The 284,381-nt window shown below is 48.9% G+C and overlaps 7 protein-coding genes across 31 annotated transcripts; 2 read left to right on the plus strand and 5 right to left on the minus strand.

The window, feature by feature from the left end:
- Positions 1-3,495: 3,495 nt before the first annotated feature.
- On the minus strand, positions 3,496-36,585 carry SLC38A8 (solute carrier family 38 member 8). The gene is made up of 11 exons (XM_054452634.2): positions 36,341-36,585; positions 35,749-35,939; positions 30,401-30,599; positions 27,019-27,160; positions 25,778-25,879; positions 23,355-23,412; positions 16,579-16,693; positions 10,863-11,010; positions 10,254-10,462; positions 6,834-6,885; positions 3,496-3,706 (listed from the first exon to the last, which is right to left on the minus strand). Exons 2-11 carry the CDS (start codon positions 35,935-35,937, stop codon positions 3,613-3,615), a joined length of 1,308 nt encoding a protein of 435 aa, XP_054308609.1. The 5' UTR covers positions 35,938-35,939; positions 36,341-36,585; the 3' UTR covers positions 3,496-3,612.
- A 9,456-nt stretch (positions 36,586-46,041) lies between these two features.
- MBTPS1 (membrane bound transcription factor peptidase, site 1) lies at positions 46,042-110,557 on the minus strand. 2 transcript variants are annotated; one of them, XM_054452635.2, is made up of 23 exons: positions 109,038-110,557; positions 93,931-94,413; positions 91,360-91,617; positions 87,892-88,095; positions 85,930-86,040; positions 85,406-85,515; positions 83,951-84,067; positions 83,094-83,161; positions 79,565-79,667; positions 77,209-77,360; positions 73,991-74,152; positions 66,934-67,078; positions 62,891-63,079; positions 62,153-62,325; positions 60,606-60,721; positions 59,933-60,089; positions 58,765-58,889; positions 57,970-58,047; positions 55,584-55,724; positions 52,971-53,102; positions 51,580-51,706; positions 48,293-48,423; positions 46,042-46,930 (listed from the first exon to the last, which is right to left on the minus strand). In XM_054452635.2, the coding sequence occupies exons 2-23, from the start codon at positions 94,091-94,093 to the stop codon at positions 46,734-46,736; spliced, it is 3,159 nt and encodes a 1,052-aa protein (XP_054308610.1). In that variant the 5' UTR covers positions 94,094-94,413; positions 109,038-110,557; the 3' UTR covers positions 46,042-46,733. The 2 variants fall into 2 exon arrangements, with proteins under 2 accessions (XP_054308610.1, XP_063510211.1); XM_063654141.1 differs by lacking the exons at positions 77,209-77,360; positions 79,565-79,667.
- Positions 110,558-114,597: 4,040 nt separating this feature from the next.
- HSDL1 (hydroxysteroid dehydrogenase like 1) lies at positions 114,598-137,320 on the minus strand. The gene is made up of 6 exons (XM_054452649.2): positions 137,187-137,320; positions 127,605-127,666; positions 123,336-123,561; positions 122,222-122,667; positions 121,783-122,010; positions 114,598-117,068 (listed from the first exon to the last, which is right to left on the minus strand). The coding sequence occupies exons 3-6, from the start codon at positions 123,553-123,555 to the stop codon at positions 116,970-116,972; spliced, it is 993 nt and encodes a 330-aa protein (XP_054308624.2). The 5' UTR covers positions 123,556-123,561; positions 127,605-127,666; positions 137,187-137,320; the 3' UTR covers positions 114,598-116,969.
- DNAAF1 (dynein axonemal assembly factor 1) lies at positions 137,298-170,501 on the plus strand. 4 transcript variants are annotated; one of them, XM_054452646.2, is made up of 12 exons: positions 137,298-137,672; positions 141,127-141,262; positions 142,374-142,465; positions 146,695-146,916; positions 147,701-147,867; positions 151,760-151,881; positions 157,954-158,120; positions 162,058-162,870; positions 164,782-164,897; positions 167,222-167,275; positions 168,504-168,870; positions 170,314-170,501. In XM_054452646.2, exons 1-12 carry the CDS (start codon positions 137,549-137,551, stop codon positions 170,424-170,426), a joined length of 2,493 nt encoding a protein of 830 aa, XP_054308621.2. In that variant the 5' UTR covers positions 137,298-137,548; the 3' UTR covers positions 170,427-170,501. The 4 variants fall into 4 exon arrangements, with proteins under 4 accessions (XP_054308621.2, XP_054308623.2, XP_054308619.2 ...); XM_054452648.2 differs by having other exon boundaries at positions 137,301-137,642; XM_054452644.2 differs by having other exon boundaries at positions 137,306-137,672; positions 167,222-167,281.
- Positions 170,502-170,963: 462 nt separating this feature from the next.
- On the minus strand, positions 170,964-179,648 carry TAF1C (TATA-box binding protein associated factor, RNA polymerase I subunit C). 12 transcript variants are annotated; one of them, XM_063654147.1, is made up of 17 exons: positions 179,481-179,648; positions 178,270-178,459; positions 178,066-178,169; positions 177,436-177,574; positions 176,280-176,361; positions 175,993-176,090; positions 175,827-175,916; positions 175,659-175,732; positions 174,786-175,024; positions 174,526-174,642; positions 174,323-174,440; positions 174,168-174,239; positions 173,904-174,039; positions 173,620-173,763; positions 172,756-172,930; positions 172,532-172,669; positions 170,964-172,436 (listed from the first exon to the last, which is right to left on the minus strand). In XM_063654147.1, coding segments are annotated over exons 3-17 (2,535 nt in total). In that variant the 5' UTR covers positions 178,068-178,169; positions 178,270-178,459; positions 179,481-179,648; the 3' UTR covers positions 170,964-171,525. The 12 variants fall into 12 exon arrangements, with proteins under 12 accessions (XP_063510217.1, XP_063510212.1, XP_063510219.1 ...); XM_063654142.1 differs by having other exon boundaries at positions 177,436-177,645; positions 178,055-178,169; positions 179,481-179,637; XM_063654149.1 differs by having other exon boundaries at positions 177,436-177,484; positions 179,481-179,624.
- A 4,009-nt stretch (positions 179,649-183,657) lies between these two features.
- Positions 183,658-189,669, plus strand: ADAD2 (adenosine deaminase domain containing 2). Of its 10 annotated transcripts, none has more exons than XM_054452650.2 (11): positions 183,705-184,181; positions 186,526-186,741; positions 186,962-187,102; positions 187,453-187,500; positions 187,589-187,714; positions 187,810-187,960; positions 188,044-188,211; positions 188,329-188,558; positions 188,640-188,883; positions 189,137-189,278; positions 189,373-189,669. In XM_054452650.2, exons 1-11 carry the CDS (start codon positions 183,773-183,775, stop codon positions 189,475-189,477), a joined length of 1,980 nt encoding a protein of 659 aa, XP_054308625.2. In that variant the 5' UTR covers positions 183,705-183,772; the 3' UTR covers positions 189,478-189,669. The 10 variants fall into 10 exon arrangements, with proteins under 10 accessions (XP_054308629.1, XP_054308631.1, XP_054308633.1 ...); XM_054452651.2 differs by having other exon boundaries at positions 189,158-189,278; XM_054452654.2 differs by lacking the exon at positions 186,526-186,741 and having other exon boundaries at positions 183,658-184,181; positions 189,158-189,278.
- A 23,612-nt stretch (positions 189,670-213,281) lies between these two features.
- Positions 213,282-228,647, minus strand: KCNG4 (potassium voltage-gated channel modifier subfamily G member 4). Its single transcript, XM_054452661.2, has 2 exons — positions 227,892-228,647; positions 213,282-214,178 (listed from the first exon to the last, which is right to left on the minus strand). Exons 1-2 carry the CDS (start codon positions 228,645-228,647, stop codon positions 213,375-213,377), a joined length of 1,560 nt encoding a protein of 519 aa, XP_054308636.1. The 3' UTR covers positions 213,282-213,374.
- Between the last annotated feature and the right edge of the window lie 55,734 nt (positions 228,648-284,381).

Here is a 284,381-nt window from a genome sequence, read left to right on the forward strand (position 1 = left end):
CAGTCACCCCTTAAAAAGCCCCACTATCACCTCTTAGCATTGAGTGCCAGTGCACTTGCCTCCTGAGCTGCTTTCCTGCTTTGGGATGAGTCCTCACCTCGTCGTACTTCCCTTTTCCCTTTTTCCCTTGGCTCCCAGGAAACTCAGGTGCCCCTTTGCCAATCACGACCTTGGTCTTCTGGGAATAAAACTACATTGCTTGGGTCTCCATTGTGTGTGAGGTATCCCATCAGCTACTCTGGATCCATCATCGTCTTTAATCCTCACAAGAGACCTGCTTTGTACAGAGTAAGCCTGTTCCATTTTGCTGGTAGGGAAACTGATTCTGCAAAAAGGTTCACACACTTCCCAAGGCTTTGAGATAGCAAATGGCAGACCCAGTGTTCAAGACCAACGGTCCAACTCCAAAGCCACTTCACACGCAGCCTTCTTTGATGGCATGACCGTCACCCCGCCACACTTTGATATCTCAGGACTCTCCATAAATAGCACAGCCCCAGCCTTCCTGGCCAGGGTTACAGAGCCCTTTAGGAAGCAGGCGGGTATAAATAAGAAATGAATGACTATTCAGCCTCACCTCTCACTCCAGGGTGATAAATTCTCCATTACAGCAATCTGGGCTCAGTGCAGTGGCTCACGCCTGTAATTACAACAGTTTGGGAGGCCAGGAGTTCGTGACCAGCCTGGGCAAACACAGTAAGACCCTGACTCTATTAAAAAAAAATACACAAAAATTAGCTGGGCACGGTGGTGCATGCCTGTGGTCCCAGCTACTCAGGGGGCTGAGGCAGGAGGATTACTTGAGCCTGGGAGTTGGAGGCTGCAGTGAGCAGTGATAGTGCCACTGCACTGTAGCCTCAGTAACACAGTGAGACCCTCTTCCAAAAAACAACAACAACAACAAAAGGCCTAGCATAGTGGCTCACACCTGTAATCCCAGTACTTTGGGAGGCTGAGGCAGGTGGATCACCTAAGGTCAAGAGTTCAAGACCAGCCTGGCCAACATGGCAAAACCCCGTCTCTACTAAAAATACAAAAATTACCCAGGCATGGTGGCAGGTGTCTGTAATCCCAGGCTGAGTCAGGAGAATTGCTTGAATCCAGGAGGGGGAGGTTGCAGTGAGCTGAGATCGTACCACTGCACTCCAGCCTGGAGATAGAGTGAGACTCCATCAAAAAAAAAAAAAAAAAGCAATATGCCCACACGTGTCCCAATTCCCAAGGCCCTTGCCTGGGAAGATGCTGTGGGCCTTGAACATAGGGTGTGACAGGTCATGGTGGGGTTGGTCAGACATTGAAGAAAGGTCCTGGGTACCCTCCCAATACCCCCACAGGGTCAGAGTCTACACCTGCAGCCACACTTCTCCCATCCCCCAGCAGCCAGGCTACAGGAGCCCCAGGGCCAGGCACCTATTCCCACCCCCTGCCCCCCGACTCTGGTGTCTCCTCAGCGTGGCATGTAGAGTGGGAAGGAAAAGAATTTAACCCCAAATGAGTTCTGATCTGATCTCTGTACCTTGCAGGACACGCAGCCTGGATTTTTCCAAGCCTCAGTTGTCTAACCTGTAAAATGGGCACGTCTAGAAACATTATGCTAGGTCCAAGGAGGCAGACACAAAGGCCCACATACATGTGAGGCTGTTCAGAGGGCGTGCCCGTAACAGGCAAACCCAGAGACTGAGCGCAGCTGCACAGTTGCTGGGAGCCGAGGGAGGGAGAAATGGGGGGTGACTACTAATGGGCACTGAGTTTCTTCTGGAGGTGACGAAAACGGACTAGAATTAGTGGGGCGGCTGCACAGCTCTGTGAGCGCACTAAAAATCACTAGATTGTACACTTTAAAGAAGTGAATCTTTATGGTATATACCTTATATCTCCATTTTGAAAATTCATGCATGGGGACAAGCTGAAATAAATATGGACCCGTCACCGCCAGCCTTGCACAGTCACGTGCATTACACCACGTGACAGCAGGAAGAGCCTGGCCTACTGCCTACCCTGAAGAAGGCAACCTCAAATGTCAGCCCCACCCTCCCCTGAGTCTGGCACTGCTGGCTTCTAGGAGGATGTCCCAAGGCAGAGAAGCGTGGCCTGAATTGAATCTAGCAACCGGGGCCTGTGCAGGGTCAATGCCAGGTAGGACGCAAAGGAGCAGCTGGGTCCCTGTCTGCCTCTCCATGTCCTACCCTCCTCTCCCTTTTTTTTTTTTTTTTTGGTTATTGTTGTTGAGATGGAATATTGCTCTGTCACCCAGGCTGGAGGGCAGTGGCACCATCTCGGCTCATTGCAACCTCCACCTCTCAGGTTCAAACGATTCTCCTGCCTCAGCCTCCCAAGTAGCTGGGATTACAGGCACCCCCCACCATGCCCGGCTAATTTTTTTGTATTTTCAGTAGAGATGGGGTTTCACCATGTTGGCCAGGCTGGTTCTCAAGCTCCTGACCTCAAGTGATCTGCCCGCCTCAGCCTCCCAAAGTGCTGGGATTACAGGTGTGAGCCACTGCGCCCAGCTACCTCCTTTTCTTTACCCAGGCCCTGGAAGCAAACCTCGTCTCCTCTCGCTCTCTGCTGCCAGTGTGACCCCTTGTCCCAGAACTGGGGAGGCCACCGGGGAGAACTACAGAGCAGACAGTCCACTTGACTTCCAGGCTCCTTGGGTCCGGCTGGTGGGAGGGAAAGCACAGTTTCCTTGGAGTCATCCACCCTCTGTGGGGCACGAGCCAAGTGCGTGGCGGTGTGGCCTGTTCCAGGCATACATCTCCTTGGGCCTCTCCCAGCCAAGGGCAGAATTCCGGCATTTCCTGCGCCCTGGCCAAAGGACCGCTTGAGTCCATCACCATCACCAGCCATGCCTCCTCCCATTCCCTTCTGGGCCTCCCATCCCTGTGCAGATCCTTGCCTGACACCCTTGGTCCTGACACTCCAAAGCCAATTATCTGGGCCTCAGCCCCTAGCTCCCTTTTATGGATTGAATCTTGTCTCCCAGAAACATCAATTGAGGTTGAACCCCCGGAACCTGTGAACATAACCTTATTTGGAAATTGCATCTTTGTGGGTCCTAATTAATACAAGATGCAGTCAACTTAAGATGAGATCATACTACATACGGGGGTGGGAGGAGCTCACTTAATGATGGGTATCTTTTTAAGAGAGAGATTTGGACACAGAGGATACACAGGGGACAGTCACATGAAGACAAGAGCACACACTGGAGTGAGGCAACCACAAGCCAAGGAGTGCGGGCCACCCCTAGAACTGGGGAAGAGACAGGAGGGAGCCTCCCCTAGAGCCCACAGAGGGAGCATGGCCCTAATGACACGTGATGTCAGACTCCTGGCCTCCAGAACTGTGACACAACAAGCGTCTGTTGTTTTAAGCCACCAGAGTGCAGTTATGGTCATTTATCACAGCGGCCAAAAGAACTTTCCTCACCTTTGTACCAGAAACCCTTCGAACCGGCAGAGCCCAATGAGCAGCCCAAGGAGGCAGAAGGCATCAGCCTCTCCAGCATCTTTATGATGAAAAGAAATGACATCGGTCTCCTGGCTGCACACAGCAGCCACGTGGGGTCAGCCCCCGGAGGGCCCCTTCCTGCCCGGCACTGGCTGCCCATCAGAACATCTCCCAGACCGCTGCCACCGTGCTCTGCCCAAAGATGAAGGTGCCGACCAGCACAGACACCACTCCCCAGACCTCCAGGCAGCACCTGCCAAGTCAATAAACCCGTGTCAGAGCTTTTCTGGATTTTTGCACAAATAAGCCACACACACATAAAAAATTCACGATGTAGAGCCCAGTATGGAGTCATCAGTTTGGAAAAAAAGAAAAATTCAGAATATTTCCAGTTACCTGTAAGGATGGGCTTCCAAGACAATGGGAAGCAAAGTACTCAGGCAATTTTTTTTTTTTTTTTTTGAGGTGGAGTTTCATTCTGTTGCCTAGGCTGGAGTGCAGTGGCACGACCTCAGCTCACTGTAACCTCTGCCTCCTGGGTTCAAGCAATTCTCCTGCCTCAGCCTCCCAAGTAACTGGGACTACAGGCGCGCACGATGACACTAAGCCAATTTTTGTATTTTTAGTAGAGACGGAGTTTCACCATGTTTGCTAGGCTGGTCTCGAACTCCTGACCTCAAGTGATTCGCCCTCCTCGGCTTCCCAAAGTGCTGGGATTACAAGTGCGAGCCACCGTTCCTGGCCCCAAGCAATTTTTAAAAGCCCTCCGATCCCACCTGTTATTTCATAACCTCATTTCTCCCCAGTATTTTATCAAATAAAAAGACATGGGGGCCAGGCATGGTGGCGCATGCCTATAATCCCAGCACTTTGGGAGGCTGAGGCGGGCGGATTCACCTGAGGTCATGAGTTCAAGACCAGCCTGGCCAACATGGTGAAACCCCATCTCTACTAAAAATAAAAATAAAAAATTAGCTAGGCATGGTGGCAGTCACTTGTATTCCCAGCTACGTGGGAGGCTGAGGCAGAATCGCCTGAACCCGGGAGGCGGAGGTCGCAGTGAGCCAAGACTGCACCACTGCACTCCAGCCTGGAGGACAGAGCAAGACTCCATCTCAAAAAAAGAAAAAGACATGGAGAGAGGGGAGACACTACTTTGAAAAGTCCCCCCACCCTCCCTTTCTGCTCCTCAGCCTCTGATGAAACCCCACGAAAGTGAAGGAGAAGACGCAAGCTCTAAGTCACACACCATCTCAGAGGCATAGGGGACGAGGACGCAGGAGGCAGAGGTGGCTGGGACTGGCAGCCACCGAGGCATTTGTGAGCTTCGTAATGTAACCAGAGATGGGGTAGACAAGGAGGTCAGAGCGATAACAAGATTCCCACAAAATGGCAGGGCCGCCAGAGATATTTCTGGCCCCATTAACAAAGGCCAGAAGGCCGGGTTGTCATGGAAGGAACATTTCTAACCGAGCAGCATCTCAGCACGGCTGTTCAGCGCCATAAACATCCATTCATCTGTGCGGGGACTGTGAGGCTAATGTGCCTGTGGGCTGCGGCACTCCTGGAGCAGCGCTGATGTATTAGAAGGACCTAAAGCAGTTTTAGCAATAAAAATATCTTGAAAGCTCATCAGGAAAAACCATTGTGAGCTCAGATCAAGGGACAAAACAAAAAGCATGAAGACTCCGAAGAGCACCCCAGGGAATGAGCGGCTTAGTGGGTTACCAGACATTGGGAGGCTGGTTCAATACCCAAGGCAGGTTTAGAAACATCCAGAAACACTGCTCTCAATCCAGAAGAAACCGGGCCAGGCCTGCTCCTTTGCAAAAACCAAGCTTGGGCTCAATGGGGCTAGAAGGCCGGGGGTATAGGGGAACAGACCTACAGCTGGGACCCCAATTCACGATTGCTGCCATTTAACATTGTCTGTAGTGGGGTGAAGGGTGGCCCCCAAAATTCATGTCTACCTGGAACCTGTGCTTGCTAGCTTATCTGGAAACTGGGTTTTGCAGATGTAATTAAGTAAAAGATCTTGAGAGAAGATGCAACCTAGATTTAGGGTGGACCCTAAATCTGACGGTAGGTATCCTTATAAAAGAAAGGCAGCCAGGTGTGATGGTAGGCATCTGTGGTCCCAGCTACTCAGGAGGCTGAGGCAGGAGGATTGCTTGAGCCCAGGAGGTTGAGGCTGTAGTGAGCCACAATTATGCCACTGCACTCCAGCCTGAGCAACAGAGCAAGACTCTGTCTCAAAAAATAAAGTAAATAAAAGCAGAGGGATATTTGAGATGCAGAGACACAGGGAGAAAGCTAGATAAAGACAGAGGCAGAGACTGGAGTGATGTAGCCACAGGCCAAGGAGCACCTGGGGCCACCAGAAGCTGAGGAGCCTTCAGAGAGTCCAGCCCTACCAACACCTTGTTTTCACACTCCTGGCTCCAGAACTGGGAAAAAAATTCATTTCTGTTGCTTTAAGCCTCCCTACCGTGCCCCAATTTATGGTAACTTGTTACAATAACCCCATAAAACTAATACATCATCTCTTTACCTGTCTCAGCCTGTTTCCACATCTGTGGAATGGGAGGGAGTCACCCAGACCCTCAGACTACCCAGGGGTGGCTGAGGAAGAGCACGTCGTTCATGTGTACATCGTCCTCTTCCGTGAGTCAGACTCAGCTGTTCAGTGGCAAAGTATAGAGGCTCAGTTGTGTCTGATCCACAGGTCCGCTCGGGGATAAATATTTGTCAAAGGAAAGATCCAAATTATCTGGTCTCAACAGCATTGTATGCCAGGCAGGTGGGTTAGCATGGGGCCTGGGAGCCAGGGGCCTGGGTTGCATCCTAGCTCTGTCCTCACTAGCCTCCTGGCCCGCCTCCTCAGCTGTAGGATGAAGACATCTGGGTATGGTGGGGAGGTGAACATGTAAAAGGACCTAGCACAGTGCCTAGCAGAGGAGCCTCGGAACAGTGACCCACTGCTGTGATGATGGAACATGTTGTTCTGGTGTCTGGCCAGCTATGGGGCCTTTCTAGCCCAGCCTGCACCCTGATCCTGCCCTGGGTCCGAGCCAGGTAGCAAAGGAGGGTACAGATGCACCACTGGGTGCTTCCAGAGGCTGGAATCTACATGAAATCCCAACCACAGACCCTCAGAGTGGAAGGTAAGGCCCTTGCAGGACCCGGCATCACTGGCCTGGGCTCCTGTCCTGGCTCAGATGCCCTCATACTGGGTAGACAGAGACTCTCTTCCTGTGGCTTGAAGGTTTCTCATCTGCAGGATGCAGAGGATGGGAAATAGGATCTCCAGGGTCCCCTGAAGCATTCTTACTCTGATCCGGGGCACACCCAGGTTGCCATCTCATCTTAGGGACACTTACTTGACTCTTGGTCCTATAGGCTCGACGCCCATTGCACAGATGAGGCACAAACCTGCAAAAAAGACAGGGTCACCCCCAGTTCTTCGTTATCAAACCCAAAGCAACAAAGAGGTTCCGGGAGAAGTCCTCAGGGACTCAGGAGGCCAGCAAGGCCTCTGCCCACAGGTGCCCCTGGCTCAGGCCCCCTGGAGAGGCAACGCAGTGGAGCTGGAAGGACGGGGCTGGAAAGACGGGGCTGGAGTCCCAGCTCAACATGCCCTAGTGACTTAGCCAGAGGTCTGGCAGTAACCCACTTCCCAGAGCCCCATCTTTCAGGCAACCTTGGCAACATGCCCTCCACAGCAGGGTCTGTGAGGAGATGGTGAGAGTCCATGCCTGACACCCGGGAAGTGCTTGGCAACTAGCAGCTACCATTCTTTTCTTTTCTTTTTTTTTTTTTGAGACGGAGTCTCACTCTGCCGCCAGGCTGGAGTGCAGTGGCACCATCTCGGCTCACTGCAACCTCCACCTCCCGGGTTCAAGTGATTCTCGTGCCTCAGCCTCCCAAGTAGCTGGGACTACAGGTGCGTGCCACCACACCCAGCTCATTTTTTTGTATTTTTAGTAGAGACAGGGTTTCACCATCTTGGCCAGGATGGTCTGGACCTCTTGACCTCGTGATCCGCCTGCCTTGGCCTCCCAAAGTGCTGGGATTACAGGCGTGAGCCACCGCACCCAGCCTCTTTTTTAATAGGTCTGCTAGGATTCAGGGCCATGTAACTTGGCCTAAAGTTCCCAAAGGATCCTCTCTCAACTCAAACCTGTCCTGGGCAGTCCTTCCCACCACAGGAAATAGTGCTACAACTGGCCGCCCCGTCACAGAATCAGAATTTAATCCAGCAGCCCAGACCAGGGAATGTGAGGGAGGAGCCACGTGGCCACAGCCTCACCTCTGAGAAGCTCCACCCAGAGCCTGAGTGAGGAGCCGTGTGGCCACACCCTCAGCCCTGAAAGCCCCGCCCAGAGCCTGAGGGAAGGGCTGTGACACAACGCTCTCATCTCTCAAAGGCCCGGCCAGAGCTGAGGAAGGAGCTGCATGGCCACACCCCTCACCTCTAAAACCTCCTCTTAGAGCCTGAGGGAGGAGCTATGTGGCCACACCCCTCACCTCTGAAAACCCCGCCCAGAGCCAGGGGAGGAGCTGTGTAGCCACACCCTCACCTCTGAAAGCTCCACCCCAAGCCCGAGCGAGAAGCTACACGGCCACATCCCTCACCTCTGAAAGCCTCGCCCACAGCCTGAGTAAGGAGCTGCGTGGCCACACCCTCACCTCTGAAAGCCGGGCCCAGAACTGAGGGAGGAGTCGTGTGGCCACACCCCCACCAATGAAGCCTCCGCCCAGAGCATGCAGGAGCCAGCTGTGTGGCCACACCCCTCATCTCTGAAAGCCCTGCCCAGAGTCGAGGGAGGAGCTGTGTAGCCACACCCTCAGCTGTGAAAGCTCCACCCTAAGCCCGAGGGAGAAGCCACATGGCCACACCCCTCACCTCTGAGAGCTCCGCGCAGTGCCGGGAGCAGAGTGGGTGGCTGGTCTCCTCCCCTCCCTTCACTTCACTTCCCCAGTCTTTATCCCTTAATCCCAGTAGACCCCAATTTACAGGAACTAGGTCAGGTAAGGTTAGATTCTCAAGGGACTACATCAAAGACAACCCCTAAATCTTAACTCACCTGCTAAGAACCCACTTTTCATATTCCACACATCAGCTGGCCTCTTTGATAACCAACATTTCTCGTGACCCTCAATTCTTCAATCCCCCCCACCTCCGGGCTATTGACAAAGTTGTCACCACCCATTTACCTGGGACCCTGAACAATGTTTCATTTCGTTTCATTCCCCATTCGAGTTTTGGAAGACCTCTAAGAGCCTCTCCAGTGGTTTCTGTTAAGTTTCACCAATGGGCATCTACTTGTCTGTTTGACATAAGGGCTGCATCAGGGTGCTGGGGATACCTGGCTAAGGGTCCCCAAGCTCGATGTCTGCTTGACATGGTTCCTGTCACAGCTGAATCACAGGGTCCACTCACAGAACACGCACTGAGGGAGTCTCCACTGTGCACTCAGCACTTGCTGTGCGTGGGGCCCTGGAACACACCCCCCACTGCGGATCTGGGGTCTCTGTTCTGGGCTCCAGTGGGCCACTACAGTGTACCCTTTTCCTCTGGAAGAAGCATCCCTCCAGCCCCCACCTTGCTGGCTTCCCCTTCTCAGATAATGCTTGGGCTGTTTGAGAAGGTTTCCTAAGAAACCATCCTTCGCAGAAAGGGTGTTTGCCTCCAGGGCCTGCAGGGAGGAGGGGAGGGAGACATTCACAGGGTGCCTTGAGCCACGTGACTTTCACATATACAGTTTTCTTTTTTAATAAAACAAAATCCTTCAGCAGGAGGCACCAGCGGTAGCATGGACAGAGCTGTATGATTGACCCTCAGCCCTGCTGCACACTAGCTGTGCTCCCTGGGGGGGTTCAGGGCCTCGGTCTTCCCATCTATGGAGTGGGATACTAAAGGTTCCTCCGTCAAGAATGTCCATCCAGAGCTGTATTAGTCACTCTCATGCTGCTAATAAAGACCTACCAGGGACTAGGTAATGGTTCGTTTTGTTTGAGACGGAGTTTCACTCTTGTTGCCCAGGCTGGTGTGCAGTGGCGCGATCTTGGCTCACTGCAACCTCAGCCTCCCAGGTTCAAGTGATTCTCCTGCCTAAGCCTCCAGAGTAGCTGGGATTACAGGCATACGCCACCACGGATGGCTAATTTTGTATTTTTAGTAGGCTGGTCTCGAACTCCCAACCTCAGGTGATCCGCCTGCCTCAGCCTCCCAAAGTGCTCGGATTACAGGCGTGAGCCACTGTGCCCAGCAAGAGGCAAGGTAATTTATAAAGAAAAGAGGTTTAATGGACTCACAGTTCCACATGGCTGGGGAGGCCTCACAATCATGGCGAAAGGCGAATAAGGAGCAAAGCCACGTCTTACATGGTGGCAGGCAAGAGAGCTTGTGCGGGGGAAGTCCCATTTATAAAACCATCAGATTCATGAGACTTATTCACTACGAGGAGAACAGTATGGGTGGAACCACCGCCATGATTCAACTATGTCCACCTTGCCCTGCCCTTCACAGATGGGGATTATTACAGCTCAAGGTGAGATTTGGGTGTGAACACAGCCAAACCGTATCAGGAGCTAAAGAGATGTTTAATGAGTGAGGGAAGGTATGTAAAGCCCAAGCCCTGCGCCTGACTCAATAAACAGGGCACCTACATGGGGTCTCCATCCCACTCACATGTGGCTGCCACCTTCCAGAACCTTGACCTCCAACACTGGGAGTCCCCACAGAGATAAGCAGGGAAGAACAAGTGGGCAGAAAGCCTGGAAAGCAGGGGCCTCACCTGGGAAGATGAAGATGAAGAAGGAACTGATGCCTCCGATGATGCTGACGATCTCACTGAGGTCGGGCATAAACAGCGCCATGGCGAGTGTCACGGTGACCCACAGGACGGTCAGCGGCATCCGGACCCACGGCCCTGAGGGGTCGGCCAGGGCGCTGGGCCCCCATCCCCCCAAGCAGCTCCTCCTCCAGAAGTCCTGCATCACCGACCTGGAGGCCACATCCAACACAGACACATGGGCATCCCCGGGGCACCAGCCTCCACCTGCCAGCTGCTCCCCAGTCCTCCAGGAGTCCCCCCACACCTGCCAGGGCTCCTGTTCCACACTCAGGTGTTTATTCCCCAGGAGACCTTGCCAACCCTCAAGGGTTCTGCCACCATCGGGCAGGGGATGAAGCACGTGGTTCGCGTTCCAGTCCTGGCTGTGGACACGCACTCACGGGGTGACTTTGGGCAATCTACCTAAATCCTCTGTGCCTGTTTCCTCCTCTCTACAATTGGAGACGATGGTAGGCCCACAGCCGTGTAGCCCACACCTGGCACATGCTCAATCACAGCGCACATCAGCAGACCATGCTTAACGGTGCCCCCCATTGAGCCAGGCCTCACCTCCCCAGGAAGAGCACGATGGGGTAGACAGTTACGATGGAGACAGCAAAAAGGACCCGGGCCACAATGATGACCATGTCATTGCCTGGATAGGACATCAAGATGTCAGCAGAAACTTCTGTCCCAAAGGTCAGGAAGCCATAAACCCCTGAAGGTGGGAAAGGACGGAAGCCAGAGAGTGGATTAGGAAAATGCTGCCCCCTCCCCCACAAACAGACGGATAGCACCTGGCTTTACCACCTAAGATTTTCCTTAGGAGGTGACAGAAGGTTCTGGAAGGGATAGCCCAAAGCTTTCCTGTCCTAAGCCTACACATGACTCTGCTCCATGGATTCAAAACTCCTGCAGACAAATCCACCACTTATCCTTCTTTCAAATCGTTCACAGAGCTGGTGCACGGAGCTTACCCATAGCGAGTGTGTTGACTAGAAGCACAGAACACTTTGAAAAATACAAACACACCTCCCATGCCCTGTCCATCTCACTCCTACGACATCTAAAGAAAGCAGCTAGCTGTGCACACATTTCCAAATGGGGAAAACCAAGAGCCAGGGCGTCAACGAATGCCTAGAATCACACAGCTAGTTTTCGTGGACTGAGGACTAGAGTGCCAGTCCCTTTGCCCCAACAGGGTGACGCTGCTTCCGTCACCCCGGGTTGCCTGCCCTGTCCTGAGAGATCTGTCTCTAAGAGCCATGTCCCTTTCAGCTTCTCTGCAAGCCCTTTCTGAGAGGTCCCATGGCCCTGGCAGTGGGAACATGTGGAGGTGACACACTGAATCACTGAGTCACACCCTCTGACCCAGGGGCTACAGACTGATGGGACCTCCTCTGCTGGGGAAGGAGTCACCCAGCAAGTTTCCTGGGTAACCACAGTATCTTAGTCCATTTTTTGTTGCTTACAACAGAATACCTGAAACTGGGCATCTCATAAAGAAAAGAAACTTACTTCCTACAGTTATGAAGGCTAAGAAGTCCAAGATTGAGTGCCCACACTGGTGAGGGCCTTCTTGCCAATGGGGACTGTCTTCAGAGGTGGCACAGGGCATTTGCATAGCAAGGATGAGCTTTGACTCAGCCCTCATTCCCTCTTTTTTAATTTTTTTTTTTTTGAGACAGAGTCTCTCTCTGTCACCCAGGCTGGAATGCAGTGGCATGATCTCGGCTCACTGCAAGCTCCACCTCCCGGGTTCACGCCATTCTCCTGCCTCAGCCTCCTGAGGAGCTGGGACTACAGACGCCCACCACATTTTTGTATTTTTAGTAAAGACAGGGTTTCACTGTGTTAGCCAGGATGGTCTCGATCTCCTGACCTCGTGATCCACCCGCCTTGGCCTCCCAAAGTGCTGGGATTACAGGCATCAGCCACCATGCCTGGCCTGGCCCATTCCCTCTTCTTATAAAGCCACCAGTGCCATGCCCATAACCCATTAGTCCATTAACCCATTAATCCATTAAGCCCCTGCCCCATGCCTGCCTCTTATGTGGGCTGTTCGGCTGGACCTAGAAACTAAAATTGACACCAGACAATCCCATCAGCAGGAGAAAAGCCTACGGATCTTATTAATTTTCCTTGTCAATGGGATCTTAACACAGTGATGTCTGAAGAAGCGGCCAAAATGAGATGTTTTATACTTTTTAGACAAAGAATAAATCTGACAAGGAATGACAAGACAAAGGGGATCTGGTCGGGGCAGTGAATTTCTAGGGGAGTCACTAGGAGATACATGGGGTGGGTATAAAACTAGCAGAAGCTAAGGCTAGTTCAGTAAGTGGATTTATTCAGGTCCATTGCAGCCAGAAATCCTGCTTCCAGTGATGAGGACTATTTTCTTACCCTGGTATGGGGAGGGGGCCCCTCCCAGAGGAATTTGTATGGCTTGATGCCTGCATAAAGAGTCAAGTCAGCTAGCCCTTTCTGAAACTACAATTTCTCCAATTTTTTTTTTTTTTTTTGAGATGGAGTCTGTCACCCAGGCTGGACTGCAGTGGTACAATCTCGACTCACTGCAACCTCCGCTTCCCAGGTTCAAGCGATTCTCCTGCCTCAGCCTCCTGAGTAGCCTGGATTACAGGCACGTGTCATCATGCTCAGCTAAATTTTTGTATTTTTAGTAGAAATAAGGTTTCACTGTGTTAGCCAAGATGGTCTCGCTCTCCTGACCTCGTGATCCACCTGCCTCAGCCTACCACAGTGCTGGGATTACAAGCATGAGCCACCGCGCCTGGCCTCCAATATTTTTAACCCGAAATAATCAGTGTACCAATTTGGCATACTGGCAGATGGTGCGTCCTTCAACCCTTCACCACAAATGGATTAATCTGTTCATGAGAGCGCTTTTCTCGAAAGCTTCTTAAAAGCCCCACCTCTCGATACTGCCATACTGGCAATTTAATTTCAACATGAGTTTTGGAGGGGACAAAGAATCAAACCACAGCATTCTGCCCCTGGCCCCAAAACTCATATCCTCCTGACAGATAAATACCCCACGGTTATTCCAACCCTATGGCCCCAAAGTCTTCATTTGCTCCAGCACCAACTCAGAGGTCCAAAGTCCAGAGTGTGGTCTGTGAGCCTGTGAAATCAAAAGCAATCTATTTCCAGGACACAACGGCACTGCAGACAAAAGAAACATTCTCATCCCAGAAGAGAGACTAAGGCCAAAGGAAAGGAGTAAAGGCTCTAAGCAAGTCTGAAATCCAGCAGAGCAGACACTCAAGCTTCAAGCTGGAGGATCATCTGTTTTGACACCATGTGCCACCCCCCTGGACACACTGAGGCAACCCCACTCCTACGGCTTTGCCGGGTACAGCCCGCGTGTCTGTTCACAGGGGTTGGCACCTGATGCCTGAAGCTTTTGAAGGTGGGTGTTGCCCGTTGCTGGTAACTTCGCAGTTTATAGTCCCAGTGACAGTCCCACTCTCATGATTCCACTAGGCATTGCCCTGGCAGAGACTCTCTGCAGTAGCTCCAACCCTGCATTTCCACTTGGCATTGCACTCATGGGGGCTCTCTAGAGTGGCTCCACCGCTGTAACAAGTCTCTGCCTGGACCCCTATGCTTTCCACAACATCCTTTTTTTTTTTTGAGACAGGGTCTTGCCCTGTCACCCAGGCTGGAGGGCGGTGGCACAATCACAGCTCATTCCAGCCTTGACCTCCAGGGCTCAAGTGATCCTCCCTCCTCAGCCTTCTGAGTAGCTGGAACTACAGGCTCACACCACCATGTTCTGCCAATTTAAAAAGTGTTTTTGTAGCGACAGGGTCTCACTACATTGGCCAGGCTGGTCTTGAACTCCTGGCCTCAAGCAGTCCTTTCACTTTAGCCTCCCAAAATGCTGGGACTACAGGCATGAGCCACCACACCTGGCCTAAACATCTTTTGAAATCCGGGTGGAGGCTGCCAAGCTTCTGTAGCTCTCGCTATCTGCCAGCCTGCAGAATTAGCACCACATGGATCCTGCCAAGGTTTACCACTTATACCTTCTGGGACTGCGGCATGAGCAAAATCAGGGGCCACTTGACCCAAAGCTGGTGCAGCGAGGAACTCTGTGCCAGGGTCCTGGGAGCAGAGACATGAGCGCACGTAGGATAGCCTGTGGAGGCACCCTGGGTCTGTCCCCAAAACCATCCTGCCCTTGAGGCCTCTGAGCCTGTAATGGGAGGGGCAGCCTCTAAGATCTCTGAAATGCCTTCAGGGTCTTTCTTCCATTCTCTAGATAATCCTTTCTCTCCGTACTAATCTCCTTAGCAAAAGGTCACAGGGCCACAACCTTGGTTTCCTATCCAGAACACGTGCTGTACTCTACACGGCCAGGCTGAAAGAGTTCCAGATCTTGCTGCTTTGGTTCTCTTTTGATGATCAATTCCACCTTCAAGTCATTTTTTGCCTGTTCCAGCATAACGTGAGCAGCTAAGTGTAGCCATGCAGCATCCTGAATGCTCTGCTACTTGGATATCTCTTCCGCCACATACCCTAGTTCATCCTTTTTTGCCGGGGGTGGGGAAGGGATGACAGAGTCTCATTCTTGTTGCCCAGGCTGGAGTGCAATGGTGTGATCTCAGCTCACTGCAACCTCTACCTCCCAGGTTCAAGTGATACTCCTGCCTCAACCTCCCAAGCAGCTGGGATTACAGGTGCCCCACCACCACGCTCAGCTAATTTTTTGTATTTTTAATAGAAACGGGTTTTTACCATGTTGCACAGGCTGGTCTCAAAATCCTGACCTCAAGTGATCCACCAGCCTCGGCCTCCCAAAGTGCTGCCATGACAGGAGTGAGCCACGGCACCTGGCCAGTTCATCCCTTTCAAGTTCAGCCTTCCACAAAGCCCTCAGGCATGGACACAGTTCAGCCAAGTTATTTGCCAGCTTCTAACAGGTTTGTCCTTTACTCCAGCTTCCAAAACCTTGTTCCTCAGTTCTGTCTGAAACCTCCTCAGAATAGCCTTTACTATCCATATTTCCATGACTAACTACGGTATCTAAGAAGTTCCAAATGTTCCCTAGTCTTGTCTCTAAGCCCTCACCAGAATCTAGGCTTATTCTAGCCTGCTCCTCTGAATTCTTCCAGCCTGCACTCATTGCCCAGCTCCAAAGCCGCTTCCACATTCCAGGTAGTCAATCATCAACACCCCACTCTTGATACCAATTTTCTGTCTTAGTCTATTTTTTGTTAGTTACAACAGAAAGCCTGAAATTGAGTAATTTATAAAGAAAGGAAATTTATATTTTTTACAGTTACAGAGATTGAGAAGTCCAGGATCAAGAGGCTACATCTGGTGAGAGCCTTCTTGCTGGGGGCGGCTTTGCAGAAACCCTGAAGTGGCACGCAGGGTGTCACATGGCAAGGGGGCTGAGCGTGTGAGCTCAGGTCTCTCTTCCTCTTCTTATAAAGCCACCAGCCCCACTCCCATGATAACCTATTAATCCATTAATCCATGAATAGATTAATCCATTCATGAGGGCAGAGGCCTCATGCCCCAATCCCCTCTTGAAGGCCCCACCTCTCAATGCTACCACATCAGGGATTAAATTTCAACATGAGTTTTAAAGAGGATAAATATTCAAACCATAGCACACAGGAGTCCAAGGCTGCCTGACAGATTCACTGCAGCACAACAGCTTCCTAGATTGGAGGATATGTTGGTGAATGAAAAAAGACTGGAGTCAAGTGGCCAAACAGAAGCCAGCCGTGCCGGGGACCTGGGTCTGTGCTTCCAATGTGCTGTATGATCCTGGGTGTCACAGCCCCTCTCTGAGCCACACTTTCATCACCTTTAAAGACCCTCTGCCTCCCACACACAGTTTGTGAGCACCTGAGTCCACTGCACCCACAAATGTTTTGTAAACCCTACCCAGATGTTACAGTGTAATGACCGACAGCAGTCAATGTCCTTTGAACAGCAGGCAGCAGGGCTGGGGTGTGGTGTGTAAGAGCGGGGGCTTTGGAGAAGGCTAGGCTGGAGTTCAGGTCTCAGCTTTCCACATCTAGTTGTGAAACCTTGAACAAGTTCTGGAGGCCATCTGAGCCTCAGCTTCCTCATCTATGAAATGAGGCCTTTTCCTATGGACACTAAAGATTAAATGAGTCAAGATGCTCAAAACGTCGAGTATTGAGCCCAGCACGTGGTAAACTCTCTAGAGAGATACTTGCTGTTACTCTTGTTTCTACTGTCACTCCCCACCCTCTGCAGGGGTGCCTGGGAAGGGCCTTACCCGTCAGCGAATAGATGAGGCAGCAGGCCAGCAAGGACAGCACAGAGACCAGGGCCCAGTGGGAGAGGCTCCGTTTGCGCATGCTGCAGTAGATGGAGACGGCAGCTTCGTGACACTGCAAGACAGAGGGCGGCTCAGCAGGACGCTGGCTTCCCCTGGAACAGGCGATGTGAAAAAGCACTCATATCCAAAAGGTGGGAAACGTGGGATATGATGAGGTTTCTCTTCAAATAACCTGATCAATCCTTTATTCTTTAATTCACAATACACCCCCCAACCCGTTTTTCATTTTTCCTTTCTACCTTTGTTACATACCCAGACACACCACAGTACCAGGCGTTATCAATAGCAATTCACATTCCTTATTTTAAAAAAAACTAGCTCTCTAGCTCGTTACAAACACCCCCTTCCCCTTTCCCCTCTCTCCCTTAACTGCCCACCTTATCTAAAAAAAAGTTCAAGTGTTCAACCGAGACTAGTTTAGATTGTGCGGCCCAACCCCAGCCAATGGGAAAAGGGTACAGGAGCAGGACTTGCATCAGGAATAAAGGCTACTGTACCCCTTTGTTCAGGTGTGCTCTGACCAAGAAAAAGCACCCCTCTGCACAAAAGTAAAATTACTTTGCTAAGAATCCTTTGGGTGTTCAATTTTCTTAAGATTTTGAGCATTATTCCCAACAGAACCCACATGCCCATCGAGAGCAGAGGGCGTAAGTAAATGGCAGGACGCTAACACACAGAGCATGACGTGGCTCTGACAAAGAACCATGCACCTCAACACAGAAGAATCTCACAGCCAGAACACTGAACACCACAAGAAGCCAGACAGGGGCCAGGCGCGGTGGCTCACACCTGTCATCCCAGCACTTTGGGAGGCCAAAGTGGGCAGATCACTTGAGGTCAGGAGTTCGAGACCAGCCTGGCCAACATGGCAAAACTCCATCTCTACTTAAAATACAAAAATTAGCCGGGCATGGTGACAAGCACCTGTAATCCCAGCTACTCGGGAGGCTGAGGCAGGTGAATCACTGGAATCTGGGAGGCGGAGGTTGCAGTGAGCCAAGATCGTGCCACTGCACTCCAGCCTGAAAGACAGAGTGAGACTCTGTCTCAAAAGAAAAACAAGCCAGACAGCAGAGAACGTTTCCATTAACAGATGCGAAGTTCAAGTTACAAGATGAACGATTCTACACCAGGGTTTCTCAGCCTTGGCACGATTGATGTCTGGTGTGAGTTAACTCCTGGCAGCCGCCCTGTGTGTTTGGGGTGGGGGTGTTGTGCTGTGTCCCTGGCCAGGACCTACTAGATGCCAGTAGCAGCCCCCCTCCCCCAAGTTGTGACAACCCAAAATATCTCCAGACATGGTCAAATGTTCCCTGGGGGTATAACCAACCCACGCAAACCCCACTCTGTGGTGCTATAGAAGGCAGGATGGTGGTTTGGGTAGGGTGGGTGCTAATGACCAGAAAAGGTCATGAATGGGTTCCCGGGGGCCTGACCATGTCACGTGGGTGCACACATACTTAGAATCTACATACTGTATATGTGACATGCCATATCAGGGTAAGAATTTTTTTTTGGTAGAGATGGGTTCTTACTACATTGCCCAGGCTGGTCTCAAACTCCTAAGCTCAAGTGATCCTCCTGCCTTGGCCTCCCTAAGTGCTGAGATTACAACTGCGAGTCACCATGCCCAAGTGGGATAAGATTTTTAAATGCAGGAGGGAGCGGTGGCTCGCGCCTGTAATCCCAGCACTTTGGGAGGCCGAGGCGGGTGGATCACCTGAGGTCTGGAGTTCGAGACCAGCCGGGCAACATGGTGAAACCCCGTCTCTACTAAAAGTATAAAAATTAGTCAGGTGTGGTGGCAAGCGCCTGTAAGCCCAGTTACTTGGGAGGCTGAGGCAGGAGAGTCACTCAAGCCTGGGAAGCAGAGTCTCACTCTGTCACCCAGAATGGAGTGAAGTGGCGCAACCTTGGCTCACCGCAACCTCCGCCTCCCGGGATCAAGCGACTCTCCTGCCTCAGCCTTCCGAGTAGCTGGGATTACAGGCATGCCCAGCTAATTTTTTATATTTCTGGTAGAGACAGGGTTTCACCATGTTGTCCAGGCTGGTCTCATACTCCTGACCTCAAGTGATCCTCCCACCTCGGCCTCCCAAAGTGCTGGGATTACCAAGCCCAGTGCAAGAATTTTTTTTAATGCAAAACATACACAGTCAATGCCAAGAGCCCATGAGTCACGTGGATTCATTTCCCTGAGTGGGTCGTGGACACTGGTGATTCATGAACAGCCAAGGGAACACTGATGTACAGCCAGGGCTGGGCAGGGAGGCTCTGCTCTGTCCAGACACACAGGGCGGGGAGGCTGCTCTTTCCGGACACACTGGTGGGTTCAGGGTTCTTCCCAGGCTCCCGGGGCTGGTTCCCACCATCACACCCACTCTCTCACTCCTGGTCAAAACCAAACGTGCCAAGGCCTCATTCCTGCCCATCCTGTAAGGACCCTAAGCAGGGAGCTCAGATCAGCTGGGTCTTCCCTCCGCGCCTCAGGGCCTTTGCCTCTGCTGTCCCTCTGGCTGGATTTTCTCCTAGTCCAGCCAGCTCCTCTGCACCCTCCTGGGGAGCCCTCCCGAGTGGGCTGGTTTCCTCTCTCACACGGCCCGTGTCCTCAACATGAGCAGGCTTTTCGGTTTGTCTGCTCAGCATCTCTCAACCACACGACAACAACGACCACGTCTGCCTTGCTCAGGGCTCTGAGCTTGGGCCAGGATCGGAGCCTGCACCGAGCTGAATGGACACTACAGGGGTTACCCACCTACCCATCCTGTGAACCCACCCAGCAGCCACCAGGCTTCGCTCCACCCAGCCCCGCTCTGTCACTCATGAGTCCTACTTGGTGCAAGTGAGCCAAGCCAAGGAAACAAGCCCAGCACAGCTGTCCTCCCACCCCCAGGACACATTCTGGAAACGTAGGAGGGCACAGTGGCCTCCTCCCTCCAGCTTCCAGCCCCAGCTGAGCACACCCCTTCCGCTGATGTGCTGACCTCAGGCGCCGCGCACCCCTGCTTTCTGCCCCCAGGTTTCCTGACCTACAGGAGGACTCTGCCAGCAGGGGGGACTCAACACCTCTGGGACTCTGCGGATCAACCCCTCTGCCTCCTGTACCCCCGCAGCACTTGTGGGGCTCACCCCGCACACTCAGGTCAGCCCTGTGGTCCTGGAGCCCCAGTGCCCACAATGGGGACCTCCGTGACGCCCCTTTCCTGTTCCTAAAGGAGCACCAGCACCTCAGCCCCATCACAGGCTCTGCCTTCAGGGCACTGCAGGTGCCCCGAGGTAGGGGGTCTCCAAACCGCAGCTCTGCATATAGGGGCACAGCTGAGTCCAATATAAGGGAGAAGACAGTTAGTAGTGCCAGACAGGCTGGTGGGCAGGAGGATGCCTCCTTTTCTCCCTGTTACACTCCCCAGTTGGGTTTCTACTGGTGTTTTTTTTTTTTTTTTTTTTTTTTTTTGAGACGGAGTCTCGCTCTGTAGCCCAGGCTGGAGTACAGTTACATGATCTTGGCTCACTGCAACCTCCACATCCTGGGTTCAAGGGATTCTGATTCAGCCTCTCAAGTACCTGGGATTACAGGCCTGCGCCACCATGCCCGGCTAATTTTTGTATTTTTAGTAATGACGGGGTTTCACCTTGTTGGCCAGGCTGGTCTTGAACTCCTGACCTCAGGTGATCCACCCGCCTCGGCCTCTTAAAGTCCTGGGGTTACAGGCATGAGCCACCGTGCCCAGCCTCTACTGGTTTTATAACGGGAAGCAGAGCAGGCCTGCTGAGGGCGGGCAGTACCCAGGAAGTGGTGGCAGTGTGCAGTTGCTCGGTGATGGAAGGAGACGGGAAGACGACACAGTGGCCAAAAAGTGGACCCCACCCAGATGTCCATCAAAGGACACAGGGATAAAGCGCAGCTTATCCACACAATGGAATATTATTTGACCACAGATAGGGTAGCTACAACATGGATGAATCTCACCAACACGGCGGGGGAGGGAAGCCTGTCGTAAAAGGCCACAATGGGATTCCATTCCTAGGAGATGGCCACGGTAGGCAAATCCAGAAACACAGGAAGTACAAGAGCTGCGGGCAAGGGTGGAGAATGCAGAGTGACTGACGGCGATGGGTTTCTTCTAGGGGCGATGGGTTTCTTCTAGGGGCGATGGGTTTCTTCTAGGGGCGATGGGTTTCTTCTAGGGGCAACAGAAAGGTTCTCAACTGAGTGTGGTGATGGTGGCACGGCTCAGTGTACTAAAATCCATCGCATTGCACACTTCAGAAGGGTGAATGGCATGGTATGTGCATTCTATCTCAATAAAGATTTCTTTTAAAACCACAAAAACCAGCCAGGCACAGTGGCTCAAGCCTGTAATCCCAGCACTTTGGGAGGCTGAGGTGGGCAGATCAAAAGGTCAAGAGATTGAGACCAGCCTGGCCAACGTGGTGAAACCCCGTCTCTACTAAAAATACAAAAATTAGCTGGGCGTGGTATCAGGTGCCTGTAATCCCAGCTACTCAAGAGGCTGAGGCAGGAGAATCACTTTAACCCAGGAGGCAGAGGTTGCAGTCAGCCAAGATCACACTACTGCACTCCAGCCTGGGCGACAGAGCAAGAGTCTGTCACAAAAGAAAAAAAAAAAAAAAAAAAAAAACACTAGAAGTCCTGGCGTAGCCGCATTGGCTGGGAGTGGACACAACCCCTCTGCTCCTGAGGCCCCTCTCACTGACTAGACAGGCCTGGGGTGGGGGTGCCCCATTGCCAAATGTGTTTGGGCAGGGATGCTGTGTTTGAGTCACGTCAGAGTTCCTGATGACAGTATGTGACCGTCCCTTCCCTGCAGCCCTCTCCAGCCTCACCCCCTTTTCCCAGCACCTTCACCTACATTTATTCTCCTCCGCTTCAGATCCTGGCAGCCCCCACCTCTAGCCTGAGCCCCTACTCACACTCCTTCGATTCCTATCCTTCCCAGCTCTTCATCTCGGCATCCTGTGTCCCTGGAAACGCAGCCCAGGCCTCGTTGCTAGGAGAATCGGGTGAGGGCTGAAGGCAAAGGTGAGGGGCACCCCTTGCGAGCATCGGGGAGGCAGCCCCAGCGTGGGTCTGCTGCACCATATGGCGCTTGGGCACAGAGAGGGGTTGTTAAACTCAGTCCAGACAAACAGCTGACAGCAAAATCAGCTCTTTAGATCTTTCAAAATATTGGGTGTGCAGGAAGCAATGTGAGAAATGCATGGAAGTGGCTTGCTGAGGCCCTGAAGCAGCTGACTGATTACAAGGAAGAGAAATGGAAATGTTTCAGGATTTTTTTTTTTTTTTTTCCTAAAAAGCGTTCTGAAAGAAAAGGCAAGATGAAGAACAGAAGCAGAGCTCACTGAGGGTCAAGGGAAGAGACGAGCTCAATGGCTACAAAGCTGAGATCTGGTGGTAAACCCCGGACGCATCTCCCTGTGGACTTGATTTTACTTTGGAATGGTTTTGTTGCTGTTGGTGGTAGGCAGTGGATAGGTGGTTGTTTTTAGGAGATCGAGGCAAATGTTCCCTAAAATAAGCAATGTGGCCAGGCACGGTGGCTCACGCCTATAATCCTAGCACTCCGGGAGGCCGAGGTGGGCGGATCGCTTGAGGTCAGGAGTTCAAGACCAGCCTGGCCAACATAGTGAAACCCCCTCTGTACCAAAAATACCAAAAAAAATTAGCCGGGCATGGTGGCGCATGCCTGTAGTCCCAGCTACTCAGGAGGCTTGAACCCAGGAGGCGGAGTGCAGTGAGCTGAGATCCACTGCACTCCAGCCTGGGCAACAAGAATGAGACTCCAACTCAAAAAAAAAAAAAAAAAAAAAGAAATGGAAGATCAGTGTCTGCTTCCACCTGCTAGGAGGGCTGGGGGAACCCATGACAGCCCAGAAGCAGAGGACTGAGCCCAGGCCTGCCACCTTCCCCCCAGCACTGTGCCACAGAGCCCTCTGCAGGTCTCTCTCCAGCTGTGCCTGGGGCCCGCTCACATCGGTGGCCCACCTGTGCTGTCCCACCTGTGCTGTTCTCTCTACCTGGGGTGCGCTCCCAGTTACCTGGCTGCTGCCCATACATCCTTCAAGATCCCTTTCAAACCCCACCACCTTGAGCGGACACCTCTGACTCTGCCCGTCTGCCAGGATTCTACACATATAGCCCCGTCCTCCCTCCCATGACATTCTATTAAAAATTCTGTATTTCTGCCCCCTTCCCCTCTCTAATCAGCTTCCTGCACACCTTCCAGCTCCTCTACCCTGTACCCCTCAGGAGGCAGGATCTTTCCTGCCCAAGGCCCTGGGCAGAGTCCACCTGCGTCAAACTGTCCCGCCAGAGTTAGATGGGCAGCTTAGGCCTCCAGGCCTCAGGTCTGATTGCAGTCCTGTGGGGGTTCTGCAGAGGAAGGGACAGGTCCTGGGTCCCCACACTCTACACGAGACCCAATAAACATGGTGCTGCTTTTGGCCGTCAGTGGGGGCTGGATTCCCAAGTTCAAGGCAATTCCCACTTCCCTGAGCCCAGACACCAACCCACCCTCATGGTCTCGAATGACAGCCTGGGAACCACAGGTGGAAGGCACAGAGCCCACTGTATCCTAGGAGAAGTCCTCAAACGCCTCCCTGACAGAGAAACCAAGGTTTCCCAAGGGAGCAGAGAGTCACCCACAGCCTCTGCAAACGCCACAGGCTTCAACATAGATGCTTAAAATTACCTGAAACCCGAAGCAGATGGTGGGGAAGACACTGAACACAGAGGTCCAGGAGGCAGGGCTGTAAACAGACAAGAACAGGAATTTATTAAAGAAGGGTCACACCCAGAACAACCTGCGGCTGCGAGGGTGAATTTTAAAGGATGCTGGGAAAATGTAACAGAGCATGGCTGCAAGATGTATTTTTAATGACTGTGTCCATGACCAGGCTTTTGGAAATGGAAAAGGATGCTGGCTAAATGCTGCACTTTCTAAATACGTCTTTGCTGACATTTGGTAACATGACATTCTCCATGTGGGCAGAATTTGGGCAGGGAAACCGCAATAGGAACTCCCAACTTCCCTCTTGAAGGCTGCTGGCTCCCAGTGTGGTTTGGTAATCGGCGGGGGCACCCACAGCATCCACCCAGTGATCCCAAATAGCACAAGGATGGTTTGAGCTCTGTCCAAGCCACCTAAGAGGACAGAGGTCTGCATGGGGAGAACCTCCAGGTCCAGCCTCTTGGGATCCCCGCCTGGTTCCCAGCTTCCTTTGACAGGCTTTGCAGGTGTAATTATTGAAAGTAAGATGAGGTCATGCTGGATTAGGGTGAGCCTGAATCCAATGCCTGCTGCCTCATTGGAAGGGAAAACAGACACATGGAGAGAACACGGTGTGAGGATGAAGGCCAAGACCTAGTGATGCGTCTATCAGCCAAGGAACACAGATCACCGCGGCCCCCAGAAGCGGGAAGAGGCAGGAAAGATCTGCCCCTGGAGTCTTGGGAGGGAGCATGGCCTGACCACACTTTGATTCTGGACTTCCAGGCACCAGAAGTGAGAGCAATTTCTGTTATTTTAAGCCACCGAGTATGTGGTCACTTGTCGCAGCAGCCCTCGGACACTCACATATCCTAACTCATCACCTCCTGTTTTTACCAGGGCCTCCTCATCCCCCCGACCTGCCCATGCTAGAGTACCACCGGCTCAGTGTACAGATCTCAGCATTCACAGCCTTGAATGCCGTCTCTGGGCCAATGTCAGCCACGTTTCTCCTGCCAGCCCGGACCTCTCTCCCTGAACTTCAGACACACAGGCCTGTCCAGCTGCTTGACTTCCCTCTTAGGTGTCTCCAGGTCGGCTCCATCTTGACTGTTCCAGCCTGAGCTGCCCCCAGGGACCTGCCCTACTCAGTCCTCTCTAATCCGGGAAATGGCATCTCCGTCCTTCCCATTGTTCAAGCTGAGAGCTCCAAGTTACCTTGACTTTATTCTCTCCCTTACTCAACTTCCAACCCACCAGCAGCACCGGCCACAAAATTCACAGGGCCAGGTGCAAGAGGAACATGCAGACACCCTTGTTGGACAATGATTAAGGATTTTAAGATGGCGACAGCAGAAGGTTACACTGAGCATGGGGCCTGGGTGACTGTAGGGGGTCCCACACCCACGAGCCAGCCCTGCCACTGGGAAATCCGATCTCAAGCATATCCAGTCTGACTATTCCTCATTGCCTCCTCTGAAGCCACCAGGTCTGGGACCTGGGATCTAGGCAGAGGCCTTCCTTGGTCTCTGTTGCTGCCCCTGGCTCCCAAGGACCACAGAACAGCCAGGGTGAGCCTTTTAATTAATTTTTTTTTGAGACAGAGTCTTGCTCTGTTGCCCAGGCTGGAGTGCAGCGGTATAATCTCGGCTCACTGCAACCTCTGCCTCCCGGTTCAAGCAATTCTCCTGCCTCAGCCTCCTGAATTGCTGGGATTACAGGTGCACAACACCACACCTGGCTAAATTTTGTATTTTTAAGTAGAGACAGGGTTTCATGTTGGCAAGGTTGGTTTTGCACTCCTGACCTCAAGTGATCCACCTGCCTCAGCCTCCCAAAGTGCTGGGATTACAAGTATGAGCCATCACACCCTAACTAGAGTGATCCTTTTTAAAAACAGGTCCTGTCACATCCCTGCTGTACTCAAAACGCTGCCAAGTCTCCCAACTCATCCAGAGCAAAACCAAACTCCTCACTGTGGCTCTGAATCCCTATACGACATCCCCGCCCACGCTCTCTGCCCTTGTTCCGGCTGGCTTGGCCACGCCGGCCTCCTCACTGTTCCCCTGCACCGGTACATGCAGCTAGCTGGCTGCCAGGTTCTACACCTCCACGCTGTGGGGACAAGTCTGCAACAGCCTATGACCCCTAGGCCACCGCAGCCTTTGGCGGTTTTGCGTCCCTTGGCCTGTCCCGGTCATCACTAGCCACGGCCAGGTCGCTGCAGCAGAAGGAGAGTGGCCCTCCCTTGTGTTCACCACATCAGAAACGGAAAGAACTGGAAGGAAGGAGCCCAGGCTCTGCAGTGAGCCACGAGAGGCTCCTCCTCCAAGATTCCCCTCGCAGACTCCCCTGCCGTGCCTCCCCCTGCCAGAGGCTGCCAGAAGCTGTTCCCTCAGACTTACCTCAGTGAAGGACGGGACTCACGCACGAGGCCCTGGGGCCAGAGGTAGTACTGCACGGTGATGACCAGGGCCAGGTAACAGGCAGCCACAGTGCCTAGGATGCTAACACACAGTGACCGTGTGAGGGGCTGCACAGTGGGTGACATGTGCGGTTGATGCACGGGGACAGTAGCGGGATCTGAATCCCAGCTCCGCCCTTGACAATGAGGTGCTGGCCAAGCTCTCCACCTCTGCCTCACCGTTCTCATTTGTACAGGGGGCACGTGAGGCAGGGCTGCTCTGGGGTCAAGGGGTCAGATGTATAGAGTTTTTTGTTGTTGTTGTTTTTGTTTTTGAGACGGAGTCTCGCTCTGTCACCCAGGCTGGAGTGCAGTGGCGCAATCTTGGCTCACTGCAAACTCTGCCTCCCAGGTTCAAGCAATTCTCCTGCCTCAGCCTCCCGAGTAGCTGGGATTACAGGTGTCCGCCACCATGCCTGGCTAATTTTTGTACTTTTAGTAGAGATGGGGTTTCACCATGTTGGTCAGGCTGGTTTCGAACTGCTGACCTCGTGATCTGTGTAGAATTCTTAATGGCACCCGGCGCCCTTGGGGATTAGCAAAAGCTAATCAGCCACTCAGCCTGATGCCTAAGGCAGGACGCCAGCAGGCTCGCTCACACTTGAGAGGGGACAAGCCCCCCCTGGCTTGGTCTGAGTGGCACGAGAGCCTTGCAGGGCAGAGGCCTGGGGGAGGCTCGGGTTTGCTGCCTGCTGTTTCTATACAATGTCTATTGTTCATACACAACAGGGAAAAGACAGGCAGCAGAGGGAGATGAATACTGTTGCCAAGCTTTATTTCTTCAAAAGTATACAGACCCTTAGCCACAAAAAAACAATCTGTGTGTGTGCACACGTGTGGGTGCACGGGCACGGGGGCATGAGGGGGTGGGTGTGCATGTGTGGGTGTGGGTAGGTGTGTGTTGTGGGGAGGCATCTCTCTCTCTCTACAGCCATGTGCAAAAAATCCAACAATGAAATAAACTGAATAGCACTGACGTTGTTACAGGTCATTTTCTTCTTTAGGCTCATCTGTGTTTTGCATCATGCAGACATTTTACTTGTATAATTTTTTTGTTTGTTTTCCCCTTCTCCAAATGTGAAGGCCAATCCCCCAGCTTCTCTGACCCTAGATGGACAGAAACCCTGACACAAACACTCAGCAAGGTGGGGGCCCCCACCGGGCAGCATCCCCAGCCCTTACCTTGTGTATTTCTGGAAGGCGATCTCCCGCGGGGCAGACAGGGGCAGGATGACCAGCGCGGAGAGCAGGGGCAGGGTGAAGCGCTGCTCTGTGTACCACGGCTGCGGGGCGGGCGGGGTGCCAGACAGGAGGGAGTCACACACTGCCAGAGACACGGGGAGAGCTGAGCCACAGAGTACAAATGCCGTGGGTTCTCGGCTCCCACCTGGCCCTTCAACCCTGGCTGGGGTTGGACATCCGCGCTCAGTCAGCCCCAGGGGCCCAGGAATCAGATGACAAATGAGAGGGAGACACGTCACATGTCCCACGCAGGAACAAACCCTGACACATGAATTCATTCAACAAACATCGGCTGGGCTCCTTCCCCAAGCCCAGCACTGCCCTAAGGCCCAAGATGTGGCGATGACCAGACAAGCCATCTGCCCTCGTGCCCCTTACATTCTGGTGGAAGACTCTTTTGGTTTCGCTCAGGAACTCAACAGTATCTGGGGTCAAATGGGGGCCTGAAGTCGATTTTCGGCCACCGTGCAGGCAGCCACAGGCTGCTGTGCATCAGCATTGCAGGTCCTCATGGTTGCAGCAGAACACATGACCCCAAACACAGTGGCTCAGAACCACTTTATTACAAGTCATGGATTGTAGGTAGAGAGTTAGTCCAGGGCCGGGCTGGCCAATTCTCCTCCACATAGCATTGGCTGAGGTTGCTTGGGGGTCTCTGGCTGGCAGTGGGGCTGGTCTGGAGGGACCCTGATGGCTCCCCGCAACACCTAGTGCCTGGTGGGTACACCTGGGCCTTCCCTGTAGTCTGGGAGTCTCTCCACATGGGCCTTTTAGCAGGCACCTCCAACTTCTTCCATGGCAGCTGGGGGATTCCCAGAGACGGAGGCAGAAGCTGCCTGGCCTCTTAAAGGCCAGACCCAGAACAGGTGCAGTGTCCCATTTACCACACACTGCTGGACAAAGCCATCCAGGCACACCTAATTCAAAGGCAAGGGACACAAGCCCCACTGACCTCTCCAATGAAAGAACACCAAAGAATCTGGGGCCATTTTTACTCTGCCACAGTGGGATGAGTGATTTGGAACCCATCTAAGAGGCAAGACAGATGGGGGAGGGGAAAGCCCAGGAGAGTGGGAGGGTGGCTGGAGGTGGGAGCCACTGAGAACCACCTGGGTGGGTAAGGTGGCCCCTGCGACCACTGGAGGTGGGAGGCTTGTGGAGCTTGAGATGTCTTCATTCGTTCAGGGAGTCGTTGGCACTGAGGTGTCATAAATGCTTCTTTGATCTTCCTCAACAAGGGGAGCCGTATGAAAAAATGAATGCCTATGAGAATAGCTCATGTGTAGGAAATGATGCAGGGGAAGATTCCACAAGCAGGTGGTCACAGCAGCATCCACGTGGGAGGGCCAGAGATGCCAAGGGACTGCACATGCCCCAGGACTGCCCCGAGATCATGGGTGGGTTTTAGACCTCCAGGTGGCGTGGGATGGGGCAGGCCCTTTGTCTGCATCTGGACCTCCCATAGCCAGAATCCTCAGGGCCAACAGCAGAACTGTACCAGCTCCTTCCTAAACTCAGCGTTCCCAGGTGCTTGAGATCTTTGGCACCAAAGACATAGGCATTTGTACCTCGTGCCGTGACTCTCCCAAGCACTCCAACCTCTATCTAGCACTCCCTCTCAGAAGCTTGGCCTTCCCTACAGAGAGGCATCCCCAGATATCTAATCAGATATACACAAGAATGCTCTCTCCACCACAGTCAATCCACCCAGACCTGGGGTGGCCCATATCCTCATCCGTCCTCTGACTAGTCAAGGGGCTCTGTTCCCAGTGAGGCTCAGAATCCTTCTTAACACAGCAACACTACCAGTTCACTGGAGTTGAAACTGCAGACGAACTCTACTTGCCACTGTGGGGGGGCAGGACATTTTTGTGTCCACTTACCCATTAAGAGGTTCAGATACACCAATCTCACTTCTTTTTGGTATAAGATAGTGTTCACCAAGACACAGCAGCCTTCAATCTCAATACCCCCCAGTCAGGGGCCTTTTGCTTCATGGGTCAAGAGACACACAGAACACACACATGGCAAAATGGTAGACTAAATTTCACCCTATCAACAATCACATTCCAACTAAAAGTCTAAACATTCCAATCGCAAGTCTGAGACTGTCAAGTTGGATAAAAAAAGCAAGACCCGACCATATGCTGCCTACAAGAAATGCATTTTAAAATTCCAAGTCATCCTCAGGCTGGTGTTGCAAAAAGGACATATAAACACATTAAAAAAAAAAACAAAAAACCTAAGTCATAGTTAGATTCTAAGTAAAAGAATAAGAAGAGAACTTCTATACAAACACTAGTCTTAAGGATGCTAGAGTGGCTCTATTAATGGTAGAGAAGACAGATTTAATGCCAGAGATAAAGAATACTTCATAATAAAAGGATATACCTAGAGTTTCAAAGACCATGAAGCATGAAGCTTGACAGAATAGGCTAATCTGCAATCACAGCTGGCGATTTTAACATCCTTTAACATCCTTCTCTTAGGAATAGAATAACTAGACCTAAATATTAATATGGTTGCAATGACGATCTGAACACAGCTGTTGACTGCCTTGACCAATGGACATTGCCAGCACACTGTACCCAGCAACTGCAGAGTACACATTCTCTGAAGAGCACACAAAATTTCTCCAAGACAGACCATGCGCTGGACTACAGAGCAAGTCTCAGTGGATCTCAAACGACAGAAATGATACAGATTCCCTGACCATGATGCAAATTAAGGTCGAAACCATGAAGGAATCTAAAAAACTCCCCAATAATTGGCAATTAAACACCATAATTCTAAACATCTCACAAATCAAAGACACCACAGTGAAAATGAGCGAATATTTTAAATTTTCCATTCATGAGAAATGAGTCAAATGAAAATGAAAGTAGGACATACGAGAATTGGTAAGATGCAGCTAAAGCAGTGCTTAGAGGGAAAGTCTTAGTCAAGAACTAGAGGCCAAGGCTGCGTGACGGCTCAGAGCCACAGCCATCCCAAAGCTAAAGATGTTACTGGTTCTCTCGCAGAAGGAGCTGCTTGCTGTTGGCTCCATTCCCTCATCTGTGAAACGAGTTATCTCCACTGGATATCCTAATTGCAGCCACAACCTCTCTCATGCACTTGTGTGCCCATGACTCTCACCCCACTGGTGACTATCCATTCTGAGCCTCCCTTCCCCACCATGTTAGGAACAAGAGTGTGGTTTCAGCCTCTGCTGTCCCTCAGGGCCCAGGCCAGGGCCCCATGTCCTGCTCAACTGGAAACTCCAAGAGGTCATTAGAGGTCCAGCACCCTGGGCCACTCTGAGTCCCATGAAGGTACTTACGCTTCTCCAGCTGGTCCCCGATCACCCTGAGGAATGCCACGGAGATCATGAGCAGGTTGACGAGGAAGCAGGCCTCACACAGCTTCCCGATGGCGGGGCCACACAGCCCCCTGACCACACCCTGGTAGGTGGCCTGGCCACTGACAGCAGCAGCATAGCCCAGGATGACCAGCCCGCTGATCAGGAAGACCAAGGAGACCTGCGGAGCAGGAGCAGGATCTGGAACTGGGGTGTGCCCACAGCCCAACCACCCCCAGCCAGCCACCCCTTGGGCACACTCTCCACATGGCTTCTTGTCCACAGAGACCAGGGCTGCCGCCAGCATGGGGTTGGCAGTCTACCAGCTATGTCACTGCACACACCCCCACCCCACCCCACCTATCCTGAAATCAGAGCTGCAGCGTAGGCCGATTCTGGCAGCCTCACTGGCTATAGGCTGTGAACCTGGGAATCTGACACCATCCTGCCATGGGATAAATGAGACATCAGAAACCCAGTGTTTAAGTTACTCTCCTGAAATCGCCTGGGTTGTGGGTGGAGAAGAAATAGGCGTGGTGGCTTGGAACCCGAGGTAGAGCGGGCACAGCCGGGCTCAGGTTCTAACCACCGCTCACCTGCTGTGTGGCATGAGGCAGGATGGCAACCTCTGCTTTTCCATCTGTGAAATGGGGGTGGCACCGCCCCCCTTGAAGGGGTGCTATGACACGTCAGGACTGAACAAGACCTATGACATACTCGGCTCAGCACGTGAGTGCTCAAGAAATGGTGTTCCGGCTTGGCACAGTGGCTCATGCCTGTAATCCCAGCACTTTCGGAGACCGAGGTGGGCGGATCACCTGAGGTCAGGAGTTTGAGACCAGCCTGGCCAACATGGAGAAACCCTGTCCCTACTAAAAATACAAAAATTAGCCGAGCATGGTGGCAGATGCCTGTAGTCCCAGCTACTCATGAGGCTGAGGCAGCAGAATCTCTTGAACCTGGGAGGTGGAGGTTGCAGTAAGCCAAAATTGCGCCTCTGTACTCCAGCCTGGGGGATACAGAGAGACTGCCTCCAAAAAAAAAAAAAAAAAAAAAAAAAAAAGAGAAGGAAAGAAAGGAAAGAAAGAAAAGAAGGAAAGAAAGACAGACAGAAAGAAAGAAAAAAAGAAAAGAAAAAAAGAAAAGAAATAGTGTTCCCTCTATTTCAGCTTAAATTTTTTTTTTTTTTTTTTTTTTTGGGGGGAGGCACAGTCTAGCTCTGTCACCCAGACTGCAGTGCCATGGCACGACCTCGGCTCATTGCAACCTCCACCTTCCAGGTCCAAACAATTCTCCTGGCTCAACCTCCTGAGTATCTGGGACTACAGGCACACACCACCACACCCAGCTAATTGTTTTTTGTATTTTTAAATCTTTTTCCAAAATGTATGATAAAACATTTTCAGGCCAGGTGCTATGGCTCACGCCTGTAATCCCAGCACTTCAGGAGGCCAAGGCGGGAGGATCACCTGAGGTCGGGAGTCTGAGACCAGCCTGGCCAACATGGTGTAACTCCATCTCTACTAAAAACACAAAAATTAGCCAGGCATGGTTGCACATGCCTGTAATTCCAGCTACTTGGGAGGCTGAGGCAGGAGAATCACTTGAACCCAAGAGGCGGAAGTTGCAGTAAGCTGAGATCGTGCCACTGCATTCCAGCCTGGGCTCCAGAGCGAGACTCCCTCTCAAAAAAAAAAAAAAATTCAGATTTACAGGAAAGTTGCAAGAATGTTACAGTGAACACCCCTGTGGGCAGCCACCCGACTCCCCCATGACAGGTTGCTATACTTGCTTTGACTTCTCTACCCTTCCACCCATACCTCTGTGTAGCCATCCATCCATCTTAATGGATTAGCATTTTGAAGCAAGTTGCAGATCCCAGTGTATGTCCCCTGGAATACTCTAGCGTGCCTACCATGCATTAGAGCTTGATGTTTGTTCATTCACAGGCTTTTTATCTTGTGGGGTGAATATTTACATATAAAATGCTCAAAGTCTTAAGTGTATTGCTGGAAGATGTACAATGCGCGTGTGCCAGCCAAACCGCTACCCACAGGCAGAACATCGCCACACCCTGGACGGTCCCACGGGTCCCACTTCTGTCTCCTTCCCATCCCCAGAAGAAACCACTGGTCTAGTATTTTACACCTTTATGCAATTCCCGGCTCCTCCCACTCCACACCAAGCATTTGTGATTGATCCGTATTGTGTGCACAGGCAGCTTGCTTCTGTTTTTGCTAACAGGCCATTGTCCGACTAGATCACAATTAGCCGAGCATGGTGGTCGAGCATGCCACATCTAATCCCTAGAGCCTGTGAATGTCACTTATTGGAAACAGTTTTTGCAGATGTCCACAAGGAAAACGTTAATTAAGTGAAAAAGGGGTTTGCCTGTATCATTAAGGATCTTGAGGTGAGGTTACCTTGGATCTGGTGGGCCCTCAACCCAACGAGGTGTGTCCTTGTACAGACAGAAGGGAAGGAGGCAGAGACTGGAGTCCTGAGGCCATAAAGCCAAGGAGTATCTGGAGCCACCGGAAGCTCAAAGAGCCTTTGGAGGGAGTGAAGCCCTGCTGACACCTTCATGTCAGACTCCTGACCTCCAGAACTGTGAGAAAATACATTCCCAGTGTTTTAAGCCCTCTGTTTTGTGGTAATGTTATAGCAGCCCCAGGAAACAGACACGTGCAATTGTAAAATATTGAGGGATTTCTCCAATGCTCTCTCACCCAGGCTCTAAGCTCCATAAAGACTGGGCGGTATCCTTTTTTCTATTTTGCCCCAGAGAAGGGCCTGACAAATGCAGACACTCAGAAAACATCTGTGGTTGAAAGGCAGGGGGCCCGGTGCGGTGGCTCATGCCTGTAATCCCAGCACTTTGGGAGGCCAAGGCGGGTGGATTACCTGAGGTCAGGAGATCGAGACCAGCCTGGCCAACACAGTGAAACCCCATCTCTACTAAAAACACAAAAAACTAGCCGGGTGTGGTAGCACATGCCTGTAGTCCCAGCTACTTGGGAGGGAGACTGGGCAGGAGAATTGCTTGAGCCCGGGAGGCGGAGGTTGCAGTGAGCTGAGATCATGCCATTGTACTCCAGCCTGGGCAAGACAGTGAGACCCTCAACAAAAAAAAAAAAAAAGAGCAGGGGAAGGTGTGGGGGCAAGGAAGCCTCACCGGTGAGCCGTCCCTGGAGGACAGGGTCACCACAAGAGGGACTGAGCCTCCAGGCAGCAGAACTGCAAGAAGCCCCGGCCGCCATGCCATACCCAGCTCCTCCACAGCTCCCAAGAGGGGGTTTGCCCGTTTTCATCAAATGTCTCCCATCCAAGTACTAATCACGCCCGACCCTGCTTAGCTCCTGAGATCAGATGCGTTCAGGGTGGTATGGCCCTAGATTGTTTTCATCAAATGTCACTAAACTGCCAACCCTAACGAGTCAGGCTTCCAACCTCTTCCCACTGACTTCACATTTAAACGCTCCCCATGCAGAAGCCTCACCAGCTAAGTGGAGGATAGCAGCCTCCCCCAAATCTTCTGTCATTCACAGTGACATCACCCCAGCCCCACCTCCATCTCCCCGGCAGCCCTGGAGGCTAAAAGGAACAACTTCGGGTGGCGGGAGCTTGTCAAGAGTCAGCCTGGCTCCTCTGCTCTGCCATGAGTTTCCATTTATTCATGTCCGGGTTCCCTTCTCCTCAAGTCTGCTGAGTGAAGGGATCTGGAGCTCATCCTAAGCAAAACCAAAGAGCTGTTTCCCCAGAAGCAAGTCACAAATGTGGTCTCAGGCCCACCCAGCCCTGCAGGGCCAGCATCTGCATTTCAGCAAGATCTGCATGAAATGCCTGCACGGTGCTTGTGGAATAGGGTTCCCACCCTCTGGCTCATGGCCATTCCTGCTGCCCCGGGATTGGCCACGACCCTCCCCGCAAGCCCCACCTGCCCTCTGTGGCTTGAGATGGGGCTTCTCCCTCACTGCTGTAATGGCAGCCTTCCTGACACACTAGTCCAAACGCAGGCATGCCACCCCCTCACGTGCACCTCAGGAAGCTCTTACCATTTCCAGTGGGGCTCAGCGCAAAGGTCACCTCCTCTGAGAGGCTTCCGACCACGCCGTGTCATATCATCCCCCCATCCCCAGAGACACATGACCATCCCGGCATGATCCGCCATCTGAAGCTGATGACATGCATCTTGTCTGACTTCCCATTAGAACAAAGCTCCATGAGTACAGGGACTGCACTGCCTCGTCCATCCTAGGCCAGGCATGGGGCAGGAGCTCGGCCAACGCCAGGGGTGGCATGGGTTACACCCGACACTGCAGTTTCCAAACAGGCCCGAAGAGTCTCAGGGCACACAAACGGTTGGAACTCAGCCATTATCCACCAGCTGCCATAAAACTGTGAGATAAAGCCGGCCAAAGAGCTTACCACAAAATGCAGCAATTCATTCCATCAGCCAGGGCAAAAGCATCTTAGAAAATAAAGCTGTGCTCATCAGTGGCTCTCCCACAGCAAAGAAAAGAGCGCGCCGTCCACGCTTCCCCAAAAGGGAATCCCGGCTTTGCACCTGGCAGGCAGGAGAGCAGAACATCCCACACCAAGCAAGGCCAGCACGGCTCTGCGTGGGGAGTGTGGGGGTGTCACATCAGTTTTAGGCTCAGTCTGCACACAGCAGGCCAGCTTTGTTTTTGTGTGTTTGAGACAGAGTCTCACTCCGTCGCCCAGGCGGGAGTGCACAATCTCAGCTCACTGCAACCTCCGCCTCCCAGGTTCAAGCGATTCTCCTGACTCCGCCTCCTGAGTAACTTGGATTACAGGCGCCCGCCACCACGCCCCGCTAATTTTTGTATTTCCATTAGAGACAGGGTTTCACCATATTGGCCAGGCTGGTCTCGAACTCCTGACCTCAGGTGATCCATCCACCTTGGCCTCTCAAAGGGCTGCGATTATAGGCGCGAGCCACCGTGCCCGGCCCAGCTTTAGTTTTTGAGCTGAGACCAGCAGGCAAGAAAGAGCAGCTGCCCAGGCAGGGCGCCCAGAGAGGCTCCTTCCCAGGTGAAATGCCCACTTCACAGACGGAGTTGCGATGCCTGTAGCTCCATCCCGGGAGCTGTGTATCAGACGCCACCAGCGCCCACAGGGGATATTCTCATCCCAGGGCTACAGTGGGATTATCTTCTCCCCTCATTAGCTGAGCGGGATAGAAAATAAAACCCCGAAGCCATAGCTTATAGGACACGCAACTCCGCAGAAGCAATGCGGAGAACCCCACCCAGAAAAGCCAAAGCCAGCTCGTACCCGTCCCCAGGACTCACTTCCCGGGGACTTACCAGCTCCACCAGGAAGGCAGGGACCACTCCGCCTGCTTTGGAGAAGGCCCAGGGGAAGTTGAGCAGGCCAGCTCCCAGCGCGGACTTCATGAGGATGAAGACAGCGCCCATCGAGGATAGAGTGGCAGTGGCCGTGGCAGGGTGAGGCTTTTCTGGAAGGCCCCTGCTTCCTGGGGTCTGTCCCTCCATGGCTAGAGGCAGCAGACGGGTGGAGAGAAAGCATAGTCTTCACACTTTCTTCCCTCTCTAAGTTCTAGGTATCCTTATTTCTCTCCCCAACTCAGTGAGAGCTCCCTGAGCTGCTCTTGCCCGCTTCCTTGGCATCCGCTCCCCCTTTCCAAACAAAGGGTGCTGCATGCCTCTGCCCACGACTTCTAGTCCCCCTTCCTCTCCCATTCCCTACCCGCATTATTCTCACTCCTGCCCTCCCACTAGACCCCAAGGCACTCTCACCCCTTCCCCCTCCCTCTCTCTTCTCTCAAACCCCCAACCTTCCTCATCCCCATCAATCCTCTCTCCCCCCATTCCCATCCACCTCCTTTGCTTCCAGCCAAACTTCTGTACAAGCAGAGCCCCAGTCCCTGGTCCTTACCACCAAATCCAGCTTTTAAGGTGCCGGACAGTCTTTGGCTGTTGGGGATGGGACTCGGGCTTACTCCAGGTGGCTCAGTTGCATTTCTTGAGGCCGGAGGGGTGGGGGAAGCAAGATTCGAGCTTGGCCAGGGGTGGGTGAGTCATTAATTAAAGGAGCCCCGGCGAATATGTGTCAGGGTCAGGCCCCTCCACACCTAAGAGGACAGCAACAAGTGGTCAGGGCCATGGGTCCCAAGAATGTGCAGCTTTTGAGACTTCTGACCTGAGCAAGGAAGGCTTAAGACTCCCGCCTCTCCCCAGCCCCCTGCAGGCCCGGCCCCGGGGGTGGAGCTTTCTCAGCTGCCCTGGAGGGTGACAGGGAGCTCAGCTGGGAGCCACATGGGGCAGGGAGGCAGGCACCATGATCCCATGGCAGCTTCTGCAGCACCTCCATCCTCAGATGCCACTCCAAGGCCCCCAGCCCAAGGGAGGGGGCGTGAAAAGTGCCCTGAACCCAGCCTCCTCCTCTGCAGAACAGGCTCCACCGTCTGCAGGTGCTGCCTCCAAGGTGGTTTCCTTTACCTCATCCACCCAACTCCAGCAGGTGCGCCTCAGAGCTAACCCCATGCACACGAGTCACCTGCGGGGCTTGTTGAACGCTTGGGGGAGGCGGCGGCTGCTGGTCCCTAGGCCACGCTTGAGTAGTGACACATCTCTCCAAGCTGATACGTGGTCAGCTAAGGGGACAGAATATCGGAGACGGCCCCATTCCGGAAAATGCTGGCACATGCAGGTCAGATCTGGAATTTGACTGTTTATTCCTGGAACCCAGGCTCCCTCTCACCCACGTTCTCAAACTCCAGTTTGCATCAGAATCCGCTGGAGGGCTTGTTCAAACACAGACCACCAGGCACCAGCCCACGTTTCTGACTGAGTGTCTCCGGGGCGGGGTCTGGGCACCCGCCTTTCTAACGGGTTCCCAGGTGACTCCAATGCCGCTGGTTCGGCCTCTCGCTGAGAAGCACTGCTTTCAGTTAAATATCCTCAATGCCCAGAACCCCTCCCCACGCTGCATCTAATCAGTCCTTATCTGTCCGACACCAGATCAGCCCCAAAGGCTTTTTGATGTGATTTCTAACGGTCTCAACCCCGGACTCCTGTTACCTCCTGATGAGCAGGCAGGTCCCAAACTCTAGGGCTCACACAATGGCTGCTCCATAAATGCCCAACCAGCAGAGTCAGTGGCTGGCTTCTCAGCAGGGGAAAGTGAAAGGGAGCCGGGATTGCAGTCCCGGAGCTCGAGGCTGGACAAGGACCCGGACGGCATTCACGCCACCACTGCATAAATGTGCTGCTGAGAACCCGGCCTGGATAAGTTCACGCGGATTCCCGAGCGGGTGTCCCCACTGTTCCCCCCAACTCCCACCCCACACCAAGCAGGAACTGGGCTCAGGCAGGTGGAGTACGTGGCTCAGAGCATCACAGCTGGCAAGCAACAAGGCTGGGATTCACCCTGAGTCAGGCTCCTTTCAGATGCTGTAATGTCATACGGCCTCCTGCCCCACAAGGACTCTGACAGTGCCTGAATGAGTGAGTGTGTGAGAGAATGAATGAACGCATACACAGATGCCAGAAAAGAGAGGAGAGGGAACGTCGTTTGATTGTTCCCCTGTATTAGGCTCCTGAGGCTGCTAACACAGACTCAGGGGCTTAGAACAACAGAAAGTTATTCTGTCACGGTCTTGGAGGTCAGAAGTCGGTCAAGGTATAAACGGGGACATGCTCCCTCTGGAGGCCATGGAGGGGTGGATCCTTCCTGCCTCTTCCAGCTCCTGGGGGCCCAGGCACTCTCTGGCTTCTGACTGCATTGCTATCGTCTCTGCCAGCATCATCTTCCCAAGCTTTCTCCTCTGTGTCTTCTCTTTTCAGGAAGGCCCACCCAGACAATCCAAGATGATCCCATCTCAAGATCGTTAATTATATCTGCAAAGACCTTTTTTCCAAATAAGGTAACAGTCACAGGCTCCAGGGCATGGCATAAATATGTCTACTGGGGGCCACCATTCAGCCCACTACACCCCTCACATCTGAGATCTGTTTTGAGTTCTCCTCATTCATTCAACAAATACTAAGTGCCTACTGTATGCAGGCACTGGAGCTCAAAGGTGAAAGAGAAAGCTCCTCCAGAGAAGGGGACGGTCCCGTGGGGAGCTCAAGAAGAGACAAGCCACCCGAGCCCAATGGGAGGACTGGACTACGAGACCCAAGAATGGAGGTGAATCTGTAGGGGGTTCCTGGAGAAGGTGTGGGGGCTGAGGGGATATCTGTGCACCGTTGGTGAAGGGCTGGGAGGATGTTCTGGGAAGTGGAGACTCCCAGTGGCAGGTGCATGAGCCAGTGTTCCCGGGAAGGGCCCCAGGGGACTGGGGTTCCCTAGGATAGAGACCTAGGTCAGCGCCGAGCTGGGAAAAGGCTTAAACTCTTGTGTTGCACTCGCTGGAGGGTCACTAAACCATGTGGAGATGGCACTGGACACAGCAGGGAAGGAGGGTGCTGCGGGTGACACCACAGGCAGGACGCGTGCAGTACCCAGGCTGGGAGAGGGCTGGGACCACACGCAGTATTCACACAGCTCTCCCAGGCCTGCCAAAGAGGCCAAGTCATTCCCGCTTCCCCCCAAATCCAGCCTCCTGAGAAAGGAGATAAAGGGCCCTTCATCAGCGGCTGGGGGCTTTGTAGTCCTTAATCTCCACTCGGGGGCTGGGGGGACACTTCCCTGTCCCTGCCGGTGGGTCCCTCATTAGCGGCCCATTAACGTGCATGACTTAGAAATTGGCCATTGGGCTGTGAAATTCCAGGCAATGGGGAAAACCTCTTAATTCGGAGGGGCTTTGATATCCACTCTCTGCCGGCATCACAGGGCTGCGTGACCTTTCCCGAGCTGTGGAGGGGCACCCTGCTGGGCTGCATCTGCAGCCGGTGGGCGGGCGGGCAGGCGGGTGGGCGGCCACCCTCTGCTTAGTCGGCCCAGCCCACTCAGACCTGACACTGGCTCCAGTGCAGCAGGAGCACGAGGAGGCCACATAGACGTGCCCGTGTGGATGCTGTCAGCCGTGGCCCACACTGCACACTACACCCTGCACAGGAGCGCCCAGCCCGGGATGGCCTCTCTCCCCTGTGCTGCGGGGACCCACCTCACCAGGGGAGCTCCTGAGGACCCCTCCCTTCTTTCCCCAGAGTCCGTGTCAGGTGACAGGCTTAGGAACTTTCACAACAAAGTGGCCTCTGATCATTTCCCAGACCTTTCTGCTCATGTCCGTTAGAAAATTCTGGAGAGGTCCAGTGGCTCACACAGAGGCGGGCAGATCACCTGAGATCAGGAGTTCCGAGGCCAGCCTGGCCAACATGGCAAAACTCCTGTCTCTACTAAAACTACAAATATTAGCTGGGCGTGGTGGCGGGCATCTGTAATCCCAGCTACTCAGAAGGCTGAAGCAGGAGAATCACCTGAACCCAGGAGGTGGAGGTTGCAGTGAGCCGAGATCGTGCCATTGCACTCTAGCCTGGGCGACAAGAGCGAAACTCCATCTCAAAAACAACAACAACAACAACAACAACAACAACAAATCCCAGAAAATTCCAGAGAACAGATGAGGGCAGGCCTCAGGAGCTAGCCGGCTGCAGCACACAGTATCGTCACCCTGGCTCTGGGGTCTCAGGCCTGAGCCTCACTCGAGTCACCTGCAAAATGGGAGGACACTAGGCGCCTGCTCTCTGGGGCTGTCAGAAGGGGCCCGCGGAAGGTGTGCACAGCACAGGAGTGGCACGTGGCAGCTGCTGAGGTTGGAACAGAAGTGTGTGCCATATTCCATTATCCAAATTTCCGTTTTCACCTGGGTCCAATTCGGAACTTCTAGAACAGTATCCTGAACCTTAGCTACACAAGAACCGCCTTGGGACTTTTTACACTACCGATGCCAGGCCCACCCGCCAAACTGCACATTAAACTGGCCTGGGGTGGCACTAGGCGTCAGAATTTTTTTTTTTTTTTTTTTTTTTTTGAGACAAGAGTCTCACTCTCTTGCCCAGGCTGGAGTGCAGTGGCACGATCTCGGCTCACTGCAGCCTCTGCCTCGCGGGTTCAAGCCATTCTCCTGCCTCAGCCTCCCAAGTAGCTGGGATTACAGACATGCACCACCACGCCCAGCTAATTTTTGTATTTTTAGCAGAGATGTGGTTTCACCATGTCGGCCAGGCTGGTCTCGAACTCCGGACCTCAGGTGATCTGCCCGCCTCGGCCTCCCAAAGTGCTGGGATTATGGGCAGTCAGAATTTCTGCGAAGCTCCCCCAGGAGGGTCTACCGTGCTGTGAGAGTAGAGAAGCCAGTTCTTAGGGCCTCCCGCTGACCCTGCTGTCCCCGAGACTGAAGCCCCTCCTTTCTCCGAAGCTCTCAGCCCTAGGCCTGGCCCTCGAAGGCTGCTTAGTAAGCGGCGCAGCAAGCCCAGTATGTCGGAGCAGAGCCGGCCTCCACCTTCTCAGATGGTGGGAGGGGCCCCACCTGCAGCAATTACCAGGGACCGAAAGTCCTTGGATGGGAGACAGATGTCATAGGGATAGAGAAACTGCTTGTGGTCGGTGAAGTGATGGCCTCAAAGATGTCCTCATCCGAACCTCCAGGCCTTGTATGTTACCCCACATGGCAAAAGGGGCTTCACAGATGAGATCGGGGACCTTGGGGGAGGGGACCCTGAGCTATCCAGGTGTGCTCTGTATGTAATCAGTAACCTTCTAACACGGATGCAGGAGGGGCCAGAGGTCAGAGAGGAGACAGTGGTATGGGGACAGCAGCAGAGGCTAGACGGCTGTGCGTGGAAGACGGAGGAGGGGCCACCGGATGCTGGGAAAGGCAGGGAAATGGGTTCTCACCCAGGGCTTCAGGAAGGAACCAGCCCTGCCAACACCTTGATTTTAGGCCAGTGAGCCTGAATTCACACTTCCAACCTCGAACCACAGGAGCATAAGTAGGTTTTAAGCCACTAAATTTGTGGTAGTTTGTCCAGGTGGCAATACGACCCACGTACACCAGCATCCTGAATCCCGACGCTTGGGCACTTCTGAGAGGACAGGCTGGTGGGCTCCCCCTGGGCTCGGCAGCAGAGGCTGGATCCCTCAGGGGACACGGCCACGGGGCACAGGCCTTGTCACACCCCGCGGTCCCCGCCTGGGGGCCTGCTTCTCCGGAGCTGTAGTCAGAAGACCTGCTCTGGGTAAAGCAGTAAAGGGGTGAACTGTGGGAGGGAAAGGAAGCATCCTTTTGGCTCACTCTCCTCCTGCCACTGTGTCCAATGGAGGAAACACTGGGGGTGCTGCGGGAGGTGGTCAGCAGCCAACACAGAGCCGGGGGCAGAGGGCAGGGAGGAGGAGGTGGTGCCAGGGCTGAGCCCACAGGGTCTTCATCCAGGGGGTTCTGACCCCTTGTCTCCACACTGAGACCAGGGATCGGAAGGGTACAAGAACCTCTCCCAGGTTCTAAGCCAGGGATCCCAAGGGGGCCGCCTGTTGACAAGAATCTCCTGCGGAGGGAGCGTGTTAAGAGTTAACATGATGTAAAATTCACTTTTTAAAAACTCCATTCTGGGGCTTACCATTTTAAAGTGTGCAATCCAGTGGCTTTAAGTACTCACAATGTTGTGCCAATATCACCACTATCTAATTCCAGAACATTCTCAACAGCCCCAAAGGAAGATCCCTTCCCCTAGCTCCTGGCAAGCACGAACCGACTCCCTGTTTTTGTGAACTCTGTTTACTGTGGAGACTTCATCACACGTGACATGGCCTTTTGTGTCTGGCTTCTTTTACTCAGCATGTTGCTGGGGTTCCCCAACTTGGGAGCATGTGTGAGAACTTCCTTTCTTTTTATGGCCGTGCTCAATGGCATGGAGAGGCCACCTTTGTCCATGTGGCCGTCACTGCTAGATGTGTGCGCTGGCCCCGCCTTCTGGCTACTGTGAATAGTGCAGGTGTGAACTTGTACACAGAAGTTTTTGTTTGAACACCTGGTTTTCAGTTCTCTTGCATATAGGCTTAGGGATTGCTGGGTCACAGTTCCAGTACTTGTTTGCTCTGGGGAGCTTTTAAAAGATATTCCTAGTCCCTTCCCAAGGAACAGATGATCGAGTCAAGCTGGGGTGAGGCCAGGGATCTGTATTTCTAGGACATTCACCTGCAATGCCTTCTTGTTACCAGCAAATGAAACCATTATTCCGTGAGTTAATATCCAATTAAGGGGGTGGCGCCAGCCATTTTTTTAATGAAGAATTTCAATATTTCTCTAGAAACGTCTATCTAATATGTATACAAAAAGGGAGACAAACTTTTTGCATATCCTCGACTCTGTATTTTGTGTCCTGTGAAATCAAAATCTAAGTTAACCCTCCCGTTATTTCCAGTAGGCAGCACCCTCCGCCCGCCGTGGGAGGGAGGCAGCCTGGCGGTGAGGGCTTCAGAGCTCAGGCCCAGGCCAGACCCGGGTTTTCTCCTGAGAAATTGCTCTGAGAGCCCTGGGCGGGATCATGCCCACGAACCATTGGCCTGAGGCACAGAAACGAGGGCTCAGCAGGCCCCAGGGCCGTCGCTGTGGGCCAGGCTCACCCACTGTGCGTGGCTTTCCCGCGAGGTCTCCTTGGAGCCATCGTATGTGGGACACGCTCTGCACGGAACAGAAGTGTGTGCAAAGAAAGATCTAGACTTGAGTGTCCTGTACAGGGGAGGGGGCCAAAGGGGGAGTCACTATTTGCATCTCATCTCAAAGGTTCCTGCAGTCAGGGCGATTGCCTGAGTCTCCAGAGAGAGCCAGGGTGAAGGATGACATCTGGCCCCTCTCATGGTCCCCAGGCCCCCTGTGAACCCCAGGTGTATCTGTGATTGTGGCTGGTCGGTCTTGTTTTTTGGTTTTTTTTTGTTTTTGTTTTTGTTTTTGTTTTGTAGAGACAGAGTCTTGCTTACGTTGGCCAGGCTGGCCTCAAGTGATCCTCCTGCTTCGGCCACCCAGTGTTGGGATTACAGGCAGAGCCACTGCCAGCTGGCCTTTTCTGACTTGTTAAAAAGATGTAGCCGTTCACTAGGACAATGAGAGCCTACGCCAGGGGGAAAAAGGAATCCTTTCGAAGCAGGGCTTGGCCCAGCCCAGGACCACATGAGCGGGCCCGGGTGACACAGAACGTGGCCTCAACCTCCAGGCACGTGTGTCCCTGTAATGGCTGACACTGGCACTGGCTGTCAGGCACATGGCTAAGCACATGGCCTGGGTGACACCACGTATCCAACACACAGCAGTCGGTGGAGTGAAGGCCCCTGGCTAGGGCCCACAGCAGGAGTGGCCGGGCTGAACTGGACCCAGGTAGCTTGAGTCTAGGGCCAGGGCCATGACATCCTCTCCAGGACCTCCAAGGCAGACCCCGGAATCCCACGGTTGCCACCCAGCAAAGGGGGTGTCCCTCCAGGGCCTCTTCTGCTGGGTGGCACATCTGAATGCCAGACTCAGCCACCTCAGCAAACCACATGGATCCGGTTCCTCCCGGAGACCTAATCCCCTTTCTACATAAACTCTCCACCAGGGCGTTCTCTCTCCAGGCTCACCCTCACCTGCTCCTTTACTCAATCCTCCCAGACTCTGTCCCAAGGCCCCCCAGCATCTGGGTATCCTCCTGGTCTGTCACTGTCCCTTTAGAGAGAGACAGACAGACATGGGACATCACACAGACACCAGCAGGAGAGAACAAGGGTTAAGTACACAGGTTTTGGGACTGAGGGCAACATGAGTTCAAATTCTGCCTTGGCTACTAGTTGTATGACTGGGCAAGGTGAGGAGTGATCTCCAGGCTTCTGTTTCACCTGTGTGACGGGCCCAGTGATGCCCACCTTACAGTGTGTGGGGAATGAAACAAAAACACGTTATAACTAGTACAGCGTGCCTGGCACACAGCTCCTCATGACATCATTCCGGCAACTGGACAGAAAGGGTCCTCGCCTCCTGGTTTAAGGCAAAACTTTTAACATAACCCTGTCCTTTATGGTCCTGAGCACCAGATGGTGAGCAGCCTGCATCTGTAGAGACCTGTGAGACGAGAGGCTCCAGAGCCAACAGCATGCAAGACCCCCATGTGGGTAAGGAGAGTGGCTCAGAGCCACAGCCACCTGCTAAGGACAGCAGGGCTCCTGAGTGGCAGATGCCTGCAGCCCTCGGGCTGCTTGTGAGGCCCTACACCCTTGGGACAGGAACGAATGCCTCACGGGACCTAAGCAACACATTCGGATTCTTGAAGCAACATGGGCAGAGTGCAGTAAGAGCCACAAGGTGAGCAAGTGACCTGCCGGGGATGAAAAGAATCTCAAGGGACAGTCGGCCCGGCGGCTCCTCCCCTGCGTGGGCCAGGATGTTTTCTGCCCGTGACCTCAGCAGCACCCTTATCAGTCCCCGCACGGCCTCTGCCCTCCTTCCCAGTCACCCTCGCCTTTGCTGTGCGGGCTGGTGCTCGGCCAGTCAGCATACAACACCCTGTTCAGGTGGGGATCAAAGATTAACAGGCTGCCTGGGATCAGGCAATGCTTTCTCAGATATGACCCCTCATGCACAAGCAACCAAAGGAAAAAAAAACAGAAAAAATGGACTTCAAGATGAAAACCTTTTCTATTTCAAAGGATGGCATCAAGAGAATGAAAGGACAGCCCAAAGAACAAGAGACAATATCTGCAAGTTCCATCACTGATAAGAGACTCGCCTAAGAACTCCTACAATTCAATAAAAAGACAACGCAATTAAACTATGGACAAAGGCTCTGAACAGACATTTCTCCAAAGAAGACAGACAAACAGGCAATAGACACATGAAAAGACACTCAACGTCGTGAGTCTTCAGGGAGGTGCAAGTGAAAGCTGCAGTGAGACAGCGCTGCACACCCACCAGGATGGCTAGCATTTGTCAGATGGGGAACTGCAGGTACTGACGAGGATGTGGAGAAAGGGGGGGCTCTCGCACGCTGCTGGCAGGAACGCAAGATGGTGCAGCGGCTTTAGAAAAAAAGTCTGGCAACTCCTCAAAAACTTAAACACAAAGTGGTATTTCACACCTAGGTACACTCCCAACAGAAAAAAAAAAAAAAAAAAAAACTACGTTCGCACAAACCCCATACACAAATACTCAGAGCAGCGCTGTTCACAACAGCCAAAAAGTGGGGCCACCACAAATGTCCACCAGCTGAGGAAGACAGAAACACAACTGGTCTAGCCACACCACAGGACACTGCTCAGCCAAAAGCAGGAATGAGTCTTGGTACCTGCTACAGCGCTGGTCAATGAACCCTGAAAACACGACACCGAGTGAAAAGAGTTGGACGCCAAGGACCCCATACTGTGCGATCCCATTGAAAGGACATGTCCAGAACAGGCCAATCCACAGAGCCGCCGGCAGCCTAGGGGCAGGTGATGAACGCAGGTGACTGCTAGTGGGAGAGGGGTTTTTCTCTGGGGTGATGGAAATGTTCCGGAACCTGCACAGCCTTGTGAATACACCAAAAACCATTGAGCTCTACACTATAAAGTGGGAATGTTATGTGAATTATGTCTCAATAAAAACAAAATTAGCAGGTTGATTCAGAACCCATTCCAGACCGTCATCAAAGAGAAATGGGACAAGTGGAAAGAGTCTGTTACACAGTATCTTTAAGCTTCAGACGGGTAATACATATTTATTGAAAATTTTCTTCACCAACAATGGTGAAATCAAGACCTCAAATTACAAAACATGGTGGCAGGTGATACTTACAAAAATAAAGCGAAGGTCTATGTATGTTTCACAGATTTGTGCATGTTTCCTTCAAATCTCAGTCTGTCCTGTCATTAAAAAGATTATGGAATCTATGTTGTTCCTCATGATGGAATAGTAAAAAAAACTGCATTCCACTGACAAAAAAAATAGCTTTGCTTCCAAATAGCACAAGTCTTTAAAGTGACTTTTCCCAACAATAAATATAGAAAATAGCCTTTAACAAGCGTATTTTAGCTTGGTCAGGGTTGTATCATTTGTTTGGAAAGTACATCCTTCCCTTGCAGTTAGAAGACCCCAGACAGCCTTTCCAGGTTCTCCCGAGTCTTTGGTGCGCACAGCTGCCGGTGGGACGTCTCACTGGTGGCAGAGCCACTAAGTCCCTCCTGACGGGACCCACAGGATTCTTCTCGATGTACCAGGAGCCTCTGCCCATCACAGGAGGGCAGGCCCATGTAGAACAGACTCTAACAAACCTGCAGCTGGAAACTGGATCCCTTTTAAACCAGCCGCCACCACAGCTCGGCTCACCCACCAGCGCCGTCCGTGAAGGCTCTCTCTGGCCCTCACGGTCAGCCAGGCTGCCGGTCACACCGAAGGGGTCTTTGGCGGGTGAACCTGCTGCATGAGCTGCGGGCGCTTCACCCTGGGCTTCCTCCGCTTCGGCCTGCTCTTGGCCTTGTTGATTTGTACCACAAAGAAGGCCAGGACCACCATGGCTCCCAGGAAGGCAAAGACAGGAATGGTCTGGCCCACCTCCTGGTTGTAGCGGCCAGGCATGATCCCTGTAAGAGGAGAGCTGATGAACAGGCAGGAACGCCACAGAGCTACCATGACAGCCTTTTTCTATGACAGCTGGATTCATGAGAAACTAAACGCGAGCTAATTTCACTAGCTGGGCTTGCAGGGCATACGTCATTTTTAAGCCTTAGCTAAAGTAACCCAGGCTATTAATAAAGAGTGGATGAGAGCAAAGAGCAGCCACTTCCTGTGGGGGTGGAGGCTCGATGGGATCTCTGCTGCCCTTCCTCCCTGGGCTCCCCACAGATGGATGATCAGGCCCAGCTATGCTTCTGTCACAACCTACCGAAGGAAGGCCCAGAGGTGCTCTGTGTTTCTCTAAACACAAGGGAAGATGGGCACATCTCTATCCAGGGAGAAGGAGGGGCCTGTGGTTCCAGCTGAGTGGGAGGAGAAGAAAGGGGGCGTGGCGGAAGAAGCACCGCTGGCAGTGCCCCGCCTTTGGGGAAAGCCCTCCATGGAGGGGACGTGTGGCTGAAAACCAGGAGAGGCCATCAGAGGACCCCTGGTTCAGAATGTCAATACGACTGGGCAATGCCAAGGGCTCTGGAATTTACCTTCAGCGCACCCCGTGACCTAAGCGCAAGGCCCTCAGGACCCTGGCACCACCACGCGGTGTCCAGGGCTGGACTGCACAGACAGGGGTGCCCCTTCCTGATCCCATTTCTGGACAATTCCTGGAACCCAGAGAAACTCCCCTTGGTAGCTGTAAACTCTTTTGGAAGAGTACAGGGGACTCTAGAGCAAAAGAACTGCCCGGGCTTGGCTGGAAAGGCCTGGTACCAATTGCCTTGGGTAGTGGAGAAGAACCTGCCCTAGGCAGTCTATGTAGCCAGTCAGGATCCCTGGAGAGACAGACAGGATGAGACCACCTAAGGGACACGCCCCAGCTCAGTCAAGTCCCTCCCAGGCGGGCAGGGCAGAGAACTGAAGGGGCCTTCTGGGCTGACGGCTGGGAGCCAGGGTGGCTGCTGCCATTGGCTGGGACCCAAACCAGCAGACAGGCATCCTGTGAGGGACATAATAGGTGGCTGGCAGAACTTTCATAAAGAGCGTGCAAGTTACTTTGAACATGTTTAAGTAGATCACCCAGCCGTTGTAAAATAAATTCAAATGTGAACATCTAGGTAGCATTTTCTAAGGGAAACAACAATCTCTTGATCTCTCAGGCCTGCCCTTGGTCGTGCTGGTTTGTGCCATAAAAGAAGCCAAGAGCCAAGGCCACCACGGCTCCCAGGAAGGCAGACACAGGGAGAGTCTGGCCCGCCTCCTGGGGGAGGGAGGGAGACTCCTTTGAACAAAATCCAGGATGACTGAGCACAATCACAAAGCATCCGAGAACTCACCTCCAGGAATGTCCCAGGCGCCGCTCTCTCCAGGGGACAAGGGCCTCACTTGAGGGCGATTCGATCGAAAATTGGGTAACACCACCTTGTCCAGGTCGATGGAGAGTAGCTTCTGATGTTTCCAAAGGTTACTTCAGGAAAATGGATTAAAACAAAAATAAGCCATTGTACTAGTCTAGGAAGTTCAACTGAAACCCAAGACGGAGAAAGTGATCTACGGGGGAGATGTGAAATGCTATTTGCGTCCACGGCCACCTAAATGCCACTGACAGCAACTGTGGTGGCCGTTTCCACGTCCCGAGAGAGAAAGATCAAAATCAAGTCCCTGTTCATGAGATTCTACTGAGTTTACAATACAACCAGCAGGAGCCTGTTTTTGCATAAAGCTGGAAACATGACCAAGCGCCTCGGGAGGACACTCCAAGCGAGGCCCTGGAAGGAGCCTGTGGGCGGGAAGAGCTGAAGCCTGCTGAGTGGACATGAGCCTGGGGCTATCGAGGTCCTCTCCCTAAGGCCTGGAGCAGTCGGAGGCAATGGTGACTCCACAACCACTGCATATAAGGAAGTGGGCAAACTGGTGCTGGGAACCAGACAGCATCTTTGTCTCTGAAGAAACCACTGTCTCCAGGGAGAATACGAAACACAAAAGGAACCAACAGTGAGGGAGAGTCTGAGCAGCAAAACGCGGGGTCCCCATCTGCCTTGCCTGCAGGCGGGGGACGATCAAATGAACATGTGCGCCTTCTGCATGCTGTGGTCCACAGTATCATTATTAACTCTGGGATCTGAAAAACTCGTTCAGGCCAATACGACTTAGACCTGAAGAACAGAGAGAGGCTGATAATCTGGCAACAGCAGCACAGAACTTGGGAGGACACCGGAGCTAGAGCGAAGAGCACGATGGGAAAAACACTACTCTGGCTTAAGTGAGGGGGAAGAGTACAGTAAGTTTGCAAATTAAAATTTCTCTATTTTTCTGTTATTTATTCATTTGGAAACTGTCGGCCTGTCTCTTTCACTTTGGGCAAGTGAAAGCAAAGACGTCCGGTCCTATCAGCAATTAGGCTGAAAGTCAACGCCAAGCTGGTGGGCAAGGGCTGGTCTGAGTAGAGCCTTCTTAGGCAGGCAAGAGACTCCCACTCGATACTCCCAGCTCGGCAACTGCCTGAATGCCAATGAGCACTCATTATAACCTGTCCTATTTTATAGGATTTAATTTTACACTTCGGGCTTAATCAGTCTGAAAATTAAACTGACAGTGTTAAGTTACGGAATCAATGACATTTAGGCTTTATGACTTTGTAGCTGAATATATATGGGCTACATTTCCATTCTAACAGTGACATCCTGTTCCAGAATCTAATTCTTTGGTGATGGCACTTTCTAGTGGAGCAGCCATGGTAACAGTCCACACCCATTACCATGGGACTGCTTTACAGCATACTGACGGAAGGACTAAGGAGCCACCGGAGCAGGGGTTCCTCTCAGGGAGGACGCTGACACTTCCACAGCTGCCCTAGGTATGGGCACCTGATGCCAACAAAGAAGCCCAAAGCGCCTCTCCACTTCACAGATGGAAACCTGCCCCCGGCACTGGGCTAACAGCATCTGGAGCTGTCTCCTGGTCTCAAATCTCTTTTAGAGACTCAGAATATGCGTCGATCTAGGTCTCTGGGGACCAAGAATAATTTTCAACAAGATGTGAAAAGCAAGATACATGTAAAAGCCAGCAGTGTACTGAGAAGAAGGAATTACTGAGTGACTGTGAAAATCAAATTCCAGGAGCTATCCATTATCAACATGCTGGATGGGCCGGTTCGGTATTTGATGGATTATTTGATGTGAACAGGTAGATAGCAAAGGATAGAAAGGATATTGTTATCTGCTTCAAGTCCTGAACAACACTGTGGAGAATAATTGGGTTTCTGGAACTTCAGCTAACACTGTTCACTCAGTACGAATTGCTGACCATGGCTGGAATATAAACTCTGGTTTGAATGCTAGGCTAATAGAAGGTTATAAATAAATAAGATGCAAAAATGGAAACTTATCAGAAATTTGTAAATGATGAGATATGAACTGGAATGGAAAAGTAGCCAGTGATTAAGGTTCAGGAAGAAAGCTACTGATGAGACAATGTGATGATTCCACCATTTCCCTGTGTTCTATTAAACATAATCGAAATGAAGACACATGGTCAGTGCGTGGTGTGTTTAGCACTGTCGGTTTATGATGAAGAGTAAAGGCGGAAGGCAGCCTCGCCACCTTCACACGGGCACTCTCCTCTTCACCTTACAGGACGGAGGGTGGCCCCTGTCCCTGGCCCCATACCATCACTGGAGGAAGAGAAGGCAGGCAGGGGGCCTGTCTAGAGGGTAGCCTCCTGCCTGAGGGGCTGGGGAGAGGGGCTGGGTACCAGGCGGCCAGGGGGGCTCGGAGGGCAAGACTCCTGCTTGATGGGGTGGGAGGTGTGCCTGCCCGGCCAGGGGCACAGCTCTGACAGCTGTCCCTGGCTTCATCCCCTTTCTCAGGAGAAGCTCCCCCTTTCTTCTTATATTGTCCTGTTCAGGCCAGGGACGTCACAGAAAAAGTAAGGGGGTGGGATCTGAGAAAAAGGGGACCAGCCACGCCGAGCTGGCTCGCCCTAGCCACAGAGGGAAACAGCAGGGCCACCTCAAACACTGGGTACGGAAAGGAAACGATGCAAATGAAGAAGCCGAGTTAGACAGTGAGCTGGAGAAGGGATCCAGGCGGCACTGCACGCAGGAGTGCAGTGACAGCAGCAGAGGTCACAGCCTGTCATTGGAGGCGGGTGCTTTCACCCCCCAGTCACAGTCAGCACATGACGTAATGACACAGAAGCATGCTCTCCTTGGACAGGCTGCAACCGCGGCCCCCAGGGATGACAGAAGAAGGGAACTATCTGTATCTTATCATCAATGTCTCAAACAGGGAACACACTGCAGCCGGCAGCTCTCAACTCCCCAACCACAGGACTCAGAGCTCCAGCTCACATGAAATCACTCTGTTGGATCACAGCTTTTTAAAAAAGAATTAACCAAATGTAACAAAATGCTAATTATCCAAAGCACTTTTTATGCAGGATACCACCAAAGAGCCTATTTCCAAAGGCCAATACGAGGTTCACTAAATAACTGTCGCAAATGACAAGCTTGAAGATCTGACGATTCGATAGTGATGTCAGTAAAATTCCATTCTCTCCTATAAGAAAAGCAATGACTCACAAGCCCCGTGGAAAGAGTGGAAGGGCACAGGCGGACACTAACCTGGGTGCCGTCTCGTTTAAAGGCTGTGGCTTGGCCCAAGACAAGTGTGGACAGGCTGGCAGAGGCCGAGGTTTTGGGTCTCCCAAATGGGCCTCCAGAACCTTGGAGTACCGATGAAGATGGTTTCCTGTGGTTAGCAGCAACATCAACAAAAAAGAAAATCATCTCTATTATTAAAATGCAAAGGAAAAAACAGGGCTTTATTATGAGTTTGTCTGCTTTCCCACAACAGAGCACAGAGCCCCTGTGCTCTATTAAGCTATTCTCCATGAGCTGCAGGAGCCACGCCCGATTGGTTCCTCCTGGACAATGTGTGTTTCCATTGCTGAAGGTGGGTGAGAAAATCAGAACCGTTCCCTTGAAGACCGGCAGATGTGTGCATGGCACTGGCTGGTCAACCTTTGCTGACCACCACTAACACACGCAAGGCTACACCTGCGTAATCAAAGCTACAGACCGGTTTCATGGAAAAAATAATTCTCTTCTAAGATATTTAATTCTCTGGCCAAATAAAAAACCACTCTGCATTTTCAAGATTCTTTCTATTTCTTAGATCTGCACCATTGAACACTGTAGCTGCCAACCACATGTAGCTATTAAGCAACTGAAATAAGGTATCACGTGTTTAAATTCTAATATTCTCCATGTCTTGGGCTCAAGTATATTATTAAAATAGTTTCATCTGTGTTTCTTTTTACTTTTTAAACGCAGCTCCTGGAAAATTTTAAATGACGCCCGTGGCTCCCATGAGCCTTCTACGGGCACCACTGTAAGGACCAGCACACCAGAGACTTACAGGCACTGATACCCACCCCACTAAGTGTCAAGCAGCTGGGGGCCCCACGGCACCAGCACAGGCCCCAGAGGCGGGTTGAGGCTCCACCACCACATACCGCCCGGGCGATCTCAGGCAGTTATCTAATTTCTCTCAGCTCTCATTTCCTCATCTGGAAACTGAGAATAATAATATCTACCTTCACAGGATTACTGAGAGGGGACAGTGAGGTAATCCATGGGAGCATCCCAGCCTGCTGCCTGGGACCTGGCAAGTGCTCTAGAATGTTGGTGATTCTTCCTGAAGATCTGTAGGAGCCACTGTCCTCACCTGTGAGAGCAGGACGGTAAACACACTCGGAGGGGCATGACGGTCGGGGCGCGCATGGGAAAGCAGCTGCACACTGGGTCCTCGATCATGGCCCTCTGGGGACTAAGGATGGCCTCTCGGCAGGTTAGAGCCGCTGAGTGCTGGTCTACCCGCAGCCATTACGAAAACCACTCAGCGGCGCACACAAACTGGCCCCACTTGCTGGCAGACACAGCCACTGGCTGAAGTAGCATCATGTTCAGCTGGATCCAATTCCCTCCCCAAGGCATCCTGCCCATCCACTCACCTTCCATCCTCTCTGGAGTGACTGAACCTGCTCCACTGGGAGGGCGCTGGCGGTTCCCAGAGTGACTGAGGCTAGGAGGTGTCACCCCATAAGATGTGTACTGGAGGAGGGCATCCAGAAGCCAAAAGCAGTCTGCGAAGTCAACAAGCCTGTTTAAGAATTCTTTTTTTTTTTTTTTTCCCCCAGACAGTCACGCTCTTGTCACCCAGTGCAGTGGCGCAATCATAGCTCACTGCAGCCTTGAGCTCCTGGGCTCAAGTGATCCTCCTGCCTCAGCCTCCCAAGTAGCTGAGACTGCAGGTACATGACACCATGCCTGGCTAATTTTTTATTTTTTGCAGAAATGAGTCTGGCTGGTCTCAAACTCCTGGGCTCAAGTGATCTTCTTGCCTCAGCCTCCCAAAGTGCTGGGATTACAGGTGTGGGCCACCACACGTGGCCCGGAATTTAGCTTTTAAGAAGAAATCTCTAAAGGAGTTTTTTTTTTTAAGTTAGTCCCCAAAAGTGGGGGAAATGGGAGTTCAGAAGTCAGGAGTTTAGGTCAAAGTAAATCCAACACGTTCTAGATTCCCCTATTCTCATAAGACACGCATTCTCAGTGGCCCAGCCCAGGCAGATCAGCACACACAGGCATGACCTGACCAGGGCTCCACTCCCAGTGCCCCAGGGCTCCAGGTGGTCAGCACCACTGTCTACCAGGCTGCACCAACTGCCTGAGTGCCACACTCAGCTCCTCATGGATGGGGGCAGAATGCAGCTCATTCACAGACAGTGAGACCATGTGACACCCACTGAGAAAAGAAGGGCCTGAGAGCGGGGGCTCAGAGGCAACAGGGAGAGGAGAACGGAGGGCCACGGCTCCTGCTGCGTCCCAGAGGCTCTCCTGGGGAGAAGGAACTGTACTGACACCCCAGGGGGTAGAGGCAAGGCCCAACACCCTGGAGCATCTGTTCACTTGAGCTGGGCTTCCAGTCGGCAGGGCCCTGACCACTGAAGTGTGACAGCAGAGAAAGGGCAATTTGTTTTCAGGGACACCTCAGTCGAGGCACTGGGCTAGCAACAGCTCCCATTCACAAAGGATCCTTTCTGAGAGCGAAGGCGCAACCCGGTATTGAAACCTGGAGCTTCTGTTTCCATCTTGTTTCTCCTGTGTCTGCCCCTTCAAGTCCCATTACCATCAACCTGGACTAGACAAGATCCATGTGAGAAAAATGCCATTAAGTACTTTCCTCTCATTAAAGGGCACCTCTGGTCAAGTGCTTAATGCCCCTGAAAGATTTAAAAAGCTGCCATTTTAAATTTAAGGCCTAGGACCATCCTCTCAGGCATTTACAGTTTAATAAAGACTCTTACCAGGAGATCTCAGGTCTTAAAATCTCTGTGGAAATAAAACATTAATCTCCTTTAACTGTGACTTTAACCCTCACTTTTAATTTTTATTTTATTATTATTTTTTTTAAACAGTGTCTTGCTCTGTCACCCAGGCTGGAGTGCAGTGGCATGATCTTGGCTCACTGCAACCTCCGCCTCCCGGGTTCAAGCAACTCTCCCACCTCAGCCTCCCAAGTAGCTGGGATTACAGGCACATGCCACCACGCCTGGCTAATTTTTGCATTTTTAGTAGAGACGCGGTTTCACCGTGTTGGCAAGGCTGGTCATGAACTCCTGACCTCGTGATCCACTCACCTTGGCCTACCAAAGCGCTGGGATCACAGGCGTGAGCCACCGCGCCCGGCCCATTTTTGATTTTTAAAAAGACCCATCCCAGTCTAGGGATTTACATAACTGCCAGGAATGTAGTCAACTTCAGCCTGAAACGGAGGGGCACACACACACCTCTCAGTGCACGCTGTCAGGGCCTCGTTCTTGTCACTCATCACCCGCCCTCTGCTTCGAGTTCCCCAGTGGTCATAGTGCATTAGAATAGAAGGTTGCCTTTCAGTCCTGGTGTTGTTATCATCTTACCAGGTAAAAACATGGAGCACTTTTACCTTTCTTTTTCCCCTTTACAAAATGAGAAAAACAGTCTGTGCCCAACCTCAAGCCCCCAAATCCAAAGGAAGCATCGAGAGACTGACAAAGAGGCGGAGGGAAGAGGACTGGTGTGCCCATTTGCTTCTCCTTCACGCCTCAAGATAACAAACGCTCTTCACTGATAAAGGCTCAGAAAAGCCCGAATTCCAGGTCTGGAAGGACAGCCAAGAGCCAGCCCTCCAGGAAAAGAGTGGGTCAGACCAGAGAAGGGCGCCCCCACGTGGCAGTGCCCACAAAGTACAGGCAGCACGAGGTAGGAAGCCTGAGAGGGGCAGGCCCCAAGGAAGTCAGGGAAGGGGCTCTCCACCAGAACGCGGGGGTCCCGCCTCCACTGGCCTCAGGAAGGTGAACATGGAGAAGAGGCATCATGGCCCGAACAAGTAGCTTTGTTTTGCTTATTAAATGTGTGCAGACTCAGACACCTATCAAAATATTCCAAGCAATCAAAGCGACTGCAACGTCTCCAGCTGAGCCTGGCTCAAGTGAACAGATGTCGGCTGATCTGCCAGCATCTCCAGGGACAAAGGGAAGAGAGGATGTGAGTGCTGAAGTCACTAAGCCCATCTGCGGTTCTCCTACCCTTCTGTCGGTGACTGTCGTCCAAGCAATTGGAGTCCCCATACAGCACAATCCGGCCTCCACCCTCAGCTGGGGTCTGATAAAGTCCCAAAACGGGGACGTTTTCAACCACTGCTGTTTCCTGCTTTAAAACCTCCAATCCTGAAACAGCACAACAAAAACAACATCCATGAGAGTTTCCATTGAGCAGTGAGTTATTTCCTGAGATTTCATCCACGTGACAAATAAACCACATTTACAAAATCTAATATTCAATTAAAACATTGCAAATTTTTAGAATAGAAAAGCTTTAAGAATAAGCCTTTTAGAATAGAAATGTCTTAAGTGCCATTAATTTGTTTTAGCAAAATTCACTTTGTGTGTATTTCCGTATCTATCCACTTTCATTTTTACTTGCCATGGCAGTACATAATATTTACAATTGCAAAGGTGCTGCCTCTTTCTGTCTTAAAAAAAAACTAAGTTCTGTCCCCTCTTATTATCCTGAAAGGCCTATGTTTTCAGACACCTACACAAAAGGCAGCCAGCAGCTCTTGCTAAACACACAGGTTTCTCTATGAATACAGTCATATATACTAATACCCAGGTTTCATGTTTTATTATAAAAAGCTAGGACAAATGTAACTAATTTTTAAAAGTATGTCCACATATTTTAAATTTAGGTTTAAGACATCGGTTACATTAATTTCACAAAGACACATGTTCCAACAGCACAGCCTATCTTTGCCCAGATGACATAATTTAAAATTTGTAATGAATCAAGAAGTCAAAAATGTATAAATGCCACAGGCAGCATCATCACTGGCACCACCAGATAATCTAGGAGTCTCTGCCCCTAATTCAATTGCTTTCCTCAGCACTAGAACATGATGTACGTCTTCATCAGAATCTAGTATTGTCCATGTTGATAACATCTGAAATGTCTGTAGCTCTATAAATGTGACATTCTCTGCTCTCTCTGCAGGAATCCTACTAGGAGCTGATTAGAAGAAAAAATACACTCTTCTTTGGAAGAGGGAAGCAGTCAGGAAAAACTGGAACACATTCACCGCCATTTGCCTTGTGGTATTTGACGGGAGTTTTATTTCTGCCATCAGGGTCTTTTCTGATCAGGCATAACCCAAATTCCTATTTTCAAATTCTTATTTTGTACCCAAAAGATTATTCAACTTAAAGTCTTTATGGGAATAAAATGCCCCTTTAAAAAATTTCATTTTCACACTGTAGTAGAACACCAAAAGAAAGCACGTATCTTTAAATCTACTTCTGATTCTCCCCACCCACCAACCAAAAACAACAATCTCCCAGAGGGTACAAGCCAATGAGACCACCGCTTTGATCCCTTGTTTATAGCTAGGACCTGAAGCGATACTGTCTATGAGAAATGCTTTTAGAAAGAATCACTAACCCACGGCCAAGTGACTGTGGAAACAATCATTATGTGCCTAAAGGTGAAATATGACCCTATTAAACACAGATCCAGTTACTGATCAACCTTGCTTTTGATAAAAGGAAAAAATCCCTTCCAGGTAATGTAAAAATAAATTCTATATTCCAGTTGCAAGTAGATAAGGTGAGAAATCCTCTCTTTTCATCGTTTTCAACTAATAAAACTATCCTTAACTCCACGTATAGAAAATGGCAACCTTTACAATGGAGGGGGCCTCTCATTCTGAAACACACAGCATCAACCTGCATGACAAAAACCAATCTTGTACATTTTCATTTTTCTAAAACCTTGGTAATCTGGCAATCACAGAAGCAGAACAATTTATAAAGGGTAACAAAAAAATTCATCAAGTAACCCTGAAGGTAGCTTTTTTTTTTTTTTTTTGAGATAGTCTCCCTCTGTCGCCCAGGCTGGAGTGCAATGGCATGATCTTGGGTCACTGCAACCTCTGCCTCCCGGGTTCAAGCAATTCTCCTGCCTCAGCCTCCTGAGTAGCTGGGACTACAGGCGCGTGCCATCACACCTGGCTACATTTTTGTATTTTTAGTAGAGATGGGGTTTCACTGTGTTAGCCAGGATGGTCTCGATCTCCTGACCTCGTGATCTGCCTGCCTCAGCCTCCCAAAGTGGTGGGTACCATTCAAGTAATATTGCAATAAATTTTAAAAGAAACCAAAATGTCGAATGGGCACGGGATTTCTTATTGGGGTGATAAAATTGTTCTGGAAGTAGACAATGGTGATGGTTCCACAATTTTGTAAATACACTACAAACCACCGAATTGTACACTTAGAAAAGGGCAACTGTTATGGTATGTAAATTATATGCAATAAAGCTTTTATTAAAGAGCGACAGAGATGAGAGACAGAGAAAGAAGCGGGGGAAAAGGGAGAGAGAGAAAGAAGCAGCAAAAGGCCCACGAATGGCATCCTTTACCTTGGTCCTTGAAAGTCTGTGTAATCACGACGCCATCTTCTGGAAACTTCGCGATGCTGCACCCTGACGCATAATACACTAGGAAACAGTGTTCAAAGGGAACATAGGAACGCCGAACGCTTTAATAAATACTAGCTACTCGTTTACCCAAAATACATTCTTCAGATGCTATGTATTTTTTTAATTGTTTTTAATCTTGAGGGAGGAGCTGCTATTGCCTTGTCACACATAAAGTACAAGTAATCTCCTCAAAATTCAAGTAAAAAACACTACTAACATCAGGTTTCTGAATACATTTTATAATTCAAAGAAAAATACTATTAACATTAGGCTTCTGAATAGATGTTATAATTCAGAGCAGTCAAAGGCTCAAAACAAGCTGTCCAGACCCGCAGAATGGGTAGTAAGAACGCTTAAGACATTGTTCTCAAAACCAGCTACCAAACCCTTATCTGTGGGGAAACTTCCTACACGAGAAACACAAAGTTATTTCATGAATAGCACTTTGTAAATAATTAAGAAGCTATGAGGTAGTTCCCATTTGGGACTATTACATAAAGACTCTAATAGGTGGCACTAAAATTAGGAATGGCTACATAAAATATTTTCATTTAAAAAAAATCTGGACAAAACTAGAGCCTCACAGATGTACTTTTGAAAATACTGATGAGTTCTTTCCACAGACTCCAGCTAACTGAGGGATCATCATTCTCTTTCTCAAGCAATGTAGACTTCAGAGGTGTAGAGCTTCTGCTCTCACGCCTAAGACCGTGCCCTCAGGAAACAGAGCCTTACTGTCATGGTTGGCCAGGGTGAACTCCCCTTCATACAGGCCATCGCTGAACCCCATGTTCCACACAGACAGCAACTCATTCAGAGCTGGGATGTTAGCTCCTCCGGTATCCGGCATCCACCACTGCCTGGGAAAGTGGTAACAGACACACAGGGAACAGGGAATGAAGACACTCCATACACAGTTATTTAGTCTCTGTGACAAAACTCAATTTCTCCTGCCACAATCCAGTCCTTCCACACGAAGGCTTCGACTGCAACCAACCATCTGGGTTTGGGTAAAACTGCAAATTTAAGTGCTTTGGCTGATGTGTAGAATTAATTAAAGCAAAATTTATTTTATGAAATGAAAATCAGTACTTTACCGAAATGCACCAGAGGTAACTGCTTAGCCTAGACCCAGCAAGGCTCAGTGAAGGAAAAGGAGATGAGAAAGAAGCATAGAAACGTTCAGCCACAGATTCTAAGAAACCAATTCAAAACATAAAGGTGATTATGTGTATAATACATTGGGAGTCCTTGATCCCAATTAAGGGGAGGACATTATTCCCCTTCAGTAAATTAATTATTGTAAATATACAAGAAATATTTCAATATACAATAATTTACTTGAAATATTCTTTAAGTAAGAGTTCCTTTGGTGCATTTAAATTTATATATACTCAGTAACAGAGTGAGAGTGGAAAAGAATTAAACAGAAGTTTAAAGCTGAAGTATCTCATACCTAAGATTAACAAGGAAAGACAATGAAACCTCTATATTATTAACAGTATTCACAGTCAATAAACATCTTACTTTATGAGCAACTGTCAAGAACCTCTCTACTGTATAAAGGACTATTTTCTTTTTTGTGTTTTATTTTTTCTTTTTGAGATAGGGTCTCTCTGACACCCAGGCTGGAGTATAGTGGCTTGATCTCGGCTCACTGCAGCCTTGGCCTCCTAGGTTCAACCGATCTGCCCAACTCAGCCTTCCAAAGTGCTGGGATTACAGGCGTGAGCCACCGCGCTCAGTCGAAAGGGCTTTTTTTCTAATCAAGCTCTCTGAATGTGTCTGTGCTAACTGGAAAGACCACCAACAGGTCAAATCATGACTTAAGTATTTGCTGGGTAGAATTTAATTCCCCAAAAGTCATATTTTTTATCCAAATACCAATGCATATCAACAGTACCTTGTGTTTTCATCATAAAACTTCACTTTTCTCATAACGGAAGTGTTGTACCAGTCACTGAAGATGACGAGCGAGAGGCCGTTGTCCACGTCCCTCCGGAGCTTGGCAATCTCTTCGGGGAAGTACTCCTCCTCACTGTCCACCATCAGCAAAGTGCCTGATGAACAAAGAACCAAGGCTGGGAACTTGTCACCTCTGAATGACAGGACACCACCACTGCAGAAACAGTGTCACCAGGTACATGTCTCAGGTTACTGACACCTAACAGTCTGGTTTGTGCCACCCTGCACCACTTTAAAAGGGACTAACAAGTAGAGGACCAGGGTCCAGCAATACACAGCGACTAACTGTGATCTCATTTCATTTGTGGTGCTCAGGATAAAGATTTTCATTCACTTGAGAAGGAGCAAAATATATGGCAGAGCTGCTTTTAACTTAAAGAAAAAAGAGTACGAATGTCCCTGTCTCCAATCAGTCTGTCTTGTATTTCAGCTGAATGTCACACCCACCACCACCTGTTTCAGAGCCTCGCCCCAGGCTCACCCAGCCGTGGGGACCATGGCGCATACTCCTTGGTAGCTATCACTGAAAACTGGCATTCACTTCTCAAACATTTAACAAACATCCAAAGTGGGCGGAAAGACCATCTGGCTAGCACAGCATCGCCACTTACCATACTGACTGGCATCAAAACACGTGAAGGGGGCCCCGAGGACCTCTACAAAGTAGCCCATGCTTCTCAGATGCTGGTACATATCCCTGAAATTGGTGTGGATGTGATCACCATTCCTGAAAAACAACAGGCCACGGCATTAAAATGATCAATCTTTACTGGCAATAAAGGCACATCTGGCCACAGGGCCACCTCTGCAGGAGCACCATGCCATGGCCCACAGAGAAGGCCTGGATGGCTGGCCCACTGGCACAGGCATCAGCTTAGGAGACCTTTGTGCTCTGGTCTGGACACACAGAAACGGCTGATAAGAAGAAACCATGTGCCTGGCAGGTGCATGAAAGAGACAAACTGACCAGAAGAAATGGCCAAAGACATGTTTAAAGTGTACTGGACCATCACTGTAGCAGTGGCGTTCATGTAAACTGCTGGCAACCATCTGTGTCTGACAGAAGAGCTGAGCAAACGGCCGCAGCAGTGCAGGGATGCTGGAACAAGCCACGCAGGGCCACGGTGCTAAGACAGCGGCACAGCTAACTGATATCACTGCCACTGGTCAACTTTCCATCCCCGTCCCTCCCAAATGTGCTCACTTTCCTATGGAACACTGTATACACCCTCTAGGGGTCACCTCATTCTCACCTCCCAGCAGCACGGACGCCAGGTGCTCTTCTGCAGGCCCACAGGCTCGCCTTGGTCTATGAACTTCCCACCATTTCCTGTCTACCCGTCTCTGGTCTGAGCCCCTCCAATCTGGCTGCCAGAGACATCTTATTTTAAAAGGCAAGTCTGACTCTGTAACTATCCTGGTCACATCTTTCAATGCTTCCCCTTCCCCTACTTTCAGCATGGAGTTCAAACTTAGTCCAAACGTGAAAGCAGAAATGAGCTTGGCTAATGGACCAAGAGAAAGTCAGCCCAGCTGCCCTGCAGGGAACAGGCACAGGGAGAGGGCTACGGGGACTGCGGGGGAAGCAGCACCAGATTCGGAAGGGCTCTGCATGGGTCACACCAGGGGGCTTGGCCAGGTGAGGAAGTCAGAACAGGCAGTCACTGGAGAGCTTGAGGCAAACTGTGTTAGAATTTATGTTTTAAGAAGATTACCAAGGTTGCTACAAGAAGGGTGGAATTTAGGGCAACAGTAGCAACAGCAGTGGCACTCAGGAGTTACTGATGCCGTCCAGGCAAGAGATGACAATGGCATGGACTAGGGTGGGAGAGGGGAGAAGGCCAGAGACGGAAGGATCCAGGATGTAGTTTGAGGGTAAGACCGACGGCTTTGCTGGATGGCTCAATGAGAGAAGGAAGGAAAAGAGAACAGTTAAAGAGAACTTCAAGCTTTTTACTGCACAATCATACTTGTGCAAGTTTCAAAAGAGAAGTCAGGCTGCCCTAAGTGCATGGCAAAGGCCCGAACATCTCAGCATCACCAGAGTCCAGGCTCCACGAGAAGCTGAGCAACATCTCCTTTCCAAGAGTTGCGGCAACAGTGGTGCCCTCCCACCACGGAGGCTGCGGAGGTGAAGTGCATCCTGTGAGGTGCTTACCAGTCTAAAGGGTCATTCTTCATCCTTAAATTATCCCTGGGGAAATAGCCAGGTGGATAGCGGAGGTTGTGGTACTGATCCCAGAGAACTCTCTTGCTTCGCGGGGGAGTAGGAATTATCTTCACCTTAATGGGGAGCTTTACTGTTGAAGTCTGTTCTGCACCATTTTTTGACTAAAAAAAAAAAAAAAAAAAAAAAAAGAAAGAAACTTGAAATGCCCTCATTGCCCAGAAAGAAACTTTCAGGTTTAAAAACATCATTTCTATTTATCAATTTAACCTAAATAATTTGAACACAAGAATTTCCAATAACAAATGTCTGATGAAAGATTCATGTATCACAACTAAGTCCATTCAAACACTTAAAGAGTTTAAGAGTTAAAATTTAAGGCATATTCTATCAATAAAAACTACTAGAGCCTCATAGGATTAACCCTACATTTCCTTTTAGAGAATGTATATTTTTGGTGCACTCCTTTTGAGCTTGAAATCTGGTAGAAAACAGTCTTCTCTGCTGTTGTGTGGCCACAGAACGGCAAGCACTAGCACTCACTGACTGAGCTACTTCTTCAAACTCCAGCTGCTCCGGAGGCCCTGGAACCATCAATTGTGGCCATCAAGGATAAGCCTATCTGTCAACTGTACTTCCAATGGAGACTTCCAGGCATTTGGCCTGTCCCTCCCTGAAAGGTGATGTCAAACAGCTAAGACAACAAGCCACTTTCCCGCATATCCTTACCTCTGTCTCTGCTGGGGAAGCCACGGTGATCATGACATGGCCCTGAGCAATGCCTTCCCAGGAAGCCGCTTTCTTGGTCACAGAAATGGAGATGGCCAGGTAGCCTGACCAAGGCCATAAGACCGAGGAGTAGGAGAAGGCGACTTCAATGTTGTCTCCGTTCTGTGGCAAATAGGGCTGCCAGTCAGGCTGCACGAAAAAGAAATCAGACAAAGGCTAAAGTGAAAAGCTCCAAGAGAAAACACATGGAAACCAGAAAAACTCAATTCTTACCAAAACTGGTTCTGAGAAATATTTCATTAAATAGGGAAAAATAAAATTTATACACAGATACTAAGTAACTACAACCAAAGTAGTCTATGGACTGCCTCGAACATATCACTAGAAAAGTCTAGAAACCGCTATTTCTGACAGCCTCCAATTTTATGGAGACATTTTTTTTCTATTATAAAACAGGGGAACTTTTGTCAAAAGTTCTTTGATGAAGAACTTTACCTGACTGAGAGAACTTATATAGATAAAAACTCTCAGATTTAAGGTTATTTCCCAATTATAGTTGTATGCTTTAAAAAAATCCCATTAATTGAAAGTAGTAACATGACAGGGACACCAGCTGTCCCAAGTCACATTCTGAAGCTGGAAACAGGTGGCCGGAGGGAGGGCTGGCTCAGCTGCGAGATGACCACCCTTCTACCCTCCAGGTGGGAGAAAAGCAGAAAGGGAAGCGTGAGCAGAGGCCATCTGGAAAAGACGTCAATGAGAGCTTGCAACTAACCAGTACTTCAGACGAATCTAAATTACTCATTTCCCTCACAATCCACACAGCCAGAACTTACTTCCCAAGTAAGCCAGTGTGTTAAGAAAAAAGTATGAAAAAGAAAAATATCTGTAGGGATATGGTGTCCCAAATAATGAGGAAGAAAAGGGATTTTTAAAGAATGCTCTTGGAGCCACTGGTTCACAAGTGAAAAACTTTCGCCCATCTCTCGTAACACATCAAATTAACACAGATGAAACAATTAAATATTTAACAATCATATATATAAAAATTAGTAGAAAAATAAAATGGAAATTTTATTATATCTCTGGAAGGATGTTTCTCATCTGCAAAACAATAAAAGTCATAAAACATAAAAATTCAACTACATGAAATGTAAAACTTTTACAGAAGGAAAAAAATCCCCACCACAGTAAGTAATATTAAAGGGAAAAGAGCATCACCTGGAGGAACATTTTGCTGAAAACACAGCAACGGTGTATTTCTCTATGACAGGGCGATCTTGTTAGGATTGACAGAGAAAATCCCAATTCCAGGAGAAAAATGGGCCAACGAAATGAACGTGTAACTCATACAAGAGGAAATACAATTCGTAAACACAACCAAAGATATCCACCCCACAAAGAACTGAAGTGCACATTACACAAGGCACCTGTTTTACCCCCCTCTAAGCTGAAAGCTGAAAGATGTACCACCTAGAACAGTCAAATGCCCAGCAACAGATCAACGGAGAAACGCCATGTGGCCGACCCGCCCAGTGGAGCACTACTCCGACATAGGAAGCAGCGCGGCACTGACAGCGCTAAGGCGTGGACAAACCGTGAAAACCTGAAGCTGAGGGAAGGAAGCTGGGCACAAAAGGACAGATGCTATAGGATTCCATTGATGTGAGAAGTCCAGAACAGGCAAGCCCACAGAGACAGAAAGCAGGCTGGTTGCCAAAGGCTGGTGGAAGGAAAGAGGAGTGGCTGATAATGGGTATAAGGTTTCTTTTAGGGAATGTTCCTGAAGGAGATGTTGGCACAACCTTGTGAATATACTAAAACCCACCAAACTGTGCGACCTAAAAGGGTGAATTTCATGATACGTGGATTTTATCTCAATTTTTTAAAACACTAATGCAATAAAAACACTTTAAAAGGCAAATCAGGTCAGGAGCGATGGCTCACGCCTGTAATCCCAGCACTTTGGGACGGCAAGGCGGGAGGATCACGAGGTCAGGAGATACAGACCATCCTGGCTAACACGGTGAAACCTGTCTCTACTAAAAATACAAAAAATTAGCCAGGTGTGGTGGCGGTTGCCTGTAGTCCCAGCTACTCGGGAGGCTGAGGCAGGAGAATGGCGTGAATCCGGGAGACGGAGCTTGCAGTGAGCCGAGATCGCGCCACTGCACTCCAGCCTGGGAGACAGCGAGACTCCGACTCAAAAAAAAAAAAAAAAAAAAAAAAAGGCAAGTCACCCAGTGAAGGTGTGGTGGAGCCATGTTCTCCTGAACCCCACTGGCAACAGTCTAAGCTGACATAACTCTACTGGACAGAATTTGGTAGGATGTGCCAAGAGCCATCCTTGACTGTTCACACCCTCTGATTCAGGGAGCAAATCCAGGGGGTTTATGTTAAGGAAATAATTCAAAATAAAAGAAAACCATATATGCAAAAATATTCATTGAAATGTTTATAATTGAAAACTACCTAACAGTTCAAAGGAAAATAGTAAACAAATTATAATTTACTATTTCTATATAAACAACCATTAAGAAGTATACTGGTGCCATGCATATAGTTGAATTTTTCTTTTCTTTTCTTTTTTGAGATGGAGTCTTGCTCTGTCACCAGGCTGGGGTACAGTGGCATGATCTCGGCTCACTGCAACCTCTGCCTCCCGGGTTCAAGTGATTCTCCTGCTTCAGCCTCCCGAGTAGCTGGGATTACAAGCGTGTGTCACCACGCCCAGCTAATTTTTGTATTTTTAGTAGAGACGGGGTTTCACCATGTTTGCCAGGATGGTCTCGATTTCTTGACCTCGTGACCCTCCTGCCTCGGCCTCTCAAAGTGCTGGGATTACATGCTTGAGCCAACACGCCCAGCAGTTGAATTTTTCAATGTTTATGATATAATGAGAACCACCAAAACAATTGTAAATTTTTGCCAATTGCACAATGATTAAAAAAATAAGTATTGCAGATAAGGGCTGGAAAAGAATATTTAAAAAACAGTGGCCAAGTTGGTATGCTGAGGTTGGAGGCGAGTTTTCTATTCTTTTTCCCTATTTTTTATTATTGTGATAGTGTCTACATAGTTAAGATTTTTAAAAATTTACAAAACAATATTAAAAAAAAAGACTGTATCTTCCAAACACATTAAAGGATAAAATACTGGCTGGCATGGTGGCTCACACCTGTAATCCCAGGACTCTGGGAGGCTGAGGTAGGTGGATCACCTGAGGTCAGGAATTCGAGACCAGCCTGGCCCACATGGTGAAACCCCGTCTCTACTAAAAATGCAAAAAATCAGCCAGACGTGGTGGCAGGCACCTGTAATCCCAGATACCTGGGAGGCTGAGCCAGTAGAATCGCTTCAACCCGGGAGGCGGAGGTTGCAGTGAGCCGAGATCGTGCCATTGCCCTCCAGCCTGGGCAACAAGAGTGAAACTCTGTCTCAGAAAAAAAAAAAAAAAAAAAAGAATGAAATACTACAACCGGGCCTTTAATTATAGGCGCAAAATTGTATAGATGAAAAATCAAATGTAATTAGCTGACTCAGGAGCCAAACTCAAGATGCTAAAGCAAAAAAGTAAAATTGGTTTCATTAATTTATACCCTGACTTATTCTGTAACAGACTTAGGATATAACAAATCACTACTTCCAATAGCCCTGGTACCCTAGACAGGGCTATTTCCTTTTTTTGTTTTTTCCCCCAGACAGGGTCTTGCTCTGTCATCTAGGCTGGAGTGCAATGGCATGATCTTGGCTCACTGCAGCCTCAACCTCCTAGACTCAAGTGATCCTCCCACGTCAGCCTCCTGTGTATCTGGGACCACGGGCACGCACCACCATCCCTGGCTAATTTCTTTATTATTTGTAGAGACAGGTCTCACTTTGTTGCTCAGGCTGGTCTTAAAAGTCCTGGGCTCAAGTGATCCTCTCTCCTCGGCCTAGAACTTTTCTTTTTTTAACTTCAGCAGAAATAACTATGGCCTAAAGGTCTGGGCTGTGTCTAAGTTCACCATCAAGTCAGAGACCAAGTCAGAGAGAAGTTTCACCTTATCTACAATTCTTCCTGTGACTCCCATGCCGTTGAGGATGGTGACATTAACAACTGTCGGCATTCCTCCATAGTAGATGGGCTGGGAGCAGTAGGGCCACATGTAGGGACACTCAGTCAGATCTATGTAGCTGGGGCTCAAACTGAAATAAAGAATACAGTGTTAGAGTAGATCATATGAGAAAACTACAATGAAGCAACACAACTGTACAAGACAGAGTTAACAAAGCAGACCTAGCTTCAGAACGGCTTGCTTACAGGGCTGCCCTAGGCTGGCATCTGGGAACTTGGCTCTGGAATGCTCCTGCACAGATAAGGCCTCTGTGCCAGCCTGCTGTCTATACAGACAGTGTGATGTGCAGGGACACCTCTGCTTTTGCAAGTCTGGAGCTTTGGGAGTTGTCACTGGCAGAGAATGAGTACGTGACCAGCCCTAATGGAAACTTGGACTTGAGTCTCTAGAGGGCTTCCCTGGGCACAAACACATACACATGTCAATGCAGCTTGCTGCTTGGAAAGGGGCCAGCTCTGTGAGACCCTGCCTGGCAGGAGAGAGGGGACAGCTTAGGAAGCTGCGCCTGGATTTCTCCAGGCTCTCTCCGTGTGAGGCATCTTTTTCCCTTACAGAGCTGCTGTGCATCCTTGCTGTGCCACTATAATGAATCTTAGCTGGGAGTATGACCACAAGCTGAGTCCCATGAGCCCTAAAGCAACCGAGCCTGGGAGAGGAGCTGGGGACCCTGACATAATTTGTGTCAGAAACACAAGTGCTCTGGCAACTATGTTGGTTTCACGGTTTCCCCTTATCTGAACTGAGTTTGTGTTGGGTTCACATCACTCCTAGTGCAGCAGCGGTGTCAGCTACGCCTAAACAGATGAAAAGACAGGCAACAGACAAATGTTTCAGACAAGACGTGACCCACAACAGCCTTCCTGAGAGCACCAGGCATACATGGATCCTGCTTCTCAAGCTGCACCCACGTGCAGTGGGCACGCGGCTCTGCGCAACTGCTTCACCTCATTACAGGAGATGCCAGCCTTTCTCAAACAGCAACTACGGTATAAGGAGTACTTTTTATTAGTTTGTAATAACAAAGATGTATCTGGGCCAACTAAATTGCTATATAGGAAACCAAATGGAATATCTTTAGGGATACTGTGACTTTCACAGTTATAATCAACACATATCACAGTTAAGTTATCTAAACAGATACCACCTTCACAAGTCTAAAGTTCACCAAAAAAAGAAAAAGAAAAGGAAATACGTACTACCTAGTTTTAAAAATCCTGAATGGATTGGCCATATGACTACAACTGTATGCATCAGCAAAGGTATCTGTTCTACCTGAAATGTGTTTGTAAACTTTGCTGGTAACTGTGCTCCGTAATCAGTTTACTTCGACTACTAATTCAACATGATTTAACTAGGAAACCATTATTAGCAAACAGAATTCAACATCATATTAAGAAAACAACATAGCAAAACCAGTGGGATTTATTTCAGATTGGTTCAATATTGGGAAACTCATTAATATCATAAACCATATATATTAATAGGTCTAAAGTATTCATACGATTACCTTTCTAGATGCTGAAAAAGCATACAAAATTCAATCCACAGTCCTGATGAAAACGCTAAAAAAAACAGCACTAGACAGATAATCTACCACAATAAAAAAACATATATATATACACATATATAGATAGATATAGATATACACACCTTAAGGATAAATCCAGCATCTTACTTAACGGAGAAACACAAGAGGCATTTCCATTAAGATTAGGAACAACGTAAGGACAGCCACTCTCTCCACTGCTGTTCAACACTGTGCTAGATATACCAGCCCATGCAACTAGACAGAAAATATCGATGAAGCCTTAAGAATTGGCAAGGAAGACGTAAAACTATCTTTATTTCCATATGGTAGGTTAGTATACCTGGAAAACCCTAGAGAAGCAATAATAAAACTAACTCAAACAATAATTCAGATAGGTAGCAGCATATAAAATTAACATACAGAAATAAAATCAACCAGTTAGAGAATATACAAGAAGAGAAAGCCCCATCTACAGCAGCAACAAAAAGATTAAATACTTAAACTTACCAAGAAATGTGTAAAACCTATATGAAGACAACTGTATAAACCTCCTGGAAGACACACAAGACTTGAGCAAATGGAAACACATTCTTTGCTCTTAGACAAAATAACAGCATTATAAAAATATTACTTCTAAGTTCATTTAAAATTTGATGCAATTGCAACAAAAATTCCAACAAGCTTCTTTCATAGAATTAAGTAAGTTAATATGAAAATTCATATGAAGAAAACAAACATGCAAGAATAGCCAAGAAGGGCCGGGTGCAGTGACTCACGCGTGTCATCCCAGCACTTTGGGAGGCCGAGGCGGGAGGATGGCTTGAGCCCAGGAGTTGAAGACCAGCCTGGGCAACATGGCAAAACCCTGTCTCTACTAAAAACAGAAAAATTAGCCGGGCATGGGGGTATGTACCTGCAGTCCACCTACTTGGGAGGCTGAGACGGGAGAATCACCTGAGCCCAGACGGCAGAGGTTACAGTGAGCTGAGATCATGCAACTGCACTCCAGCCTGAGCCACAGAGCAAGACCCTGCCGCTTAAAAAAAAAAAAAAAAGAAAGAAAAAGAAAAAGAAAGAAAGAATACCCAAGAAACATTGAAAAAAAAAATTACAAGGGGAACTAGCACTAACAGACATTAAAACATGCTATAAAGCCTTTATAATCAAAACAGTGTGGTACCAGTACATGGACAGACAGACCAGTGGAACAGAACGGAAAGCTCAGGGATAGACCTAAAACACATGAAAACTTAGTACATAATAAAGACAGTATCTCAAATCACTGGGGCAAAGATGGACTTTTTAATCACAAGAGCTTTAACAAATGGGTGGCCATTTGGCAAAAGAAAAAATTAGATCCCTACCTCCAAACAATACACAAAAATAAACTCCAAATGGATCAAGGAATTTCAAGTAAATAAAAGAAAGCAAACAAGTATTAGAAGAAAACACAGGTGAATTTCTCTTTTACCTCCCTCAGTGCAGAAAAAGACTTTCTAATCACTCAAAATACAGAGGCATCAGCTGAAGAGTAACAAATGTGACTATTAAAAAACAACTGCATGGCAAAAACACCTTACACTAAGTCAAAAGACAACTGATAAAGTGGCAGAAAAATACACAACATGCATCCCTGACAGAGGGTTACTAACCCTAATATATCGAGAACTCTAAAAAGGGACCAAAAACCCCATTGAAAAAGAAATGAACAGACAATTCACAAGAAAAGTTAAAAAAAAAAAAAAAGCTCTTAAACATAGACTTAGGTGTTCAAACTCACTCATAAATAGAGAAATGCAAATTAAACAATACTGAAATACTATTTCTTACCAATCAGACTTGTAAAAAGTAACAAGTATGACAGAGCACTCTGTCAGTGAGGCTTTGGGGAAACCGGCACTCACGCACACTGCTCACGCAATACAAACAGGCACAACCCTTCCACAGAGAAACAAAGCAACGCCTAACAGAGCTACCCGATGCTCTCAACGCTAACCAGCAATGCTACCTTACCCAACAGAGCTACCGGACGCTCTCGACCCGGACCAGCAGTGCCACCTTACCTAACAGTTACCTGATGCTCTCAACCCAGACCAGCAGTGCCACCTTACCTAACAGAGCTACCCGATGCTCTCAACCCAGACCAGCAGTGCCACCTTACCTAACAGAGCTACCAAACGCTCTCAACCCAGACCAGCAGTGCCACCTTACCTAACAGAGCTACCAAACGCTCTCAGTGCTGAGCAGGGTAAATTTTTAGGAATTTACCCTGAAGGAACACCTCCAACAAAACTAAGACACACAGGCCTGAGGTTATTCACTGCAAGTTTATAATTACAAAATACTGGAAACAACTTAAAAGCCCATATGTAGACAAGTAGTGGCTTAAACAATTGTACATTCACAGGATACGGCTGTGAAAAAGGAGGAGAATCTCTATGCACTGATGTGGAGAGATTTCCAGGATGTTAAGTGAAAAAAGCAGAATCCAAAACAATATCCACAGCGATGCTATCCTTCTATGTATGTGCTCATTTGTGGGGTGGTGGGGGTGGGGGGAAGGATAAACCCAAACCTGATGTGATGGTTACCTAAGGCGTGTGTGGAAGCCTGGTAGAAAGAATGGGCGAGTGGGAACTGACATGGTTTGGATGCTTGTCCCCTCCAAATCTCATGCTGACTTGTAATCCCCAATGTTGGAGGTGGGAGGTGACTGGATCATGGGGGCAGATCCCTCATGGGTGGTTTAGCACCATCCCTTTGGTGATAACTGAGTTCTCGCTCAGCTCAGGCCAGATCTGGGTGTTTTAAAAGTCTGGGACCTCCCCGCTCTCTTGCTCCCTCTCTTGCCATGTGATGTGCTGGCTCCCCTTCACCTTCTGCCATGATTGGAAGCTCCCTGAGACCTCCCCAGAAGCAGGTGCTGGCGCTATGCTTCCTGTACAGCCTGCAGAACCAGGAGCCAACTGAACCTCTTTTCTTTATAAATTACCCAGTCTCAGGTTTTTTTTTATAGCAATGCAAGAACAAACTAACACATCCTTAGAACCACAGTAATGTTTCACACATCCAATAACAAGTTATAATCAACCAGGATGTGGGGGAAATCTAAAAAGGAATACAAATATGAATAAATGAGTCCAACTGTATTAAAAAGACACCAAGGAAAGAATTAACCTAAGTAACTGAAAAAAACACTATAACTATATTCTGTAGGGCCAAAGATGACACACTGTCACAAATACTATATTCAAAAAATTCACAAGGACACGGGCTAGCAGTTCCAAAGCTGCTCCGTACGTATACACTACGACTAAGCAAATAAGCCAACATATTGTGGATAACGAGAGCCAGGCTTCCCACTGTTGGAGAATGGAGTTAGAAACAGAGGTAACATGACCATCTCTGTAAATAATAAATAAATAAATAAATAGAAACAAGGATAGGGAAAGGCTGGAATGAACACTGAGATACTGGCTGGAATCTGGAGGTGGCATGAACTCATGTTTCCAGTACATACACAGATAGGCAGATATAGAAGCAGGCATGTGTGTCTGTGCACGTGTCCATACGTTGCCTAGCTCTGTCTGAAGAGTGCAGTAACCGCTGTGAGCACAGCAGCTTTGAGCACCCCAAGTGCCCAGGTCTTGATTTCTTTAGAAGAGGCAATCAGCAAAGAGCTGCTTGGAGACAGAACTGATACCAAGGCTAGAGCACAGAAGTGCATGACAGGACATCCTGTGCTGCCAGGAAGACAGAACGTGCTCAGTAAAGGCTGGACACATGCTGAAAACACACATAAGCCAGCTAGATGGAGCTCCCAACAGCCAACTCGGGGACAATTTGAACAACCAACTAAATGATGATATTATTTATAATCCACAGAGTAAAATAAATATCTATGTGTCCATACTGATATACAGAATTGAATAAATAAATGGGACAGAAAGGACAGTTCCTCCTTCCAGGAGAGTTCCAATTAATAAATGTAAATGGACCGAAGGAAAAAGAAAATTATCCCGTGTCAAAGTCCTCAGGAGTAATCACCAAAGGCAAGAACCATCAAGGCATGCTAACTTGAGTGAGTGGAAGTAGGTGAAGAAACAAGGCCATCTCGAAACATGCCCCCACAAGACACTGAGAAGTCACAAAGGAAACATGGGCTGCACAGTGGAGACATCTGGCACGCGCCACCTCTGGCCCCACAGGGCCAGCAGCTCAGGTCTCCTCTGCAGGACACTGCTGGCTGACACCCGCAGCTGCCGCCCTCGGGTCCTCACACATCTGTGCCAAGGCCACGCTTCCCCTGGGGCTGCTCCCAGCCAATGACTAAGCACACAGGAGGCACTAGGGCAGGCCCATTCCTGGGGGACACAGGACTCCTCCAACAGGCAATCTGGTTCAAGGATTTCCCATCAGCCAAAACTTTTTCAGGCCTGTGCGAGCCTCTTCCTCCCCAGTCCTCCTAACTTTTCAGTGTCAGATCAGCACTGCAGTTCTTGCCTATTCCCACACCCTTCCCTTTATCCTTCAGAGGCCCTCACTCCCCACAAATCTTTTGAACATCTAATCCTAGCTCGGCGTCTGCTTCTTGGAGAACCCAGACTGACAGACCACATTAATCAAATGATGAAAATGAACACCACCAATAATAAGATGAAGGAAAATGGAGGAACCATCTGTGATTAGAGGAAACCAAGAAGACAGGACAATGAAATCCAATGCGGGATCCTGGACTGGATCCCAGAGAAGGGACCTGTGGGACAATGGGCGGAATCTGCGTGAAGCCTGCAGGTCAGTCAGCAGTGCTACACCAAGGTTCATTTCCAGACTCTGACACTCATACTGAGGTTATGGAAGATATTAAGGTTAGGGAAAGCTGGGTGAAGGACTTAGGGGTTCTCATGAACTATTTGTGAAACTTTGCTGTAAATCTAAAATCATTTCAAAATAAGGGTGAAAACAAAGCAGGGCCCAGGTGGGACAGGAGTACCACGGGAGCTGGCGAGATGTATGTGGTCTGCAGGTGAATTACAGCACAGGGTCAGTGTTTGTATGATAGTTTTAACAGCTGTACTCCACTCATCTGAAATGGTGGCATAAGGGGAAACTGGGCAACCTTGTAATGACAACTCTCTCCTATTTCTGCAAAATTTCTGTAAACCTAAGATTATTTCAAGAGTCTAAAAAAGTAAACAACAAAAGCAAAAAAAAACACTCAGAAATCATTACTTTTAACCATTTATATTAAAGGTCACATCAGTAAGTCAAAAGTAGCTACCAGTTCTGCCAGCAGTACCCTGTAGAAGCAGCAGCAAAACCTCTCCGAGCACCCCGAGAATTCTGTGCTTAGTCATCATTTTTTGTTTTGAGGCTTGTATTTTGTGAAGAGGGAAAATTCGCCCAGAGCCCAGTGAAGGAGAGAAAGGCCCATCGGCAGGGCAGTGCACTGACCTTGCCTGTGGCTTGTAGCTGTTGAGGATCTGATAGGCTCTGAGCAGATCGAGCTTGCCGTGGCCTTGCTCAAACATGTTGACCCCGGGGAGCCTTCGGGCTGACGCGATCAGGGCCTGCTTCATACTGGCAGGATTCACCAGCTCACGCTTCTGGACTGTGCTGGAGGAAAAATCAAGCATTTGCTTATTTTCTCGCAGTAAAAGAATGAAAATCGGACCACTAAAACCTAACCTACAAACGTGCACACAAAAGGCCTGCAGTCTTCTTTAGTATCCAGCAGGTGCTTGTCTGGCACAGCCTGCGTGAGAAAGAGTGCACACTCATTTCTGTACCCAATCCAGGACTGACCGCTCCGTAACCTTCTACGGGACCCATTTATGCTAAATGCCATTAGTAACACATATTTTTGTGATAATTCAACTAAACAACCACATAGGCTGCAGAAGGCATGAATGTGTAGGAGGCACTGACTCCTCAGGGGAGAGGAAGCCTGCTGGTCACAGGAAGACGATGCCATGGGACACCGCCTGGCTGGGAGGAGTAGGAGCACACTCAGATCCTGGGGAGGGACCATGACACAGGACTGGCAGGAGGCACAGGTCTGAGTGAGGACCGCCGCCTCCAAAGCCAATCCTTGCCTTTTTGTTTCCAGATTGCGAGGCTTGTCTGGGATGAGCCACCCTGATGGATGATGCCTTTCAGAACGACATAGACCTAAGGCCACCTTCAGTTTCACCATGAGAATGCATCTGAACAAGCTTTAACACACAGTGTGACCTGGCTTGGAACTCAGCCTGGTGATACTAGTGTTACAACATCCATTTTTGTGTATCTATGTATTATAAATACAAGTGAATTTTAATTCCTAAAATTGAGGAGGGAATATCGGTACACAAAAAAGGAAAACTTACTAAGTTCCTAAATATTTGTACGTGATGATGGTTGGTGTTGGAGTCTAGGCAGGTTTTCTAAATGGGAAATGTGACATAAGAAGAGGAGATAAAGTAGAATCAATTCTTAATGACAGAAGAAAAGAACTGCTCAAAGCTACGGGTCAACAATCTTCCTCCTCTTCCTGCCTATAAAGTGAACTCAAGGGTTGCGTTCCACTGCCTTTCACAGCATCATCAGGCTGGAGCTCGGGAAGCCCGCCACTGCTGCTCGGCTTCCACTATGAGTGACTGTCACATACACAGGTGTTTCTGAATGATCACAATGGCAGTTTTATCTGCTGCAATGAGATGATGAGATTGAAAGGCTTCCTTGATGCTGAAAATATCTGTACTTAAAGAAGCTTCTGGGAAAAGGAACAACCCCTCGGCTGCCCGCTTACTCAACAGCACAGAGCTGACGGGCTCAACGGTGAAGGCAGAACCCTCACTTTCTGCTAACAATCACGGCGTGTAGGAGAAATGAACCAGTATTTCCTGTTTCCAGAATCAACAAGATTAGAAGCTGCAGCCCTAACTGAATCCTCTCTACCTGGCAAATACAAGTGTGCAAGTAGGCCAGGCAGCCCACTATCCACCTTCCCTCCACTCTGTTCCTCACTTGATGTAACACTGGAGAGAGGAAAACAACGGCAAGAGAAGACAGTGTTTCCAGCAAGCACATGGTTATTCTCCAAAGGCCTGTCTGGCCAATGTCAACATTCTCAAGAATTTGGCTCCAAACTGTAAGGGAAGAACAGAGAAAGGGGGAAACAGATGGATATCTACCCCTTTTTTTGGTAAAGATGGGGTCTCACTATGTTGCCCCAGCTGCTCTCAAACTACTAGCCTCAAACAATCCTCTTGCCTTGGCCTCCCAAAGTGCTGGGATTACAGGTGTGAGCTACCACAACCAGCCCAGTATCTAGCTTTATTAATGATTACTAACAAAATAATATCTGGCATTAGAAGCTGAAATCAATATTCAATTTACTTAAAGAGAATTTAAAATATAAAGACATTTAATACTATTTGCCTATATTAATTAATTTTTAAATTAGCATAGAATAACTTCCAAATACGCAGAGTTTTGTGTGTTATCACAACACTCAACTAAAACTTCATCTAGATAGAAGTACAATTTATTTTTGGGGAAAATACAGTGACAAGATAAATGCCAGCCCCAAAGACATCTTTTTACAACTGAGAGTAAGGAGACACGGGCCACCGATGAAAGTGAGAGCATGTGAACATCAACTCTGGTCTACTCGCTTGGAGAACTTGACAGAGTGTTGCTCTGTCACCCAGGCTGGAGTGCAGTGGCGCAATCTCAGTTCACTGCAGCCTCCTCCTCCCGGGTTTAAGCAATTTTCCTGCCTCAATCTCCTGAGTAGCTGGGATTACAGCCGCCCACCACACCTGGCTACCTTTTGTAATTTTTAGTAGAGACAGGGTTTCACCATGTTGATCAGGCTGGTCTTGAACTCCTGACCTCAGGTGACCTGCTGCCTCAGCCTCCCAAAGTGCTGGGATTACAGGTGTGAGCCACCGCACCCGGCCTCCTTGAGAACTTTCTTCCAGTTTCATTATCTGCAAGATTAACGGCCAGTCACTAAGCTCCATTCCAACTGCATGAGATTCAGTGAGACAAAGCAGAGTGGTGACTGTCAGTCCCTGGTGGGTTTGACATCCTTTGCTATAGAGAACATTAAAAGGTGAGTCCCCTTCACAAAAACAACAAATGGGTAACACTGTGAGAAGATGGATGTGTTAATTCGTTTCACTAGAGTAACCTCCTTTTTACTATCTATATGTATTCCATAACATCATGTTGTGTATCTTACATATACGCAGTAGGTTTTTTTTTTTTTTTTTTTTTTTTAAAGTGAATCCCCAAGGAAATGGAGGATTATATGGCAGGGAAATATCTTACTATTTGTTCCCTGCCTGATATTGATGCTTGCTTGGATATAAAAATCACAGTTCTAGCACATAAATGGGATATTAGAAAACAGAACACAAACATAAAGAAACAGGTTATTTTGCCTATCAGCACTTTGTTTACTTGGGCTTATAAAGTGTGTTCACATTCACGTCATCTAACTACAAAAGAAGTGACTCCTACCTCTTTGCAGAGATGAAGAAGGAGAGACAGAGCAAGGCTGTGAAGGGCCTAAGCTCTCAAACCCAAGTCAGGGCAGAAGCAAGACACGACTGCTGCTCTGCTGGCACTGAGTGCTCCTGTCCTGACGTGGGAGCTACTGGTCTCTGGGGGACAGCACTCACCTCACTAATAAGGTGACAGCACCTGCAACCACTGGAGAAGCAACACTGGTCCCTGAGAGGGCCCGGCACCCCCCTTTCACACCAGAACCCCGCACGCCAGCACCATAGGTGACAATGTCAGGCTTCATGCGACCGTAGCCTCCTGGTAGCTCCTATGAATAAAAGCAGCTTGGTTTCTACATCTCACACATTGGCACACAGCCACATGCAATCATGAGTGAATCAAATCAGAACAGAGATATGGGTTAGTTAAAAACAGTATAACCTTAGGAAGGTACTGGTTTTAGTCTGAAATTCACTCCAGGCCGGGCGCAGTGCTCACACCTGTAATCCCAACACTCTGGGAGGCCGAGGGAGGTGGACTGCTTGAGCCCAGGAGTTCCAGACCAGCCTGGGCTACATAGTAAGACCCCCATCTCCGCAAAAAATACAAAAATTAGCTAGATGTAGTGGCACAAGCCTGTAGTCCTGGCTATTCAGGAGGATCACCTGAGCCCGGGAGGTCAAGGCTGCAGGGAGCCGTGATTGTGCCACTGCACTCCAGCCTGGGCAACAGAGTGAGATCCTGTCCCCCTCAGCCCCGCCCCCCCCCAAAAAGAGAAAAAAACAAAGAAATTCACTACAATACAGAAAATAAGCTTAAACGATAATGTAGAAAGTAAATTTTTCAAAATATATTTTATAACAACCAGAACAATGGCAAAGGCATAAAGCAATTAAAAGATAAGTATTTTAATTTTGCTGACATGCCAGACTAGAAAGTGGACACTGGCTTATCACCAAGACTAGAAACTGGAAACTGCTTTATGTCTAGATAAGTTAAAATTAGAAATATGTTAGAAAAATTAGAAAATTAAAATATAAAAAAACCCAAACATGTTTCTTCACAAGGAAAAAAGTACATGGTATGAGTGGATGTTTCAAATGGTTGTAAAAGAGGAAATAAGAAACCACTGAGAAGGAACAAGATAACCACACGACTAACTTGGGATAACGTTTTAATAAGTACTCGCTTAAGCTTCTTAAGAATTGGGGCAAAACGAGAATTAGAATAGGATCTCATATTCTGTCAGAAAACAGGAGCCCAATTTGAAGGGAAGCCCTTTTCTGATCATCAAACCCAAGGACCGTGGACGCACATACTGGGATACCGAGTGAAGGCATCCTCCACTGCAGCTGTGATGATGGAAGGACATTTCTCAAATGCCATTAAAAAGCTGGCTGGTGATGAAGGCCATGGACGTGACATCTCATCACGGTTTGGTGAAAGCGTTTACATGGGGAGCTGGGGACAAAGTGGACGACATCTCATCACAGTTTGGTGAGAGCATTTACACGGGGAGCTGGGGACAAAGTGGTGGATGCAGTTTCCTAGTATCCAGCAGCACAAGGAACATGCTGAGGGAGCGTGGACGGGAGGACATGCAGCCTGCCCTGGAGAGACTGTCACATGAGAGAGTGGTCCCCAGCCAACGGGTCAGCTCCAGGAAGAGGCACGTGAGTGTGAGAGGCGGGGACCCGTGGTGGGGCTGAGTGGCGGGGACGCTGGTGGCTGATGCTGTCACAGTACAAAGGCTCAGGCAGAAGGCTATCCTGTAAAGTGCTACAGTGTGGACGAGGCCCACAGTGTTCCCAGGCAGTTGGGAATCTTTCCAGGGACTTATCTGAGGCCTCCAAGTGTGGCACGTGAAGTTAAACACCAAGAGATGCTCTGACCCTGAAGAATGAGAAGGGCAGGTGCTCCCCTCGGCCACTGCGAGGGCAAAGGTACCCAAATGCTGTTCTGCACGAGAGTCTAATTTTTCATCAAACTTTGACAGGTAAAGGTGGGTGAATTTGCTGCATAATTAAACCCCAAACAGCTGAATTATTAACTGTAGCAGTTATTTTGAATTTGTCCAGCTAAATACAATTGTTTCTGTGTTAGCAGAGTTGATTAAGCTGTTCTTAATGGCTTCTCCAACATCTTAGGGCCCCCCCCACCAAAAAAAATCATCCCACCTACCATTCAGGAGACTGCTTACCACTACTAGATAGGGTAAACGGGCAGGAACCCAATTCACCTAAAGGTGAGTTCCTCAGAAGTCAGTTAATAAGTGAAACTGGGAAAAACCACTTAGAATCAGCCCGTGCTCATCTCAGCAGCTGTGGACTTGCCAGAGTGAAGTGGCAGATGCTGAAGGGGCCAGATCTCTCATCCTCACGGCTGGGCAGGCACTCACAGCCCCGCTATTCACATGTGAATGTGAGGGTGTCTGTGCACTTACAAATACACCCCAAGGCTCATCAACAACCGGTGCCACTAGCCACAGTAGTTTGTCCAGCTAAATACAATTATTTACAAAGAAGAGCGTACCCAGGTAGTCATTCCCCTTGAAGAAAAGCGGGCGATGTTATCTTCAAAGTCAATGCCACCTACTCCAATTACATCCATTTGATCAGCAGGGTTATTCAGAGTGCTATATTGAGACCAAAAAAAAAAAAAAAAAAAAGAAAAGAAAAAGAAAAAAACAAGAGAAATAATTTAAAATGGATGATTCAAACCAAGGCGAATACTCCCAGAATAATCTAACACTGTATGAGCTTCTTCTGTGGGAAGATGTGTGCAGCTCCTCACGGCTGTCCTGTGAAACGCATGACCCTGCCCCGTTCATGCTGTGCTCAAATTACGCCCTCTCACCTGGAACGCCCCTCCTTTCTTCTCCTCCCTGTCAACTTGGCACACTGGGGCTCAAGGCTCACGTTTTCCCTCCAGCAATCCAAGCCTGAAGCATCTGTACTTGCCTTGAACTTCACAACACCTAACACGATCACAATTTATCATCTAATGACACATTCTCACATCACTTTCAAATTGTTCCCAGTACATTCATCTTAACTCCCCAGCTAAATCCCACACTTCTCTGGGAAGAAACCATAACCACACACTTGCATCTGCCAAGGTCAGCAAGTGGTAAGTTTTCAATTGACCTGTGGTGGTGTTCTACCCTCCTCATAGGGAACTGTGAAAGGACTGTCATTACTCTGTAATCTTGAGCTCCTTAGAGTCTCTCCAATACCTTAAGTGCACTAGATCTGCCAATAAATTATAGTGAAATAATTAATGGCAAAAATGTGTAAACACCAAAGTCAAGATAAAGATGAACTATTTGAAAATATGAGACACTCAATTATAAAACTGCATTGCTAACCTTTACCTATTATGGCTCCACTACCAAAAAAAATCAACTCTTTGACAATTCAAGAACTACATACAACTGATTCCAAGTGGCTTAAGAGATAATAGCAGCATGAAGTTCTCCTTCTAGAGTGTGTTTTTAACTGACAATTCCCAACACACCGAGACAAAGTGGTACTGCCTTCTCAGCCCACTGGCCACCAATATCCTACCAGCTGGTCATTCAGAGGAACGAATAATGATTTTCTAATGACTGATGCTAGATGTTTACACATTCCCAGGAACTCAAGGAGCAGAGGCTGGCACAGAAGTCACTGACAGAAACTCCCACTGAAGGTGACCAAAAAAATACCACCTTCCCACCCTCCTCTACCTGCTAATCCCTATAATGCTTAATGTACTTTAAACCCCTAAAAAATAAGGGAATGCATCAAGAAATCATGACTGGTATTGAAAAGGAGGGAGCTGAGGCTGCAGGCTCGCTGGCACCACAGAGTCTAGGAGCACCAAGGGCACAGGACCCAGAGAAAGAGACCACAGCAAAGGGGACCGGAGGATGTGTGCCTCACTCCCAGATGAGCTGACGTACGCATGTTACTGTCCTCAGACCAGCCCTGGGAGCAGTCCCACCAGATGCCCAAGCAGAAAAAACCACACCCGCCACAAGCTGGGCTGCCGTGATCACATGCCACGTCCCATCACTTCAACAGCCAGCAGGTGGCCAGGTCTGTGTGAGGCAGCATGAGTGTACACACAAGGTGGAGATGGGGCCTTCCTGGCAAGGTTCTGCTCCTTCAACACACTATAAACTCACAACTCTGATAAGAAGCTATCAAGTGCAACCACCCACAAAAGCCACAGGGTTTCAGAACGGCAGCCAGCGTGTGACAAAACAGTCTGCACAGCATGCGAAAGAGCTGGGAATCCAGACAGGTGTGGCCAGGAGGATGAGCAGAGGGATGGGGTGCGGAAGACCTGAAAGACACAGAAGGAGGACACTCATTCCAGGAAGGCGCACGTGGGGAAGCGGAAGATCAAGGTGAACTGAGATTCTGGCTGGAGTTGGCCAACTACGGCCCATGGGCCAAACCAGGCCCACACCTGCTTTTGCAAATACAGCGTTCCTGGAACACAGTCATGTTCATTTACACATATTTCACCCACAGCTGCTTTCACACAATAACGCCTAAAGTATTTATTATCTGACCCTTTACAGAAAAAGTTTGCAATTCAGCCTAGAATACTGAAGACCTTGAAAAACAAAAGAAAAATGTGGATTTCATCTATTAGGCAATAATAATCTGCTGCAGATTCTTGATTAGAAAACTGCTAGAATATATGTTTGAACAGTAGAAATATGCACAAAAAAGAAAAAGAGCAGTTGCCATTCATAGCGCATCATCAACATTCACGGTGCTCTCCCCCTGCTGTCTGATTTCAGCCTCACAGGCACCGTGCAGGCTGCTCTCTGCTCCCATGACAGGTGAAGGAGCTGAGGCTCAGAGAAGTGACGGTGCCTCAGCTGTAAGTGGCAGGTCGGACCTGTCTGCCTCCACACCTAGTTTCACCCATGTCCATGCTGGAAGAGCTGGGGTGGGAAAAGACTCAAGATAGGAAAACAGGCTAGGAAACACTGACACCTGGTGACTCTGAACTGATGAGTGCCAGCCTTGAGTGGGGACATCAGAAATGGGAGGAACATTTAAAAGGGAGACAAGAAAACCTGATGAGATGACTTAATAACTGGTGTTTGTCATGGCAGAGCTATAGCGAGGGTATGTTCATGCCACTTACATCTATGGCTCATGATACGTATCACTGATGCAACAGCAAAATCCACAACGCTGGACCTCTAACAAGGTTCACGATCATTTACTCAACTATTAGGCTAGACTCCTATGAATGCCAATATTCGCATTTTCTGATATAGAAACATGAACTTCACATAGCTTCACCTTGTCTTATGCCCTGGATTTGCGTAAAGCATCCTACAGAAACTTTGAGCACAAGAAATGACTTACAAACATTATCTAGAGAATAAAATGAAGCTGCTGGTGGAAAGAAAACTGAGACCTCTAACCAGACAGGAGTGTACTGGCTGGGATTCAGTGGCAAATGTTTCGCATCTCATGCTGCTTAAGTTTAGCACAAAGGCCCCCCTGTGACACTGTCCTCCCTGCCTCCCTCCTAAATGATCCCTCTCATCAACTCCCAAAGCACCGGCCATGTTGCCGTTAGGCCTGCCAGCACTTCCCCTGTGAATGAGTGTCACTGTACTCACACCTGCTCTTTCAGAGAGAGGCAGAAACCTCTTCCATTTGCCTCTTTACCCAGATGCTTTGCATGCAGATCTCATCAACACTGCAGAATCCCTAATAGATTCACTTTTCTGATTGATTTTGGGGAAACAAAGTAGTTAGAATAAAAACTTTAGGCCTCTAAATTACTATTTGTAACAAAATTTTAAAAATATATAAATAGAAGGAAGACTGGCCTTGAGGTGACAACTGCTGAGGTGAGTGGTGAGTACCTGGGTGTTCATCATACATCCTATAGTATTTTTTTACATGAGGAAAACTTATCCTTAAGACAAAGTTTTAGACAGACATAAACAGGTAACCACAGGTGGATACACAAACAGATAACAATTTTTCAGTTATTTAAGGGGGAAAAAATCCCCAAGGTCATCCCTGCTGGGGCTACTTACCCATAAAGAGGTCCGTCATTGCCAATAGCAGAAACCATGATTACATTGTTAGCTGTTAATTCCCACACCTACAAAAGGAGCATTTATTTAATGAAAGTATACCACTCTTAACATGTAATTGTCAAAAAAAAAAAAAAACATACACAACGTCTAAAAACAGTTCTAAAAAAAGCAGCACTGGACCGTTATAAAGGCGGATGTGCTGGCAACCTGCATTTTTAGAGAATACCACCCAGGATGGAGAAGCACGCAGTGCACAGAGCAGATGCTGACTTTCTAGTCACTTTCAGGAAAACACGAATTGCATGTTTAGGTAAGAAAGAATTGGCACGGCATGGTGGCTCACGCCTGTAATCCCAGCACTTTGAAAGGCTGAGGCGGGTGGATCACCTGAGGTCAGGAGTTGGAGACCAGCCTGGCCAACATGGTGAAACCCCGTCTCTACTAAAAATAGAAAAATCAGCCGGGCATGGTGGTGTGCGCCTGTAATCCCAGCTACTTGGGAGGCTGAGGCAGGAGAACCGCTTGAACCTGGGAGGCGGAGGTTGCAGTGAGCCAAGACTGTGCCATTGTACTCCAGCCTGGCCAACAAGAATAAAACTCCATCTCAAAAAAAAAAAAAAAAAAAAAAAAATCAGCAAGGCACCATGTGCTCCTTATAAACACCTACTCTGAGGCCTCTAACCCACTCAATTTATGACATACAAATCACTGAAGCTCACATCATTAGCCATCTGTTCTCACAAAGCTGTCACCACCTGGATGAAAAGCCACCAACACACTAGATATGATGCAAAGCTGGGTTGCGAAAGAGCAGGAGCTGTCACCTAAACCCTGTGTGCAGTGACTCCACAAACCTTGTCAACAAAGGGATGATCCATGAAGTCCGGGCCACCGATGCTGAGGTTTAACACGTCAATCTTCTTTAAGATGGCATAGTTGAAGGCGTCCAAAAACCAAGACGTGTAAGATACCTAGTTAAATATTAAAACAGTCTGCTTAGTGTTTCAATCAAGTTTTAAAGTGCTAGGACAGTTTTTATTTCTGAGGCTCTTAAAATCACAAAGTATTTCTCTTAATATTTTTTTAACTTAAAACCAGAAATAAATCCTGAGTAAGCATAATGCTCTGGAGAGTAAAATACAACACCTAGAAGTTCTAAGTCCTTGGAGCTGAACCTAAGGAAGAGGCAGCTGTGTTCTGCAGGTGGCCTATCTCTCTAGGTGAAATGCACAGCTCTCTACACAAAGAATGCCTTCCTAGATAACACCCACGCTCCCAACTGCCCCTCTCCTATAAAAGGACTTATCCCAAGGCACTTCTATTAAGTTAAGCATTTTGGAATAGTTCAACTTATCTATCTAATCTTCTTCATTCCTAAACAGACTGAAGGACAAATGGCAGCAGTAACAGTTATTTCATAGTATTAGTCCTCTGATGTTCAAGTGCTCCTATGTTCCTTACAAAAGCTTCATTACTTTGTGGATCACCTTCAGCTGCTGCTTTTTTTAAAAATATAAAATTAAGTTTATGGTAGGAAGATAAGCAATGTAATGATTAAGATTATGTTTTTAAAGGTTTTTAAAAGACCACGTACTTATATTTTCTTATATACGCCAAAGAAACTCTAGGAGGAGGTATAAGAAAGGAACATCGTCACACAGGAGACACGGGTAAGTGAGGAAAGAACCTGCTGGACAGGGACAGGGGTGGGGGTCTCCCTGTGTTACCTTCTGACATTTTTGAGCTATGCATTACCTATTCAAAAATTAACCTTAAAAAATAAATAATGAAAAAAGAAACAAATACTAGGACCCTCTCCCTTTTCTATAGTTTCCAAATGAAGAGTGAAGGAACAAGGCTTGTAAACTCACATTACCCAACACAATGCCAGGTGTCGGGACACAGAGGTAAATAAAACAGCTCAAGGTGGTAGGAACCCAATCAGGGAGGCAAGCACGCTTATTCTATGTGCCATTTTTCTACTCTATCACGCAGACCACCGACCCAGGGCACAGAGGCCTGGGGAAGCCTGGAGGCAGAGAAGAAACAAGGGAAATCAAAGGATCGTCGTAAGTAGTAGCCTTGGCAGGGTCTTCAGGGTTCAACCTAGGTCGACACAGTGGTTGGTGGGAGAAGGGCAGAGCCACCCAGGAGGCAGAGAACAGTAAACTGAGCGTGCGTGCTGCAGTATGAATGGCTCAGCGTCACTGACGTGCACTCCTTCTACACAAGTGTGTACAGTCCAGTGATTCTGCTTTTTACATTTCAGTATGAATTCCTCAAGTTTCAGGAGTCCTCAAAATACCTACCTGATTATTGGTAAAGACCCTGAAAATGTGAAGTTCCGCATCTGGAGCAAATCCTTGGCACTCCCTCATGCTGGCTATCACACCTGCCACGAATGTGCCATGGCCCAACCCTGCAGTCCATAAAGAAAACAATCCCATAAAACACACTGAATAGCAAGTGCCAGGACGCAACATTCCAGGCCATGAGTTCCACAGCCTTCCACTTCCAAGTGCTGGATAGAGGAGGGCCTCTGCTGCTGCTCTACGATCCCCTTAAGACGTCACTGGCACAAGCACTCCTTCCAGGTCTAGCCACTCCACACTCTCCCGGGCAAGGAGCTGCCCCCACACCAGGCATCCCCACTCTCTCCTGAAGTGCTACTTCCCGACATCCTATGAGGTATTCAGAGCAGTTTCTGCCACAACAAAAAGCACAATAACAACTTGGGCTTGTCTGAATAATTGCTGGACAGACTGTGGAATCATGCACTAAATACACCCTCAGTCGATCACATGACCACGTTCTCACTGCCGCTGAGACCCACCATCGTCCAGCGTTCGCTCATTGGTCCAGTTGGTTCTCTCCTTCACATTTTTGAAGTGGGGATGCTTCTCACTCAGCCCAGTGTCAAAAACAGCAACTCTTACATTAGCACCTTATTCAGAAAAGAAAGCAAACACAATCATGTTTGAAGAAATTATCTTTTTGGATTTTGCCTATAAAATACATTCCTTCCTGGGACCCACAGAAAATGACATATTGTGGAAGGCCAAAGCTGCTCAGAGCAAACAAGTTAGGTCAGCTGCTCCCAGGGTCAGCTGGCTGAGCCAAGGCTAGGACAAGAGGACAGCAGGAGCAATGCCATCATCTGCCGCCAAAGAAGATTTAAGGATAAGCAGAAAATCCTTCTAGACCCTCCTCAATTGCCACCAGCACTCAGGATGGAACCAGCCCTTCCACTCCTAGCGGGCTTCGTAAGGCTCCAGGCTGGCACCTACTGATACTCTCCTTCTGGCAATTTATCACAGGTCTCCACCCCCCACCTTCTCAGAGGCCCTGCAAAACACTGACAAACCACACACCCAAGGAGCGGGACACAAAAATGGGAAAAGGGGGAACCATTCCTACTCCCAACAAGGACAGCAATTTATTCAATGCTGCTCATTTATAATACAGCAAACTCTGCCGCAAGGAACAATTAACACCACATGCGGCTAATCACACCTAAGAAAAATAACTGCAGTGTGCGCTTTTCTATAATAGTAAGTCTATTCCAGATACTGGCCAAAGCCATCAACACCAATGTGAAATACAACTGGCCTGTCTGACCAAAAATTCTAGAAAGCATCTAGAAAAAAATATAGAATACCTATATAGAATATACCTATATATAGAATACCTATATATATACTTATATATATACCTATATATAGAATACCAATATATATACTTATATATATACCTATATATAGAATACCATTTATGACTTAACAGCTAACCAATGTAAAGAGGGTAATGTCTTTCTGGCAAAAGGGCTGTGTACATATCAATACTATGTTAAATAATCTATTAAACTGAGATAAAGATAAAAATCAATGCTACTTTAAAAAATGCACACACAAAATCAGAAACCATTTGGTTTGGGGGGAATAAAAAATTATTTCTGATGACTAGAAAATTTGTTTTGTCAAGGAGTTTTCACTCTAAAAAGGTAAAACCATGGGGAGACACACATTTTAATGAAATGCCAGTCCACCAGGTATTAAAAGTTGAAGTATCTCAGATATTTTGGAGGGCAGGGCACCAAGGAGATAAAAGGAGAGGTAAGGGTCCCTAAGTAAAGGAGATACGAAAGACACCTAGGCAAACTGCGGTGTCCTAGGAGCAGGTGAAACTGGCTTACATTTAGAAGTCAAGGTAAAAATCTTCACGTTAGATAAAACATGAATGTTTTGTCATGATGAATCAGCAAGGGAAAAATCCTTATTGTTCTGAATTTTATTTCACAGGACATGATCATTATTAACACTGCTTCCTGTTCTGAAACAAATCATCAGCAGGTGTGACAGTCAATTACTTAGTCACTCTGCATTCAGGGCACCAAACTCAAGTGATAAACTAATTTCCATGGAATTGCCCAGATCAGGGACCATCTTTCCCCAAGAAGTGACAGACCTCTGCAGGCCTGTCGGTCAGCGCCGGCGGCCGGCACTGCTGTGCTCGTTTGTGTATGTGTCAACAGGAGAGAAGTGCTCCACAGCCTTCCCTTCTAACCTCAGAAATGGTAACAAAAATAAGACACAAATGGTGACAATTAGAAAAGCCACAGAAACAGATGCCTGGCATAACAGGAGTCAAAGACGAGGAGTACTTGGCTACCTCCAGCTAAACAAATAGTAAGAAGGTTGGATGTGGAAGGCTGCAGGGCTTTAGCACTAGGCAGTCCCGAACATGGAATTCCTGCATGTGTGGACTTTCCACGCCTTCCCTGGGTAATAGCACACACCTGTATATCCCATCTGCCAGAGCACGTCTGCCTGCAGTGTCTGGGCAACCTGGCGCGGGATGGCCCTCAGCAGCCGTCTGCTCGAATGCCTTCCCGTAGCATGCCAGAAGCCAGAGCCCAGGGAGAGGCTGGCTCTTCGCAGGGGACGTGATGATTGCCACTTCTGGCTCCACCGGGTTTCGTTGCATGGTACTGTGGGGTCAGCTACAGGCAAGGGAGAGAAAGGTCAGAACAGAAGAGCAAAACGAACTACGCGATACCCGCCAAGCAAAACTATCCTAAACACAGCGAGGACTACCATTTGCCACTCTGAGGGAAAGTGGGATTATCTTCTTTTTATAGAAAGACAGTCTCAATGCAATTATAATTAGAGGACGTTATTTAGCTGTCATATTATTCCCAAATAGTTCTCTACTTGAAATTTTCTAACCAAGGTAAGGCAAAGAAAGACTGATTAAATTAAATAATAATAATTTTAAACAGCTAATTGTGATACTAAAACTAAAGAAAAACCTGATTTTTCATCAGCAACTTGTTCTCACTGAACCAGAAGGGGGAAAAGTTAAAGAAAATGACCCTAAGCATTCATGGAGTTTTATTTTTACTATAAGTTTCACTAGATTTCTTGGGCAGGCAAACGCCATCAAATATCAACAGGACTTAAAAAAACCGTATACTGCTCAATATTCTCAATATTCTTATCTGCTAGAATTTCACCTTTCAAAAAACAAAAGAACTACAAAGGAGTGAGAGAAGGGGAATTTCTGAGGGTGATGGAATTATTCCATATCTTGATTTTGTTGGTGGATATTTGATGGTATACTTTTGCCAAAACTTGCCAAACTATACTCTAAAAAGCACGAATTTTACTATCTGTAAGTCTCTTTATTTTTAAAAAGCGGAGGAAAAAGGCAGTATCACAGAAATGGCCTAAGGGTTTTCCCTTTACCTTTCAAAGACCATGTCATAATGAACAAGTCATATTTCAAATCAGTTTTAAGAAGAGAAAATCTATAATACTAACACAGTTCTCTTTCTAAAGCAAATCATTGTCATTTTTATTCTAGCCTTACCAACCTACACCCATGTTAAGTACAGGGACCTGGAAACACATACAGTCATGTCATTTCTGGTAAGTAAATATTTGCACAGTCCAACTGAAATGGTTCTTAATTGAAATTCCTGTGCTGAGTCTGATCTTTAAGTCAACAGCATGGGACAATGCTGCAGGTGCTGACTGAAGAGCAACACTGAGACCAGGAATGGGCCTGCTCTGCTTGACCCTGCACAGGCCAGACTCCACCTCCAGTATTATACTCAGTTCAGGGCTTCACAGCTTTCAAACAATTTAGAAAAATTAGTACATTCAAAGGAAAACACTTAAAATGATGAGGGGACTTGAAATCAAGTCATCTGAGTAACTATGGCAAGAACTGGGGATTAGCCTGGAGAGAAAAAATTGCCAAAAGGGACACACCATGGGTATCTTCAAATATCTAAAAGACAGCTATCTTCACCATATCTTTAACTACTGTCATGTAGAAAACAGGTAGGCTTTGTCTTATGGCCCATGGGATAGAACCAAATGGGTGGGATCCAGAGTGAGAATGGTGTCAGCCCAAAATAAAGCAAAACCTTCTACGAGTAAGAGCCGTCGAAATTGTTAACATTTGGTTACTTACAACATCCTGAACACTCTACTAAGCTTTCTTCATATGCATTATTTCAGGTTATCTTCATGACAGCCCCACAAGGTAGGGAGTACCATCTCCATTTTATGAATGAGAAAAACTGAAGCTTCAAGATGGAAAAAGCACTTACTGCTGAAGGTCACAGCTAACTTCAAGGGGCATGGGCACGCAGTGGGCAAGTCTCCCCTCACAGGGGTGTCAGGCACCCGGAACACACGCAGTGGAGATGGTGTCCAAGGGAATCCCATCTCCAGAGAGTCTAGGATTCTTGTGCTAGAATTAGGCAACTCCGTGTCTCCTAAGGCATTCTAGAGCTCTTTAAGATAACTGAAGTAAAAATAAAGTCAAGTAAAATACCACAATGTATACATTTGGCTAACTGTATCAGGTTTGATTGGCTTTTATCTTCTGGGATTATTTTGAGTTGTTACTGCTTTTTAAGGAGAATAATACATAACATCTGGAGTAGCAGAAAAGGCTCTGAAAAAGTCAGACGCCTTAAGTTTACACCTGGTTTTACTACGAAAATTAAACTTCTCTTCGTGTGTGTGTGTGTGTGTGTGTGTGTGTGTGTGTGTGTGTGTGTGTGTGTTTGTCTGTGTGTTTAATGCAGCAAAACCTCAGAGGCTCTTAGGCCTAAAATATGATAGACAAAGAAGAGTAAAATTTTAATTTCTTCTTCCTTCTGATGAAAGAAATGATTGTAAATAATAACAGAACTAGCAATTTGTTAACCTGATTTAAGATAAACAGGAAAAAAAAATCCTTTTCCTTTGGTAATACATATCTTTGGAAAATATCATTTAATAAATATGCAATTTATTATTTGAGGCTAAACTCTATTTTGACAAGCCCAATTGTAATGAAGTAGGAAAGACTAAGCCCTGGAGAAGAAAAGGAAAAGCCAAATTGCTTCCATCCTCACACCTGCACAGCTGATGACTTAAACGAACCTAGCTGATGCATGACCATTCCCGGTCAGGAGGCTTTGAGAAAAACAAAATGAAACCCCAGGAAAACATGTTTTGCAAGAATGCCTTTAAAAATGGGGCTGGGTGCAGTGGCTCACGCCTGTAATCCCAGCACTTTGGGAGGCTGAGGCAGGCAGATCACCTGAGGTCAGGAGTTCAAGACCAGCCTGACCAACGTGGAGAAACCCCGTCTCTACTAAAAATACAAAATTAGCCAGGCATGGTGGCGCATGCCTGTAATCCCAGCGACTCGGGAGGCTAAGGCAGGAGAATCACTTGAACCTGGGAGGTGGAGGTTGCGGTGAGCCGAGATCGCGCCACTGCCCTCCAGCCTGGGCAACAAGAGCGAAGCTCCGTCTCAAAAAAATAAATAAATAAAAAGGAAAAGAAAAAAGAAAACACACACTGAGAGAAGCAAAATGCAAGGAAGAAGCAGACACAAGGACGTGTCTTTCAGCCCAAGAAGGCGGCCGCAGCCTTGAAGTCTGAAGGCTTTGAGATGAAGCTGGCGAAAATCACTTCCAACAGAAACAAAGATCACTACCATCTACTACTGCAAACCCTCAGATTTTCTTCTACCAGAACAGCACGAAGTCTCATTTTAAAAAATAATTCCGCCCCCCCACACCAACCCTGTGCACTAAACAAAACTAAACTAAAAAATTCCTACCAGGAAAATGTTCACAATTAGCAAACTAGATGGAAGGATGCGGATACTCACTGTACTATTTTTCAACTACTCGGCAGTTTGAGATTTTCCAAGTAAACAGCAGAGATAGAAATTTGCCTACAGTCACAATACTCACATTCAGCATACTTGAGGGAACGAAAGACTTTTCGTTGGGGCGTGACCCGTTTGATGTTTGGATGATCTTCAAGTGTTAGCAGCCCCACTTTCTGTTTTTCTTTTATCTGAATCACCTCAAAATCACTAGGGTAGTCGCTGGATGGATTGTTTCGAGGTATAATTCTCCAGTTGTCTACTTCACTGCTCTTCAGGGCACTTGAAATAAATGAATTTCTAGCTTTGGCTGTAAAGTATCCATTGAAAGCCACAATATATTCTGAAACCAATCACCACAAAAATAAGAGTTACGCACATACATTATAACATATGCTATATTGTATCTAATCCAAAATCTGGCAAAAGAAAAATTATCTTAAAGCCCACAGCAGATGAGAGGAAAACACAAAGACTAGTTTAAGTACCTAGACAGCTGTCTGCAGAGCTTTGAGGAAAAATGATCTATATGGGGCTGGGCGCGGTGGCTCACGCGTGTAATCCCAGCACTTTGGGAGGCTGAAGTGGGCAGATTACAAGGTGAGGAGTTTGAGACCAGCCTGGCCAACATAGTGAAACTCCATCTCTACTAAAAATACAAAAAATTAGCTGGGTGTGGTGGTGGGCGCCTATAATCCGGGGAGGCTAAGGCAGGAGAATCACTTGAACCTGGGAGGCGGAGATTGCAGTAAGCAGAGATCACACCACTGCACCCCTGCCTGGTGACAGAGCAAGCCTCCGTCTCAAAAAAAAAAAGATCTGTATGAATCACCTAACCACACAGAATACATCATTCGAAACCAGATACCCGTGATATTTTTTTAAAAAGCAAATACCTACAGAAGTTTGAATACACAACAAAGAAATGTATATAATTGTTATCAAGTAGGAAAAAGAAATTCAGAGAACTGAATGCTCAGTTAGTGTTTCTTAAAACGAAAACAGTAACAAAATTCCAGAGTGGATTATGCGAGACTATTTGCTCACTTCTTCACATCTGGTCACTCAAACTTTAGAACATAAACATTCAGCACCTCCCAGCTCCCCACCTTCACCAACTACAATGGCACCTGTTCCAAAGAATCAAGGTGTAGGCTGGGCACAGTGGTTCATGCCTGTAATTCCAGCATTCTGGGAGGTCAAAGTGGGTGGATTGCTTGAGCTCAGGAGTTTAAGACCAGCCTGGGCAACATGGTGAAACAAAAAATAAAAAAATTAGCTGGGCAGGCCGGGCACAGTGGCTCATGCCTGTAATCCCAACACTTTGGGAGGCCAAGGCAGGAGGATCACCTGAGGTCAGGAGTTCAAGACCAGCCTGAACAACACGGAGAAACACAGTCTCTACTAAAAATACAAAATTAGCCGAGCATGGTGGCGCATGCCTGTAATCCCAGCTACTCGGGAGGCTGAGGCAGGAGAATCGCTTGAACCTGGGAGGCGGAGGTTGCGGTGATCTGAGATGGTGCCATTGCACTCCAGCCTGTGCAACAAGAGTAAATCTCCATCTCAAAAAAAGAAGAAAGAAAAACAAAAATAAAAAAATTAGCTGGGCATGGTGGCAGGTGCCTGTAGTCCCAGCTACTCAGGAGGCTGAAGTGGGAGATCACTTGTGCCTGGGAGGCCAAGGCTGCAATGAGCTGAGATGGTGCCACAGCACTCCAGCCTGGGCGACAAGAGCAAAACTGTCTCCAAAAGAAAAAAAAAAGAAGGTGTAGGTAAATAATGCATGTCAATTTCCTTTTATCATATAAGCTTACTCTACTGGGAAAACAAACTTAAGCAAACATTCATGTGCTGTGCACTCAACCCACTGGAAATTTACTACAGAAGGCCAGGCGCGGTGGCTCATGCCTGTAATCCCAGCACTTTGGGAGGCCAAGGAGGGTGATCACTTGAGGTCAGGAGTTCAAGACCAGCCTGGCCAACATGCTGAAACCCCGTCTCTACTAAAAATAAAAAAATAAAATAAAATAAATTAAAAAAAAAAAAAAAAAAAAAAAAAGGCCTAGCACGATGGCTCATGCCTGTAGTCCCAACACTCTGGGAGGCCAAGGCAGGCGGATCACGAGGTCAGAAGCTCGAGACCAGCCTGGCCAACATGGTGAAACCCCATCTCTACTAAAAATAGAAAAAATTAACTGGGAGTTGTGGCGGGTGCCTGTAGTCCCAGCTGCTCGGGAGGCTGAGGCAGGAGAACTGCTTGAACCCGGGAGGTGGAAGTTGCAGTGAACCGAGATCACGCCATTGCACTCTAGCCTGGGCAACAGAGTGAGACTCCATCTCAAAAACAAAACAAAACAAAACATTAGCCAGGCATGGTGGCAGGCACCTATAATCCCAGCTACTTGGGAGGCTGAGGCATGAGAATTGCTTGAACCCAGGAAGCGGAGGTTACAGTGAGCCGAGATCATGCCACTGCACTCCAGCCTGGGCGACAGAGTGAGACTCTGTCTCAAAAAAAAAAAAAAAAAAAAAAAAAGGAAAGAAATTTACTGTAGAAAAGAAGAAGATGTTCTTCAGCAATAGCTAATTTTATATTAAGTAAGCTTTAAAAAAATAAGATGGGAGTTCCTAATATTTAAGACAACATCATTACCATATTCCACAACTGTTGATGAGAATTCCACCTTCAAAGTCAGGTGGGAACAGCCAGGGCATGGGGCCTTTTCAAAAGATTTCTTTTCCAGTCTGTCGCCCAGATGTTTCTTCCCACAGAGCGAAACCACTAGCAGAAGCAGCCAGATGTTGACAAGCTTCATGGTCACAAGCGAATATGATCATAAAATTGCATATATTCAAATCACACTTTTTTCTTCTTGATTAGAAGTGAATTTTTGTTTCGGCTAAAAGCTGCAACATTACTGATCAGCCATCTTACAGTCTTGTCCAACGTAAATAAAAGTTAAATCCCATGGCCTTTTGTGGTTCAGCCTGAAGAGAGGCTTTCATTTCTTTCTCCGCTTCTTCTCCATCTTGGAAATAAGGCTTCTCTCACTCAGGCCGTGACGACTGAGTCCTATACTCCATTTGTACCATAGAAGCAATGTCCAACGGGGTTGATCAACCACTGTGAGCCAATCTATGAAACAAAAAACAGTGCACACAGACATTAGTAGCAAACTGACATAGCCAGGTATGATTTAGTTGTATTTATAATTTAAACAAGTGGGTCCACCAGGCAAGGTGGCAGGTGCCTGTAGATCAGCTACTTGGGAGGCTGAGGTGGGAGGATCACTTGAGCCCAGAAGTCTGAGTCCAGCCTGAGCAACAAAGCGAGACCCTATGTCTAAAATAATAAAATAATAAAATAAATAAGAGGGTAAAAGAGATATCCTGGTTTTAAGACAAATTAATGTGCCATACAACCATGAAACATATTATTTCATTTTTATTTACTTATTACTCACTGCTTTCACGGGAAAATTATTTTTAGGCATCTTCAAAAATAAAACAATAAAATAAATGAGAAAAATGGAAAAAACTAAGGATAACAAAATAACACCAAAAATACTAAGCACACTGGACCTGAGCATTCTAGCAGCCAAAGAGAAGCAGCAGTCAGGACGATCCTTTGTTCTGTTTCAGATTCTGTATTTTCTATCATTTGCAACTCAATCCCCAGAGGATTTCCCCAGTTGGCACTTTTACTTCCCACAGATTTCATCAATTTTTCAGGCAAAAGCTTGGTATAAAGCCTTACTTTCTGCTGTAACATTAATACCTAACAGCAAAGTAATTTCCATATCAGTGATATTTAACACCTTCTTTAAGAAACACTATGCTTTAATATTACAGATTTTGAAATATTGTCTACCAATTATATGAAAACAGCATAAAAGGGTTAAATTGTCCTGAAATTTATTTTACCTGAAACCTCACACTTAAATGTAACCCGCTAAATGTCTTATAAAACCAGATTATCTCTTTACTGGAGTGACATGAGAGGACAGTTTGTGAGCATGGAAGCTACTGCTAAAGAAAAATGTCATCTGGATATTAAATTAAGCATGCGCACGTTTTGGAAGATATCTTCCAAAACATCTGAATTGTAAGAAAAACTGCCATTCTTCACAATGAAAACAGAGCAATAGTAAAGAACAATGCTGGCTGTAGCATAATCAGAAAAACAGTTGCACAGACCATACCCGGGGCATAAATAATCCAGCAGGGTGGGGGATGGGTAAATGAAGCAAGAGAGGCCTTCCAGTGCTACTTAGGATTTTATTATTATTATTATTATTTTTTTTTTTTTGAGGAAGGGTCTCACCCTGACACCCAGGCTGGAGTGGGTGGCACAATCTCTGCACAGTTCACTGCAGCCTCAACTTCCTGGGCTCAAGCAATCCTCCAGGCTCAGCCTCCCGAGTAGCTGGGACTACAGACATGCATCACCACACCCAGCTAATTTTTGGATTTTAATATAGAGAAGCAGTCTCGGCATTTTGTCCAGGCTGGTCTCAAACTCAGGTGATCCAGCCACCTTGGCCTCCCGAAGTGTTGAGATTACAGGCATAAGCCACCATGTCCGCCCACTACTTGTTTTTAAATAGAAAACATTAAGGACAAGGAGTTAGTCATCTATTCGGAAAGGTACTTCAAGCTGTAAAACTCATTCTTCTGGCAGAAACTGGTGCTTCTGAGTTTTTGGTTTCTGGAAATATCAATATGTGCTTCTACAAGTAGAAAAACATTGATAAAGTACCGTGAGGGGTTAAAATATCCAAAAAACGTTTTTACTTTTACTAAGGAGGGACTTTCACTGCTGTACTAACAACTGATCCTGAAAAACAAGCCCATCTCTGGCACTGGCACTGGCACTGGCAACTAAGGGGCATGGAACTCATCAGAGATGAGTGAAAGTTTAAAGCAGTTACATCCATCTCGACAAGAACAATGAGAATGCCAACTGCAAGAGCAAAAACAAAGAGCCAAACAGAAAGATCAGAAAAGCAGAGGGCACCTAAAGCCACCCTAACAGGTTTGACAGAAGTTTGCTCAGGAGTAAGCCCCTACTTCTTAGTTTCTTTATGTTTGATACATCCAGCAATGCGGTACCAAAGAAAATAATGACATGAAGCATGTATCTAGCTTAATTAAAGACTACTGGCCAAAGGAGATAAAAACCAGTAATAACAGTTCTCATATCACAGTAGATGAATATATATTTAAAAGATATTTATTAAATGGGTTCCCCACTCAAGGCAGGTTTTTTGTTGTTGTTAAAAAGGAAGGAACAATCATTTGAGCCCAGGGGTTTGAGACCAGCCTGGGCAATGTGGAGAAACCCCATCTCTACAAAAAAAATATTAAAAATTAGCTAGGCATGGTGGCGCGCCTATAGTCCCAGCTACTCATGAAAATCGCTTAAGCCTGGAGGGTTGCAGTAGGCCAAGAGCACACCACTACATTCCAGCCTGGGTGACACAGTGAGACTCTGTCTCCACTTAAAAAACAAACAAACAAAACAAACAAACAAAAAAGCCTCTTAAAACTTTTCTACCTCAAGCTAAAGAATCTATGACACATGTGGGCTCCATATAACACAAATATAAGTAAGTAATAGTAGTGAGAAAATCTTAGACCTAACTGGGTTAAATCAACTTTAATTCAACCTGTTCTAAAATAATTCACTCAAAGGTAAAGACTCTTAGGTAAGAAATTTTAACACAGCCCACGCAGAACAGATGGCTGATGTTCTCTTACAACTTAGGCAGGTACTTGCCTTTAAAAGAAACGCAAAGAAAGGGTTTGGGGGTTTTCAAATGAAAAAAAGGCCAGGCACGGTGGCTCACACCTGTAATCCCGGGTGTGATTCCACTTTAGGAGGCTGAGGCGGGCGGATCACTTGAGGCCAGGAGTTGAGACCAGCCTGGCCAACATGGTGAAACCCCATATCTATTAAAAACAAACAAACAAACAAACAAAAAATACAAAAATTAGTTGGACATTGTGGTGCATGCCTGTAATCCCAACTACTCGGGAGGCTGAGGCAGGATAATCGTTTGAACCCAGGAGGCAGAGGCTGCAGTGAGCTGAGATTGGGACACTGCAGCAGTCCCACCTGGGTGACAGCGAGACTCTGTCTCAAAAAAAAAAAAAATAAAATAAATGAAAAAAAATCTCTAAGGTAATCAGTTCTTCCCCAAATTAAAAATAATCATAAATGTGGGGTTTGTGGAAAACAGAGAAGGCAATTATTATCATAAGACATTTTACCTTAACTCATTCATTAGATCAGGCAATTTTAGAGTACTTACCAAGTTAAGATACTATCAGGTACTATAGAACAAACACAGATTATTAGCTAGTCAGGGCACAACCTTCCAAGTGTGATCTAGTTAAATTTAAGGACAACTAAACAAAATGCAGGAAATGAAAATGTGAAAGGAGAGGCAGGCATCCAGGGCCACAGACGCTGAACTGACACACAGTTCTCTCCAGGCTGTGAAGAGGCAGCTTCTGCTGGGGAGGGGGCACTGCAGCAGCTCTAGAAGAATCTGAGCTCAGTAGCACTGAAAGATGAGCGTGAGGGAGGGAGGAGCAGAGCATCCCAAGTGTGGCAACGCTGCAACCACAGGAAGACACAGATGTGCACAAGGATCAGCACTGCCCAGCCTGAGGAGGGAGGCAAGGAGGTGTCCGTCTGGAGAGGCTGAAAGATGAGGGGGGAGGAGAGGACCTCAAGCAGATACACCCCAGCCAATAACTGGAAATACGGACCTCTTCCATCCAATGGCAGTGAACAGCACAGAGATAAAACACAGCCCAAGGATGAAACTTCTGAGCTCCTGTGTTCATCCATCCAACTCATTTACTGAGAAACTACTAAAAGCCAGGCACTGTTCTAGGAGTAGGGATAGAGTAATGAACAAAATACCACAGAAATCTCTGACCTCACGGAGCCTACCTTCCAGTGCAGGGAGACAGACCGTAACCAAGACAAGTAAAACATACAGTATTTAGCTGGTGATAAAAACTACATTTGGGAAGGAGAGAAAACAGCTGGGCATGGTGGGTCACACCTGTAATCCCAGCACTTTGGGAGGCCAAGGCGGGTGGATCACCTGAGGCCAGGAGTTCGAGACCATCCTGGCCAACATGGTGAAACCCCATCTCTACTAAAAACAAAAAAACTAGTCATGCGTGGCAACAGGCGCCTGTAGTTCCAGCTACTCAGTAGGCTCAGACAGAAGAATCACTTGAACCCAGGAGGCAGAGGTTGCAGTGAGTTGAGATCGTGCCACTACACTCCAGCCTGGGCAACAAGAGCAAAACTCCATTTCAAAATAATAATAATAATAAATAAATAAAAAAAAAACAAAGAAAAGGAATATGACAAGTCAGGAGAGGGCTGGCTTTCTGCTACAGCACTACCTACAGCAGCTGCTGAGAAGGGGTCTTTTCAGTGAAGGCCTGAAGGATGCAGGAAGCTGGCCAAGGCTCTGGGGAAAGAGGATCCAGGCAGTGGGAAAGCAAGTGAAAAGGCCCTGGGGCAAGGACCACTCCTGGTGTGTGTGAGGAAAGAAAGGCAAAGAGGCCAGCGTGAAGCAAGGGAAAGCCGAAGATGAAATCGGAGGAAACTGGGGAGACAGCACAGGGAGGGCCTGCAGGTCACAGAAAGGACTTCAGCTTTGATTCTGACTGGGAAGAGAAAGCGTGAGGCAGTCCTGAGCACGTGTGGCTTGCGTTTTAGCCAGATCGCTCTAGCTTCGGTGTGGAAGGGGGCACAGGCTGAGACAGGGAGCATCTGGAGGACTTCTGTACAAAAGAGCCAAGGGAGAGAAGATGCTGGCTTGGACCAGGGCGGACAGGGGAGGTGATAAAAGGTGATGACATCACAGATACGAAGGTAGAAGTGACAGATGTGCTGTCCACCAGATGTGGGGGGCACACAAGTGAGGATTCAAGGCAACACCAAGGCTAGTTGCCCGACTGGACAAGTGGCGCTTGCCCCTAACTGAGATAGGGAAGATAGCAGGAAAGCTGACTTGGGAGACACCAGCAGCAGCTGAGCTCTGAGCATGTTCAATTTAGGATGAGCCTCAGGGTCAAGGGCACGGCTTAGGGCAGAATCCCGGGCAATCCAGTACCTTTTCTTTCAGAGATGGCAAAAGACAGAGGGCACAGGAAAGTCAGAAGGAAACCAAAATCAGTGGGAAATAATTTGCAAAAGGAAGGTGGGCAAGCTGAAGAGACAGAGACCACTAGCTTAGTAACTGGCCCCTTCCAGAAAAGGGCCACACTAGTGAGCGAGTGAGCCTGGCCGCCAGACCGTACTTTACCAAGCCTGTCAGCTCCAGCCCACCTGCTCTAGTCACCAAACCACCAGTGGCTGGAAAGAAGGTGCCTTCAAGTGTAAAAATCCCATGGAGATGAATGATGAGGCTGGAAATGACAGGGACAAGGACACACCCCCTTGCTGTGTTTGGATCTCGTGGACCTGCTTGCGATCCTAAAAGGTGAGCTAAAATCTAGGCTCTATCAAGACACTATTTCATCAAAGGATTTATGGCTCAAAAACTATGGCAACAGATCCTGAGGTTTCTATAGTTTCCCAATCCTAGAATAAGGTGGTTTCAAAATGTAAATTTCCTTTAAGGAAAACAAAAATGCCATAACGGGGGCAAGAGACCAGTAAATGATGGCAGAGGGACTGGGGTCCCCAAGGCTGAGCTTATTACCAACCCCCAAACTCCTGGGCCTATTTTTTTTTTTGAGACAGGGTCCTGCTTGGTCACCCAGGCTGGAGGACAGTGGCACAATCACAGTTCACTGCAGCCTCAACCTCTGAGGCTCAAGTGATCCTCCCACCTCAGCCTACCAAGTTGCAGGGACTACAATAGCGCCACTATGTCCAGCTAATTATTATTATTTTTTTTTTGTAGAGATGGGGTCTTACCATGTTGCCCAGGCTGGTCTCAAACTCCCAGGCTCAAGATATCCTCCTGCCTCAGCCTCTCAGAGTGTTGGGATTATAGGCATGAGCCACTATGTCTGGCCTGGGCCTAAAGAGATCGTGTCCCCACGGACTCACCAGACAAGTCAGTGAGGATTTGCAAGCACAGACTGCACTTTCCAGGGTCTAATACATCTATTCAGCTGTGACGAATGGTCTCTCCTGGTTCTCACTATACAATGCAAACCCGATGGGCACACTTCCCAAGACAGGCTCACCACTGAGAGGTAAGCAGACAAGCAGCAGCAGGACAGGCAGAAAGAGCATGCACACACAGATACAGACACACAAACCTAAGGAAAAGCACTGTTTTCTTCTTTTTAGATGGAGTCTCACTTTGTTGCCCAGGCTGGACTGCAATGGCACGACCTCTGCTCACTGCAACCTCCAACTCCTGGTTAAAGCGATTCTCCTGCCTCACCCTTCTGAGTAGCTGGAATTACAGGCACACACCACCACACCCAGCTAATTTTTGTATTTTCAGTAGAGACAGGATTTTGCCATGCTGGCCAGGCTGGTCCCGAACTCCTGACCTCAGGTGATCCAGCACCTGCCTCAGCCTCCCAAAGTGCTGGGATTACAGGCGTGAGCCACTGCGCCCGGCCCAAGGAAAGCACTTTCTTAAGAGTGCTAACTCTGCTTTTTCTTCTTCCCTTCCTGAAGAATTCTGCTGAAGACAAGAAGGCAGCTGTTCATGGGAGAATGGCAGAAGCCCACTACAGGGTCTTAGAGTCTGCGCGGAATGAGGAAGGTATGTGAAGGGAGAGGCAACAGGTGAGGGGGTCAGAGCCTGGCAAGTGAAGAAGGCACCAGGCAGGCAATGGGGTGATAGCAGTGAAGGTAAAACTGTTTGATCAAATAAATATTTTACATATAATGGGATGCAGCTTTCTTACTGTCAGAGAAGAAAATTAGAAATATGAAAGAGAAAAAATAAATGAAGCATTCAGTATCAGAACTAAATGATAAATGCTGGTCTGAATTTAAGGTTTTCAATACACAGACTAACAGATGTAGAAAGAAATCTAAGTGCACGTGTACGTGCTACACACATTTCCTAGCTATCTCCAAAAGGGTGTGGCAGCAGTGAAATCCCAACAGCAAGGAGCCCAACTAGTGCCCACAATTGGTTCTAAATATCACTCTCCACTAAAAGAACCTAGGCTCTTTGGACAAAGAGCTAGTTCCAGGCTGGGTACGGTAAGAACAAGATGGGTTTGGAACAGTGTCACTCAATGAGGAAAGGCTCACAGAATGATGGGGAAGTGTCCAAGGAACACGGAAGCCAGTTTGGAGGGGCCCCCACTAACAAAATCCGGGACAATCTGAGCATCACAATAAATAATAACAGATCCCAACCCGTGGAATAAAACAGGAAAACAGGAGTCCACAATGACATAAAGTTTGAAGAAGAATGAGATATTTACATCATCTCAAAATGCCTGCCAACAAAATATCTCTTTTCAAAGGGGAAAAGTCATTTTACAGTGGAGAAGCTCCACCAAGTTGTCCAAGGGAAGCAGCAATGAGACAAATGGAGCCAGGTCTATGAGAGCAGATGCACTAAGAGCCGGCATCACTTCGGGAGGTTCCTGACAAAGATGCACAACCTGAAATCAAATCATGAGAAACATCAGACCAACCCAAATTGAGGGACATTCTACAAAATCAACTGGACTAGAATTTTCCTAAGCACCAAGGTAATGAAAGGCAAGAATGACTGAGCTACTGCCCCAGATTGAAGGAGACTCCAGAGACAATGCAACTCATGAATCCAAACTGGATCCATCTGCTGTAACAGGCACTCAGGGACAACTGGCAAAACCCAAGTAAGCCTGCCCGTGGATCAGATGGTAGTGATGTATCAAGACTAATTTCCTGATTTTGACAACTGTGCTGTGATTATGTAAGAAGGTCCTTGCTTGGAAGATACACCTGCTAAAATACCGGGGGATAATGGAGTATCAGGTCTGCAATTTACTCTCAAATGCTTTAGAGAAAAAATGGTTTCATACTGTTCGTGCAACCTTCCTGTTAGGTTCAGCCTGTTTCCAAAACAGGCAGAAAAAATAAGTTCTTTATTTAGCCTCACCTGCCAGGGACGCATGAGGCTGGGGTATTTTAAATGTGGTGACAGGCGCATTCTAAGCCTCTTACTCAGATTCAGTCAGTGCTGATTACTGCATACATAACCAGACCACACGCCATGTCAGATAGATTTACACTCATCAATTGCTATGTAGAAGGACATCCAAAGATAGGAATGAGCTAGTTAAAGGGAAACTAAAAGCATATCTCATTCTAGGAAATTGACAGAATTCCTGAAAAGATTCATGGTAAATTTCTGCTAACATTAACTTGTGTTTCTATGATTTACATTAAACAAATCAAGTAACATTTTGACAGAAAAAACTGAGGCACCCCCTCTAGAATAAAAATTATGTTTATTAAGTTAACAAATCCAATAAGTACTCTCATACGTTGCTGGTGAATATTTAAAAAAAAACTCAATCTTTTAGAATGGCAATTTTCACATATGTATTAAAACGCTTAAAAATGAACATTAAAAACTTTTCGTCTAACAAATCCAAAATAAGAAAAACTAACACTCACTGAGCATTTATGATGTAGCAGGTGCCATTCTAAGTAGTCTGCAAATATTAACTCATTTAATCCTCCCAACAACCCGTTACTACCCCCATTTTCAGATGAGAACTGAGACCCAGAGTAGCCAAGCAACTTGCCTGGGGCCACAACACCAACAAGTAGGACAGCTGGCCTGAGAACTCAGGTGGTCAGCCTGGCTCCAGAGGCCACACTCTTCAGAGGCAGGTCGCCTGCTTTTCTAAAATCTCCCCTAGGGATTCAATCCAAGAAGTATGAATCTGGAAGCACATAAGGCTTTATGTCCAAAGATACACACTGCAAGATTATGAGCGGGAAAAGCTGGAGGCCATGTGAATGTGCATAAACAAGGAGATTGGCTAAATAATTATGGTTCATGCATACCACAGAATGCCATGCAGCAATTTCAAATGCTCCTCCTGCAGTAGGCTGAACAATGGTCCCCACAAAGATGCCCACATCCTAATTCCTAGAACCTGGGAATGTTACTTTATACACAAAAGCATATAGGCCAAAGGGACTTTGCAGCTGTGACTAAATGAAGGCACTGAGACAGTATCCTTGATGATCCAGGTGGGCCAGGTGTCATTACAAGGGTCTCTATAAGAGAGAGGCAGGAGATGACAACAGGTAGTAATAGATGTGATGATGAAAGCAACAGGCTGGCTGGGCACAGTGGCTCACGCCTGTAATCCCAGCACTGTGGGAGGCCAAGGCGGGCAGATCACCTGTGGTCAGGCGTTTGAGACCAGCCTGGCCAACATGGTGAAACCCTGTCTCTACTAAAAATACAAAAATTAGCTAGGTATGGTGGTGGGTGCCTGTAATCCTAGCTACCCGGAAGGCTGAGGCAGGAGAATCACTTGAACCCAGGAGGCAGAGGTTGCGGTGAGCCAAGACTGTGCCACTGCACTCCAGCCTGGGCGACAGAGAGAGACTCCATCTCAAAAAAAAAGAAAAAAGAAAGCAATCAAGAGGTTGAGATAATTTGAGGAAGAAGTCAGGAGCCAAGGAACGCAGGTGGCCTGTAGAAACTGAAAAACAAAAGGAAACTGATTCTCTCCACAGAGCCTCCAGAAGGAGGCAGCCCTGCTGAAACTTCGACTTGAGCTCAGTGAGACGGATTCTGGACTTCTGATATCCAGAACTGTGAGACAGTAAATTCATGTTGTTCTAGGCCACTGTTTGTGGTCATTTGTCACAATAGAAATATGGGGAAATGCTAATGAAATGTTAAGTAAAATAGTTCATGCACCATATAATCCAAATTTTTACATTTCAGTTTTAAAATGTGTCTATGAGCAAAAAAAAAAAAAAAAAAAAAAAAATGCAGCTGGGTGCGGTGGCTCATTCCTGTAATCCCAGCACTTTGGGAAGCCAAGGCAGGCGGACCACTTGAGGCCAGGAGTTCAAGACCAGCCTGGCCAACATAGCAAAACCCTGTCTCTACTAAAAATACAAAAAATTAGCTGAGCGTGGTGACACATGCCTGTAATCCCAGCTACTCAGGAGGCTGAGGCAGAAGAATCGCTTGAACAAAGGAGGCGGAGGTTGCAGTGGGCAGAGATAAAGCCACTGCATTCCAGCCCAGGCAATAGAGACTCTGTCTCAAATGGAAACAACAACAACAAAAAAAACCACTGAAAGACACATACCAAAATGGTTACAGTGGCTCTACCTTTCAATTGTATGACTACAGATGGTTAATTTCTGCTTTAATTTACTTATGTTTATAGGGAGCATATGTTACTTTCATACTTAGATAAAACATATTTAAGTATTTCAAAAAACTTCTCAAATAAATTGGTTCACTCCTGTAATCCCGGCACTTTGGGAGGCCGAGGCGGGCGGATCATGAGGTCAGGAGATCGAGACCATCCTGGCTAACACAATGAAACCCCGTCTCCAGTAAAAAATACAAAAAAATTAGCTGGCCGTGGTGGTGGGCTCCTGTAGTCCCAGATACTCGGGAGACTGAGACAGGAAAATGGCGTGAACCTGGGAGGCGGAGCTTGCAGGGAGCTGAGATCACGCCACTGCACTCCAGCCTAGGCAACAGAGCGAGACTCGGTCTCAAAAAAAAAAAAAACAAAAAAAGAATACACTGGGCTCAGTGGATCACAGCTATAACCCCAGCACTGTGGGAGGCCGAGGCGGGCAGATCACCTGAGGTCAGGAGTTCAAGACCAGCCTGGCCAACATGGTGAAACCCCATCTCTCCTAAAAATACAAAAATTAGCTGGGTGTGGTGGCACACACCTGTAATCCCAGCTACTCAGGAGGTTGAGGTGGGAGAATCGCTTGAACCTGGGAGACAGAGGTTGCAGTGAGCTGAGATCAAGCCACTGCACTCCAGCCTGGGAGACAGAGCGAGATGCCATCTCAAAAAAAAAAAAAAAAAAAAAAAAAAAAAAAATCATACTTTCTGGTAAGACAGTGGCAGAAAAATTCAAATATATATGCTAGATTTAATTTTATTTGTATATATACTAGAGCTTAAAAGGGATCTATCTCCTACAAATTGTTCTCAAAGATCTGTCTACAGCTACTTTCCAGCCTAAGGAAAAGACATCCTTTGAAAATATTAAACTTTTGGCTAGTTCATTCTGAAAGGCTTATTATCATTTGTAATATCACTTAACTTAAAGAGCCTACTTAGGGCTGTTACTGGATCCACTAAATGTTAACTGGATTTAATTTCTATAAATTCTTTATGCAGAAGACCTGGCTATCTTTCCATCATATAAAGGCGTAACGTTAAAAGATGGTATTCCCGTACCTACGGATCTTTCATGAGAATGATTACACCTCTAATACACGTATAATTAAAAATTTTTGACATCAAGTACTAACTGAAAAAGACACCCTTCAAATTATAGAAATAGAAAATAGTATTTAATGGGAGTTGTGTAGAAGGGAGACTAAGTAGAAGAAATGTATTACTTGCGCAAGCAACTGGCCTAGCTGGTGGCTAGCATTCTTTGCAGCTCTCGGAGTCTCCCACTTACAATTTTCACAATAAAATATCACAAAGATTATAATTCTGGGCATAACTAAAATACATCTGAAATTATCTCTTTAAAAATAATTAGAACATAATTTAGGTGAGTGAAAATGACTTGTATCACCCGATAATCATCTAATTATGCAGCTATGCCTTGCTTTGTAATAAACTAGTTTACTAAAATAGCTCCAAAGGAGACTGAATTGTGTTTAGACCACGAAAGGTTACTATCCAGTCCAATTAAAAGTCGGCTGAAAAACTACCACCTTCAGAACTAATTGCATACTTGGCTGTATTACCATTGTTTAACAGGCTAACAATTAAGTCATGCCAGACCAAACTATGGTAAAACAAAGGTGTCTTCTCTTTTTTTTTTTTTTTTGAGACGGAGTCTCGCTCTGCCGCCAAGGTGGAGTGCAATGGCGCGATCTCAGCTCACTGCAACCTCTGCCTCCCGGGTTCAAGCGATTCTCCTGCCTCAGCCTCCCAAGTAGCTGGGACTACAGGTGCATGCCACCACACCCGGCTAAATTTTTGTATTTTAGAGACGGGGTTTCACTGTGTCAGCCAGGATGGTGTCAATCTCCTGACCTCGTGATCCGCCCGCCTCAGCCTCCCAAAGTGCTGGGATTACAGGCGTGAGCCACCACGCCCGGTCGACAAAGGTGTATTCTGGTGTATTCTTACATCCGATGCAACCATTTATTCTGGCACACACTATCCATCAGGTGGTCTTGTATTAAAAAGAAAAAAAATTCATCCCAATGTATCACTACAGTCAAGAGTGAGAAACCTTGGTCTGTGGTGTCTTCACTGCCTACTATTTCACACACGTCACTCTTGTCTCCTTTTAGTCTTACCCCTTAGTCATCCAGTATTAGTTGGCCACACATAGGGCACCTCCAAACTTCTAACTTCCTTACTTTAAAATGCGTTTCCTCAGCTGGGCGCGGTAGCTCACACCTGTAATCCCAGTACTTTGGGAGGCAGACGCGGGCGGATCACGAGGTCAAGGAGTCTGCAACCAGCCTGACCAACATGGTAAAAACTCGTCTCTACTAAAAAGACAAACATTAGCCGGGCGTGGTGGCGGGCACCTGTAGTCCCGGCTACTCGGGAGGCTGAGGCAGGAGAATCGCTTGAACCCGGGAGGCACAAGTTGCAGTGAGCCGAGATCCGCCACTGCACTCCAGCCTGGGCGACAGAGCGAGACTCTGTCTCAAAAAAATAAAAAATAAATAAAGCGTTTCCTCAAGCAGATTTCTGCAGCACCGATGGCAGCAATGTACACTTCACCTTAGCCTTCAGTCTTCCAAGTTTTTTTTTTTTTTTTTGAGACGTAGTCTCACTCTCTCGCCCAGGCTGGAGTGCAGTGGCGTGATCTTGGCTCACTACAACCTCTGCCGCCTGGGTTCAAGCGATTCTCCTGCCTCAGCCTCCCCAGTGGCTGGGATTACAGGCACCTGCCATTGCGCCCAGCTAATTTTTGTATTTTCAGTAGAGACGGGGTTTCACCACGCTGGCCAGGCTGGTCTTGAACACCTGACCTTGTGATCCTCCCGCCTCGGCCTCCCAAAGTGTGAGATTACAAGCGTTAGCCACCGCGCCCGGCCCAGTCTTCCTAGTTCTTGTTAACCTCCTGACTAGAAGAGCTCCCACTTCTTCCCTAGGTGCTTCAAGGGTTCCGCAAGCTCTGCATTGGAATTTGCCCTTTTTACATAGAAAGGACCAACTCTTGATTATACGGGGTGCCTGGGGAGTGCAGTCGTTTGACACGTGTCTGGGTCAGGTCCCAGCTCCCATCCCCAATCTACAGTTTTGCTGTCATCTGCATCACACATTAGAGCATAAAATAAACTTTAATTTGCCAAAAGTGTTCTGCATAAATGCTTAAACAAAATGTGGTATAGCCATACAACGGAATATTATTTGGTCATAAAAGGAATGAAATCCTGATTCATGCTACAACATGGATGAACTGTGAAAACATGCTAAGTGAAAGAAGCCTGACACAAAAGGCCGCATATCATATGTTTCCATCTGAATATACGAAATAGTCATTAAAGGCAAATCTAGAAAGACAAAGTAGATGAAAGGTTGCCTGTGGCGGGGCTTGGAAATGGGTATTGACTACAACTGGGCATCAGAGGTCTGGGGTAACGGTAACGTTCTAAAAGTGGATTTGGTGGTGACTGTGCAGCTGTAAATTTACTAAAAACCACTGAATAGTACACTTAAAACAGGTGGATTTTATGGTATGTAAATTCTACTTCAATGAAGTTCTTACATTAAAAAATAAGTATAAATAATAAAAGCGGATTCTCCAGATTGAAAAAAAAAACGAGAGGAATTACTTCTCTTCTGCAAGCCCTCCTTTTCGTAGACATACAATCGGAGACCTTGACGTTAGGAGGGCTTACCTACACAGTTAAGACTAAAGGACGAGTCTCCAGAATTCAACTCAGGTCTTATTCCACTCCATGTCATTTCGAAGTGTCAATCAGAATCTAATAACTTAATTTGTGTCGACAAATAGGCCAAGATTCTCAGGGGCTCAACCCAATACGAAAGGTAAACATCTTAATAAAAATACTGACGATCCACAACGGTCTTAGGTAGCGCAACCATGCCAAGGCGAGGCAAGATTTTTAAGAAGCTACAGGTTTAAAAGGCAATCTGGTTCTGAGAGTTCGCCGAACAGAATCCCTGCATTTCCAAAAACCAGCAGCGCAATATGCGCAGACCGAGATAAGGCAAAGAATCGAGGTCTTTTAAACCTGACGCCAGCACTGCCCCGGAAGCGCACCTAGAATTGAGTGTGTCTGGAGGCTCCGGGCCAGAGCAGGGCGTATTGTTTCACTCGGTGAATGCTCATTTCGCGTAAAGAAAACCATGCAACGGAACAAGCCGCCGCAGCGCGCAGACCCCCGCAGGGCCACGGTACAGGCACGCTGTGTCCAAACAAGCGCCGGAGGCCCCGCGCCCACCTCCCCCGACCCGGCCCGGCCCCCGCAGCCCTCGCCTCGGGGCCTGGGACGCAACCGGCACACCTAAGCGAGCGGGCCGCCGCTGCTAGGCGGAGCGGGTCGGGGAGGCCGCGCGCGGGCGGCTGACGTACCTGCGCCGCCGGGAGCTCAGGGCCGGCGGGCCCGGGATAACGGCGCCTCCGCGGCGAACACGCCTGGGCACTCCATTCGGGGCTGTTTACTCCCAACTCTCGCGAGACTGGGCGACAGGGCCAGGGAGGCCCACAGCTGGGAGCCTCAGCTCCGCCGACCCAGCGTGCCCTGTGTGTCCCGCGCTCCCGGGGCTTGCGTGCGCGCTCTGGACGCCGAGGGCCGCGAGACCACGCCGGGAGGATGGACGAACGTCTCGCGACATTTGCGGCTGGGGGCCGGTGGCAGGATAGAAGCGGAGGGGCGTGGCCAGAGAGCTGCCAGGCGGCGAGAACGCGCTGGGGCATCCCCTGGTCCGCTCGGCGCGTCGCTCTAGGATCCCGGACTCGGAAAAGGAGCCCGGGCGCGAAAGCGGCCGAGCTGGGCCAGGATCTAGAAAGACTGCCTGGCGCAGGCTCCCTGCCCCCGCGGGCCTGCTGTCATGCACCCGTGGAGAGCTCGCTTCCCGCGCGGACCCTTCCTGCAGGGGTCCACGTCCAGGCACCGGTGGCTCGGACACCCCACCCCCGGCCGGGCACCTTCCCTGGGTGCCCGTTAACCCGGGCGGTAGCTCGTTAAGATGGCGAAGTGTCCGGTGCGGAACACGCGAAACCCCAAATCCCGCCTGTCCGACTTCCTGAGCCCGGGCCCCGCGGGACGACAGACTGGGCCTCCCGACGCGCAGCGCGCTGCCGGGACACCGGTGCGTGCGAAACGGAGGACCTTTGTAACGCCACGTGTTTGCCCTTTTTGAAAAAACAAGAATAAATGTGTTAAACTGTCTGAAAAGCTTGCCGCCTAAAAGATGTCTGGGTGACTTAGATGCTAGGATCAGTTTGTTTTCAATGTAACTGGACCGGCCTGGACTGCGTACGGGCACTAGCAGGGGACTGAAAGCGTCTTCAGGTACTGCTGGTGGGCGGTGAGGCGCTAGAGGCCGATCAGACAGTTTTGTGTCTTTTGGAACTTGACACTGCACCACAGCGATGCTGAACTGCACCAGTATTACAGATCACAGCGCATCATCTTCCTTCAACATGATTTAACACAGTTGACTTAATATGGTGGATAAATGTCGAATCACAAATTACCATACCCCACCTCAGGCTTCTACTTGGTAATTTTGAGCAAGTTGTTTAACCTCTTTGTACCTCAGCTTCTTCATTACAAAAATAGGGGTACTAGCCAGGCGGGGTGGCTCACGCCTGTAATCCCAGCACTTGAGGAGGCCGAGGCAGGCGGATCACTTGAGGTCAGAAGTTTGAGACCAGCCTGGTCAACACGGTGAAACCCTGGCTCTACCAAAAATATAAAAACTTAGCGGAGTGTGGTAGCGCGTGACTGTAATCCCAGCAACTCAGGAGGCTGAGGCAGAGAATCGCTTGAACCTGGAAAGCGGAGGCTGCAGTGAGCTGAGATCGTACCACTGCACTCCAGCTTGGGCGACAGAGCGAGACTCTGCCTTAAAAATAAAGAAAGAATTTTTTTTAAAAAAAATAGGGGTACTAATATCTACCTTAAAGGATGAGGGTTAAATTAAGTACACACATAAGCCCTAGCGCAGTGGCTTATGCCTGTAATCTCAACACTTTGGGAGGCTGTGGCGGGAGGATCACATGAGCCCAGGAGTTTGAGACTAGTCTGGGCAACAGAGACATGTCTCTATAGTTGTGTTTGGTTTTGTTTTTACCGGGTGTGGTGATGTGCACCTGCAGTCCCAGCTACTAGGGGGGCTGAGGTGGGAGGACTGCCTGAGCCCAGGAGGTCGAGGCTGCAGTGAGCCATGATTGTACCACTGCACTCCAGCCTGGGCAACAGAGCAAGACCTTCTCTCAAAAACAAAAAGCATACGCATAAAGTGCTCGGCTCCTATATGATTCAATACGTGGGGGTGGATTCTTAAATCCTTTCCTGACTCAGATCTCATACGATTTTCTGAACTTTTGGAGAACGCTTGCCTCTCTGCATTTGCAAACCGTCAAAGTCAGGCACTCCCTTCTGCCACCACAGAAAGCATTTGATCTTAAATTTGACTACGTCCTTCTGTTCCAACTTGGGGTAAATTAATCTTGGTCAGGGTTCTCTGAACAGCCCTTTAGTCACTATGCCATTGAATACATAGCCCTACAGTTGGAAACTGGCGTAGAATAGTGATTGCAGACATCCATCATGTGATAGTGAGGCCCCACAGCAGGGGAGAGAATACCACCACCACCAGTTCCAGAGAATGCCTATACACTGAGGGGACTGGGGTGTGGGAGAGAAAAGTTACTTGGAGAGCTACCAAGACAGCCTGAGCTACAGGATCCTGGTCTACCACTGGTGGATTCCCACCACTCTGGTTCTGAAATAACTTCCTAAACTTGTGCTTCACATACAGAATAAAGCATCTGTAATTCCATGGGAAGGTAATCTTTATTCAAATGAAATATTATTTTAAAGAATAATAGCTGATGGCACAGGCACTAGCCAACCCTGGGAAAGCCTCCCTAGAGTTGTGGCTCCTGGGGTCCCAGCAGCCACTCTGCAGAGATCTTGGAGGTCCTAGTAAACCTGCCAGCGGCACTACAGGCAGGCTGCATTTTTGGCAAGGTTGGCTTTGCTGAGAGCATCAAAATCTCGGAGGCAAACTCCAAGGAGGTGTTCTCGGGCAAGATTGCACCTGAGTCACTGCTGCTCAATCCACACCCAGAGGAGACGTCCCTGGAGACGTCTCCAGCCTCTTACTATACTCACTGCAGCCTCGCCCACCAGCACATTTCAGGTGTCCGTGGCTTTTTCAAGGACAACTTCATGCTCCTGGTGCTGGAGCTCTGCCACCTGAGACCTCTCATGGAGTTGCACACTGGGAGAGCACTGAGCCCTGAGCCCAAGGGCGCTACTGCCCGCAGTAGATCATCCTTGGCTGCCGGCACCTGCCTGAAACTGGATTATTCACCGGGACCTCAAGCTGTACCCCCTCTTCCTGAATGATGACCTGGAGATGAAAATGGGAAGATCTGGACTGGCAACCAAAGTCAAACATGACGGAAGGCAGAGGAAGACCCTGGGTGGGACTCCTGATTACATAACTCCCAGGGTGCTGGGAAAGAAAGGGCACCATTTCAAGGTGGATGTGTGGTCCCTTGGGTACATCACACATACCTTGTTAGTGGGCAAACCATCTTTTGAAACCTCTTGTCTAAGAGACCTACCTCTGGTCAAGAACACACACAGTGTTCCCAAGCACAGCCACCCCGTGGCCACCTCCCTCCTCCAGAAGATACTTAAAACCCGACAGCACCTCCAAACCCCTGAAAAGCTGCTGAATAATGGGTTTTTCACATCTGGCTCCAGCCCTGCCCATCTCCCCATCATCTGCCTCCCATCGCACTGAGGTTCTCAATCCCTGCCAGCAGCCTGGACCCTCGCAACTGCAAGCTTCTTGTGATCCTCAAGGCATGGAGAACCCCTGCCTGAGCAGCCCCAGGAAAAAGAGGAACTGGTGGCTTAGGGAATGGGTCAATGCCACTGTGGTGACATGCTGCAGCAGCTACACAGCATGGGCTGTTGAGGCAAGAGGAGGCTGAGGATGCCACCTGTATCCCCAGCTTCTGGGTCAGTGTGCAGGTAAACTGTTCCAACAAGCACAGCCTAGGGTATCAGCCGTGTGACAACAATGTCACACATGCCTTATCCTTGACAACACCATGACAGCCTGCAGTGCCTACAGTAGTGCTCCCTTATCCAAGGGGACATGTTCCAAGACCTCTGGTGAATGGTCTTGGACTCACCGTGGCTGGAGCTTTGGCAGTGTGCGGTGCAACAGCAAAACTAGCATGTATTTCTTTTTCCTTCTTCCCAATGTCATGGAGAGAAGATTCGTTTTACTGTAGATCTCAGCAACTTCAGCATACAACGTTTTTCTTTCCTTATTAAGTGGAGAAGTTATACCTTTTCACTTAAAAGAGCACTTTACAGCTTCTTGGTATATCCATAGTGCCAGCATCACTACTCTTGGGCTTTGGGGACATTACAAAGTAAAATAAGGGTTACCTGAACACAAGCTTGTGGACATGGAGAGAATTCCCATCCCAGGCAGGAGGGAGTGGGATGGTGCGAGATGTCATCATGCTGCTCAGAACTATGTGCAATTTAAAACTTATGAACTGTTTATTTATGGAATTTTCCATTGAATATTTTCGGACCTTGATTGACCATAGGTAACTGAAACCTCAGAAAACAAAACTGTGGATAAGGGGAAACTACTGTCCACAAAGCATGATGACACAAGTCCTGCCCCACTGTGAGTTCCCATCCAACTCACTGATGGAGGTCACCCCCGTAAGTATTTCCACAACCACCTGAGCAAACACTTACTGAAGAAGGGTGTCAACGTCACGCCACGGGAAGGCCATGAGCCTGCCCATCCCCTCCCCCCGGAGCACCTGGCTCCATACCGGCAGCACCATCATCCTGCCCTCAACAGTGGCACTGTGTGGGGCTGGGCAGAGCACATCGCCCTCGCAGGGGGCTTGCTGTGGAAGTGGAAGTTCTATTTATGCATGTTCCAGAGTAGGTTCTAGAGCCGCCTCCCTTCCCTTTCAGTCTCACCATAGGAATTACACAGAATATTTCTTTTTTTTTTTTCTTTTGAGACAAAGTGCTGCTCTGTCTCCCAGGCTGGAGTGTCGTGGTGCGATCTCGGCTCGCTGCAACTTCCGCCTCCTGGGTTCAAGTGATTTTCCTACCTCAGCCTCCTGAGCAGCTGGCATTACAGGGGCGTGCCACCACGCCTGCCTAATTTTAGTATTTTTAGTAGAGATGGGGTTTCACCACGTTGGTCAGGCTGGTCTCAAACTCCTGATCTCATGATCCGCCCGCCTCAGCTTCACAAAGTGCTGGTATTACAGGCGTGAGCCACTGCACCCGGCCAGGAATTACACAGAATATTTCTACTGAATTCACGGCTGTCCTGTGCTTAGCTTTATACTCATTAAACATATATGAATCTTTAAAAAGATAAATAACACACAAGCCAATACTGAGACTGAGACATAGATTGACTGGAATAGGTTTTGAGGACATAACCACCTAACCCTCTGGTTCCCAAATGTGATTAGAGTTTAAGTAATTGAGGTTAGGAAAACACAGGAAAGTCTCCCAGGAGCTGTCTCTATCTGCTCTCTTCCCTTTTTTTCTTCTTCCCACTCTTTCTTGAATCCATTACAATCTAGCCTGAAGACTGAAATGGCTCATGGAAAAAAATCACCAATGAACTCCATCCACACAGCCAAATTCCATGATCAAATCAATCTTCACCTTACTCAACCTACCAAGAGAAAGAGATCCAGAAGTCAGCCCAGTAGCTTCCAAAGACTAGGCGCATAGTTATAAACAATTTGGTTACTGACGTGTCAGCTTTTAATCAGTTATGACCACTGTTGTTCATAAGTTAATTTCTTGCAATCGCTCCTAAGAAAAAAAAAATTCTCTCATTCCAAATTACAAACAACCAAATTACAAAAATCTGGAACAAAACTCTTCCAAAGGAAACAGAAACAACTACTTTTATTGTTAAACTTTCAATTCACAGATTAACTTTCAAAGGTTCATATTTCCCATGTTCTTTTTTTTTTTTTTTTTTGAGACAGGGTCTCGCTCTGTCTCAAGGCTGGAGTGCAGTGGCACGATCTTGGCTCACTTCAACCTCTGCATCCCGGACTCAAAAAATTCTCCTGCCTCAGCCTCCCAAGTAGCTGGGACTACAGGCATGCACCACCATGCCTGGCTAATTTTTGTATTTTTTGTAGAGACAGGACATATTGCCCAGGCTGGTCTCGAACTCCTGGGATCAAGCAATCCACCCGCCTTAGCTTTCCAAACTGCTGGGATTACAGGCGTGAGCCACTGCGCTCGGCCCCTATTTCCCACATTCTTAATGAGACCCCATCCACAATGGTTCAATCAACTTTCAAATTAGCTCTGGGGAAAAAATACATTTAATGAAAGCTAGAAAACCTGGAGAAGGTCTTGCTCGTCATCTTTCACTACAGCTATGGACAGCTCGGCACCACATTTGCACCAATCAGCATGTTTGCCCGTGTCCTGCCAAGTAGAGAATTTTACATCATCACTGACAAGGTGTGTTCACCTGTTCTCATCACATAACACTGATTCTGATTCCATACCTAATTTATCAATCTAAGACATTACTGGACCACGTAACCTTACATATAACTACCTGACAATATTTTCACATGAAGTTGCTGCTGCTTATTATACATCAAAGTTCACGTCAGTGTGGCATGAAGTCAAGAGGATTCCAAGCTAACTCCACCAAAACCCTGGGGCTCACAGCATCTCCCAGCGTGTAGATTTTCACATCTAAGTTCTGAAGACATGATCTAAGTGTGGAAGAGCTTCTGAAGTTGACCACTGATCTTCTGAGTGCAAGTCACATCTGGAAATCCGGTAGGCAATGTCATGGGCAAAACTGTGTCCATAAAACTGTGCTTAGGTCTGCTCATGATAGATTTCCACGTCACGAAAAAAATGCCACAGAAGTCCAGACTTTTAACCAATCTACTAGCTTCTGCATCAGTACCACAATGCCGAGCTCTGAATTTTAAATGTGCACATATTGTCATATTCATATAGTGACTTACAGTTTTCAAAGCACTAGGTACATAGTCCTCAGAAATGGTTGGCTTTATACGACCCAAACTAAGGACATTTCATAGGTTTCAATGTTAACGCATATTGTGAGGGTTTGTGCATAATTATCTTCACACCAATAAAGGTATTCACTACAATACATAAATTCATTACATAAACCAAGAATAAGCTTCTAACTTATTTTGACAGATATGTCACACACATAATTTGTCCATATTTTACTATTCCATAAATACTTATTATTCCTATCAATAATGCTACTGGAATGGAATAATATTACATAGAAAAACGTAGGAAAACCAGATATAACAAGCTCTAAAGGGCTAAATTTCAGTTATAAAATGGGTCAGAGGCTGAGAAATCACTATTTATCCACAAGAATTGCCTTATAAATCAAAAGATGACTGCAGGTTTCTCTTACATATCCAAATCTAGGAATAAGTTCATTCCATAGCAGATTTGAAAAAACAAACAAAAATACAATGTAGGAAGTAATATTATTCATGGCAAACCAACAGCATGAAATTTGGTAGGCTTATTTAGGATGAAAAGGAATAATCTAGATTGTTTTAATACCCTATAAGATTCCATGTTAAGTCATCCTGACAAAAAATCTTTTTAAAAATATGGTAACCATAAATAAAGTTGCTCAAAGACACCACAAACACACACGCACACACACGGTTCTCTAATGAAATACCAGTTGAAGTGCAGCATTTTCATTACAGACATTACAGATAGTCAAACAGCTAGAGCTATACAATACACACAGATTTTTCCTAATAGTACCAGCAATCTGTTATAAAATAATACTTTTCAGTAGTCTTTCTTGATGCACGTTTAAAAACCAGCACAACTCCTCTAGTGAAATGGTCAATTTCCCTTAAAAAACAACATCTGAAATTATAAGAGCTGACAAATCACATTATATTTCAATATTAGACTGCTGTGGCTCTAGAATAACAGAAAAGCGTAACTTTTGAACAGCTTAGGGAAAAAGCACTGAAATGTACATGTCTTCAATCAGCCTCAGGCATTATTGATCCTGTGCCATCCACACACCCTTGAGGTTTTTTACAGCACTCTGACAGTATTATGTCTGCTTTGCAAATGACGAATCAACAGTATGCTGAATAATCAGCAATAAAACACAGGAGATAAATTAAATGTGTTTTTCCAAATGTCAAAATATCGAGGTTCCCAGGAGTTGGCAAAACTTCTCAAGTGGCCATCCAGACTCAGGCTGTGCAGGATAAGGCCTCCTTACGTAGTGAACGGTTGAGAATATTTGCTCCCCACACCCAGAGCCATTCAGGCATATACTGTGCAAAAAGAAACTAAAAATGAAAGAGAAAAAGGTTGTAAGGTTAGAACCCAAAATCAACACTGAAGGAACAAGTACACAGACCAGCACATGAAACCCACCAATCACAACAAATACCCACCAATCAATCATAATACCCACGAGTCACAACAAATACCCACCAATCAATCACAACAAATACCCACCAATCACAACAAATACCCACCAATCAATCACAACAAATACCCACCAATCACAACAAATACCCATCAATCACAAATACCCACCAATCAATCACAACAAATACCCACCAGTCACAACAAATACCCTTCAATCACAACAAATACCCACCAATCACAACAAATACCCACCAATCACAACAAATACCCACCAGTCACAACAAATACCCTTCAATCACAACAAATACCCACCAATCACAACAAATACCCACCAATCACAACAAATACCCACCAGTCACAACAAATACCCACCAGTCACAACAAATACCCACCAATCAATCACAATAAATACCCACCAATCAATCACAACAAATACCCACCAATCAATCATAATACCCACCAGTCACAACAAATACCCACCAATCAATCACAACAAATACCCACCAATCACAACAAATACCCACCAATCAATCACAATAAATACCCACCAATCAATCACAACAAATACCCACCAGTCACAACAAATACCCACCAGTCACAACAAATTCCCACGAATCACATTAAATACAATAAAAGAAAAAGCCCCCAGGCACTACTGTATTGAATACCTATTTTTACCTAAGATCTTACCCTAGATTCTACATGGAATAGAAAAATGACCACCACCCACCTACCCTACTTCCTGTAATGAGGCTGGACTGTCCTGCATGTAAATACAATTCTGTCTTTACTTAATGTGATATGAACAGAATGTTCACCGGTTAAGAACCACAAAATCGGCCGGGCGCGGTGGCTCATGCCTGTAATCCCAACACTTTGGGAGGCCGAGGCAGCTGGATCACAAGGTCAGGAGATCGAGACCATCCTGGCTAATAGGGTGAAACCCCATCTCTACTAAAAATACAAAAAATTAGCCAGGTGTGGTGGCGGGAGCCTGTAGTCCCAGCTACTCGGGAGGCTGAGGCAGGAGAATGGTGTGAACCTGGGAGGCGGCGCTTGCAGTGAGCCAAGATCGCGCCACTGCACTCCAGCCTGGGCGACAGAGTGACACTCTGTCTCAAAAAAAAAAAACAAAAACAAAAACAAAAAACACACCACAAAATCATTATAGGAATAAATCAGTTGGAAAGTTGGAACAGACAGATGCATACATGGTTAGTACTCTATGAGAAAACTGGGGCTTGAGGGGTAGTATGGAACAAAGTTCAACAAGAAAACCGGTCAGAAACACCAGGACCTTGGGATGGTATCTTGACCTATGATGAGGGAGGCTCAGGGGACCAGGGGAGGGAGTCCTGCTGATGCTGCTCTGCTTCAGGGTCTCACTCAGGGCCTTTGTGCTAGCAGCAGACATAGGGCAATGTCTGAAAACATATTTGGTTGTCACACTGGGAGTGGATGCTACTGGTATCTAGTGGGTGGAGGCCCAGGACGCTGTTCAACATCCTACAATACACAGGACGCTCCCCATGACAAGGAATTATCCGCTGTCAATGCCAACAGTGCTGAGGTGGAGAAAGCCCACACTCCTCTAACAGATTTGTTCAGAACCGAATGAAAGTTCTAATACCGTGTATATGAAAGAGAAGACAGACAGGCCCTTGGCAAGTACTGACATTCTAGTCTTGAACTGAACTGATGAATGATAATAGAGGTCATTCAATCCTCTTGTCAATAAATGGACACAGGTTACTCTCCAGGGAGGACACAGCCACACCCACACCTACACACACACACACACACACACTCACGCACTCTGTGAACAAAATCACAGCAGCAAAAGCTACCAGAGAAATATGCCACGGACAAAACAGCAAAGGATGAATCAAATCTTTGATGTAAAATTGGAAATAAAAAATGATGGTGTTGAAAATAATTTGAGTAACATAAAATGAAAACAGAAAGTTTTAACAACTTTATACAGAAAACTACTCCAGGAATTAAATCAGCTTAACAGAATTTCTTGGCAGAAAAATACATTCTCAAGGAAAGTTTATCAATGTGAACAAAATTTAATTTTGAGTAAAATGTTCGTGTTTTATAAACACAGTCAAAACATCTACTGCATCTAAACCCGATCCTCATATCTTTATTTCTAAAAAAATTTTATGATCAGTGACTTCTAAGACTACTTTTTAGGTTTCTCTGCTTTTCTCAAGTAATTAAAGAACCTGGAAACAACTACTTAAATAAAACTGCTGCTTCTTTTTTTTTTTTTTTTTTTTGAGATAGAGTCTAGCTCTGTCACCCAGGCTGGAGTACAGTGGCGTGATCAGCTCACTGCCACCTCCGCCTCCTGGGTTCAAGCAATTCTCCTGCCTCAGACTCCCAGGTAGCTGGGACTACAGGCATGCACCACCATGACCAGTTAATTTTTGTATTTTTAGTAGAGATGGGGTTTCACCATGTTGGCAAGGCTGGTCTCAAACTCCTGACCTCAGGTGATCCACCCGCCTCAGCCTCCCAAACTGCTGGGAGTAGAGATGTGAGCCACCACCACGCCCGACCAAAACTGCTTCTTATTAATCTCTCACTTTTCATTAAAAGTAATAATTAACTGTCGATATACTTATATGTTTATTTGGTAGTGGTAAATCGAATACTCTTTATGCAAACAGTCCCAAAAATATCTGTTTGGTAATTAAGAAAACTCCGAATATTTAAAAAAAAAAAAAAAAAAAATTCAGACCAGGTGCAGTGGCTCACACTTGTATTTTTTTTTTCTTTTTTTTTTTGTGAGACGGAGTCTTGCTCTGTCGTCCAGGCTGGAGTGCAGTGGTGTGATCTCAGCTCATTGCAAGCTCCGCCTCCTGGGTTCACGCCATTCTCCTGCCTCAGCCTCCTGAGTAGCTGGGACTGCAGGCGCCCACCACCATGCCCAGCTAATTTTTTTGTATTTTTAATAGAGACGGGGTTTCCTGGTGTTAGCCAGGATGGTCTCGATCTCCTGACCTCGTGATCCGCCCACCTTGGCCTCCCAAAGTGCTGGGATTACAGGCTTAAGCCACCATGCCCGGCCAGCTCACGCTTGTAATCCCAGCACTTTGGGAGGCTGAGGCGAGTGGATCACCTGAGGTCAGAAGTTTGAGACCAGCCTGACCAATATGGTGAAACTCCGTCTCTACTAAAAATACAAAAATTAGCCGGGCGTGGTGACACGCACCTGTAATCCCAGCTACTCCGGAGGCTGAGGCAGGAGAATCGCTTGAATCCGAGAGGTGGAGGTTGCAGTGAGCCAAGATCGCACTATTACACTCCAGCCTGGGCAACAAGAGCAGAACTCCATCTCAAAAAAAAAAAAAAAAAAATCTAAACTAGGGCACATCTCTTTACTACGCCAGATAAAGGAACTCAAATATATTGTAATAAATAATTATGCACTCATATTAATACTTAGGATCACAATTTCAAATATCTAAGAAAGTTACTTTCTAAAGTACTAAAAGGTACCAATCCTTTGTCATGCCTAAACAATAAGCTTAAAATAAAAATTCTATGCTTCTTGAAAAAATTAGTCTAAGACTATATGGAGATATTATTTGATAAAATGGTTGCACGAAATATAGCCCTATCTTGTGGTTTTGTGGTTTTTTTGGATTATATTTTTCCCTGAGAGGTAACCCTCAAGCAGTACTAGAATCTTTTACTTTGAAATTCCCATGTAAATACTTAGTATTTTTATAGTCCTAACATCCACTTACAGCAGCATATTTCTTTTTTTTTTCTTTTTTTTTTTCTTTTTTTTGGTAACAGAGCCTTGCTCTGTCGCCTAGGCTGGAGTGCAGTAGCGTGATCTTGGCTCACTGCAACCTCCGCCCCCTGGGTTCAAGCGATTCTCCTGCCTCAGCCTCCCAAGTAGCTGGGACTACAGGCACACACCACTAAGCCTAGCTAATTTTTGTATTTTTAGTAGAGACAGGGTTTCACCATATTGGCCAGGCTGGTCTCGAACTCCTGACCTTAGGTGATCCACCCACCTCATCTTCCCAAAGTGCTGGGATTACAGATGTGAGCCACCACACCCCAGCCAAAGTAGTATATTTCACTTTAAGGTGCCACATAGATTCAACTTTTGAAAATTCTTAATGTAATAATCTCACAAAAGAAAATTTAGTGTCTTTGGTCAGGTACCATGGCTCAGGCCTGTAATCTCAGCACTTTGGGAGGCTGAGGCGGGCGGATCACGAGGCCGGAGATCAAGACCATCCTGGCTAACATGGTGAAACCCCGTCTCTACTAAAAATATAAAAAATTAACCGGGCGTGGTGGCAGGCGCCTGTAGTCCCACCTACTCAGGAGGCTGAGGCAGCAGAATGGCATGAACCCGGGAGGCGGAGCTTGCAGTGAGCTGAGATCACAGCCCTGCACTCCAGCCTAGGCGACAGAGCCAAACTCCATCTCAAAAAAAAAAGAAAATTTAGTGTCTTAACCAAAATTATTTTATTAAGTGTCAGGCTTAAGAGTCAGAATTTATAATTCTCATCTTAGGCTTTACTCAGATTTCTCTGTATCACTGAGATAGGTTCACGATGCATTAATCTAATTATGAGACCTGAAGGACACTCCTACCTGAATAGAATGGGACCAGTATCCTGTGGTCCTTTTGGAAATCCCAAGAGTAGAAACAGCATGATGTGCATAGACTTTTGGCGAAGGCACCAACCACGAGCACCTGTGCAGAAAGCTGCTGGGTGCTGTCATGCTGGTGGCTACATAGAAAGGGATTAGACTCTGTACAAAGATTCCTTTAGAGGCATATTCATACTGCAAGGCTCTGCTGAAGTGGTCTAAATAAGCCTGTTGAGACAGAGGTGAGGAAAAGACTCTTAATTCTGGGTGAACTTGAAAATTCAGGAGAAAAAAAGACTTGCTTATTATCAATTCAGGAAAAAATACAGGACAAGCAAATGTGAGTTGCTGACAAAGAGTTCAACAAATCAGACCAAACAATTGTTAATAAATGTTCTGTGGCATTAGGATTTCATCTTCCAGTTAAGTAATATCTGACCTTAGAAGCAGAAAATGCAGCCAGCTGAGGAGTAGGTTTGCAGCAGGAGCCAGAAGAGATCGTGACGATGGCACCTTTCTTTCTCTCCACCATTCCCGGTAACACGACATGGACCATCAAACTAGCGGCGGCAATGTTCACATTTATGATGTCCCAGAGCTTGTCCTCGGAGAGCTGAGTGAAATACTGAGGGTAGGGATAAAACACACCCACGTTATTTACCAAGATGCCAATGTCTTTGTCCTTCAGGGCTTCTCGAATTGGAAGGTAGATCTCACGGCCACTGCTGAAGTCCGCAACTATAATACCAGTTTCCACTTTGTACGTGTCGGCTATGTCTTTAGCAACAACCTGCAACTTCTCCTCGTTCCGACTAATCAGGATGATATTGAGACCTCGGCTTGCTAACTCTTCAGCATAGGCTCTTCCAATCCCATCTGTTGCACCTAGGATGCAAGTCAGGAAAAGTGAGCATGCGTATTTCACGGTGTGACTCTTAAAATGGACCCGAAGTACCCCGTCAGGTTTAGTCACAGAAAAATTCACACTAGAAATCAAGTCGGTTCTAGTATCTACGAGTCAAGGACACTGTTGCTGAATCAGGAATGTGAAGGGCACATGCTAAACACTCTCCCAGACATCCTGACACACGGACAGGGAGTTACTTTACATTCACCATATTGATTAGGAGACACAGTAGGAATTTGTTTTCAAACTACTATCTGGCTTGAATGAGTGGCAGGAGGTGCTTTTCTGGGAAATCTTCATAAATTAAAATGAAATTCAAAATAGGTGAAGCATTTCTGAAAGTGGTGACAGTTTCAAGACAATTTTAAAACAGAGAACAAAAAGGAAAAGCAAGTGGTAGGAAGTGGGTCTGGAGGAGGCCTGGGAACAGGAGAGAGCAGACTAGGAAGGATACCAATCATGAGGCAAGTTCTTCCTAAGATGAGAGCAGTAAGAAAATGAAATGTGAACATAATCACGGCAGGAGCCATAAGTTTTATTTTTTTATCAGCATGTTCCCATAAAAACACCACATTAAATTCAACAGCTCCTTGAATAATGCATCCGACTTCACAGAAAAGATTATTTTGATTATAAAGTAGGTTACCACTGACAACGGCCCATCTTCCATACTGCTTGATCAAGTCTGCTCTGCTCCCCAGGCGGGGGATAAAATGCAGCCTGATCAGGCTGTAAAAGTCACAGATGACAGTGATGCTTTTTCTGGCCGTATACCAGGCTCCAACCAAAGCTAGAGCTTCCATATAGCAATTGCAAGACCTGGCAATTTCCCTGTACAAGAGGTAGAAACTGTCAACAGCAGCCATGGCAACCTGCAGGGAGAAGGAAAGAGAGACAGCCTCTTTGGTTAATAAATTAAAGGAACATACACAGTCTAAGTGAAGACATCCAGCTGAGGGCATCAGATCTTTCAATTGTACGTTCAAATAACACTAATTTTTCAAATGTACATGGCGCATGGTTTTAGTCTATCTATCTTTCTATCTATCTATCTATCTATCTATCAGACAGAGTCTCACTCTGTCGCCCAGGCTGGAGTGCAGTGGTGCAATCTTGGCTCACTGCAACCTCCACCTCCTGGGTTCAAGCGATTCTCCTGCCTCAGCCTCCCAAGTAGCTGGAACTACAGGCACATGCCACCACGCCCGGCTAATTTTTTATTTTTAGTAGAGATGGGATTTCACCATGTTGGCCAGGATGGTCTCGAACTCCTGACCTCAGGTGATCTGCCACCCTTGGCCTCCCAAAGTGCTGGGATTACAGGTGTGAGCCACCACGCCTGGAGATTCAGTCAATTTATGATCTCACCATTTAATATCTGTAGCTTATAAAGTTACTTTCTTCCAAGGAGACTAATCAACATAACTACCAGAAGTTACCAAATTCCCACTAAAATTCAGGTACTACACTACATGCTGCGGCTACAGAGATAAACACAATATGCTCTGTGCCTGAAACATGCTCCTAGTCTACTAATAACAAACACAAGGCTTCTAATTCATATAGCAGAGGTACATGTATTTCTTTACTTGATTCATAATCAGCAAGTACGGAGGACCTACTACCTGTGTAGGGACAAAGGAGATGAAACAGAGGTGGCACGAAGACATGGCCTTGGCCTCAAAAGCTTACAATCCACTGGAGACAAAACTCAGCTTTCAAAAACCTTTACATCAATTAAAAAAAATTTTTTTTTAAAGAGATACCCTCCAAGCTTGGAAAAATGGCTTCTCAAATGACAACAGAGTGAGCACTCCTCCATCTTCTAACTTAATTTGTAACCATTATGTTGCCTGGTCTCTTACATTTGAGGAAAGAAAAGTCCGACACAACTGTGGTGAGTGTCCACATACCAAGTATATACTAAGCACCTACTATATTCTATGTATTGTGATTCAAAGGATTCACAGATGAACTAAATGACCGTCCCTAGGTGAAGACGCAGACATTTAACAAAATAGTGTAAAATGCCACATGATCTGGTAGGTGTGTGCCTGCAATCAGAGATAACCCTGCAGAAGCAGACAAAGGCCAGGCATGGGGGGCCCTGGCCACAGACCGAGTGAGTGGACTTCGTGTCAGGCTAAACCAACTGTGTGCATCCTGCGAAAGACAAAATATCAAAACAACTACAACAGACTACACTTATATTACAGGGAACTCAGATATACACAAACCCAAGGACACAGCTTATATTCTAAAAAGAACATGATTTTAAGCCAAAAGAAAAAGAAATATAAAACTTCTGGGGGTGGCCACTTTTGAAGAAATCCCTTTAAAATAGAAAAAAAAAAATCTGGAAACTAAGAAAATACCCAACAATAGCAGCACAAATTAGCCTAAGTTTGAGAAAGAATGGGGAATTCCCTCCTGCTCCACTGCAGTGTAGTCTGAGCCCAACCAAGTTTTGCAGAGTAAAAAAGGAACCAAGCAGAAGAAAACAAATGAACCACAACACATACAAGAATGGCACCATATTGTGATAAAAAGCATATAAAATAATTTTAAAACTGTTGAATAAATATATATAAATGTGTAGTGTGAATTACAAATCAACAAAACATACACAAGAAATATGACTGAAAACTGAAGAAATGGAGAAGCAGTAGGATTCCTAAATGCCCTACGATAAGGAAACAATCTCTCTAAAAAAGAAAGTTTCATACTGGTACCGTATTAAGTTGATATTGCTACTATATTAAGTTACCAAATTAAGCTAATGTGGCATTAAGTTTAAAAAATGTTTTCCTCGGCCGGGCGCAGTGGCTCATGCCTATAATCCCAGCACTTTGGGCGGCCAAGGCGGGTGGTCAGGAGTTCAAGGCCAGTCTGGCCAAGATGGTGAAACCCCGTCTCTACTAAAAATACAAAAATTATCTGGGCATGGTGGTGGGCACATGTAATCCCAGCTACTTGGGAGGCTGAGGCAGAGAATTGCTTGAACCCGGGAGGAGGAGGTTACAGTGAGCCGAGATCACGCCACTGCACTCCAGCCTGGGCGACAGAGTAAGACTCCATACCAAAACAAACAAACAAACAAAAAAGTTTTCCTCAAATGAAAGGTTGGGCCCCTTTATTCCCTACAGGTAAAATGCTGTCCACTGGGGCTCTGTGCACAGAAATTCACCTCCCACAATGAGAATGCCAAAGTTCATCATGAAAAGGAAACATTTTAAATTTGACTAAGTACATAAGCCAAATACTTAAGCTAAAAACAACTAAAATAAATGCTCCTTTGGGGTAATTTTTCTTTATGAACCAGATGGGCTGAGATCACCTAAAATATGAGCTGTCTAGTTCAACAAAATCTTTCTTTTTTCTGAGCAATCTTCCATACAGCAGTCACCAATACCCCTTACTGCTCCCAAATCCTTTGATTGACAATTCTTTGAAATATATTCAAAGTTAGGGCCCCCCTTCGGTGTAGCGAACGAGCATGCCTGTTTCCAGATCTGCATGAGAGGAAGAAGCCGCACCACCACCCCTCCCACAACCCTCCTGCTGTTGGTTATGCTGATGACGGGCACGGTATCAGAGTTTTCACACTGGCTGTAGCCCTTGAACAGTCATAAGTACTGGACTCCCAAAGACAGGCCCAAAACAGATTCCCAAAGACATGCCCAAAACATTAATATCCTATAAGAACATTAAAAACTGACATTCCAGCCAGGGACGGTGGCTCACACCTGTAATCCCAGCACTTTGGGAGGCCGAGGTGGGCAGATCACTTGAGGTCAGGAGTTCAAGACCAGCCTGGCCAACACGGTGAAACCCGATCTCTACTAAAAATACAAAAATTAGCCGAGTGTGGTGGTGAATGCCCAGCTTGGGTGGCTGAGGAAGGAGAATCACTTGAATCAAGCAGGCGGAGGTAACAGTGAGCCAAGATTGCACCACTGCACTCCAGCTTGGGCGACAAAGTTAGACTCCATCTCAAAAAAACCCCCAAAAAACAAAAAAAACAACCGAGATTCTATGTTAGACTATCCTAAATTGTGAGTTCCGGAAATAACTCATAAAACGTGTATGTGCCTTTTGTCATAACTAATCAAACACAAGGCCATGAGGAAAGTAAATGCAAAAACAATTACTTGTATGTAATTACCTGTATGTACCAGGACCTCTCAAGCAAAATGTAATAAAATTGGGAATAACAAGCTATGACTAAAGAAACCTGGACACTTGGAATATTAAGCTTATTCTTCTAATAACAGGTAGGCATACATCTAGGCTGTTAAAACAGTGTTTTCAATGAAAAAATAGATACTACAGGCCAGCCACGGTGGGTCACGCCTGTAGTCCCAGCACTTTGGGAGGCCGAGACTGGCGGATCACGAGGTCAGGAGATCAAAACCATCCTGGCTAACAGGGTGAAACCCTGTCTCTACTAAAAATACAACAAATTAGCAGGGCGTGGTGGTGGGCACCCGTAGTCCCAGCTACTCGGGAGGCTGAGGCAGGAGAATGGCATGAACCCGGGAGACAGAGCTTGCAGTGAGCCGAGATCACGCCACTGCACTCCAGCCTGGACAACAGAGGGAGACTCCGTCTCAAAAAAAAAAAAAAAAAAAGAAAGAAAAAATAGATACTATATATCAAGATCAATGGGTTGTAGCCAAAGCAGTATTTGTGAGGAATGAGTTGCTCCAAGTGTATAGAGTAAGGCTCTCGCTAGGAAAAGGAAGTCAGGCATGCCTCATGGAGGGAACCCACACAGATGGAAGCTTCCTCCTTCAGCCCGATTTTTTTCAAGAATCTGAACCTTTTTGAAGTAAATGTCTAGCAAAAGGTGCCTGACCACAAAGGGGGCCCCAGTTTTTCTGCTGTGGTCGTTCCCTCCCCTGGGGTCTCTTACCTTCTCTCTGCCAGTTCTGGGCCGTCAGCAGTATGCGGCTCCGTCCTTCTCTTAAGGCCAATCTGTGAATAAAACCAACAAGAAACAAATGCGTTTCCTTTTCCTCATAGTTCAGCTGGGAAAACTTTATATTAAACTAACATCCAGGTGCTCAAAAATTAAGAAAGCACAAAAATTCTTACGCCATGAATCTCTGTACAGGCAGCAAACCATGTACTAAGCACCAAGTACCCTCCTCTCAGAATAAGAAAAGCACCTGGCGTCTGCTGGGGGCACAGTCCACGCATCCTCAGGCACAGCTGGAGGGTGCCCCCCTTTTCCTATGCCTTTTTTCCTAGGGAACATTTCATCAAATGGGACAAAAGCCCATTCCAATTCCAGGGGCCCTTGGGGAAACACCGCCCAGGCACCAGGCCGGCATCGGGGAAGAGAGCAGCCACCGCTGCCCTCGGTGCCTTTCTCTGCCTGGTGCCTGTTTGGGTTTCACCTGGGCCTCCTGCTGCCTCACTCTGCACACCCCTTCTTCAGCTCCACCTGCAGCGTTCCCTGGAACATCCACATTGCCACAGGCTGCCCTGGCCTCTCTTTCCAAATTCCTGGCAGGGATTCTGGCTGGCCCACCTTAGTTCAGGTGTCCACCACCTGCCTCATCTCCTGGCAGGGTGGCAGGGAGGAAGGCGTCCTACAGTGTTTGGGGGCAGCCCCCCTAGGCTGTGAGTGGGTCAGGTGCTTTAAGGAGGCAATGAAAGGAAACCCCTGGTCCACATTTTCCCTCTCCTTCACCACACACACTGCGTTGCAACTGTTCTGTCTCTGACCACCCCAGCAGGCTACAGTCCTCCAGGGCAGAGGCCAAATTCTACTCCTCTCTGTTTCTCCAGCACCTTCCACAATTCCTGGCACAAAGAAGCTCAACACTACCACGTCTCTGGCTGCAGCTCACAGGCAGTCTTTTCCTGTCCAGCGCTCAGCCCCCAGCTCAGGAGTGGACCACCCACAAATTCCTTTGACCCTTTACAGAAAGAAAAGCTTGTGTGCTAAACCCATCAGGGACCTCCCACTCAGGCCAGCAGAGGAGATGCACCCACTGCAGAGGTGAGTACAGGAACCTGGGGCTGAGGGGCTTCAAGCCCATCATGGCCCAGCTTCTCAACGCCCCCACTAGACACCCCTCACCTCTTGTCAGGGGAGCACCATCATGTGCAAGTACCTTAAACGTGTGTTAATATTATTGTTGCTATGTATATTTTAAAAATCACAGAGCATCAGGGGGGGCTGATGGCATTCAAGGTCTGGTCCTCAGCCTTGATGGATAGAAACGCAAGTTTTTCATTCCTTAGAGGCAGTTCAAGACAAAGAAATCTGACTCACATCCACAAAACCCACAGAAGACTGATACATTCAAATGCCAATTTAGGAATGGATAGTGAACAACACAGCGAAGAGGCCTAAACACACACGGTCACCGGTCCTACAGTCTCTCGAGGTCTACATGGAAAACCAAACTTCTAGAACAGCAATGAAAAATACAAAGCGTCAGAGACTGAGGACACCATCATGAATAAACCAGGACTCCGTGCCACCCGGTATACACAGAAGTCAGAGAAAGATAAACCGAGCAACTGCAACGTGAGGTGGCAAGGGCGCCACTGGGGTGAAATGGGTCTTGAAGTGTGAGCAGAATTTCTGGGCAGAGAGGAGGGAAGGGGCCTCCTGGGCCCGGGCCCACGGAGAAAGGCTTGGCACCGTCAGGGGTCTGGCCCACTCAGGAAACACTAGGAAGTCCCCCACGTGGACAGCACAGGCTGTGCTGTCCTGTGTGACGCCCCATGTGTGCAGGCGCACAGGCGTGAAGGAGACTGGGAGAGGCAGACTGGAGATGCCTTCACGCCAGACTGGAGTGCATGGACCTCCTCCTTGAGCACCAAGGGAGGGAGCTGGTGGGGCTTGTTTGGGAAAGTAACGCAGCAGGGGAGGAGGGGGGCTCCTGAGCCCTGGTCACCCAGCTGGGGATGAAGGAGGGCCACACGGAGAGCAAAGGCTCTGTGGCCTCTGCTGCTCCTCAGCCTCGCCAGACACTTCACACATTCGCTCACACCCTGATGGGCCAAAAATGTTAGAGAATTGGAAATTAAAACTCATTCCCTCCTCTCGATCTTCTTCCCCACCCTTCTGTACATGATGGAAAATAACATTTTTCTCATGACAAAAGAAATCAGTACTTTCCCCAAAGCCACCAAATTTCAAAAGCTCATAGCCTCTCACTGAAACTTTCAAAGGAATTTATCACACATTTAAGCCTAGAAGTCCACTAAGGCATATGTAGATATCAAGCCTCGTCAGTTACTTTAGGTATCTGACTAGTTACTGTTTTGTGGCTTGATTAGTGAAAGCTATTAACCTGTGCTATGGTCTGAGCGTTCGGCCCCACTGCCTGATTGTTGTCTTGAATCTTAACCCCCCAGGTGACGGTTTAGAAGGGAGGGGCTTTGGGAGGCGATCAGATAATGAGGGCTCCACCACCTTGATCTTGGACAATTCAGCCTCCCAAACTGCGAAAAGTAAGTGTTTGCTGTTTCCAAGCCACCCAGTTCATGGTATTTTGTTATAGCAGCTCAAAACCAACTAAGGCAGCCTACAACCTAGAGAAACCCATGATGTGGAAAGCAATACTAAAACACAGTAAAATTCTGATTCCTGTACGATCTACCTGCAAAAAGTTATTCTAAAGCTTTATTTTCTTAAACAGAGAGTAGAATGGTGGTTGCTAGAGGTGGGGGTATGGGTGGGAAGTTTTGGTCAAAGGGGTATAAACTTTCAATTATACAATGCGTACGTCTGGAGATCTGATGTACGGTACAGTGACCGTACTGAGCAATACTGAACTGTGGGCTTAAAATCTGCTTAGAGGGTAGATCTCAAGTGTTCTCACCATAAAGAAATAAAGAAGTAACTGAGGTGACGAATGTGTTAACTAATTTGGTCGTGGTGATCATTTCACAAAGTATACATATATCAAATCATGTTGTACACCTTAAATTTATATAATTTTATTTGTCAATTATACTTTGATGAAGTTGGAAAAATATAAATTAAAAAAAAATTTTAAGCTTTGTTTTCTCATCTCTGCAGAAAACTAAAACATCTGTGAACAAAACAAAACCAGAACTGTCCCCAAACTAGGAAAAGAAGAGCAATTCCCTATTATCTTTTAAGCATTTTCTACTTCTACAGGGCAAGAGTCATCAAAAACCTACAGGAAACGTTACAACTACAAAAGCGTCACGGGACAATTATGGTCAAAACTGCAAGGAGCAAAGTCATCTCTTCAAAGCACCACTGTTGTGGCCTGTAACATGATCCCACTCCACAGTGAAGGGGACTCCACTTAGCAGTGTAAAGGGCAATCAAATCAAATACAAAAACCTTCACGGACCAAGAGTTCTGGGAGGAAAGTCTTGGCTGAAACACGGACATCACCAAGCTATCCAAATGCGTGTGATGTGAGGCAGGTGGTAAAAGAACACAAGGCAGACTGGCCAGGGTTTTAAAGACGACAAAGCAAGTAGGATGGAAAAAAAGACAATCAAAGCATTAGCGAACGACAGTGTGGTGGGCAGAGTAATGGCCTCCAGGGATATCTACAGCCTAATCCCCAGACCCTGTAAATACATTACCTTACGTGGCAAAAGGGACTCCATAGATGTGACTGAGAAGGACTGAGCTGGGGAGGGTGGCTCCAATGTCATCATGTGTCCTTGTAAGGGGGCAGGAAGATCAAAGACAGACAGCAATGTGACTACAGAGGGAGAGGTCAGACAGAGCTCGAGTTGTGCTGCTGGTTTCAATGATGGAGAGAGGTGTGGGTCACCAGTGAAGGATTGGGGGCGGCCTCTAGAAGCTGGCAGAGGCAAGGAAAAGGATTCTCCCCTGGAGCCTCCAGAGGAACGCAGCCCTGCTGACACCTTGACTTTAGCCCAGTCAGAATGACTTCAGATTCCTATCTCCAGAAGGAAGAGACATCTGTGTCATTTTAAGCCACTACCTTTGTGGCAATTTGTTACATCAGCCACAGGGGATAAGGATAAACAGTGGGAGGAAGGGATGGATGAACAGTCAGTTCAGCTTTCAGGAGAGCAAAGAGACAAGCTGAAAACTCTGCAACCTCCCTTAAGCCAAAACCACTGTGTGTATTCAGGAGCCAGAAAGTCTCAGAGGTTCCTGCCATCTTCGATTGACCAGGGTAGACCTGAGGTCCTCCTCCTCACCAGCTGGGATTGTCCAGCTTTTCAGTAAGGTTCCAGGGCTATGGCTGTTTTCATTGAAAACATTTTTCCAAAGAAATCTTACTTTTTTCAGAGTGTGAATCTGTCTTGTACTCAGTACTCCAAATCCTCTGTTCCTCCTGACCTTTCAAGTCCCATGCCTTCTCCTCAGTTCAATCACTTCCTGACAAGCACCAACAACATGTCAGCCCTGGGGAGAAACTTCCCTTCCTGTCCCTTCCCTTCCCAGGCTGTGGCACTGCCCCCGCCTCTGAATTCCTCTCCACTTCTCTTATCCACGTGGCACTTAGCACATACTGCTTTGGATTCTATTTAGACACTCAACTTGCTTATATCTTGGTTTCTTGGTTGTCCAAGGAGAGCATAGGCCTCTGGAGGGCAGGAGATGTATAGAAAATGAATTTTTCTGTAACTAAAAGAAATTTTTGTTTTTAGGCAGAGTCTTGTTCTGTCTTCCAGAATGGAGTGCAATGGTGCAATTTCTGCTCACTGCAACCTCCGCCTCCTGGGTTCAAGCGATTCTCCTGCCTCAGCCTCCCGAGTAGCTGGGACTACAGGTGCCCGCCACCATGCCCAGCTAATTTTTGTATTTTTAGTAGAGATGGGGTTTCATCATGGTGGTCAGGCTGGTCTTGAACTCCTGACCTCAAGTGATCCACCCACCTTGGCCTCCCAAAGTGCTGGGATTACAGGCGTGAGCCATCGTGCCTGGCAAAAATGTTTAAATATATACAAAAGTATGTAAAACCTATTATGCACAGTTCAAAGAATAATAAAACAGCCACTTAGCCACCAGCCTACTTGACAAAACCAGTGTCGTGGAAGTCCTGTATGCTGTTCCTCTGATTACAGCCCCTCCTCTATCCTGGAGGCAGCCTCTCTCCTAAATTCTGGGGTAGTCACTCCCTGACTCTTTTAACAGAACAGCTGTATACCCCAAGCATGTATTCTGAAACAGTAACAGTACTGCTAAGTATCGCCTGGTTTTGAACCTCACATAAAGGAACCACACCGCATGGACCCTTTGGTGACTTGTTTCTTTCACTCAACATTATTCCCGAGACTCATCCATGCCCCTGCAGCTGCAGTCCATCCTCCTCTGCAGCTGCACAGTATCTCACAGTTCAGATGCACCGCAGTTCACAGATCCCCCTGCTGCTGGTTCAGATACACCACGATTCACAGGTCCCCCCGCTGCTGGTTCAGATACACCACGATTCACAGGTCCCCCCGCTGCTGGTTCAGATACACCACGATTCACAGGTCCCCCCGCTGCTGGTTCAGATACACCACGATTCACAGGTCCCCCTGCTGCTGGTTCAGATACACCACGATTCACAGGTCCCCCTGCTGCTGGTTCAGATACACCACGATTCACAGGTCCCCCTGCTGCTGGTTCCGATGCACCACGATTCACAGATCCCCCTGCTGCTGGTGCTAGGCACGTGCACTGTTTCTGCTGGTTTTGACTTTACAGTTAGGAACAGCGCTGCAGGGAGCGCTTGTGCCCATCTCCTGCACACCTGTGCAAGAATTCGCAAAGGGATTTGCCCATGGTTTAACTGCTGGGCCACATGCATTCCACTGCCAAATGCTTTTGCAAAGCAGCAGAACCCACTCACACTCCCACCAGCAGCAGGTTTGTGCCACTCCTCAATGTCACTGGCTGGTAGTGTCCAAAGCTTCACCTTCTGCCAACAGGGTGGCTGTGAAATGGTATCTCATTATGGTTTTAATTTACATTTCCCTGGTTACTAATAAGGCTACAGTCCTTTTTATATGTATGTGCTTTCTGTGTTTTGTAATCTATGAAATGCCCATTCCTATCTTTTGTCCTTTCCTTTTTTTCCTCTCAGAATTGTAAGAATTCTTTAAATATTCCAGATACTAGCTCTCTGTATGTTTTGTGTCTCATTATAGTGTCTTTGATGAACTAAAGGTGTTGTTATTATTATTGGGAAAAGGTCTGACTCTATTGCCCAGGCTGATGTGCAGTGGCATAATCACAGCTCACTGCAACCTCCGCCTTCCGGGCTCAAGCCATCCTCCCAGCTCAGCATCTCAAGTAGCTGGGACACAGGCATGTACCACCAAGCCCAGTTAATTTTTTTTTTTTTTTTTTTTTTTTTTTGTAGAGATGGGGTTTCGCCATGTTGCCCAGGCTGGTCTCGAACTCGTAAGCTCAAACCATTCACCTGCCTTGGCCTCCCAAAGTGCTGGGATTACAGGTGGGAGCCACTGCACTCGGCTGAATGTCTTAATTTTGCAATAGACAAATATATCAATCTTTCCTCTTCAGGGTTTGTTTTATTTCAGAAATCCCTCCTTAGCCTCAGGTCACGAAGAAATTTTTTCAAATTATTTTCTAGAAATTTTACACTTTTGCTTTTTCAGTTTAAGTCTTTAATCCTCCTGGCGTTTTGTGACGGTGTGACGCTGGGATCTCACACATCTTTTTTTTTTTTTTTTTGAGACAGAGTCTCGCTCTGTCACCCAGGCTGGAGTGCAATGGCGCGATCTTAGCTCACTGCAACCTCCTCCTTCCAAGTTCAAGCGATTCTTCTGCCTCAGCCTCCCAAGTAACTGGGACTACAGGCGTGTGCCACCACGCCTGGCTAATTTTTGTATTTTTTTTTTTTAGTAGAGACAGGGGTTTCACCATATTGGCCAGGCTGGTCTTGAACTCCTGACCTTGTGATCCGCCCACTTTGGCCTCCCAAAGCACTGGGATGCGACCGGCCGGATCTCACACATCTTTAATATTCCTCCTCAGCACCTGACATGCTGCTGTAGACAATTTTATTTAATAAACAGAACCAAATACTGCTTTGTGTTCAAAGCTCAAATTCCACTCGAGAAAAAAACTTAAGAAGCAGCTCATACTCTGCGTCAGCACTTTGACAAAGTTAGTATTGGTGTATCATGACTTTTTGGGATGTCTTTACCTTCACTGCCAATTTTTGGTATAGGACTAAACGCACAATGAAGCTGAGCCTAAAGAGCAGCAACATGGAATTAGAAACCTGGATTCTCATCCAAGATCCAATACTCTTCACTCTCATGTCTGTATTTATGCAGTAAGAATTAAAATATTCAGAGTACCCCACTCCTAGGCAGATACCCAAGATAATTAGAAACTTTTGCTCACATAAAAACTCCTGCTTGCATGTTCACAGTGGCCTACTCACAACTGCCAGAAGGCAGAAACAAACAAAATGTCCACCAACAAATGAATGAATAAGCAAAATGTGGTGTTATCCACACAAAGGAGTATTATTCAGCCATAAAAAAGCATGAAGTACTGATACATACTACAACATGGATAAACTTTGAAAACATTATGCTAAAAGACAGAAACCAAATACAAAAGGCCGTATGTTGTATGTTTCCACTTGTATGAAATGTCCAGCGTAGGCAAATCCATAGAGATAGAAGATAAATTAGGGCTGCTGAGGGACAGGGGGAGAAAAGAGGCATGACTGTTAATGGGGTTGGGGTTTCTTTTGTAGGTGACTAAATGTTCTGGAATTAGTTACTGGTGATGGTTGCATAGCATTGTGACTATAGCAAGAACTACTGAGTTATACACTGTAAAATGGCTAAAATGATAAATTTTATGTCATGCGTAATTCATTTCGATTTTTAAAAACCTACTTTAAAAAAAAGTAGCACCAATTTGTTCAACTCTGTTGCCCTGGAATATTCCTGCAGTGATTAAAACCACAAACTCGGCCGGGTACAGTGGCTCATGTCTGTAACCCCAGAACTTTGGGAGGCCAAAGCGGGCAGATCACTTGAGGCCAGGAGTTCAAGACTACCCTGACCAACACATGGAAACCCTGTCTCTACTAAAAAAAAAAAAATTAGCTGGGTGTGGTAGAACGTGCCTGTAATCCCACCTACTTGGAAGGCTGAGGCACCAGAATCACTTGGGCCCGGGGTTGGGGTTGGGGGGCAGAGGTAGCAGGAGCTGAGATCGCAGGCACCATTGCACTACAGCCCAGGCGACAGAGCGAGACTGTCTCAATCAATCAACACACACACACACACTCTCTCTCTCTGAAAGGAGCCTGCCTGGGTTGGAACCCAGCTCTCCATTTAAGAGCTGTGTGTCCTGAATGAAGTTACTTTGCCTCTGCACGTTGCTCACATCACCTGTACGAAAGCGGGTAACAGTTCCTGCCTAAGAACTACAAGAGGAATAAAATGAGGTGGTCCATAGAAAGCACTCAGAACAGTGCGGGTCCATGAGTGTTCAACAGACCTAAGCTATTAGCCACAATTATTGTGTTTGATGTTAGCTACTGGATATCTGTGGCGGTCAGAGTAAAACTGAGAGCTCACTTTATGCAAAAGACTCTGCTAAGTGCTTTATTCCTATTGTCTCACTTTATTCTCTCATTAACCTTATAAAGCGCAGTCAGACTCTCCCGTTTATAGATGGGGAAATTGAGGCTTACAGATGTAAAGTAGCACACCCAAGACCCCACAACTCAGAAAGGGGCTACCTGCAGTTCAGATGGAGGTACAGCAAGGCGCAGAGTCCTGGCCAGGGAGCCACTGTGAGACCCCCCGAGTACCTCGCAGTCACCTGTACACATCATGTTGGGATCGCCGAGGGGCGCTGCAGCGATCCGGTTTCTGGGGCTGCGTCTGGGTGGCACGTTCAGAACGGGGACCTGCCTGGTTCGTCTTCCCAGCCCTTCCCCTCCAGCACCCGGCAAGGCCCAGTCAACACAAGCAAACTCGGAAATCCTGGCTGAACCCACGACCGCTGCATATTTCTATTTTAGAAAAACACGGCAACAACAACTCAAACCAAATCGTTTAGAAAGGAGAATAAAGAAGCACCGACAAAGGAGGCGATTGCTGGGGCCGCTCGGGGGAGGAGCCAGGTGAGAGGCTGCAGGGACGGCAGGGCACGCGCCGGCGACAACGGGGTTCGGGGTTTAGGGGGCAAGGCCCGGGGGAAGGGAGAGAACAGGGGTGCAGCGCCGCGGCGGGGGGTGTGAGGATGGAGCCCGGGGAAGGGGGGCTCTGAGATGTGAAGGGGCGGGGCTGGGGGTGTTTGGTCTGAAGGAAGGAGTCTCACGGGACGGAGGGACGAAGATTTCCTGGGGTCAGGGGCGCCAAGGGGCTTCGGGGCCGGATGCCGCGGAGGGGGCCCGGGGCCTGGGGGGCGTGGTGAGAGCTCAGAGGGGTCGCGCCGAGCAGCCGGCTGGCGCTGAGGGGACCGAGGAGGGGTCTGGGGCGGAAGGGCCGCGAGAGGGCGCCCAGGGCGCAGGGGGCGCGGTACCTGCAGGGCGGCAAAAATCTTCCAAACCGATCCCGCCAGACCCGCGCGGCCGCCGCCCCCGTCTCGGCCGCCGCAGCTGCTGCCGCGCCGCGCCCTCACGTGACCCGCGCACGCGCCGGGGGCGGAGCCGTCTCAGACCCGCCCCCACCCCCCGGCGTCCCCAGCGCGCTGGCCCGCCCCGAGTGCGCGTGCGCGGCGGTTGCCTTGGAGACCGGGGAAGCGTTGGGCTGCAAAGACTAGGGCGCCAGCGGCTGGCGAAGAAGGAAAGAGGGGAGTCTCTGGCTGGGCTGGGGCCGTAGCGACGTCCGCCGCGAACCTGGGCCCCCCAGAGCTGCGGGGCGTTCGGTGTCGCCGAAGTAAACATGCACCCTGAGCCCTCGGAGCCTGCGGCAGGTGGTGCAACAGAGCTGGATTGCGCGCAGGAGCCCGGCGTGGAGGAGTCTGCGGGTGACCACGGTAGCACAGTCCGAAGGGGCTGCAAGGAAGGTGTCGACTGCCCCCCAGGGAGGGCGGTGGGCGAGGGGCCGACACGGCTAGGCGCTCCAGCCCCCTTCCCACACCACATACCCGATCTTCACAGCCAAATAATAACAATAATAATAATGGTAGCAACCAACGCTCTGCAGTAGGGGCTTCTCTGGCCATTTCGTACTGAGGAGGAAACAGATACTTAAGAGGTTACAAAACTTGCACCAAACAGATAACCCTCGGCTAGTCAGTGACAGAACAGACTCGGCCGGGTGCGGTGGCTCACGCCTGTAATTCCAGCACTTTGGGAGGCCGAGGCGGGCGGATCATCAGGTCAGTCAGGAGTTCGAGACCAGCCTGGCCAACATAGTGAAACCGTGTCTCTACTAAAAATACAAAAAATGAGCTGGGCGTGATGGCGGGCGCCTGTAGTCTCAGCTACTTGGGAGGCTGAGGCAGGAGAATCGCTTGAACCCGGGAGGCTGAGGTTGCAGTGAGCCAAGATCCCGCCATTGCACTCCAGCCCGGGCAACAGTGAGAGACTCCGTCTCAAACAAACAAACAAGCAAACAAGCAAACAAAACCCACCAGACTCAGGCCCAGACAGTCTGGGTCTCCAGAGCCTCAGCCCTTACCCACCACGCCATTCTCCCTGCTCCCAACTTTGATGCTTTAAATGTGTCCCTTTATTGCTATCACTATGTAAGATCAAAGGCTTTCTCCCCCTCCAGACTGCATGTTGTGTCAGGGCAAGACATCCTGATTGAATTTGGAGTCTAGTCCAGTGCCTGACCTAGGGTAGAGAGTCCGAATGAAGAGTTGGTTCTGGGGTCAGTGTGTGATCCCCTCACCAAAGTTTGCCAGAATGGTCTTGAAAGATAACCTTCATGGCCAGGCGCGGTGGCTCACGCCTGTAATCCCAGCACTTTGGGAGGCAGAGGCAGGTGGGTCACCTGAGGTCAGGAGTTCGAGACCAGTCTGGCCAACATATCGAAACCTTGTCTTTGCTAAAAACACAAAAATTAGCAGGGCGTGGTGACGTGCTCCTGTAATTCCAGTTACTTGGGAGGCTAAGGCAGGAGAATTCCCTGAACCCCAGAGGTGGAGGTTGCAGTGAGCCAAGGGGGAGGCTGAGGCTGCAGTGAGCCAAGATCACACCACTGCCCCCCAGCCTGGGCAATGGAGCAAGACTCCGTCTCAAAAAAAAAAAAAAGGAAGGAAGGAAGGCTGGCTTCAGCTTCTGCTCCCACTAGACTTGGTGCCCTAAAGGAAACCTTTTAGTGATTACATTAAAAAACCACTTGATTTGTGTTCCAGTTTCTGAACCCAGGCAACAAATAAACCAGCTGATTTGTGTTCCAGGCAACAAATATATCTTAAGCATCAACTGTCCACATGAACCTTGTATGAAGAGCCATAGGGAACTGGCATTGCTCAGTGGAAAGACACTGGTCTTGGAGCCATAGACACTGGGTTCAGGTTGAGGCTCAGCAGCTGGCCAGCTTTATGGCTGTTGGCCCAGAGCTTAACCTCTCGGAGACTTAGTCTCCTTATCTGTAAGCTGGGATAATTATATAGGAGTATATGGAGAGAATTATAATTAAATGTCGCAGCATATAGTGGGCCATTATTAAATGGTAGCTCTTGTTATTAATTACATATTAATATTTATATATTGAGCACTAATTCTTTATTTTTTCCACAAACATTTATCTGTTGCTTCCTGTGGCTGGGCATTCTATGCAAAATTGATGAGTTTAAGAACCAGTCCCCACACACACAGACTTTAGTCTTGTTCAATAGACCACACAAACACAGAAAGCAGCAGACAACAGCTCTTAAAGTTAAGTGCAGTTGAATTGGCCAATTTTGAATGACCTTTAAAAAAATTATTCATTTGAATGTGCTCATGTTATTTTTATCAAAGATATTCTCACTATTTGTTTCTTTTCATGTGATTTTCCTTTTGATGATTTTTTTTTTTTTTCTAAGAGATGGAATCTCACTATGTTACCCAGGCTAGATCTTTCTGCCTCAGCCTCCTGAGTAGCTGGGACTTCAGGCATGCTCCACTACACCTGGCTTGAGAAATTTTTTAAAAGACAAAAGAACAAAGAACATTAAAACACCTTTGTTTTGCCAGCAAGAACTGAAAATGAGTAACATTTTATCATATTTACTTGAGGTCTTTTTTAATTAAAGAAATAAGCCCGCCCCCCAAAAAAATACATAAAAATAAATAAGGCTGGGTACGGTGGCTCACGCCTGTAATCCCAGCACTTTGGAAGGCCAAGGTGGGAGGGTCACCTGAGGTCAGGAGTTTGAGGCCAGCCTGGCCAACATGGGGAAACTCCGTCTCTACTAAAAATACAAAAAAAATTAGCTGGGCATGGTGACAGGTGCCAGTAATCCTAGCTACTTGGGAGGCTGAGGCATGAGAATCGCTTGAACCCGGGAGGCGGAGGTTGCAGTGAGCTGAGATCCCGCCACTGAACTCCGCAACCTGGGGGATAGACCAAGACGGTCTCCAAAAAAAAAAAGAAATAAAATATTTCACATAAAGTTGGTGTTCCTTTTGTCCCCTGTACCCCACCCCGTTTCTAATCCCATTCCTTTCCTCCCTTGTCCAGAATTTTATATGGATTCTTGCAAGCACTTCTCTATACATGTATGCCCTGAAACAGTGTATAGCATTGGTTTGCATATTTTTAATTTATATATGGTATCCTGTGCTTATTGTGAAACTTGCTTTTTTCACTCCATATACGTTTCTGAGAATTATCCCTATGGATAGATGTAGTTCTAGTGCGTTTTTCTCAAAGGCAGAAAAGCAAGTCATTGTTTTATGTAACCAGCCCCTATGGATGGACATTTACGTTGTTAACAGTTTTTGGCTTTTATGAAAAATGCAGAAACAAATCTCTTTGTCCATATTTTCTTGTGCAACTGTACAAGAGTTTTTATAAAGGATCTACCTAGAAGTGAAATTTACATAGTCTTTGCCAATGCTTTAACCATTGTTACACATTTAAAGATTACTGTTCTCTCTCTCTCTCTTTTTTTTTTTTTTTTTTTTTTGGTGAGACGGGGTCTCACTTTGTTGCCCAGGCTGGAGTGCAGTGGTGTGAACACAGCTCACTGCAGCCTTGACTTCCCAAGCTGGAGTGATCAACCTGCCTCAGCCCCACAAGTAGCTGGGACTACAGGCACGCACCACTACATCTGGCTAATTTTTGTAGAGATGGGGTTTTGCCATGTTGCTCAGGCTGGTCTCAAACACCTGGGCTCAAGCAATCTACCTGCCTCAGCCTCCCAAAGAGCTGGGATTACAGGCCTGAGCCACCATACCCAGCCACTAAAGAATACTGGTGTTCTATACTAAAAGTGGGTGGTCATTAACCAAGCTGAAGTTAGGGGATATTTTTTGGTATATATCTTGATCTCTACAGACCTGATCTCTTTTATTTTACAGAAATTAATGATCCTAAGGAAATACGTGTGGGTTCTTCTGACACATCCTACCAAAGCCAGCAGAAACAGAGTGGTGATAATGGGTCAGGTGGTCACTTTGCATACCCAAGAGAAGACAGGGAAGATCGGGGCCCCAGGTATGTGGGCATACTCCTAATTAGTGCACATTTATGGAGTAAGGTAGATGGCGTAATCACCGCCTTGTATGGATAAGGAAATAGAGGCTGGTAGAGATTGAATTGCCTGCCCGGTGTCTGAGAATGGAGTGAGGATGGCACTGCCTCTGCCACACAGCTGAGCACACATTCTATTAAACTTTAATGCCAGACCTGCAGAGAGGAACAGCAGTAGTTCCTCATGACACCATTTAAAGTATTTTTATTAGAACATACAATGCAATTTTTAGGCCGGGCGCAGTGGCTCATGCCTGTAATCCCAGCACTTTGGGAGGCTGAGGCGGGTGAATCACAAGGTCAAGAGTTCGAGACCGGCCTGGACAATATGGTGAAACCCCGTCTCTACTAAAAATACAAAAAATTAGCTGGGCGTAGTGGTGGGCGCCTGTAATACCAGCTACTCGGGAGGCTGAGGCGGGAGGATTGCTTGAACCCAGGAGGCGAAGGTTGCAGTGAGCCGGGATCATACCACTGCACTCCAGCCCGGGCGACAGAGTGAGACTCCATCTCAAAAAAAAAAAAAAAAAAGAACATACATTGCAATTTTTAAGAATGCTGAAAATAGGCCAAGCATGGTGGCTCTTGCCTGTAATCCCAGTACTTTGGGAGGCCAAGGTGGGTGGATCACCTGAGGTCAGGAGTTCAAGACCAGCCTGACCAACATGATGAAACCCCCTCTCTACTAAAAATACAAAAATTAGCCAGGTGTGGTGGCGCATGCCTGTAATCCCAGCTACTCGGGAGGCTGAGGCAGGAGAATCACTTGAACCTGGGAGGCGGAGGTTGCAGTGAGCTGAGATTGTGCCATTGCACTCCAGCCTGGGCAATAGAGTGAGACTCCGTCTCAAAAAAAAAAAATGCTGAAAATAATATTCAATGAGGCCCTAAAATCTATACAAAAAAGAAGAAGAGAAAGAAAAGGACAAAGAGAAAAAGAAGAACTTAAAATAGATATCAGGGATATAGGATGTTATAGAATTTTGGGCAGGAATGGATGTGGTAAAGAACTGTGAGAATATATTTTACAGCTGACAATTTGCAATAAGCTTATTCATATTTTCCATTTTAACAGAATGACTAAAAGTTCCCTGCAAAACCTCTGCAAGCAGCACAAGCTTTATATTACCCCAGCATTGAATGATACGCTGTATTTACACTTTAAAGGTAAGGACCTAAGAGAGGAAGTGCTTCACGTCAGGTGGAAAGATTCTGTCTAGCGGTATAAAAAATTACTTGCAGGGATCACCTTTAGTTCTCAGAATATATCTAAGCAGGAAATTTCAAATTTTAGTGGAGATTTATGGAAAAGGAATAACATTTATTTCAAGAAAAAGTCTTGCCTGACCAGTTTACAAAGGAGCCACTGGCTATAGGAATACCAAGGAAACACATTACCTTTCATTGTTGTTTCCTAGGGAATTTTTTTTCTTTTCTTGCTTTTTCTTTTTTTTTTTTTTTTGAGATGATGTCTTGCTCTGTTGCCCAAGCTGAAGTGCAGTGGCACAATTTCTGCTCACTGCAACCTCTGTCTCCAGGTTCAAGCAATTCTCCTACCTCAGCCTCCTGAGTAGCTGGGTTACAGGTGCCCACCACCACGCCTTGCTAATTTTGTATTTTTAGTAAAGGCGGGGTTTCGCCGTGTTGCCCATTCTGGTCTCAAACTCCTGAACCCAGTCGATCCAGCTGCCTCAGCCTCCCAAAGTGCTGGGCTTACAAGTGTGAGCCACTGCACCCAGCCAGGACTTTAATTTTTCATACCAGAAAGTTAGTTTGTAAGTACTTTGGGGTTGGGAGGTATGTGTTAGGAAGGATTGCAGCTTGATGTTGGAAACAAATGATGAGGATCTTTGGGTGCCTCTTAGAATGGAGAGGCATGAGCAGGAGCCAGGGTTGGAGGCCAGTATCACATATCAGTGGAAGCTCAGGTTCACAGACAGGGCTTTTCCCGGCCTGAGGGCTTCCAGTCTGTGCTGATGGGGTGACCAGCTTGCTTATCAGTCCTCTCATTGTTCATTTGTTTCTTCAATAGCTGCTTGCCGGGAGTCTACTGTGTGCCCAGCACTGCTCAGTGCTGAAAATGCACAGAGGGAACCGGCAAATGTGCCTTTGGTGTCCTGGGGGATGGGACTGGCTATTATGAGGACGGTGCCATGCCAGGGAGATGCCCAAAGGGATCCAGGAGCACAAATGCCTTAAGGGGTTGGAACGACTCCTATGGGTCTCCTCACCTCCACTTTTTCCCGCTCCAAAATTCCCCACCCAGCATCCAAGTGTAGCAGTGAGTAAGATGATGTAGGAGGACAGACCCCCGGGAGACTGATATTTAAGAGGCGGGAAGAAAAAAGTAAAAAACCAGTAAGTTTGACTAAGTAGGGACAGAGAGGTAGAAGAGCTAGGAGAGAGAGGTGCCCATATTAGTTATCTATTGCTACATAATTAACTACCCTGAAACTTAGCAACTTCAACTCATGATCTCACCCAGTTTCTGAGGGCCGGGAACTCGGGAGTCATTAGCTGGGCAGTTCTGGCTCAGGGTCTCTCATGAGGCAGTAGCCAGACTGTCAGCGCAGCCTCACTCATTTGATGGCTTGACGGGGGCTGGAGAATCCACTTTCAGGCTCTAGGCCTCAGATCCTCATAGCTGTCAGCCAGAGGCCTTAATTTCTCACCACATGAGCCTTCCCATGGCAGCTGGCTTCCCTCAGAGCAGGTTACCCAAGAAAGGAAGCAAGGCCAAGACAAAAGTGGAGGTGACACTTCATCACTCCATTGTATGCTGTTGGTGTCAGGATCCACTCCTGTCTTACTGCATCGCTAACATGAAGGCATCGACACTAGGTGGGTGATCCAGAGAGCCTGAGGAGGAAGCTGGGAAAGGGGCACAGGGCCCGTGGGCCAGATGCCTTGGAATGGTCAAGGGCTAAGAGGACTGACGGTAGCATGTAGCAGTTAGGATCTTAGGGAGACTTTAGCCAGGTGGTTGCAGTGATGGTGGGATCCAGGGGAGAGCAGCAAGTTGGAGATGGCTTGAACAGCAAAGGGGAAGGAGATGGGGTGAGAGCTAGAGCAAAGACCAGGGAGAAGAACCAGAATGTCAGAAACCCAAGGGGACAAATAATCCAGTTTCTTCAACAAAAAATTGCAATGGAAGAAAGAGAGAGACACACACACAAACACTCTTAGGTTAAAAGTGACTTAAGGCCGGGCTTGGTGGCTCACGCCTGTGATCCCAGCAATGTGGGAGCCCGAGGCAGACAGATCAGAAGTTTGAGACCAGTCTGGCCGACATGGTGAAACCCCGTCTCTACTAAAAATACACACAAAAAAATTAGCTGGGTGTGGTGGTGCATGCCTGTAATCCTAGTTTACTTGTGAGGCTGAGGCAGGAGAATCGCTTGAACCCAGGAGGCGGTTTGCAGTGAGCCAAAATTGTGCCACTGCGTTCCAGCCTAGGCGACAGAGCAAGATTCTGTATCAAAAAAAAAAAAAAGGTTGGCTGGTCGCAGTGGCTCACACCTGTAATCCCAGCACTTTGGGAGGCCAAGGCAGGTGGATCACCTGAGGTAAGGAGTTCGAGACCAACCTGGGCAACATGGTAAAACCCCATCTCTACTAAAAATACAAAAATTAGCCAGGTGTGGTGATGGCGGGTGCCTGTAATCCCAGCTACTCAGGAGGCTGAGACAGGAGAATCGCTTGAACCCAGGAGGTGTAGGTTACAGTGAGCCGGGATTGTGCGATTGCACTCCAGCCTGGGGGACACAGCCAGACTCCATCGGGAAAAAAAAAAAAGTGACTTGAGACATCCACTGATTACAAGGTTTGGACCTTATTTGTATGTTGATTCAGACAGTAAACAGTTTGGAAAAAAAGACAACAAAGAAATGTGACCAGTTACTGGCTATTTGATGACGACGTTGAGGAACTGTTGTTTAGACGTCACAGTGGTGTTGTGGCTATCTTAAAGAAAAAAAAATCCCATCTTTTATAGATACTGACTTCAGCATGAAGACCTTGGAGCAATATGGCAAATACTTCCACTATAAAAATTTTTGTGGAGAGGGTTTGCAAGGAGGGAGAGCATCAGGAGGAATAGCTAATGGATGCTAGGCTTAATACCTAGGTGATGGGATGACACATGCAGCAAACCACATGGCACACATTTACCAATGCCACAAACCAGCACATCCGGCACAGGAACCCATCAACTTAAAATAAAACTTGAAGAAATAAAATAATCAAAATTTTTGTGGAAAAAAGATAGGATTTTAAAAAGTCTATCTATACAATGCCTGTGTTTAAGTGTATTCTATAACTATTTTAAATGTTACGTATGCTTACAGCAAGCTTGGAAGGCGAGAGAGAAAAATGAAAACAGATTGTTGGCAAGAACATGGGTGCATTTCTTTTTATTTTGCTCACCATTGATATTAAAATGTTTTAATAAAAACTTTTTCAGGCAACAAAATAAAGAACTTTAAAAAGTGTTGGTAATAGTAGGTCAAGGCATGAATTACACATCGATGATGAGTTACTAAAGGAAACTAAAAGATTTGTTTTCCTAACCCTAAATTTGGCTCATAAAACTGAAAAAGAGAACAAAACAAGGCCCACAGTTTGCACTAGGGTCAGGCCTGGTGGGAACATTTTCAAGGCAGGGTTACCCCCACTGCACCCCCACCTCCACCCACTCCCCACCCATGAAGGCCAGCAGTAGGCTCCACCCTCCCAGGTGGGTGATTCCAGCAGAAAGACTACCAGTCTTTTCAGCAAGACCCCCTAGGATTCATCAAAGTTGGTCTTGCTTGGCTAAGTGTGGCCACCCCCGAATGAGTCACCGTGACTCTGATAGGCTGCCCAGAGAGCCGTTGGGTGATATTAGGAAAAGGATGGTTCCTCCAAGAAAAGTTGTTACTGGAGGAAGGAGGTGTGGATGCCAGGTAGGCAGGTGTCTTAGTCCGTTTTGAGCTGCTGTAACAAGATACCATAGCCTGGGTGGCTTGTATACAACAAAAATGTATTTCTCACAGTTCTGGAGGCTAGGAAATCCAAGGTCAAGCTACTGGCAGATTTGGTGACTGGTGAGAGCCTGCTTGTTATTCTCAGATGGCACTTTCTGGCTGTATCCTCATGGGGTGAAGATGGCAAAGAAGTTCTCTGGGGCCTCATTTATGAGACCACTAATCCCATTCCTGAGGGTTCTTCTCTCGTGACCTTATCACCTCCTAAAAGTCCCACCTCTAATACCGTCACATTAGGGGTTAGGATTTCAATGTATGAATTGTGAAGGGACACAGACATTCAGTCCCTAATAGTAGGCAAAAACAAGGGTGACCGTGACCCCTCTGCCCTGTGAGTAGGAGCTTAATTCCCACGTGCTTCCTTTTTGTTAGGTTTTGATCGCATTGAGAACCTGGAAGAGTACACAGGGCTGCGCTGTCTCTGGCTGCAGAGCAATGGAATACAGAAAATCGAAAACCTGGAGGCCCAAACTGAGTTGCGTTGCCTCTTCTTGCAAATGAACTTGCTCCATAAAATTGAGAACCTGGAACCTCTGCAGAAACTGGATGCTCTTAACCTCAGCAACAATTACATCAAGACCATTGAAAACCTCTGTAAGAGTACCCAGCAAGCAGTGTGTCTATTTGCCATATGTCCATCACTTTCCCCTGAGGGATGTTCTAAGCTTTTATATTATGGGCAAGAAGTGGTTTTTTTTTTGTTTGTTTGTTTGTTTGTTTGAGACAGAGTCTTTCTCTGTCACCCAGGCTGGAGTGCAGTGGCGCAATCTCAGCTCACTGCAAGCTCTGCCTCCCGGGTTCATGCCATTCTCCTGCCTCAGCCTCCCAAATAGCTGGGACTACAGGCACCCACCACCACACCTGGCTAATTTTTTGTATTTTTAGTAGAGACAGGGTTTCGCCGTGGTAGTCAGGATGGTCTCGATCTCCTGACCTCATGATCCACCCGCCTTGGCCTCCCAAAGTGCTGGGATTACAGGCGTGAGCCACCGCGCCCGGCCAAGAATTGTTTTTGGTTTTGTTTTGCTTTGCTTCTTTTTGAGATAGGGTCTTGCTCTGTCACCCAGGCTGAAATGCAGTAGTGCAGTTACAGCTCACTGCAGCCTTGAGCTCCTGGTCTCAAGCGATCCTCCCACGTCAGCCCTCCCAGGTAGCTGAGACCACAGGCACGTGCCACCAGACCTAGCAAGTTTTTCTACTTTTTGTGGATATGAGGGTCTCACTGTGTTGCCCAGGCTGGTCTCAAACCTCCTGGGCTCAAAAGATTCTCCCGTCTTAGCCTCCCAAAGAGCTGGGATTACAGGTATGAACCACTGCACCTGGCCCAAGAAGCATTTTTATGCCTTTGTTTTTGACTTCTGCTGACCTTACCTTCCAGCCTGCCTCCCAGTCCTGAACACATTGCAGATGGCCCACAATCACCTGGAGACCGTGGAGGACATTCAGCATCTACAAGAGTGTTTGAGGCTTTGTGTCCTTGACCTTTCGCACAACAAGCTGAGCGACCCAGAGATCCTGAGCATTCTGGAAAGCATGCCCGATTTGGTAAAAAACAAAAACAAAAACAACGAAAAAGCACCACAGGAAACCGCTTCTATTATTTTCATCAAATATCAAGTCCTTTTGTCTTTTCTCTCCTTCCTGCCTTCCTTCCCTTTTTCACACTTTTTTCCTCTTTGTGTTTTTAGCTGGAGTATCTGAAATGCCAGATGTCGTATTATTTTACCCACAAATAGTTCAGTGTGTACCTCTAACAGATAAGGACTTTTTTTTTTTGGTACGGAGTCTCGCTCTTCTTGTTCAGGCTAGAGTGCTGTGGCACGAACTCCACCCACTGCAACCTCTGCCTCCAGGTTCAAGGAATTCTCCTGCCTCAGCATCCCGAGTAGCTGGGATTTCAGGTGCCTGCCACCACACCCAGCTAATTTTTGTATTCTTAGTAGATTCAGGGTTTCATCATGTTGTCCAGGCTGGTCTTGAACTCCTGACCTTGAGTGATCCACCCGCCTCAACCTCCCAAAGTGCTGGGATTACAGGCATTTTTCAAGGAAACCAGGTCCTCTGTCTGGTGTTACCCACATTCTGGATTTAGCTGATTGCATCCTTGTGGTGCCACTTAACATGTTCTGCTGGCCCTGGTATTTCCTGTAAAATGATATCGGAGCTAGAGGCTGGATGGTATCCAGGCTCAATATTTCACCTTGAGGTGTGTCAGGTTCTTCCACTGCCAGCTCCTCACATCAGGGAGCGTGTGATGCCTGCTTGCTTCTCCTTTTGTTGTTTTAAGATTCACTAGTGGGTTCAGATGTTGTCAGCCTGGTCCAGCCATTATGAAGTTCCCCGTCAGTCCTTCTCCCAGTTATTTTAGCAGTCACTGATGAACATTGCCTAGATTAATTATTTAATGATGAGTCACACAATGACAGCTTTCCAGTTCTCTCACTCTCTCAGCATCTGTTAGCTAGAATGCTTCTACACTTCTACAAAGAGCTTTCATTCGCCAACTAGTGGTTCATGCAGTTCATGCAGAAAAGGCCAGGATCAATGTTTGGCCCTTTTATTTATCGTCTTTCTTTTCTTTTCTTTCCTTTCCTTTTTTTTTCTCTTTCTTTTTTTTTTTTTTTTTTTTTTTTGAGACAGGGTCTTGATCTGTCACCCAGGCTGGAGTGCAGTGGTATAATCATGGCTCACTGCAGCCTCAACCTTCCGGGCTCAAGCAATCCTCCCATCTTAGTCTCCCAAGTAGCTGGGAGCACAGGTGCACACCACCACGTCCAGCTAATTTTTATATTTTTTGTAGAGACAGGGTTTTGCCATATTGCTCGGGCTGGTTATTTATCAATTTTCAGTAAAATGAATTGAGACCCTGGCAACCTCTCATGGTGACAATGAAACCTTTCTATTTTCAGTATCATTATGAACACATACATTTATATATACAGTATTTGACATGATTTAACTCTTGCTATCACTTTAATTTTTCATGTTCAAATTTTCCCATCCAGGTGAGGTATGGTGGCCCACACCTGTAATCCCAGCACTTTGGGAGGCCCAGGTGGGCAGATCACTTGAGGCCAGGAGTTTGAGACCGGCCTTGTCAACATGGCAAAACCCCATCCCTACTAACAATACGAAAATTAGCTGGGCATGGTGGTGCACGTCTGTGATCTCAGCTACTTGGGAGGCTGAGGCATGAGAATTGCTTGAACCCAGGAGGCATTGCAGTGAGCCGAGATCTCACCACTGCACTCCAGATAGAATGTGACACTGTCTCAAAAAAAAAAAAAAAAAAATTCCCGTCCTTTGGGCTTGAGAACCCTTCAGGTTGCTTCCTATGTCCTTTTGAGTCCTCGCTAGTAGCCTTTGACAGCCTCCTTGCTTCTTAGTGTCTATGTGTTGTCGTGTGTACTAGGAAAAAAAATACTAAAACTAGCACACAAAAACCTTGAGTTTGTTGTATACCGCTTAGGGTATTGATAAACAAGGAGAAAAGTGAGTCAACTGAAAGCAAATCATAGTTCAGGAACAATCTGTAGTGTGTACTATCAAAAGACTAGTTTAGAACTGCAGCGCATGGTGAGAATAGAAAGCTCTATTATATTATAATCCCCCCGTTTGTTCGCTTTTGTTTTGGCTGGGGTTGCCATAAGTACCGGGTGGCTTAACCAATAGAAATTTATTTTCTCATAGCCGGGCACAGTGGCTCACGCCTGTAATCCCAGCACTTTGGGAGGCCAAGGCGGGCAGATCATGAGGTCAGGAGATCAAGACCGCCCTGGCTAACACGGTGAAACCGTCTCTACTAAAAATACAAAAAATTAGCCAGGCCTGGTGGCGCACACCTGTAGGCCCAGCTACTCAGGTGGCTGAGGCAGGAGAATGGCGCGAACCTGGGAGGCAGAGCTTGCAGTGAGCTGAGATCGCGCCATTACACTCCAGCCTGGGAGACACAGCCAGACTCCGTCTCAAAAAAAAAAAAAAAAAAAGGAAAAGAAACTTATTTTCTCATGATTCTGGAGTCTGAAAGTCAAGAGCAAGGTGTAGGCAGGGCTGGGTTCTCCTGAGGCTTCTCCTTGGCTGGTAGATGGCCGTCTTCTCCCTGGGTCCTCACATAGTCCCTCCCTCTGTGCCGTGTGTTCTCTGCGTCCTACTCTCTTCTTCTAAGGACAGCAGTCAGATTGGATTATGGCCCACCCTAATGGACTCATTTCAACTTCATCACGGTTTTAAAAGTCTTCTCTCCAAATACAGTCACATTCTGAGGTGCTGAGGGTTTGGACTTTAACATGTGAATTTTGATTAAGACACAATTCAGCCCAGAATCAAAGCAGATTGCTTTATGTTAATAGTTGTTTCGTGACTGCCTTTAAATCCTCCCCACACCGTTTACCCCTTTATTGCTGCCTGGGTGTATTGTTCCCACCACCCCACCCTGTGCAGGGTAACTACATTTTGAAATGGTTCACCCTCATGTTGCCTTAAGCATTCAACTTCTTTTTTTTTTTTTTTCTGAGATGGAGTCTCGCTTTGTTACCCAGGCTGGAGTGCAGTGGCATAATCTCAGCTCACTACAGCCTCCGCCTCCTGGGTTCAAGTGATTCTTCTGCCTCAGGCCCCTGAATAGCTGGGATTACAGGTGCTCACCACCACACCCAGCTAATTTTTGTATTTTTAGTAGAGATGGGGTTTCACCATGTTGGCCAGGCTGGTCTCAAACTCCTGACCTCAAGTGATCCACCCACCTCAGCCTCCCAAAGTGCTGGGATTACAGGAGTGAGCCACCGCACCCAGCCCCACTAAGCATTAAACTTCTTTGAGTTTCTTAAGGCAGTAGAGGAGGCGACAGTATTTAAAGATGGGGGAGGATGGCAGGTCGGATTGCTGAGCCCCTTCCTGCTCCCTGGTCCTAAGTGACAGCAGGGAGAGCTGTAAGCCGAGGGAGAAGGGCCGTCCATCCTGCGGCACTCAGCAGAGGTAAGCAGGCACTCCCCATCCTTTCCCTTAGTCACTGCTCCTTCTCTGTCTAGCGGCTGTGTGCGTTTTCGTAAAATGGATCCTGGCTGGGAAGAAAAGAAAACAATCAATTAGGCAGAGATTCATTTCAGTAAAAGAGGTCGGGTAGCAAAACTAATATAATCAACTGCACTCAGAAAAAGCCTCAGGAAATGTTTTCCAATATTGTTCTGGAGGGACAGTGAGCTCTAAGATCTGAAGTTCATGCGGAAGAAAGGGCTGCTGAATGATCTAGACAGCTCTGATAGCGTGAGAGCAATGGAAACCTTACGATTTCTCCCACCAAGTCACCAGGACGGGATATTGGCACTTCTTTTTTGCTCAAAAAATAGATTTTGTTCATTTATTCTTAGTGCACAGCACATATAAAATAATTCAATCGCATCTTTCAGTAATCATTTTGGTTCTGCTTGTCTTCTTGCAGCGTGTACTGAATTTGATGGGAAACCCGGTTATCAGACACATTCCTAATTACAGAAGGACAGTCACTGTACGACTAAAGCACTTAACATACCTGGATGATAGACCAGTGTTTCCAAAGGACAGGTAAGAAGAGTAAAGCCTTCTGATCACATTTTAATATTTAATAGTTGACCATGCTTAATACTAAACTTTTAAAATTTCTGATTCTTGAGCAATTTCACATACCAAAAATGTTCTTTGGAAATAGGCTTGATGGCTACATAGTTGACTGTAATGGGAATTTGAGCACTTATTCACAGATTTTTATATTCCTTTGATAAGTATCTTTGTATCAGTCGTTTACCTCTTTGCTGATGAGTTCCTTGGAATGGAATTTTTGGAGTAGTATCACTGCATTGAAGAAAGTGGTTTCAGACTTTGTAAAAACTCTTACAAATATTTTCTAGTTGTTTTCTAGAGAGTTTGTACCAATTTACAACCTCACATAACATAACCATGAAAGGAAATCTTTGCCAAGTTAGTTGATGGGTGAAGATAGTACCCCATTGTTTTAAATTGCCATTTCTGGAAAATTGATGAAGTTGGGCATTTTTTTCATTGTTATTGGACGCTTATATTTCCTCCTTTATGAATATTCTGACAGTGACTTTTTCCAAGTTTCTTTTTGAAGTGCTTTTCTTACCGATTTGTAAGAGCTTCTTTAATATTAGGAACATCGTACCCTGGACTGCCATGTTTATCGTCACTGCTTTTATCTGTGTTTTTAACTTACTTTTAAATTTAGATCAATTTAGTCATTCTAATTAGAATAAAATATCAGTCATATAGGCTACTTGACGAGAAGTACAATCTGAATTTTGCATTATACAACATTTAAAATATATGTAGCTTGTAATGTGTTTTTAAACTCACAAATTTAAATCAAACTAACAAATATTTCAAATAGAGCTTCCACTTTAGCCAGGTAAGAAAACCAGGGCCAGGCGTGGTGGCTCACGTCTGTAATCCCAGCACTTTGGGAGGCCAAGGCAGGTGGATCACGAGGTCAGGAGATCGAGACCATCCTGGCTAACACGGTGAAACCCCGTCTCTACTAAAAGTACACAAAAATTAGCCGGGCGTGGTGGCGGGCGCCTGTAGTCCCAGCTACTCAGGAGGCTGAGGAGGAGAATGGCGTGAACCCAGGAGGCAGAGCTTGCAGTGAGCTGAGATCGCGCCACTGCACTCCAGCCTGGGAAACAGAGCGAGACTCCATCACAAAAAAAAAAAAAGAAAGAAAACCAGAAGACCTGCTCCTGGGAGGTTCAACAGAAATTGACCCAGCTCCCTGGGCCCCAGGTCTGGGGGTGGTAAGGACCGGGAGAGCAGCCAGTGTGCAGGGGTCTGGCTCCCACGCCAGCTCTGCAGCCACGAGCTACGTTACAACCTTGAGGGAGCTCCCTAATCTCCCTGGGCTCACGTTCCTCATCTGCAGCGTGGGGATGAGAATACTGTTGCCACAGGGTCCTTGTGAGTGCCTGTGAGCAACATGCAGGACTCCGAGCAGGTGCTGGGCTCCTAGGAGTGAACCAGTGGGAGCCGCTGCCACTGAAGATCCTGCTCCCGCCCCAGGGGCCATGCTGAAGAAAGTAACATGGATGTGAGCAATCGGAGCCACCGCCCTTTACAGCATAGCCCAAGACTCCAGCTCAGGAGTCAGATTAACCTGGCTTGAGTCTTTTTTTAGAGACAGAGTTGCACTCTGTCACCCAGGCAGGAGTGCAGTGGCGCGATCACTGCAGCCTCAAACTCCTGGGTTCACACAAGCCTCCCAAGTAACTGAGAATTACAGGCGTGCACCACCAAACCCAGCTAATTTTTAAGTTTTTTGTAGAGATGGGGGTCTCACTATGTTGCCAAGGCCGGTCTCAAATTTCTGGCCTCAAGTGATCCTCCTGCCTTGGCCTTCCAAAGCTCTGAGGCTCCCAAAGCCTCACAGGCCTGAGCCACCACACCCCTGGCGTTGAATCTTAATCCAACCACTGACTAATTGTTTGACACTGGGCACTTGCTGTCGTCTAGGATGCAGCAGGTATCTGCTCACCTGTCATTTTGTTAGAGCACTCTCCATGACCTATCTAAATAGTACCTTCTCCACTTGATGTCTCTTCGGCCTGATTTAATTTCCTTTTAGGACACATCAGCCTCTGGCCTATACTCATTTCTTTGTTTAGGATCTGTCTTCCCCGACTAAAAGGGCTCCTCTAACAGAGATCAGCTCTTACATTCACTGCTGGGTCCCCAGCCTCTAGAACGGTGCCTGGCACGTAGCAGGCAACAGATAGGCCTTTGCTGGCTGTCTGCTCTGAGATCAAAGGGTCTGAGGTTTTCTCACTGTGTGGTAAATGGACTGGAACATGGTTTCTTCTCCTTGGCATGTTCTGTCTCAGTGACTCGTGGTCTTTCTCTGCTATAGTATATACTTTGCAACACCCTGTCTGACTATTTCCAAACACCTGTACCTTTGATTTTACAGCAGGGATCTGCTTCTTCTCTCTGAAGGTAAGCCTCCTGTTTTTAAACCACCAGACTTTGTTTTTCAAGTAACAACTTTGTTGAGGCATAATTCACATACCATACAGTTTACGTATTTAAAGTGTACAATGTGGCTGGATGTGGTGGCTCACGGCTGTAATCCCAGCACTTTGGGAGGCTGAGGTGGGTGGATCACTTGAGGTCAGGAGACTCCCTCTCAAAAAATAAAAAATAAAATAATAATAATAAACAAAGTGTACAATGCAGTGGCTTTGAGTATATTCGCAGAGTTGTGCAACCATCACCACAGTCAATCTTAGAACGTTCTCATCACCCTAAAAAGGAAACACTGGCTGGACATGGTGGCTCACACCTATAATCCCAGCACTTTGGGAGGCCGGGGCGGGCAGATCACCAGGTCAAGAGATCGAGACCATCCTGGCCAACATGGTGAAACCTCATCTCTACTAAAAATACAAAAATTAGCTGGGCGTGGTGGCGGGCGCCTGTAGTCCCAGCTACTTGGGAGGCTGAGGCAAGAGAATTGCTTGAACCCAGGGGGCGGAGGTTGCAGTGAGCCAAGATCGCGCCACTGCACTCCAGCCTGGGTGACAGTGGGAGACTGTCTCAAAAAAACAACAACAAAAAAAGGAAACACCATCCCCATTAGCAGCCAACCCCCTATTTCTCGCTCCCTGAAGGCCCTGGCAGCCACTCCTCTGCTTTCCCTCTCTGTTGATTTGCCCGTTCTGGACATTTCATATAAATGGAGTCACCTACCATGTGGCCTTGTGTTTCTTTCACTCAGCATCCTATTGTCAAGGTTCATCTGCAATGCAGCGTGTTCCATCCAGTACTTCATTCCTTTTTATTGCCGAATGATACTGCATTTTGATACACTACATTGTATTTGTCCATCAACTTTCAGAAATTAGGGTTGTTTTTACTTTTTGCCTGTTGTGAATAATGAAGTTTTTGTGTGGACAGCTGTTGTCTTCTCCTGGGTATATATCTAGGAGTGGAATTTCTGGGTCATACAGGGACTTTATGTTTTATTTTTGAGGAGACACCACATGGTTTTCCAAAGCAGCTGCACCATTTTACATCCCCATCAGCAGTGTAGGAGGGTTCCAATTTTCCTGTATCCTCACCAACACTTCTGGTTGCCTGTCTTTTTTCTCTCTCTCTCTCTCTTTTTTTTTTTTTTTTTTTTTTTAAGATGGAGTCTCGGCCTGTCACCCAGGCTGGAGTGCAGTGGTGAGATCTCAGCTCACTGCAACCTCTGCCTCCCAGGTTCAAGCAATTCTCCTGCCTCAGCCTCCCTAGTAACTGGGATTACAGACATCTGCCACCACGCCCAGCTAATTTTTCTATTTTTAGTAGAGACGGTGTTTCACCATGTTGGCCAGGATGGTCTCAATCTCTTGACCTCGTGATCCACCCGCCTTGGCTTCCCAAAGTGCTAGGATTACAGGTGTGAGCCACCGCACCTGGCCCTGTCTTTTTATTTCTAGTCCCCTGGGTGGTATGAAGTGGTGTCTCATTGTGGTTTCCATCTGCTTTTCCCTGGTAGATAATGATGTTGAGCATGTTTCATGTACTTATTGGCAGTTTTTATATCTTCTTTGGAGAAATGCCTGTTCAGTTTCTTTGCTGATTTTTAAAAAAATTAATAGACTTTTTTTTTTCTTTCTTTTTTTTTTTTTTTTTTGGGACAGCATTTCGCTCTGTCGCCCAGGCTGGAGTGTAGTGGTGCAATCATGATTCACTGCAGCCTTGACCTCCTGGGCTCAAGCAACCCTCACCTTTCAGCCTCTTGAGTAGCTGGGACTGCAGCAGGTGTGCACCACCATGCCTGGCTAGTTTTTGTGCTTTTTGTAGAGACGGGGTCTCGCCATGTTGCCCAGGCTGGTCTGGAACTCCTGGGCTCAAGCAATCTGCCCACCTTGGCCCTTGGCCTCCCAGAGTGCTGAGATTACAGGCATGAGCCACTGCACCTGGCCTAGACTTTATTTTCAGAGCAGTTTTAGATTTACTGAAAAATTGAACAGAAAGTAGAGAGAGTTTCCATATACCACCCACCCTCACTGTTTCTCCTATTTGTAACGTCTTACATTCGTGTGGTACATTTGTGACAAGCGATCAACCAATGCTGGTACCTTATTATTGACTGAAGTCCATCATTTCTTTAGGGCTCACACTTGGTGTTGCACATTGTATGCGTTTGGACAAAGGTATCATGTCATGTATCCCCCATCACAGTATCTCACAGAATAGTTTTACTGCCCTCAAACCCTCTGTGCTCTGCTTATTCATCCCTCCTACCTCCTCAGCCCCAACTCCTGGCAACACTGATCTTTTTGCTGTCTGCGTGGTTTTTTCTTATCTAGAAAGTCATATAGCTGGAATCATACAGCATATAGCCCTTGTGAACTGGCTTCTTTCACTTAGCAAGGAAGTTAGACTTCTTCCATGACTTTGTGTGGCTTGACAGCTTGTTTCTTTTCATTGCTGAGTGATATTCCTCCATCTGGGTGTGCCAGAGTTTGTTTATCCATTCACCTACTAAAAGACATCTTGGTCACTTCTAGTTTTTGCCAATTAGAATAAAACTGCTGTAAACGTCCATGTGCAGGTTTGTGTGTGGACATGTCTTCAACTCATTTGGGTAAATACTTAGGAGCACAATTGCTGGATCATATGGTAAGAGTATTTTTAGTCCTGTAAGAATCCACCACACCATTTTCCAAAGTGGTTGTACCATTTTGCATTCCCACCTGGAACAAGTGAGCGTTCCCAGCACTCCATATCCTCATTAGCACAGCATTGCCAGTGTTTTGGATTTTAGCCATCTTATAGCCATATCATGTTATCTTATTGTTCTAATTTGCATTTCCCCAAGGACACGTGATGTGGACCATCTTTTCACAGGCTTATTTGCCATCTGTGTATCTTTTTTGGTGAGGTATCCTGATCGTTTGCCCAGTTTTTTATTGGGTTGTTTCCTTATCTTTGAATTTTAAAAGTTCTTTGTATGTTTTTGGATCCAAGCCCTTTCCCAGTTATCTTTTTTTGCAAATATTTTCTCCCAGTCTGTAGCCTGCCTTTTCATTTTTTAAAACTTTGCTCATTTTGAAATTGTGTCATCTTTTTATTAATGAGTTGTGAGGTTTATTTATATTTTCCAGGTACAAGACCCTTATCAAATATATGATTTGCAAGTATCTTCTCACATTCTTTGGGTTGTCTTTTTACTTTTTTTCGGTAGAGACAGGGTTTCGCTATGTTGCCCAGGCTGATCTCAAACTCCTGGGCTCAAGTGATCCTCCCACTTTGGCCTCCAAAGTGCTAGGATTACAGGCGTGAGCCACTGTGCCCTGCTGGTTTTTTTAAATAATACGTTATTTATGGTATCCTTTGCATGACAAAAATTTTTAATTTTGATGGGGTCCGATTTCTCTATTTTTTCTCTTGTCACTTGTGCTTTTGGTGCCATATCTAAGAAGGCTGTGCAGACCGTTCCACCTTAAATAATAAAATTTACATGTGGAACTTTTATCCTTGCAGTCACATGTCTGATGCTCACTTTGCTTTGATTTTGAAGAAAATGAGCAAGTTGATCAGACAGTGTATGTTTGGAGTTCACCTCCCCTATTTATGTTTCTTTGTTTTTTTAAACAGAGCTTGTGCGGAGGCCTGGGCTAGGGGAGGGTATGCAGCTGAAAAGGAGGAGAGACAGCAGTGGGAGAGCAGGGAGCGGAAGAAGGTCACGGACAGCATTGAAGCCTTGGCCGTGATCAAGCGGCGGGCGGAGGAGAGGAAAGGACAGAGAGAGAGTCAAGAGAGAGGTATGTGCTTGCTCGAAGACAACAGCCCCAGAGTTCCTTTGAGATTAGGTGAGTCTAAGCTGTCAAACCCAGTCTTTCATCTTGGGAATTTTTTTTTTTTTTTTTTAGACAGAGTCTCGCCCTGTCACTGAGGTTGCGAGGTTGGAGTGCAGCAGTGTGATGTTGGCTCACTGCAACTTCTGTCTCCCGGGTTCAAGCAATTCTCGTGCCTCAGCCTCCCCAGAGCTGGGATTACAGGCATGTACCACCATGCCTGGCTAGTTTTTGTATTTTTAGTAGACATGGGATTTCGCCATGTTGTCCAGGCTCGTCTCGAACTCCTGGCTTCAAGTGATCTGCCTGCCTTGGCTTCCCAAAGTGCTGGGATTACAGGCGTGAGCCACTGTGCCCAGCCTTGGATTTTCTTTTTTTCTTTTTTTCTTTTTTATTTTTTTGGTGGGGACAGGATCTCACTCTGTTGTCCAGGCTAGAGTGCAGTGGCACAATCTTGCTCACTGCAACCTCCACCTCAAGCGATCCTCTCACCTCAGCTTCCTAAGTGTCTGGGACTACAGGTGTGCACCACCATGCTTAGCTAATTAAAAAAAAAATGTTTCTGTAGAGATGGGGTCTTACTGTGTTGCCCAGGCTAGTCTCAAACTCCTGGGCTCAAGTGCTCCACCCACCTTGGCTTCCCAAAGTGCTGGGATTACAGGCGTGAACTGCTGCACCTGGCCAGGGATTTTTTTAAAACCATTTCCTCACAACCTGCAGATCCATCTGCAGTTGGCCTCACCCACCTGCCAGCACCAGTGAGAACCTCGAACAGTGATGAGCTGTTTCAAACTGCTTTTACTGATTGGAACAGTTTTTCAAAATAAATGATGTATTAGTTTTCTGCGGCTGCTGAAAGTGGGAAAACTCAAATAGGTTGTTTTCTTCTACCACACTCTCAACACTCAGCACACTTGTGGTCACGAAATGTGCAGGGTGTCCCCACACACACCAGTTGTCTGACAACAGCCGGCTGTCCTACAATTCATTTCCATCCTGACACTAACCCCACAAGTGATGGGCAATGGTCCCGCAAGATTACTCTCCACTTCCGATGCCAACTGCGAGTCTCAGGGTGTCGCCTGTACTTCTAACAGAATGGCTATAAAATTAGGGTTCCCACGAACCTCTCTTTGCGTTTGATAATTTGCTATGATGGCTCACAGAACTCCAGAGAACACTTATATTTTCTGTGTTATTATATTAATAAAGGATAAAATGAGGGATGCAGATGAACAGCAAGATGAAGTGGAGCTTAGGGAAGGGTCTGTGGGAAGGGGCGGAGCTTCATACCCTCTCTGGCCACACCCCGCTCCAGGTACCTCCAGTGTTCAGCAACTTGGAAGCTCTCTGAACCCCACAGTTCAGGGGGTTCTCTGGAAGCTTCAGCATGTGGGCATGATGGATGATTAACTCCATTTCCAGCCCCTCCGCCCTCTCTGAAGGACGAGGGTGGGGCTGAAAGCTCCAAGCCTCTCATCATGGCTTGGTCTCTCTGCTCCAGAAGCCACCCCACCCCCAAGAGCCGCCCCATTCAAACAAAAGATGTGCCTGTCACTCTGGATGAAGGTCTTAGGAGCTCTGTGTCAGGAACTGGGGTTGAAGACCAAATATATTAGAACAAAAGAGCCTCCTAGCACCCCTACATACAGGGGTTTTAGGAGCTTTGTTTCAGAGAGCTATGTATCTTGTAATTTCACAGCTGCCACAACAAATTACCACAAAATTAGTGGCTTAAAAGAATACAGATCTGGCCGGGTGCGATGGCTCATGCCTGTAATCCCAGCACTTTGGGAGGCTGAGGCGGGTGGATCACCTGAGGTAAGGAGTTGGAGACCAGCCTGAACAACATGGAGAAACCCCGTCTCTACTAAAAATAGAAAAAATTAGCTGGGCGTGGTGGCACATGCCTATAATCCCAGCTACTTGAGAGGCTGAGGCAGGAGAATTGCTTGAACCTGGGAGGCGGAGGTTGTGGCGAGCCGAGATTGTGCCATCGCACTCCAGCCTGGGCAACAAGAGCGAAACTCCATCTCAAAAAAACCAAAACCAAACAAACAAACAAACAAAAGACAAAACACAAATCTGTTACCTTATTGCAGTTCTGTGGGTCAGAAGCCCAAAATGGGTTTCACTGAGCTAAAATCGAGGTGTTTTAGGGTTGTGCTCCTTCTGGGGGCCCCAGGGGAGAACTCGCTTCCTTGCCTTTCTCACCTCCTAGAGGCCGCCTGCGTTCCCTGGCTTGTGGCCCCTTCTTCCAACTTCCAGGCCAGCAGTGTGGCATCTTCCAGCCTTGTTCTGGCTCTGACGCTCCTGCCTCCCTATTCTGAGGGCTCTTGTGATTCTTTTGAGCCTGCCTGGATAACCCAGGACAATTTCCTGATCTCAGGGTTCTGGATCCTAATCACATCTGCACAGTCCCTTTGTCCATGTAAGGTAACATATTCATATTCTAAGATTAAGGTATGAACATCTTTGACTAATATTTTTGTATTTTTTTTGTAGAGACAGGGCCTTGCTATGTTGGCCAAGCTGGTCTCGAACTCCTGGCCTCAAGCAATCCTCCCGCCTCAGCCTCCCAAAGTGCTGGGATTACAGACGTGAGCCACCACACCTGGCCACACATACATTTTTATATAAAAATGGCAGAAATGTGTTGTTTCCTGTCTAGTCTTTTGAATTAGCATACTATAACTATTTTCTATACAATAGATGTTTTCTTACTACATATATTTTGTCTTTTCCCAACCTTTTGTTTTGAAATGTTAAAAATTTTCAGAAAAGCTGAAAGAATAGTAAAATGGATAGCTGTATGTCTGCATTTATTAATAGATTCTGTGGTTTTTCATAATTTGCTACACATTTGCCCCCCCCCCGCCACCACACACACACTTTGCTTTTCCCCTGAACCATTTGAAGATAAAGGCACATGTCACAGCTCTTAAATCCCCAGTGCTTCAGCGTGCATCTCCTAAGAACTTCCTGCTCTGTTTTCTTGACGGCTGTGACCTGTTCCATTAAAGGGCTGTGCTTGGCAGTGCCTTCCCTGGGCATTTGGCTCCCATTATTATCCATCATAAACAACACTAATGAACATCCCTCAAGGATACTTCTTTTTTTTTTTTTTTGAGACAGAGTCTCACTCCGTCACCCAGACTGGAATGCAGTGACTCACTGCAACCTCTGTCTCCTGGGTTCAAGTGCTTCTCCTGCCTCGGTCTCTCTAGTAGGTGGGATTATAGGCATGTGCCACCCCACCCAGCTATTATTATTATTATTATTATTATTTTTATTTATTTTTTATTTTTGTAGTAGAGACGAGGTTTCACCACGTTTGCCAGGCTGGTCTTGAACTCCTGACGTCAAATGATCCGCCTGCTTGGGCCTCCCAAAGTGCTGGGATTACAAGCATGAGCTATCATGCCCAGCCCCTCGAGGACACTTTTTAAACTGTGTTCCTTATTTATTTATTATTTTTTTTGGAGACAGAGTCTCGCTCTGTCTCCCAGGCTGGAGTGCAGTGGCATGATCTTGGCTCACTGCAGCCTCTACCTCCCAGGTTCAAGCGATTCTCCTGCCGCAGCCTCTTGAGTAGCTGGGACTACAGGCACTTGCCACCACATCCGGCTAATTTTTTATATTTTTAGTGGAGATGGGGTTTCATCATGTTGGCCAGCCTGGTTTTGAACTCCTGGCCTCAAGTGATCCACTGTCCTTGGCCTCCCAAAGTGCTAGGATTACAGACGCGAGCCACTGTGCCCAGCCCCTCGAGGACACTTTTTTTAACTGTGTTCCTGACCTTTTCCCTGGTCTCAGAAGTTTGCTATGAGCCCTTGATGTATGCACAAACACCCTTGTCCTCCCAGGACACTCCCGCATTCACCTTTGCATTTTCCGCCATTAGGGGAGACGACATCTTCAGACGATGGTGAGAATGTCCCCGCCAGTGCGGAAGGCAAGGAGGAGCCTCCGCGGGACAGAGAAACAAGGGAGAAGATGGAGCTGTTTGTTAAGGAAAGCTTTGAGGCCAAGGACGAGCTCTGCCCGGAAAAGCCAAGTGGAGGAGAGGAGGCGCCTGTGGAGGTTAAAGGAGAGGATGGAGGTGGAGAGCCAGAGGGGACCCTCCCAGCTGAGGCTCTGCCACCCCCACCACCTGTGGAGGTTAAAGGAGAGGATGGAGGTGGAGAGCCAGAGGGGACCCTCCCAGCTGAGGCCCTGCCACCCCCACCACCTGTGGAGGTTAAAGGAGAGGATGGAGGTGGAGAGCCAGAGGGGACCCTCCCAGCTGAGAACCTGCTACTGTCACTGCCTGTGGAGGTTAAAAGAGAGGATGGAGATCGAGAGCCAGAGGGGACCCTCCCAGCTGAGACCCCACTACTGTCGCCACCTGTAGAGGTTAAAGGAGAGGATGGAGATCGAGAGCCAGAGGGGACCTTCCCAGCTGAGACCCCACTACTGTCGCCACCTGTAGAGGTTAAAGGAGAGGATGGAGATCGAGAGCCAGAGGGGACCCTCCCAGCTGAGGCCCCACCACCCCCGCCACCTGTGGAGGTTAAAGGAGAGGATGGAGATGAAGAGCCAGAGGGGACCCTCCCAGCTGAGGCCCCACCACCCCCGCCACCTGTGGAAGTTAAAGGAGAGGATGGAGATGAAGAGCCAGAGGGGACCCTCCCAGTTGAGGCCCCGCCACCGCTGCCCCTGGGAGCTGCCAGGGAAGGTAATGTGAGCGGAGACACACACACAGTCACACACGCCTCTCAGGGAGCCCCAGCCTTTGACTCACATCTCTGTGGGACTTGGGGCCTGAGTTTCACTTCTTCTGTATTGCTGTTTCTAGAAGATAATGGACACTAGTTATCTTGTTATCTAGAACAGGGCTGCCCAATAGAAATGGAACAGGAGCCACTACTAGATTCTCTAATAGCTCTATTTAAAAAGTAAAAGGAACTTTGGGAGGCCAAGGCAGAAGGATTGATTGAGGCCAGGAGTTTCAGACCAGCCTTGGAAACATAGTGAGACCTCATCCCTACCAAAACTACAAAAATTAGCTGGGAATGGTGGTGTGCCCCTGTAGTCCCAGCTACTCAGGAGGCTGAGGCAAGAGGATTGCTTGAGCCCCACAGGTTGAGGCTGCAGTGAGCCAAGATTGCGCCACTGCACTCCAGCCTGGGTGACAGAGTGAGACCCTCCCTCAAAAAATTAATTAATTAATTAATTAATTAAAAATTTAAAAGTAAAAAGAAACAGTAAAACTATTAATGACATATTTGATTTAACGCAATATATAAAAAATATAATCATGTTAACATGGAATCAATATAAAAATTATCAATGAGCTATTTTACTTTTTTCAAAAATTAAGTCATCAAAATCCAGTATGTATTTGCCATGGCTGAACGGTAACTTTTTAGTGGTGAAAGGTGGGCCATTCATCTCTGACATAAACCAAGCCCTGAGAGCAATGGAGGGATCAGAGCACAGCACCCAACGATACAGCCCGGGGGAAAAGTAGGGGCAGGCCCTGCGAGGTGGCTCACACATGTAATCCCAGCACTGTGGGAGGCTGAGGCAGGCAGATTGCTTGAAGCCAGGAGTTTGAGACCAGCCTGGCCAGCATAGTGAGAAGCCCCCTTCCCCACAACGCCCGAGCCTCTACAAAAAACAATAAATTAGCTGGGCATAGTGGTGACCACTTGCAGTCCCAGCTACTTGGGAGGCTGAGGTGGGAGTGGTAGGGGAGGGGAGGTCGAGGCTGCAGTGAGCTGAGATCGCACCACTGCACTCCAGCTGGGGTGACAGAGTGAGACCCTGTATCAACAAAATAAAAATAAGTAAACAAAAAGGAAAAGTAGGGGACTGGATGAGGAAGGGGCTCCTCGCGATTCCACATTCCTCAGGTGATCTCACAGTTATGAAACTGCACGAGCCCTGACCCTGGTGCAGCAGGAGGGGCATGTGCCTGGCGGAGGGACAGGCTGGCGGTGGGCTGTGAAGCCTGCCCCTCCATCTCTGAGCGAGTCGCCCCTGCTGGCATCCCCTGTCACCCTGCAGTAGCTGCCGTTTCCAAGATTCCTGCAGCTGCTGCTTTGACTCCTGGCCGGTGCTCTTCATCTCACGGGATTCGCCTCCAGATTACAGAAAGGGGCAGCCATTCCGTTCTTTTTCCAGCAGACAGAAGCCTGTCGTGAGCTGCAGCGTTTGTCACTGGAGGCTGGCCTTTGGGCCCTGAAGAGGGTTTTTGTCTTTTTTTTTTTTTTTTTTTTTGAGATGGAGTCTCGCTCTGTCACCCAGGCTGGAGTGCAGTGGCGCAATCTCGGCTCATTGCAACCTCCCCCTCCCGGGTTCAAGCGATTCTCCTGCCTCAGCCTCCCAAGTAGCTGGGACTACAGGCACCCACCACCACACCTGGCTAATTTTTGCATTTTTAATAGAGACGGGGGTTTCACTGTGTTGGCCAGGCTGGACTCAAACTTCTGACCTCATGATCCGCCCACCTTGGCTGCCCAAAGTGTTGGGATTATAGGCATGAGCCACCGAGCCCGGCCCTTGGGAGCCCATTTTCACCGTGGGCTCGTCCATCTGCTCACTGTGTGTTAAACTAACTCCAAGACTTGTTGTTGCTCTTTAGAGCCGACTCCCCAGGCTGTGGCCACTGAGGGTGTATTCGTTACAGAACTTGATGGAATGAGAACGGAAGATTTAGAAACCATTAGACTGGAGGCAAAGGAGACATTCTGCATTGATGTATGTGAAATATTTAATCTTGGAGATAAGTATCAGTTTTACTGTTAGTAAAATAGGTAATCAGATGCACTTTGGAGACCCTCGATACCCCAGGTGTGGTCCTTGGGCCGGCAGGCCTGGCATTGCTGGGGCGCTGGTTAGAAATGCAGACTCCCAGGCCTCACCCCAGGCCCACTGATCAGAATCCAACTTTAACGCACTGCCCTAGGTGAGTCGTGCACATGCATGCTCAAGTTTGGGGAGCCCTGACCCAAATCGCTACCCTTGAACCATGTCTACCAAACTCTTGATTCCTTTTTGCCAAAGAAGCTATCTTGCTAAGCAGTTCTGACTAGTTGCCTTATCCAAATTCGTGGTGAGAGTTACATTGTATCATCAGTTACATTGTATCTTTATACATTGTATCTTTTCCCTCCTCCTTGGATACCGCCCAGCAGGTAGCTTAGCTCTCACTGGCCTTCTGGCTCATGGAGGTGTGATAGTTCAGTGTCCCATTCCCTTGAGTGAGTGTTTGATCACAGCCTTGCCTGTCACTCTTCCCTGAAGCTCTTCCCATTTTGATGACAGTCTCAAATGCTTAGGCCGACAAGAATGGTACCATGGGAATTCACACATTGTGTCACAACCCCCCAAGAACTGTCTTTTGATGGGGCACGAATAGGAGAGGCATTGCTGGGTACCTCTGACCTCATACCTTGGAGAGGTGGCCCCCTGCCCACTTCCTTGTTAAACTTCTAAACTGGTGTTTCTAATGTCCAAACTTAGAATTTCACATGGCCCAGTAAGAGTTAAAGTGATCGGCCGGGCACGGTGGCTTACGCCTGTAATCCCAGCACTTTGGGAGGCCGAGGTGGGTGGATCACGAGGTCAAGAGATCAAGACCATCCTGGCTAACACGCTGAAAACCCGTCTCTACTAAAAATAGAAAAAAATTAGCCGGGTGTGGTGATGGGCGCCTGTAGTCCCAGCTACTCGGAAGGCTGAGGCAGGAGAATGGCAGGAACCTGGGAGGTGGAGCTTGCAGTGAGCTGAGATAACTCCACTGTACTCCAACCTGGGCGACAGAGCAAGACTCCGTCTCAAAAAAAAAAAAAAAAAAAAAAAGAGTTAAAGTGATCACAGTCAGAATTCATAGTGGGTTTTCTAGTTTTCTGGAGCTATGTAAAAGAAGAAACAAAGGCCAGGTGTGGTGGCTCACACCTGTAATCCCAGCACTTTGGGAGGCCAAGGTGGGTGGATCACATGAAGTCAGGAGTTCGAGACCAGCCTGGCCAACATGATGAAACCCCATCTCTACTAAAAATACAAAAAAATAAAAAATAAAAAAATAAAATTAGCCGGGCGTGGTGGCAGGTGCCTGTAATCCCAGCTACTTGGGAGGCTGAGGCAGGAGAACTGCTTGAACCCGGGAGGCAGAGGTTGCTGTGAGCCAAGATCTCACCACTGCACTCCAGCCTGGGCAACACAGCGAGACTCTGTCTCAAAAAAAAGAAAAAGAAAAAGAAAGAAACATAATTGGGCAATTTATCTCTCACATTTGAGAACTGACCATATAGATAACTACAACACTAATAGCTAATATTAATTGGTTTCTTATTATATGCGTGACACCATTCTAAGCGTGACTTGTATTGATTGATGTAACCCTTCCTACAACTCTAAGCGGCACATACTATTATCATCCCAATTTCCCAGATGAGGAAAATGAGAAACAGAGAGGTTAGGCAACTTGCCCAAAGCCACACAGCTAGAAAATGGTGGTGGGGGAGTAACAACCCAGGCACCGTGGCTCCAGTTCATGCATCCAACCACACACTATGCTGCCTCCCCAACCACGCACTATGCTGCCTCCCCAACCACGCACTGGTTGTTATGGACAAAGATACCAAACAAACACCCACAGTACAAAACAATAAAGTCCTACCAGTTTTGGGGAGGTACAAAATATATTACTTTTATACCACATAGAGTTTTCAGACTAGTTTGTACAGAGGTGCATTTGGTTTGGGTCCCATTATTTCCCCCAAGATGAACTGGCTGTGTCTCTTAATAAAAAAGCAGAAAAAAGATGTGGAAATTCTTTAAACACGTCACACCTTGCAAGTTCCCTTTCATTTATTAGATCCAGACACCTGAGGTGGCAACGCTTGCTTTGTGTGTATCTAGAGTTCCTTTTGGTGGGGAACAGGCAGGGGAGTCACCTGAGTGATTTGAGTAACTGTAACTAAGGCTGGGTTGACTGCGTGTTTGCCTTTATCGTGCCTATCAGAACGTTGACAGCGCGTGTGCCTCCCTGGTGATGTGCGGCTCGCTTGCTCTTGCAGGACCTACCTGACTTGGAAGATGACGATGAAACAGGCAAATCTCTGGAAGACCAGGTTAAGGTCATTAATAACCATTTTCCCACAGTCAGCTTAATTCCACCTTCGTTCTTGTCGTTTACCGTCTCTCTCCTAAACTTGAAAGTAAAATGTGCCCTGTGCATAAAGCATTGAATCCCCCATATTGTTTTCCTTTTCTTTTCTTTTTTTTTTTTCAGGCAGAGTCTGGCTCTGTCACCCAGGGTGGAGTGCAGCAGTGTGTTCTTGGCTCACTGCAACCTCCACCTCCTGGGTTCAAGCAATTCTCCTGTCTCAGCCTCCCAAGCAGCTGGGATTACAGGCATGTGCCACCACGTCCAGCTAATTTTTGTATTTTTAGTAGAGATGGGTTTTCGCCATGTTGGCCAGGCTGGTCTCGAACTCCTGACCTCAAGTGATCCACCCGCCTCAGCCTCCCAAAGTGCTGGGATTACAGGCGTGAGCCACTGCACCCAGCCCACATCCCCCATATTTTCACCTTGCTGAAGGAAATGCCATTTGTTCTTGTTCATTTCTTTAAGATTTTATGATTAACCACTTGAGAATCTATTGCTGGTTTGTAACAGCTGAGTACAGTGCATAGTGTCCTGAAAGGACTTTCTGTCATTAAGATGTATTTCTATGTCCATCCTATGAATGTCTGTCTGAATATAGCTACAGGTAGAGGGAAGGAAATGAAAACAGGAGAGAGGAAAGAAAGGGGTGAGTCTGTGAGGCACAATGGGGAATTCTCTCAGAGTGACGTGACCCTCCTCCTCCCAGAGGCCATTACCGGCATTACCAGGAGCCCACACGTGCCAGACCTGTACCCTGAGGGAGAACGAGGCATCAGCCATCATGTCTGTGCATGAGCTCACAGCAAAGAAAACAGACGCAGTTACTGTGGGGGCGCTGCTGTCCAAGGAGCTAAGTCCTAGAGAGTCTGTGAAGGAAACGGGGTTCAGGGGCATGCCAAGCAGAGCCCAGGGCTCAGGGGTGCACCCTCTCAGGTACCAGGAGGGTGAGGAATAGCCAGTGGCTGGGAGAGCAGAGGCCAGAGAAAAGGGCATAGACATGAGCTGTGCCCAGGGAGTGGCCACCCCCAGGCCTAACTTTCAGAGTCCTGTGTTCCCTTGGGCCTTTCTTGGATGTGGCAACCGAATAGTTTGTGGCATTGGGTGAAAAAGCAGAACTGGCATGGTGCATTGTAGAGCGATTCTGTTGTGAAAACAGAAACTTTCAGACACATCTTTTCTTCTGTAAATAGAATATATGCTTTCCGAAGATTGAGGTCATCTCGAGCTTGAGTGATGACAGTGACCCTGAACTGGACTACACGTCACTCCCTGTGCTGGAAAACCTGCCCACAGACACTCTGTCAAATATATTTGCAGTCTCTAAAGACACCTCAAAGGTGGCTCGGGTGCCCTTCACAGACATCTTTAAAAAAGAAGCTAAGAGGGACTTGGAAATCCGAAAACAAGACACCAAGTCCCCAAGACCCCTGATCCAGGAGCTCAGCGACGAGGACCCCTCTGGCCAGCCACTGATGCCCCCCACCTGCCAAAGAGATGCTGCACCAGTCACTTCCAGTGGAGACGGGGACAGCGACTTCCTTGCAGCCTCTTCTCCGGGTAAGAGTGTGGGGCCAAGAGCACAGTGGAGACACTGTTGGCTCCCCGGCCTGGGATGGGTGGGGCAGGGCAGTCACTCAGCCTTACCCTGAGCTTTCATGTTCCTGGAGGGGTCACCCAGGACAGACCACGCAGATCCTCTGAAGGTCCCATTCCTGAGTTCATGGCTCTGAAGCTGCCACTTGCTGGTAGCCAGCCTGGGCCAGCAAGCCGCCGAGCCAGCCTGCTCTTGGGCAGCTGAGTCTGACTGTGTGTGGCGGTCACAAGGCCCCTGTGGTCATGCAGATCTCCTGGGGCGGGGGCCTAAGGACCCTGCATTTCCACCCCCTCCTCACCATCCCTGGCCTCAGCCTTTCTAGACCAGGGCTTTTGGAGAGGACCAAACAAAACCATACTCCCGACACCACTGCTGGGGAGCGTGGGGCAAGCGAGGTGACAGCCGCACAAGGGCGTGGCTGCTCCACAGTGACCCAGGCCTGGGTGAATCACAGGCCAGTCCTAGTGGCCTTCAAGGCAGGGAAGGCAAAGGGGCACCAGGCAGGGACGGCGGCCAGAGGCCTGGCTGCAGAAGACCCAGAAAGACATGCTGAATGTACCGGGGCCTCCCCTCATACTGCAGGCTGGCATGTGCACCTGGCAGATGCGGTTTTGGGGAGCAGCTGGTTAGTGCTGAGAACAAGCAAGCTGGGGCTGTTTTTTCATTCAGCACCTGCCTTCAGGTGCACTCCCAAATTGGGGGCTGTGTGGAGCCCAGACCATGCTACTCTCATCCAGCACGCATCGGTGGCTGGGCTTTTTTCTGAAGACAGCTGCCTGGCTGACTCCAGACTTGCAGGCAGGAAGCAGGGAGGGACCTGAGTGCATTTCCTGGGAACACTGAGTGGCCTTCTCTTCCACTCTAGGAACCAGCATAGAAAAGTGCAGTCTGAGCTGGAGCCCGTGCAGCCTCGGGTGGGGGCAGGCCTGAAGGACATTGAATAATTTGTTTTTGTTTTGTTTGAGACAGTCTCACACTGTAGCCTAGGCTGGAATGTAGTGACGTGATCTTGGCTCACTGCAACCTCTGCCTCCTAGGTTTGAGCAATTCTCCTGCCTCAGCCTCTCAAGTAGCTGGGATTACAGGCACCCATCAAGGGATTTTCCTGCCTCAGCCTCCCCAGCCTCCCCAGTAGCTGGGATTACAGGCACTTGCCACCACGCCCGGCTAATCTTTGTATTTTTAGTAGAGACGGGGGGTCTCACCATGTTGACCAGGCTGGTCTCGAACTCCTGACCTCAGGTGATCTGTTTGCCTCGGCCTCCCAAAGTGCTGGGATTACAGGTGTGAGCCACCACGCCCAGTCGAGGACACTGAATTTGGCCTGGACTGAACCCCAAGGCTGCCCCCCTGTCCTTGGAGTCACAGTGACAGGGAGAAAGCACAGGTCACCCTTCCTTCCACAGTGCCGACTGAGCGCACCACCACACCCTCAGAGACGTGTGTCGGAGTTGCCCAGCCCAGCCCAGCTCTGCCCACGTGGGACCTTGCTGCATTCCCAGCACCGAAAGCATCATAGTTTTCCCCAGTTATATGTAGCATAAATGGTTTAGTTATAAATGTCTCCTTTAGGCATGATAAACATTTGAACACCCACGTGCGTCAGTGTATGATTGGGCTAGCTCCTGTTTGTGTGAGTCACATGCAATTCCTTTCACCAGCCACCCTGAAAAAAGACCTTTCTCTTACTGTGTCATCAGAAACCAGACAGACCCGGGTCCCTGCAAAATCTCAAGTGAGCATTTTCCCCACAGGAAAACAGAATCTTCCACTGCAGCTAGAGAAACTCCGAGGAAGAGGGACTTGATGCTTTAGACATCAAAATGAGAATGGGAGGGAGGAAAGAAAGGGGGGAGTCTGTGAGACACAACAGAGAATTCTCCCAAACTGACGTGACCATGACCCTGTGCTCAGAGGGCACCATCGAGAGCCCCCAGGTGCCAGAGCCATGTCCCGAGGGAGAAGGAGCATCAGCCGTCATCTCTGTGCATGAGCTCAGTGTCAGATGGCTGCTATGGCGGGACGCTGTCCAGCCTAAAAAATGTGACCATTCCAATTCATCTCCAGCTGACAAGTTTATTTAATCCCTGAACCTGGATTCAAGGCATCTCCCTGTACAAAACATCAGACCGGGGCAGAGATTGACAAAGCAACCCGAAACAGCAGCTGCCGACGGCCGCTGTGCCCACCTCATCAGCAGCTCTGCAGGGGCCTCACTCCACCCTCACCAAACACAAGGAGCCAGCACTCCTGGCCCCCATTTCACCGGACAGGAAGGCGTGAGAACTGAGGGACCTGCCTGAGGCCCCCACAGCTGAGGCGCAGCGGAGCCCTGCCTCCCAGCACAGACTAGAATCCTATCAACACAGGCCCGCCAGCACCTCCAACCTGCCTTTCGGGATGATCTTCAGGCGAATATACAAAATACGAAAGAAACTACTATTGTATTTTGTTGCCCTGTCCCTTCAACTTGGCTCCAAATTGCTTGGCTCATCATCACAGTGGCCTCTAGAAGGTGGCGAGCTCTGCTTCTCAAGTTTCAACTGTGGAAGGCACATCTGGTCCCGGAGGAAGGATGAGGGGCTCTCTGGGGCTTGAGGGCAGCCCACCTTGTGTCCTCAGAAGCCCATCCGAGGCTTCTTCCGGAGGGGCTGAGAGCCAGAGAGGACGGGTGTGTGCTGCTGGGAGCGAGTGGCCCGGATGCTGGAGGCCTGGGAGGAAGGGGGTGTGGCGGCACAGCCTGGGGTGTCCCTTTGGGGTGGTAGCTTGGCCATGTAGTCACGGAGCATCTGCCGCCGCCCTGATGGGACGCCCTGGGTGCACACATCCGGAGTCAACTCCTGGGAGGGCGGGGTCACGGGGGGGAGGGGCAGAGCATCGGCAGGTGGCCACTCAGGGCTGTGACGGGGGCTGGTGTCCTCTGAGGGGTCCACATGGCCACTGAGCGAAAAGCTGCTGGACAGCTGGGTCCGGCGCTTGGGCCGCCTGGTCTGTCTCCCGGGCTCCGAGGTCCTGCCCTGCTGCCTCTCCCACCAGGCAGCCCCTCGGCCTGCCCAGGCTTCCCCCAGGCGCTCACTGAGCTTGTCCTCTGGGCCTGACTCGGGTGCAGGGGGTGGCTCTGCTGCAGGGAGGGAGCCCAGGTCTCTCTGCAGCAGGAGCCGCCCTTGGGCCATGGCCTTGCGGAGCACACCCAGCCGCTGCCCTTCCTCTTCCTCCCTCCGCAGCTCTCTGCTGCCCAGCAGCTGGCGGTGGGTGAAGGTGGGTGCTGTCCACACAGGAGGAGCCAGGGGCACTTTTAGCAGGGCCTTCAGCCACTGGCTGCAGCCGGCAGTGTCCTGGGAGGTCCAGGAAGCTGTGGGGGCATGGCAGTCAGGTTGGGTGTCACCGGGAGGCCCTGCATCTCTGCGGAGGCTGGAGTCCACCTGGGGGCGGAGCTGCTGGTAGAAGACATCTCCCGCCGCCGAGAGCTGGAAGAGCACCAGGCCCGGTGTGGGCGCCGAGGGCAAGGGCGGGACGACGGCAGCCAGACCTGGTGACAGGAATGACAGTGACCTCCAGGGCCTAGCGGGGGGAGGGGATGTTTTCCACTGCGCCCCCCAAGCTCGCTCCCCCGCCCCAGCACACCTATGGTCGGTGCTTTCAGGCGCTCCTGCAGCCGCCACTGGATCTTAGGCTCCAGCAGAGGAAATGCAGGGAGGGAGTCGGTTCTGGAAGGAAGAGACTGGGGGGGGCCTGCCAGGCGGGGCACCGACGCCCCTTCTCCTGAGGAAGGACAGACAGCTGAGGTCCTGTCCAGGCCCCCACCGCCCCATCTCCCACACGCCGCCCACCCTGGCCTGGACCCTCACCTGCCAGGTGCAGCAGCTGCAGCTGCCCACCCTGGCCTCCGAGGAGCAGGGGCTGCACGCAGCTGGGCCGGGGTGGAGGCAGCAGTCGGGCCAGCAGGAGCGGGGAGGGGAGGCCATGGTTCCACTTCAGCATCGGCACCAGGGGAAGGCGCTCGTCCACTAGGTAGAGGGAGAACTGGGGCCCGAGAAAGAAGGGGGATGTGGCCGAACTTGGGAGCTGAGCTGTGTAGTGGCCCTCCAGGCCCCATGTAGCTCTCTCCGGGTGAGTGCAGAGCCCTGAGGGGCAGCAGCATCTCCCATCAGCCTCCACGTGCCTCTCAGACCGCACCTGCCAGCCCTGAACTGGTGCTGCTTCCTTCACCAATTCTGACCAACAGCCCGGTGGACAGACAGAACAAGTGGGAAAGGGGTGCTCAGAAGAGGTGTGGGGGAGCCTTGCCAGCAGAAACCTGCCTGGCCTTCCCGCAGCCAACCCCACTCTCCTGACCCCGGAGCCTGTACTCCTACGAACGTCCCCAGGAGGGCGGGTGGAGGAGACTTGCTTCCTCAGAGCCCCTGCCTCCTGCACAGCAGAAACTGTCCAGCTCTGCACAGAAGCCCTACCCCGAGGCCCCTCCTCCCCTGCTCCACCCCTGGCTGCACCTCGAAGCTCTACTAAGGGGAGGCCCTGGGAGAGCTTCCCCACCTGCCTGTTAGCACCGACTGTGGGATCCACTGCGAGTTTGGGCCACAGATTCATCCAGGGTTGAGTCTGGTTTGCTGGGTGGTTGTCTGGGCCCAGCAGAGCCGCTGGTAAGCAGCAGCCTCTAGTGACCATCTGAGACAGAGCAGAGGTGGGGCGGGGCAGTGTTGTGTGCCACTCACCTGGGTACAGACGAGATGGAGAGTAGGGGGGAGGCATTTGGGGCTGGAGTGCCCCAGGTACTGGGTGAGCAGGACACGTTCCCCTTTCTGGCACGAAGCCTCTGCCCCCAAACGAAAAAGCAACAGACCACAGCCTGGCGGGCCCTGGAAGAGAAACACAGGGTCAGCCCTCCCCACAGTCCCAGGCCCGTGACGCTGTCCTCGCCCAGGCCGCAGCCAGCCTGGACTCACCGCTCCGTGGCCGCTCCCGCAGTTGGGGCAGGTCTCCTGCCGCCACCCCATACCTGAGTGTCAAGCATCTTCACTCCAGTGCGGTCACCAACGGTCAGCAGCCGAGGGTGGGCAGTGAAGTCTGCCCAACGCCATGAAGAGGACTCCCGGAACACAAGGGTCTCAGGGTCCTTGTAGATTTGCTGCAGCCTTGGGGAGACAGGCAAGCCATGGGCAGGGGGACAGGCTGAGGTGGAAGGGGCTCAAGGGTCGTGACATGCTCAACAGGGCAGAGTTCAGTTTGTTAGGGTGGGGGGTTTCACAGGAAGCGGCAATACCCATCCTCAGGGCTCCACAGGCAGACGGCTCCTGAGCGGCTGCAGATGGCCAGCTCCCCAGGCAGGTGAGGGCTACAGGGCAGGAATGCATTCACATCGGGCTGCTCACCCCTGCCTCCAGCCCCTCCTCACTGACCAACCTGACTCCCCCTCACCTGAGGCTGATCCCTGTGGCCCCTTTCTCCACCTGCATTGCCTGCAGAAGGGTTGGCTGCCACTGTTTACCAAACTTCCACACGGCACAGTGGTAGTCAGAGCGGACGGCCAGCAGAGCTGAGGAGGGATGGAAAGGGTCAGGGGTCAGGGGTCAGGTAGCAGGTCAGCCAGTGAGGGAGGAAAGTGTATATAAGGGCCTTACTTTCTCCCTGGACGGTGCATGTCACCACCTGCCGGACAGGTCCCTGGAGCTGGATGCGTCCAGGGTTCCCAAGGAATTGGGGACTGTCACCTGGGGTCAGAACGACCTCTTGGAAATCTGGGCCTCTCACTAAGGATCCGTGCACAAGCTGTGGTCACTGCAAGCCCCCCAAATTCCTGCCCTTCTCTGGACCATGCCAAGAGCACCTCCTCTACCAGAGGGGAGCCCGCTGGAATCTCCTGTCTCGCAAGAAAGGATACGCAGCCTGTCCAGGGCGCCTCCAGCAGGGTAGACCAGCTGCCCGAACTGGGGTGTCCTTCCAGGCACCCAGGCTAGCGCGCCCCCAGTGCAGGCCTCATCCAGAAGCAGCTGCTCCCACCGCAGCACCAGCTCCTCGTGCAGCAGCTCTGCCAAGTGGCTCGCCACCGATGTGCCCAGGATGGGGCCCCCGAGGATAGAGAAGCGGCGCTGTCGGTTGCTGAGGTAAGCCCAGGGACACCTGGGGACCAGAGAACAGCAGGAGGATCACTCAGTGGCACTCAGGGGAGGACAGGTCCCATCCCAAGGAGGCCAAGTGCAGTGGACACATCTCTTATTTACCTAGAATTTCTTCCTTTGGGAAACCACCCCATCCTGTTCCCATGCCCCGGAAGCAATCATGTGACCCAGACCTGGCCACCAACAATATTCCATTGCCCTTGCCACAGTGACTGGTTCACAGATGGGTGTGAGACCCAAGCCAAGGCAACCAAAGTCCTTTCTGGGACTTCTGGTGCCTCAGGAAGGACACTGGCTCTTTCCTTAGATCATAAGCCATCTTGCTGCTACCTAGCGACAGCCTGTCTAGGAACTGTGCAGGGAGAGGCAAGTGGACGAGAGAGTAAAGAGAGACACAGCTCTATGAACATTATTTGAACACCTGGATGCAGCCGTGCCTGAAGTCCGCAAATGTAAATCTGCTTTCCTTTGAGATGATTTGGAGTTGGAAGTCTGGTATAAGAAACTACAGCTCAGACTGCATGGAGCAGTGGGTAAGTGGATACGACGGAAAGTTGGATGTGCGTCCTAGCACCTCCTACGTCCCCACCACCAGCTACGCCTATCCATCTCCTCCTTTCTCATTAGCCACTTGCCCCCAGGGCTGGTGTCCACCGAGGTCCTGGAGCAGCTTCTTCACACTGACCACTGTCTTCTTCTTAGTGCGGCTCTGCATGGAAAGGCCTTGTCAAGCTCACACACCCTCGAGTTCACCCCTGAAGGAGAGCAGGGAGTCCCCACCCCTGGCGTCATGGGCCACTCACCGCTGTTCCCTCCAGCTTGAAATTCTCCAGCATCAGCTTCCCCAGGGGCGCAAAGGCTACGTCTCCATGATCCCAGAGGAACCGGCTGATCTGGGGAGAGGAGGAGGCCAGGTCACTAAGCACAGTCTCCAGGCTACGCAGCACTGTCCCCCGTGGGCCCACTCACCTGCTCAGTAACATCCAGCACGACTCGGGGCCGCCTCCGATACCGGTACCCTCCGCGGAAAAGCAGGTCCCGGGCAGTCAGGCCAGGGTCCCAGGGATCTGAGAAGGAGGTTACGGAAAGGGCTGGGGAGGGCACAGGAGCGCGGCCAGATGCCCTGGGCGACTGGAGGTATCCAAGGGCCCTGAGCGGGCACAGGCTTAGCAGGGAGAGGAAGGTCTCAGCAGCGGGAGCAGTGGGAAGAATAGGTGGAGCAGTGTGGAGTGAGCCCAGGGGAATGAGACCCTTACCGATGAGGGGAGGCAGCATGGGGAGAGGCCCAGGGGTTGCCGGCTCCCACAGCAGGTCCTTGGTCACATGCAGTGCCCCATTCTGAAGGGAGGACAATCACAAGGACAGTATCATGATGAGTGCCTTCCCTGGGCCAGGCTGTGGGCAGGCATTCATCTTTTATCAACTCATCCAATCCTCACAACAATCCTGCGAAGTTGGGATGACTGGCATTGTCATTTCACTGCTGAAGAAACTGAGGCACGCTGCCACTTGCCCCAGATGACAGAGCCGGTAAAGAGAAGAGCTGGGATGTGAACCCGGGCAGCCTGACCCCAGAGCTCATTTTTCCAACCTCCACCTGTGCTGGCTCTCAAAGACGGAAGCCCCTCATGCCACCAGTGGCTGGTCCACATCCCACTTAACCTCACTTCCATTCAGAAGAGCTTGCAGTCACTCTGGGAGCCCGGCAGGCGGCTCCACCTCCCTTTGCTGGGCTGGCCTGAGATGTTTCAGCTCAAACATTCAGGGGACAAAAGAGCTAGCAAACCAGACTCCCAGAGGAGCCCCAATTTGACGCCAGACCCTCCCTTGTAAGGAGGCCATCCCTGACCCCCTTTCCCCAAGCCTCTGCTCCACTGTCTCTCTTTTTATTTGCTCACCCACTTGCCTCTGCCAGGCTTCATTCCTGGACAGGGTGTTTCCAAGGGGAACTAGGTAGCTGAGGATTCCAAGCAAAGGGCCAGTGTCCCTCCAGAGGCACCAGAAACCCTGGCAGGTCTATCTTCCCCTCTCCCAATGCTACTATGCTGTTTCAGTATCCTCCTGGTTTCATCCCAAGCTCTGAGCACATTTTGTAAACACCTTATCCACTGGATAAAGTTCACTTGTTTATTCTCGCTCAACTCAGCTCTCCGTTCCAGGAAGGGAGGGGTCAACCGACTGATTCAGGCAGCATTCTCAGGGTCTCATAAGGGACCCGGCGTAGAAGGGGCATCCGTCTAGGGATGGCAGGATAGCCCACGTACCCCAGAGGAGGTGGCACAGCCTGTGTCTCAGCAGACTCGTGTGAATGCCACCACACTCTGTGGCCTTGTCAACTGGTGTGAATGTGAGACGGGGGACCCAGGGAAGGGATGCCCCTGGAGCTGCCAGGGCCCCTGCCTCCATCCTCACCTCTGAGTTCTGGGGCTGGGCCTCTGGCAGGGTCAGCGCATCTTGCCAGCTGCACATGAAAGAGAGGTCAGGGACGTCACTCAGACCAAGAGGGCCGGTCATAAACAACGCAGGGCGGAGGGAGCCGGGGAAGTCCATCCTGGAAACAAGGACCAAGCACCACACTGGCCACCTCAAGAGACTGGAAGCTGGTAAAGGGCACCAGAGTTCCTGAGGAGTGAAAAGTGCACTATAGGAAGCATATGTTCTTTGAGAAAGCAGATAACAAAAAAACAAATATGTAGCCCAAGGCCAAGCAGTAATGAGAACTGTATTAAAGCCAACCACCCGTCCAGGAGAAGGGGATCTGGTAATGGGCTGAGGGCGTGGTTTCAGCAAAGCCAGCCAGGAAAAGCCTCGTCGAGAAGGTGGCGTTTGAGCATAGCCTGAACCTAGTGAAGGACAGAACCACGTACGCAACTGGGAAGAGGGTTCCAGGCCGAACGGTCAACAACTGTGAAAATCCTAGAGCAGTGAAGTGTGTGAGAAAATGAGGCAGCCAGAGTGAGCGAGGTGGAGAGCGGTGCAGATGGAGTCAGATAGACGGCAACAGGCAGCCTCTCTCACAGCTCGTAAGTACCGTCATCATACATTTACAGGCTACACCCCTAAGACGCTCGAGTTACTCCACAGCCAGGGACTGCATCTCAGCATCGTCTTCCTACTGTCAAGCAAAGTGCCTCCCAGAAAACGCACTATGGGTTGAATAAAAATAAATTTCTATCACAAGGGGCCGGGCGCGGTGGCTCACGCCAGTAATCCTAGCACTTTGGGAGGCCGAGGCGGGCGGATCACCTGGGGTCGGGAGTTCGAGACTGGCCTAACCAATGTGGAGAAACCCGGTCTCTACTAAAAATACAAAATTAGCCGGGCATGGTGACGCATGACTGTAATCCCAGCTACTCGGGAGGCTGAGGCAGGAGAATTCCTTGAAGCCGGGAGGCGGAGGTTGCGGTGAGCTGAGATCGCGCCATTGCACTGCAGCCTGGGCAACAAGAGCGAAACTCTATCTCAAGAAAAAAAATTTACATCACAAGGCTTTGGTAAATACAGTCCTCTAGAAGTATGAGCAGCCATAGCATCCCTCCTTTTTAATTAACAAAAATAACAGGGGCAAAAATAACAGCAGCACTCACTGACCAAGCAAGCGCCAGCATCTATCTGCCAGGCGCATGCTAAATGCTGCGCTCTTCTATCGCCGTCCCTGTTACGGAGTTCAGGAAACGAAGGCTCAGCAAGAACTTTAGTCCAACAGCTCTTAGCTGCCACAGCCAAGACTTGATTCCCATCCGATTCAGAGGCAGAGCTCTGAACCACTGCTCTCGCATGCACCGAAATGCACACGCTAGCATTAGAGTCTCGCTAAACAAAAATCTTTTCCCTTTGGCCGGGTGCGGTGGCTCCCGCCTGTAATCCCAGCACTTTGGGAGGCCAAGGCGGGCGGATCACCTGAGGCCAGAAGTTTGAGACCAGCCCTGCCAATACAGTGAAACCCTGTCTCTACTAAAAATACAAAAATTAGCCAGGCGTGGTGGTATACACTTGTAATCGCAGCTACCGAGGAGGCTGGGCACGAAAATGGCTTGAATCTGGGAGGCAGAGGTTGCAGTGAGCCAAGATCATGCCACAGCACTCCAGCCTGGGTAAGGCTCTATCTCAAAAATAAAATAGAAACAAAAATATTTTCTCTTGGAACCGCATAGCCTGAAACGATCCTAGGCAGTCGGAGGGCGCTGGTGGAGAGCACGACCCCACAAAAGCCCTCAGACAAGGCAGCCTCGACTTCCCCGGCCGGCTTCCCCCCCTCGCTGCGGGCTCTCCAGGACCCTTTAGACCTCCAAGGCTACAGAACTCAGTCGGGTCCGCACTAACGACAGGCCGGGGACTGCGAAACGTGAGCCTGCCGCGGGGACTGGGGATTGGGGGCGTCCCTCCCCTCCAACATCTGCGGGTCCACTCCTCGAACACGCCCAGTCCGCGCGGAGGGGGCGCATGCGTGCACTTACGTGACCCCGGCCTCGTCGTGGTCGTCTGGAAAATGGGCCTCGGCGTGATGCTCGCCGGACCCTGGCACCACGAGGGAAATCTCAAGTAGAACCCCAGCTTTGGCACTCAGGATGGGTCAGCCCCGCCGCAGCTACTCACGGTCTTCCGGTTTGGACCGGAAGTGCCTCCTTGGGAGGCAGGAAGTCCCACCTCCCAGCCAGGCCTCTTAGGGTCCTGGCGCGCCCCCTCCCGGGAAGAGAGGGAACGGGCGTGCAGGCGGCGCGTGGGCAGCGGAAATAAAGCTCCCTTGGGTCCCAATAGTGGAGGCCGGGTGGACTTAGGTTCGAATCCCAAATCTACTTCACCAATTTCCTCAGAGTTGTATTAAATTAATCACTTAACGAACTCCCGCAGAACACCTACTATAAGCCAGACCTGTATTAGTCAGTAGGTATCCTACTGATTGTCCTTAAATCCCAAGAAGCGGGCTTCACAAATAAGGGTACAAATACCTCCTGAGAATGAAACTTTTCCAGGGGTGGTCAGGCAGGGAGAGCTTTAGGCAGTGGTCCTCAAACTCTAGCTAGCGTGTGTCAGCAGTAGCACCTGGGGGGCTTGTTAAAACACAGTCTCCAATTCGGTGAGTCTGGGGTGGGGCCTGATAATTTGCCTAAGTTCCCAGGTGATGCTGATACTGCTTATCTGGGGGCCATGCTTTAAGAACCATTGTCCAGTCATAAACCTTACCGTTATCCTAACATAGTACTTCTCAAACTTGAGTGAGCCTTACAACCACCTGGGGGGCTTGTTACAAGTTTGCTAGGCTCCACCCTACCTCTGCCCCCTGAGTTGCTGATTCAGTAGATCTGGGATGTGGCCCAAGAGTCTGCATTTCTAGCAAGTTCCCAGATGATGCTGGTCCAGGGGCCATACTTTGAGAACCGTTGCTTTAAAGAATCAATTTCCAAATTCTCAGCTGTCATCTATATCTCTATTTATTTTTTTGAGATGGAGGCTAGAGTGCAGTGGCGCGATCTCGGCTCACTGCAACCTCCGCCTCTTGGGTTCAAGCAATTCTTCTGCCTCAGCCTCCCGAGTAGCTGGGATTACAGGCCTGTGCCACTATGCCCAGCTAATTTTTGTATTTTTAGTAGAGTTGGGGTTTCACCATGTTGGTCAGGCTGAGTCTTGAACTCCTGACCTCAAGTGATCCGCCTGCCTAGGCCTCCCAAAGTGCTGGGATTACAGGATGAGCCACCGTGCCTGGCCTATATTGTTTTTATCTGGAAGTTTTTACCTGGACTAAAAGTGTCAGCAGGGCTGTGTTCCTTTTGGGAGGTTCTAAGGAAGAGTCCACTGTCTTGCCTTTTCTGGCTTCTGGAAGCTGCCTGCGTTCCTTGGCTCATGACCCCTTTCCATCTTCAAAGCCAGCAGTGCCAGTCGGATTCTTCTCATGAGGCCATCTCTCCGGTTTTGACTCTTCTGTCTCCCTCTTTCCCATGTAAGGAACCATGTGATTATAGTGGGACCGCCCAGGTAATCCAGGATAATCTCCCTATTTTATTTATTTTATTTGTTTTTTTGAGACAGAGTCTCACTCCATTGCCCAGGCTAGGGTGCACTGGTACCATCATGGCTCACTGCAGCCTCAACTTCCCAGGCTGAGATGATTCTCCCACCTCAGTCTCTCGAGTAGCTGAGATTACAGGCAAGCACCACCATGCCTGGCTAATTTTCTTTCTTTTTTTTTATTTTGAGACAGAGTTTCACTCTGTCACCCAGGCTGGAGTGCAGTGGCGCGATCTTGGCTCACTACAACCTCCACCTTCCAGGTTCAAATGATTCTCCTGCCTCAGCCTCCCGAGTAGCTGAGACTACAGGCGCCTGCCACCACACCCAGCTAATTTTTGTATTTGTAGTAGGGACGGGGTTTCACCATATTGGCCAGGCTGGTCTTGAACTCCTGACCATGTTATCCACCCGCCTTGGCCTCCCAAAGTGCTGGGATTACAGGTGTGAGCCACCACACCCGGCCTAATTTTTGTAGTTTTTGTAGAGATGGGATTTCATCACGTTGCCCAGGTTGGTCTCAAACTCCTGGGCTCAAGCTACCCTCCCACCTCGGCCTCCCAAAGTGCTGGGGTTACAGGTGTGAGCCCTATTTTAAAGCCAGCTGATTAGCAACCTTACTTTCACCTGCAACCTTAATGCCCCCTTGCCAAATAATATACTCATAGGTTCTGGGGATTAGGCTGTAGACATCTTTGGGGGAACCATTATTTTGCCTACCACACTAATATTCTACATTACCCTTGTAAAACTCCTATCCAGCTTTGGCACTGGGAGGCCAATTCCATTTCTTCCTTCCCTCCTTTCTCTGAATAAGCCATTATCAATTTGCTTTTGTAACTGACATATACTTAACATGCAGTAAAGCACACAAGTCTTAAATGTACAGCTCATTGAGTTTTTATTCATACATATAAACCCACATGCACACCACCCAGATCAAGACAGAGAACATTCCTATCACTCAAGAAAGTTCCAGCCAGGCACAGTGGCTCATGCCTGTAATTCCAGCACTTTGGGAGGCCGAGGTGGGAGGGTTGCTTGAGTCCAGGAGTTCAAGACCATACTGGTCAACAGAGCAAAACCCCCATCTCTACAAAATTTTTTTCTAAAAAGAAAATTCCCTGGTGCCACTTTCCAGTCAATACTTCCTTCAAGAAGGAACCACTATTTGGACTCTTATCACCATAGATTAGTTTTGCCAGTTCAAGAACTTTACATAAGTGGAATCATGGAGAGGATGTGTCTGGCTTCTTCCACGCCATGTGCCTAATAGATTCACCTGTGTTGTGCACGCAGCTGTTGGTTCCTTTTTAAATTACTGAGTCGTGTTCCATTGTATGAATATACCATTGATTTGTTCACACAACCTCCTGTTGGTGAGCATTTGGGGCGTTACTGGGTTTGATGACTTTGTGGAAGCCTCTCTGTGGATATGTGCAGCCCTCAGTCCATTTCTGGACATCTGCTGTGCTGTCCCTTCACTCTCCTGGGCCTCATCCCACTCTCTGGGCTGCACACACACACAAAATGGAATTGTTCTTCCTGATGTCAATCCTTGACATGTTGGGGAGGCTGACTATCCAGCCCACCACACCTGCTTCTTCCAAGTCAAAGGTTCTGGGAGGACTCCACCACGTGGTCCTCATATGCCCCAGCATCCTCACTGTCACAATCCTGGAGAGCGCTGCCAGGCCCAACTTCAGCAGCAGCAGCAGCAGCAAGCACTGTGACAAATCTTACAGACACTGGTCGTGCTTTCCCAAGTTAGTGGCTACTGTAAGACTCCGTTAAACTTGCAGCCTCATTCAAGCAAATACGCGTTGCATCACAGTAAGCCTCATGTAAATTGTCTTCATCCCTGTCTTCTTATTTTTCCTATGTCTCTTGATCTCTAGCTCCTCACTTTAAACAACTGTTATCTTGTCGTATTTGTATGAATCAACTCAAAATCCCTTCTCAGGGGGGAAAAAGGCAGAGTATCAAATGGCTATTTAAAAAAAAAATTTTATTTGTTTATTTTTTGAGACGGAGTCTCACTCTGTTGCCCAGGCTGGAGTGCAGTGGCGCAATCTTAGCTCACTGCAGCCTCCTCCTCCCAGGTTCAAGCGATTCTCCTGCCTCAGCCTCCTGAGTAGCTGGGACTACAGGTGTGCGCCACCACGCCCGGCTACATTTTGCATCAAATGGCTAATTCTTGGCTTGAGAACACTTATGTTTGGCTTCAGAAAGGCTTGCAGTGAAATTTTATATCCAATGATCCTGCTGACAGTGTGAACCCCTAATTCCTGTGTTGAAGTCTCCAGGCTCAGCCAGTGAAGCAGCTGAGTAGCCTGTAATGTGGAGGTACCTAGGGGCCTAGGGCAGGAGCTAGAGTGTGAAACTGGACCTGAGGCCCCCAGATCCTCCTCCTCCACCTTCCAGTCTCTGCGACCACCCATGGTTAAAGCAGCAGCTGCTAGAGCAACCCCTCACCCACCCCCCGGAACTTCCGCCTAGGCCATGGGACGTTGGCCTCAGCCATAAGCATCCAAGCCGCCGCAGTTGGGAGACTGGCCTTCCCATTGGCAGGGTGCACTATCCATCACAGACCTAAGGGCTCTCATTGGCCATCGTATGGCAGGGGTGGAGCTCACCACGCTTTGTCTGCGTGCTCCCCACGTGAAGGCGCCCGCCTTGCGCGTGTGAAAGGGCGAGAGCAGCGCGAGATAGGGCCCAGCGCCTCAGATCTTCGTTGGCGGCCATGGCTTCGGCTTCTCAGGGCGCTGACGACGGCAGTCGCAGGAGGCCCCGCCTGGCTGCATCGTTGCGGATCAGCCCCGAGCCCCGCCCCTGGCGACCGCTACCCACCCAGGCCCAAGGTGCCTGGGAGCCCGCGCCCGCGATGGACCACGCGGAGGGCGGGCGGCCCCAGGTCTCGGTGTTGAGGGACAGTGGGCCTGGGGCAGGGGCCGGAGTTGGGGAACTGGGGGCAGCCCGGACATGGGAAAACTTGGGGGAACAGATGGGGAGGGGCCCGAGGGTCCCTGTGCCCCCAGCAGGGCTGAGCCTGCCGCTCAAAGACCCACCTGCCAGCCAGGCCGTGTCCTTGCTCACGGAGTACGCGGCCAGCCTGGGCATCTTCCTGCTCTTCCGGGAGGACCAGCCACCAGGTGAGGCCGGGCCGGGGCATGGGTGTGCCAGAGGGCAGAGCCACCGAGGGCTGGGTCCCGGGACGTGGGGAGGGGGTCTGGGGAAGGTGGACCTTGGTCCCTATGCTCAGAGACACCGCCAGAGCAGGACCTGGCCTGAGCTTGCGACCTTGGGGTGGACCCTGCTGTGAGCAGCGATCTCCAAGGATCACCAGTCACACCAGATGCTCAACTGTGAAAGGGTCATGGCAGGTGAACGTTCTGCCCACCTGACTTCCAGGGAGGTTAAGGCCCCCTGGTATTTCTGCATACGTTTTTAGAGCCACTTACATGCAATTTAAGTTGCCATGCTAGCATTGGAGATACCGGAATGGGAGCCACTCCCCTGACTTAAAGACGTTATTAAGCACAGTTTGGTAAGGGTAATACCGTGTGCATGATACGGAGGTAAACCGTTATTTCCTCTTCTTCAATACATACCCCTGAAATCCCTTAACTCAGAGTGGTTGTTTTGTGTTTTGGATTTTTTTTGAGACAGGGTCTTACTCTGTTGCCCAGACTGGAGTGCGGTGGAACAAGCTTGCCTCACTGCAGCCTCCGCCTCCTGGGCTCGAGTGATACTCCCGCCTCAGCCTCCCGAGGAGCTGGGACTATAGGTGGGCTCCACTACACCTGGCTATTTTTTGTATTTTTTTGTAGAGATGATGTGGTTTTACCATGTTGCCAAGATTGTTCTTGAAGTCCTGGGCTCCAGCTGTCTGACCTCCTGGGCCTCCAAAGTGCTGAGATTACAGGCGTGAGCCACCACACTTGGCCCAGAGTTTTAATTTAAAAGTTAATTGCAGACATTATGCTCCTTACCTGTAAATACATTCATGTTTTTTTTGTTTGTTTGTTTTTCTTTTTTCTTTCTTTTTGAGATGGAGTTTCACTCTTGTGGCCCAGGCTGGAGTGCAGTGGCATGATCTCAGCCCACTGCAACCTCTGCCTCCCGAGTTCAAGCGATTCTCCTACCTCAGCCTCCCGAGTAGCTGGGATTACAGGTGTCCACACCAAGCCCCGCTAATTTATTTTTGTATTTTTAGTAGAGATGGGGTTTCACCATGTTGGCCAGGCTGGTCTCAAACTCCTGACCTCAGGTGATCCACCCGCCTTGGCCTCCCAAAGTGCTGGCATTATAGGCTAGAGCCACCTTGCCCAGCCCTCTTTTTTTTTTCTTTGAGACAGAGTCTTGCTCTGTCACCCAGCTGGAGTGCAGTGGTGAGATCTCAACTCACTGCAACCTCTGCCTTTCCAATTTAAACGATTCTTGTGCCTCAGCCTCCCGAGTAGCTGGAATGACAGACTTGTGCCACCATGCCCAGCTAATTTTTTTGTGTTTTAGTAGAGATGGGTTTTCACCATGTTGGCCAGGCTGGTCTTGAATTCACGTCCTCAGCCCCCCAAAATGCTGGGATTACAGGAGTGAGCCACTGTGCCTGGCCTCATGTATATTTCTTAAAAACAAAGGCATCTCTTATGTAACTACAATACAATTATGAAATCCTGGAAATTTAACATTGATATAATACCATCTTCTAATTTCTATTCACATTCAAATTTTGCCAGTTGTCCCAGTAATGACCTCATGGCCATTGTTTCCCACCCCAGTATGACATTACGGTTAGCTGTCACGCCTCTTTAATCTCTTACCTGAAACAGTTCCTGTCTGTCTTTCACAACATTGATGTCTTTGAAGAGTAAGGGCCGGTAGTTTTGCGAATGTCCTTCAGCTTGGGTTTGTCTGTTTCCTCAGAACTGAGTTCAGGTGATGTGTTATTGAAGTGATGTCAAGTCCTTGGCCACACATCTCACCAGGAGGTGTGTGGTCTTGGTTTGTCCCCCTGGCGATGCGAGCTGTGGGGATTTGACTAGGGTGGCATCTACCAGGTGTCTTCACTTTCTCCTTTGTGCTGAATAAGTCATCCAGGGGAGGCATTTGGAGATCATGTAGATATCCTGTCCCTATAACATTGTCACTTGTGGTTTTAGAAAATCATGCTTTGATGGTTCTCCCCAATTTCAGTCGCTGTTAGGATGGCAGCCACGTGCTGGTTTTCTAAGGCCAACATCCCTTCCACGTCTGTCTGTGGTTGCTGGTTTTGATGCCCATTTAGAGCAGACAGATCTCAGTGCTAGTGAGGAGTGCTGAAATGGGTTCCCTTCCAAAAGGGAAATCCCCAGAGGCGCAGTCCTTGGGAGAAACAATTTAGCAGCAAGTACTGTGAAATTAAATAACCCTGCACCTTTGACCATGTGATCCCAGTTCCAGATTTTTCATCTCTTTTGTATTATAAGTAACACCCAAAATGATACTGTTTCCTAGAAAAAGTGTTCAAATATAGAGCCCCTGGAGGAGAGGAAATGAAACCAGTGTGTCTGTGGCAGGTGGAAGTGCTCAGAGTCTTCCTCCTGAGAACAGGGTGGCGTGGGCTCTGGAGAGGGGACCTGGATTTGGGTCCTGACACAACTTGGGCAAACTGCCTGCCGTTTCTGCTCATCTGTGAAATGAAGTCATGCATCCCTGTTGTGGAGGAGTTGGGTGAGGACTTGGTTGAGTCAGCGATGGGTCACAGCCTGCAGAGGCACCCAAGGGTGTACACGGCATGGGGTGGCGATGGAGCCCGGTGGAGGAAGGGAAGGGTGGTCACGGTCTCATTATTCTGGCCGTCCTCGATGTCAGGTGTCAGGAGGAGGCAGAGGTGGTACCTGTCACAGGGCGAAGGCCAGGGGGCTCCTTCCTCACCTGGCTCCTTCCCCAGGTCCCTGCTTCCCCTTCTCTGTGAGCGCGGAACTGGATGGGGTGGTCTGCCCTGCGGGCACTGCGAATAGCAAGACAGAGGCCAAACAGCAGGCAGCGCTCTCTGCCCTCTGCTACATCCGGAGTCAGCTGGAGAACCCAGGTAATGGAGGGAGGGCCAGGCAGCTGAGCCGCAGCTGGGGACAAGAGGCCTGAGGCTGGCAGTCCCCTGGGGAGGCTGAAGTGGCTGTGCGTGTGAGCAGGAGGTGGGTTGCTGCATGAACCATCTGAGCATCAGGACATCACCTGCAGGGAGCTGGGGCGGGGGACATGTGCCGGTCCCTGCTTTCATGTCCTCTGGGGACACTGAGGGTAGGGACTGCTAGAAGAGCAGCTTGTGGAATGTCCTGTGTCTGGAAGATGAAAACTTCCTCTCCCTGCCTCCTCGGCTTCCTAAGGGATAGAGGGTGGGCCTTGGCACCCATACCAGCCCACCCTCCTTGCCTCTTCCAGAGTCCCCCCAGACCTCCAGCCGGCCTCCACTGGCCCCCCTGAGCGTAGGTAGGTGAGCTCTCGCGGACCCAGGCTGTAGTGTCGAGGGGAGAGGCACGGGCCCCCCTTCTACCTGCACTCTCTCGCCCTGGCGCAGAGAACATCCTGACCCATGAGCAGCGCTGCGCAGCGTTGGTGAGCGCCGGCTTTGACCTCCTGTTGGACGAGCGCTCGCCCTACTGGGCCTGTAAGGGGACTGTGGCTGGATTCATCCTGGAGAGGGGTAGGGATTGCCCCAGCCCCGGCCCTGGCCCCCTGGGAAGGGCCCCCTCAAGCTCCTTGCCTTAGGCTGGGCTGTCTCTGCCCCTTCCTGCACAGAGATCCCAGGTGCCAGGGGCCACGTGAAGGAGATCTACAAGCTGGTGGCCCTGGGCACCGGCAGCAGCTGCTGTGCTGGCTGGCTGGAGTTCTCAGGCCAGCAGCTCCATGACTGCCATGGCCTGGTCATCGCCCGCAGGGCCCTGCTGAGGTGAGGGGCAGTGGGGTGGGTGCCTGACAGCAGCTTTTGCCAGGACAAGGTCTTCCCAACCACCCTCTGCCTGTCACTCCTAGGTTCTTGTTCCGGCAGCTCCTGCTGGCCACACAGGGGGGCCCCAAGGGCAAGGAGCAGTCCGTGCTGGCCCCCCAGCCGGGACCCGGACCCCCATTCACCCTCAAGCCCCGCGTCTTCCTGCACCTCTACATCAGCAACACCCCCAAGGGCGCGGCCCGTGACATCTAGTATGCAGGGCCCCCGGGGCAGGCGGGGGATGGGGCTCCCTCGGTTGGGCTGCTGGGTGGGGGCCAGGGTCAGAAGAGCGGCCCTGACGCTGATGTCTGTCCCCTCCCGGCCCGCAGCCTGCCCCCCACCTCGGAAGGTGGCCTCCCGCACAGCCCGCCCATGCGCCTGCAGGCCCACGTGCTCGGGCAGCTGAAGCCTGTGTGCTACGTAGCGCCCTCGCTCTGTGACACCCACGTGGGCTGCCTGTCAGCCAGCGACAAGCTGGCACGCTGGGCCGTGCTGGGGCTGGGGGGTGCCCTGCTGGCCCACCTGGTGTCCCCACTCTACAGCACTAGCCTCATCCTGGGTGAGCATGTGGCGAGGGCTGGGGACTGAGAAGGGAGGGCAGGGAGGTCGCTCACCTTGTCCTGTCCCTTCTGCCCTGCAGCTGACTCATGCCACGACCCTCCGACTCTGAGCAGGGCCATCCACACCCGGCCCTGCCTGGACAGTGTCCTGGGGCCATGCCTGCCACCTCCCTACGTCCGGACTGCCCTGCACCTGTTTGCAGGGCCCCCGGTGGCCCCTTCCGAGCCCACCCCTGACAGCTGCCGTGGCCTGAGCCTCAACTGGAGCCTGGGGGACCCTGGCATCGAGGTTGTGGATGTGGCCACCGGGCGTGTGAAGGCCAAGTGAGAAGGGCCCCCTGGGGCCGGGTTGAGGAGGGGTCCTGGTGATGGAGGGCTCATGCATGAGCTTCCTCACCTCAGTCTAATCCCAGCGCAACCCGTTAGCTCAACCCCTTGGCTCAACCCCTTACTAGCTCTGTAGTGGTGGCCATACCTCTGCCTGCCCTGTGACTCCTGTGACATTGTCAGTATGAGAGGAGGTAGTGTGAGGTGTGTAGCAGGCCTGCTGGTCCAGCTTGTATCTCTCTAATCTCAGTGGCATCCTCTCTTCATCCAGTGCTGCCCTGGGGCCTCCCTCCCGTCTCTGCAAGGCCTCCTTTCTCCGGGCCTTTCACCAGGCGGCCAGGGCTGTGGGGAAGCCCTACCTTCTGGCCTTGAAGACCTACGAGGCTGCCAAGGTCGGTCTCCCCAAGTCCTGGTCCCTCTCCAGCCCTGCAGTCCCTGCCCCTTGCAGGTACCCCCTCTTACCCCAACTCTCATCTCCTGCCCTAGGCTGGGCCCTACCAGGAGGCTCGCCGGCAGCTGTCTCTCCTCCTGGACCAGCAGGGCCTGGGGGCTTGGCCCTCAAAGCCACTGGTGGGCAAATTCAGAAACTGAAGCCGGCCTCGGCGGGACCAAGGTCCCGGAGCCAAGCCATACCCCTGCTGGGGGAGTGCCCTATCTGAGGAGCGCTGTGGGGAGAACATGGGTTGTGCAGGGTGAAACTGGGGCTGGAGGGAAGGAGGAGCCTGCTGTGGTTGGGAGGCTGCTGCTGCACGTTTGGGCTTGAATAAATAAGTATTTCTGGTTCCTGTGTGTATAATTGGCTGTGTGTGTGTGTGTGTGTTGGGGTGGCCAGGGGCCCTTTGTTTGCAGGGAGAGCCCCTCACTCCTCCTTTGGGAAGCCCTGTGTTCACTGGGTCCCACCTGGATCCTCTCACTGAGCCACTGAATTGTCACCCCAGCCCCTGTTCACAGGGCTGGAGGCAGGTTTAGGAGGGGAGGTGACCTCCCTGTTTCCTCCTGTTTCCAGCCTGTGTGCTGGAGGAGACCACGGAGGCCATGAGTTGTGGGTGTTGTAAAGGGCGGGAGGGCAGGCTGCTTGGGTGTGTGAGCATTTTGTCCTCTGGCCGCTATTGGGGCTCCAAATCCTTGCCTTTCTGGGCCCCCAGGATGTGTGCGAGTGGCAGAGAACACCCTTCCCTGGTCAGAGCTTCAGCTGCCCTGGCCCTCGAGGGTGCTGTGGGGTCGGGGCAGCCCCGTGTTGAAGGGCGCGGGGAGGGCATGAGCAGCATCAGTGCTTTCCCTGGGCTGCCCGGCTGTTTGACCTGGGCGAGGCATTGGACTGCTAGAGCCTGGGTCTTCCACCGTGGAGAGGGACAGTGCTCCTGCCCGGTGTGGGCTCGGCAGTTCTCTCCTTTTCCCCCAGGGTAGCATAGTAAGCCCACATGGCAATCAGGCACTCTGTTGACTCTGGATGGGGAGAGATGATGGTAACACTAAAAGCATGCGTGTGCTTGCACACACTCACACATGCGCGCACGCACACACGCGCACGCACACACACGCGCACGCACGCACACACGCGCACGCACACACGCGCACGCACACACGCACACACGCGCACACGCGCACACACGCACACGCGCACGCACACACGCACACACGCGCGCACACACACGCACGCGCGCACACGCGCACACGCGCACACGCGCACACGCGCACACACGCACGCGCACACACGCACACGCGCACGCGCACACGCGCACACGCACACACACGCACACGCGCACACGCGCACACGCACACACACACGCGCACACACGCACACGCGCACACGCACACACGCACACGCACACACGTGCACACGCACACACACGCACACACACGCACACACGCACACACGCACACCTGGAGCCTCGCCAGCATGGGCACTACATCCGTTGAGCCAGGAGCACAACAGCTTTGAAGTCCAGGGACCTGGGCCCAGGGATGGTAGAGGACCATGGCCAGCCTGTGGCCCCCGCCCTGTGACTCCCTCCCTGCATCCCCAGCAGTTGCGGGGTTCAGAACCACAGGCTGCTCTCCCATGTGGGCCTTGGGACACTGGTCAAAGATGGTGTGATGGTTAGTTTTGTGTTGACTGGGCCAGGGGATGCCCAGATGGCTGGTAATGCATTATTTCTAGGTGCCTGTGGGGTGTCTCTGGGAGGGATTAACATCTGATCATTGGGCTGAGTAAGAAAATTGCGCTCCCCAATGCGGGCAGGCACCATCCAATCCACTGAGGCCCTGCAAAGAACAAGCAAGCAGAGGAAGGTGAATTCACTCTCTCCTCTTGAACTGGGGACATCAGAACTACTGTGTCTCTAGCCTTCAGACTTGGACCAGGACTCATGCCATTGGTTCTCCTAGTTCTCAGGCCTTCTAGTTTGGACTAGAACACCACCACCTGGGCCCCCAGCACTCACACAGCAAATGGTGGGACTGCTTAGACTCCATATCGTGTGGGTCAGTGCCTCGCAATGCATCTCTGTATATCCTGTTGGTTCTGTTTCTCTGGAGAAGCCTGATCAATGCAGACAGCTCCCTCCAGAGCTGTCACTCAGGGCCCAGCCTGATGTTGAAGTCGTGAGATTGGGTCCTTTCCCTCCAACCCCCTTTTGTCTCTGCCACTGGGTATGTGTGGCTGTGGCCGTGGCCAGCCACTTAACTTCCGTGCATGTGGGTTGACTCATCTAGAGAAATAATCAGAGAGCTGGTCTCAGGGGTGTGTTCCTGGCCAGTCTGCCCGTCTGCTTTCACTGGGCTCATGCTGTCTCCTTTCCCCACAGTGACGATGACATGGGAGAATCTGAGGGAGGTGGGGTAGAGGAAACAGCACCAGTGGACAGATCAGATAGCTCCAGCAGGCCCCGGCCTGATGCGTGGCATATCTGTTCTGTTTTAACCTCCCACAGCTCGCCATGATAGATGCGATCATTGCCTCAGTGTACAGGTGAGGAAACTGGCAAGGTGCAGTTAGGTAACTTCTAGAAGAGCACCCAGCACCTGAGGTGGGCTGGAGCTGTGGTAACGTGCAGGCCGCCAGGCTTCCAAGCCCTTCAATTGCAGTCACCACCCAGGGCTGCAGCTGGATTTCCTTATATGACCTTGGATGAAACTCTGAACCTCTCTGAGCCCCAGTTTGCTCATTTATAAAACAAGGACTAGGTGTTATCCTTCCTAAGGTTCCTTCGCGTTCTCTGCTCTGCTCTTTCCCGACTGTTGCAGGAGGTCAGGAGGATGGCCAATGCTATTACAGGGAAGAGCTGCAGGCTGGCAGGCTGCGGGGAGGCGAGGCTGGAGCTGGGGGCATCAGGCTGGGAAAATGGCAGGCGGGAGGGCCGGAGAGGGGAGCTGAGGCAGGAGGAGCTGCAATTCATATGTGCAAAGGACAGGAGGTGAGCCCTTGCTAAGTGAGGAGGACTGCAGAGAGAGGCGTTTGCACCAGCAGGAATGGTCCACGGGGCCTGGAAAGCCAGGAAAGCACCGATTTCTTGTTTGAGAAGACAAGGATTTTTACCTTTAGTTTTTGCTTTTTTAAAAAAACAAAAAACAAACAAAAAACACTTCTCAGGCCAACCTTGAAATAATGATTTCTCATGGCTCTTTTTTTTCAGGGATGGAGCGGGGGGTTTAAAAACACCCAAGCCTGTTAGCCTGTGTATTACACATTGTTTTCCCCAGGAAATAATTTAAATTGATTTACTTTTTGTACTGCAGTAGGAACTACAACCAAATCTGGAAATATACCAGCCATTTCAAACTTCAGTTTGATGCAATGAGCCTTTTGGTGTTCATTAATCACATAATCACTGGGTAAACAAGTTACTCAAATCGACATTAACTCTGTTGTGTTCCTCCAAATAAGTAATATTTGTTCCCACATTGCATAAATCTGCTTGTCCAATGCTTTCCTCCCAAGACAGTCTTTTCATGACATCAGAGTCGCTGAGTTCTTTTGACTCAGCTTTTTCATTACTGCGGGGTGGTGATGAAAGCTTCTTTTGAAATGCGGGTCTGTTAACGTCTATTTGGCCGTATCTCCTCTGGGTGTAAGTTTTGCCAACAGTAGCATATTTGAATTGGGAAGTGATGTAATTTCACTTGGCACAAGTGCTGCCTCCTCCGAGTGCCATCCCGTCACTCCATCCTTCCTCCTGCAGCTCAGGGCACCCTCTGTTCCGTGCTGACCCGTGTGTTGTCTTCACTCTGGGACAGAGTGTGCCGAGTGGAAGTGTGGACCTGGGAAGTCTCTGGGAGGCCAAGGCACCGCTCTGCCTCCCCAGTCCTCAGCTTCCCCACTTGCCAACTGAGACAGGATCACAGACATGCAGCCTGCAGGGCCATGGTGAGATGAGGTGGGAAGCGTGCCTGGCACTGTTCGTGGCTCTCTCGGCAGCCCTCAGGAGTGACTGTCATCAGGCCTGTCTGCCATCAGCTCCCAGCATGGGGCCTTGTGCATTTCTCTCCATCTCCTCCTGGGGGGTCTCCCACATAGAAGATGCCCAACAAACAAGCACTCAATGGAAAATTAGTTAGAGGATCACTTGCAGGAGTGTAACCCACCCCTATTTAGAGAGACCAGAAACCCTGTCCTCAAAACCCTGTAGAAGACACTTGGAAAATTTCCATTGTGCTCTGAGCCCTTTTCCTATGCCCTGGAGCAGTCACTGAGGACCTAGAGAAAAGTTAGTGATAGTCTAGAGGAAAGTAAATTGTTACCTTGCCTCATGGTTTAGTGGTGAAATTACCTTTTTAAAAATTATAGTTTTAAAAGATACATATATATTTGAGATTTATCTATCTATCTGTCGCCCAGGCTGGAGTGCAATGGAACGATCTTGTCTCACTGCAATCTCAGCCTCCCGGGTTCAAGTGATTCTCCTACCTCAGCCTCCTGAGTAGCTGGGACTACAGGTACCCACCACCATATCTGGCTAATTTTTGTATTTTTAGTAGAGATGGGTTTTCACCATGTAGGCCAGGCTGGTCTCAAACTCCTGGCCTCAAGTGATCCACTCGCCTCGGCCTCCCAAAGTGCTGGGAATACAGGCATAAGCCACCGCACCCAGCCTAAAAGATATTTTTTAAATCAATTTTCCTGGGTAGCCAGAGGCAGCAGGATGAAGTACCCTTCCCTCTGTGCCATGCACAAACATTAACTCAAATTGGATCACACACCTAACGCAAGAGCCAAAACTGCAAAACTCTCAGAAGAAAACATAATAGTAAAATTTTATGACCTTGAGTTAGGCAAAACTTTCTTAGATATGTCATCAAAAGCATCATGATAAATGAAAAAATAGAAAAATTGGGACTCCATTGAAATAAAAACCTTTGTGTTTGAAAGGGTAGCGTCAACAAAGTGAAAAGAAAACTCACAGAATGGGAAGATATACTTGCAAATCATATATCTGATAAGGGGCATATACCTACAATATATAAAGAACTCTTACAGCTCAGTAATAAATTCAACCCAATGAATGGGCAAAGGATATGAATGGACATTTCTCCAAAGAAGATACTGAGGCCAGGCCTGGTGGCTCGGGTTTGTAACCCCAGCACTTTGGGAGGCCAAGGCAGGTGGATCACCTGAGGCCAGGACTTTGAGACCAGCCTGGCCAACTTGGTGAAACCCCATCTCTACTAAAGATACAAGAAAAAATTAGCCCGGCGTGGTGGCAGGTGCCTGTAATCCTAGCTACTCAGGAGGCTGAGGCAGGAGAATCTCTTGAACCCGGGAGGCAGAGGTTGCAGTGAGCTGAGATCGTGCCACTGCACTCCAGCCTGGGTAACAAGAGCAAAATTCCATCTCAAAAACAAATAATATTAACAAAGAAGATACTCAAATGGCAATAAAACACATGCAAAGACGCTCAGCACCATTAGCCATCAGGGAAATGCGCATCACCATGCTAGTGACAGCCGGGGGTGTTAGTGTGCACATGTGGTCCCAGCTACATGAGAGGCTGAGGCAGGAGGATCACTTGAGCCCAGGGGGTTGAGGCTGCGGTGAGCTATGATTCTGTCACCCTGTACTCCAGCCTGGGTGACAAAATGACATCCTGTCTTAAATCCAGTATCACTTTACCCCCACTAGGATGGCTATAATAAAAAAGGCAGATAATAGCAAGTGTTGGTAAAGATATGGAGAAATTAGAATCTTCGTGCACTGCTAGTGGGAATGGAAAATGCTGCAGCCTCTGCGGAACACTTAGGCAGTTTTTCAAATGATCAAACATAGTTAATACGTGACCCAGCCATTCCGCTCTTAGGTGTAAACCCAAGAGAATAAAACATATGTCCACTCACAGATCTATACACCAGAGTTCACAGAAGCACTCTTCATAATAGCCCTCAAATGGAAACAATTCAAGTGCCATCAACTGATGAATGGATAAAGGAGATGCGGTTCATCCATATCGTGGAAACTATCCAGTCATAAAAGGAGTGAAATAGTGACACATGCTACAACATGGGTCAACCTTGGAAACTTCATGCTGAGTGAAGAAAGCCAGACACAAAAGGCGATGTATTAGACGATTTCATTCACATACAATATTCAGAGTAGACAGATTTGTGGTGGCCTAGGTCTGGGAAGAATGGAGGAATGGTGTGTGTGTGTCTGCTAATGGATGTGGGATTTCTTTTTAGAGTAATGAAAAATGTTCTAAAATTGAACGTGGTGATGGCTGCACAACTCTCTGAATATGCAAAAACCATTGACCTGGAGTTCAAGACCAGCCAGACCACCATGGAGAAACCCCGTCTCTACTGAAAAATACAAAAATTGGCCTGGTGCAGTGGTTCACACCTGTAATCCCAGAACTTTGGGTGGCCAAGTTGGGCAGACCACAAGGTCAGGAGTTCGAGACCAGCCTGGCCAATATGGGAAACCCCATCTCTACTAAAAATACAAAAAAACTAGCCAGGTGTGGTAGCACACGCCTGTAGTCCCAGCTACTCAGGAGGCTGAGGCAGAAGATTAGCTTGAACCCGAGAGGCAGGGGTTGCAGTGAGCCAAGATTGCACCACTGCAGTCCAGCCTGGGTGACAGAGCAAGACTATCTCAAAAAACAAACAAACTGGCCGGGCGCGATGGCTCACGCCTGTAATCCCAGCACTTTGGGAGGCCAAGACGGGTGGACCACGAGGTCAAGAGATCGAGACCATCCTGGCCAACATGGTAAAACCCCATCTCTACTAAAAATACAAAAATTAGCTGGATGTGGTGGCGTGCACCTGTAATCCCAGCTACTTGGGAGGCTGAGGCAGGAGAATCGCTTGAACCCAGGAGGCAGAGTTTGCAGTGAACCGAGATTGTGCCACTGCACTCCAAACTGGCGACAGAGCAAGACTCCATCTCAAAACAAAACAAACAAAAACAAAAATTAGCTGGGTGTGGTGGCAGATGCCTATAATCCCAGCTACTCAGGAGTCTAAGGCAGGAGAATCACTTGAACCTGGGAGGTGGAGGTTGCAGTGAACTGAGATCATGCCACTGCACTCCAGCCTGGGTGACAGAGTGAGACTCCATCTCAAACAACAACAACAACAACAAACCATTGATTTGCACACTTGGGTGAATGGTATATGAATTATATCTCAGTAAAGTGGTTATGTAAAACATCTTAAAATTCCATTTTCTTGAAAGCCAGGGTTTCTACTACCACTCATTGCTGTCTTGAAAGACCTGATCTTGGCCAGGCGCGGTGGCTCACGCCTGTAATCCTAGCACTTTTGGGAGGCCAAGGCGGGCAGATCACCTGAGACCAGCCTGGCCAACGTGGCGAAACCCCATCTCTACTAAAAGTACAAAAATTAGCTGGGTGTGGTGGCACGTCCCTTTAGTCCCAGCTACTTGGGGGTCTGAGGAAGGAGAATCACTTGAACTTGAGAGACGGAGGTTGCAGTGAGCCAGGATCACACCACTGCACTCCAGCCTGGGCAAAAGAGTGAGTGAGACTCTGTCTCAAATTGAAAAAAGACCCGATCTTCTTGATGTCCTTGTGCCTGCCTTGGGTGCATGCTAAGACGCTATGGCAACAAAAGCCAGGTCCTGCGGCTCTCATAGGAGTTTATTCCCCACAAGGCAGTCCGGAGTAGACGGCCCGGGACTGGACAGGTGTCTGCCACCATCAACTTGAGAGGAGGTGGCCTCCTCTTATAGCTGACCCACAGGTTCCTCATCCCCCTGCTCACTTTCCTGTTGGTCCAGACTTAGTCACAGGCCATACCTCACCACAGAGGTGGCTGGGAAATGAGTCTAACTGCAGCTCCGTATGTTTCATTACTAACAGGACGGTGCGGGGGGGTTGGGGAATGGAGTTGGCAGGGTCAGTGGGGTCAGTGGTCTTTCTCACAGGGTGCTGGGAAGGACTGCCAGGCCCTACCCTGCTGGACCCTGGAGAAAGGCCTGGCCATGGCAAGGGAGCCCTCTGGCTGCATGGACCCAGGCCGCATGCCCAGTGTCACCCTGGGGAGTTCCACCCTCTATCCCCTCCTGCCCTGACCTCATCTCCTTACTCTGCTCTGTCACTTTTTCTACTCCAGACACAATGGCCGCCAAAATCAAATACATTCCTGCCTCTGAACCTTTGCATGTGCTGTTCCTCCTTCCCCAAAGTGCATCCTCCAGAGGTCCCCACACCTCACTGCCCTCCCTCCTCCAGGAATTCTCGAATGTCATGGCTCAGTGAGGCTTTCCAGGGTCACCCTCTGCAAAATGGCAACCTCTCCTTAGCAACTCCCACGTGTTGTCCCTGCTTTCTTCCTCATGGTTACTTGTCTCTTCTGTTCCTGGCCGGACCACCCAGGGCCTGGAACCGTGTCTGGCACAGTGAAGACTCTGGGTGAACGAATGCAGAATATGTTTGGGAGCAACACCAGCCGGCAGTGCCGGGAATGCTGCAGCCCAGTGGCCACAGCCTGGCACCCCAGCCATTTTCTGCAGCCTCACCCATGCCCGGTATCCTCTTCCCAATCTGGAGTCCTTGCCAGCTAGCCCTGACACTCTCCCAGGGGCCCTGGAGCTGGTTCATTTATTTTCCAAAGATCCCAGGGTCTCCAACTCAGACACAGGTATCCAGCACGCAAGAGTGTGTGTGAGTCTTCCTAGGCAGGTGGGTAGGAAGGCAGGTGCCAAACACTCCTTGTGAGCGAGACTGTGTCCGTTCCCCTGTTCACTGCCTTGTCCCTGGTTATGACCGTGGGGCTGGTGCACAGTGGCGCTTGGCAAGATGAGGGAAGTGGGTACCGCTCCAGGGAAGGGATGGGCACTCACATTCCCAGCACACCTCCTGCGCGTCGGGCCCCGAAGGGAGAGGGCTTTAGGACACACGCATAGGGCTGAACAATGATTCCCAAGGTCACTACGAAAAGGAGACATTTCACTGCATAACAGAGGAGGTGTTGGTTGAGAAGACATCAAATGTGGATGTCAGGGTGAGGTGGCGACCGGGTCTGAGTGTGTGTTTCTCCCTGTGAGTATTTGCTAATGCGCTTTGAGAGCAGATTCTCCCTCCCAGAATGGCAGACCAGCAGAGCCGGCCAAGGCAGCTGGAAAGCCCAAGCTCCTCACCCCCACCAGGGCCAGAAGCCAGTGCTGGTCTGGATGCCTCTGTGTGGCAGGCCAGGTCTCACTAACGCAGGCCTCCATAACAACGGTTTCAGCACTGACCGAGTGGTTCAGTGAAATATTAAAAGCTGAGAGAGCCAGTGCCCTTCTGCAAAGGCTGGAATGTCACAAAAGCCCACCAAGAGTTTTGCCTGGGCCTTTCCTGGGCCTTGAAGCATGACAGGATCATGAAGGAATTCTTAATGGGACCCATTTAGATTCAAACAAGTTTTACTGCGGGTCTGAAGAAGCTCCCCAGGCCTCCACAAACAAAGCTTCCTGGGGACTAAATGAACTACCCAAACCTCCACGATTTAGCAGGAAAGATAAGGGTAATCACCCCAGCACCTGGACTCATTTAGGTTAGGCAAACTTACTGAGGCTCCAGAGGAAGAGCTTCAGGACTCAGACCTTAGTTATAAATTAAAAGAAGTTAATCACTTATGTCTTTAGATGAATGCACATACACAAAGACATATAGCTTAGAAGGTATATAAGCTCTGGAAACTGTAATTTTGAGTTGGTATGGCGATAATTTCCAGGCCTTCTCCCTGTGACCGGTGACAGAAATAAAAATTCCCTTCTCTCCCAGTTCATCTGCATCTTATTGGGCCACGAGAAATAATCAGCCCAACCCTTGGTTTGGTTTGGGAGCACGTGGAGCCTCTGTGGGACGTGAGCTCTTTATCCATGACGTGCAGGGGCATGCTAGTCAGGGTGGACCAGCTGCTGGAGCAGACAGCCCACAGTTTCAGGGACTTACTACAGGCGTCATCTTGCTCAGGCCACCTACCAGTGCAGGGGATCAGCAGTGGGGCTGCTGCCTCCCTCTTGCAGCCCTCCTCCCTTAGGGCAGGCCCACAGATGTTTCTGTAAAGGACCAGAGAGTAAAGATTTTCAGCTTGCAGCACAGGCCATAGACTCTAAGTTGTGACTGCTCAGCTCTGCCAATGGGGCACAAACACAGCCAGAGACAATACCCAAATGAAGAGCCTGGCTGTGTTTCAAGAAAGATGTATTTATAAAAACAGGTTGCAGATGGGAGGTAGTTTGCTGACCTCTGCCTTAGGGCTTTGGGGCATTTGGAGGGATCTTCTACATTGAGCTGAGGCATGTGGAGGGGACGAAGGGGGCAGAGGGTCATGCAAGAGATGTTTGCGGCCAGACCTGGCAGAGCCCTGTGCCCTGTCCTCACACCCCACTGACCAGAACCCCTATCTGCAGGGAGGCTGGAACTGTGGCCCAGTGGATGGCACAGAGGAAGAAGAACCAGGTGTTGGCAAACCCATTGCAGTCTCTGCCACCAGAAAGGGAAGAGAACAGCCTCACAGCGTATAGCAGTTGATACAGTTTGGCTGTGTCCCCACCCAAATCTCATCTTGAATTATAGCTCCCATAATTCCCACGGGTTGTGGGAGGGACCTGGTGGGAGATAATTGAATCATGGGGGCGGTTTCCCCCATACTGTTCTCGTGGTAGTAAGTCTCATGAGATCTGGTGGTTTTATAAGGGGTTTCCCCTTGCGCTTGGTTCTCATTCTCTCTCTTGCCTGCTGCTACGTAAGACGCGCCTTTTGCTTTCCGCCACGATAGTGCGGCCTCCCCAGCCACGTGGAACTGTGAGTCCATTAAGCCTCTTTTTCTTTATAAATTACCCAGTCTCGGGTATGTCTTTATCGGCAATGTGAAAATGGGCTAATACAGCAGTGCAGTTTGATAACAAGAGGACAGGCCCTGGAACCAGTAAACATGAGTTCGAATCCTGACTTTTCTCTTACTATCAGTGGAAGATTTTGTGCCTTGATTTTCTCATTTGTAAAATGAGGGCCTCCCTTGAAGAGTTGCTTTGTGGATGAAATGAAATAAGGTGTGAAAGGTCTTGTGTTGGGGCTTTATGCATGGGAGACTCTCAGAGATTGGTCATTTTTTAAAAAGACTTTATAGGAGCAGTGTTAGGTCCACAGCAAAATTGACAGGCAGGTACAGAGATTTCCCATATACCCCCATACCATGGTGGTACATCTGGCACAATCCATGAACCTACATTGACATATCATTGTTACCCAGAGATTGGGTTCACTCCTGGTGTCGTACCTTCTGTGGGTTTGGATAAATACATACAGACATAAACCCGCCATTATAGTGGCCTGCAGAGCAGTTCCGCTGCCTAAAACTCTCTGTGCTCTCCCTAGGCATCCTTCCTCCTACTGACCCCTGGCAACGCTGACCTTTTGTTTTTTTGAGACAGAGTCTCGCTCACTGCATCCTCCGCCTCCCAGGTTCAAGCGATCCTCCTGCCTCAGCCTCCTGAGTAGCTGGGATTACAGGCACACACCACGCCCAGCTAATTTTTTGTATTTTTAGTAGAGACGGGGTTTCACCATGTTGGCCAGGCTGGTCTTAAACTCCTGACCTCAGGTGATCCACCTGCCTTGGCCTCCCAAAGTGCTGGGATTATAGGCATGAGCCACTGTGCCCAGCCCAACACTGACCTTTTTTCTGTTGCCATAGTTTTGCCTTTTCCAGAATGCCCTGTAGTTGGAATCGTAGAGTAGGTGGCCTTTTCAGAGTGGTTTCTTTCACTTGGTAAAACATATTTGTCAAAATAATTAATTGTGAGGCCATTAGGCCGAGTCAGCTCCAGTGCTTGGGGTTCCTGCATAAGCAAACCAAACCCTGACTCAATGGAAACAGTAAAATGAAATTTAGGCCTAACTAATCAGAAACCACCAATTAACCTCTAACTGGAGAGTTTACCAATCAGATGCCTCCAAGTAACCTCTAAGTAAGGACTTTCCACTTTAGCCAATCAAATATTTTCTTTGTTTTGCTTCTGTGAACATCTCTAAAAAAGTTTCCTACCCACAATGCCCTCTGGGCAGAGCCCTGAGCCACCTGGGGTCTGGAACTGCCTGATTCCTGAATCATTGTCTTCTCAAATACACACATGAAAATTTTAACGTGCCCAGGTTTATCTTTTAACACATTTATGTTTCCTCCATGTCTTCTCAGGCTTGATAGCTTATTTCTTTTTATTGCTGAGTAATATTCCACTGTCTGGATGTGCCACAGTTTTTAAATCCATCACTGACTGAAGGACATCCTGATTGTTCCCAAGTTTGGCAATTACGAAGAAAGCTGCTATAAACATCTGTGTGCAACCTTTAGTGTGGATAGAAGTTTTCAATGCCTTTGGGCTGTTGGCCTTTTTTTTTTTTTTTTTTTTTTTTGAGAGAGTCTCAGTCTCTCACCCAGGCTGGGGTGCGGTGGTGGGATCTCGGCTCACTGCAACCTCTGTCTCCCAGATTCAGGCGATTCTCCTGCCTCAGCCTCCCGAGCTGGGATTACAGGTGTGCGCTACTATGCCTGGCTAATTTTTGTATTTGTAGTGGAGATGGGGTTTCACCATGTTAGCCAGGCTGGTCTTAAACTCCTGACCTCAGGTGATCCGCCTGCCTGCTGGGATTAGGCATGAGCCACTGTGCCCGGCCAATCTTAACATCATTTTTGTAGCAAGAGACAGAACCCCAAAGAGCCCGCTGGGGAGTACAGGTGGATGAGGTGGGGGGTTCTGAGAGGGAGTAGGAAGTAGAGGTTAAGAGCGGGGAGTGTAGGGCCAGACAGGCTGGGTTTGAATCCTGAATCCATCACTGACAGCCAGGCGACCTTGGGATAGTTACCTAAACTGCCTGTGTCTCTTTCTTCATCTGTAAAGTGGGGATAATAGTACCTTCCTCAGACGGGTGCTGGTAGGATTAAGTGATGCTTGTGAAGCCATGAGACAGGACCCAACATGCTGCCAACACTCCACAGATTCTGTGATCATCGCCCTGGGTTGCTGCCCTGCACGTTTCCCTCTCTTTTGGGACAATGTCCCGATTTTCCACTGGGAAACTTCACCCTCTCCATTTCTCTCCTTTTTTTTTTTGAGACAGAGTCTCGCTCTGTCACCTGGACTGGAATGCAGTGGTGCAATCTCGGCTCACTGCAACCTCTGCCTCCCAGGTTCAAGCGATTCTCCCACCTCAGCCTCCCAAGTAGCTGGGATTACAGGCGTGAACCACCACGCCCAGCTAATTTTTGTATTTTTAGTACAATTGGAGTTTTGCCATGTTGGCCAGGCTGGTCTCAAACCCCTGACCTCAGGGGATCCGCCCGCCGCAGCCTCCCAAAGTGCTGGGGTTACAGGTGTGAGCCACCGCGCCCAGCCTCACCCTCTCCATCCTTAACCACAGGATTTAGGTGGGATTGAATCTGTTTCCTGCTCCAGGTGAACGCTGACTCCCAGAAATCAATCAGTGTAGCAACAGTGGTTGGTTCAAGGATGTATTCGTAACCCACTGCAGAACCAATAAGGCCAAAATCACATGCTTGGAATTCTTGGAAAAAGAGACTTTCTCTTCCCAGAAGTCTTTGTGGAGTGAGACTGTGAGACTTGGAGCTTGTGCAGTGATCTTGTGGCCATGAGGAGAAACTGGGGGTGAAGCTGACACACCCAGGGAGGCAGGGGAAAGATGCAAATCTAAGCTCGCTTGTTTGACATTGATGACATTGGCTGAACTCCTGGATTAAACCACAGCTGAACTCCCATGTGGATGTTCAGTTACAAGAGCCAATAATTCTTTTGTTTGTTTGTTCATTTGTTTGTTTAATGAAGTCTGAATAGAGTTTCTTCAACTTGGAAACAAATCATTCCTAAGTGATATTTACAGGTGTATTTTAGAAAGAAAGTTCTCAGAGCTATTACCCTTGGACATGGGAATGGGAGTCTTGTATGAGAGTGAAATTTACTTTGGTGCAACAAGCCCGTGGCATTTCTCCTGTGTGTTCTGTCTCCCAGAGTCCCCACAGGAGCTTGAACTGTAGTTGCGTATGTGGTCTACAGGGTTGATCACACCCCTTGTGTCCTGACTGCCTTCCTTGCCCTGTTTACCCAGTTTGGCTATGTTCCCACCCAAATCGTATCTTGAATTATAGTCCCCATAATCCCTATGTGTTGTGGGAGGGACCTGGTGGGAGGTAATTGAATCATGGGGGCAGTTACCCTCATGCTATTCTCATGATAGTGAGTGAGTTCTCATGAGATCTGATGGTTTTATAAGAGGCTTTTCCCCCTTTTGCTTGGCACTTCTCCCTGCTGCCTCCATGTGAAGAACGATGTGTTTGCTTCCCCTTCTGCTATGTTTGTAAGTTTCCTGAGGCTTCCCAGCCATGCTGAACTGTGAGTCAGTTAAACCGCTTTCCTTTATAAATCACCCAGTCTCAGGTATGTCTTCATTAGCAGGTATGTCTCATGTGAGAACAGACTAATACACCTGGCTCAGTTCCCTCTCACCTACTAGTGTTTCCCGGGATCATCTTCAGGTGAAATGCCTGCACTCAAATCCTTGCCCCAAGATCTGCCTCTTGGGGAACCCCAAGATCTGGGAGAACCAAGAAGCACCTCCTCAGGAGCCTGTGTGAATATGGCAACCCCGTGCCCCCACATATGATGACTCTGCATGATCACTTGGCCTCCTTTCTTCCTAGGACTTGTCACAAGTCATGCTTGTCTTTTTTTTTTTTTTTTTTTTTTTGAGACAGAGTCTCGACCTGTCACCCAGGCTAGAGTGCAATGGTGTGATCTCGGCTTACTGCAACCTCCTCCTCCTGGGCTCAAGAAGCAATTCTCCTGCCTCAGCCTCCCAAGTAGCTGGGATTACAGGTGCACACCACTTTGCCCAGCTAATTTTTGCATCTTTAGTAGAGACGGGGTTTCACCATGTTGGCCAGGCTGGTGTCGAACTCCTGACCTCATGATCCGTCCTCGACCTTCCAAAGTGCTGGGATTACAGGCGTGAACCACTGTGCCTGGCCGCTTTTCTTGTTTATTGCCTTTTTTAAAATTAAAAAAAAAAAGATTTTTAAAAGTAGAGATGAGTCTTGCTATGTTGCCCAGGTGAGTCTCCAACTCCTGGGCTAAAGTGATCCTCCTGCCTCGGCCTCTCAAAGTGCTTACAGGTGTGAGTCACTGCATCCAGCCATTGCCTTCTTTATGTATTTGTGCCCTGCCTTCGTACCACCCCTCTGTCTGCCGCCTGAGGTCCACACAGGCATCTGTCTTGCTCACTATGGTCTCTAAAGTGTGAGAATATCTGGCACATGGTGGGTACTTAAGAGATACTACCCCAGAAACCAACCATTGCCCCACCAACCTTTTTTTCTGTTTGTTTGAGACAAGGTCTCTTTCTGTCGTCCAGATTGGAGTGCAGTGGCATGATCATGGCTCACTACAGCTTCAAACTCCTGGGCTCAAGTGATCCTCCCACCTCAGTCTCTCGAGTAGCTAGGACTATGACAAGGAGGCCACAGGGCCTGCAGGTACAGCTGGGCACCACTATGCCCAGCTAATTAGAAATAACTTTTTTTTTTTTTGTAGAGAGGGGGTCTTGCTGTGTTGCCCAGGCTGGTATCGAACTCCTGGGCCCAGCCAGGCGATCCTCCTGCCTTGGCTTCCTGAAGAGCTAGGATTATAGGCCCAACTTTTTTTTTTTTTGAGACAGGGTCTTGCTCTGTCACCAGGCTGGAGTGCAGTGGCGTGATCTCGGCTCACTGCAACTTCCGCCTCCCAGGTTCAAGTAATTCTTCTGCCTCCGCCTCCTGAGTAGCTGGGACTACAGGCATGCACCACCACACTCAGTTAATTTTTTTTTTGTATTTTTAGTAGAGACAGAGTTTCGCCATGTTGGCCAGGAAGGTCTTGATCTCCTGACCTCGTGATCTGCCCGCCTCAGCCTCCCAAAGTGCTGGGATTACAGGCATGAGCCACTGTACTTGGCCCATAGGCCCAACTTTTGACTCAAGTCTTGGTGGTGGGCTGAGGTCAGAGATACCTGGCCCCTGCCACCCCCTTTCTAGGGAGAATCTCTCACATCCTCAAGGTCAGCCCCAGCAGGCCTCACGAGTGGCCCCACCCCAGTACACCAGAGATGCCACAGCATCACTTCTTAATATCGTTTAATGTTTCTCTGAGATTTGTAGGGAGGTGGGAGCCCTGAATGCTTAGTTAGGAAGGTGCAAGGTGAAGCTCTGAACCTCCCAAAGGGGATCTTATTTCAGGCTGGTCATTGGCCAAGTACAATGGAAGCCTTTGGAAGCGGCAAGATTGGCTAATTTTAGCTCAGGGCACCTGAATTCATTCCAAGTCACGTCACATGGACCCCAGTGTTCCCCTCGGCTTTGTTCCCCTTATGGCAAAGGTGAGTTACGAAAGTCGCGCAGCAGCTGAGTCACTGACTCCACGGCTCTCCACGTGTCATCTGGAAGTAGGCTGCCGTGGAGGCAGGGCTGCGCTCTGTTCAACTCAGCAAAGTCCGCCTCAGAACGGACAGCTGCGGACGACAAGGAGGCCATAGGGCCCGCGGGGACAGCGGCTTCCCTTGGTTTTATTTTTAACCGACATTAGATTCCTGGAGGTGCCCCTTGGTTAGACGTCAAGTACAGACCTCAGCACTGGATAGAGGCTGGCGCTGGGCGGGGGTTGGGTGGCACAGAGCTGAGAACACCAGGCTAGGTGTTCAGAGCCTGGGTTTTGCGTCTTGGCTTGGCTACCCTTGGCTGTGTGGCTTGCCAAATTATGCCTCTTCCCTGGGCCTCCACACCCACACCTGTAAAATGGGCAGGATGGAGCCGGGGACCATTAGGTCCTTTTAGCTCTAAGAATGTGTGAGGCTGGTCATGCCTAAGCTGGCCAGGGTCCGGAGGGACAATGGAGGGTCCCCTCCTTGTCACAGCTGGAGAGAGATGATGTGCTCTGAGCCTCGGGGACTTGTTCATCTGCAAGGGGGATATGCTGTCCTCCTCAGAGGTGGTCTGGGTGGTTGGCACATACCTGGCCTGCTGTCACATTCTATCTGCCTGCTGGAGTGGGGGCAGGCACAACATTAATTTCATTTTTTATTTGAATGTCGTTAGGCCAGGCTGGCACTCCCCCAGTCCCCCTTTCCTCCCCTCTCTCAATCTCCACTTCCCTGCAAGCATGTCCTGGGGTCACTTCCCCAATACTCCTGGGCTCACCTCCTAAATAAACGACTCGTAGGACATGGCACTCCCAGACACAATGCCCTGAGAGGGACACCGCCTCACTTATGTAATGTCCTGGCCGGGAATGCATGGCCTCAAAGCACCAGGAGACAGCGGACAAACACAAAATGAGCGTCCTTGTGTGCGTGCTATATTCGACTCATAATTTCAATGCCATCTAAGTCAAAAGCTGGGGAAATGGTCCAGATTACAGGAGACTAAAGAGATAGGATCCGTACATAATATCTGGTATATCCCATCCTAGGCTGGACCCTGTACTGGAGGAAAAAAGGGCATAAAGGATATTGTTAGGTCAGCCGACAAAATTGGAACTGACAGTAGATTAGATTAAAGTAGTGCATGGAAGTTAATTGTGCTGAAGCTGAGAACTGAACTGTGGTTCTGTAAGAATCTCCTTCTTCTAAGGATCGATACACTGATGTGTTTAGGGTCTCCTTGGGCTTTCCATCCTAAAATGAGGCAACTGGTTTACTTTAGAGCTTCCTACCGTTTTGCAGGAGCAGGGAGAGGAGTCAAGGATTCCTTTGAGAATCTGATGAAATTGTTGGACACTTAACACTTCAAAGTGCACCTAACCCCCAGAGGCTCATAGACCTGTGGAACCTCATGGAAACTCCCAGCTAAGACTCCTTGGGCTGAGAGTCTTCTGCTAAGCCTTCTGGTCACCACATTCTAAAGTGACATCTAGGCTGGTCATGGTGGGCTCACACTTGTAATCTCAACACTTTGGGAAGTTGAGGCAGGAGGATTGTTTGAGCCCAGGAGTTTGAGGTCAGCCTGGGCAACATTGTGAGACCCCATTTCTACAAAAAATAACAAAATTAGCCAGACACGGTGGTGCATACCTGTGGTCCCAGCTACTCGGGAGGCTGAGGCAGGAGGATCGCTTGAGCCCAGGAGGTCAAGGCTGCAGTGAGTTATGATTGCACCACTGCACTCCAGCCTGGGCAACAGAGAAAGATCCTGTCTCAAAAAAAAAAAAAAAAAATCAATTAATCAAAAATAAAGGTGTACCTAGAAAGCTGAGGGCCATGATGTGGGGAACTTACTTTCAAATGGTTCAGTAAACATATTAACAATACCATGTAGATAATGACAAAAATGTAGATGGAGCAGGCCAGGCGCAGTGGCTCATGCCTGTAATCCCAGTACTTTGGGAGGCCGAGGCGGACGGATCACGAGGTCAGGAGATCGAGACCATCCTGGCTAACACGGTGAAACCCTGTATCTACTAAAATTACAAAAAGTTAGCCGGGCATGGTGGTGGGCACCTGTAGTCCCAGCTACTCAGGAGGCTGAGGCACGAGAATCACTTGAACCCGGGAGGCAGAGCTTGCAGTGAGCCGAGATGGCGCCACTGCACTCTAGCCTGGGCGACAGAGTGAGACTCTGTCTCAAAACAAAAAAAAAAAACAAAAAAAAAAGATGGAGCAAAGGAGAAAGCAGATGGACAAAATGCAAAAAAAAAAAAAAAAAAAAGTGGTATTCAGGTGTTTTATGCACTATTTTTGTTCTTGCAACTTTTTTTGTAGGTTTGACATATTTTCCAAGTAAAATGTTAAAAAATCAATTGCTTGGTGACTAGTAATCTTTCATTAGGTGATCCTCAGGATTAGCATGTCACTGTGAGGAAGAGGAGGCAGGCAGTTTAATATGCTGCTGGAGAAAGGCAGGCCGCTGAGTGTGTGCAGCCAGGTAGCCAGGCGCTTCCAGAATGAGGCCTCATGGTGGGTGAGGTGCCCTGATGTGGTGGGCGGGTGGTGGAAAGAGATCTCAGTGAACTTACATTCAAACTTGGACTACTTGCCAATTTTTGCCAAGGGAGCAATTTTGTGGCTAGTCAAGGGACAGAGTCTGTTTTTCTTTCTCACCTCGCTCCGTGTTCTTATCTGCCCCTCTCCACAGTATCAACTGTGGCAATGAGCCCTACTTCCCAGAGTCATAGATTGTCCAAACTGGGAAGGACTTTAATCTTCTCATCTAAACTTTCCCTGGGATAAATGAGAAAATGAAAGTCTGGTGAAATTGATTTGTGTAACTTTGTGTAACACAAAGTACGTGGGACACTTGAAGACATCTGCTCAGGACAGCATGGCAACGTGTTCTTACAGTCTCATCTTGAATCTTTTCTTTGAGGGCTTGGATGCTGTTTTAGATGAGCCTAAGAGCAGCAGCATGACAGAGTGTTCTGCTGGAAATTGGGATACTTGGATCTAACTAGATGAACTGGCTGTGCGGCCTTGGGTTTGTGGCCCTCCCTCTCTGAGCCTTAATCTCTCCATCTTTTTTTTTTTTTTTTTTTTTTTTTTTTTTTTTTTTTTTTTGAGACAGGGTCTAACTCCTTCGCCCAGGCTGGAGTGCAGTGGTGCCATCATAACTCACTGCAGCCTCGACCTCCCAGGCTCAGGTGATCCTCCCACCTCAGCCTCCTGAGTAGCTGGGACTACAGGCACGCGCCACCGCACCCTGCTAATGTTTGTATTTTTTGTGGAGACTTGGTTTTGCCATATTGCCCAGGCTGGTCTTGTGCTCCTTGGCTCACGTGATCTGTCCACGTTGGCCTCCCACAGTGTCGCGATTACAGGCATGAGCCACTGTGCCCGGCTTAATCTCTCCATTTTAAAATGAGGGAATTGATTTACTTAAGAATTTGTTATCCTTCTTTGGAGCGATCATTGATTCCCTTGAAAATCCGATGGAATCACTGGACACTTTGCACTGTGAAATGCACGTCATCTGCAGAGGTGCACGGGTCCCTCGTGGAAACTCCCTGCTCGGATTGACTGTCTTCCAATGAGACTTCCAGTTACCATATTCTAAAGTCCTAAAGTCATAGAAATAGAGTCAATGGGTCCCCAGTACAGTCTTGCATCCTTTTCATGCCATTGAAGAATTAACTCACCCTTCCCCAGCTCACTTCTTGGGCTCAACTCTGACTGGCTAGGACACGCTGAGTCAAAGTTTCCCAGTTACCTCTGGCAACCACATCCACAATACAACATGAAAATGACTTGCCATAAAGGGCCGTTTTCTCTTTGCCTTCAGCTGGAAGATGTCCACCTTTGGCTACAGTCATGCCCACTGGCCTCAGAGAAAACAAGCGCTTCTGGGTAACATAAGGGACCTTTCAGCCAACAGGGGTGAAGAAACTGCCTGGTAACTTGCTTGTCACTTCCACCCCATTCAATCAGCACGAAGGAAAGGCAGTTCGGCAAGGCTAGACTACAACAATTTAGACCTGTCTCGTGGGACATTACCAGGGAGAAAAAATAGAGCGTTTAATTAAGCCCCACATGCGAGCAATCAATTCCAATTTTCCATGTCTAATTTAGCAGAGAATCTCAACTGGGTGAACATGAAGACACTACAGAATCTCATAATGGTGGTGGTGCTTCACCTAATTTTGATTTGAAATGTTTCTTTTAGTGCTGGCACACTTTGGTGAAGAGGCCTGGTAGGTGAAGCAGAGGAGAAGGGACATGCCTGGGTAGGAGCCAGTTACAGGGATGGGCAGAGCTGTCATTAAGAAGTTTTCCACCAGGCATGCAGCACAAAAAATGTCTTCAATGAGAAGGCAGGGCAGATGTGGGGGCTGATGTGGGTCCCAGACCTTCCAGTGGCTGTTTAGTCTTTGTCTCTGGTTCCAGAATGAGCTTACCACCCAGTTCAAAGGGCTGGGCTGGACACTGACTGGAAGGAGAGGAGACTGGGGATTCACACATTCTTTTCAGCGTCATTAATTGCAAATGTTTTGCCCCAGGAGGCAGAGCTCTGCCTGCTTTGCTGCTGGTCTTCATCCACAGGACAGTCCCTGAGCTTGCTTTGTGAAACCCAGGTCAGAAAACCACAGATCTAGTCCAACACCTGCCTGCAGCTGACTGAGGGGGAAGGGGCCTGCCCGAGGTCACACAGGGAGTGAAGACACTGGGTTTCAGCCAGCGCCCAAGCCAGCCAGCCCCCAGAAAAAGAGTAAGTGGGAGACTTTGTCCTTTTACTATTTTGCCTAAGAGTAGTTATTAAAACGTTAGTCAGGGTTGGGTGTGGTGGCTCACGCCTGTAATCCCAGCACTTTGGGAGGCCGAGGCGGGCAGATCACGAGGTCAGGAGATGGAGACCATCCTGGCTAACACGGTGAAACCCCGTCTCTACTAAAACTACAAAAAATTAGCCAGGCGTGGTGGTGGCGCCTGTAGTCCAGCTACTCAGGAGGCTGAGGCAGGAGAATGGCGTGAACCCGGGAGGCGGAGCTTGCAGTGAGCCGAGATTGAGCCACTGCACTCCAGCCTGGGTGACAGAGCGAGACTCTGTCTCAAAAAAAAAAAAAAAAAAAAAGTTAGTTTGGGCCAGGCGCGGTGGCTCGTGCCTGTAATTTCAACACTTTGGGAGGCTGAGGCAGGCGGATCACCTGACATCAGGAGTTCAAGACCAGCCCGGCCACATGGTGAAACCTTGTCTCTACTAAAAATATCAAATTAGCTGGGCATGGTGGTGGGCGCCTGTAATCCCAGCTATTTGGGAGGCTGAGGCAGGAGAATTGCTTGAACCCGGGAGGCGGAGGTTGCAGTGAGCTGAGATCAAGCCACTGCACTCCAGCCTGGTGGACAGAGAGAGACTCTGTCAATAAATAAATAAATAATAAATAAATAAAATGTTAGTCTGGAACAGAAACACTTCTATGGCTACTGTCCAAGGTGCCTGTGACATGGAATTTCTACCCAATGCTTATGGGAATCTGCCTGTCACTTTGTGGAGTGGAGTGGCCATCCAGGATGGGGATTTTATAGGGTGAAGGGGCTTTCCTTGTGTCATGGCCACTGGACAACTATGTCACCTGCTGACATGTCAGCTTGGGAAAGATTGGGGTCTAAAAGAATGGGGACATGTGCCCATATCAGCTGGGGGGACACCTGGAGGACTCCAAAGAAAGGCAGGCTCCCCAGGAGGCCAAGGGTCCCTGGATGCTAGATGCTGGTGCAGGGTGCTTCCTGGGTCAGAGCCCTCTGCCACGCTGCTGTCTGGCATTGCCATCAGTGGAGGACTGTGCCTGGCACACAGCAGGAAATCGCAAAAAACTAGCAGAATGAATGAACAGCAAGGAACTCGTTACCCGTGGTAAAATGCTGACCACTCTCATACGTACACGACGTCAGATTGGCAGGGCCCAAACCACTTCACTGTCACCCATTTTGATCTTGTGCACTTTCTTCAGGAGTCCTAGAGCCAACAGCAAACACCTGTGCGGGCCATGCCACTCTGGGGAAGTGCCATCAGGATGTCTCCAAGGTGTGTCCTGCTGGGAGAAGCCAGGATTTGACAGAATCTTGCAGGATTAAACCCGTGAAGGAGGGAGGGCTGTCTTGCCTGAATGGCTCAATGGCTCCTCATCCCAAACTGGGCTTCTCATGCCCGATCCAGCCTCATCATCTCCCTAACCCACAGCCTGTGCACATGACTCTGCCCTCCGTAAAGCATTCAAGGCCCACGCCTTCTCATCCCAACCCACCTGTTCAGCTTCATCTCCCAAAATACACCTCTACTGTCCAGCCCCGCCCATGTCTCTGTGAGGCCTTTGGGAGCCCACTGCTTGGAAGTCATGGCTCCTTCCTGCCTGCTCTCAGAATATGCTACTTTATCTCCAGTGACTCAGACCTCCATCTGCCTCCTCCCCTGGATGCAAAGGACAGACTCTGTTCACAGATGAATGGACAAATAAATGCATTGAAATGTGAGCTAAGAATGTCTATCCTCCAGCATGGAGAAGACTAGTCTGGGAAGCCAGCAAGGGACAGCGCCTACAATTCCCCTTGTTTCTGTGCCAAAGCTACACTGAGTCCATGGGGGCTCAGCTGTGGATGAAAAGCCAAGGTCCCCTGCAGTGTGGGAGGAACCAGCAGCAGGAACGATCCTCTCAAGGGACAACGTGGACCCCGAAAGAGTTTGTTTCTGTCAAGGGTAAGGACTGGATAACTGGAGAACACCACACCAAGAGTCCAGGCGGCCAGGGAGGGCCTGGCTGTGCTGGCAAGTGGAGTTTCTGCCCAGGTCCCAGGTCCCAGGTCTCAGGTCCCAGGTCCCAGGTATGCCTGGGAATGCCTGCTCCTTCTTGAGCTCCAGGTAGGGGATGGCAGGCTTGCAGGCATCAGCCTCAACATGGGATTTACTGCAAAAAGGCTGATTCTGCCTTCTTAGCTACAAGTGTTCAGAGCTGGCGGGAGGCAGCAGCATTAGGGAAATACCACTGGTGGTGGTGAGTGGAAGGAGAACATATTGATCCCTCCAGAACCCACGGAAAGGTTGGGTGGGGAGATCTGATTAGAGGGGTTTGCAGTGACTGGACCTTTGATTTCCAGTGGTGGCATGGCCCAGGAAAGAGGGTCTTAGGGAAATCATGAAATTCCATAAGCTCAGTATGCAAATACCAATGGTTACCAGTTCTATGGGCATCCAGAACCCAGCCTGGGATGTTAAAGCCTCTGCTGGGAAGGAAAAGAGAATGAAAGGAGACTGAGCTACTCCAGCAAGTTTGGATGTGCTCAGTAGATGGGCAGAGAGAGGAAAAGGCAAGCAGGCTGGACAGAGTCAGCCTGGGACATCGGGGCCCCGAGGGACAAGGATCACAGCCACACAGCCTCTGTGGCCTTATGACCCTCCAGCTTTGGGAGTCCTCCCTTGGCTCTAGAAACACCACTAGGTGGTCTATGTGGGGTACCCTTGAGTGTTTTTCAGGCAGGGTGATGGGTTGAGGTTACCATATAGTCGTGGAGGGTGCTGAGTTACATGTGCATGATAGGCAAGGCCGGGCCCTCCAGGATTAGTTCGTTGACATCGTTCATGAGCTCATGTTCACTGGCCACATGGGGGTCCAGGAGTTCACATTCACTGGCCGGACCAGTGTTCTGGAGGTGGCGGAGGCGGGCCTGAAGCTGCTCCTGCTCCTTCTTGAGCTCCAGGTAGGAGTGGGAGAAGGTGTGGAAGATAGACGTGGCTGGGAAGGCCATGATGAGGATCCCGCTCAGGATGCTGCTGAGGGCCACCATCTGGCCTGGCACACTGCGGGGCACCATGTCCCCATAGCCCACCGTTGTCATGGAGATGATGGCCCACCAATAGGAGGCGGGGATGCTGGTGAACTCCAGCACCCGCCCAGACTCCTTCTCGGCCACGTAGACCAAAGGGGAGAAGAGGGTGACGGCCACGGCCAGGAAGAGAAGGAGCAGGCCGAACTCACGTGTGCAGCGGCGCACGGTGAGCCCCAGCGTCTGCAGCCCCAGCGAGTGGCGAGCCAGGCGCATCACATACAGGATGCGCAGCGCCCGCAGTACACGCAGGACCAGCCCCACCTTCTCCAGGTAGGAGCTCCCGCTTGGCCTCTCGCCATCCTCCGGGGGCCCCTCAGACACCGCCAGGGACACGTAGTACGGGGAGATGGCCAGGATGTCGATGATGTTCAGGGGCCCCTGGAAGAACTGACACTTGTCTTGGGCCTGGACAAACCGCAGGCAGAACTCCAGGGAGAACCAGGCCACGCAGACGGTCTCCACGATGAAAATATAGTAGCACTTCCGAGAGCATTCGCCCTGCGGGGAGAAGAGGCAACAACGCGGGGTAGAGAGTGGACCCACAACAGCGCTGGAAATCAGGGGACGACTTCGTGCCCATGAGCTTTGTGCTGTAAACTTAGTCGTCCACCAGAACCTCCTTTTACACAGTTTTCCAGTTGTGGCTGGGTACACAGCAGATCGGCTAGGTCAGAGACCGTTCTTTCTGGCTTCCCTTGCCGCTAGGTGTGGCCAAATATAACTAAGTCCTCACCTCTGGACTGGAAACAGAAGTGATGCAAAGCACCTCTGGATCTAACTCTTGCATACTCTTTCCATCCTTCCTGTGAGCCGGGACAGCACAGATGGGCCTGCAACCCAGCTAAGAAGAGAGGACTGGACCAGCTCCCCAGGGGAGGAGGGAACATCAAGGCGGGAGAATCTGGAATAAGAGTTGTCTATGCTCACTTACATCCCTCACCTTGGGACTATTGCACAAGAGAGAAATTTGGTTTAAAAATATTCAGTTTGGGGTCTCTTTGTTATAGCTGCCAGCCTCTACCTTAATGCCGTTAAGTACCTCGGGGGACCACGCACTGCTCTCCTGCTGTCACTCAAGCCACATAGCAATGTTGTGAGCAGGCAGTGTGACCCCATTTGACGGCCCAGGAAGTTGGTCACAGCAGTGAAGTGACTCGCCTGAGCTCACATACATAGGAGGTGGTACCAGGGTCTCTTAGCCACTGTTGGCTATTTTGTAACTTTGTTGTTTACCACCCCTCATTCATTTAGCCAACAGAAATGTATGGAAGGCCCACTTTGTGCCAGGCACGGTGCTAACCCCTGGGCATTCTGTGACTAGACAAACAGATATCATTTCTGATAGCTTGAAGGCTAGTGGGGCAGAGAGTGTTCCCGAATCCCCAGGACAGCCCTTGGGATGTGTGATTGCTGCCTTTGACATGCGGAATTCCGGCTCAGCACTTCCAGCTGGGTGGGTGCCGTTCTGCGTTCTGTATTTTGTTCTTCCTCCCCAATAGTTCAGGGTAGTTCCACCAGCCCTTCTGCCACTCAAAGTGTGGACCTTGAGCCAAAAGCATCAGCCTCCCCGAGGAGCTTGTTAGAAACACAGCATCTCAGGCCCCACCCCATCCCACGGAATCATATTCTGCAGTTAACAAGGTCTCCAGGTGACTCACGCAAATTGAAGTTTGACAGGCACTGTTCTAGTGTGTGGTTCTCAACCTCGGCTGCATGTTAGAATCACCTGGGGGTTCCTTGAAACATTGTGTTGCTTGGGCAGCGTCCTCCCAAGATTCTAATTTAATTAATCTAGGTTTGAGCTGAGCAGTAGAATTTTCCAGAACCCCCATGGATAATTCAAATGTGGAGCCAGGGTAGAAAACTTCGCTATACATATTTACACACACACACACACACACACACACACACACAGATATGTATACTTGATGGATGAATGGATGAATGGCCAAAGCAACTTGTCTGTGTAAAAGGCAAGATGTTGACAACCACAGTTTTCTTTGGATTAAAATGCTCTGAAGTGGAAAAAGAAATTATTTCCAGTGCCCACAGAAATCATAAATTGAAATGTTCTTTATGCCTGGCTGCTGGAGAAAGAGAAACAGACTGAACTATGCCAGTCTCTATTCGCCTGTCCAGGACAGGGCATCTTTCTGGCTGGACTTCCGTGTGGACTATTGGAGGGGTGGGAGTCAGAGGCAGCACTGCCAAGGGGTGGAGTCCAGAGTGTTCCAGCCTCTTCTTCAGAAACTGAAGCACAGAGAGGAGCAGTGGCCACTGTGAAGCCACACAGCAAGTTTTTATCAAGATTGGAGAATCAGGAACTTTCTGTGCCCTACCAGCCTTCAAGCCCCCCAGAAACCATGTCTGCTTGTCTAGTTAAAATACTCTCAGAGCCTAGCACAGTTTCAAATCCCATCTCTTTCGCTTACTTGGGCAAATCACTTGTCTCCTCTGGACTTTCAGTTGTCTAACCTCTGAAGGGCTGTCATGATGAATGGAAATTATGCATATAAAGCCATTAACATGACCGTGCACCTAGTAGGCACAGGATGCACTGTAGCCATTTGAACACAATCATACATTGGTCATGGACCACAGTCTCCCTGGTCAGTGTAAGGGTGGTATATCTTCTTCTTGTTGCTGGATATTACAGGAAGATGAGGGGATTCTCCAACCCACCGAGAGGTCTTTGCCATGACTGCCCAGGGTTTGCTTCAGGATCCTGAAGGGCTCAGAAGTTTTGGGTTCTGATTCCCCAGCCCTGCTACAAACTTGCTGTGTGACTTTGCAGCAGCCACTGGCCCTCTCTGTGCTTCAGTTTCCAATGCAGAGTTTGGAACAGAATTGGTATTTCTGAAAGCTGATTTGGAAACCCTGGCACCAGAAACCCCCAGGGTGCTTGTAAATGCAGATTCTTGGGCCCCCATCACAGAATCCAAACCTTAGGGTGGGGCCCGGGAATCTACATTTTGGCAACTCCCCCCATTCACTCTGAGGCACCTGGAAGGTTTTCAGACTCTGAGCTAGATTCTGCCTACAAGGTCTCTCTCTTTGCAGACATCCTGGGAGTTTCTCCCTAGGCTTAAAATACTTATAGCCTGGGAATAACTTTTCCATACCGATGACCCGATAGCTCAGGAAGGTGACTCCTCAGAGGCCGAGAAGGCTCTGCCGGGTCCTCCTCCTACCTGTGGGGCTGGCATTTGGACACTCAAGCCATGCACACCGGCTCCTGCCCTCCCACGGCCTGGCCCTCTGGCCACCTCTCTGGACTGCAGCAAGGGCTCTGCTCTGCTGCGTCACTACCCCTGCATCAGGCTCTGCTGTGCGTCCTAAATCCAGCCTCCCAGCACTGGTCCCTCAGAAATGCCGGCACTGGGGCAGCGGGTGTTTATGGAGTGTGGGCAGAGGAAATAATTCCCAGCTTAGCAAACATTCGAAGAAAAGAAAAAAAGGGGAAAGAAGGAAAGAAAAAAGTTTTTCTCTCTCCCTTTGTGGAAGTTCTGTGCTTAAACCCAGAAATTTCCAGGTCCTAGGAACCCCCTGGGCCCTGGGCACACCAGGATGGTTGGTCACCCTATTCCTAGCCCTTGTCACAGGCAGAGCGAGGTGTGTTCTGGCTCCTTCCTGCAATGAAGAAGAGCAAGCGTCGGCCCGGAGAAGGCCCAGGGTGTGAATGATGAAACAACACGGATGAATCCCATAGGCATGATGTGGAGCAAAGCAAGCAGGGTATGTGTTTCCATTTGTGGGAAGCTCGAGAACAGGCAGCCTCATCTAGGGTACACAAAGTGATCAGAACAGTGGCTGCCTCTGGGTAGTGTAGGGATGGCCTGTGAAGGGCCACGAGGGAGCTTTCTGGGGTCACAGAAATATTCTATACTCACAGGGGAGAGGCTGACACGGGTGCATCCGTTTATTAAATTCTATACCTAAGATTTGTGCATTTCAGTGTATGTATATTTTACCTGTAAAACTGTAAAAGAAAAATAGTAACAAATGATGATAAGTGATTTGAGGTGGAGAGGGGATGGAAAGAGAGGAAACAAGAATGGCAGAATATTGGCTGGGCACAATGGCTCACACCTGTAATCCCAGCACTTTGGGAGGGCAAGGCGGGTGGATCACCTGAGGTCAGGAGTTCGAGACCAGCCTGACCAATATGGTGAAACCTTATCTCTACTAAAAATACAAAAATTAGCCAGGCATGGTGACACACGCCTGTAATTCCAGCTACTTGGGAGGCTGAGGCAGGAGAATCGCTTGAACCTGGGAGGCGGAGGTTGCAGTGAGCTGAGATCAAGCCACTGCACTGCAGCCCGGGCGATAGAGCGAGACTCCATCTCAAAAACAAACAAAAAAAAAAGTGGCAGAATATTGACCATTGTGTGTAGCTGAGTCATGGAGTCATGGTTTCCCAGAGGTTCCTTATATTATTCTATTTACCTTGTAAATGTCTGAAGTTCTCCATGATGAAAAGTTAAAAAACAAAAATAAAGGATAATCAAAACCACAATAAGACACAATTTGACATCCACTAGGATGGCTAGAATCATAAAGACAGACAATAGCCAAGGGTTGGTGAGATTGTGGAGAAACTGGAACCCATCACTGCTGGTGGGGATGTAAAATGGGGCAGCGGCAGTGGAAACAGTTTGGCAGGTCCTCAAAAGGTTAAACAGAATTACCATGCAACCCAGCTGTTCCACTCCTAGGTGTATAGCTCAGACAAATGAAAACACACGTCCACACAAAAACTTGTACACAGGCCGGGTGTGGTGGCTCACGCCTGTAATCCTGGCACTTTGGGAGGCCGAGGCGGGTGGATCACCTGGGGTCAGGAGTTTAAAACCAGCCTGGCCAACATGGTAAAACCCCATCTCTACTAAAAATACAAAAATTAGCCAGGCATGGTGGCGGGTGCCTGTGATCCTAGCTACTCGGGAGGCTGAGGCAGGAGAATCACTTGAACTCAGGAGGTGGAGGTTGCAGGGAGCCAAGATTGCACCACTGCACTGCAGCCTGGGCAACAGAGCTAGACTCTGTCTCAGAAAAAAACAAAACCCAAAAAAACTTGTACACAAAATTCCGTGGTAGTATTATTCATAATAGCCCCAAAGTAGAGACAACTTAAACATCCATAAACTGATGAGTGAATACATAAAATGCGGCCTGTTCACACAATGGAATAGTAGTCAGCCGTGAAAAGGAATGAAGGGCTAAATCATGCTACAACATGGATGCACCTTGAAAACACGATGCTGAGTGAGAGAAGCCAGACACAGACACCACATGTTGGATGATTCCATGTATGTGAGATGTCCAGAGCAGGCAAATCCACGGAGACACAAAGCAGAGGGGTGGGAGTCCGGGGCTGGATGGAGGAGGAAGGTAGCAGTGATGGCTGCACAGCTCCATGATGATACTAAAGACCTCCGAATTGTGCTCTTTAAACGGGCCAATATTGTGGTGTGGGAGTTATAGTCTGAGTCTGAGCTGGCTGAACACTCCTGGGGGAGGCAGGAAGTAGGAGTAGTGGGGGTCCTGCAGCCTGGCCCGCACCTGTTTCACGCAGCAGCAGAGTGGGGCTTCCTGAGGGCAAAGCCGCTGCCCTGGGGGCCCTGCAGGTGCAATGAGGGCCAGTTCTGGAAGCTCCATCTGGGAGGGGCTCAGGGCCCACAGTCTTGACCTTGGAGACTTCCTCGCCCCCTCTGTCCCTTCCAGCAAAATCCTGCCAGCCCCACTTCGGAACGTGGCCACCTCTCACTTCTGCAGCTCCTTAGTCAGGGCTGGTCCATTCTGCAGCTTGGCATCCCTCCCTCCCCTCCCTCCTGCTGTGAGTGCACCATTTGTGCCTTTGGCCCTGGCCTGAGGCCCTGAGCTGTTTCCTCTGAGGCTCTCCTGGGGCCTGGATGTGCTGACTCACTCCTCTGCCCACTCCTTTAGCCACTTTTCTCTCCGCCAGCCGTGCCCTCCGCTACCTTCCCCTCCTTTACTCCGCTCCCACGGGCCTCACCCCAGGCACTACTCTCCCTGAGCCGCAATCCCTCCTCCCCAGGTTCCCAGCCCCTGCCCACTCCTTCTAGCAGCTGTTCCCCCCTTCCCAACCCTGGGACACAAGGGCTCTGAGAGTGTTAGAACCAACCGGACAGGGTCAGCCCCACCATGGGACCTGGCCCATGAGTCATCTCTCTGAAGGTGTCTTCCCTTCTGTGAAATGGGGAAGGTAACTCTCATCCCACAGGGCAATTGTGGGCACCGGGGAGACCTGCTCAGGGATGCTGCAGTGTAGGAGCTTCCCAAATCTATGCTGCTTCTCTTCCTCCCCAATCCTCTCCCACCATTGCCCTCCGGTTCAGGCCCTGCATCTGATCCATCACGGGCTCTCCACGGCCTTCACTGTGGGCGGGTTGGATGGCTGACTTCTCTTCTAGAGTTTCCAGCAAATTCTTACTAGAAAGCAGCTGCCACTGGGCTGGGCATGGTGGCTCACACCTGTAATCCCAGCACTTCGGGAGGCTGAAGTGGGCAGATCACCTGAGGCAAGGGAGTTTGAGACCAGCCTGGCCAATGTGGGGAAACCCTGTCTCTACTGAAAACACAAAAATTAGCCGGGCGTGGTGGTGCATGCCTGCAATCCCAGTTACTCGGGAGGCTGAGGCATGAGAATCACTTGAACTCAGGAGGTTGGAGGAGAGCTGAGATTGTACCACTGCACTCCAGCCTGGGCAACAGAGCAAGACCCTGTCTCAAAAAAAAAAAAAGAAAAAAAAAAAACAGCTGCCACTGAGGGAGCATTACTAGCTTAGCAGCTGTCAGGCAAGTTATATATTGAGGCCCAGTTTTCTGATCTGTAGAATGGGATTGCGGTGAGGATTAAATTAGGAAACAGGGAAATGACTAGCACAGGGCCAGGAGCCCAGCAGGGGTCTAAGAAGTAGCCACTGACTCTGAATCTCACAGCGGTTCTCCCCGTGTGGGGAGGGCGGGCCGCCATCCCATCGCCTCTGTGCTGGTGTCCCCTCAGCAGTCACTGAAGGAGAGACCTAGGGACTCTCCCAGTGTCCAGCACAGGTCCGGCCTGTAGGGGCCCTTCCTGAATGACTCGTGAATGAGTGTGGGTGGCAGCGTCTGCACGGGGCATTTGTGGGGGGCTGGGAGTTGGACCCGCAGAGGTGGGGGCAGTGTGAGGAGGCAGAGGAAACAGTGTCACCTGCAGAGCATCAGGGAGGCCCCAGGCCAAGAAACAAGGAATATTGCTTCTTGGCTGGGACATAGGGAGAGACACAGCTGCAGGAAAAAAACAACCAAAAGCAACAAAACTAGGATAAGAAGCATTCGCTAGAGCAATTACCAAATGCCACCGAGCACAGAGAAGCTCCAGAGAGCAGGCCAGTTCTTTAGGAAGCTGATTCATGGTCCAAGAAAGGGACAGAGGAGGAGGCAGAAGCTGGCTCTCTCACGGGGCCTTTTACTAAAGGGTGAGGAGGCAGGGAGGTGGAAATGGCAGCCCAAAAGGTGAGCTGCATCCCAGGGAGGGGGCCCCAAGAGTCCCGCCTGGTCTTTGAAAAATCTCTCTCTGTGGGCCAGGCACAGTGGCTCATGCCTGTAATCCCAGCACTTTGGGAGGCCAAGGCTAGTGGATCACCTGAGGTCAGGAGTTCGAGACCAGCCTGGCCAATATGGCGAAACCCCGTCTGTACGAAAAGTACAAAAATTAGCTGGGCATGGTGGCGGGCGCCTGTAGTTCCAGCTACTCGGGAGGCTGAGGCAGGAGAATTGCTTGAACTCAGGAGGCAGAGGTTGCAGTAAGTTGATATCGTGCCACTGCACTCCAGTCTGGGTGAGAGAGCGAGACTTCATCTCAAAAAAAAAAAAAAAAAGAAAAGAAAAGAAAAGCAAAAAAAGCCAGGCATGGTGGTGGGCATCTGTAGTCCCAGCTACTCAGGAGGCTGAGGCAGGAGAATGGCGTGAACCGGGGGGGCAGAGCTTGCAGTGAACCGAGATCGCGCCACTGCACTCCAGCCCGGATGACAGAGCAAGACTCCGTCTCAAAACAAACAAACAAAACTCTCTCTGTGCCTTCCTTCCCCAGCCCTCCACCTTAGTAAGACGCTGAAATGTCTACAGTCCAGGATGAGAGGGAAGGCGAGGACCAAAGAGCCCGCGCAGTTCTGCTCCCTAACCCCACCATTGTTCTGCAGAGACATCACCAAGGACACTTTACTCGGTTGCCATAGGGTGTGCATGTCCCTTTGACAATATCCCTGAAAGCCCCAGGCAATGCTGTGGGGTAGAAGTAGCACCCAAGGTAGGAGGAGAGCTGTGGGAAGGCCAGCAGGGCTGGTCCTGAGCATGGTGAGTTCCCCTACTTCTCCTACCGGGTCTCCAGCCAGAGCAGGCCCTCAGAAAAGCCGTGCTGAAAGCCGGTACAGAGGAAGAATGGGAGCAGACACTGGCAGGGGATGGAGAGGACATTTGAGCCACCGGCCCTTGACTTGGCCTTTGCTATTCAGGTGGGAGGGAGCCGGGGACGGAGGCTGCTGAGCAGAGCAGCAGAGCAGGTGCAGGGGTATGAGCCCAGCCCCAAGGGGGAGCAGAACAAAAAGCGTCCACTCTGTGCTAGCCCCTGATATACAGGCTCTCATTCAGTCCTCAGCACTGCCCTCTGAATAGTGTTATGATTGTCCTCTTTGCTGGGTGAGGAAATAGAGGCACAGGGAAAGAAAAGGACTTGTCCAAGGGCAGAGCCAGGGAGTGAGAGAGCTGGGACTCAACCCAGGACGAGCAAACTAAAGATGCTGGCCCTTTCCATGACCTGATACTATCTGCAGTGGTTGGGATGTCTTCTTAGCAGGAAAGAGGGAGAAAGATGGTCCACTGCAGGTGGCCAGTAGTGTTCAGGCTGCCAGGAGGGAGGGGAAGGCAGAGCTGCCCGGCCAGGGCTGAGGCCACATGGAGAGGGCGCGAGGGATGAATGGCAGGGAGGACAATGAAGGCAGAGGGAAAGAAAGAACCTGGGAAACTGCAGCAAACAGACCAGGACACGAGGCTGCAGGTGCCCAGGGCTGGAAGGACACTAGGGACCAGTCAGCTTGTAAAATGAAAAGTCCAGACCATCATTTTACCAGCAGAAGGTTGAGGTCCAGAGGCAGACGTGATCTGCCCTGGATCTCCCAGTGCATTCAAGCGAGAGTCGGGATCGGGTGTGGTGGCTCAAGTTTGTAATCTCAGCACTTTGGGAGGCAGAGGTGGGTGGATCACCTGAGGTCAGGAGTTCGAGACCAGCCTGGGCAACATCGTGAAACCTCATCTCTACTAAAAATACAAAAATTAGCTGGGGATGGTGTTCGGTGCCTATAATCCCAGCTACTTGGGAGGCTGAGGCAGGAGAATTGTTTGAACCCAGGAGGTGGAGGTTGTAGTGAGCTGAGATCACACCACTGCACTCCAACCTGGGTGACAAAAGCAAAACTCCATCTCAAAAAAAAAAAAAAAAGGGTCAGGACTAGATCTCGAATCCTGCCTATGAAAGGGGTCTGTGTGCCAGCCGTGGGAACAGAATCCTGGCTTCATGTCTCAAACCTATCTTGTTCCTTGGAGGTGGGGGTCGGTCTTTGGAGTGTGTCTTTCTATCTTCAGCTATCAACATGGAGCAGACCATCAGCGCTGGATGGATAAACCAGTAGTGGCTTATACATACAGTGGAATAGTATTCAGCCATGAAGAGGAACGAAGGTCTGACACATGGCACAGTGCATGGACCTTGAAGACATGATGCTGGAGCAGGAAGCCAGTCACAGAAGACCACACCTGGCATGATTCTGTTTCTATGAAATGTCCAGAATAGGCTAATTCATGGAGATAGAAAGCAGACGGGTGGTTTCCAGGGGCTGGCGGGAGAGGAAGGAGGAGAGACTGCCTAGTTGGGACAGGGTTTTCTTTTGGAATGCTGAGAAAAAGCTTTGGAACTAGATAGAGGTGATGGTGGCTGCAGAAGATTGTGATTGTACTAAATGCCACTAAATTGTTCCCTTTAAGCTGCTCAATTTCATGTTATGTAAATGTCAACTCAGAAAAATGGAGCAGGGGGCTGGGGTGCGCTGGCTCACGCCTGTAATCCCAACGCTTTGGGAGGCTGAGGTGGGAGAATCACTTGAGCTCAGGAGTTTGAGACCAGCCTGGCCAACATGGTGAAACCCATCTCTACAAAATGTACAAAAATTAGCCAGGCGTGATGATGCCTGCCTGTGGTCCCAGCTACTCAGGAGGCTGAGGCGGGAGGATCACTTGAACCTGCGAGGCAGAGGCTGCAGTGAGCTGAGATTGTGCCACTGTACTCCAGCCTGGGTGACAGAGTGAAACCCTGTCAAAAAAAAAAAAAAAAAAATAGAGCACGGCTGCTCAGAATCTAATCTCCAAGGAAATAAGAAATTTGTCTTCTCTCCAGCACCCAGAAGAATGGACTTTAGTAGGCAGTCAATGACTGTTGTTGAAGGACAGTAAAGGATGAATGTTTGGTTTCCTGTTAACTACTACCGAATGAATGAATGAATGAATGAATGAATGATGTGATCAGTATGACGGACGTTCTCTGAGCACCTCTGTGTGTCGGCACTGTCCCGCTGCTTTATGCACCACATGCCCCTTGAGGGAAATGCTTAGAGCACCCCCATTTCACAGAGGAGGAAACTGAGGCTCAAGGAGGTTAAGTGACTTTCCCAAGATCACTGGGTTAGTCATGGGTGAGGCCAAGATTGAAATCCAGGGCATCTGGCCTTCACACCATCATGCTGGCCTGAGAGATGTTTTACAAAGTCTGGCTGCCTTAGAAGCACAAAGTGCCCCTGAGGCTGAGGTTCTAGACTAGAGGCGAAGTGGCCCAGAATTGAAAGTTAGGGCTGGGCATGGTGGTTCATGCTTGTAATCCTGGCACTTTGAGAGGCCAAGGCAGGCAGATCGCTTGAACTCGGGAGTCTGAGACCAGCCTGGGCAACGTGGGGAAACCCTATCTTTACAAAAAATACAAAAAATTACCTGGGTGTGGTGACACACACCTGTAGTCCCAGGTACTTGGGGGGCTGAGGTGGGAGGATCATTTGAGCCCAGGAGATGCAGGCTGCAGTGAGCTGCCAAGATCATGCCACTGCACACTAGCCTGGTGATAAAATGAGACCCTGTCTCAAATTCAAAAAAAGAAAGAGAGAGAGAAAGAAAGAGAAGGAAAGAAGGGAAGAAAAAGAAAAGGAAGGTAGGAAGAAAGAAAAAAGAAAAGGAAAGGAAAGAAAGATGGTATCAGTGTTGTGTAGTCATAGGGGGTCGGATTTTAGAGCCAATCAGAGGTAAGTTCAAATCTTAGCTCTGCCATTTACTGTGAGCTTAAGAAAGTGATAAAACCTCTCTGAGCCTCAGTTTCGTCATCTGTAAAATGGGGGTAGAAGTGGTATTCACTTCCCCATGCTGCCACAGGGATGAAATCAGTCCATGGTGTGAAATGCCAGCCTCACAAGCGCCACTTAGGAGGCATCGGTTCTTTCATCCTTTTGGGGAAGAGTCCCCCCTGGGAAATCTGGAACTTTAAAATCCGGTGCCCCTTAGAAGAGCTCAGGCGCTGACTTGGTCCTTCCTGTCTACACTGCCTCTTCCCTTCTCCATTGTAATTTTTTTTGAGATGGAGTTTTGCTCTCGTTGTCTAGGCTGGAGTGCAGTGGCACAATCTTGGCTCGCTGCAACCTCTGCCTGAGGGTTCAAGCGATTTTCCTGCCTCAGCCTCCCAAGTAGCTGGGATTACAGTCACATGCCACCACACCTGGTTAATTTTTTTGGTTTTTTTTAGTAGAGATGGAGTTTTACCATGTTGGCCAGTTTGGTATCGAACTCCTGACCTCAGGAGATCCACCCGCCTCGGCCTCCCAGAGTGCTGAGCTTACAGGCGTGAGTCACTGCACCCAGCCTCCATTGTAATTTGCAATCTCTGGCACAGACATTTTACCCCACTATCAGGTTTACGCCAAGGGACGTTGCTATGAGAAGGTAGAAAAACAGAAAACTGCTTACAGCAAATGTCCATCCATTGTTTCTGTTTCTGATGGAAGAGTTCTGTGGGTTATAGCCCTGGGGTCTGTTCCCCCACCCATCGTGACATTAATTCTTCAGCGTGGATGCTATCAGGGTCAATTTACAGGACACTGGCCCCACACTCAACGGGCACTGCCTGTTCCCAAAAGCAGCTGGTCCCTCTCAGACTGACATTCCCTGAGGGCAAATAAGGAATACAAAGCACGTGTGTCCAGGAAGAGGACATCATCCTTTTACATAAATGTAAGGTCACCGTCTTGGGAGAACAAAGACTGCCCCATCCTCAGCCTCCCTGCTGTCTGAATTATCATCTAAACAGGAACACAGACACTGTCCGGGCAGCACCTCAGCCTATCTCTGGGCACACACACAAAGGCGCTTTCACTAAGGAGAAAGCATAAAGATATTGAAGCTGGGCCCGGGCATAAACCTCTCTTGTCCCAGGAGGAGATGTGGCCGCCTGATCCTCGGCTGAAACTTCGGCTGTGCAGGTCTGCAGGCCCACCTCTCCCCTCTAATTTGATTTCCCGAGTCACTGTTAAGCCGGGCCTGGGTTCATACCCTGCGTAATTTTCAAAGCATTAGGTTTTGAAAAGATCTTGGCTCTCTGCACAACCGAAATCCTGGCTCCTACACAATTTCTCCCCTCTCTGGAAATCTCTAAGAGGAATAGGCTTGTGGGCATCCAGGGGCCTTTCTTTATTAATTGGGATCAGGGCACCCTTAAGAAATGGGGTAGGGAGGTCACTTGTTTTGTCTTAATCTTTGTACTGCAGAGTCCACACATAAATATTTCTGTGAAGAAGCAGGCTCTTAATCTCATGCTTTTATGCTGTAGAATGAAAAAATGTCTATGATTGGCATTGTCGTCTTCTCCATGGGAAAACAAGCTGTTTAAAGGTCCAAATGTTTTGTGGGGCTTTTTAAGGCCAAACTTTTGTAGGTTGGACAAGACACATTTTATTCAACCCATATTTACTGGGATCCTACTGTGTGTGAGGCATGGGCTCGTTCTCCATTTAAGTCCTTTCTATCTGGCAAGTTCTCTGATCCTTTTGTCTTGCCCTGGGACGTATCTTTAAGCAAAGAGAACTTAGGTGGGCTGGCAACTGTTATGAGCCAAATAGAGCAAGCACCATCCTATGTATGTGTTTAGTTTCTCTCTCTGTTGATTACAAGGTAAACTCCAAACGTTAAGATGATGGGCAGCCCTGGGGGAGCTTGGTGCTGGAGAGGAGTGATTTTTTAAATCAGGAAACAATCTAATTCTCTGTTTGAAGCTTTCCAATAACCCTGTCAACCAACTGCTAGGTTCTTATTTCGCTTCTCAGACCATCTGGCCCCCAGGTGGAGGGAGGGTGTCTCAGGGTCTCCTGTAACTCCCTGCAAAGGGGACGAAGGTGTGGGCAAGCAACACTTTTTGCTCTGGCCTCCTGGGGCAGAGTGACTTACAAATCAGCTCATCTGTGAGTTTCCCATCCAGTGAGACTGGCCCAGACACTGAGCACTGCAGGGAAACTGAGGCCGGGGACCTTTGCATCATTGGTGTCCTTACTGTGGAGCTCCGAGGAAAATAAATGGCCCGTGCCTCAGTTTCCTCATCTGAAAATGGTGTGGAGATGCCCAGGAGAATGTTAGCTCAAGAAGGCAGGGATTTTATGTTTTTGACCTGGTCTACGGCTTAGCACAGAGCGCTGTTCAGTAAACACATGTTGAGTTCACTGGGTGAGTAAAGCTTCGAGGTGATGTTACCCATTTCACAGAGGGGGAGACGGGCTCAGAGAGGAGGTGGAGTGATTTGCCTGCAGTCACAGAGTCGGGAGGGCCGGGAGAGGTGACACTGGGTCTGTCTGGCCCACTGAGTCCATGCGTGGCTGAGGGCCATGTAATGAGTTTCACGGTGAGCCTTAGGCACTTTTGCCTTTGTAGGACTCCAAAAAAAAAAAAAAAAAAAAGAGAAATTATCTTTTATGACTGATGGCCTAATAATGAATATAACCCACGTTGGATAATATTCAATTTTTTTCTTCTTATTTTAAAACCTGAAGACATTTTCGTGGGCCCCTAAAAGACATCTCCGCCCAGGCACACTGCGGGATGGAGCCGTGGGTCCCATCAGAGGCCACTCACCTGGTCCTCCTCCGCCCTGAGGTCGGGCATGGTGCTGACACACAGGCTGACGGCCGTGGTGGCCACGAAGAGGATGGAGAGGCAAGCGAAGACCTTCCCGGGCAGCCCGGACTGCGGGTTTTCCACCATCTCGCGCAGCCGGTTCATGCAGAGACCCCAGCGCGAGGAGTGCGAGGCGGGGCGGCGGGTCTCCCTCTGCTGCCTCAGTACGTCCTCCCTGTGCAGCTTGGCCAGCTCCTCCAGCTCCTCCAGCTTCCTCAGCAGCTTCCGCAGGCAGCACCTTTCCAGGTGGGCCTCCTCGATGCCCCAGTAGGCCAGCTCCTCCTGGAAGGACAGCGCACACATCTCCTGCAGGAGCACCAGCTTCCCGGCCGCCAGGAAGCTCACGATCACCCCGAAGGCGCTGGGGCTCCTGTCGAAGAAGAACTCCTGGCTGTCCTCGTCGTAATCATCGCAGAGCTGCGCGATCTCCTGGTAGCTCCGACAGAGCCTGAGTTTGCTCAGGCGGCTCAGCGGGAACTGGTCCAGTGTGCTCCAGGGGAGGAGATACCTCCTGCCTCCCACGTTGATCAGGATCTCCTTCTCCAGGTCCACCGGGGAAGCGTCCAGGGCACCCACCTTCCGCACCCTCCGGTAGTAAAGGCCCTTGACAGACGGCGTCTCCATGGGGCTGTACAGGAGCTGACTCCAGGGGCTGTGGGAACCATAGTGGTGGTGTCTGGGATGCAGGCTCCGGTCTCTGGAAGGCATGGGCATTGCTGAAGACCGCCAGGTGGGAAGCGCTGCGTTTACCAGTCTGACACCCAAGGGACAAAGAGCAAGAAAAAGGAAGGGAAATCAGTCTTAGGGCGAAGAGTCCTGGATGTCATGACTGCAGATGTTCTTACATGTGTTCTCCCGCGACTGCATCTGCATGGCTTGTTCTTTTAACCTTTAGTTCAACAGATATTTATTGGGCACCTACTATGTGCTTGGGATACGTCAGTGGACAAAACCCTTCCCTGGTGGAACATCTACTGACATCTCAGAAGGATGTCTCCAGAACAGACATTGCAGGGACGGGGACTTGAGTAATTCAGTCCTGAGCTGGACAAGTTGGGGCGGTGCCACTTCTGGGCTCTGTGTTCTCAGGTATGTGGTTTAACCTCTCTGATCTCAGCATCATTCATTCAAATGACAAGACTCATACTAATCTTGCAAGGTACAGGTGGTAAAAATAGAGCTTAAGAATGTAGGCTCTCAAGTGCACTGGCAGGGACCGATCCCTTACGGACTGCCAGCACAGGTGGGTTACTCAGTGTCTCTGAGTCCTTTGCTTTATCTGTATGACTGGGGCAGTTTGAGTGCCCACATCGTAGGGCATGGCAAGGGTTATATGCAGTAATATACAAGAAAGTGTGTATTAATAACACTTCTAGATGCTTCTGACATGCCTGGCTTCCCCTAACTCACCTCAACAACCTCATGAGGTAGACATAAGAGCTTCACTTTATAGATAAGGAGGCTGACGCACAGAAGGCTTGCGTGTCTTGCCTACTGTTTAGCAAGCACCTGACAACAGGAAGGTTCAGCGAGGGTCTGTTATTAAAGGTTCGAGCAGACCAGGAATGTGACTGTCCTTAGCAAGCATCTAAGCGTCTAGGTCTCAGGAGGAACTCCACCAGTCTCACTTAATCCCTCTTGGTTGCTTCCTCATTTGGGGAGGGCTTTGCTAAGGGGATGGAGGAGCATTGCATACTTGCAATCACAGTACTCCTCCATGTTCGTTGCGTGCTTGCCTCAGCCATCCTTGCTGTGTGACCTCCAGCCAGTTATTCCCCCTCTCTGGGCCCGCAGGCTTTTATCTGCAGAATGAAGGGGCCTCCAGCCGCAGTGGTTCACGCCTGTAATCCCAGCACTTTGCGAGGCAGAGGCAGGCAGATCATCTGAGGTCAGGAGTTCAAGACCAGCCTGGCCAGTGAAACCCTGTATCTACTAAAAATACAAAAATTAGCTAGGCATGGTGGCATGAGCCTGTAGTCCCAGCTACTCAGGAGGCTGAGGCAGGAGAATCGCTTGAACCCGGGAGGCGGAGGCTGCAGTAAGCTGAGATTACGCCATTGCACTCCAGCCTGGGCAACAGAGCGAGACTCTGTCTCAAAAAGAAAAAAACAAAAAAAATGATGGGGCCTCTAATGCTTTCTCCATTTCAGACCTATATGAGGTGCTTGACTTAGTGTGAGTGTTTTACATTTAGCCAATTCACATATTTAAAAAGTCCTTTCCACAATATTTCTCACCTTCAGATCCTGCAACCATTTCTTATGTTATTCATTCTAGCCAAAGCCATTTCCAAAGCATCTATAAGCTTACATTTTCAGATGCACTCCACTCCAATCAAGAGAAAAACTCGGCAGCGGAATGCAAATCAAAGTTCCTCTCAATTTCAGAGCCAGTTGGATTCCGGTAGATAGTGGAGAGTGAATCGTAGCCTATTTCACATTCTTGCTCCCTACACAACATTCTGTTGTTCTGAAAGCATTACTTTGCTCACAGGGAATGGCCAGAGGAGGATGAGGAGCCTGCAGAGAGAAGAGTATTTTGAAATCCGGGGAGCCCTTTGCAAGCTTCCTCATTTTCCCAGTGCAAAAACCAGGACCCAGTGAGCGGAAGTAACTTGTCCAAGGTCACACAGCAAATCCGAATCCAACCTAGCACTCTGTCCCCCAGCCTGAGGCTCCTTCCAGAACCTGAAAACTGCCCTTTCTGCATTCACTGAATAAACCCAATTTTGCAATCTACGGCTCTCCAAACAACTGGCAAACAGCTCCTTCTGGAGCACGGGAAAGGAATTCACTCAAAACAGCACTTTTGCCAAGGATGTTTAACAGCATCAACTTCCCCCTGGCCCCCGCCCACCCTGCAGCAAGCACTAACTCTTTTCCTCAAGTTTAACTCACCTTCTTGTCTCAGGGAGCCAGTTTCCAGCTGTTTCTCTGCCAGGCAAGGGGAGCCTATGTCTTGGTGCCCAGGGAAGGGACAGGTTTGTGGTGGAGATGAAAGGGAAGAAAAAAATTCCCAAAACAGCAGTTTCTAGCAGAGTTAGTTTCCAATCTTTCTTCCCGTGCCTCCTCCAGAAACCAGAAGTTCATTCATTCTGCATCTCTCTCTCCAGCAGCTGCAGGAGAGCCCTGGGGGATTGAGGTGGGATTTTTTTTTTTAAAAGACCCAGAAGTCCTTTTCCTTATGAGAGATGAGGGTCTGGGGGTTCTTGCTGGGAGGGAGCCAGGGCAGCTGTCCTGGTTGAGCAGCGGACTCTGCGCTTCAAGTCCCACGGGGACAGCCAGTGTGGTCCTGCAAGAGAAGCCAGTGTGGAGGGGGGTGGAATGGGAAGGGCTTAGAAATAATCTCTCCATCAGCCAGCAGCAGGAAGGAACAGCAGCCGCTGCCACTCTGCCAACCGCCTAGGAGGCAAGGGGAGCTGTCCCCCCTCCCCTGGCATGGCGGAGCACAACTCGGGAGGGGCAGAGGGCAACTTGGGGCCGGAGGCATCTGCAGCTACCTGTCCCCAGGCACCCCAGAGTCTCTTGGGGTGTGCTGATGATGGTGACAGGCTCAAGTTGAAGCTGCAGGAGGAACTTTTTGCTGCTTTTAACCAGCCCAGGCCTGGGACAGGTTGAGACAGAAGCCCAGGCTCTGAGCGCTGGGTGGGAGTCAGGGGGGCTGTGTTACAGAATAGGAATAGGAAGAGCTGTGAGCTTGGAATTCACACACATGCCTGGATCCTGGCTCCTATGTGAAAGGCTGGGTGACCTTGGGCAGGTGAGTTAGTGCTTCTGAGCCTCAATTGTCTTGTCTCTAAAACGTGGGAATGAGAGAGGGTTCAGGGAAGGTCAGAACCATAAGTGCAAGCTCCTGTGCTGGTTGGATGGTTGGCTGGGTGAAAAGGAAGAGGCTTCAGTCCAGGGCCTGGGTGTGAACTCGGGCTCTGCACTGCCTGGCTGTGTGTCCTTGGTCAGTCACTTCACCTCTCTGGGCCTTGGGTTTCTCAGTCAAATGAGGACAGCGAAACCAGCGATGGCTGCAATTGCAAAACCAGCATCTTGTACGTGCTCACTACACCTACATGTTCTTCATTTCTTGACTGTTCTTCATTTTCTTAAGAGGTTTTGAAGCCCAGGCTCTTGGCTTCTGAATGTAAGTTATCTTCACTGCATTTGATAGTTGAGGCCCTGGAGGTCTGAGAAGAGACGTGCTCAAGGTCATCTTGCTGGTTAGAACCATGACTTAGGCCGGGTGTGGTGGCTTACAGCTGTAATCCCAGCACTTTGGAGGTGGAGGCGGGCAGATCACAAGGTCAGGAGTTTGAGACCAGCCTGGCCAATGTAGAGAAACCCTGTCTCTACTAAAAATACAAAAATTAGCTGGGCATGGTGGCGGGTGCCTGTAATCCTAGCTACTCGGGAGGGTGAGGCATGAGAATTGCTTGAACCTGGGAGGTGGAGGTTGCAGTGAGCTGAGGTTGTGCAACTGCACTCCAGCCTGGGTGGCAAAGCGAGACTCTGTCTCAAAAAAAAAAAAAAAAAAGAACCATCACTTAACAGAAGCTTGAGTTTTGATGTGAGGATCCAGGAGTGAGGGAGATTAGAGGGTGAGCCTTCCACAGCTGCCTGCAAGGGGATGACAGGGGCTGCTGGCCTAGGTGGGCTCTCTGTGGCCTTGGCAATGGGAACGAATCCAGGCAGAGCAGGGAACTGACTGAATGGAGGTCCATCTGGTGTTGCGGTTTTCAAATGGTATTGCTTGAAGCCTTAAGGCTCTGCCGAAATGATTGAGGGGCCTGGCCTGGGGCAGTGATAATGGGGAGGATGAACCCCTGGACCTGCTACCTCAGCCATGGCAGCTGCACTCTGATCTGTTTCCATAAGACTGTAAGTGTAACCCCAATAAAGGCTGTGGCCCAGAGTGGTCCAGTGTCCCCACAGAGCCACTCAAAGAGATCCCAGAGCACCTGCCAGTAACGGAGAAGCTTCCTTCCCTCCTTCCTCTGACTCCCCTGTTCCTCAGACCCCACAGCTGCTCCAATGGTGCTCTTAGAAGAGACTTCAGAATTGTCTTTCCAGCTCGTGTTCCTCCCCCTACCCCAGCTGTCTCCCTACCTCTCTGAGCTGTTTCTTATTTGTCTGGATTTAGCCTCTCTGGTTAAGTCTCCCCTAACTTATCCCCCTTCCTCTCAGTTCTGTCTGGATCCTGAGTATACGGGTTCAAATCAAGAATTTACCAATTCCGTGCTGGGTGACCTCGAGCAAATTTCTTAACCTCTCTGTGCCTTAAATTTTTTTGTCTGTGACCTGAAGATGACAGCACCTACCGATTTGTTGTGAGTTTTGAACAAATCAATTTACATTGACAAGGCTCTTAGAAGACTGCCTGTCACAAAAGTGAGTCCTATCTATTCAAACGCTTGCTATTATTATGATTATCTTTTTTTTTTTTTTTTTTTTTTTTTTTTTTTGAGACAGAGTCTCTCTCTGTTGCCCAGGCTGGAGTGAAGTGGCAAGATCTTGGTTCACTGGAGCCTCCGTCTCTGGGTTCGAGCAATTCTTGATCCTCAGCCTCCTGAGTAGCTGGGATTACAGGCGCCCGCCACCATACCCAGCTAATTTTTGGTTTTTTAGTAAAGACAGGGTTTCCCCATGTTGGCCAGGCTGGTCTTGATCTCCTGGCCTCAGGTGATCCACCTGCCTCTGCCGCCCAAAGTGCTGGGATTACAGGTGTGAGCCACCGTGCCTGGCCATGATTACCATCTTAGCAATTTTTTTTTCCAGATTACCCAAGAAAGACTTAGTGTAAATACAGGACTCTGCTGTTCAAAAACTCTTCTAAAAGAAGGCTTGATTTACTGACCTAGTGCAGGTCCCTCATTTTACCTATAGAGGAACTGAGACCCAGCGAAGGGGAGAGCCCTGCCTGAGCCCTCCCAGCCAGTGGATGGCGCTGCCAGGCTCAGTGTGGACTCGCAGTCCAGTGCTCTTTCCACAGCTCAGTGCCTTCTGTCAATACGGTCACTTTGCCCAGGTTGTAGGACCTTTCCCTCAGCCTGGTGTTCAGTCCCGTCAGCCCCTTCCCCAGGGCATCCACTCAGCCCTTCTTCAGATCTTCGTGAAGTCCCAGCCAGCTTTTGGCTTAGTGCTACTGTCTTCTTGTCCCCAGTGTCCCTCCCGGGTATGGACACTTGACCTCAGCTAATCAGGGCCAGTAACCCATCTCCCATCCTCCTGGCATCCTGGAAGTCTGGAACTCGAGGCAGACGTAGAAATGCCCCACCCGGATGTCTTCTGCCACATTTTTCTGATCAAGGGATGAGCCACAGTGACTACGTGTGAGTTTCTTACGGCTGCGGTAACAAATAACACCAATGTAGAAGCTTTAAATAATGCAAATTTGGCTGGGTGCAGTGGTTTCTGCCTGTAATCCCAGCACTTTGGGAGGCCGAAGTGGGTGGATCACGAGGTCAGGAGATCAAGACTATCCTGGCCAACATGGTGAAACCTCGTCTCTACTAAAAATACAAAAATTAGCTGGGTGTGGCGGTGCGTGCCTGTAATCCCAGCTACTTGGGAGGCTGAGGCAGGAGAATCGCTTGAACCCAGGAGGTGGAGGTTGCAGTGAGCTGAGATCATGCCACTGCACTCCAGCCTGGTGACAGAGCCAGACTCCCTCTCAAAAAAAAAAAAAAAGCAAATGTATTCTCTTGCAGTTCTGGAGGCCAGAAGTCTAAAAGGGGTCTTATAGGGATAAAGTCAAGGTGTTGGCAGGACTGGGATTTTTCCGGAAGCTGTAGGGGAGAATGTGTTTCCGTACCCTCTCCAGCTACTAGAGGCCTCCTGCATCCCTTGACTGGTGGCCCCTTCTCCATCTTCAAAGCCTGCAGTTACATCACTCCGACCTCTGCTTCTGTGCTCTCATCTCCATCTCTGACTCTCCTCCTCCTCTTTCCCTTGTAAGGACACTTGTGATTACATTGAGGCCTCTGGATAATTTGGGATTGTCTTCCAGTCTTAAGATTTTTAATCACAACTGCAAAGTCCCTTTTGCCATGCAAAGGAACTTATTTCCATATTTACAGGTTGCATGGGCATTTTGCAGGGTTGGGGGGGCATTATTCTGCCTATCACAGATGTATTTATATCCAGTACACCGCCTCCTGGCTCCAGCCAATCAGATAAGACCAAGATTTTTTTGTCCAATCAGACAAAGGAAGGACACCTACCCTAAGAGGGCTTCACCCATAGGCTGAGATGAACCAATCAAATTTGCTCTCTCTCTTTCTTGAAAATTTGGACCCAAAGACATGGAGACTTTGGCATGGGTAGTGGGCGCTGGCCCTGTAAGATCATCTAGAAGTGGGGCTGGTGGCTGCATTGGGCTATGGGTGAGGAGGAGTAGCAGAGGAAGCCACAGGAAGAAGAAGAGTTCCCACTGACGCAGAGATAACTTCTGTAAAGCCCATAGAACTCGGCCCTGCTCTACCTAATACGTCAGCCATCATCATCATCATCATCATCATCATCATCGTCATCATCGTCATCATCATCAGCAGCAGCAGCAGCATCATCATTGTCATCATCAAAATTAGACTGAGCATATCTCTCTGTAGTGTTTTGGTAGGAGGACTCCAAGTCCCCAAATTGGTGGATGTGATCACATCTAGCTCTTACCTTCTTAGTCAGATGTCACCAAGGCCTGGCTCTTTCTTGAAGTGTCCTTCAGAACCGGGAGTTGTCTTTGTCCCACAAAATGGAGCAAGAAAAGGGGGAACTCTGTGAGAGGCAGAACATCGGCCTGCAAAAGCTATCTATGTCCCAGTTCCTGAAGTTGCATGTGTGTTACTTGACATGGCAAAGGGGAATTAAGGTTGCAGATGGAATTAAGGGTGCTCATCAGCTGATCTTAAGTAGTGAGAGTAGCCTGAATTCACCAGGTGTGCCCAATGTCATCATGGGTCCTTAAATTTGGAAGAGGGAGGCAGAAAAGAGAGAGTGTGAGAGAGTGATGTGAGGAAGCGCTCAGTCAGACACTGTCGGCTTTGAAGATGGGGGAAGGGGCCATGAGCCAGGGGGTGCAGGTGACCTCTAAAAGCTGGAAAAGACAATGAATAAATTCTCCCCTGGAGCCTCCAGGAAAGAACATGGCCCTGCAGATACCTGGATTTTAGCGCCGTAAGACTCATTTTAGACTTCTGGCCTCCAGAACTATAAGATATTAAATTTGCATTATTTTAAGCCACTAAGTTTATGGCTTTTGTTATAGCAGCCATAGCTAATTAATACAGCCCTGCCTGAAGGAGGGGTAGGCCAGTCACAAACCATCAGGGATATTTGCAATTTGCTGAGGATAAGGCCCTGCCTTGTCTATCTAGCCAGGCCGCCCAGCATCTGCTTGCAGAAGTTAGGATCCCTCCCTCCACAGGACAAACATTGATGGACCATCTACTGTCATGGCTGTGTTGCTCACTGGCTGTGTGGTGACCTCAGGCAAGTCACCTTTCCTCTCTGTGCCTCAGGACAGCAGAGGTCACGATAGTCCTTGCCTCTCAGGGTTATTGTAAGGAGCAAATGAACGCATGCACATAAGGCTTTCATTTCAGTGTCTGGCACACACATGCTCAGTAAATGTTAGCCATTATTATTTTCATCATCTTCACTGCTATCTATTATTACAGGGGCTGAAAGTCTCCTGATAACAGCATGAGAGGAGCTGGAGTCGATGAAATCCCAGGCTGCCATGAACATGCAGAGGAGCTTTGTAACACCTGCGTGATATTAACTGATAATAGCTGGCTTTCTGGGGGAAAGAAAAAAGCTCCTGATATGTGGTGGTTGCCAGTTGCTGTGGTGTAAGTGTCCCTGTCATGGCCAGTGTCGAGCCAACAACAGCATCGTTGAACACGGAGTTGGGAAGAGATGTTAAGGATCGGCTCTCGCAAGCCTGTGCCTGTGGCCCCTAGTACATCACTGTGACTGTTGCTCCCCAGGAAGGTCAGAGGAGGCTCCTAAAGGTAGAATCCCTGGTTAATCAAACCTCAAGTCTCTCTAAGGAGACTTGAGGGGTGAGCAGCAGCCAGCAAGGTGGAGAAGCGGGTACTGGCAGAAGGGGCAGGTTGAGTGAAGGCAGATGGGCTGGAGAACACGGTGCTTCTGGGAAGCTGAAACGGATTCAGCAGGACCAGAGAGTTGGATATGAAGTGGCAAGTACCAAGAAGAAGGGCAGAGAGGCAGGCGGGCATTGGAAAATGAAGGGCCTTCTCTATTTTGCTGAGGAGCGTGGACTCTATGTGGTGGGAATAGGCATGGGGAATCCCTAGTGAATTTATAGCTGGGGTCTCTACCCTGGAACATTCTAGAATCACCTGGGGAGCTTAAAAAAATCTCCAATGCCTGGGCCACATCTTAACTCAGTCAGAACCTCAGGGATTGGGGCCTTACTTATAGGGTTGCTTTGATGTCTCTTGGGAACTCTGCCTTGCAGTCAGAGTTGGGGACGGGTGGCTTTCAATTAGGAGGATTATGATCAGATAGGCATTTTCAAGAGCTCATTTGAGCTGCTCAGATATTGCTGGAGGCAGTGTAAATGGGTGCAGTCCTTTTAAAGGGCAATTTGGCGCGATTGATCAAAGTAAGAGATGCAGACCTCCTCTGACCTGCAGTCACAGGTCTAGGGATTTATTTTGCAGCTATACTTGCTCATGTGTACAAAGACGTGTATAACATTACAGTGTTGTTTGTGATAGTGGTGGGTTGGAAATGACCAAAATATCCCTCATTAAGGGACTGGCTAAATAAATGATGGTCATAAAGGCAAGAGAAAACTCTGCAGCTGTTCAAAAGAATCAGGAGAATCTATACACACCGCTGTCAAGGCTCAGCAAGACACACAGAGCAAGCTGCAGAACAGACCTCACTGTATGCACCAGCCTGCGTCAAAATAGACAAGGGTAGTGTGTGAGTTCATTTGATTTCTGAAAAATGGTTAAGAAATTAGAAATGGTGGTTGCCTCTGGGGAGGGAAACTGAGGGGCTTGGGAGAGGAGGTGAGAGGGAAATTTCCTTTTCTCTGTATCATTTTATGTTGCTTAAGTGAAATTAAAAGGCATCCTGAGAAGGAGACAGCCTGGAAGAAAGAGATTATGTATCAGGCCAGGCTGGAGGTGATGAGAGTGTAAATAAGGGCCCATCTGTGCAGCCAGAGGTTGAGAGAGGAACTGGAATAAACAGGAGGAAGGTGGAGGAGGTACTGAGTAGATAGCAGCAGATGGCGGGGGGCCCTGACCTGCCCTCAGCTGTTTCAGCTTTGGTTATACCACATCAGGGGAAATTAGGCTGGAGTACAGTGGCGAAATCTTGGCTCACTGCAACCTCTGCCTCCTAGGTTCAAGTGATTCTCCTGTCTCAGCCTCCCGAGTAGCTGGGATTACAAGCGTGTGCCACCATGTCTGGCTAATTTTTGTATTTTTGGTAGAGATGGGGTTTTGCCATGTTGGCCAGGCTGGTCTTAAACTCCTGACCTCAGGTGATCCACCTGCCTCAGCCTCCCAAAGTGCTGGGATTACAGGCGTGAGCCACCATGCCCAGCATACATCAGGGGCAATTGATTCCTGCTCAAGGCCTCAGACTCCACTGGAGTAACATGAGCACAGTCCTCGGGCCCCAGGATCATTCAGAATGGACTCACTGGGGACACTAAGTAATTTTCATTATGGACTTGAAGTAAAAGCACACTCAGATCATTTACCACGGAGAGTCCCAAAGTCACGATGCCTCCAGGAGCTGGGGAAGTGACACAAGGCAGGCTGGGTTGGGGCTTGGCAAAATGGGGAGCCCAAACCCCCAACTCATGAAGGTGGAATGTGGGTCTAGTGTTGCAATGTTTTTCCATTTGGAAAGAAGAGATATTATCTTGATCTTTATGCTAAATCTCTCAAATTCTTTTTTTTTTTTTTTTTTTTTTTTTGAGACAGGGGCTCGCTCTGTCACCCAGGCTGTAGTGCAGTGGTATGATCTTGGCTCACTGCACACTCCACCCCCCAGGCTCAAGCAATCCTCCCACCTCAGCCACCCAAGTAGCTGGGACTAAAGGTTCATGCCACCATGCCAGGCTCATTTTTTTTTGTATTTTTAGTAGAGATGGGGTTTCACCATGTTGGCCAGGCTGGTCTCAAACTCCTGGGCTCAAGTGATCCACCTGCCTCGACCTCCCAAAGTGCTGGGATTGCAGGCGTGAGCTACCACACCCTGCCTAAATGTCTCAAATTCTAAATGCTACCAACCAACTCCGAAATTTACAAGGCACCATGGAGCTGAACATGTGTGTTTCTGATGACCCAACAATTCCGCTCCTAAGTGGATGCCCATGAGAGACGTGCACATATGCTCACCAGTTAGGAGATTTGTCACAGTGCTGTTTCATGACAGCCGCAGATTGGAATGCCCACTAACAGGAGAATGGACAAATCAATCATAGCAGAGCCACACCATGGAATATCACACGGCAATGAGAATGTGTGCACCACAGCCATTTGCAGCAATGCAGAAGCATCTCCCAGTCAGCATGCTGAGGGAAGACGCCAGACCCAAAAAGAGCACAGACAGCCTAATTCCATGCATGGGAAGTTCAGAACCAGGCAACACTACTCTGCAGTGGTACAAGTCAGGAAGATGATTCCCTTTGGGAGGGCATAATGACTGGGAGGGACACAGGAGCGGGGGTCAGGGGGCTGGGCATGTTGTTTTTGGGGGCTAATGACACAGTGTTCAGTTTGTACAACTGATTTGTATACTTTAGTATGTATGTTTTTTTCAACTCAAAAGGTTTTTTGAGTTCCAGCTGTGTAGGGTCAAATAAGACGTATCAATGGGCTGATTCAGCCTTGGCTGCAGGTTACGATCAGGTATCACAGTGAGTGGCTTCCAAGTGGCTGGGCCTTCGAAGCTGCTTGAGCCCCAGAAGCCCCATTTTTTTAATCAGTCGCCACTGAAGCCTGCAACCATACCCAGCTCTATGTCCAACCCTTTACCTGTGACTGCCCTTCCTCCTCCTCTGCCTCCCTTCCTGGTGGAATGCTGAGGTCCTGAGGATGGAGGAAAGGCAGAGATCAAGGTTGGCCCTGATACCTTCTGCCCATGTTCTGTCTTCCTTTTCTGGTGAAGCAAGAGGGATCTGGTTGGACCATTTACAGCCGCTTAAGCTTCCTGTTTAAAAATATTGCTCAGGATGTAATTATCCCCATTGAAAGGTGCAAGCTCTTTCTGAGATCGAGTCTGTCCTCGGGCAGTTGTGGGTTGTCAGGGACAGCCACTGCTACAAAGGGACGTGTAGTTGAGTTAAAACTGTAAATGCCAGGCAGCTGAAGCTCCTGAAGCTCTGGCAGTGGCAGAGTCCTTTCTTTTGGAGCAAGGCGACTCTCTAAGGAGACTTGACATTCTTAGATTCTGATTGGAGGGTTATCAAGCAGACCAACGGCTGGGGTCTCGGCCCCCCAGATCCTATTATCTATTTATTACAAAATGTTTTCAAGCTAGTGGAAAAATTATGAGTGCAATGAATATCTCTATTCAGTACCCAGACTTATCATTACTAGCACTTTGCCATATTGACTGTATACATGCATACAGATATACATATAATTTTTTTTTCTCCTCAAGGTACTTCAAAGTAAGTTGTAGACACTAATATTTTACCCTTGAATTCTTCCCCATGGAAATTCAGAAAAATAAGGATAACTTTCTACATAACCACAAAATCCTCATCAAGTTGAACACAATTAACAATAATTCCCTAATACCATCTCATACCCACCCCGTATTCAAATTTCCTTGTCTCCAAAAGGTCTCTTATGGTTTTTTTTATTTAAAAACAAACCAACAAACAAAAATCCAATTAAGGATTAATTGAGGGTTATGTTTCTTTGCTCATTTAATCTCAAACGCTTCTCTGTTCTTTCCAGCACCTTCCTTTCTCTCCCCTATGACACTGACTTTTTAAAGAGATCAGGTCAGTTGTCTGGTAGACTGTTCTTCCTTCTGGATTTATCCAATTACTGCCAGCTGTCCCGCTCTCCCCTCTGTGTCTGGAAATGAGGTCTAAAGTGTTGCCTGCACTTGATTTCAGCAGTTTTGGCAAGAAGGCTTCCTAGGTGGAGACACTGAGAGCTCAGTGTGCCTGGCTGTCCGCCCTGGGTGAGGCTGGGTGCCTGGCTGGGTTAAGGTGGTCACAGCAGATGCCACCACTGCAAGGGAATGCTTTCTCTTTGCCCTGAGCAAGTATGCTGGGGGTGATATTTGGCCCTAAATCTCGTGATTCTTTGGTCCTGTGGAAGAGAAGGTACAGGAGCTCAGGGGTTTTGCATGTGGATTAGGAGTGCTAATGTGCCCTCCACAGGATGCTGGCTCCCAGTCCTCATAGTCAAGAGACAACACATCTCTTTGTTTCTCCTTTGCTAGGTTGGGGTGTCAAGAATGGCCAGTGCAGCATCGCTATCACTTCTTATGGTCCCATTCTTTCTGCGTACTAATTTTTTTTTTTGAGATGGGGTCTCGCTCTGTTGCCCAGGCTGGAGTGCAGTGGCGCAATCTTGGCTCATTGCAAGCTCCACCTCCCGGGTTCAAGTGATTCTCCTGCCTCAGCCTCCCAATAAATGGAACTACAGGTGTGTACCATGACGCCAGGTTAATTGTTGTATCTTTAGTAGAGATGGGGTTTTGCCATGTTGGCCAGGCTGGTCTCAAACTCCTGACCTCAAGCCATCTGCCTACCTCGGCCTCCCAAAGTGCTGGGGTTACAGGCGTGAGCCACCATGCCTGGCTTCTTCATACTCATCTTAATTAGCCCTTCCAGCAGCCTTTCAGGTCAATCCCATTATTCTCCCGGTTTAGAGATGGAGACACTGAGGCTTGGAGAAGTTAAGGAACTTGCCCACGACACCCAGGATTCAAAACCAGGTGGTCTGCTCCCAACCATTCTTCTGTATGTCGCCAATATTTTAACTTCCACTAAGACTACATTTCTGGGGCTGTGTTCCTGCCTCAGGAGGCAGCAGAGGCCAGGGAAAGGGCTCATCGTTGAGTAAGAAGCACGAGACAAGATGAGGTATAGACTGAGCTGTGATTGGTAACCTTAAGGTTACTAAGATCCTGAATTTTACTTTTAACTTAACCTATTTTTAATCTTTGTGTGTCATTTTGAAACCCGCTTATGATCATAATGATTTAATAGGACATATTGGCAACTATAATAAAGCTTTAGCCTTTTAAATATTTTTTGATGGCTGGGACAGTTGGCTAGTTTATTGGGCCTGTACAATCATGTTGGAGGTACTGTCTCCTGCAGGATGTCTACTTCCTGCTGAGTTCTGCCATGGACAGAGGATGATTGTGGAGCCCAAGGGGTGTTCAGGGTGAAGAAGACACAGCCCTGTTGGATGCAGTGGCTCATGCCTGTAATCCCAACACTTTAGAAGGCTAAGGTGGGTGGATCGCTTGAGGCCAGGAGTTCAGTACTAGCCTGGGCAACATAGCGAAACCCTGTCTCTACAAAAAATACAAAAATTAACCAAGCTTGGTGGTGCACACCTGTGGTCCCAGCTACTCAGGAGGCTGAGGTGGGAGGATCACTTGAGCCCGGAAGGTTGAGGCTGCAGGGAGCCATGATTGCACCACTGTACTCCAGCCTGGGTGACAGAGTGAGACCCTATCTCAAAAAAGAAAAAAGGAAGAAGACACAGCCCTGGCCTTAGGCCTTCACATGGGGAGACAGATTCATAACCGAGTCCATCATAACAAAGATGAGTTTAGAGTAATGAGGATGGAGTGTAACCATTGAGTCTGGGGAGGACAGGGAAAAACTGAGATTGGTTCGCATTGGGAGAATCCAAGGAAGATTTTTGGAGGAAGGGGCATTGAGCTGGGTATGGACATATGGGCAGGAGGTTGGGCAGTAGCACTGATGAAGGCATTTGGGCTGAGGGGAGTGCAGGAGTGAGGGTTGAGGTGTATAGGGTGAGGCATGTCTGTGTGGGTGGCACAGGACAGCCAGGGATTAGGTTAGAAAGGAAAATGGGGTTAGAACAAAGATGGCGCTGAATCCTGGGTTGGCTACTTGGATCTTATTCCAAAGGCATCGCAAAATCATGGAAAGAATTCAAGAAGTACTTGGCCAGATCTGACGTACCTTGGGGAGGATACATCTAGGGCGGGATTTGAAGACCCGATGAAGGCAGAGACAAGACAGCGACCTCAGTTAAGAGACCACAAAAAGAGTGTGTGAGTGAGATAAGAACCTGAACAAAGGAGGCGGTGGAAGGAATGCAGGGGTGTTTCAGGAAGAATAAATGTTGACAGGGCTTGGGACTGGGTGGCTGCAGGGAATGAAGGGCCAGAGGGGGCTACTGTGGCCCCAAGATTTCCAGTCTGTGTGGCAGAGTGGATGAAGGGGGCAGCCACTCACACAGAAAGCAGTGGGGGAGGAGAGGTTGGGGCAGAGGATGTCGGCCTTGCGCATGCTGGGTTCAGGGCGTCACTGGAGATGTGGGGATTTGGAGTCCGGAGCACACAGAATTGCACAGCGCTGGAGTTCAAAGGCGCGTCTCCCCAGCACCTTTGTCCCCGGATCAGAACTCACTTTCAGAGAGGCGCAGTGAGAAGGAGAGAGGTGGGGGTCTGTGTAGAATGGGGATCATCTAAGAACGGATAGGGAGGCACAGCCGGCACAGGACTCTGGGTAATTGGAAGGTCAGTGGTCACCTTTCAGGGCGGTTTCTATGGCAACAGAGGGAAGTTGCAGTGCGGAGGGGAGGGGAGCCCAGGAAGCTGGAAGTTTGGGAGTGAATGAATGAAAAGGAAGGTGGGGTGAGAGGTGGGGGCGGGGACAGGGTGGAGGCCAGGAGGTGAGGGGAGTCAGGATCCAGTGGAGAGGGAGCGAGGGAAGAGGGAGACACAGGCAATTGAGGGGCAATCCAGAAGGCAAAACTATGGGGAAAGCAATGAATTTCCCCTCAGCCCTGTGAGATGGGAGGCCTAGAGGGAACCCCGGGAAGAGGACTTCCATAGAAGGCCAGGTCCTGGCTGACGGGCAGGGAAGGAACCAGGATCTGTGGCTTGTTGGATGTGGAAATGGGCTGGTCCCAGGCGTGTCCTGGACTATGATGGGTAGGGACCCTTTTAAAGTTTCCCAGGGTTTCCAAAGAACAGCCTGGGTGAGTCTGTGTAGCCCAGCACACGGAGACCCCACTGGGGCAGCGTTGAGAGCGGTAGACTGTCTCCAACTACTCCTTGTCAGTTGCTAATTATTTCCTGCAGAAGAGTGTGTGTGTGTGTGTCGGGGGGGTGGTGTTCGTTTCTTCCTCTGCACCCCCTTCCTCTTTCTCCTCTCCCCCACTCCCTGGTGCCCTCCTGGGAAACATTTGTGCTGTGCGTCTGTCCTCAATGGCCTGCCATCTGCTGAGCCATTCCTGAGTATGAGTGATACCAGCTGTCCAAGGAAAAGAGTGTTGTTCCAGTAAGTTTGCGGGAAGGAGGGCCAAGCAGGTTCCCTTCTTGCGGAACTGCTCAGCTCCTTCGAGAAACTGATAGAAAAGGCACCAATTGTCCGTCATGCGCAACACTGGGGTTGCAGTGGAGTCTTTGGCATGGTGTAGGGTGTTTTGCACCAGCCTCGTTCACGGGAGTGGAGTCTACTCAGGGGTGACAATGATGGGACAAGAAGGCCAAATGGCAGCAGATGAGAATAGGAGACTCGGGGGTAGGGCACAGTGATGGGGAGCAGCTGGCCCATTTCAGGGGGTCTTACTCCTGAAGGCCTCACCTCACAGCCTATCAACCTTCTTATGTGCACCCGCTTTTCACATCCAGAAACTAGTTTGCTCTGCAAAGATGTGGGTACATATTTATTGTTTTGCTTTGCAAATCTTTTGGCTATGAGGACCTTGTTTAATGGATGATTGGCACTGACTCCTCAGCAGACGTTGTACCTGCTTTAGAGAGGTCACTTCCAATGTGACAAGGAAGCTGACATGTGGCTTTTCAATGTAATGAAATATTTTCAGTGCAAAATTGACTAATGAACAAATGGATATATTAAATATCAAAATCTATATTAATAACAGGTTATTTTTCCTCATGATTTGGAAACTTTGTACGTTTTCAGAATCATCCATCTTTTGGTAGGTCTTTGGGAAGACGGTCCCGGATCTTGGGGGCTGGGGTTCCTAATGGGGTCAAGGGAGGTCTGGGGATCTTGGAAAGCCAGGAGGGGTGGGAGCCTGAGGTCTCCAGGAAGACAGGGGCGAGGTGGAGAGGCCGGAGATCGTAGGCAGAGATTGGCATCTACGTTCAGGATGTTGGAATTGGAGCAGTGTTGGCGGAGGGGTGTTGGGGTCCCTTGTGTGTCTGATGTGCCCAGGCAAGGGAGAGTTTCTGGTACCAGGACTCTCCTGAGGAAAAAGGATCTAAAACTTGGGAGCAAGGCAGACGGCTGCGTGTGCGTCCTTTCAATGTCACGCTGTAGCTTCTGTGAACAGGCCAGCTCGGGAGTTATTTATATTTAATTCTCTGGGGGAATTGTGGCTTTGTTTGACTCTCTTTGTACTGTTGAGTAGGGCCCCCAGAGTCTGACGTTAACATGTTAACTTGCAAATTTTTGTCTGGTAGAAATGAGTCTGATTGCTGTCTGTTAGTGAAGAAACCTCCAAGGTCATGGTTTTATTGCCCTGAAGAATGTTCTCCAGTTTTGTGTCTCACCCAGAATCACTGTCCCAGCATTCTTCTCCCATGCCTATGAATACTCAGGATGGTCACCAGCTTTAGGGTTCTTGGTCCTTTCGCTTATGAGAATGAGGCATTTTTGACACATATTCATTCATTCTATATTCATGGGACAAGTTTTTTGTTTTGTTTTGTTTTTTAGTAGAGACAGGGTTTCACCATGTTGCCCAGGCCAGTCACAAACACCTGGACTCAAGCAATCCACTTGCCTCGGCCTCCCAAAGTGCTGGGATTACAGGTGTGAGTGATCGTGCTGGGCCCCATTTTTAAAAACTTTTTGAAAATTATATTTCGATGCCCTTTCCTAGTAGAACACATCTCCTGGAGGCCCAGGAAGGGAAGGTGGAGACTAGGATCATTAGGATCTTTGAAAGATTTTTGGTCTCATGGCACGTAGTGGAGCCTCAGATGCAAGTGCGGCAACCTCTAAGCCCTGCTCCAAGTTTGTATAGGTCAGTCCCCGCTTCCAGGTGCCAAATTCTGTCCCAGTGATCTTTTGCTGTGCAATAAGCCATCTTCAACATATTGGCATAAAATAATGATTATGTATTACAAATTTTTAAAAAAGAGAGAATCCTGGCTTCTGTGGGTCAGGACTTTGGGCAAAGCACAACAAGAAAGGCTTTTCTACTTCATGATGTCTAGGGTCTCAGCCAGAAGCCCCAGAGCTGAGGGTGACTCTAGTATCTGAGGCGGGGGCTGGAGGATCCACTTCTAAGGTGTTCTTTTTAGTCCTGTGTCTGACACGTTGGCGGGGATGGCTGGAAGGCTGGGCTCAGCTGGGATGGTTGCTCAGAGCACCTCTCTGTGGCCACTTCAGCATGGCAGCCTCCATGGGTAGTGAGATTTCTAAAATGGCGGATCAGTGCCTTGTGAGTAAGGTAGGAGCTGCATGGCCTTTTGTGACCCAGCCTGAAAAGTCACATAGTGTCATGTCTGCTGTGTCTAAGCAGTCAGAAGCCTGCCCACTCTCGAAGGGAGGGGACCCAGGCTCCACCTGTCTGTGGGAGGAATGTCAAAGAACCTGTGGTCATGTTAAAGTTGCTGCTGCCGCTTCTACAATTTCCATCCTCTTTGGTCCTTTCTGATGGCTCCTAATAACCCACATCTCATCATAAACCACAAGACTTTGCCAGAAGCCAAGGAAAGAGCAGCCCTCCAAATTCCACCTTTGTTCCCAGTTCCCACCGGAGTCCCTGGAGGTTTTATCCACTCGTGATATCTTCTTTCTCTTGGTTCTTCCAGTCTTAGGGGTGGAGCTTCCAGTAATGTATTTGTGTTTCCAGAGAGCTCAAAACACAGCTGAAAATATGCCTGTTGGCATAGGGAATGTTCGTGCTACATTTGGTAAGTGAAGAAAGCAAAGGAAAAATCAAGTGGAAGAATATAGATCAAGGTGCTAAGTGGTTATCTCTGAATGGAAGATTTAGAGGTAATTTCTATTTTGCTTTGCATATATATATTTTTCTTTTTTATATGAAGCCCAGCTATCACATGGAAATTAAACCTGTAGGCTCTGAAGTCAGACTCCTTGGGTTTAAATCTCCATTCCTTCAATTTCCAGCTTTCTAACCTAGGGCAAGTTACTTAGATTTTCTAAAACTCAGTTTCCTCATCTCTAAAATGGGGATAATGATAGATCAATAGTTTCTACCTCAAAGGCCTGTTTTAAGGATTAAATAAGATTATGTATGTAAATACTTTGCATAATTTTTGGCATAAAATAAGCAGTCAAGGTTAGGGATTATTTTTAGTGGTTTTATTAATAAGTTTTAAAAGAGATAAATGAGTCTTGTTTCTAATGTCTTGACAATGGCACTTTGTGTGAATGAATCTGTGTGTTTTACCAGAAACACAAACTCAGTTTTATTGCTGGAAATATCTCATAATTTGCTTTCACACCTTTTAAGAGCTATTTGCTCCAGACATACTCTGCTTTTATGAAGATTTTGAAAATCTAGGGCAGTGATTTTCCTTAGAGGGGAGCAAGAAGGTCACCAGGAAAGTCTGCTGTCCTCCCGTGGATCCTCAATTTTCTAGAGTAAGTATTTAATCAGGCAAGATTGAGAAGCTAAAAGCAATAGAATAATTGACCTGATTTTTTTTAAGTGCAGAAGTTTTGTTCTTTGCCTGAACACAAACATATTTCTTATCCTAAAAGGATTTTAAAAAATTTGTTTTGCTGTCAGCAAAAATTTAGGCTTTTGCACATAACACTTTTGCTAGCTAAGTAAATAGGAAGGACAGACAGGACTATCCACTGTATATTTAGTCTGAATGAGCAAGAAGTGGTGGAGAAGTGAGGGTTACGGTCTCCTTGTCCCAGTAAAACTAGGAGACTGAGACCCTCCAGCAGTGTTATGCTGTGGGAACAGGGCTGGCCTGGATCTAAGGAGTCAGGGTTGAGCCAGAGCTGGAAGTTTGTCAGTTATGCACCTGGTGTAAGAGCTAGCGTGGAAGGAACATACAATAAGTGATGAAGGGATGAATGGATGAGGAACAGATAGATGGACGGATGGTGAATGGATTGATGGATGAATAGACAGATGATGAACGGATGGATGGATGATGGATGGATGGATGGATGAATGGATGGATGGATGGATGGACGGATGGATGAATGAACAGATATTCGAATGGGTAGATCTCTTTCCACTGTCCTAGGCTGCCTGAAGGTCTTGAGTCTTGGATCTTCTTGTGAGTTATCAATTGCCTGCTCAATAATTAAATACTAGTTGAGACAAATTGGCCATGAGAGATATTTTTGGGTGAATTGAGATCATTTGAATTTGGTCTGGGTATTAGATGAGGTGAAATCTTCCTGGAATGAGAAGGTGAAATTTATTGACCAAAAAAGGCATGCACAGAATGTTGTGTAATCTTGTTTGGGTTGAAAAACTACGTATATGTATAAATCCAAATGCTGGCTCTCACAAAACACTATCAAAATGAGCTCCCGAGAAGACAAAGTGGAGTGTTCTGCTAGACTGCATCACCCTTTTCCCCCCGTGGATCTCTGCTCATGCTGTTCCCACTGCTTGGAACATCATTTCCTTCCCACCCTCCACCTTCCCCAGTTCCTACTCATCCTTCCATGTGCAGCTTCACCGTCTCTCCCTCAGGGAGCCTCCCCCGCTCTCTAGGTTAGAAAGCCATATGCACGCTCTTGGCTCTCATTATATCGTAATTTTTTAAATGTTTGAAAATGTTTGTAGCTAGCACAACACAACACATTCCCTGAATGTGTACAGTAGGCATTCAAAAATGTATTTCTAGGTTAATTATGTAAAGAGAAATGTTATGGAATGTGTTATTTTTCCTCCTCCCTTCCACAGGATTCTGGCATGTTCCAACAAGAGAATATTTGCTAATTTGACAAAATGCTGGAAGATATAGAAAATCTTTTTTTTTCTTTCTTTTTTTTTTTTTTGAGACAGCGTCTCACTCTGTCGCCCAGGCTGGAGTGCAGTGATGCGATCTTGGCTCACTGCACCCTCTGCCTCCTGAGTTCAAGAGATTCTCGTGCCTCAGCCTCCTGAGTAGCTGGGACTACAGTTGCCCACCACCACGCCTGGCTAATTTTTGTATTTTTTGGTAGAGATGAGGTTTCAGCATGTTGGCCAGGATGGTGTCGGATTCCTGGCCTCAAGTGATCCACCCACCTCAGCCTTCCAAAGTTCTGGGATTATAGTCATGAGCCACTGTGCTTGGCCTGGAAGAGACAGAAATTCTTTTAGCAAAGTAGTACCAAGAGCTGGGTTAAGAGGAGCCCCATTTAGCAGTAATGCTGTTGGAAGGTGGTGTGGTGAACTCCCTATGAGAGGGGAAGCCAGCTGGACTTCCTGGGTCCAGTGGGGACTTGGAGAACTTTTCTGTCTTACAAGAGTTTGTAAAATGCACCAATCAGTGCCCTGTAAAAACACGCCAATCCGGGCTCTGTAGCTAGCTAGAGGTTTGTAAAATGGACCAATCAGCACCCTGTAAAATGGACCAATCAGCGGGACATGGGTGGGGACAAATAAGGGAATAAAAGCTGGCCACCCCCAGCCAGCAGCGGCAACCCGCTTGGGTCCTCTTCCACGCTGTGGAAGTTTTGTTCTTTCCCTCTTAACAATAAATCCTGCTGTTGTTCCGTCTGTGGGTCTGTGCCACCTTTAAGAGCTATAATACTCACCGCGAAGGTCCACGGCTTCATTCTTGACGTCAGTGAGACCACGAACCCACCAGAAGGAACCAACTCAGACACGCCTACAGATGGGAAGCCCCTCCCTTTGGTTCACGCAGACCCAGAAGGACTGAGAAATGGAGAACTCTTGGGGTAGGGAAGGAGGTCAAGGGTCCTTGAAGAGGAGGAGAGAGAGGGGGTCTGAAAGGGAGAAGTCATGGTGCCTTGTGACACAGAACTGAGAGCGTTCAGGGGAAGGACCTTGACAGTTTCAGAGGAGTTGAATGACAGAACTTTCTAGACCCCCACACTCTCCAAACCCCTGGGCACTAGATTGGAGACTATGACTAAAATCCAAAAGAAAGGACTCTTTTTGTTTATTTTTTTACATTCCAAGTAGGGCTTGCCTAGCTAAAAATGAGAGCATTTATTACCGACCCACCATCTCTTTCTTGGGATTAGGGTGGTAGGTTATAGAAAACAAGATTTATTTTTCTTCCAGAAAACTTCCATATTTTCTCAATGTTCTTATGTGTAAATCCAAATGCCGGCTCTCCAAAAATACTACGACAATGAAAACGGAGTGGAGTGTTTCGCTCTATCACCCCATCTTCCCTCCTCCGGTCTGTGCACCCACTGCACGAGCATGTGGTGTTGTCTTAGATAATTTGAGCTGCTGTAACAGAGTACCACAGACTGGGTGGCTTATAAACAACAGAAACGTATTTCTCATGGTTTTAGAGAGGCTGGAAGTCTGAGATCAGGGAACCCGCCGCCATGGTTGGGTTCTGGTGAAGGCCAGCTTTCAGGCAACAGACTGCCAACTTTGTGTTTCAACCTCACCTGAGGGAAGAGGGCAAGAGGGCTCCTGGGGTCCCTTTTATGAGGACACTAATCCCTTTCATGGGTGTTCCATCCCTCTGACCTCATTACCTCCCCAAAACCCTTCATCCTACTAGGTGGGGAGAAATACAAGCATTCAGTCCATAACCATTGGTTTGAATATTTGTACAAAATTTTTGTCTACAGAAGATATTCGAATACACACACTTATCTCAAACAATCCCTCTTTCCATCTTGTCATGCGTATTTCCAGACCCATAGAGTAGTAAATGGTTGAGAGCTGATGGCATCCTTTCCATCATAACCTCAATGAGCCCTCCCAGCAACTTTGAGATACAGACGCTTTATATTATCTTTTTACAGATGAGAAGACAGAAGCTCAGAGAGGTCAAGCAACTTGTCCAAGGTCACACAGCAGTGAGGAGAATGTGAGTGAGATTTGAGCACAGGCATTCTAAGTCCACGCTCTTAAATACTCTACTGGACTGCTCTATCTTTATAAACCTAGCAAAATTAAAATGCAAGTATAGTTTTGTGATTTAAAGGTGAATTTATTATTATTTTTTTTCATTTTTTTGTATGTGAATTTTTCTCTCTTTTTTTTTTTTTTTTTTTGAGATGCAGTCTCGCTCTGTCACATAGGCTGGAGTGCAGTGGTGTGATCTCAGCTCACTGCAACCTCTGCCTCACCCGTTCAAGCGATTCTCTGCCTCAGCCTCTTGAGTAGCTGGGACTACAGGAAACTGCCACCCCACCCAGCTAATTTTTGTATTTTTAGTAGAGACACGGTTTCACCATGTTGCCCAGGATGGTCTTGAACTCCTGACCTCAGGTGATCTGCCCGCCTCGGCCTCCCAAAGTGCTGGGATTACAGGCGTGAGCCACTGCACCTGGCCAAATTTATTTTTTTTAATAAGGAAAGGAGAGGATGATGGCCTGCTGACAGGTGCAGAGGTGCCTGATGATTTGTGTTTCCTAACTGGCTTATACCATGTAACTAAGAAGGTGGCAGAAGTGATACCACCTGTCCAGAGGAGTTTTCCGGTACATCCTGGGAACTGGTCTTTTATGATCAAGGCAGAAAACACAGCTCTGGTAGATTCAAAAGACCCCTATGTCCAGGGTATGCTCAAAGTATGGAAATAAACATACCTGTGGGCCTGGGACGTCCAGATGGCCATCTCTTCCAGGGATCCTGCTCTCTCTGGCATACCAGGCTGTCTTTTATCACCTTTGTGTGCATGTCAGAGTACATCTCACCAGGCCCTCCTTTGCTCCTGGTTGCCATCTCAGCCCTGGTACATCTTGTGGCTCTTGCAACGATGAAGCATGATGATGATGATGATGCAGGGTCCCCTTGGGCGGGACCCTCTCTGGTGACCAGGAATGCGAGTGGTGAAGACGGGAGCTTTGGTGGTGAGGTGTGCACGCGCTGTGGCTCTGCTGCATGGGAGGAAAAGAAGCTGTTCAGCCCCATGCCCAGCCCCTTGCAGACCTCGTCCAAGCAAGTTCTGCGCTCTGGCTCCAGCAGCTCATAATGCAAAGGGGCCACACTCACATCCCTCGACTCCGGGACCCCCAGCGTCTAGCCTGTCCTCCCTGTGTCATGTGGAACTCCTTTTCAGAGAGGCAGCAGCCCATTTGACACCTCCCAATTCTATTTTCCAAGCTGTGAACGCGTAACCACCAGCCACTGTTTGGCTCTCATAGGAATGTAATTGCTTTTGGTTGCACCACCTCACTAAGATTATAGGCATTGAGGCTTTCAAGATTAGAATATGAAGAGAAATTAATATTTAAGGACATGCATTTGAACTTGAGATAGACTAAACCTAGATGAAAAACCTAGAGGTCCGAACTGTCAAATCTTGGCAGTGGACTCTTCATGCTTGACGAAAGATGAATAGCGGCTGACATCTGCCTAATGCATTGTAATCGACAAACTTGCGGGCTGTGATTGAGTCTTACTTGATTTGGTAGCTCTCTGACATGAATGCATCGCTGCAGTATCACACACAAAGATGCCAAGCTGCAGAGAGGTTGAGTGCCCGGCACAAGGTCACGTGATTTCAAAGGACTAGAGCAGAAATTTGAACCCAAGTCTCTATGCCTTTTTTAAAAAAATGTTTTAATTTTAATTTTTTTGAGACGGAGTTTTGCTTTTGTTGCCCAGGCTAGAGTGCAATGCTGTAATCTCGGCTCACTGCAACCTCTGCCTCCCGGGTTCAGGTGATTCTCCTGCCTCAGCCTCCCGAGTAGCTGGGATTACAGGTGTGCACCACCACACCCAGCTAATTTTTGTATTTTTAGTAGAGATAGGGTTTCACCATGTTGACCAGGATGGTCTCGATCTCCTGACCTCATGATCTGCCCACCTTGGCCTCCCAAAGTGCTTGGATTACAGGTATGAGCCACCGTGCCTGGCTTTTTTTTTTTTTTTTTTTTTTTTAATAGAGATGAGTTTCACCATGTTGGCCAGGCTCATCTCAAACTCCTGACCTCAAGTGATCTGCCCGCCTCGGCCTCCCAAAGTGCTGGGATTCCAGGTGTGAGCCACCATGCCCGGGCTCTCTGTGACTTTTAAGTCCAGGGTTCCTCTGGGCCTGTTCAATAGAATGATGTTTGTTTCTGTAGAAAGTGCTCAGTGAGGCTGTCTGTGACTCTGGTTTATTCTGTTCATGATGTATTGATTTGAGGCTGAGAAACAACCGTTTGCAAATGTATTTAGAAAGAAAAATAAGTCCCATGATGTCAATGGGGACATTTAAGCTATCAGAAATTCCACGGAAGATTCACTATTGCTTCAGGTAGGACATGGGCTATTAGGGAATCCAGTGATGACAATAGCAGTCTAATGAGGAAATGTAATGGGCTCCCACAGTCTCATTCTCATGCTTATGTACGTGGAGAATCCACATTTCCATTTCAGCTCAGTATCATCAAATCCAATAATTTTCCTTGCTTGATGTTATTGTATGCCTGGGGTTGAGGTAATTTTTAGAGGGTGAGATGGTAACTGTCACTTAATGGGGTAGAATTTGCACCTGTGGTTAAGCCCTGGGTGATGGCACAGACCGTTGCAGAAGCCCAGGTCTGCATCCTCCTAGTGGCAAGATCTCAGCGGGAAGCTTCATTCTCTAGCTAAGCCTGCATCTTCTCATCATCCAAATGGGCAACAGTAGCGCCTCCTCCACTGCACTGTTGTAAGGGGGGTCTACAGGGAGCTACTGGGTTTGTAGCAAGCGGATCAGTAAACGTTGACCTCCATTATTGTTGCCAAGGGTAGAGCGTCGAAGGGTGACCCTCAAAAGATGTGTCCCCTTAGAATGCCAGAATGTGAGATTTTCCGTCCAAGTACTAACCAGGACTGACCCTGCTTCACTTCCGAGATCAGATGAGATTGGGCACGTTCAGGGTGGTATGGCCATAGGCCAGAATGTGAGGTTTCTCTTGGGGAGCCAGGAGAGCTGATATAGTTTGAGTCCAAAGGTAGGGAAAAAAAAACGCAGTGTTCCAGCTTGAGCAGTCAGACAGAAGGGATTCCCTCTTTCTCAGCCTTTTTGTTCTAGTTGGGCCTTCAACTGGTGGGTCAAGGCCCACCCACATGAGGGAGGATGATCAGCTTTGCTCGGTGTACTGATGGAATGTTCATCTCACCCAGAAGCACTCTCACAGACATGCCTGGAATCATGTTTGGCCAAATGTCTGGGTACCTTGTGGCCCAGTCAAGTTAACACATAAAATTAACCATCACATTGTGGAATACTACACAGCTATTAAAAATAACATGATAGCCTTCTGTATAACAGACATGGAGGGATCTCAAGCATGTTGTTAAGGGCAGGAAGCAGGATGCAGATCAATGTCTCTGCTGCAGTCCCATTTATATTAAAATCTAAAGCAAAATAGGCCAGGTGCCATGGCTCACGCCTGGAATCCCAGCACTTTGGGAGGCTGAGGTAGGAGAATCCCCCGAGCTCAGGAGTTGGAGACCTGCCTGGGCAATACGGTGAAACCCCATCTCTACAAAAAATACAAAAATTAGCCAGGCATGGTGGCGCATGCCTGTGGTCCCAGCTACTCAGCAGGCTGAGGTGGGAGGATTGCTTGAGTGTGGGGAGGTCGAGGCTACAGTGAGCCATGATCATGCCACTGCACAGGTGACAGAGTGAGATTCTGTCTCAAAAAGACTAAACCAAACTAGCTATGTGTAGATGGTGAGTGCCCAGTGATCTGCAGATGCTGCAGAAGGGGTTTGCGGGTGAGTGTGCATCTGGTTGCTAAGGGCCATCTGAGGGTCCTCATCCCTGAGACACACCTGAGGAGCCCTTTGTGTTTCTGCTTTTACACTCCGGCCTCTTGCCGTGGTCTGGGCTTGCAGTGGCACAAGACACAGAGAGAGAAGCTGGGCCTCCAGGCCCCTGAATGAGCCATGCAGGAGCAGAGCGCTGAGTCTTGGCTCCCTGTAATGTCACCATAACATGACCACAATGCAGGAGACTGACAGTGACAGGGAGACCCCCCAGAAGAAGTTGAGCTTCCGTCTGGGAAATCAGACAGAAGAGAGCGTCAAGACGAGGCCAGGGTCCTGGAGGTCAGTGGGTTTGATTCTAAGCTCTGTTGGCACACAAGTTGCTGTGTGGCCTTGTGTGTCTTTTTAACCTCTCGAGCCTCAGCTTTCCTCTCTGTGGAATGGGCTTGTGAGGATTTCATGCACAGGTGAGCCCTGAGTGTGGTGCCTGTGGGTCGTGGGAGCCTTCGAGGAGGCTTGTTCCATGAAAAGGCTGTGTATGCAATGTGGCCTCCAAAAACCAAAGGAGGCCATGCGTGGTGGCTCATGCCTGTAATCCCAGCACTTTGGGAGGCTGAGGCGGGCAGATCACCTGAGGTCAGGAGTTCGAGACCAGCCTGGTCAACATGGTGAAACCCTGTCTTTACTAAAAATATAAAAATTAGCCAGGCATAATGGCGGGCACCTGTAATCCCAGCTACTTGGGAGGCTGTGAGGAACCGCTTGAACCCAAGAGGCGGAGGTTGCAGTGAGTGGAGATCCCGCCACTGCACTCCAGCCTGGGCAACAGAGTGAGACTCAATCTCAAAAAAAAAAAAAAGTCAAAGGAGCTGAGAAACCAAAGAGCAAGGCAGACAAATCGAGTTTGTGGATAAAGCCTGTTTTACGGTGGGAGCTTGCAGACAGAAGCATGGTCTTGGAGGCAGCAGGACAGGTAGATCTCTGTACCTGTTACCCCCAGACCCAAGGCTTATCAACTGTGTTAGTCTGTTCTCATGCTGCTAATAAAGACATACCCAAGACTAGGTAATTTATAAAGGAAAGAGGTTTCATGTACTCACCGTTCCACATGGCTGGGGAGGCCTCACAATCACGGCGGAAGGCAAATGAGAAGCAAGGTACGTCTTACATGGCAGCAGCCAAGAGAGCCTGTGCAGAGGAACTCCCATTTATAAAACCATCAGATCTTGTGAGGCTTATTCACTACCATGAGCACAGTATGGGGGAAACAGCCCCATGATTCAATTATCTCCACCTGGCCCCGCCCTTGACATGTGGGGATTATTACAATTCAAGGTGGGATTTGGATGGGGACACAGAGCAAAACCATATCATCTACCACAGGGGAAGGGGGTATGTGCTCCAGTAAGACAAAGGCAACCCTCCTAACAGGCAAGATTGTCATGTATGCCATAGCTTAGAATTTGTCCAATAATATCAAGGTTGTCATGTTCTTACACTAGGGATAGTAAATAAAGTAGGCAGCAAGAGGCATTCCTAGGACTGGAGACAATCAGAAATCAACATGGCAGATTAGCATCCAAGATGGAGTCACCACTGTCTCCGCAAGCTCAAGGGTCCTCCCCTCTGCTCCCTCCTCAAAGGCAGATGCCGATTTGGGGGTCAAGTCCCCAAACATAATCAGCCGTGTTTCTACACCATGGCCTGTTAATGGAAGGGCACTTGGGATGTAGTGGGAAGCTAAACCCAACTTGGCAAGAGCACTGTCCCTTGTTTTCTTGGCAGGCTTTTTCTCAGGCTGTCTTTAGAGAAGTAAGGTTGGGGTGCAGTGAGGCAATCTTGGCTCACTGCAACCTCTGCCTCCCAGGTTCAAGTGATTCTCCCACCTCACCCTCCCCAGTAGCTGAGACTACAGGCGCCTGTCACCACACCTGGCTAATTTTTGTATTTTTAGTAGAGACGGGGTTTCACCATGTTGGCCAGGCTGGAGTGTACTGGCACGATCATGGCTCACTGCAGCCTTGAACTCCCCGGCTCAAGCCATCCTCCCACATCAACGTCCTGAGTAGCTGGGACTACTGGCATGTAGACCTGGCTAGGTTTTTTTAATTCTTTATTTTTTGTAGAGACAAGGTCTCCCTATGTTGCCCAAGCTGATCTCAGACCCCTGGCCTCAGGTGATTCTCCTACTTTGACCTCCCAGAGTGCTGTGATTATGGGTGTGAGCCACTGTGGCCAGCCTCGTTTTGCTGTTTGAGACTCCAATACTGGCCCTGTGTACAGCTGAGAAAGCTGAGGCCTGGAGGGCATGGGGACTTGACCTCAGTCATGCAGATTCCGGGTGATAGAATTGAGAGGAAAGCAGAGTCCCCTGGATTCCTGGTCCAGTTCCAATGTTTCCGTCCTCCTGCCACAAATTCACACAGAGCATGGAGGGCACGTGGTCCTGGCATGGAGGAAGCAGTTGATTATAATGGGTGTCAGTTCTGCAGGATTTGTGTTTAGAGGTGAGTTTCCTATGTGTTTATTTCTCATGTGCTCTGCTAATATTTCTTGTCCAGTGATTTATTAAGAAAAATGCACCAGATGCTCCCAGGATTATCTCGCCCTCTGTCCTCGTGGCTCTGACAGCCTCTGGCTTTAATCAGCTTCCTGACTGCAGCAGGCCCAAGAGATTCCATGACCCCATTGAGCCAATTCTCCCTTCTTCGACAGTAATGTAACATTAGCTGTCTGCCCTCCACCCGCAGAATAAAGACTACATTTCCCAGCCTCCCTTGCAGCCAGATGTGACCGTGTGACTACATTCTGGCCAGTGGGATGTTAGTGGAAGGTCATGGTGGTGGCATCTGGGGATCTTACTGGCTGGCAGGCAACTGCCCTCTGTCCCTCCCCTCTCCACAGTGTCTGTAGCTGTACCCTTGGACCCAGAGGACGAGTTCAAACGTTAGAGAAGTGGAGCCGAACCGCCATCTAGCCCCAAACTGCTAACGTTTGTCCATTTGTGTCCAAGTAAACCAAACTACTGTCCAGTTTAGGTCACTTATTTTAGGGTCACCATTCCTTGCAGGCAACCCCAATCCTAACTGAGGAACCAGGTAGTGACAGTGACTATACGTCAGGTTCTCTCTCTAAACTTGTTAACCCTCGAAACAACCCTATGAAGCAGGGCTCTCCTGCTCAGATGGATTTGCCTCCCAGGGGACAGCAGGCAATGCGTGGAGATGTTTGGATCATCTTGACTGGGGAGGAGGTTCTACCGATAGCCAGAGGGTAGAAGCTGTGATGCTGCTAAACATTCCATGATGTTCGAACAGCACCCACAACAAAGAATAATCTGTTTCCTCGGGTCCACAGTAGTGAGGTTGAAAAGCTCTGTTGTATTGTTTTGTTTAAAACGAAGGAAATTAGTTTGATCTTACAAAAGGCTGAAGTCACTTGCCAGTGGTGACAAGACTTGTAGGTGGCAGATTGGGATTTAGACCCAGGCAGTCTTTGTCCAGAGGTGAGGGTTGATGTGTACTAGGAGGCAAGGCACGGGTTGCCTTCAATATGTCCCCAACATTCTGCATGCTCCCACATCATCCAGAGGAGTCTGACAGCTTCTGGAGGTCCTAACTCTGCCACTCCCTGGATGACTGACCTTGAGCTGGTCACATTCCCTCTTGGAGCCACAGTTTCTTCTGCTCTACAAATGGAGGGGGTGAGGAAGCCACATCCCTGTTGAGAGTATTGGTGGGTCCAATGCAGCGCCTCTACAGTATGACACTCACTGGGCCAGACCCCCTGCTGTCCAGGGTTAACCCTTTGGTTGTCAGACCATGGGCAGTTGGGGGCGAGGGCACAGGGAAGCTGGGCACTTGGGATGCAGTGTGAGAGGCTGTTTGCTAATTGGTATGGAAGGGTGCTTTCACCTGTTTGGGCTACATGGCCATTCTGGTACACATCAGCCACATTTCAGCATGGGCAGAGAGAAGTAGAAATTGCTGAGGTCCGGGAGGGAACCTGGCCTCATTTGGAAGAAGGAATCTGAAGAGCCAGTCTCTCCTTCAACGTTCAACATGTCCAGCTCACTTTGGGTTTAAATAAATTAAAACACATCCACAATTAAGATGAGCTGTCTACAGAGATGAAGGGTGAGAGGTGATGCCTGCTGGGCATGACCCACCTTAGACCTGGAGATTTGCTAGAAGACTCTGCTCCCACGGCTCTGTGGAAGGTGCATTGTCATTTACCCCCATTCTCCAGATGAGGAAACTGAGGCCCAAAAAGACTTAATATCACTGTCAGGATTTTGCAGCTGACAGGTGAACTCAGGAGTTAATTTACAACCACCCATTAGAAGGCAGGTGGATGGGATTTAGGGGCCTGAGGCCATCCCAGATTTGTGCCATTAGGCAACCCCTAACACACAGAAAACAACAACAACAACAACAAAACCTGGACAAGGACCTGGCCTCAGCGTGCATTTGGCTCGCCAAGTTCACTCATCTGGCCTCGGCACACAAATTGCTCCAGGGCAGAGGCAGACACCTGGCATTTCTATTTCCTGCTACCTTCTTCATCTTGACCCCAGGGGACCTGCCTGCCTTATCTGTACTCCCTGGCTGGCGCCCTGTGTCAGCACCATCCTTGGGGTCTTTGTGCCCCCAGCCCCATCCCTCGCCACTCTAACGTGTCAGGCAGGGTTAAGCAACCACCAGATTATGGAGGTGCTAATGATTTGATATCTCAGCCAGGGATTTAACTGATCTCCTAGCTCAACTGGAAAAATTCCCTCCCTCAAATAGCTGTTTTATCTTTTAGCTCCTGCCACCACTTTAATCACAGTAAGTCCTCATCAGATGCCTCAAATGAGAGATTTAAAAAAAAAAAAAAAATGTAAGAAACTGGGACCAGGCTGGGTTTTCTCTCTGGACTCTTTGGAACACGGTTGCATATTATCACCCTCCAAATCATCAGCTTTCACCTGGAGATTAAAGGGAGTCCCCCAAGACCACTTGAAATGAACAGTGTGGCACACAGCAGCTTAATCTCCTCAGTGTCATGAAATCTGGGTTTTATGGGACATCGCGCCCTCCAGCCTCCCATTTTCCTTCTCAGGCCGTCAGTCCCCTTTGCTAAAACGGTGCCCTGGGAAAATTCATGCCTCCACAAAGTGGCTAATGGACCATGAAGCCATTTCAAAACGTAACTAGAAGGCCACGTTTTCAAACATTAACCTTCTGCAGAAGGACACCACTGACTCGATTCAGGCCTTTACGGGTTCCGGGAGCTTGTAAAGTGAATGCTTTTGTTTTTACTTCTAATATAAGCTTCACTTTAATAAAACTGGAAACTTTTTAACTTTTAATATAAATTGTAAATATGTATATATTTTTACCTTTATCATAAACTTGACCTTAATAAAATTGGAAAACCAGAAGATAACACAATATAACTAATATGTGATTCAAAGAGTTTCTAGAGGCTGAGTGCGATGGCTCATGCCTGTAATCTCAGCACTTTGGGAGGCCAGGGCGGGCGGATCTCCTGAGGTCGGGAGTTTGAGACTAGCCTGGCCAACATGGCTACTACTAAAGATATAAAAATTAGCGAGGCATGGTGGCACATGCCTGTAATCCCAGCTACTCAGGAGGCTGAGGCACGAGAATCACCTGAACCCGGGAGGCGGAGGTTGCAGTGAGCCAAGATCACACCACTGCACTCCAGCCTGGGTGAGAGAGCGAGACTCTGTCTCAAAAAAAAAAAAAAAAAAAAAGTTTCTAAAGGCCGGGAGTAGTGGCTCACGTTTGTAATCCCAGCACTTTGAGAGGCCGAGGTGGGTGGATCCCTTGAGGTCAGGAATTTGAGACCAGCCCTGTCAATAATGTGAAACCCTGTCCCTACTAAAAATGCAAAAATTAGCTGGTGTGCCACCATGCCTGGCTAATTTTTGTATTTTTTGTAGAGATGAGGGTTTCACCATGTTGCCCAGGCTGGTCTCGAACTCCTGACTCAAGCAATCCACCGGCCTTGAAGTTATACACCCTCTACATGTATATGTAGGTTATACTTTCATTTAAAAAAATTCTTGAAGTCACCACAGTGCACCTGGTCAGTGTTACACTGCGCCCTGTTGTGTTACACTCACCTGTCTTGTACATTTCTGTCTGGCCTCGCCCCACAGGCACGCACTTCTGTGACTTCTGGAATAGATGATCTTGAGAGCATTCCCTAACTGGAATATCCTTTGTTTCTTGTCTCTGCTGCCTGAGAACAGGTCCAGGTCAAATCATTCACGACTTTAGCCCACACAGTGGAGATGCATTTTACAGCCATTTGTTGAAGTGGGTCAGGTCCCTTCTGTGCCCAAGCCATAGCCCACCCAGGATGGTGTACACACGTCTGGACGGAGTCACTTCTCTGGACTCCTTCATCTGCCCCCAGGACTCCAGGGCCAGCTGCTCCGGATGAGTAGAAGACATCGGCATGCCCCACCCCCATGTTCCCCAGCCAGCAGGACCAGGGAGCAACACCAGATGGGCTGCAGACACAGAAGGATGAGACTGGGAGGCTCAGAGAGTTGTGTCTCTGGACAGGGTGGAGATGCAAGCGTGGTCTGGACTTGGGGTGCAGTTGATGAGGAGGGGAAAGTCAAGAGGAACGATTGTCCTCTTGGCTGGTCCAGAGTTAAAAAACTGGTAGTCAATGATTGACCATCTTCTTTTGTGAGGTACTTTTATTTAATCCTCACGACAAATCTGGTACCTAGGAATCACCTTCCCTACTTTTCAGATGGGGAAACTAAGGCTGAAAGATGAACCAAGCATAACAATGGTTTATGATAGTCTCATGGTCCTGTGGGTTGGCTGGGGCTCAGCTGGGTCGTCTGCTGATGTCACCTGGGCCCAGCCACACAGATGGGAGTTTGTCAGCAACTCCACTGGGTCTGGAACGTCCAGGGTGGCCTTGCCCGTGAGGCGTCTCTACAGAGCGTCTCATGGTTTAGTAGTCCTGGACTTCCTCACAGCATGGTGGCCAGGGTCTGAGAGAGGAGATGAGAGCTGCTGTCTTCTAAGGCCTGGGCTCCCTGAATTCTATTGCTCAAGGCAAGTCACAAGGCCGGCCCAAGGGGAGGAGAGAAGAGCACCGATTCTTGGTGTCCGGACTGGCAGGTGCATACAGGATTAGGAGGAATTTTCGGTGGCCCTATCTGGAGACAATCTTCGAGGCAGAGGATTATGATGCCGACGTTAGATGCTATGATCAGAGTACAGGCCGTGTGAGAGCTCAGAGGGGGAGGCAGCAAACCTCGCCTGGGAGTGGAGAGCTTTCTTGAGGAAGTGTGGCCTCATCTGGGGTGTCTCTAGAGTGTAGTGGTAAGAGGAGGACTCTGGAGTCAGACTGCCTGGGTTCAAATCTCTATTTCAATTGCCAAGCACTTGGACCAGTTATTGGAGCTCTCTGCCTCAGTTTCCTCATCTGTACAATGAGCATAACAATAAATCCTACTTCATAGATCATAAGGATCCAATGGCATTTGCCTGTGAAACATTTAGCGCTGTGTGTAGCACTTGGTAAGTTCTCAAATGTTCACTGTTGTTGTCATTATTACTGTTAATGATGGTGATGATGATGTTGATGAGGAAGAGGAGGATTGTCCAGGCTGAGAGGGATAGGGAAGAGTGTTCTGAGCACAGGTAACAGTCTATGCTCAAGCCAGGAGCTGAGAGAACCTGTTGCTTGGAAGGAATGGAAAGGAAGCACATCTAGTAGAAGGGCAGAATTTGGAGAATGGTGGTCACAGTCTGGAAAGGTAGGCTAGGGACCGGGTTAATGCCCCATTGCTAGCCACAGTGGAAGGGCTTGGAGGGAGCAAGGGTGGGGATGGGGCAGCCAGCATGGGAGTGAGAGAGAAGAGGGCTGGGACTTGTTGGTGGCAGAGAGTGGGGTAGCTTGGGAGAGCATGAGAGCTACAGGAGAAACTCAGCATTTGATGGGGATGGGGGTGAAGGCAGGATCCTGGATTCCTCCTGGGCTTCAGGTCTAGGAGATGGAGTAGATCCTTCAAGAACGTGGACAATACAGAAGGACCAGCTTTGGGTGGGAGATTGGGAAGATGTTGTGTTTGAGGGACCAGTGGGTCTTCCATGAGGGGACAATTGAGACAAGAATCAAGGCCATTCCCTAGATGGAGCAAAGGAGAGCAGTGTTCTGGGTCAACAGAACAGCATAGGTGTATGCCTGGAGGCTGGTGGGGGGGTAGGATCTGTTCTCACAATAGAGATGGATTTCACATGGTGGCAGCACATGGGGTTTGTGTGAGGAGCTGGAGAGGGATGAAGGATGAAGCTGGTGAGTCAGGCTGGTGCCAGGGTGTAAGGGACCTTGAGAGCCCTGGAATCTGTACCAGTCCTGTGGAGCCAGAGATTGCCCGCTGAGACTTTTAAGAGTTTTAAAAAGGGAAGTGATGTGAGCAAGTCTTTTTTTTTTTTTTGGAAGGGGACCAGAGCACAGAGGGGCCCCGCTGGTGGTGGGAGAATTTAGTGCTAATGCTTTGAACCAGGATTACCAAGCCCTCGTGATCAAGCAGCTGAGTCAATAGCTGTGTGTGGGGGCCAGGCATCAGGTGGGGAGTTTATTCAATATAGATATTTGCTGATAAGATAAGATGATTACAGAATCTGGTTCAGAGGATTAGAGGTGCAAACAGCCTGTTGACTTCTGTCACTTGGTAACAAAAGTCTGTCAGGAAGACATAGAGCAACGTCTTCAAAAACAGATGGAAAATATTGATCCAGCTCAGTCTGGTAGCCACATTTTGAGGAATTTTACATCTATCCTTCCTTCCATCCATTTACTTCCATTTCTTTCCATATATCCTCCATTCTGTCACCCTCTATTCTATCTCCTCATCTTCTGTCTTTCCTTCCATCCAAGTATTTCCTCCCACCTATCCTTTCATTTACCCGTTTTCTCTTTCATTCAACCTTCCATCCTTCCATCTAACCATCCTCCCATCATTCATCCATCCACTCATTCTTCCGTTTGTCCATCATTCTATTGATTCATCTTCCATCTTCTTTAATCCACCTATACATTCATTCACCATCCATTTATTCTTCCATTATTCTAGCCTTCTATCATTCCATCAATCCAACTTTCTATCCTTCACCACCCATCCTTTAATCCATCCAAACATCCTTCCATCTGCCTATTCTTTATCTACCCACCAATCCATCCATCCATCCATCCATCCGTCCATCCATCCACCCATCTTCTCATTTTACTCATCCTGCTGACAACCTGTTTTGCCATCCATTAACCCTTTAATCCATTAATCAATTTTCCTTCCATCCACCAGTTTTCCATCTATCCATCCTTCCATCCAACCATCTACCCATGGTTCCATATTTCTTTCCATATCTCCATCCTTCCATCCATTTTTCTATCCACACATCCTTTTATCTTCCCGTCCATTCACCAGTCTTCCATCCATCCATCATCCATCTGATATTTGAATACCTACTCTATTGCATGTTCAGCTCTAGGCACTGAGGAATCACTAGTGTACAAGGTAGGTGGGGTCTCTACTCTCTTGAAGCTGACCTTGAGCAGGAGACAGGCAATAAACAAATCAGACAGGAAGATACAAGAGTGACAAGTGGCTGCAGAGAGAATCATAATAGGGCAATGAAAGTGACAGGGTCACCCTACCATTAACTGGGACAATGGGAAGGCCTCTCTCTCTCTCCAAAGAGGTGACATTTAAGCTGAAACTTCAGTGATAGGAGGACAGGTACGTAAACATTTTTTTAAAATAGGGGAAGACAGCGTTCTAGATGGAGCATTTACTTCATATAGGAAGTGAAAGGACTTGGTCCAGGCATGAGTTTGGTGTGTTTGAGGGACAGAAAGAAAGTGATTGGGGCTGGGATGGGGGACTGTGGGGAAGAGTGGCAAGGAGTGAGTTAGAGGATGGAGTCAGATTTTGAGCCTTGTACATCAAGGTGAGACAAGCAAACTCAGACCCTCTTGCCCTCCTCCTTTTTTTCTTTTTCTTTTTTTTTTTTTTTTTTTTTTTTTTTGAGACAGAGTCTTGCTCTGTCACCCAGGCTGGAATGCAGTGGTGCGATCTTGGCTCACTGCAAGCTCCGCCTCCCAGGTTCATGCCATTCTCCTGCCTCAGCCTCCCGAGTAGCTGGGATTACAGGCACGCACCACCATGCCCAGCTAATTTTTGTATTTTCAGTAGAGACAGGGTTTTGCCATGTTGTCCAGGCTGGTCTTGAACTCCTGACCTCAGGTGATCCACCTGCCTCGGCCTCCCAAAGTGCTGGGATTACAGGCGTGAGCCGCCATGCCTGGCCATTGCCCTCCTTCTTATAAGGACCTTGGTCATGACATTGGGCCCACCTGGATCGTGCAGGATCATCTCCTCGCCTCAAGGTCTTTGACTTAATCACATCTGCAAAGTCCATACTTGCGCATCTGCCATGTAAGGTAACCACAGTAGCCAGATGGACCCAGGCTCTGGAAATAAGGATGGGGACATCTTTGGGGGTCATTCTTCTGCCCATCACAGCCTGGGTCCCATCCCACCAGACTGGATTCCTGCAGCAGCCCCCAAACCCTACCAGCCCTCCTGGCTTCCACTGCTGAGCCCACCTTCCCATTCTTCACCCCGTTTTCAGAGTTGCCTTTCTGGAAAATAAATGTGATCAATTGATCAATTTCTGGCTTAAATTCCTTCGACGGCTTCCCCTTGGCCACAGGATCAAGTTCTAGCTCTTTAGCACATGCCTGAGCACAGGGTTCAAGCCCTTGCTTGATTTTTTGCGACATCTGTGACCCTGAAGAAGTGATTTAAACCCCTCGAGTCTCAGTTTCTCTAGTAGGTGCTCTGAGACCAGTGGCCCCTTCAGGACTGAAGGCCTCAGCCCCTCAGCTACTGGGAGTGCTGCTGACAGCCCCGGGCGCTCGGCCACCGCCTGCTTTGGAAAATCCCTTGGCTGGCATTGTGAATTGACATGTGTCCCCCAGGAAAAATATGCCGATTTCTGACCCCCAGAACCAAAGAATGTGACCCTGTTGGGAAATAGATTTGTTGTAGATGTAATTTGTTAAATTAAGATGTGGTCGTACTGGAGTGGGGTGGTGTCCTCATAAGAAGATAGTGTGTGAAGCCAGACACTTGGGGGAAATGCCGCGTGTAGGCAGATGTGGAGATCTGAGGGATGTGTCCACGAGCCCAGGAACACCAAGGGTGGCTGGCTGTCCCCAGAGCCAGGAGAAAGTCCTTCCTCAGCGCCCACAGAGGGAACCAACCCTGCCGATGCCTTGATTTCCTTCGTCTGGACTCCAGAGTGATGAAAGAATACATTCCTGTTGTTTAAAGCCACTCGTTCTGTGATACCTGGTTATGACAGTCCCAAGAAGGAAATGTGGGAAGAGGCTCATAAATTTCATGCCGCCCTCCCCGAAAGTGGCCTGTATCCCATGACTGGCCAGTGTGGGGAGGTATGTGGCTGGGTGTAAGGCCCAGCCCCCTCGCCCAACCCCAGGGCACCTCTGAAGGCTCTTCCAGCTTCAGAACCCACCATGAGGTTGGCTGAGGCTCTCCTTGAGACTGTGTCCCACCTAACTTCTTCCCTGGCCTCCTACTCCCTTTCCACAGATGTGGCCCCAAGAGCATAACCTGATAAACCTCCTGCCTGCAGATCTGTGTCAGGGTCTGCTTCTTGGGAACCCGATCTTGAAATACTCTTTCCAGGGAATAGATGAAAGCTGCCCCCATCTCCGTTTCTTCATTTGCAAAAAGGAACTAATGAAGGAGGCTGCATTACAGAGCTGTCCGTCCACTGTGAGGGTCAACAGGACCATGTATAAGACACCACGAGATCAACTGCTCTGTGTTCCACAGCTGGCCTGTTAGCATGGGGCGTGGAGCAAAGTTCCTGTAATTCTTGGCTTACCGGTCTCCTTCCCCCTACAGCATGAACCCCTCGAGGTCAGCAACTATGTCTTCTTTTATTCATTCAATTCACTCATTCATTCCATTTCACCTTCTCCCATTCATTCATCCCATTCATTCACTGTATCTCGTGATTCATGCAGTTCTATGGTATTTATTCACTCTAGGCCATGCCTCTGATTTTATCATCCTATTATTCATGGCAGTCAATTTCACTCCATTTTATCCACCTTATTCCTTTTCATTTCCTTCAATCTCTGTATTCCACTTATTCAGGTATTTATTCCACTCTACTTTGTTAGTGAATGAAAGCCACATATTCCATTCTATGTGCCCACGGTGTGCCAGGCACCAGGGCTTAGTTCTAGACTGTTGTGGGGTTGCATCCACTGGCTTTTAGGGAAGAAGGTAGCACCTGGTTTACCTGCTCAAGTGTGTGTGTGTGTGTGTGTGTGTGTGTGTGTGCACGTGTGTGTTGGGCACATGCATGTTGCTTTCCCAGGACGGGGAGGGGCTGTGCGGGCCCATGCTCACTGTTTCTTGGTTTCTTCTGCTTTAGGGAAAGCTGTGTGTTGCTGAGGCAGCAAGTTGGGTATGAACCTAGGTCAAGATGCCTAGTACCCACGGGGGTCAGATTCTAGTCCTTGGCCTCTCTGAAGCTAAATAAGTGTGATTAATTGAACTGACCCAAAACAAGTGATTTTGCAAAATCTTGGAAAACAGTTCCATTCCTTTTGGTAGGTCAAATACTTCTCCTGTAATTGCATTTCAGTGCTAGAGAGTTACTTTATCATGTTATATATGTGAGCTGTCATTTATAGAAAAATGGGAGAGCAGAGGCAAGTAAAAAAGGGAAGATTCCTGATGCCACCCCCTAGAAATAACCGAATGCTAATGTATTAGTGTGTATTTCTTCACATTTTCCAATGCACATATGTACATAAAAATATGTGTTTCTTTGCCGGTGGCTCATGCCTGTAATCCCAACACTTTGGGAGGCTGAGGCAGGGGGATCACCTGAGGTCAGGAGTTAGAGACCAGCCTGGCTATCATGGTGAAATCACGTCTCTACTAAAAATACAAAAAATTAGCTGGGCGTGGTGGCATGCACCTGTAATTCTAGCTACTCGGGAGGCTGAGGCAGGAGAATCGCTTGAACCCGGGAGGGGGAGGTTGCTGTGAGCCGAGATTGCGCCATTGCACTCCAGCTTGGGCAACAAGAGGGAAACTCCATCCCCCCACAAAACAAACAAACAAAACCAAAAAAACCCACGTTTTTTTCAAAAACTGAAATATATAATACATTATGTTATACAGTTCATTTTTATCACTTAGCAATACATTATGAGCATTTTTCCAAGTCAATAATGATGTACCATTCCAGTAGGGGCATAGAATTCCATTGCCTAAATCTATATAATTCCATAACCAATGCCTTAAGCTTGAACATTTGGCCCCCCACCCCCACCCCCACGTTTTATGATCATAAGCTACGTCCCCGATGGGCATCTGTGAATGTCATCATCTTCTGTAGTTGTTTTTATTGTTATTTCACTTAGCCAGTCAGGTGGAGATGACAGATAAAACTCAAACCAGCTCTGTTCAAATCATGACAAATTTCATTTTATAAAGGGAGGAGATTAACGAGGCCAGTTAGCTTGGAACTAGGCAATGTTATACTCTGTAGTTTAAATACCTCACTTCTTCCCTTAGTAGCATCTGGCTGCTTCCAGCAGGGGGCGTTGTGAGCCAGAGCCTCGTGAGGCGTGGACGCTCTGCAGATGCCTAATTCTATGGTGGGTTCCAGTCCCCTACCTGGGGCCCTAGCTGTCTCACTGTCTGTTGGCAACTCCAGTTCTTTCTTTATTTCCTTATTATTATTATTTTTGAGACAGAGTCTGGCTCTATCGCCGAGGCTAAAGTGCGATGGTGTAATCTCAGCTCACTGCAGCCTCAATCTCCTGGGCTCAAGCAAGCCTCCCACCTCAGCCTCCTGAGTAGCCGCGATTACAGGCATGTGCCACCATGCCCCGCTAATTTTTTTAATTTATAGTAGAGATGGGGTTTCCTATGTTGCCAGGCTGGTAGTGAACTCCTGGGCTCAAGCGATCTGCCTGCCTTGGCCTCCTAAAGTGCTGGGATTACAGGCATGAACCACCGCGCCTGATCTCTTTCTTTTCGCTTTCTCTCTCTCTCTTCTCTTTTTTTTTCTGTTAATTCAATCATGCTCACTTACATCTACCCTGGACCAGTTCTCCCAGATTCTGCTAAATACACTTACCAAGATAGCAAAAGCTAGAGTACTATTGTGGTAATTATCCTAATACCTTTTAGAAGTTTCACCATTTTAAAGTTTTTAGCATTTAAGATTTTCCTTTGAAACCTCCTTTCATTTAGGGAGTATAATGTTAGCCAAACTAATGATATACAGGTGGCTGTCCTGTGGCCATGAGAGGTGTGGATATACCAAACAGAAACGTGTCCACTGATCGGGAAAGATGTTGGTTCTGGTAATGCCTCTCAGTATTGGGCTCTGTTAATTTTATAGATCTTAATTCTTTTCTGCTCCCCTGACTTAGAGACATGGTTTGCTTAAAATGCTGGTAACAAACATCAGAGTCAACAGGAGCTTGCCTTGTGGGAAGGACTGATGTGATTTGTGGATGGAGATGATAGTGATGAATTTCCTAGTTTTCACTGGGCTGTTTTTCTTTTCACGGGTAGTCATTTTTAATTTGCACAGCGCTCCTGTGCAGCAGGCGTGGTTATTATCCCATCTGATGGGGAGGGAACTGAGGCTCAGAGAACTCACACACTTGCCTCAAGGTTCATTTCCGGGAAGCAGCAGGGCTGGGGCTTGAACACAGGGCCGTGCACCTCAGGGTCTTTGCACCTGCCATGCCCCCTGCCTGGATATGCCTTTACTTCTCGCTGCAGGAGAATTCCTTTCCATCCTTCCAGTCTTGACTAGAACATCAGCTGCTCTGGGAGGGCCTCCCTGCCCCCCACCCTAAGCAAGCCGTTCTCATCGCTCGCCACTCTGTTTTATTTTCTTCATAGCACTCACCACTGTGCGGGATTATCTTGTTCGTTCATTTCTTTCTTGTTTACCGTGTGACATCCCCACCCCCCACTAGAATGCAAACTAGTGCATTCTAGTGCATCCCTAGTGCAAGGGAGCAGCGACCTTGTCTTTGACCTCTCTGAGTCTCAGTACCCAGCACATGGCAGATGCTCAGTAACTATTTACTTAATAAATGAATGGAAAAATTTCTGCTATCACTTTTGAATCTATCAGCTTTTGATCCAGTTGGGGTGGAAAGGAAGAAGAAAGGGAGAGAGAAAATAAAGATGGTAACGTTTTTGAGGGGGGAGGGCATGTATTTTGCAGTGAATACATGTGCTGGTCCTGAGTCTGCTGCCCTTTCCCTTCCCTTCCCTTCCCTTCCCTTCCCTTCCCTTCCCTTCCCTTCCCTTCCCTTCCCTTCCCTTCCCTTCCCCCACTTCTGCTCTATAGGACGTCACAAAGGGACTGCCTCTTGCAAGCAGCATGTCCCTGGCTCTCCTTCTGTCACTAGGCTCAGCCAATAGGCAGCACTGTGGGGAGGCTGAAGGGGAGGAAGAGGGAAGCCAGGGCATTTCTCCCCACCTATCTGGACAGGTCTCCCCTTGGACGGGGTTTCTACCAGTGGCCATGTACCCTCCGTGGCCCCAGCTTTACTGGGCAGGCTACTGTGACTCCAGCTTCCTCTTGCAGCCCTAGATCCTGGGTGGTAAAAACACCCCCTCCTCTGTTTGTTGCTCGCCCTGCAGATGGGGCAGTGCTTCTTGCCATTCATCTCTGGGTTGCCTTGTCGTCTCTTATGTGGTTTCTTGGCCCTTCTGTTCCTTGTATAGTCAATTCTCTGCATTAATCTCCTCTGTTTTCAATATCCAAGATTGTTTCCATTTTCCCACTGATTAATAAAAAACCTGTGCCTTTGTTATTAGAAAAATGAAAATATAGACCAGATGCAGTGGCTCACACCCATAATCCCAGCACTTTGGGAGGCCAAGGGGGGCAGATCACCTGAGGTCAGGAGTTCAAGGCCAGCCTGGTCAACACAGTGAAACCCTGTCTCTCCTAAAAATACAAAAATTAGCCAGGCATGGTGGTGGGAGCCTGTAATCCCAGCTACTCAGGAGGCTGAGGCAGGAGAATCGCTTGAACCCGGGAGGCGGAGGTTGCAGTGGGCTGAGATCGTGCCACTGCACTCTAAGCTGGGTGACAGAGCAAGACTCCATCTCAAAAATAAGTGTTAGAGAAACCGTGGGAGGCCGGTTCTTGAGGAAAGGGAGAGGCTGAGCAGGCGCGTGGGCCTGAGCGGGGGCTGTTGCCTTTCCCACAGGCCCGCTGTGTGTGAGCCCCGCATGCGCGGCCAGGCAGCGGCTCGGAGCTTGAGCTCTGGATTTTTGCGCCCATCACGCTGTGATTTATTATGGGACAGCTTGTTTTTGCAAGCGATAGATTTATTTGCACCAGGCGCTGCATAATAAGGATCAAGGACTGTTTCTTTCTCTCTCTTTTTTTAAACTCCTGCCATGCTAACGTGTTCCCCAAGGTCCCTGACAGGAAGGGCATCGGAGAGCTCAGTGTGCTCTACTGTCCCATGGATCACTCCAAGCTGTCACTGACCTCCAGGAAGGAAGAACAAAGCGTTCCACGCGGCATCTCCATGCAGGTCATGACAGTGGGGCCCGTGGTTGAATGGCATCCAGTTGAGCTCCTGATCTCTCTTGGGTGGGCTCCTGGCTCTGGATGGCTGCAGATCATCAGGCAGGTCAGTGTCCTCAGCTCTTAGGTAACAAGGGATATTCCCAGGAAAAGATGGCTCAGCTCAAGCTGAGGCTTCCCTTCCCTGCCAGGGTAGCTCTGTCACTGTTCTTGGAAAGCAGGTTGGCCAGGTGCATAAGTGGAGCTGGGTTCACATCCCAGTCCCACCAGGTGGAATCAGGCAGTGTCTTCACCTCTCAGCCTCGGTTTCCTCTTCTGTTAAGTGGGGACACAATAGTAATGGGCACCTCAAAGGGCGGGTAAGAAGATTGAGGAGAGACCTACAGGGTAGGGCACACAGTAGTTGCACATGAAATATGAGTCACTCCACTCCCTTTTCCCTTTTCCCTTCTGCTTTCACAGCTGCTCATCAGTCTGGCTGGATGAGAATGCGGGTGGTGTGTATCAGTCAGGATGTATTTGGTGGTCAGCAACAAAAAGCTCAACTCAACTAGCTTAACCCTAAAGAAGATTAGTTTGTCCCATGTAACAAGAAGTCCAGAGGTAGTCTGGCTCCGAGATTGACTAAATTCAATGGCTCAGCAATGTCACGAAGGACTCAGGGTCGTCCTCCACCCCGCCCGTCCCCCCACTGCCAAACGCCATCATTTCAGCGTTGGCCTCACCTTCTGGTTGGCTTTCCTCACAGTCACAGAGTGGCTGCTGCAGATCTGGGCATCGTATCCCTGCTGGGTAAAGTCCAAATGTGCACCTGAACCATCACTTTCCTGCATCTCTGAGGTATGAGGACCACTTTCTCAGAAGCCGCTAACCTGACTTCCCTCCCACCTCATTGGTCCAAATCGGATGACAGACTGATGCCTAAACCAATCACCAATAAAAGGGGGAAGGACTACCTGGTTGGCTCTTGGGGAATCAGCCACCATCACCACTAAGGAGGGGCTTGCTTTGAAACCCTGCTGCCACTGCCCTTCAATTTCTCCTCTCATCTCTGGATCCAGCAAGAGCCGTCCTGCCCCTCAAGACCCTCAAGAATTTACAGTCCAGCAGGGATTAGGGCCAGGGGCAGGTGTCAGAGAAATTCCTTCCACCACAGCCTCCACTTACTTGACTGGCCGGCTTCCTCTCCTCTGCGGGTTTAGACACCGCTCCTTCCCGCCCAGTCTTAAGGGGGTTCTCCAATTCCCTAACGTGCCTAAAGTCACTTTCCCAGGCTTTCTTAGGCTTTTGTGTCCTTACAGCATCGGTCTTCATGATCTTTGCCTTCTGACTGATGGCCCCCTTCATGACGGAGGGAACCTGCTCACATTTTGTCCGGGTCCCCTCGCCTACCAGGGCCCCTACCCCTCATCACCAGGGCCCGCCATGGGGCGTCCCCAGAAACACAGGTGGAGCTGCTGTGTAGGAAGGTGGGAAGCAGTTACTTTCCTGGAAAGTTGGTGTACTCTGGGAAGAGCTTGTGAAATTGCAAGCTCACCTCCTGGGAGACGCATCAGCAGAGGGGGATGGTCTGACGTCCAGGTTTTCTGGACTTAGAGCTGGTTATTTGTTAATGACATTCCTGGCAAGTGACAGCTTTGAATGGTTCTGCCTGGATCAGCTTTTATGAAGCCAACACCAACATCTTCCTGGATTGTCTGACTTTGACCTGCCGCAGAGGACCCTGAGCCCCCACCCAGCCCACCACAGCGGGGTGGGGGGATGAGCGATGGACTGACAAAGCAATGACATTGGGGAGCTGGAGCTCAGTTTTCCTGCCCTGACCTGGGGTGTGGGGTGTGGAGTCCTCAAATCAGTTTGTGGGGTGTGAAGTCCTCAAATCAGTTTCTCCTAGCCAGGTCCTTTTTTTTTTTCTGCCTTATTTTTCATTGAAGTAAAACTCAAAAAGTTAATCAGTGTAGGTCGGGTGCCATGGCTCCCACCTGTAATCCCAGCACTTTGGTAAGCCAAGGTGGGCGGATCACTTGAGGCCAGGAATTTGAAACCAGCCTGGCCAACATGACAAAGCCCCATCTCTACTAAAAATACAAAAAATAGCCGGGTGTGGTGTACGTGCCTGTAATCCCAGCTGCTGTACGCAGGAGGCTGAGGCAGGAGAATCACTTGCAACTGGGAGGCAGAGGCTGCAGTAAGCTGAGATCACAGGTCTGCACTCCATCCTTGGTGAGACAGAGCGAGACTCCATCTCCAAAAAAAAAAAAAAGCTCACAGTTGGAAAGTGTAAAATTCAATGGCATTTAGTACATTTGCAACGTTGTGCTGCTGCAGATGTGGGGGCCAGGCCAGCCAGGTCTGGGAAGTGTGACGTCAGGAAGTGGATGACCCTCAGGTTGCTGACTGTCTGAGGAAGGCCCTGCAAAGTCAGGGCAGAAGCACTGGGTGGGGAGGGCAGGAGCACCCATGGATGCATTCGGTGAACATTCTCTGAGCTCCTCCTGTGTGTGCTAGGTGCACAGTAGATGAGAAAGAAAACAAAAAAGACTCAGTCCCTGTCCTTAGGGTGCCCACCATCCAGTGGGAGAGTCAGGCATTGACAGAAAGAAATGTCACTTCCGCCGGGCACGGTGGCTCACGCCTGTAATCCCAGCACTTTGGGAGGCCGAGGCGGGCGGATCACGAGGTCAGGAGATGGAGACCATCCTGGCTAACACGGTGAAACCCCGTCTCTACTAAAAATACAAAAAAAAAATTAGCCAGGCGCAGTGGCGGGTGCCTGTAGTCCCAGCTACTCGGGAGGCTGAGGCAGGAGAATGGCGTGAACCCGGGAGGCGGAGCTTGCAGTGAGCCTAGATAGTGCCATTGCACTCCAGCCTGGGCGACAGAGCGAGACTCTGCCTCAAAAAAAAAAAAAAAGAAAGGTCACTTCCAACTTCAGGGTTGCATAGGTCTGTCAAGCAGAGGGACAAGGGCTATGAAAGTCTTCTCTAGGGGAACTGAGCTGGCCTGGAGATCAGGGACCATTTCCGGGAGAAAGGACCGACTGTCTTGCTAAGGGTTGAGATATGAGGAAGTTTTAACAGTTTTTTCAGCAAAGAAAACAGGGAAGAATGTCCTGGGGAGTGAGAACAGCGTATGCAAAGGCTCTGTGGTGAACAGTGCAGGTGAACGGCCACATGGAGAGGGTCAGTGTGCTGGGCCGGGAGGAGTGAGAGGTAGCGCCGAGTGGATGGGGGCAGGTGGGGGAGAGGCCAGATTTGTTGGGCCTCCTGGCCCTAGATGCTTAGTAGAATCGTGGGAGAGCTTTGGAACTAACTGGTTAGGATGTAATTGAGTTGGGTTCTGATTTACTTGGTCTGGGGTGAACCCGGATGTGGGTGTTGTTGAACCGCACCTGCTGCAGGTGATGTCAGTGTGCAGCCAGGCTGAGAAAGTCTGGGTCTTTCAACACCTTTGTCCTAAAAGGGCAGGGGCAAGGTTTTCAGCTTGGGCGGTGGGAGAGCGGGAGCGGGTCTCACAATCATATTTGCTTTTGGAGGAAAAATGAAAACAAATGAGCCACAAGCCCTATTTTGGGGGTTGTCCAGGTCCTGAGCTTACAATCAAGAGAAGAGCAGCAGAGGCCCAGCCCCTGCAGCTGGAGTGGGGCTGCGTCTGCTGAGGGTCTGGGCCTCGGTTTGGTTGGGGAAGGGCGGCAAGGCCAGCCTGGCTTTTGGACTCACGTACTCCTGGTTTCCCGGCTTCCTACTGCTTGAAAGACGACCATTTTTTCCTGCAGCAATCCCACATGGCAGAATGACGCATGGGAGGCCACGCTGACCAGAGCCCAGGGGTCAGTTTCTGGGTGGTCTGGCCCTGGATGGGTTGCCCTGTGGGGGCGGGAGAAGGAGAAGAACAGGCTTTTTGGAGTGCGAGAAAGCGGCCCGGAGTCCCCTGACTGGGAGGACGGTCCACTGTGTGGGAAGAGGGAGACGACCATAAGTGAAGGTCGGTAACAGGGCAGCCGGGATGAAGTGGGGTCAAGGTCTGGCTCTCTACGAAGGCAGCCCCAGGGAACATCTGTTTCCATTCACAGCCTGGAACAGGGCTGGGCGGGGCCAGCCTAAAGGCCGATTGTGCAATGGGAGGGGCCTTTCCCATATCCCTGCTCCCTGCTGTTTGCGAAGGCCACAGTGAGGAGGGAACCGCTGTGAACTAGGCACCTCCCAAGTGCTGAGGGCCTTTGGGCTGATCTATCCTGTCTCATTTAATTGTCCTGACTTCCGGGCTCAGAGAGTGGGAAGGCTGGCCTCAGGTCACACAGCGCAGTGTTTGGACCCAGGGCTGATTCCTCCCATAGACACAGCAGGCACAGTGTCCAGGGTCCGTGAGACTTGGAGGGACCCAGGAAGGTGTTTTAATTTTTCTTAAAATAGGGAGAAAAAAAGAATATAATCCAGCTTGTATTATTCATCTTTTAAGTCAATGCACCTGTAAAAGATGATTGTGAATGTATTTTTTTCCGTAGAGAAAGGGGCCTGCAAAGGCAGAAGTGTTAGGGCTGGCCACGTCATGTGGCTCTGTTTGGATGGTGCCACCCTGCCACTCAGGGCCCAAACCTAGGGTCTGCCTGCTTCCTCCTCCTTCCTCTCCTCCCCATGGCCAGTGGGCTCTAGCCCTTCTCTCACCTTTGGCTCCATGATCCCTCCAGCTAGGTCAGATCCCTCACTCTGTACCCGTGCTGCACCTGACCTTCCTATAAACACATCGTGAAAGGGTTTCAAGCACAGGTTCTGAATGCCAGTGTCTGGGTTCGAATCCAGCTCTGCCACTGATCAGTTGTGCGCAGCTGACAAATTCTTAATCTCTCCGACTCTCATCCCTTGTCTGTAAAGTGGGGATAGTAGGAGAACCTACTTATCAGAGTTTTGATGGATGAATGGTGACTGTTTTAAAACCACTCAATTGTTAATCTAAGACTCAGTTTCCTTCTCTGTAAAATGGGGGTGATGATAGTGCTTACCTAGAAGAGTTGTAATAGGTTAAATGAGTGAATATTCTTATTTTTGTTTTATTTATTTATTTTTTGAGACAAGAGTCTTGCTCTGTTGCCCAGGCTGGAGTGCAGTGGCACAGTCTCGGCTCACTGCAACCTCTGCCTCCTGGGTTCGAGTGATTGTCTTGCCTCAGCCTCCTGAGTAGCTGGGACTACAGGCACACGCCACCATACCTGGCTAATTTTTGTATTTTTAGTAGAGAGGGGGTTTCACCATGCTGGTCAGGCTGGTCTCGAACTCCTGGCCACATGTGATCTGCTCCCCTCAGCCTCCTAAAGTGCTGGGATTACAGGCATGAGCCACCATGCCCGGCTACAGTGATTATTTTTAAAGCCCTCAAAACCATGTGTGGCACCAAATGGTGCCATCTGACTGATTATTAAAAATACTGATTAATATCTGGCCCCTCCGTGTGGCAGTAAGCCTTAGAGGGGCTATGGCTGGGCCTGGTTTTACTCTCCTTGGTGTCCTCAGACATGACACATAGTAGGTACTCATGTATTTGAATGAATGAATGAGTGTACTCTGCTCCTCCTCCTCCTGCCAGTATGTTTCTCTCTGCTGGAAGTCATTCACACTTTAGTATGAAGTACAAATTAATGCTACCTGTCCCCTTTGCCTGATCTGATCACTATGGAAAAAAGGTTCTATCTCCCTGGGAAAGGAATGTGAGGCCTCAGTGCCCAGGCTGGGGCATTTTATCGGTGGTAGAGAAGAAGGATGTTTTCCTGGACTCTATACTATGAGCATGTCCTCTGCCTCCTTAGAGCAAGGCATCGAAGCACTTGTGCCCTTTAAATTTTTAAAGATAACGACCAGGCACGGTGGCTTACACCTGTAATCCCGGCACTTTGAGAGGCCAAGGTGGGCGGATCACCTGAGTTTGGGAGTTTGAGACCAGCCTGACCAACATGGAGAAATCCTGTCTCTACTAAAAATACAAAATTAGCCAGGCTTGGTGGCACAACCCTATAATCCCTGCTACTTAGGAGGCTGAGGCAGGAGAATCGCTTCAACCCAATAGGCGGAGGTTGTGGTGAGCCGAGATCACTCCATTGTACTCCAGCCTGGGCAACAGAGCGAGACTCTGTCTCAAAAAAATAAAAATAATAAAATAAAATAAAGAAATAAAGATAACATTTTCCTCTTTTTTCTGAGGGACAGAAGCGTTTGGCGGGCAGCAGAGGTCAAACCCCAGCGCAGAGGAGACAAGAGGCCCGGCCAGTTCCGAGGCCTTCCCAGAGGAAACCTCGCCCACAGATCTGCAGGAAGTTGAACTAATGAGTTGGTGAGTCCTCAAGAGGACTGCCCGCTAAGTTGGGATCAAGTTCAGGCTGCCAGAGTTCAGATAAACTAGAAGGGCCTCTGCCACTTGGGACATAAAGTTCTGAGCCTGGCAGGAAGCCGGGAAGGGGTGGTGGCCCTGAAATCATGATGGCACGCAAGCCCTGGGTAGCAACATCAGGCCCCAGCTGGGAGCATCCAGCCTGGCTGTCAGGCTGCGATCCTGCCTTGTCACTGATCAAAGGAAGGCAGCTGGTTTCCCAGGCGGATTTGTTCTGTGTTTATTTCTCCTCTTGGAGCTTTTCTCCTCGCACACAAGACATGCAGTGCTGCTGTGTTCTCCGAGTAGTTACCTTTCTTGTCTCAAAAACTTCAGAAGTTGGTTTTATAAGTTAAAGTTTGTGAGAAATTAACTGAAGGGTCACTGCTCGGCATCCTGGGTCCCTGTAGTTTGAATACTGCTGCGGAGTGGATGGCTCAATTGAAGAGCACTTATTGAGTGCCTCGTGTGCCAAGCCCTGTATATATTGAGGAAAGCACTTTGGAGTTCGGTCACTAGCTGGGACTTTGGAAAGAGCCCCTAAATTATGCGGACTTCCATCTCTTTATAGAACAGGGATCATTCCTGATGGGGCCATGATGATGACATTGATTCTGTCCATCGGTCCAGAACTTACTGAGGGCTGATGCCGCCCAGTCCCTGTGCGAGGCGCTGGGTTGCAGGCAGTGAGAGACATGGATACTTGACCTTGCAGAGCCAATATCCCACTTGTGGGTATAGGACCTTCCTCTTTTTTTTTTTTAATTTTTAATTTTTTTTAACAGAGTCTGGCTCTGTCACCCAGGATGGAGTGCAGTGGGGCAATCTTGGCTCACTGCAACCTCCGCCTCCCAGGTTCAAGCGATTCTCCTGCCTCAGCCTCCCGAGTAACTGGGACTACAGGCTCCCACCACCACGCCCAGCTAATTTTTGTATTTTTCATAGAGATGGGGTTTCCCCATGTTGGCCAGGCTGGTCTCAAACTCCTGACTTCAAGTGATCTGCCCGCCTCAGCATCCCAAAATACAACCTTCCTCTTGATGCTGTAACAAACGACCATAAACTTAGCGACATGGATGGAGCTGGAGGCTATTATCTTAAGTGACCTAAAACAGGAACAGAAAACCAAAGACCACATGTTCTCACTTCTAAGTGGGAGCTAAACGTTGACTGTGAGTGATCGTAAAGACAGGAATGATAGACACTGGGGACCACTAGATGGGGAAGGGAGGAAAGGGGGTGTGGGCTGAAGAACCAGCCATTGGGTGCTATGCTTAAGGCCTGGGTGATGGGATCATTGGGATCTGAAACCTCAGCATCATGCAATTTACCAATTGTGAACTCAACAAGTTCACAAGTCTATGATTTTACAGTTCTGTTGATTAGAAGTCCCACCTGAGTCCCACTGGGGAAAACTCCAGGGGTTTGCAGGACTGTGCTCCCTCTGAGGCTCTAGGGGAGAACTTCCTTTGACTTTTCCAGCTTCCAGAGGCCGCCTACATTCCTTGGTTCATGGTCCCTTCCTCCATCTCCAAAGCCACAGCATAGCGTGGCAAATCAACTTGCCCTTGACTTCCACCCCCACCCGACTTCCACCATTCATCTCCTTCTCTGACTGGCACTCTCTACCTCCCTCTTATAAGGACCCTTATGATTACATTGGTCCCACCCAGACAGTCCAGGATACTGTCCCCATCTCAAGATCTTTGCTTTAATCCCTTCTGCAAAGTTCCTTTTGTCAGGTAAGGCCACATGCTCACAGGTCCTGGAGATTAGGATGTGGACATCTTTTAAGGGCCCATGATTCTGTCTACCATGGGGAAGGAGACAATCAGTGATAAACATAATAAGTACATTTCATAATTTATTAGAAGGTGATGAAACTATGGAAAAAGAAAGCAGGACAAAGGGGGTTGGGAATTTAGGGTGGTGTAAAAGAGGCAGATGGTGATTTTAAAAGCTCAGTTGGGGTAAGCCTCATTGAGAAAGCAAAATTGGAGCACAGACTGGAAGGAATTGAGGGACCAGCTAAGCAGGTATCTGGGGAGAGAGCAACTGGGGGGCTGTGCAAAGGCTCTGGGGTGGGAGCTGTCAAGGAAGAAGCTAGAGCAGAGTGAGCACAACGAAGAGAAGTGGGGATGGTGATCTCATGAGCCCAGCACTGTGCCAGGCATATAGTAAATGCTCACTAAAAGAGATTCCTGTCCATGTTCCAGAGAAAGCTTCAGAGATGGACAACACTCAGCCCTGTCCTCAAAAATTTATGGTCAAATGAGGACAGAGGAACATGCACAACCGTCTTCTGCATACTACTCATTCAACACTCACGACAACCCTGTGAGACGGGTATGTTACTCCCATTTTACAGATGAATCAACTAAAGAACAGAGAGGGCAGGTGACTTGCCCAAGGTCACACAGCTGGGAGGTCTCAGAGCAAGTGTCTACACTCAAGCAAGCTGGCTCCAGAGTCTGTGTTCTTCTTTTTTTAAATTTCAAGTTTTATTATAGATTAAAGGGTATATGTGCAGATTTGTGAAGTGGGTAAATTACATGCTGCTGAGCCTTGGGGTCCCAGTGATCCCATCAACCATGTGATAAGCATAGCACCCAACAGGTGGTTCATCAGCCCACGTCCACTTTCCCCCTCCCATCTACTGGTCCCCAGTGTCTGTTGTTTCCATCTTTATGTTCATATGTATTCAATGTTTAGTTCCTGCTTATAAGTGAAAATATGTGGTGTTTGGTTTTCTGTTCCTGCATTGGGCCACTTAGGATAATGGCCTCCAGCTCCCTCCATTGGAGCCCTTGCTGCAAAGGGCATGATTTTGCTCTTTTTTATGGCTGCACAGTATTCCATGGTGTACAAGTACCACATTTTCTTTATCTGGTCCACTGTTGATGAGCACTTAGGTTGATTCCATGTCCTTGCCATCGTGAATAGCACTGTGTAACAAACATATGTGTGCACTTGTCTTTATGATAGAATGAATTACTGTCCTTTGGGCTTATTCCCAGTCATGGGATTGCTGGGTTGAATGGTAATTCTACTTTAAGTTTTTTGAGAAATCTCCAAACTGCATTCCACAGTGACTGAACTAGTTTGCCTTCTCACTGACAGTGTATAAGTGTTCCCCACAGCCTCACCAACATCTACTGTTTTATGACTTTTTGTTTTTTGAGATGGAGTTTTGCTCTTGTTGCCCAGGCTGGAGTGCAATGATGTGGTTTTGGTTCACTGCAACCTCCGCCTCCCAGGTTCAAGTGAGTCTACTGCCTCCCAAGTAGCTGGGATTGCAGACGCCTGCCATCACACTCAGCAAATTTTTGTATTTTTAGTAGAGACAGGGTTTCATCATGTTGGTCAGGCTAGTCTTGAACTCCTGACCCCGTGTGATCTGCCCATCTTGTCCTCTCAAAGTGCTGGGATTACAGGCTTAAGCCACCGCGCCTGGCCTGTTTTATGACTTTTTAATAGCTGTTCTGACTGGTGTGAGATGGTATCTCAGTGTGGTTTTGATCTGCATTTCTCTGATGCAGAGTCTGTGTTCTTAACGTTACTTGACGTTGCCATGTTGACCTCACCTACAGCCATGACTTTGGCCTTGGCCTTGACTTCTATCACGTCTAATATATATACATAGAAAAAAAGAACGGCTACATTGGTTCTCTCTGGATACTGATACTAGATGTATGTATTTTTAAGATTTCTTTATTGTTTCCTCTGTTTTCCCAGTTTTCTGCTAATAAACATGAATTATGCTATTGGGGAAAAAAACCATAATATAATAACTTTTAAAAATTCTGAATTAGGCTGGGCACGGTGGCTCACACCTGTAATCCCAGCACTTTGGGAGGCTGAGGCAGCTGGATCACCTGAGGTCAGGAGTTTGAGACCAGCCTGGCCAACATGGTGAAACGACATCTCCACAAAAAAAAAAAAAAAAAAAAAAAAAAATTAGCTGGGTGTGGTGGCAGGTGCCTGTAGTCCCAGCTACTCGGGAGTCTGAGGCAGGAGAATCTCTGGGACCTGGGAGGAGGAGGTTGCAGTTTGCCAAGACCACACCATTGCACTCCAGCCTGGACAACAAGAGCGAAACTCCATCTCAAAAAAAAAAAAAAAAAAATTCTGAATTAGAGAACAGATAAGGAGAGGAGCAAGGTAGGTATTAGCAGTGAAGTGAAGGTTTGAGCTTGGGAGTCTGGTTAGACAGTGATGGCCTTGGCTGAATCTTAGAGAAGGAGTTTGATACCTCAGACCAGCACCACTTAATAGAAACATAACACAAGCCACATGTGTAATTGTAAATTTTCTAGTAGCCATGTGAAACAGATACGAAGCCGGGTTCAGTGGCTCATACCTATAATCCCAGTACTTTGGGAGGCTGAGGCGAGTGTATGGTTTGAGCCCAGGAGTTCAAGATCAGCCTGGGCAACATAGTGGGACCTCATCTCAACAAAGAAACAGGTACAGTTAATTTAATACCATATTATATTTAACCCAATATAGCGTAAACATTAGCAGTTGAATTAGCAGTTGAATGCACGACCAACGTAAAAACTCCTAATGAAATGTTGACATTTTTTTTTTCCTGTCTCCAGCCAACAATAGATGTTGGCGAGGCTGTGGAGAAAAGGGAATGCTTATACACTGTCGGTGGGAAGGCAAACTAGTTCAGCCACTGTGGAATGCAGTTTGGAGATTTCTCAAAGAACTTAAAGTAGAATTACCATTCAACCCAGCAATCCCACGACTGGGAGTATATCCAAAGGACAGTAATTCATTACTGTCGTAAAGACACATGCACTCATAGGTTTTCGAAATCTGGTCTGCATTTTATCCTTATGACAGATCTCAATTCGGACCAGCCATGTTTCACAGGGAAGCACAGGTAGGGAGCGACAGCCACATCGAGTCACCAAGCAGGCAGATGAAATGTGTTATGCACGACTCATTCATTACACCGCCTTTACGGAGTGTCTACTTTGCACCAGGCACTGCTTAGGGATCGGTGATTCCAAAGTGAACAAACAGATCCCCAAAAGCTGCCCCCGTGGAGCTGACATCCTAATGTGGAGACATAGATGATAAACAAAGAAAGCAAAGTCAGTAAAATACAGAATATGTCAGGTGGAGATGAGTACGAAGAAGCATAAAACCAAGAGGGGCACCGTGAGTCCCAGTGGTATGGAAATGGTGGTTTTCAATCCTGGGGTCAGAGAGGACCACAGCAGGAAAATGACACGTGAACAAAAGTCTGGAGGAGGCAATGGGTGAGGAGTGCCGCAGCTGGGTGGAAAAGCATTCTAGGTGGAGGGTGCTGCAGGGGCACAGGGCTGGCGCCTTGCCCAGCAAGGAGGCTGAGAGAGGGCATTTGGAACCTCATCTACCCAGAGGGAGGGGAGTCATACTGTTGGCAGAAGTGAGGCCACCCAGGGAGAGAGAGAGGCAGGAAATGGGCCAAGACTGTAACATCAATGGGAAACGCCTACATTTTAAGGGGAAGGTGGAGATGGAGGATGAGCAAGAACCACGTGGGAGGTGTTAGCTGCCTTAGGAGAGCGCAGGACCCCGGGTTCCAAGCAGCAGGAAGTTTCTCAAATGGAACCTGGACCAAGGTTCCGCTCTGCCTGGAGAACAGGGTGCGGGTGGAGGAGGCCCAGGAGGCGGTGGCTCAGAACGCCCGTATCCTAACAGCAAGCATGTGCTGAGCCTAGATCCTTGCCTAAGTGCAGCTGGGCCTCATGGCAAACTTGCAGGTAGGTTCTGGCCCCATACCCCTGTTTTACAGATGAGAAAACAGAGGCACAGAGATGGGGCAGGACCTGTTCTAGGTTGTCCTGGTAAGTAGGGGTAGCAGCTCCATCACGTCCGTGGGTGGCTCCTGGCTTCTAAATAAGCAGCCTTGCCCTGCAGGGAGGGGCATTGAGACTGCGTCCCAAAAAGCTGAAAGAAGAGGGAGTGGAGCACCCCGGACCAGGCCCCCATAAGGGCTCCGCCAGTAGTTTCCAGATGAAGAAATGAAGGAATATTCTAGAATCTAGGGTAAGGTAATGACCAGGGCTGGGCCTAGCGGGAGGCAAAGGAGGCATCTAGGGTCTAAAATGTAGAAAGACTCTCACTCTTGGGCTCCTGCGTTTACAGGACTCTGATGCTGAACTTAAATTTTGCATTGCTCACTGCGCAAGTGTCTTAACCTCTCTGTGCATGGGATCCTAGACAGCACCTGCTTATAAGGCTAATATGAGACCTAAATGCATTAAAATTCAGGAAGTGCTTCGAACATTGCCTGACACACAGACTATATGGTTTTTAAGAGGTTTTTTTTTTTGGTGATACAGGGTCTTGCTCTGTGACCCAGGCTGGAGTACAGTGGTATGGCTTACTGCAACCTCTGCCTCCTGG

The sequence above is a fragment of the Pongo pygmaeus genome, chromosome 18 (assembly GCF_028885625.2).
Source record: "Pongo pygmaeus isolate AG05252 chromosome 18, NHGRI_mPonPyg2-v2.0_pri, whole genome shotgun sequence".
Classification (NCBI taxonomy): Eukaryota; Metazoa; Chordata; class Mammalia; order Primates; family Hominidae; genus Pongo; species Pongo pygmaeus.

Excerpts from the sequence above, each read along its gene's own strand:
- SLC38A8 (XM_054452634.2), bottom strand. The coding sequence starts at position 35,937 with ATGGAGGGACAGACCCCAGGAAGCAGGGGCCTTCCAGAAAAGCCTCAC. Across the intron at positions 23,413-25,777 it reads GAGTCCCGTCCTTCACTGAG|CCCTGCCTCCTGGACCTCTG; the intron begins GTAAGTCTGAGG and ends GTCTGTTTACAG. Across the intron at positions 11,011-16,578 it reads CCTCATCTATTCGCTGACGG|GGGTTTATGGCTTCCTGACC; the intron begins GTAAGGCCCTTC and ends TCCCACCTTCAG.
- MBTPS1 (XM_054452635.2), bottom strand. The coding sequence starts at position 94,093 with ATGAAGCTTGTCAACATCTGGCTGCTTCTGCTAGTGGTTTCGCTCTGT. Across the intron at positions 74,153-77,208 it reads GCTGTCACCTTATTAGTGAG|CACAGTCCAGAAGCGTGAGC; the intron begins GTGAGTGCTGTC and ends TTTTTCCTCCAG. Across the intron at positions 53,103-55,583 it reads CGACAGTCACCGACAGAAGG|ACTGCTTTTGGCTTCTGGAT; the intron begins GTAGGAGAACCG and ends TTGACTTCGCAG.
- HSDL1 (XM_054452649.2), bottom strand. The coding sequence starts at position 123,555 with ATGGCTGCTGTTGACAGTTTCTACCTCTTGTACAGGGAAATTGCCAGG. Across the intron at positions 122,668-123,335 it reads AAGATGGGCCGTTGTCAGTG|GTGCAACAGATGGGATTGGA; the intron begins GTAACCTACTTT and ends CTTGCATCCTAG. Across the intron at positions 117,069-121,782 it reads ACTGGTCCCATTCTATTCAG|TTTCTTTTTGCACAGTATAT; the intron begins GTAGGAGTGTCC and ends TTTCATTTTTAG.
- DNAAF1 (XM_054452644.2), top strand. The coding sequence starts at position 137,549 with ATGCACCCTGAGCCCTCGGAGCCTGCGGCAGGTGGTGCAACAGAGCTG. Across the intron at positions 142,466-146,694 it reads GCTGTATTTACACTTTAAAG|GTTTTGATCGCATTGAGAAC; the intron begins GTAAGGACCTAA and ends CCTTTTTGTTAG. Across the intron at positions 162,871-164,781 it reads CCTGGGAGCTGCCAGGGAAG|AGCCGACTCCCCAGGCTGTG; the intron begins GTAATGTGAGCG and ends GTTGCTCTTTAG.
- TAF1C (XM_063654142.1), bottom strand. Across the intron at positions 175,733-175,826 it reads TCAAGCTGGAGGGAACAGCG|AGCCGCACTAAGAAGAAGAC; the intron begins GTGAGTGGCCCA and ends CTTTCCATGCAG. Across the intron at positions 174,441-174,525 it reads ATGCACCGTCCAGGGAGAAA|CTCTGCTGGCCGTCCGCTCT; the intron begins GTAAGGCCCTTA and ends ATCCCTCCTCAG.
- ADAD2 (XM_054452650.2), top strand. The coding sequence starts at position 183,773 with ATGGCTTCGGCTTCTCAGGGCGCTGACGACGGCAGTCGCAGGAGGCCC. Across the intron at positions 184,182-186,525 it reads CCGGGAGGACCAGCCACCAG|AAAAAGTGTTCAAATATAGA; the intron begins GTGAGGCCGGGC and ends ACTGTTTCCTAG. Across the intron at positions 188,559-188,639 it reads CAGCACTAGCCTCATCCTGG|CTGACTCATGCCACGACCCT; the intron begins GTGAGCATGTGG and ends TCTGCCCTGCAG.
- KCNG4 (XM_054452661.2), bottom strand. The coding sequence starts at position 228,647 with ATGCCCATGCCTTCCAGAGACCGGAGCCTGCATCCCAGACACCACCAC. Across the intron at positions 214,179-227,891 it reads TCAGGGCGGAGGAGGACCAG|GGCGAATGCTCTCGGAAGTG; the intron begins GTGAGTGGCCTC and ends TTCTCCCCGCAG.